This window comes from Mobula birostris, chromosome 10, assembly GCF_030028105.1.
Source record: "Mobula birostris isolate sMobBir1 chromosome 10, sMobBir1.hap1, whole genome shotgun sequence".
Taxonomy (NCBI): Eukaryota; Metazoa; Chordata; class Chondrichthyes; order Myliobatiformes; family Myliobatidae; genus Mobula; species Mobula birostris.
The window spans coordinates 124,171,816-124,460,173 of record NC_092379.1 but is presented as its reverse complement, the minus strand read 5'-3'; the positions used below and the strand labels follow the sequence as shown (position 1 = coordinate 124,460,173).

Sequence of the window (288,358 nt, the reverse complement as noted above, 5' to 3'; positions counted from 1 at the left end):
CTGACCATCCAAATAACTTCTGAAACATCTTTTATTTTAATCTTATGAAACTAGATACCGCTGTTTTAGTATCTCTCACACACACATGAAAACAGAAGTTTTAGGGGATATTATTAGCCATTTCTGTTCAGAAAGCTTTCAAGCAACACAAACCCTGTAGTGGTTTCCTTATTTAAATTATGTCTGGTACTTTATGGCTTTGCCAGCATAATATGATTGAAGTCCTTTCAAAGCCACTTTCAGCACTGATAACAATCTCAGTTTCTGGTTCATTTCTAATTTCCAATTTTAATGTTTTCTATGCCATACATAATGAACATAACTGTGCATATATATGTACATAAGGATCCTTATATGTACATTTTTCTCCAGGGCTTGGAGAACTTTACATCTTTACAAAGTTTATTTACTTCTGCATTTTTGAAACATATTGAATGGTGAAAGTCTGTGATGGAGTGGATGTGGAGAGGACTTTCCTATGGTGGGCAAGTCTAAGACCAGACGACACCGTCTCAGAATAAACGGGCATCCTTAGATGAGGAGAAATTTCTTTTGCCGGAGAGTGGTGAACCCGTGGAATTCTTTGCCACAAGCAGCTGTGTAGGTCAAGTCTTTATGTATATTTAAGGCAGAGATTGAAAGATCCTTGATTCATCAGGGCATAAAGGGATACAGGGAGAAGGCAGGAGATTGGGGCTGAGAGGAAAATTGGATCAGCCATGATGAAATGGCAGAGCAGACTCAATGGGCCAAATGGCCTAATTCTGCTCCTATATCTTATATATTTATATCTATCTATCCAATTACAATTACAATTAATGTAAGTCACTTAACTTCTTCCAGCCTAAAACACCAATTATCCAATTTCTTACAGAACCATTTGATATGAAGATGCCAACACACAGAATCAAGATGAAGCTACAGAGGGTACCCAGCTCCATCATGAGCACTAGCCTTTTGCCATCAAGGACATCTTCAAACAGGTCAGTGTCATACCTTATTAGGTACATGTGTATACTCGCTCATTAATGCAAATATCTAATCAGCCAATCATGTGGCAGCAACTCAATGCATAAAAGCATATAGGCATGGTCAAGAGGTTCAGTTGTTGTTCAGATCAAACATTAAAATGGGGAAGAAATGTGATCTAAGTGTCTTTGACCGTGGGATGATTGTTGGTGCAAGCCATGGTGGTTTGAGTATCTCAGAAACTGCTGATCTGCTGGGATTTTCACACACTGTAGAGTTTACAGTGAATGGTGCAAAAAAAAATCAGTGAGCTTCAATCTGTGGGTGAAAACATCTTACATGCATCACAACAGTGGTGTGCAAAAGGGCATCGCTGAACACACAACATGTCAAACCTTGAAGCGGATGGGCTACAGCAGCAGAAGGTCATGAACTTGCACTCAATGGCCACTTTATGACGTAATAAAGTGGACACTGAGCACATTTGTTGTGGTATTGTATAGTATTTTTTACATGCATTGCACCTTACTGCTGCACAAAGTAAATTTATTATCAAAGTACATATATGTCACCATATACAACCATGAGATTCATTTTCTCACGGGCATACACAATAAAGCCATAAAAGAATAATAACCCTAATAAGATCAATGAAAGACCACACCAACTTGGGCAAACAACCAATGTTCAAAAGACATCAAGCTGTGCAAATGCAAAAAGAAAGAAATTATAATAATAAATAAATGAACAATAAATATCAAGAACATGAGATGAAGAGTCTTTGAAAGTCAGTCCATAGGTTGTGGGAACTTTTCAATGATGGGCAAGTGAAGCTGAGTGAAGTTATCCTTTTTGGTTCAAGAGCCTGACGGTTGAGTGGTTCCTGAACCTGGTGGTGTGAGCCCTGGGGTCCCTGTACCATCTTCATGGTGGCAGCAGCGAGAAGATGGCAAGTCCTGGGCGGTGGGGGCTCTTGATGACGGATGCTGCTTTCCTGCGACAACATTTCATGTAGATGTACTCAATGGTGATGGACTGTGTCGAATTCACTGCTTATTTTTTAAAAATTCCTTCAATGCGGCCCATCAGTATACTCGCCACTACATGTCTATAGAGGTTTGTTAAAGTTTTAAATGTCATGCCGAATCTTGGAAAACTCCTATGGAAGTAGAGGCACTGTCATGCTTTCTTCGTAATTGCACTTACACGCTGGGCCCAGACAGGTCCTCTGAAACAATAACATTGAGGAATTTAAGGTTGCTGACTCTCTCCACCTCTGATCCTCCAGTGAGGACTGATTCATGGACCTCTGACTTCCTCTTCCTGAAGTCATAATCAGCTCCTTGTTGGCCTTGTTGACATTGAGTAAGAGAATGTTGTTATGACACCACTCAGCCAGATTTTCAATCTCCCTCCTAAATGCTGATTTATCACCACCTTTGATTATGCCTACAACAGTGGTGTCATCAGCAGTGTGCTTAGCCACACTGTCATAAATACAAAGCGAGTAGAGTAGGGAGCTAAGCACACAGCCTTGTGATGCACCTCTGCTAACGGAAATTGTGGAGGAAATGTTGTTGTCAATCCCAACAGACTGGGATCCGCAAGTCAGGAAATTGAGGAACCAGTTGCACAAGGGGGTATTGAGGCCATGGTCTTGAAGATTATTGATTAATTTTGGGGTGATGATAGTATTGAATGCTGAGCTGTAGTCAATAAAGAGAATCCTATGAATCTTTGCTGTTCAGATGTTCCAGGGTTAATTAAGGAACCAATAAAATGGCATCTGCTGTGGACCTGGTGTGTTGGTAGGCAAATCGGAGCAGATCCAAGTCTCTTCTCAGGCAAGATTTGATATGTTTCATCACCATCTTCTCAGAACACTTCATCACTGTATAAGTGAAGTCTTCTTGAAGCAAATGTGTACCTCAGAGTGCCTTGATGAGAAGTTAAAGATCTCGGTGAGCACTTCAGCCAGCTGATCAGCACAGAGTTTTAGTATTTGGCCCGGTATCCCATCTGGGCCAGATGCTTTCGTACCTTCACCCTCCTGAAGGCTGTTCGCACATCAGCCTCAGAGACTGAAATCACTGGATCATCGGCGGAAGTGGGGGAGCTGTTGGTTTAAGGGAGTTCATGATGGTTCCTTCAAAGTAAGCATAGAAGGCATTGAGTTCATCTGCAAGCAAAGCCCTGTTGTCACCTATGTCGCTTAATTTAACTTTATAAGAAGTGGTATTATTCAACCCCTACCACAACTGTCTGATATCCTTTGTTAATTCAAGTTAGTTCTGAGTAGCCACTTCACCCGTGGGATAGTTTTCCGGAGATTATACCTGGACCCTTTGTAATTTCCTTGATCACCAGACTTGAATACCTCTGATATGGCTCTCAGCAGATTGCGGATCTCATAGTTCATTGAGGACTTCTGGATGAGGAAAACTCTGATGATTTTGTGGAGACACACTCATATGTGACAACCATGGTGTATTCATTCAGAACCACAGATGAATCTTTGAACACGGGCCCAGTCTACCGACTTGAAGCAATCGTATAGCAACTCTTCTGCCTTAAGCAACCACCTCTTTGCTGTCCTAATCTCTGGAGCTTTGTTCTTTAGCCTCTACCTGTATTCAGGTAGGAGAAGGGCAGCAAAGTGATCCAAAATGCAGTCTGGACATGGACCGGTTGGCACTCCTTATCTTGGTATAACAGTGGTCTAGTGTGTTGAGACCTCTGGTGCTGAAATGTGTATGCTGATGGCAATTGGGCAGGGTTTTCTTCAAGCAAGGCTGGTTGAAGTCCCCAGCTATGATTTGAAATGTATTGGCATGGACTGTTTCTCGTTTGGAGAAGACATCATGCAGTATCTCAAGTGCTTGATGTCATTGGTAATAAACCTGATTCTGATTCTTATTCTGAAAGAAGTTATTTCCCCCTCCCTATAAATCTTCTGCCCACCTCTATTCCCAACTCCTTTTGAAGTTGATTCTATTGCAGGTTCAACAATTTGAAACTTTTAATCACTAATAGAAAAAAAATTTCCACACTGTGGGAAGGATCTACAAACTGAATGTTATCATTTTCTGTGACATAGTCCACAAGTGGAGAATCATTTTTCATTTGCTGTTGTTTCAACGTTCTCATATGTGCATGATCCCAGTTAAGCATTGTCTTTATAAGTGAGAATCAGAATCAAATTTATTGTCACTGCCAGGTCATTAAATTTGTTGTTTTGTAAAGGTAAAGGCATCCGTTAGTCTCGCGAGACCATGGATTTGCGCCTGGAAAGTCTTCACTCTCCAGGACACAGGCTGGGCAAAGTTGTATGGAAGACCAGCAGTTGCCCATGCTGCAAGTCTGCACGACACCAATGTTGGTCCAAGGGGAGGGTATTAGGACCCATACAGCTTGGCACCAGTGTCGTCGTAGAGCAATGTGTGATTAAGTGCCTTGCTCAAGGACACAACACATGTTGCCTCGGCTGGGGCTCGAACTCACGACCTTCAGGTCACTAGTCCAATGCCTTAACCACTTGGCCACATGTTTTGTAGCAGCAATACGTTCTGGGCATTAAAAAATTCCTATAAGTTATGTCATGTACCCCGTGACGGGAGTTAAGAACCAGCAGAGATGGAAAAACACTTTGGAGTCTCATATTGCTATAAACTACTAATATTTATTAGTAACTACGCAATACAGTAATATAAATGTAGATAAATCAAACAGGTTAGCAATGATTATATATATAAGTAAGTGTGGAATATATATGTATGAAAACCAAGCTTCGTTAAGTCTAGGGGTAAAAAGATACAGTCTTACGATATTGAGTAAAGTTCAGTTCAGTTCAGTTCGTGGTATTTAGTTGAGTAGTGATGGGGAGAGAGAGAGAGAGAGAGCGAGAGAGAGTGAGTTGTCTTCAGGTGAGCTGATGCCGTCAATCTTCTCATCGTCCTCCGAATCCTTTACAAGTCACCGACTGTGACTTTAACCAGGGGGACCGGTCTTCCTGTGGTGGAGCTATTACCCTGGGAAGGGTGGACACATAGACAACTCCCCACCAGCCAACCCCTTCTTCACCGCTGGAATAGCAATTTGGATCGATCCGCCTGATCGATCCTCCAAAAACCCACTTTCTCTGCGGGCACAACAATGCTCATTCAGTGTCCAGATCATGTGTCTGAGGTCTGTATCATCTGACCTCCTGACCTCCCATTTATTTCACCAGGCTGGGCATCACCTGTCATTCAAAGAGTCCCTCCTTCCTTTGTCTGTGAAGGAGTGCACAAGCAGGCAACCAGTCCTTGGAAGTAACATCAACAACCTGCTGAAAATCATAACATCGAGTGTCCATTAAATAACACTGCCTTCAGTCACCATAGCAACTTACGAGCTGCTCGGTGCTGTCTCCAACTCCAAACTCAGCAGAAATCCAAAGTTACTTCCAACGCCTTAAAGTGACAGTCCAACTGTTAATCTTCGTCTCTCTCTCTCTCTTTTCCAAAAGCAACATATCGGTGGTAAGTAACTCTGTCTCTCTCCTTTCCAAACAAACCGTCAATGATAAACGTCCCTCTCCAAACAGTTAATAGGGGTACTCCTGGATCCCCTCACAGTTACAATATAAAAAAAATAAATAATAGCAAGGGCTTGTTCATGAGTTAATGGAACTTCAGAAGTCTGATAGCAAAGGGGAAGAAGCTGTTCCTAAAGCGTTAAGTTTGGTTCTTCAAGCTTCTGCTACTTCTCTGTGGTGGTAGTAATGAGAAAACAGCCTGTCCTGTAAGGTGATAACGACGGATGCCGGCTTCTTGATGCATTTCCTTCGGAAAATGTTCTTGATGGTGGGAGGGCATGTGCTGGCTGACTCTGCAACCTGATCCTGTGCATTGGCATCCCCATACCAGACAGTGATGCAACCTGTCAGAATGCTCTCTAGAGCACATCTGTAGAAACTTGCCTTAGAGTTTTAGTGACATACTCAGAGAGTTGGGAATATGGGTAGTGGTAGGGTGAAATAATTAAAAATGGGGCAGTAAAAGCCTATAATTCATCTAAAATTCCATTTGCTGCATTGTTCTGTTCTGTTTGATTCCAAGTACCAGTTGGGATCTTAACTGGAGCTGTGCAAGTACTCTCCCTCTGTGGCAATGTATTGTGAGTGAAGATACCACAAAAAACTGTAGGTGAAAACTGAAAGCAACATCTTAGAGTGATATCTAAATATTAAAATTAATATTGCTATTAAAATCAGATTAAGACATTCACTGTGTATGTTTGTCACTACAATATTCTCTGATACTGATGTTAAAAGTACATGCCACATAGTGTATGGAAATATTGCTACTGAATAACATTCAGTAATTTAAATACTGACACGTGTCATAATGCATGATCTTATAATTGTGCCTAAGTTCACAAATAGAAAAGCTTTATTTGAAGAGAAAAGAATTATCAAAAAGAAATAAAGTAGCAAGAGGATACTATTCACTATTGATCTATTTAAAAGTCAGAAACAGTTGTTATCACAATTACCTGACTATTGAGAAGATATGCCAAAGGTGAAGTATTTAGCATTAAAGTCAAAGAACAATCCATACTCTCCAATTTCCACTTATCTCTCTCATCCATGAGAAAGAACTGCAAGAACAGCTTGTGTGTTTAGGCTAAAGGAAGTTAAATGGATTTTGGATTTTATCTTATTCCATGGTGGTTTATGTATTATTTAAGTCCATTATTTCACTTTGAAAGCATATGGCATGTATTTTCATCAATTAAATGGAAATACATTCAAATATATAACCCACAAAAAGCAATTCCATTAAACTGTTCTATACTGATGTTTACATTCCACAAAACTCTGCTCCATTTCACTTACTTATCTCTACATCTGGGAACCTCTCTGCTCCTATTTCTCTCACTTGCCTATCTGTGGTAAGAAATCATTCCAAAATCATGTAATGAACCTGTCCCCAAGCCTACCCTTGCTAATTTATTTTCCAGTCTTTAAGATAATTAAAAAACAACTATGATGTTGTAGGAATAACAGAGACATGGCTGCAAGAGGACCAGGGCTGGGAAATGAATATTCAAGGTTATACGTCCTATCGAAAGGACAGACAGATGGGCAGACGGGGTGGGGTGGCTCTGATGGTGAGGAATGAAATTCAGTCCCTTGCGAGGGGTGACATAGAATCAGGAGATATAGAGTCAGTATGGATAGAACTGAGAAATTGTAAGAGCAAAAAGACCCTAATGGGAGTTAGGTATAGGCCCCCAAACAGTAGCCTGGATATAGGGTGCAAGTTGAATCAAGAGTTAAAACTGGCATGTCACAAAGGTAATGCTGCAGTTGTTAGGGGGGATTTCCACATGCAGGTAGACTGGGAAAATCAGGTTGGTACTGGACCCCTAGAAAGGGAGTTTGTGGAGTGCCTCCGAGATGGATGCTTAGAGCAGCTTGTATTGGACCCTACAAGGGAGAAGGCAATTCTGGATTTAGTGTTGTGTAATGAACCAGATTTGATAATGGAACTCGAGGTAAAGGAGCCATTAGGAAGTAGTGACCGTAATATGATAAGTTTTAATCTACAATTTGAGAGGGAGAAGGGAAAATCGGAAGTGTCAGTATTACAGTTGAACAAAGGGGACTGTGGAACCATGAGGGAGGAGCTGGCCAAAGTTGACTGGAAAGATACCCTAGCAGGGATGGCAGTGGAACAACAATGGCAGCTATTTCTGGGAATAATACAGAAGGTGCAGGATCAGTTCATCCCAAAGAGGAAGAAGGATTCTAAGGGGAGTAAGGGGCGACCGTGGCTGACAAGGGAAGTCAAGGACAGTATAAAAATAAAAGCGAAGAAGTATAACATAGCAAAGATGAGCAGGAAGCCAGAGGATTGGGAAACTTTTAAAGAGCAACAGAAGATAACTAAAAAGGCAATATGGGGAAAAAGATGAGGTACGAAGGTAAGCTAGCCAAGAATATAAAGGTGGATAGTAAAAGCTTTTTTAGGTACGTGAAGAGGAAAAAATTAGTTAAGACGAAAGTTGGGCCCTTGAAGACAGAAACAGGTGAATTTATTATGGGGAACGAGGAAATGGCAGACGAGTTGAACAGGTACTTTGGATCTGTCTTCACTAGGGAAGACACAAACAATCTCCCAGATGTAACAGTGGCCGGAGGACCTAGAGTAATGGAGAAACTGAAGGAGATTCACATTAGGCAGAAAATGGTGTTGGATAGAGTGACGGGACTGAAGGCTGAATCCCCAGGTCCTGATGGTCTGCATCGCAGGGTACTTAAGGAAGTGGCTCTAGAAATTGTGGACGCATTGGTAATCACTTTCCAATGTTCTATAGATTCAGGATCAGTTCCTGAGGACTGGAGAGTAGCTGATGTTATCCCACTTTTTAAGAAAGGAGGGAGAGAGAAAACAGGGAATTATAGACCAGTTAGCCTGACATCAGTGGTGGGGAAGATGCTGGAGTCAATTATAAAAGATGAAATAGTGGCACATTTGGATAGCAGTAACAGGATCAGTAACAGAGCCAGTGGAAGTAGTGTACCTGGACTTTCAGAAAGCCTTTGATTAGGTTCCACATAGGAGATTAGTGGGCAAAATTGAAGCACATGGTATTGGGGGTAGGGTACTGACATGGATAGAATATTGGCTGGCAGACAGGAAACAAAGAGTAGGGATTAACGGGTCCCTTTCGGAATGGCAGGCGGTGACTAGTGGGGTACCGCAAGGCTCGGTGCTTGGACCGCAGCTATTTACAATATTCATTAACGATTTAGATGAAGGGATTAAAAGTAACATTAGCAAATTTGCAGATGACACAAAGCTGGGTGGCTGTGTGAAATTTGAGGAGGATGTTATGAGAATGCAGGATGATTTGAACAGGTTGGGTGAGTGGGCCGATGCATGGCAGATGCAGTTTAATGTGGATAAATGTGAGGTTATCCACTTTGGTGGCAAGAACAGGAAGGCAGATTACTATCTGAATGGTGTCAAGTTAGGAAAAGGGGAAGTACAATGAGATCTAGGTGTTCTTGTTTATCAGTCACTGAAAGTAAGCATGCAAGTACAGCAGGCACTGAAGAAAGCTAATGGCATGTTGGCCTTCATAACAAGGGGAGTTGAGTATAGGAGCAAAGAGATCCTTCTGCAGTTGTACAAGGCCCTGGTGAGACCACACCTGGAGTATTGTGTACAGTTTTGGTCTCCAAAGTTGAGGAAGGACATTCTTGCTATTGAAGGAGTGCAGTGTAGGTTCACGAGGTTAATTCCTGGGATTGCGGGACTGTCATATGTTGAAAGATTGGAGTGACTGGGCTTGTATACACTGGAATTTAGAAGGATGAGAGGGGATCTGATTGAAACATATAAGATTATTAAGGGATTGGACACGCTACAGGCAGGAAACATGTTCCCGATGTTGGGGGAGTCCAGAACCAGAGGCCACAGTTTGAGAATAAGGGGTAGGCCATTTAGAACAGAGTTGAGGAAAAACTTTTTCACCCAGAGAGTTGTGGATCTGTGGAATTCTCTGCCTCAGAGGGCAGTGGAGGCCAATTCTCTGGATGCTTTCAAGAAGGAGTTAGATAGAGCTCTTAAAGATAGCGGAGTCAAGGGATATGGGGAGAAGGCAGGAACAGGGTACTGATTGTGGATGATCAGCCATGATCACAGTGAATGGCGGTGCTTGCTCGTAGGGCCGAATGGCCTACTCCTGCACCTATTGTCTATTGTCTATAAAAATGCCCATGATTATTCCATAACTGTTCTTACACCCCAACCCCATTATTTCTTGGATTTAAACTCCATCCAATGGTATGACTAAAGTATGCTAAAGTTCAAAGTTCAAAGTGCATTTATTATCAAAGAATGTGTAAATTATACACCTTGAGATTTGTTTGCTTCCAGGCAGCCTACTTCCACTAAGGATTTCTATCCACTCACAGTGATTGTGCTGCCGAGCTTCCGAGCCAATATCACTGCTGCAGCAATCTCTTCCTTTATTAATAGTGCCATCCCACATTTCCCTTTCTGCATAGGGCAATACAGTAGCATAGTGGCTGGCACAATGCTATTACCGGCAATTGGTGATCAGGGTTCACTTCCCACCTTTGTCAGGAAGGAGTTTGTACGCTTTCCCCATGACTGTTTTGATTTCCTCCTGGTGCTACGATTTTCTCCCACATTTCAAAGACATATGAACTCAGGATAATAAGTTGTGGGCGTGTTATGATGACGCCAGAAGCATGACAATACTTGCGAGCTGTCCCCAGCATATCTTCAGGCTGTGTTTGCTCTTGATGCAACAGATACATATCACTGTATGTTTTAAAGTTTTGATGTACATGTGACAAATAAAGCTAACCTTTATCTATACCTTTTCTTTATCTCTGTCTGGGAGGTTTGACACAAAATGTGCCAAATTTGACACACATTTTGATACACAATCCACTTCCCAGCCTTATCCACCTTGAAACTATTTCTCTCTGATGTAACTATTGTATACTTAATATTTTAGTAGTATTTGAGTAATATTGCAAATACATCGTTTGAGTAAACATTCTTGTTTTTAATTACGGGTTATACAGTGGTGCGAGAAAGTTTGTGAACCCTGTAGAATTTTCTCTATTTCTGCATAAATATGGCCTAAAATGTGATTAGATCTTCACGTAAGTCTTAAAACTAGATAAAAAGAACCCAATTAAATAAATAGCACATAAACATTATACTTGTTCATTTACCTATTGAGAAAAATGATCCAATATTACATGTATTTGTTGGAAAAGGTATGTGAACCTTTGCTTTCAGTAACTGATGTGACACCCTTGTACAGCAGTAACTTCAACCAAATGTTTCTGGTTAACTGTTGGTCAGTTCTGCACATCGGCTTGGAGGAATTTACAAAACTGCTTCAACCCTGGGGTGTTGGTTGGCTTCCTTGTGTGAACTGCTTGCTTCAAGTCTTTCCACAACATTTCTATAGGATTAAGGTCAGGACTTTGATTCAGTCATTCCAAAACACAAATTTTCTTCTTTTTAAACCATTCTGATATTGATTTACTCTTGTCTTTTGGATCACTGTTCAACTTCTATTAAGCTTCAGGTGATAGACTGCTATCTTGACATACTCCTGTAAAATGTCTTGATACAATTTTGAATTCATTGTTTCCTCAATGACAGCAAGTTGTCCAGGCCTTGAGGCTGTAAAGCAGCCCCAAACCATGATGGCCCTTCCACCATGCTTCACAGTTGGGATGAGGTTTTGGTGTTGGTGTGCAGTACCCTTTTCTCTCCAAACATAGCAAAGTGTACTCCTGCCATAAAGATCCACAGAACCTTGTCCCAGAAGTGCTGTAGAACTTTGCAAACTTGAGATGTGCAGCGATGTTTTTTTGGAGAGCAGTGGTTTCCTCCGAGGTGTCCTTCCATGAACAACGTTCTTGTTCAGTGTTTTTCTTATAATGGAGTGGACACATGAACAGAGACTTTAGCAAGTTCTAGAGAATTCTGCAGGTTTTTGCTGTTACCCTTCAGTTCTTTTTCACCTCCTTCAGCATTGCACGTTGTGCTCTTGGTGTGAACTTAGCAGGATGCCCACTCCTAGGGAGAGTAGCAACAGTACTGAGTTTCCTCCATTTGGAGACAATTTCTCTTACTGGGGACTGATGAACAGTCAGGTCTTTAGAAATGCTTTTGTAGCCTTTTGCAGCTTGATAGATCTCTACAATTCTTCTATGGTCCTCTGAAAGTTGTTTTGATCAAGGCATAGTGCACAGAAAGAGATCCTTCTTGAGAAGAGCAGACTCTGGTAGTAACCTGACTTTCTGTGTGTTTTTTATAGGGCAGGGAACCTCTACAACCCACACCTCCAATCTCATCTCATTGATTACAACACCTGACTCCAAATAGCTTTGGTGGAAGGCATAACCCCAGAGGTCCATTTTTCTCAATAAATAAAAAAAAGTATAACATTTTTGTGTTATTTATTTAATTGGGGTCTTTTTATCTGGTTTTAAGACTTATGTGAAGATCTGATCACATTTCAGGTCATATTTATGCAGAAATAGAAAAAATTCTACAGGGTTCAGAAACTTTCTAGCACCACTGTATGTGTTGTGACTGAACAAAATCACCAGAGAAACACCAAAGCTGGCGATATAAAAGTCGTTATTCAGCACAACAAGCAGCCCTCATACTGGAAACACTCAGCTCCCTGACCCCAATATCACATCACATTTTATACATTAAGGAACAAAGGTAACAACAGAACAATTTTTTTAGTTACAATGCATTCATAATGTTTCATTTGAGTTGCACATAATTTTCAAACACCCAGATCTTCACACCAACACACCCAAAATCAGTGTTGATCACCACAGTCTCTGGGTTGCATTTATGCATATGCAGACATTTCAGGCAAATGGGGTCTTTCCTGGTTTGCAATCAACCCCAGTCAGCAGCTGCAGGAAGACCATTGTTCTGAGCTGCATTTTAAATTCAATCTACAATCCACATTCAGGTCTGAAGACTGGTCGCTGTTGAAATTAATATTTGCTGTATTCCATAGCTCCAGAATACACCCTAACAGTCCCTCCTCTTGGCCCTCCTGGACAAAATTAAAATTGTTCCAGGAAAGTCCAAACTTTAAGGAGGAGCTAATCAAGTAGTGCAGCAAATAATGCCCTGTATTTCGGACTCCCTTCCCCAATTACCTATCACACCCCTATATGCATCTACATCAACACTATCATCCCTAATGGCTACCTACAAGACTCTAAACAGAGATTGTTCCAGAAATTTGACCAACAAGTCTTTAAAATATAGCGCTATCATTCGTATGACTGTTGCCTCCTTCCCTGCTGGCGAACTGTGGCTTAATCATGTTTGTATCTTCACCCCTCCATTTTCTGTTAATTTCTGGTCAAGGGCACCAGCCAGGTAAATGTAGCAGGCTAACAGTTCACACTACATGAGAAAAGATTGTCAGAATCTTGACAGCTGGTCTCTCAGACTTACAGGCTGGGTTGGAGTGGTTTCTACGTGAATGACGGCAAGCACCTTGCCCCCTTCTGGACTGTCCAGTTGATCACTGGCCCAGGCACTAAAAGGGCCATGCTCATTTGTATTCACTCCCCATTCAGGCTGGGGTGACTGCCTTCAGGTGCCGTAATTTCTGCTCCTCTTAATCATCCACCTTCAGCAACCAGCCTTCATTATAGAGTAGTTACCGTTGTACTTCAACATGCTGTTCACAGCTTGCTTTCACACTCTCTGTATCATCTGCATTTGTGTTTGTTGTGGGTCTGCCTCCATCTGGTGCAGTCAGATCTGACAGCCGGCTGGTTTTCATCACTGAGGTTCTCTGCAATGACACTGTTACAGGGCACACTCGATCTCTTCTTCTGTCTGTGAGGGTGAGAAGAAGGGGAGTCATATGGTTTAACCTGAGTCCACTGGCTGCCTCTCTGAGACTGTACACCAACAGAGGCATCATTCATACAGAACGCTACCTTTGGCCCTATCCATGTGGGAGTGAAACCTGTCTTTTCAAACTGCTCCCTTGCCATAACTTGGTCATCTGGCTGTGGGAGGACTATCCTTCCTCCCCCCGGCTCTCTCTGATCAGCAATAGGTTGCTGCTGTTTTGCTCGATCCCTCAATGTGTTACCCTGGTTACTGTGTTATTATGCGTGCATAATAAAGAACTTCAGTTTCCGGTGGGCAGTGTGGCGGTTCACTAGGAACTGGAGGCTTCGACGGTGAGCTGGTCGCACCCGCTCAGTGTTGAGGTGATGCAGTTCAGAATAAAATATTCCAGTGTTTACCCACACAAAGTCTGTCTTTAGTAAGAACAAACATAACATGGTGTTAGAAGTCGGCGTGAGATCGAAACATGGAGGGTAAGTGAATACCGTGTACGACTGAGAAAAAGGCTGCTTGACTATGAAATGTGCTTGCAGCAAGTGAGGTTGGACGGCCAGCGAGGCAAGAGAGCACGTTGTGTCCAGAAGTTCACTGGATTCACCGGGAAGTTCAGGTAAGAGGCAAATAATTTCCATCATGGATAACCTATGTTCTCCTGCACATTTGCAGTCTACCAGCAATTTAACAGATAACTGGAAATGCTTCAAACAGCAATTTAATATATATGTAGCGGCTAATGAAATGAGAGGGGCTGATGAAAAATTGAAAGTGTTTATTTTACTACATGTAATTAGTGAAGAAGCTTTGGACATCTATAACAACTTTCAAATTGAAGAGACAGATTTTACATTGGACACTCTCATGACAAAATTTGAGGAGTATTTTTTCACAAGTAAAAACATCTCGTTTGAGAGATAAAAGTTTTTTTCCTGTGACCAGAAACATGATGTTAGTTTTGACAGATACTTACGGAGCATCACACACACTGAGTAAGCCCTGTGAGTTTGGAGAATTGAGAGACTCACTAGTTAGATACAAGATAGTTTGCGGAATCCCAAATAAAGGGCTCAGAGAAAAATTGTTGCATGATAAAGATTTGATGCTGGAAAGGGCTATGGATATGTGTAGAGCTGCAGAGACCACACAAGTACAAGCTAAGGAGCTGCACAGGGGAGACACAACAGTGCATTCTGAGAGCATCCTGTCTGGCTATCTCACCGCCTGGTTTGGGAACTGTACTTCCCTCAATTGCATTACTCTGCAGAGAGTGGTGTGGACAGCCCAGCACATCTCTAGATGTGAACTTTCCACTATTCAGGACATTTACAAAGACAAGTGTGTAAAAAGGGCCCAAAGGACATTGGGGACCCGAGTCACACCAACCACAAACTGTTCCAGCTGCTACCATCCGGGAAATGGTACCGCAGCATAAAAGCCAGGACCAACAGGCTCTGGGACAGTTCTTCCACCAGGCCATCAGACTGATTAATTCATGCTGACACAATTGTATTTCTATGTTACATTGACTGTCCTGTTGTACATACTATTTATTATAAATTGCACATTGCACATTTAGACGAAGATATAATGTGAAGATTTTTACTCCTCATGTATATGAAGGATGTAAGTAATAAAGTCAATTCAATTCAAAACAGAGGGACAGAGCACAAGGCATTTCACAAAGCAACAGCAAAGCACAAAGGAAGGCTCGAACAGCAAGTGCTGCAAATGTGGAGGTAGTCACAATCCAAAGATGCGTCCTGCTTCTGGAAAGTCCTGCAATAATTGTGGGAAGAAGAATCATTTTGCTAAGTGCTACAAAGCTGGGGCTAGCAAGAGAAAGGTGCACACGGTTCATGAGGAAATGGAGGAAGCCTTTGTAGATTCTCTACAGCCTACGGGTACTTGTAAAACAGAATGGATTGTTCCAGTGACTGTGAATGAGACAATAATTCTATTCAAGCTTGACACCGGAGCCCAGGTAAATCTATTATTCATGGATGATTACTCAAAGTAAAGAGCAAGATTTACCCAGTGAAGTTAAAAGTGACAGGCTAAACTGGAGAGAACATTCCAGTAAAAGGGGTCTGTATTGTGACCTTCAAATACAAGAGCCAACACCTAAAATCACAGCTACTGATTGTAGAAAAGACAGTACAGCCAATATTATGAAAAGTGCATGTGGAAAACTCAACCTGGTGAAAAGAGTTTTCATAGTGGCTTCACAGTCCAAAGACGACTACACTTCACTCATGGAAGAGTACGCAGATATCTTTAAGGGGCTCTGATGCTTACCTGGTGTGCGCAAAGTTCATGTAGATGAGATAGTGGCTCCTGTTGTCCGTGCATGCAAGAAAGTTCTGTTGCACCTGAGGACAAACTTAAACAGGAACTAGCACATATAGAACAGATAAATGTCATACGGAAAATCAATGAACCAACAAATGCACTGACTTTCATAGGATATGTCACATTGGAAGTGGGAGTGAAGCCTGACCCAAGAAAGACATCAGCAAATGAAACCATAGCGAGGCCCCAGAACAAGGAGGAGGTGAGACATTTCTTGGATATGGTGACTTACCTGGCTAAGTTCATCCCACAACTATCTTCTGTGTCAGCACCACTTAGATCATCCCTTGAACAGAGAAATGTGTGGATTTGGTCTCACAAGCAAAAAGGGTGTTTCCAGATGCTGAAAAGAGTCCAAACTGCAGAGCCTGTGCTGGAGTTTTATGATTCATAAAGTGTACTAGGATCTCAGCTGGTGCGTCCTGGTATGGCCATGGAGCAGTACTACAGCAAAAGTATGATGACACATGCCAACTTGTGGCCTATGCACCAAGTGTGGAAGACATTCGTAAGGCCAGTGATGTTGTGGGGATGGAACTGGACTCTCTGACGGTGGTGTCTGAAAAGAGAATGCTGTCCAAGTTGCATGCCATCTTGGACAATGTCTCCCATCCACTACATAATGAACTGGTTGGGCACAGGAATACATTCAGCCAGAGACTCATTCCACCGAGATGTAACACAGAGTGTCATAGGAAGTCATTCCTGCCTGTGGCCATCAAACTTTACAACTCCTCCCTTGGAGGGTCAGACACCCTGAGCTAATAGGCTGCTCCTGGACTTATTTTCCTGGCATAATTTACATATTACTATTTAACTATTTATGGTTTTATTACTATTTATTATTTATGGGGCAACTGTAACAAAAACCAATTTCCCCGGGGATCAATAAAGTATGACTATGACTATGACTATGACTAACCATGCACAAATAGAGAAAGAGCTTCTCGCCAGCACATATGCATGTGAATGGTTCCATCGGTATATCTATGGTCAAGCTTTTGAAGTGGAGACAGACAATAAACCCCTGATCTCAATTATGTCCAAACCACAGAATGACTGTCCCATGATGAGACAGCACATGTTGATAAGGCTGCAGAAATATGATGTGAAGATGGTCTACACAGCAGAAAAATATATATTTGCTGCTGCAGTCAGCAAGAAAGAAAAGAGTGACCTAAAGATTAGTGCAGATATACGAGCCTGTGTTGAAATGATTGTTACCTCCATTCCAGTATCTCCCAATAGAGCAGAGAAGATTAGGACAGCAACAGGGACAGAGGAAACAAGGAAAGTATTCAAAGAGACAATACAGAAGGGATAGCCAGCAACTAAAAATGGCTGCCCAATGTGTAGTCAGGATTACTGGGCATGCAGAGCTGAACTGTCAGTAGTGGAAGATATGGTCTTCAAAGGAAACAGGTTTGTGATTCCAGTGTTGCCATGCAAGGAAATGCTCCAGTAGGTACACAAAGGACATCTTAGTGAAGAAAATGGTAAACGTAGAGCTCGCGGAGTGATGTACTGGCCAGAAATGAACCAAGACATCAGCCAAACCACTGCTTCATCTGAAATACGTCTTACCTACAGGCCAAAGCAGTAAGCAGAACCATTTACACCACACCCTGTACCAAACAGACTGTACTTCAATATGGGAAGAGTCATATTGTTGTACCAAACTATTTCTCCAATCACCTAGAGGTTGCAACACTACAATCAGCATCCAGCAAAGTGGTCATCACTTTCCTGAAAGCTGTGTCTGCGAGGCATGGAGTTCCCTGTGAGGTTGTATCAGACAATGGTGCACAATTTTGAACTTGAGTCCTTTGCCAATGATTAGGGGTTTTGACATATAAATTCAAGCCCACATCACCCAAAATCTAATGGATAGTAGAGAGTTTGGTCAAGGCGGTGAAAGGTTTCATTAAGAAAGCATAAGATGGATGAAAGGATTTCCACAAAACCCTAATGATTTACTGAAGTGTGTCACTGCAGAATGGACTTTCACCAGCCCAAATGCTGATGGGTTGACACATACGCACTAACCTTCCTGTGCATGAAAACTTGTTGACACCTAGAAGAGTACTCAAGGTCAAACTGGCTAAAGAGAAAGGGAAAGAAAAACAGAAACAGTGTCATGGCAAGACTGCGAAAAGCCTACCAGTCCTGATGCCTGAAAATCAAGTGTGTGTCTGCGATCACTATTCTGGTACATGGTCCAGGCAAGGATATGTGAAAGAGGAAGTAGCTCCATATTCTTACCAGGTCCAAATGGAGTGAGGGACACATCTGAGAAGAAACCATATGGATTGATGACCACAATCTCCAATCCCGAGCTGTGACATGTCACCAGCCAGTACACCAAAGAGGCCAGCAATGTAAAAAATGAACATGTTGCTCAGAGTTCTCAGAAAGACACAAATATTAATGCACCAAATACAAGAAGTACACCTGTGGCAAGAAATAGCAGACCAAGAAGAATCATTAAAACACCGCAGAGACTGATTGAAAGTTGGTGAGTAGAACAGGTCTCGCTACAGAATGTAGATATTTTGTTGGAAAGGATTATTGTTCCTTGCAGGTTTATGAGTGTATTGTGTTTGTTTTTCTTTAAAGGGGGAAGGTGTGTTAATATGTATGTATAATAAAGAAGTTCGGTTCCCAGTGGGCAGTTCACCTGGAACAGGAAGTTTCATGGTGAGCTGGTCACACACGCTTAGTGTTGAGCTGGAGCAGTTCAGAATAAAATGTTCTTGTATTTACCCATGCAAAGTTTGTCTTTATTAAGAACAAACATAAGATACAGTGGTCCTTCACATCTCCTTATAATCTTACTAAATTGCCATCTGTAGCTCCTTCCTGTACACTTGTAATTTCTATTGCTTCTTGTTCTCCTGCTGCCTTCTTCACACTGATGTCTGCCCACTAGTTCCTTCTCTGCTCCTTACTATCCCCTTTCTGGTGAGTCTTTGCTGTAATCACTGCTACCTTCTCAGGCAGATGCAACTTCTAACTGCTCCTGTCTGTGCTTTGCTCCTATCCTTGGGACCTCCTGACATGATTCTCTCAAATGGGTCTACCTCCCCTCCCTGCTTGGGGCTGCTGTTCCTCAATAGGCCATGTTAGCTGCTGTATTGGTCACACATGTTCTCTGTTCCTGTCTTGTCCGTGTTATTACTCCTTTTCCTGAGTCCATGATAGCACCTTCCCTACTCAGTGTGTCTATCCTCAGGACAGTACCTTCATTGTTTGAGCACACTCAGAAATCTACAGGGAGCTGCAATTCCTCAATCTCAAGACCCTGGGGCTGACCTCTCCCTGTACTGGTAATGCAAATCACCTCTCCAGTCATGGGCAGGGGTAGATCAGTTATCGACACTGACAACCTCATGTCTACTAACATTTTACATTGCTGGCCCCCTAATAAACCTCTTGTGTACATCTGTGGATGACTATCACTGGTAATAGAGGCTGCCTTCAGCCATTTGTCTGACATGGACGCTGACCTCACCAGCTCTATAATCTTGTCAGCAGATAAATCGGAAAGAGAGGGTACTGTTGTGTACTCTGTCTGCTTTAGTGAGTGATTCTCAAACCTTCCTCTCTTTTCAGGACACTGCCTCCAACCATGACCTGAGAGGCCACAGCTGTAATAAATCATCTCCTTTACCTTTCTACATCTTTTCCCGCAGTCCCTTGCTCGGTGCCCTGGTTGCTGGCACACAGAGCAAGTCATCTGTGATGTTACAGCAGCTATATCCACTGCAGCTACTTTATGACCTCACTTCCCCCTCATCTGGTCAATCTCACTGGCCCATAATATTATCATGGGGTGGGTCAATCCCACCTCTATCATGGGAGGAGTTAAAGATAGCACCAGGGTCTTTGTGGCTCTGGGTGACGTCTTCCTGTTCATCCATGAAACAGTTTAATTTCTTCTCTTCTCATGTCTCTTTTTCCCTTCTCAAGGTGGTTGGGGTCCTGCCAGAGTCCATGATCTACAGCTGGTGCTCAAACTATGGTTCTTCACGGGTGGTGGGCTCTCGCTTTCAGAACTTGCCATGCAACCTGGCATTTCGGTATCTTGAGGTGCGACCTTGAAGACGTGCACCTTTAGGATATAGTCCTGACCTGATTTCAGATGATGTTGCTGACTGAAGCATCGCGGAAGAGTGAAACATCGAGACAGCGGGCAGAGTGCGCAGCTGTCGGAGTCTCTCTTTCTCTTGATGGAGGCTGAGAGTATGTTGGTCTTCGAGTCGGCGAGTCGGGGGTTTGATACGAGCAATGCAGCAGATTGTAACATTGAAACAATGAGCTATTTGGTTTCCACTGTTGCAGGAGCGATACCTCTATCTCCCTTGCTAGTGAGCAGGTTGCTCCCTGTCTGAGATGTTGAAGCAATTTTTGGAGGACTCTATATCTTGGTCTCTGAGGACTTGCTATTGCTTGTATGGTGGGTGGGGGGGGTTGATGCTTTTGCTGGAGTATGTGGGGAGGGAGGGGGAGGAGTAATGCTTTTGCTGTTGCTTGTACGTGGGAAGGGGGAGGGGCTTCGGGGCAATGTTCCCTCTAATTTGTAATGACCAGTGTGTGCAAAAATCTTGTGCTGTGCAATTTTTTGCCCAGTGACAACAACACATGCGGACTGAATTATTTCTTCAATAAAAACAGTATAAATAAGCCCGTTCTAAAATCTGCAGACAAATCATAGCAAACTCCATATTGTCAATACAGCCTGCATCAGAAACTGGAAAAGGAAATGTGATTGTGTACGATCATGAAATATACTTAGCATGCTGACGAGGTAAAGGGTGATAACTTTTGTGCACAGTTTAAATTCCTTTGTGCGCTAGTTGCAGAAGATGTGTACACACGCACATGCGCAAACCTTCGAGGGAACATTGCTTTGGTGTTCTAACATTTCCTGTCATTCATTCTTTTTGGTTTTCTTCAGTTTTGTGAAGGTCTGTGAAGAGTAAGGATTTCAGGTTGTATGGTGTATACATTCTCCGATAGTAAATTGAACCATTGAAATCTAAAACTTCCTGGTGGGCGGAGCTCAAGCCTTCTTTCAGCATTTTCAAGAAGATTGGGTCATTCCTCCCTGATTATCCAACCCTGAATACAACATTTATGTTCCACATAATCCATGGCTGTCTTATAATCTCTCTGAACCATTCACATTATCGTTTCCCAGTTACTCCCATCTTTCCCCACTCGCTGCCTCACTTCCACCTTAAATAAGCAATATCTCTCTTCATTGCTAGCATTCCCGGTAGTTGCCCACGTACCATCTTGTCCCATATATTCCTTGGGCACTTTGCTTTTACCAGTATGTGTACATCATTAGGGTGCATCTAGTGAACTTCAATCATTTCCTCCAGCTTGTGCCAGGATTCTGCATTCCCACAGGCTACTAGGAGTGAGGGTAGCTCTGACAAGATGCTCTGTTTCTCTCTGGGAGTGAAGGGTCTATGGATGGTTGTAATCAGGGTCAAGGGCTGGCTTGGGTCATCAGGGTTCTGGAACTAACATTGCTATCCTGACAGATATATCTGTGTATAACCTCTACTTCAAGTACCTCCACACTAATTTCCACACTATATAAAATATAAATGATGGATAAAAATTAGACAGTACATACTTAAAACCACAGAGTACATACTCTGCAATCTGCCACTTATGTGCATCTGAATTCATAATTACTGTTGTATTCCCTTGCATTTAAAACTGTTACACCAAAGTTACAGACTTATTCTTAAAACACACAAACACACTCACAAATGAGTCTGTGCTATACAATTCCCCAAACAGGTATACTCACACCCCAGTGGCGTTCTAAAAGGTCAGTAACCACCCCTCACAACTGGTGGCCCTGTCTCACCAAATTACCCAAAAATATCTGGTCTCTTACATAAAGCACACACACACACACACACTGCACTACTTTTATATTTACTAGCTCAGCTCTCTGCTGTGTTCCTGATACTTCGTGATCCCATAGTCATTGAACTGAACAGATCTAAGTGTGAGTGCTATTCTTAAAAAAGACTCATCCACTTGGACTGCTGTGATTACTGGCCACATGATGGGTCCTGAATGTATTATAGGACATAGAACATAGAAATCTACAGCACATTACAGGCCCTTCGACCCACAATGTTGTGCCGACCATGTAACTAATCTAGAAACTGCCTAGAATTTCCCGAGCGCATAGCCGTCTATTTTTCTAAGCTCCGTGTACTGATCTAAGAGGCTCTTAAAGGACCCTCATCAAAGTTGCTGGTGAACGTAGCAGGCCAAGCAGCATCTCGAGGAAGAGGTACAGTCGACGTTTCGGGCCAAGACCCTTCGTCAGGACTAACTGAAAGAAGAGATAGTAAGAGATTTGAGAGTGCGAGGGGGAGGGGGTGATCCAAAATGATAGGAGAAGACAGGAGGGGGAGGGATGGAGCCAAGAGCTGGGCAGGTGATTGGCAAAAGGGATATGAAAGGATCATGGGACAGGAGGCCTAGGGAAAAAGAAAGGGGGAGGGGGGAAGCCCAGAGGATGGGCAAGGGGTATAGTGAGGGGGACAGAGGGAGAAAAAGGAAAAAGAATGTGTGTATATAAATAAATAAATAACAGATGAGGTACGAGGGGGAGGTGGGGCATTAGCGGAAGTTTGAGAAGTCAATGTTCATGCTATCAGGTTGGAGGCTACCCAGACAGAATATAAGGTGTTGTTCCTCCAACCTGAGTGTGGCTTCATCTTGAGAGTAGAGGAGGCCGTGGATAGACATATCAGAATGGGAATGGGACGTGGAATTGAAATGTGTGGCCACTGGGAGATCCTGCTTTCTCTGGCGGACAGAACGTAGGTGTTCAGCGAAACGATCTCCCAGTCTGTGTCAGGTCTCGCCAATGTATAGAAGGTCACATCGGGAGCACCGGACGCAGTATATCACCCCAGCCGACTCACAGGTGAAGTGTCACCTCACCTGGAAGGACTGTCTGGGGCCCTGAATGGTGGTGAGGGAGGAAGTGTAAGGGCATGTGTTGCACTTGCTCCACTTACAAGGATAAGTGCCAGGAGGGAGATCGGTGGGGAGGGATGGGGGGACGAATGGACAAGGGAGTCGCGTAGGGAGCGATCCCTGCGGAAAGCAGAGAGGGAGGGGAGGGAAAGATGTGCTTAGTGGTGGGATCACGTTGGAGGTGGCGGAAGTTACGGAGAATTATATGTTAGACCCGGAGGCTGCTGGGGTGGTAGGTGAGGACAAGGGGAACCCTATTTCTAGTGGGGTGGCAGGAGGATGGAGTGAGAGCAGATGTGCGTGAAATGGGGGAGATGCGTTTGAGAGCAGAGTTGATGGTGAAGGAAGGGAAGCCCCTTTCTTTAAAAAAGGAGGACATCTCCTTCATCCTGGAATGAAAAGCCTCATCCTGAAAGCAGATGCGGCAGAGACAGAGGAATTGCGAGAAGGGAATGGCATTTTTGCAAGAGACAGGATGAGAAGTGGAAGAGTCCAGATAGCTGTGAGAGTCAGTAGGCTTATAATAGACATCAGTAGATAAGCTGTCTCCAGAGATAGAGACAGAAAGATCTAGAAAGGGGAGGGAGGTGTCGGAAATGGACCAGGTAAACTTGAGGGCTGGGTGAAAGTTGGAGGAAAAGTTAATGAAGTCAACGAGCTCAGCATGCGTGCAGGAAGCAGAGCCAATGCAGTCGTCGATGTAGCAAAGGAAAAGTGGGGGACAGATACCAGAATAGGTTTGGAATTTAGATTGTTCCACAAAGCCAACAAAAAGGCAGGCATAACTAGGACCCATACGGGTGCCCATAGCTACACCTTTAGTTTGGAGGAAGTGGGAGGAGCCAAAGGAGAAATTATTAAGAGTAAGGACTAATTCTCTAGACGGAGCAGAGTGGTAGTAGAGGGAACTGGTTAGGTCTGGAATCCAAAAAGAAGCAGAGAGCTTTGAGACCTTCCTGATGAGGGATGGAAGTATATAGGCACTGGACATCGTGGTGAAAATAAAGCGGTGGGGGCCAGGGAACTTAAAATCATCGAAAGGTTTCAGAGCGTGAGAAGTGTCACAAACATAGGTAGGAAGGGATTGAACAAGGGGGGATAAAACAGTGTTGAGGTATGCAGAAATGAGTTCGGTGGGGCAGGAGCAAGCTGAGACAATGGGTCTACCTGGACAGGCAGGTTTGTGGATCCTGATAGGAGGTAGAAATGGTACCAATTTTTATCCCAAAATCCTTTTTTGATAATGTTCATTCAAAAATTTCCTCATATATATGGCAGAACAAAAACCCTAGGTTAGGTAAAAGGCATTTATAGAAATCTAAAAAAGAGTGGGGGGTTAGTGCTCCCGAATTTTAGATTTTACTATTGGGCAATTAACATTCGATACTTAAAATTTTGGTTATGGGACTTGGATGTAATTTCAAGTCCACATTGGGTAAATCTTGTATGTAATTCTTTACAAGGGTTTTCATTGGGTTCTATTTTAGGGACTTCGCTTCCTTTTACTCTTTCTAAATTGTATAAACAAATGGATAACCCAATAGTTAAACTTATGGTTTCAATTTCGAAAATTTTTTGGGTTGAACCAATTCATTTTAGCAAGTCCTAATTTCTTTTTTCAACCTTCCACTATGGATCAAGCTTATTTAGATTGGAAAATCAAAGGTATAGTACGATTTTGTGATTTATTTTTGGATAATTGTTTTATGTCCTTCGAACAACTATTTAATAAATATAATTTGCCTAGATCTCACTTTTTTAGATATCTACAGCTTAGAAACCTTTTAATTACTGTTTCTCCTAATTTTCCACATTTATATCCAATGGATATTTTGGAAAAAAAATTTAGATTTAAATCTTTTTCAGAAAGGCGTTGTAGCAATTATTTATAATATAATTATGAATTTATGTCCTGATGTATCTAATAAAATTAAAACTGATTGGGAAAGAGAACTTAAGATCACTGTACCGATTGAAAAATGGGAAAAAATTCTTCAATTAGTTAACTTATCCTCTAAATGTGGTAAACATGCATTGATACAGTTTAAAGTAGTGCACAGGGCTCATATGTCTAAAGATAAATTATCTCATTATTACTCTAAATCCTATATGTGATAGATGTCATTCCGAGATAGCTTCTTTAACTGACATGTTTTGGTCATGTCCTTTGTTGAAAAAATATTGGGAAGATATTTTTGATATTATTTCAACTGTTTTGAGTATAGACTTACAACCTCACCCAGTTACTGCTATTTTTGGGTTACCAATGACAGAATCAAATCATTTAACCTCTTCAGCTCGTCGGATGATTGCATTTCTTACTTTAATGGCTTGAAGATCTATTTTGCTGAATTGGAAAGAGATTAATCCTCCTACCACATTTCATTGGATTTCTCAAACTATGCTGTGTTTAAATTTGGAAAAAATTAGAAGTGTTGTTTATGATTCCTCTATTAAATTTGAAAAGACTTGGAGGCCATTTATTCAACATTTTCATATGACGTAATTTGACCTTTTCCAAACTTATTTCTTTGTAATATTGGTTGAGAGGAACGGAGTCGTCGAATCTAAGGATTTCTCTTTTCTCTTTTTTTTAAATGATGTTACAAAACAGCCCATGTCTTTTTTTTAGTTCAGTTGATTAATTCTGTTCAGAATTTTTTTGGGGGGTTATATTTTTTTTTCCTTTTCCATGATTTTTTAAGATATTTTTCTTTGTATTATATTATTCATTTGTATCCTATATGATTGGGAGTTTTATCATTTTAGTGTTAACTGGCTTTATAATCACTTATGCTAATTATAACAATGTATTCCTATTAACTTTGTACAATTACCATGTTATATTTATTTTTATGAAACTAATAAAAAGATTGAAAAAGAAAGGAAGAAACGGGAAGTGCAGGGTATGGGAACTATAAGGTTGGTAGCAGTGGGTGGGAGATCCCTTGAGCAGATAAAGTCGGTGATGTTGTGGGAGACAATGGCCTGGTGCTCCTTAGTGGGGTCATGATCGAGGGGTAAATAAGAGGAGGTATCCGCGAGTTGTCGCTGTGCCTCGGCAAGGTAGAGGTCAGTGCGCCAGACTACAACAGCACCCCCCTTATCAGCGGGTTTTATAGTAAGGTTAGGATCAGTGCGGAGGGAGTGGAGAGCAGAACGTTCGGAAGGAGTGAGGTTGGAACGGGAACAAGGTGTGGTGAAGTCGAGACGGTTGATGTCCCGTCGGCAGTTAGCAATAAAGAGATCCAGAGCAGGCAGAAGACCAGAGCGGGGTGTCAATGAAGCAGAGGAGGGTTGAAGATGGGAGAAGGGGTCATCTGTGGGGGTGGGAGAGCCCTTGCCAAAGAAGTAGGCTCAAAGACGGAGTTGGCCGAAGAAGAGATCAGCATCATGGCGAACGCAGAACTCGCTGAGGTGTGGGTGAAGGGGGACAAAGGTAAGGCTGTTACTGAGGACAGAGCGTTCTGCCTCAGACAGTTGAAGGTCGGAGGGGATGGTAAAGACCCGGCACAGATGAGAAGTAGGGAGGCTGGTGGTGTCAGTGGAGAGGGGAGGGTTGGTCTGAGAGGAAGATGGAGCCTCTGAGGACCCAGGAGCTGACAGTGGGATTTGAGGGAGACGGGGTTGCAGAGTGGTGGTAAAGGACCCTGTTGTATCTGCTTCCACCACTGCTGGCGGCAGTAGATTCCACACACCCACCACTCTCTGTATCCTGGACGAGTCCCCAAATGTTGTGACTGTAATTGAAGTCACTGGAGAAGCTGGTGATATAGAAGTCTTCTTCAGCACAACAAGCAGGCTTCATACTGGGAACACTCTTGGAAGAGATTCCCCAACTCCAGTATCACGTTTTTTTAAGAAATGTAACAACTGGGCAATTTCTATAGTTACAGTGCATTCACAATGCTTCTTTTGAGATGCACATAATTTTCAGACAAATAGATCTTCACACCAACACACCCAAAATTAGTGTTAATCACCACTGTCTCTGAGCTGCATTCATGCATATGCACACATCTCAAGTGAATGGGGTGTTTCCTAGTCTGTAAACAACCCCACTCCGCAGCTCCAAGACGACCATTGTTCCGAGTTGCATTTTAATTCAATTTACAGTACACAGTCAGTTTGCAGACTGGTTGCTGTTGAAATTCATATTTGCTATATTCTGTAACTCAAGAATACGCTGTAACAATATGTGTAAATATGTGAATTGCTCAAAGTTAGACCTGCATTTTCAGGCTCTTGTGCCTTCCTTAGAATTAGTTTAATGTTTTAGAGTTACAAAACATAACATTGATGACAAAGTATTTTTAAAACAAATCTGGGACGGTTAAAGTGCAGCTAGACGTTCAAACCAAAAAAAAATGCAGTGAGAGTAACAGCGACTAAAAAACGCGATCCAGCACATGCAGAGACAGTCAAGTTTAAAAAAGGCAGTGTAGCACATGTTCTTCAGAAGGGAAGATTCAATCGAGTTTTTTGAAATGAAATACAACGTTGAAAAATGCATGCAAATGAAAAACAATTTGGAAAATGCATGGTCATGCACTTTGGTAGGAGAAATAAATGTGCAGACTATTTTCTAAACAGGGAGAAAATCCAGGAATCTAAGATGCAGAGGGTATTGGCAGTTCTTGTGCAGAACACCCCAATGGTTAACTTGCAAGTTGAGTCAGTGGTGAGGAAGGCAAATGCCATGTTAGCATTCATTTCAAGAGGTCTAGAATTCAAGAGCAAGGATGTGATGCTGAGGCTTTATAAGGCACTGGTGAGGCCTCACCTTGAATATTCTAAACAGTTTTGGGCCCCTCATCTTAGAAAAGATGGGCTGGCATTGGAGATGGTTCAGAGGAGGTTCACAGGGATGATTCTAGGAAAGGAAGGCTTATTATATGAGGAACGTTTGATGGCTCTGGGTCTGTACTCGCTGGAATTCAGAAAGATGAGGGGGGGGTCTCATTGAAACCTTTCAAATGTTGAAAGGCCTAAACAGAGTAGATGTGGGAAGGATGTATCCCCTGGTGGGAGAGTCTAGGACAAGAGGGCACAGCCTCAGGATAGAGGGGCACAGTTTCAAAACAGAGATGCGAAGAAATTTCTTTAGCCAAAGGGTGGTGAATTTGTGGAATTTGTTACCACAGGCAGCTGTGTAGGCTAGGTCGATGGGTGTATTTAAGGCAGAGATTGATAGGTTCTTGATTGGACATGGCATCAAAGGTTACGGGGAGAAGGCCAGGAACTGGGATTGAGGAGGAGATAGAAAAAGAGGATCGGCCATGATTGAATGGCGGAGCAGATTCAATGGGCCAGGTGGCCTAATTCTGCTCCAATGGCTTATGGTCTTTTCTTAAAAAGTCAGAAAACGGGAGAATTCACAGGCTTATTGAGAGTGAGTACTGGGTAATAATAATCATTAAAATAACAAAAATGGCTGACTACATTGGAAAGATACACACATTTAATTACACAAAACATAACTGGAATATGAACACCGAGCTAATTCAACAGTATTTTGAGCAAATAAAATAGCCAATGAGAAACAAGCACCAGTTTTAATTCAAAGGCGTACAGTTTGCTTCGAAATTGACTGCTCCAACCAAACCAGCAGTTATGAGCTTTGCTGATATTGTAAGGTGATGCAGGAACACTTAGAACCGAAGCCATTGTTGATTGCAAAACACTTTAGGTCTCATAAGCAGAATCGTAAGGAAGTGGAGTCCATTTCAGTGTAGGTGGTTGAATTGAAGAGATTGTCTAAGCATTGTCAGGTCAATAAATGACTTAAAGATTGAGAGATCATTTAGGTTGTGGAATCTTAAAAGAAAGCATTCAGAAATGGTTCTTAACCGAAGAAAGGTATTGGGTGATGCCACAACTGTCTCCATGCCGAACTCCACGTACCATTGCCGAACGGAGGACAAACAGGTGCTGGTGCCAACGTCTGTGCCTCTGGTTAGAAAGCATATTGGACCAACAGAGTACCATACTACTCAGAGGAATCGTGAAAGTGACAAAAGCAGTGATCCGACTACAACAGTTTTTGTCAGCAACATATCTGTGAAAACTTCTGATATGTTAATCAGACAGTTACTTGCAAAATGTGGCTCGGTTTTTAAAGCTGGAAAAGAGCTGAAGGAGCTTCAGGAAAGCTGCTAGCATTCAGCTTTTGTGCGTATAAAGAACCAGAACCTACTCTTGTGTGCATTAAGGTTATTGCATGAATTTCAAGTGGGAGATAAAAAGTTGCTTCTAAAAGCAGATGCCTAGCTGGATGAATGGAAGGCCATAAAGAGGATTCGTTGGATGATGTTGTAGATGAGGAAACCAAAAGGAGAGATCAGATCGTAAAGGTAGCAAAAGAAGGATTAATAAGAGGACACTCCAGTGAACTAAATGCACCTTCCCAAGATCAAGGTGCACAAGCTACAAGAAGAACAAAGGTAGCTACTGCTGTCAGCACCACTTCCTGCGGTTTCAGAGTCAACTCCTCCAGCCATCATGGAGGAGACCCCAGAACCAGAGATAGTTTTTACAGCCACAAGTCTCACTTACCAAGCAGAGTGATCTTCCTTGTCAGGAAAGACGTTATCCCACTAGAGTAAGAAATCTTCCACAGCAATTAAACCTCTCAACTTGAATGGGATAATTTAAAATTTCCTATATTGTGGATGTCTGTATACAGTGTTTGTATTATATAGTATGCTGTGATGCATTCTCTATTGAGTTGGAATTTATAGTTAAGCAGGGGGAGAGTTGTGTATTTAACCTTTCAGTAGTATTTGAGTAATATTGTAAATATATTGTTTGAGTAAGCATTCTTGTTTAAATTATCTTACAGGTTATATTTATAAATACTTGAATTGCATGTCATCATGCTACTATGTGATATGTGTACGCCTTACTTAAAGCAAACACGAAGTAAGTCCACATTTTTGGAGTCCCATGTATTCCTTTGAATTAAGTTAATGTTTTGAATTAAGTTAAGTTAATGTTTTGAAATTACAAAACATAACAGTAACTATAAGAATGTACCTTGTTATTTCTATTTGTGATATCAATTAAACTCGCCCTTTACAAGTGTTGTGTGTATTCAGCTTAAAAACTGCATTTAATTTTGTTTCCTTTTTCTGACTACTTTTGCCCTGTGTCCCTTCCTGAAACATTCTGTCTACTGTTACACTTGTTTTTACCTTGTACTATTATTTCTTCTTTCTCTGTGCATTCAGGAATACCCCTTCACTTGAATCCTTATTTTCTATTTCTAGCGCAACACACAAAAGAGAAATATTAAAATGACTTGGGGTCTTGACTTGAAATGGTGACTGTCCATTTCCCTCCATAGATGCTGTCCAACCCATTGAGTTCCTCCAGCTTTTTGTGTGTTGCTTCCAGCATCTGCATTCCATCTGTGTCTTCTATTTCTAGTTTAGCTATCCTCCCTTCCATTTACAAGGTTTCCATACCTCTGACTCCTCAAGGGTACTATCAACCCCCACATGAAAGTATTGTTCTTGGTGTGTAACCCAACTGGGCTTGCAAAGTTCCCCCTTTCTCCCAGATATGGTGACAGTGCCAGTGGCCAGGGTTCAATTCTGCCACTGTCTGTAAGGAGTTTGTATGTTCTCCCCGTGACCACGTGGCTCTCCCCCAGGTGCTCCAGGTTTCTCCCACAGCCCAAAGAACATGTGGGTTAGTTGGTTAATTGATCGCAGGGATGTAATTAGGTGGCATGGGCTTCTTGGGCCAGAAGGGGCTGTTAATGTGCCTCTAAATTTAAAAAAAACATCTCCATAGATCAACATTCCGATCATCAACATAGACTCAAGGAAAGGGCAATGTTACAATGATCATGTTGGATTTCAATATGCACATAGTTTGGGAAAATCAGGTTTGTAGAATGGGGACATACAACTTTTGGTCTAGCCTACGAGGGGAAAGACATTTCTGAATACGATATTGTATAACGAACTTGTGTGTATGTGTGTGTGTGAGAGAGAGAACAAACAAACACACAGTACTGCAAAAAATTCAAGGCTGTGTGCTTAGCACCCCGCTCTACTCTCTGTCCACACTGGAGGAATTTTTGAGGAATAGGCAAAAGTCCAGTGTCACTGATAATTATATTGCAAAAGTAATTCAAAATTCTGTTTTATTTTATATGCTGCTCTGATAGTGGAACAGAGATAACAGACGAGTGAAACTTTAGAAGTACTTAGTAAACAAACATAAAGAAAAAATTGCACTCTTGTAGTCCCCTTTGCAGTTAAAACATTTTACAGCTTGTAAAGTTTTGTTCAATGTGTTGTCATTGCTATTTAATGAAGGAATTATAGAGGCCAATTATAGAACTCACAGCAAGCTGCCAGTAGGGCACAAAAGATCTCACAGATAAAATAATTAACAGATGAGTCTATCTCACGAATATTATTTTATTTTTATTTAGAGACACAGCACGGTAACGGGCCCTCCTGCCCGTCAAGCCTGTACCACCCAATTACACCCATGTGACCAATTAACCTACTAACCTGTACGTCTTCGGAACGTAGAAGGAAACTGAAGCACCTGGAGAAAACAACGCGGCCACGAGGAGAACGTAAAAGCTCCTTCCGGACAGCGGTGGGAATTGAACCCCAACACTTTCCCAACCACTGAGCTCAGGCTAACTGGCCTATCATTTCCTTCCTTTTGCCTTTCTCCCTTCTTAAAGAGCGGAGTGACATTTGCAATCTTCCAGTCCTCCGGGACCATGACAAAAGCAAGTGATTCTTGAAAGATCATGACCAATGTATCCATGATCTCTTCAGCAACCTCTCTCAGGACTCTGGAATGTAGTCCATCTGGTCCAGGTGACTCATCCACCTTAAGACCCTTCAGTTTTCCTGGCACTTTTTCCTTTGTAACAGCAATGGCACTCACTCCTGCTCCCTGACACTCATAGACTTCTGGCACACTGCTAGTGTCTTCCACAGTGAAGATTGATGCAAAGGGAAGTTCATCTGGAATTTCTTTATCCCCCATTACTACCTCACTAGAATCATTTTCCAGTGGTCCAGTATCAACTCTCACCTCCCTTTTTCTCTTGATATAACTGTAAAACATTTAGTATCTTGCTTTATATTATTAGCTAGTTTGCTCTCATATTTCATTTTTTCCCTCCTTAAAGCTTTTTAGTTGCCTTTTGTTGGATTTTAAAAGCTTCCCAATCATCCAACTTCCCACTCACTTTTGTTACCTTATATGCCCTTTCCTTGGCTTTTATGTAGTCCTTAACTTCCCTTGTCAGCCACAGTTGCCTAACCCTGCCATTTGAGAACTTTCTCTTCTGTGGGACATATCTATCCCGCACCTTCTCCACCTGTTCTGCCGTCATCCCCACCAGTGTCCTCCTCCAATCCACCTGGGCAAGCTCCATTCTGATGCCTCTGTAATTCCCTTTATTCCATTGCAATAGTGATGCATGTGACTTATGCTTCTCCCTCTCAAAGTGCAGTATGAATTCAATCATATTATGATCACTGCCTCCTAAGGATTCCCTTATGTTAAGCTCCCTAATAAGATCTGAGTTATTATACAACACCCAATGTAAGATAGCCTCTCCCCATGTAGGCTCAAGCACAAACTGCTGTAAAAAGCCATCTCATAAGCATTCAACATATTTCCTCTCTTGCGACCTGACATCAACCTGATTTTCCCAATCCCCTTGCATATTGAAGTCCCCCATTACAATTGTATCATTACCCTGATTACATACTTTTTCCAGCTCCCTTTGTAATCTCAACCACATCTTGGCTACTATTTAGAGGCCTATATATGATTCCCACAATGTTTTTTTTAAATCTTGCATTTCTTAACTCCACCCAGAATGATTCAACGTTCTCTGACCCTATGTCACCTCTTTCTAAAGATGTAATTCCATCTCTTACCAACAGAGCCACACCACTGTTTACATCTTCCTGCCTGGCCTTTTGATACAAAGTATATCCTTTGATGTTAAGCTCCCAACTATGGCCTTCTTTCAGCCACGACTCAGTGATGCCCACAACGTCATACCAACCAATCTCTAATCGCACGACTTGTTCGTCCACCTTATTCCAAATGCTACACGTATTTACTGTAAATACAGCACCTTCAGTCCTGCATTCTTTACCCTTTTGAATTTTGCCTCTGTGGTACAATTTAACTCTTCGCTCTGTCTGCATTTTGTACCCAGTCATTGGCTTGTCCTTCCTTACATTCATATTACACCCATCATCTACTTGTAAACCTGCTGGGTCATCCTCAGTTCTATCATACTGGTTCCCTTAAGAGACTTAAGAGACATTTGGGTAATCATGTGGATAGGAGAGTTTAAGAGGGGTATGGGCAAACATGGTCAAGTGGGACTACTTAGGTGAGCCTTTGGTTGGCATGGACAATGGACCTATTTCTGAGCTGTGTTACTAAATGCTTTGAGACATGCTGATTTACTGTACATTCATATAAAGTTACCTGCTACGCAGAACTTATTGATGCATTGAGGCCCTAAGCCCTGCTGCATACTCTACAAACGGAACATTCTGGACTGCCTGTAGTGGAGTTACATTGCTGGAAAGACAACACACTCTGTGACTCTCAGGATCACAATACGAATACGCGTATATAGATACTCTGAGAAAAGTATGCCCCTTCTTGAAGATAAACAAATTTACACATCTGAGATAAAAGTAAGAAGTTGATAATATTGTGAACACTCCCATGTACTGAGCCAAAATATTACCCTGGAATCTATTAATTCACTTGTGAGGAGAGGTAAAGATTCAGTTTAACGTTTAATTCTAAAGGCAGCATCTCCAAAATGCAACACTACTACACTGGCACATCAGCCTCAACTTGCACTCACAAACTCCTGACCATGAGCTAAATGTTATGCCACCCCCTGCATCAGGACTAACATCTGACAGCAGCACATTTAGAGTAGTTTACCGCTCATCCTGAGAAGACGTAGCTCACTCAGGTTCGCTGATTGAGGTGAAAAGGTAGCGACTCGTGACAGTTTGGTGTTTTGAGCAGTCGGGATTGATTGACAAGAACTAATTAAAGGAAGGCAGTGGCAAGTGGAGCAGCCATTGTTGAAGTGGTCAGAGTTTGAGTGGAGGTTTTGAAGCTTTATCTCTTTGAGGCTTCAGCGAGGAGAGGCTTCAGTCAGAGAAGGCAAAAAAGCTGTAGGTTGAATTTTCCCCCCTGCAGTTTATTGATTTCCCTTCTGCATACTTGCTCACTTAGAACAGTACTGAGGCCAGGCAGGGAAGTGGAATGCTCCTCTTGCAGGATGTGGGAAGGCAGGGAGACCTCCAGTGTCCCTGACGACTACAACTCCGAGGAGGACTGTACATCCAGTTGCAGCTTCTAACACTCCGCGTTATGAGCTGGAACTGGATGAGCTCCGGATCATTTGAGAGACTGAGGGGGTGATAGATTGGACGTACAGAGAGGTAGTTAGACCCAAGGTGCAGGATACAGGAAACTGGGTGACAGAAAGGGGAAGTGGTTTAAACAGCCAGTGCGGAGTCCCGATGTGGCCGTCCTCTCAACCGCAGAGATACCACTTTGGATACTGTTGGGGTGGGGTTGACCTAACAAAGGAAAGTCACAGCGGTCAGGTCTCTGACACTGAGTCTGGCTCTGTGACTCAGAAGGGAAGGGTTGAGAAGAGGCGCGCTGTGGTGATAGGGATTCGTCAGTTAGGGGAACGGACAGGAGGTTCTGTGGACGGGAATGAGATTCCCGGATGGTATGTTGCCTCCCGGGTGCCAGGATCTAGATCATCTCAGATCAAGTCCTCAGCATTCTTAAGTGGGAGGGTGAACAGCCAGAGGTTGTGTTCCAGATAGGTATCAATGACATAACCGTAGGTCAAGTGACAGGGTTCTGCAGAGTGAGTTTGGTGCAAGGCAGGAACTCCAGGGTGTGATCTCAGGTTTGCTACATGCTAATTAGGCCAGAAATAGGAAGATTATACAGTTTAACATGTGGCTAAGGAGTTGGTGGAGAAGGGAAGGCATAAGATCTTGGGATCATTGGGCTCTCTTCCAGGGAAGGTGGGAACTGTATGGAAGAAACGGTTTGCGCCTGACCTGGAACAGGACTAATATCCTAGCAGGAAGGTTTGCTAGTGCTGCGGGGGAGGGGGTGCAGAGTGGCATTTAAACTTGAGTTAGAGGCAGATGAGAACCAGACTGCCAGAACAGTTAGTGGAGAGGTTGTGGAGACAGATGTTAAGACCTCAGACAAAGTCAAGAATCAAAAGGTTAAGCATGGTGCAACTAATGTCCTGAATTGCATTTATTTCAATGCAAGAAGTATCATAGGAAAGGCAGATGAGCTCAGGGCATGTACTAACACCTAGAGGTATGATATTGTAGCCATTAGTGAGACAGTTACAGGAGGGGCAGGACTGGCAGCTCAATACTTGAAGTTCCGTTGTTTCAGACGTGACAGAGCAGGAGGAATTAAAGGAGGGGTGACAATACTAGTCAGGGAAAATGTCATGGCAGTGCTCAGTCAGGGCAAACTGGGAACTCATCTAGTGAGGCGTTATGAATGGAATCGAGTAATAAGAAAGTTATGACCACACTAACAGTCCATGGAACTATGAGGGACAAATTTGCAGAGAGATCATGGACTGTTAGAAGAAACAGAAGGTTGTTATAGTTGGTGACTTTAACTTTCCACATATTGACTGGGTGGTGCATACTGTAAAACGTCTAGATGTGACAGAGTTTGTCAAATGTGTTCAGGGAAGTTTCCATTAGCGGTACATAGAAGTCCCAACAAGAGAGAGTGCGGTACTGGATCTGCTATTAGGGAATGAGACAGGGCAGGTAGCAGAAGTGTATATAAGGGAACACTTTGCATCTATTCCACAATGCCATTAAAAGTTCAAAGATTTAAAGTCTCAAAGATTCAAAAGTTCATTTACGAGGGGTGATTGATAAGTTCGTGGCTTAAGGTAGAGGAGTCAATGTTAGAAAACCTGGCACATTTATTTTTCCTACATTTACACACTTAGTCCAGCGGTCGTGGAGCATACAGATCCCTTCTTTGTAGAAGTGGGCATCTTGGACCTCCAGAAAGTGGTCCACAGCAGGGGTGATTGATAAGTTTGTGGCCTAAAGTAGAAGGAGATGAGTTATTAACTTCAAACTTTCGCATTTTCACTCAAAGAGTTGAACTGCACATGCATGTAACTCATCCGGTGCTCCCGATGTGGCCTTCTATATATTGGCGAGACCCGACGCAAACTGGGAGATCGTTTTGCTGAACACCTACACTCTGTCCGCCAGAGAAAGCAGGATCTCCTAGTGGCCACACATTTTAAATCTACATCCCATTCCCATTCTGACATGTCTGTCCACGGCCTCCTCTACTGTAAAGATGAAACCACACTCAGGTTGGAGGAACAACACCTTATATTCCGTCTGGGTAGCCTCCAACCTGATGGCATGAACATTGACTTCTCTAACTTCCGCTAATGCCCCACCTCCCCCTCGTACCCCATCCGTCATTTATATACACACATTCTTTCTCTCACTCTCCTTTTTCTCCCTCTGTCCCTCTGACTATACCCCTTGCCCATCCTCTGGGCTTCCCCCCCCCCCTTTGTCTTTCTCCCTGGGCCTCCTGTCCCATGATCCTCTCATATCCCTTTTGCCTATCACCTGTCCAGCTCTTGGATCCATCCCTCCCCCTCCTGTCTTCTCCTATCATTTTGGATCTCCCCCTCCACCTCCCACTTTCAAATCTCTTACTAGCTCTTCTTTCAGTTAGTCCTGACAAAGGGTCTCGGCCTGAAACGTCGACTGTACCTCTTCCTAGAGATGCTGCCTGGCCTGATGCGTTCACCAGCAACTTTGATGTGTGTTGCTTGAATTTCCAGCATCTGCAAAATTCCTCGTATTTGCACTATCAACCCCCATAACCCCTGTCTGTCCCTGCACAAAACTTAACACAAACGTCAACCCCCAAGCCACCTCCCCCTGCATAAAACAGAACAAGAACATTGGCCTTCAAATCCCCCTTCTCCCCACACAAAAAAATGAGAAAGAATGACGAAATCACAAAATATAAAAAAACATGTCCATAGTCCATTGTCAAAAATCCATTCGCAGAAACCTTGGTACATTCACCAGCATTATTGAAAGGGGGAGATTTCAAGCACAGAGGTAGACCATACAGGCTTCCTCTTCAGCAGCAGACCGATCCCACCAGCGATCAGCAGACCATTGGTGCTCACCCTCCACATTCGCCTCGATGTTTCAATCTGCCTCATCACTTTAATCGGCAAACAATAGAAGCTTTAATCAGCAAAATGGAATTGAACATCGGCTGGTGCCCTGACTCGTAGTTTCTTTGCCTCAAGGTTCACATTTGCTGCTTCCTGGAATCTTCTTGGAGACAGCAGAGCGTTGGGTTGCTCAAGTGATCTCCAAACTAGAAATCACTGGGTTTAGCAGTCCCAGAAACACATTCAAGATGAAAAATAGCCATAAAAGAGGTGAAATAAAGTTTCACGGTTTATCCAGAAGATATTGACTGAAGAAGCGTTGTACACAGGCACCATTTTGACTGTTCGTTTCAAAGTAAATATGCAAAAAGATAGGTCTGGTCTGTGGGCTGGGATTCTAAATTGGAGAAAGGCCAATTTTGATGGTATCAGAAATGATCTGGCAAATGTGGATTGGGAGAGGCTGTTTTCTGGCAAAGGTGTACTTGGTAAGTGGGAAATTTTGAGAGTACAAAGCTTGTGAAAAAAGGATCTAGTGCTTTCCCAGTATATACAACGAATAAGCTCTTCTCAGGATTCCAGCAGGGTACAGGTGTCAATTATAACCAACGTTTCAATGACAAGCACTGTCATCTTAATCAGGGATGATGCCTGGGCATGTCTCGTCTGGTGGTATATGTACCCCCGTCATACGTCTCTCCTGATTGGTTAGTTCCCATCCTATCAGGTTTATGCTTGCCACCTTCTTTACAACCGAATTCCAGTTCTTACTTAGAACGAGACCTTTGTCTTTGTTAATATTCTTTTCCTCTGGTTTTATTTCAATGGTTTCCTTCACCAGGTGGTCTCAAATCCATTGGCGTGGCTCAGTAGTTTTGTGCCGTTGAAGTCAATCCTTTGGCTGTTGCCAATACAAATCTTGTATTTGCCTGTCAGAATAAAAGGTAAAGATAACAGAAAACCTAGCTTTTCAAGAGAGATTGGGGCTCTGGATAAGGAAAAAATGAGATACATAGCAGGTATAGGCAGGTAGGAACAAATGTGGTGCTAATGGAGTGTAAGAATTGCAAGAGAAGACTTAAGAAAGAAATCAGGAGGGCTAAAAGAAGGCATGATGTTCCTTAGCAGACAAGGTGAATGAGAATTCTAAGGGATTCTACAGATATGTTAAGAGCAAAAGGATTGCAAGGGACAAAATTGGTCCTCTGGAAGATCAGAATGGTAATCCATGTGTGGAGCCAAAAGAGATGGGGGAAGACCTTAAATGATTTTTTTGCATCTCCATTTACTCAGGACACAGAGTCTATGGAAGGGAGGCAAAGTGGCACTAACTTCATAGACCCTATACAGACTACAGAGGAGGAGGTGTTTGCTGTCTTGAGTCAAATTAGAGTGGATAAATCCCCAGGGCCTGGCAAGGTGTTCCCTCGGACCCTACAGCAGTCAAGTTCACAAGCTCCCCAAAAGGCTGTATGAATTTTAACCCCGGTCTCATGCAAAGAACAAAGTACTGGCAAGGAAGGCACCTCTCCCTTCAGGGGAGCAGACACTCTGTCTGGCTGAAGGTGAAGTGAGGAAGACCCAGGCCAAAGTCAACCCACGCAAAGCTGTGGGGTCAGATAACAAGCCAGGTCATGTCCTGAAATACTGTGCAGCCCAGCTACCTGAGGAGCTGATGGACATATTCAACATCTCTCTGGAACAGTCCAATGCCCCCTTGGTTTGCAAGGTGGCAACCATCATTCTAGTGCCAAAGAAAGTGACAGTAACCTGCCTAAATGACTATCATCCTGTGGCATTGACATCAACCATTATGAAATGATTTGAGCAGCTGGTCATGGAGAACATTAAAGCCCTTCTCCCGGTTATATTGGACCCTTTCCAGTTAGCTTATCACTTGAACCAATTCACTGATGATGCAATAGCCTCTGCCCTCCACTCTGTCCTGTTCCACCTGGAAAAGGGGTCTCATATGCTAGGTTGCTGTTTATAGACTTCAGTTCAACGCTTAACACCATCATAGTGCAAGAAACTGGCGGGGTAACTGTCCTTGCTGGGTCTCAACACCTCTTCCTGTAAGTGGATCCTAGACTTCTTAACAGAAAGGCCATGGTCAGTCCCTGTGGGCAGTAATGTCTCTAGTCCCATTACGCTGAGCACTGGCACTCCCCAGGGCTGTGCGGTCAGACTGCTGTTGTTCACACTGCTGATGCAAGACTGTGTCACAGGATCCAGCTCAAACCGTGTCATTATGTCTGCAGGTGGCACAGCAATGGCTGGCCTCAACCACAGTGATGATGAGTCGGAGTACAGAGAGGAAGTGGAGCAGCAGGTGGATTGGTGTGAGAACAACAACCTAAGTCTGAACGTGGAGGAGACAAAGGAAATCATTGTGGACTTCAGGAAGGTGCAGACTAACCACCACCCTCTGCAAGTTCATGGCTCTTCCGTAGAGAGTTCAGTGCACCAAGTTCCTGCGAGTTCACATCACAGATGACCACACGAGGTCCCTCAACATTGCCTCCCTGAACAAGAAGACACAGCAGCACCTCCACTCTAAGGAGATTGAGGCAAGTAAGGCCCCCCCCGCCCCACCATCCACCATCTTAACTGAATTTTACAGGAGCACCATTGAGAGTGTTTAGTGTGGGACTTCAAGACCCTAAAAGGGACTGTGAGAATGGCTGAGAGGATCATTAGAGTCTCCCTGGCATCCATCAGGTACGTTTATCAGGAGCGCTGTGTACACAGGACTCTTAGTATTATCAAGGATCCCACCCATCCATCCATCATCCACTTTGACATTTGACCATCGGTCAGGAGGCTCCGATGCACAGCGGCCAGGATGGGAAACAGTTTCTTCCCTCAAGCCATTAGGCTTCTGAACTCCCGGCTGCATTGCTTTCGAAGTGACACTGGTTAATCTGTTCTGTACCTTACAGTATTTAATTTATACACTTTATTTTGTTTGTTTATGTGTAATTCATCTGTAGGTATAATGCTTCCTTTCCTAAGTTATTGTGTGTTATGTATACTACACCCTGATTTGGAGAAACAATGCCTCATTTGACGGTATACATCTATATAGTTAAATGACAATAAACTTGACTTGACTTGAAATTGCCGGGGCCCTAATAGAGATATCTTAGCAACAGGTGAGGTACCAGAGGATTGGAGGATAGCTAATGTTGTTTCGCTGTTTAAGAAAAGCTCTAAAAAATAAACCAGGAAATTATAGGCCAGTGAGCCTGATAAGAGTAGTGAGTAAATTATTGGAAGGTATACTAAAGAACCAAATATTTGAGTATTTGGATAGACATGGACTGATTAAGAGTAGTCAGCATGGCTTTGCGCATGGTAGGTCATGTCTAACCAATCTTATAGAGCTTTTCAAGGAAGTTACTAGGAAAATTGATGAAGGCGAGAGAGTGAATGGTGCCTACGTGGACTTTGGCAAGGCCTTTGACATAGTCCTGTATGAGAAGTTGGTCAAGAAGGTTCAGTTGCTCGGCATTGGATTAGATATTGACTCTGTGGGAGAAGCCAGAGAGTGGTAGTAGATGGCTGCCTCTCTGACTGGAGACCTGAGACTAGTGGAGTGCCACAGGGATCAATGCTGGGTCCATTGATTTGTCATCTACATCAACAACCTGGATGATAATGTGGATAAATGGATCAGCAAATTTGAGGATGACACCAAGATTGGGGCCGTAGTTGACAGTGAGGAAGGCTATAATGGCATGCAGTGTGATCTGGACCAGATGGAATTTAACGCAGACAAGTGTGAGGTCTTCAACTCTACCATCTACCTAAACTTAGTGCATTTTACAGGGGCTAATTAATCGACTGCCCTGCATATCATTGGCTTGTGTGAACATGCAAAGTCCACACCAAGAATGCTGAAAGTCAGGATTGAGCCTGGGTCAGTGGAGCGATAAGGCAGCAGCTCTTCTCGCTGTGTATGCTGCATTCTGGAGCAAAACTCAAACAAGCTGCTGGAGGATCGCAATGGGTTGAACAACATCAAGATCCTCCAGCAGTTAATGTTTTTGCCATAAGGATATTTCCTTCGATGGGTGAAGGTAAAACCAAGGGGCCAAATTCTCATGATAAGGAATTGCCTACCTTACTCATTATTTTTCACACTATTTTTGTTGTAACTTATATTAAAATTTTACATCTTACACTAGTCTATTGTCACAAAACAACAAACTTCATTATGTATGTTAGTGATAATAATGTGATTCAGATTCCCTACCCCTGAGTGTATTCCTTTGCACTTTCAAATCTTGCAATTGTTGCTCACTAGAGAGTAGGTCAGGACCTACATGCTGTCAAGAAAAACCACTTGGGACAAGCTAGCAAGTGTGGTGGAATCCTTTGGATTATAAACTTACACTAAAAACCTCCTGACTCTTGGCCGATCTGGCTCCAGAAACATATAAAATGCTCTATTTTGGATCTCCCAATCTACTGTCAGGGATGAACATTTTCAAGACACTGGTTTCAGTGTCTAGTTCTGCTGCTAAAGTTTATTCAAGGTGTGAAGGATTTGCAGAAGAAATTCATTGAAATTATTCCAGGGATGGGAGACATTAGTAATGTGAATAAACTGTAGAAATTCAGGTTGTGCTCCTTTGAACAGAGATGTATGTGAAGATATCTGATAGCAGCATTTAAAATCATACAGGCTAGAGACATTGCTTACAGTGCGAAACTGCATTAGCGGAGGGTTTAGAACGAAGTGTTCAAGGTTGTGGGCAATTACCAAAGGAACCAGGAGAGACGTGGAGTCATAGAGTAGAATCATTTGGCCATTTGGCCATCTAGTCTGTGATGACCTGGTCTTCTGCATAGTCCCATCAACCTATATTTGGATCATAGCCCTCCATGCTCCTCTTATCCAAGTACCTATTTAAACCACTTAACATTTACAATTGAAATTGTATCTACCACCTCTACTGGCAGCTCTTTCCACACCCGTACCACCTTTTGAGTGAAGATGATCCCCTCAGATTCCCCTTAAATATTACACCTTGCACCCAAAACCTATGACCTCTGGTTCCAGTCTCACTCAACCTAAGGGGAAACAGCTTCAATGCAATCACCCATTCTGCACCCCTCATAATTTTGTATAACTCTTTAAAAATTCCCACTATTCTCCTGCATTCCATGAGGAAAGAAATCTTACATTTTTTGTTAATAAAGGACTGAGTCTGGAAAGTACTAGTACTAGGGGAACTGGTAAAGATATGTTCAATTTTGGAGTTGAAATTATTTGATTGTGTGTCACAACCACAGATTCAGCAGCACAACAGATACAGCAATTGTGCTTGTGAAAATGCACGTGTCAGCTAATTATTATTTTATTGTTGTAGTATTTAACTCCATTCATTCCATCGTAGTATTTGTCGAGACTTGGACATGGACATAGCCATGCTTCGTTATCTCCATTCCGCCTTGCCTGAGAAATTGGACTGTTGAGTCAACTGACTGTGAGGACTAGCAATATTTGCTTTATTCTTAGTTGTTCTTTTCAATCGCAATGTAGGCTTCGTTTTCCAGTTGAATGTTTTAGTTAACAGCCCTGTTTGACCTAGTGTTTATTGTTTTGTTTTCCCTTTAACACTGTTTGCATTAAAGTCTGTGAACTATCGACCCACTTCAGTGTCTCTCACTCCGCACTTGGGCCATGTCCGAACCGGGTGACATTGTGGTCACGTGTGCCAAAAGGCTTTTTCCCAGGGCTGAAATGGCTAACACGAGAGGACACAGTTTTAAGGTGCTTGGAAGTAGGTACAGAGGAGATGTCAGGGGTAAGATTTTTACGCAGGGAGTGGTGAGTGTGTGGAATGGGCTGCCGGCATTGTGGTGGAGGCGGATGCGATAGTGTCTTTTAGGAGACTCCCGGACAGGTACATGGAGCTCAGAAAAATAGAGGGCTATGGGTAACCTGAGGTAATTTCTAAAGTAAGTACATGTTTGGCACAGCTTTGTGGGCCGAAGGGCCTGTATTGTGCTATAGGTTTCCTATGTTTCTATAACATTGTAGGCCAAAGAGACCATGCTGTGCAATAATGTTCTATGTTCTATATATGGTGTAAAGTTTGCCTTGCATACCAGTCATACAGATCAATTCATTACATAGTGCATCCAGGTGGTACAAGACAAACAAACGACAGAATGCAATATCTATAGAAAAAGGGCAGTGCAGACAGACAATAAGGTGCAAGATTATAACAAGGTAGATTGTGAGATCAAGAGTCCAGCTTGTGGTACTAGGAAACTATTCAATAGTCTTATAGCAGCAGGGTAGAAACTTCCCTTGAGGCTGGTGGTACATGCTTGCAGGCTTTTGTAGAAGAAGAAAAGAGAATGAACAGGGTGGATGGGACCATTGATTATGTTGTTTTACTGAGGCAGCGAGAAATATAAACCGAGTCTAAGAAAGCGAGGCTGGATTCTATGCAAAGCTAAGCTGTGTCCACAACTCTCTGCAGTTTCTTACAGTCACAGGTAGACTATGGAGCTGGATTAAGAGTCCATAAGACCATAAGATATAGGAGCAGAAGCAGTTCATTCAGCACATCGAGTCTGCTCCGCCATTTAATCATCAGCTGATCCAATTCTTCCACTCATCCCCACTCCCCTACTTTCACCCCATACCATTTGAGGCTCTGGCAAATCAAGAACCTATCTATCTCTGCCTTAAATACGCTCAATGACTTGGCCTCCACAGCTGCTCGTGGCAACAAATTCCACAGATTTACCATGCTCTGACTAAAGTAATTTCTCCGCATCTCAGTTCTAAAAAGACATCCTTCAATCCTGAAGTTGTGCCCTCTTGTCCTAGAATCCCCTACCATCGGAAATAATTTTGCCATATCTAAGCTGTTCAGTCCTTTTAACATTCGGAATGTTTCTATGAGATCCCCCCTCATTCTCCTGAACTCCAGGGAATACAGCCCAAGAGCTGCCAGACATTCCTCATACTGTAACCTTTTCATTTCTGGAATCATTCTCGTGAATCTTCTCTGAACCCTCTCCAATGTCAGTATATCCTTTCTAAAATAAGGAGCCCAAAACTGAACACAATACTTCAAGTGTGGTCTCATGAGTGCCTTATAGAGCCTCAACATCACACCCCTGCTCTTATATTCTATACCTCTAGAAATGAATGCCAACATTGCATTCGCCTTCTTCATAACTGACTCAACCTGGTGGTTAACCTTTAGGGTATGTTGCACAAGAACTCCCAAGTCCCTTTGCATCTCAGCATTTTGAATTCTTTCCCCATCTAAATAATAGTTTGTCCATTTATTTCTTCCACCAAAGTGCATGACCATACACTTTCCAACATTGCATTTCATTTGCCACTTCTTTGCCCATTCCCCTAAACTATCTAAATCTCTCTGCAGATTCTCTGTTTCCTAAACACTACCCGCTCCTCCACCTATCTTTGTGTCAGTGGCAAATTTAGCCACAAATCCATTAATACTGTAGCCTAAATTATTGACATACATCGTAAAAAGCAGCAGCCCCAACACTGACCCCTGTGGAACTCCACTGGTAACCGGCAGCCAGCCAGAATAGGACCCCTTTATTCCCACTCTCTGTTTTCTGCCCACCAGCCAATGCTCCACCCACACTAGTAACTTCCCTGTAATTCCATGGGCTCTTATTTTGCAAAGCAGCCTCATGTGTGCTGCCTTCTGAAAATCCAAGTACACCACGTCAGCGGTATCTCCTTCTTCATTCTGCTTGTACTTTCCTCAAAGAATTGCAGTAGGTTTGTCAGGCAGGATCTTCCTTTCAGGAAACCATGCTGGCTTTGGCTTAGCTTGTCATGTGCCTCCAGGTACTCCGTAATCTCATCCCTAACAATCAATTCCAACAACTTCCCAACCACTGAAGTCAGGCTAACAGGTCTATAGTTTCCTTTCTGCTGCCTCCCACCCTTCTTAAATAGCAGAATAACATTTGCAGTTTTCCAGTCATCCGGTACAATGCCAGAATCTATTGATTCTTGAAAGATCATCGTTAATGCCTCCGCAATCTCTCCAGCTACTTCCTTCAGAATCCAAGGGTGCATTCTGTTGGGTCCAGGAGATTTTTCCACCCTCAGATCATTAAGCTTCCTGAACACCTTCTCAGTCGTAATATTCACTGCACAAACTTCACTTCCTTGACACTCTTGAATGTCCGGTATACTGCAGGCATTTTACACTGTGAAGACTGATGCAAAATACGAATTCATTCCTCTGCCATCTCAGCATCTCTCATTACAATATCTTCAGAGTCATTTTGTTTTGGTCCTATATCTACCCTAAACTCTCTTTTACCCTTTATATACTTAGAAAAGCTTATAGTATCTTTTTTGATATTAGTCACCAGCTTCCTCTCATAATTCACCTTTTCCTTCCGAATGACCTCCTTAGTTTTCTTCTGCAAGTTTTTAAAAGCTCCCCAATCCTCTATCTTCCCAGTAGCTCTGACTTCCTTGTATGCCCTCTCTTTTGCTTTTACTTTGGCTCTAACTTCACTTGTCAGCCACAGTAGTGTCCTTTGTCCCTTTGAAAATTTCTTATTTGGAATATATCTGTCTTGAACTTCCCTCATTTTTCACAGAAACTCCAGCCATTGCTACACTGCAGTCTTTCCTGCGAGTTTCCCTTTCCAGTCAACTTTGGCCAGTTCCCCTCTCGTGCCATTATAATTTATTTTATTCCACTGAAATACTGACTCATTGAATTTTATTTTCTCTCTTCTCAAAGTCCAATGTGAACTCGATCATATTGTGATCACTGTTCCCTAAGGGTTCCTTAATCTTAAACTCCCTTATCACCTCCAGATCATTGCACAACACCCAATCCAGCACAGCCAATCCCCTAGTGGGTTCAACCACAAGCTGTTCTAAAAAGCCATCCTTTAGACATTCTACAAATCCTCCCTTTTGAGGTCCAATACTGGGGTTTTCCCAATCCACTTTCATGTTAAAATCCCCAACGATCATCATGACATTGCCTCTTCTATCTCCGGCTGTAATTTGCAATCCATATCCCGGCTGCTGTTTGGAGGCCTGTATACAACTGCCATTAGGGTCCTTCTACCCTTGCCATTTCTTAACTCAACCCATAGAGACTCTACACCTTCCAATCCTATATCATCTCTTTCCAATGATTTAATATTATTTCTTATAAACAGAGCCACACCACCCCCTCTGCCTACTAACCTATCTTTCCGATATACTGTATATCCTTGGACGTTAAGCTCCCAACGGCAGCCATCCTTTAGCCAAGTTTCAGAAATGGCCACAACGTCATATTTGCCAATCTGTCGAAGGTAACATAAAGGGAAAACAAGTAGAGAATTTTCGTAAGAGTAGATCTAGATGAGTTATTCTTTCATTAAGTTGGCAGAGACTCAAAGGCTGAATGCATTCCATCAGTGCTGTAATCTTCTGTCAACACTACAATATTCTATCAGTAGTTTAGACCATAAGATGTAAGAGCAGAATTAGGCCATGTGGTCCATCACATGTGCTCTGCTATTTTATCATGGCTGATCCAATTTTCCTCTCAGCCCCAATCTCCTGCCTTCTCCCTGTATCCCTTCATGCATTTGCCAATCAAGAATCTATCAACTTCTACCTTAAATATAGATAAAAACTTGGCCTTCACAGCTGCCTGTGGCAAAGAATTCCACAGATTCACTACCCTATGGCTAAAGGAATCCCTCCTCTTTTATCTAAAGGACGCCCCCTCTATTCTGAGGCTGTGTCCTCTAGTCTTAGACTCTCCCACCATAGGAAACAGCCTCCCCACATCCCTTCGATCAAGGCATTTCACCATTGGATAGGTTTCAATTAGGTCAGCGCGCATTCTGCTGAATTCTGGTGAATACAGTCCCAGAGCTTTGAAATACTCTTCATATGATAAGCTGTTCAAATCTGGAATCATTTTCGTGAAACTCCTCTGAACCGGCTCCAATTTCAGCACATCCTTTCTAAGAAAAGGGGCACAAGCATGCTCACAATAATCCAAGTGAGGCCTCACCACTGCATTATAATGTCTCAACATTACATCCTTGCTTCTATATTGTAATCCTCTTGAAATGAATGCTAGCATTGCATCAGCCTTCCTCACCACAGACTCAACCTGCAAATTAACCTTTTGGGAATCCTGCACAAGGACTCCCAAGTCCCTTTGCACCTCAGTTTTTTGTATTTCCTATCCACTTAGAAAATAGTCAACCCTTCCATTTCTTTCTACCAAAGTGACTGAGCATCCACTGCCCAACTCTCTACTCCATCTGCAATTTCTTTGCCCATTCCCCTAATCTGTCTAAGTCCCTCTGTAGCCTTTCTACTTCTTCAAAACCATCTGCCCCTCCACCTATCTTCATATCGTCTGCAAACTTTGCAACAAAGCCAGCAATTCCATAATCCAATTCATTGACATATAATGTACAAACAATTGGTCACAACACAGACCCCTATGGAACGCCACTAGTCACCAGCAGCCAGCCAGGAAATGCACCCTTCATTCCCACTCTTTGCCTGCTGCCAACCAGCCACTGCTTGATCCATGCTAGAATCTTTCCTAAAGCAGTCTCATGCGTGGCAGCTTGTCAAAGGCCTTCTGAAAATCCAAGTACTTAACAGCAACCAATTCTCTTTTGTCTATCCTGCTTGTCATTTCATCAAAGAATTCCAACAGATTTGTTAGGCAAGATTTTCCCTTGAGGAAACCATGCTGACTATGGCCTACAGTATTTTATTGTGTGCCTCCAAGTATCCTGAGACTTCATCCTTAGAATCGAGTCCAACATCTTCCCACCCACTGAGGTCGGACCAACTGGTCTATGGTTTCCTCTTCAGTAGCTGGATGACTCTCAGGAGATGGAGTGGAAATGTAAATAGGCAGTTTGCACAGAACACTCCTGTGGACATTCCCCTTAATAAAAGTATACCATTTTAGATACCTTTGTGCGGGATGACCTCCCAGGGGAATGCCACAGAGACCAGGTTACTGACACTGAACAGGAGTCCGTGGTGCAGAAGGGAAAGAAGAAGAGGGAGCAGTAGTGATCGGGGACTCAAAAGTCAGAGGAACAGACAGGAGATTCTGTGGACGTGAATGGGACACCTGGATGGTATGTTGCCTCCCAGGTGCCAGGGTCAGGGATGTCTTGGATCATGTCCACATCACCTTGGAGGGGTAGGGAGAGCAGACAGATGTCTCGGTACATATTGGTACCAATGACATAGGAAGGAAAAGCAAAGAGGTCCTGAGGAGAAAATTTAGAGACCTAGGCAGAAAGCTGAGAAGCAGGACATCCAGGGTAGTAATTTCCAGATTGCTACCTATGCCACACACCAGTGAGGGTAGAAACAGGATGATTTAACATGGCTGAGAAGCTGGTGCAGAGGGCAGGGCTTCAGTTCTTAGATCATTAGGATCTCTTCTGGGGGAATGTGACCTATACAAAAGGGACAGGTTGCACCTGAACCCAAGGGGAACGAATATTGTTTGTGGGCAGGTTTGTTAGAGCTATTGGGGAGTGTTTAAAATAATTTGGCATGGGGATGAAACTGGAGTGAAGGGACCCAGGATAAGACAGATGGTAAAAAAGCAAAGATAGCATGCAGTCAGACTGTTAGGAAGGGCAGGCAGATGATAGGACAAAACTGTAGCAAGCAGGGTGAGTATCAGTGCATTAGGGATGCAGAATCGAAAAGGGTAGCAAATACAGTACTCTAAGTGTTATATCTCAATGCATGAGGTATAAAAATTAAAGACTATGATCTTCTTGTACTTTTATGGATTGTCAGGTATGATGTTGTGGCCATCGCTGAATCATGACTGAAGGATCATTGACGTTGGGAGCTGAATGTCCAAGGTTGCACATTGTAATGGAGGGACAGGGAGGTAGGCAGAGGTGGTGGTGTGGCTCTGCTGATAAAGAATGGAATCAAATCATTGGAAAGATGTTATGTAGGATCAGGAGATGTTGAATCCTTATGGGTTTAGTTAAGAAACTGCAACGGTAAAAGGGTCCTGATGGCAGTTATGTGCAGGCTTCCCAACAGTAGCTGGGATGTGTGATATAGATTATAATGGGAAATAGAAAAGGTGTGTCAAAAGGGCAATGTTATGATAGTCGTGGTAGATTTTAAAGTGCAGGTAGATTGGGAGAATCAGGTTAGTAATGGATCTCAAGAGACTGAGTTTGTTGAATGCCTACGAGATGGCTTTTAAGAGCAGTTTGTTGTTGAGCCTACCAGTGGATTAGCTATACTGGATTGGGTGTTATGTAATTAACCAGAGGTCATTAGGAGCTTAAGGTAAAAGAACCCTTAGGAACCAGTGATCACAATATGATTGAGTTCAGCTTGAAATTTGATAGGGAGAAAATAAGTCTGGAGTAGCAGTATTTCTGTGAAGTAAAGAAAATTACAGTAGTATTAGAGAGGAGTTGGTCAAAGTAAATTGGAAGGAGATGCTGGCAGGGATGACAGCAGAGCAGCAATGACTTGAGTTTCTGGGAAAAATGAGGAAGGTGCAGGATAGATGTATTCCAAGAACAAAGAAATACTCAAATGGCAAAGTAGGTACAACTGTGGCTGACAAGGGAAGTAAAAGCTAATGTAAAACTAGAAGAAAGGACATACAACAAAGCAAAAATTAGACGGAAGATAGAGGAGTGGGAAGCTTTTAAAAACCTGCAGAAAGCAACTAAAAGAATCATTAGGAGAGAAAAGATGAAATTTGAAAGCAAGCTAGCAAACAATGTCAAAGTGGATGGAAAAGCTTTTTCAAGTATGTAAAAAATAAAAGAGAGATGAGAGTGGATATTGGGCCACTAGAAAATGAGGCCAGAGAAATAATAACGGGTGACAAGGAGATGTCAGATGAACTAAATGAGTATTTTGCATGAGTCTTCAGTCTTCACTATGGAAGACACTAGCAGTATGCCGGGTGTGAGGGAAGATAAGTGAGTGCAATTTCTTATTGCAAGGGAGAAGATGCTGAAAAAGCTGAGAGACCTAATGGTGCATAAGTCATCCGGAACTATGCAACAGGGTTCTGAAAGAGGTAGAGGTAGAGATTGTGGAGGCATTAGTAATGCTCTTTCAAAAATCATTGGACTCTGGCATGGTTCCAGAGGACTGAAAAATTGCAAATGTCACTCCACTCTTTAAGAAAAGAGGGAGGCAGCAGAAAAGAAATTATAGACTAGTTAGCCTGACCTCAGTGGTTAAGAAGATGTTGGAGTCAATTGTTAAGGATGAAGTTGTAGAGTACTTGGTGATTGAGGGCAAGATAGGATAAAGTCAGCATAGTTTCCTCAAGAGAAAATTTTGTCTGAAGAACCTATTGGAATTCTTTGAGGAGATTGCATGTAGGATAGATAAAGGGGTTGTAGTGGATGTTGTATATTTGGATTTTCAGAAGACCTTTGACAAGGTGCCACACAAGAAGCTGCTTACCAAGTTAAGAGCCAAGGTACTAGCATAGTTAGAGCATTGGTTGATTGGTAGGAGGCAGCGAGTAGGAATAAAAGGATCCTTTTCTGGTTGGCTGCCAGTGACTAGTGGTTTTCCGCAGGGGTCAGTTTTGGGACCGCTTATTTTTATGCTGTATATCAATGATTAAGATGATGGAGTAGATCACAATCAGAATCAGAATCAGGTTTATTATCATTGGTTTGTGACGTGAAATTTGTTAACTTGGCAGCAGCAGTTCAATGCAATACATAATATAGAAGAAAAAAATTAATAATAATAAATAAGTAAATTGTATTCAGTATACTTTTATACAGTATATGTATTTTGAATAGATTAAAACTCGTGCAAAAACCAGTAATACTACATATTTTTAAAAAATAAAATTATGTCCAAGGGCTCAGTGTTCATTTAGGAATCAGATGGCAGAGGGGAAGAAGCTGTTCCTGAATCGCTGATGGCTTTGTTGCCAACTTTGCTGATGATGTAAAGATTAGTGGAGTGGCAGGTAGTGTTGAAGAAACAGGAGGCTGCAGATGGACTTAGAGACAGATTAGGAGAATGGGTGAGAAAGTGGCAAATGAAATACATGTTGGAAAGTGCACGGTTATGCACTTTGATAGTAGAAATAAATGTGCAGACTTTTCTAAATGGGGAGAAAGTCCAAAAATCTGAGATGCAACTTGAGAGTCCTTGTGCATGATTCCCTAAAGGTTAATTTGCAGATTGAGTCTGTGATGTGGAAGGCAAATACAATGTTAGCATTCATTTCAAGAGGACTAGAATCTAAGAGCAGGGATGTGATGTCGAGGCTTTATAAGGCACTGGTGGGGCCTCACCTTGAGTATTGTGTACAATTTTCAGCTCCTTATCTCAAGAAGTCACTGCCATTGAAGAGGGTTCAGAGGAGATTCACAAGGATGATTCCGGGAATGAAAGGGTTATCATATGAGGAACGTTTGATGGCTCTGGGCCTGTACTCGCTGGAATTTAGAAAGATGAGAGGGGAGATTTCATTGAAATCTTTCGAATGTTGAAAGGTCTAGACAGAGTAGATGTGTAAAGGGTGTTTCCCATGGTGGGAGAGTCTAGGACAAGAGATCACAGCCTCAGGGTAGACGGGCATCCATTTGAAACAGAGATGCAGAGAAATTTCTTTAGCCGGGGGTGGTGAATTTGTGGAACTTTTTTACCACAGACGGCTGTGGAGGCCAGGTCACTGGGTGTATTAAGGAGATTGATACGTTCCTGATTGGCCACGCCGTCCAAGGTTATGGGGAGAAGACTGGGGAGTGTGGCTAAGGAGGGCAGAAAAGGGTCAGCCATCATTAAATGGTGGGGCAGACTCAATGATCCAAATGTCCTAATTCTGCTCTTATGTGTTCTGGTCTTCTTCTCTCTCTTTCCCTTCTTGAAGTGTGCAGTGACATTTGCAGATTTCCAGTTTTCCAGAACCATGCCAGAATCTAGTGATTCTTGAAAGATCATTACTAATGCCTCCACAATCTCTTCAGCCACCTCTTTCAGAACATCCGGGTGTACAGCATCTGGTCCAGGTGATTTATCTTCCTTCAGACCTTCCAGTTTCCCATGAACCTCTGTCCAGCTCTGGATATTTCACACACTTCATGCCCTCTGTTACCTGGAACTTCTACCATACTGCTGGTGTCTACCAAAGTGAAGACTGATGCAAAATGCTTATTCAGTTCATCCTCCATTTCCTTGTCCCCCTTTACTACCCCTCCAGCATTGTTTTCCAGTGGTCTGATATCCACTCTCACCTCTCTTTTACACTTTATCTATCTGAAGAAACTTTTGGTATCCTCTTTAATATTATTGGCTAGTTTACTGTGGTATTCCATCTTTACCTTGTTAATGACTTTTCTAGTTACCTTCTGTTGGTTTTTAAAAGCTTCTTAATCTTCTAACATCCCATTAATTTTTGCTCTATTATATGCCCTCTCTGTGGCTTTTATGTTGGCTTTGACTTCCCTTGTTAGCCACGGTTGTGTCATCTTTCCTTTAGAATACTTCTTCCTTTTTGGGCCTTCCGAATATATATTGTGCCTTCCCAACTGCTTCCAGAAATTCCAGCCATTGATGCTCTGCTGTCAATCCTGCCAGTGTCCTTTTCCAATCAATTCTGGCCAATTCCTCTCTCATGCCTCTGTAATTCCCTTTACTCCACTGTAATACTGATACGTCTGACCTTAGCTTCTCCTCAAGTTTCAGGGTGATTTCAATCATATTATGATCACTTTTCCCTGAGGGTTCTTTTACCTTAAGCTCTCTAATCAGTTCTGGTTCATTGCACAACCCCCAATGCAGAATAGCTGATCCTCGAGTGGGCTCAACCACATGCTGCACTAAAAGGCCATCTCGTAGGCACTCTAGAAATTCCTCCTCCTGGATTCCAACACCAACGTGATTTTCCTAATCTACCTGCATATTGAAGTTTCCCGCAATTATCGTAACATTGCCCTTTTGGCATACATTTTCTACCTCCCATTGCAATTTGTAGGCCACATCCTTACTACTGTTTGGTTGTTTGTATACCACTCCCATCAGGGTCTTTTTAACTTTGCAGTTCCTTAGCTCCATCCACAATGATTCAACATCTTCCCACCCTATGCCACCTCTTCCTAACGATTTGATTTCATTTTTTACCAGCAGAGCAATGCCACCCCCCTTGCCTTACTGCCTATGCTTTCAACATAATATGTGTCCTTGGACATTCAGCTCCCAGCTATAAATTTTCAGCCATGATTCAGTGATGCCTACATCATACCTGCCAGTCTGCGACTGTACTGTATTCAGTCTTTTCGATTTTGTTGCACCATGCTGTTGTGATGGAAATGAGACAGATTCTTTGGATCTCAAAGGCAAGGATTCTGGACACACAGTTTTAACAATAAGGAGTTTATTTACAAGGGGAGAAGAGCTTGGGGACAACACAAGCAGCTACAATATTTGCACAAACGTGCTTAGAATAGACGAGCGTGGGAAAAGTCGGGTCGGCAGTACAATACACAGGAAAACGGTGTGGGGACAGAGTACAGGTACATATACAAGCAAGTGAAAAGTAGCTATGATACCTGCCACCTCTTGACTATGGGCAGGCACGGCTCTCTGCTACAGGGACAACAATAAGCGCTCCCAGAACCCAATTCAACGCACAGCCCAGCACGTGTCTCCAGCGCTGTTCTGCAGTCTTCAGCCTGGAGTGAGGCAGGGTGGTCCCTCGAGGATGGCAAAAAAGAGAGCGAGCCAAGCACATGTAGCCCCCTTTATAGGTCAGGGGGCTGGAGGATCCAGCCCAGGTGACTCACCAGGGGGGCCAACGGCTTGGTGCTAGATGGGTTAATCCAATTAAGGTGGCCAATGGTTAAGTGTGCATTGATTAGTTGGGAGGGGTGAAATATTGACTGGCATGTGGTGTGCCTTCCGACCAGGCAGAGGGCAGTGCTGAGCCATGACAGGCACGGCTCTCTGGATACACGTGCTCAACCTTTTGATTTCTAACTTTGTCTGAGGTCTTGCCAACATCTGCATCCACAACCTCTCCACTAACTATTATACATTATAGTTCCCATCCCCCTGCAACTCTAGTTTGAACGTCATTGTGCAGCATTAACAAACCTTCCCACTAGGATATTTGTCCCCCTCCAGTTCAGTTGCAAACTGTCCCTTCTGTACAGCTCCCACCTTCCTTCAAAGAGACCAAAATAATCCAAAAATCCTATGCCCTCCTTCCTACACCAACGCCTTAAGCCACATATTAAACTATATAATCTTCCTAGTTGTAGCCTCACTAGCACATGGCACAGGTAGCAATCCTGAGATCACAACCCTGGAGGTTCAGCCCTTTAAACTAGCACCTAATTCCCTGAAATCCCTATACAGAACCTTGTCACTCGTCCTACCCATGTCATTGGTTCCTACATGGACCACAACCTCTGGCTGTTCACCCTCCAACTTAAGAATGCTGAGGACTCGGTCTGAGATAGATATCCCAGACCCTGCACCCAGGAGGCAATATACCATCTGGGAATCTCATTCTCGCCTACAGAACCTCCTGTGTGTTCCCCTAACGAATGAATCCCCTATCAACACAGCATGCCTCTTGTTACGGACCAGCAACAATAGATGTAGAATGGAGTTGGGGAATTAATGCAAAACAACTAAATTTATTGACGTTTACGCAGAAATATAGAAACTTAAACAAACAACTAACTTAAGCAGAAGTTAACGGTGTTATGCGTCTATAGCTCCCAAACAATCAAACTTAGAAACAGTTCTTAACAAAGTCTTACTCAAGCACAGTCTTACAGTGGCAGTTCAGGAAGTCCAGGTGATTCATGAAATAAGTGAGAGGAGAGACTTGTATATTCACAATGCAATGAAGAGACGATCTTGGAGATTCACAAAACAGCGGAAAGGCAATCTTGAAGAAACAGTTACCGGAGTTTGCAGCCATGGAGTACCTTTTTCGAAGAGTCCAAGAAGAGCGGGATTTCACAGAGTAACTGACAGGGAATGTCCCTTTCGCCGAAATGGTCACCACACAACACCCGAAGCCTGCAATCTTCACTCTCACTCTCTCTTCCCGTCGATTTCTTAACGACTCCCAAATGAGCGACTGACTCACTAAATGACTGCGGCTCTTTTTATACCGTCAGGAATATGTCATCACTTGACTCTCACAGAAACAAAGTCATGGATTCCCAGTAAACCACGTGGCGCCCCCAGGAATCGAAACTGCAAGCTTCCAGCAAAGCAAGAGTATAGATACAACTCACTTAGTAAATGAAACTAATATCGCGTGACATCCACAGGAATTGAAACTGTGGACCCATAACACACTTTTTCCCCCTTCCCTTCTGAGTCACAGAGCCAGATTCAGTGCCAGAGACCTGGCCGCCGTGTCTTTCCTCTGTTAGGTCATTCCCCTGACAGTATCCAAAGTGATATACCTGTTGTTGAGGGGGATGGTCACAGGGGTACTCTGCACTGGCTCCTCAATCCGTTTCCCCTTCCTGACTGTCACCCAGTTTCCTGTGTCCTGCACCTTGGGACCTCTCCATTTGTCCTATCTATCACGCCTTCAGCCTCCCGAATGATCTGGAGTTCATCCAGTTCCAGCTCTAACTCCTTAAAGCGGTTTGTTAGAAGCTGCAGCTGAATGCACTTCTTGCAGTTGTAGTTGTTAGGGAGACTGGAGGTCTCCCTACCTTCCCATGTCGTGCAAGAGGAACTTTGCACTATACAGCCTGACTGCTGTACTGTCCTAGCTGAGCAGATATAAAGAAGAGGAGGGAAAAAACCTGAGCTTTTCCTTCCTCTGCTTTCTCTGATTTTACTGGAATTTCAGTGTAGATCTCTGTGACGAGGTTTCTGGAGTAGGACATGAAACTGAAACCTCTTAACGTAAATGCAACAGCCAACACCTAAAGGAAGAGAAATAGAGATATACAAAAGTGGTTCAAGATTTGAGTGTGTTTGCTACCCTGAGTTGTCACAAGCAACACACACAAAGTTACTGGAGAAACTCAGCAAGTCAGACAGTTCTCTGGAGGGAAATGGACAGTTGATATTTCAGGCCAAAACCCCTTCATCAGCCCTGAGGGAAAGATCTCGTTCAAAACATTGACCGTCATTTCCCTTCAGTGATGTTGCTGTGTTCATCCAGCATTTTGTTACTCAAGATTCCCGGCATTTCTTTTGTTAGCCTGAGTTGCTACTGTGCTGGCTTACCAGCGGTCAACTAGCAGGGGGAGCCAAGAGGTCAAAAGAGGCAGCGGGCGATTGCAGACTCAGCTATCTCAATCATGAGCACAACCTCCCCCTTTGTCAGGGGTATCTACAAGAGGTAATCTTTCAGGAAGGCAACATCCATCATAAGGACCCACACCATCCAGACCATGCCCCCTCCTTGCTGCTATCAGGTTCTTCAACATTTCTGAAAAGCACTAATGCTTCCTCATACTCTGCTTCTTTTCACACCCCCTCAACTTGCTAACATCATTATGTTTGTTCCATCATGCAATTTATGAATAATTTACATTCATGTTAACTTATGTTTGTCGTGTTGTAATGTTGTGTTTATAACCACACCGCTGTTTGTTATTTGTGTTTAGGAAATAAAAATGTGGACTTACCTTTTTTCTGTATTAAATTACATACATTCATAAGCAAAGCAATTTAATACAGAAAAAAGGTAAATCCACATTCTTATTTCCTAAACACAAATAACAAACAGCGGTGTGGTTATAAATCCAAGTATGCAGCATTATTTATTAAAAATAGAGTACTGCAGATGCTGTAAATCTGAGGTCAAATAGAGAAGAGTGAAATACCCAGAGACTTAAGAAGCATCTGTGGGGAGAGAAAATAATATCAAAAATATAAGTACGATTTGGAAAGTTTATAATGAATGTAATTTTTAAAAAAAGCAAATGTCATCAATATTTAAGACGATTAGGTTACATTTGGAACTCACTGTGTATCTTCTGTCCTAGCTATAAGCGACTGGCCCTCGGCAAAGTACACATTTACTGCTATTATACCAATGCTGCAGATTACAATATTCATAGGAAATTTCAAAGAATGATCCACATTTGGGAATGTAAATATATTCTTGCCAAAAGCCATGTAGCAGATTCTGCTTTTAAAATGTTGTTTTTCCTTCAGAACTGATTGCTTCTACAATGTGGAATTTTTGGAACCAATTTCATTTATTTTTAAGTTAATTTTGTAACAGAGTTTTTGATGCATATGTAGTCTATTTTCTTTTCATGTAATATTTTCTGTGAGAAAATTCAGATGTTTGGTCAAATAATTGGGTAGTAATGCTAATAATAATGTTAACTAATTGTATTTCTATACAGAGAAAAGAGAAGATGGAGAATCAGTTTGGAAGATAAATAAATTTCAGGGATTGGAATCAGGTAAATACATAAAATGTCGCACATAAACCTCTTGATATAAAGCGGTTTTGCTTAATAAATCCAAGAAACCAACAGTTCCTTTTCTTTGTCTTGAAAAGTTTAATAGCAGTTGGCAGACCAACATAAAGTGCATTCCCACCACCAACTAAGTTGGAGTGTGGAGCAAAGAGAAAAGTATACCCACTAAATTACACCCCCCCTAAAAAAACTCAAATAATATTAAAAAATTCAGATGCTTTTCAGAAAGTCAAATATGCATTAGTAATCATAGCGATGGCAGTGATATCCTAACAAACTTTCTATGTTAATCTGTATCTGTCCCAAAGATCTCAATTTAGCAATTAAATGTTTCCTTTGCACCTCATAGGAATTGCATTCAAAAAATATATGCTGCACCATTTCTTTACAAGTGCCCTCCCTATAGATGCACATATCATGTATATTAATTCTGAATGGGAAATTATTCAACCTAATATGTCTAATACATCAACGTGTAACTATAATTTCTTCTCTCCTTTTGTACCCATCTCCCAGTTGAGTTCCCACTATCCTCTGAATTTTATATAAATGCCGCCCTTTTGTTTCCTTATCCCAACTTTATTGCCATAGTGATTGAATAGACTTTTAAATTCTGGCTTTCATCTCACGCTTATGGAAATGCACCACTACATTTATACCTCTAATTTTAAGTGATTGCTTGGTTAGGATGTCTGCCACCTCATTACCTCCAACCCCAACATGGGTAGGAACCCATGTGAAATGTATACCTAGACCCTGCAGCCTTAACAGATGTTGTCCAATCTCAAGAAGAATTTTTTGATAGCTAAAATGATTGCAACCATCTCAGACATGAATACTGATACTTTGTCTGATAATCTTTTCTTAATAGTGACCTGAAACTTTGGAATGTAGACAGCAAAACCTGAACGACCTGTCACCGGAGCTTTTGAACCATCTGTGTAGATACGTAAGAAACCATAATACTGCTAAACTTCCTGTGCCACTGATAAACAAATACTCCTCATCTTGATCTTTTCTTTAAGTCCCAAATCAACCACAAGCAAAGGGAAAACCTATGGAGGTGTTACAGAAACAGGTAATCTGGTACCATAATCCACATTAAACAACTCAGGATTCTGCACCTATTCATTTCCCATCCACTGAAAACTGAAGACCTTACAATTACAGTGCTGCCAACACTCTACCAATGTTCCCAAGATTGGATGACCAACTTTATGTCCTCTTACGTTAACCCAATAAACCATTGTTAACTCCAATCTGTGTAGATGTAAAGGTACTTCACCCATTCACACCAGCAATGTCGAATTTGGGATGATTTAATAGTACCACAACATAATCTCACTGCTTCAAGACTGCTGGTGAGGCTGACCCATAATCAAAGACAAATCTGATTAGAGGAATATACATTTGTTTGAGTGACCTTCTACTCACACCCCAATCACACCAGGTGAAGCACCTGAGCACAGTCAGGGCTTATTTACACTTCTCTAGAATTTTATTCACGTTAGCCTTGTGTCCATCTACATACCTAGAAACTTTACCACTATCTCTTATTTAAGAGATTTACCATATAACTTAAGACCAATTGTGGGTATAATGTTCCTTTTAGAAAAACAAATACTTGAATCTTTGCAACAGGAAAATTAAGTCCCCACTGATGTCCCCATTCCTCAACTTCATTAAAGGCTGCCTACATTCTCCTAACAATAAAATTTATATTCCTGCCTCTGTTCCACACTGCACCATCATCAGTGTATAACAACTTGGAAATATCTGAGCCAATATTTAAGAAAACATCATGAATCATAATAAAAAAAGGAGCGGGCTATTCACATTCCCCTGTGGAGTTCCATTTTCTATCTCATACTCCTTAGGGAATCTTGTTCCCACCCTAACTTCTATCTTCCTATCACATGAAAAATATTGACTCCAACAGAACATTCTACCACCTATTCCCACGTTTTCCAGTTTAAGCAACAATTCTTATGTCTATAACCTTTCACAAGCTTTCTCTACACTTTTGGAATGTTGTTGCTTGCTTCAATTGTTTGCATGATTTGAGTACTTTTTTCTTTCTCTTACGCATCGGGTATTGGTCTTTTATTTTTATTTTTTTCTCCAATTGGGTTCCTTTGGGTGTCTTTCTTTGAGGCTACCTGTAAGCAAACAAATCTCAAGGTTGCATAATTTATACATTCTATGTACTTTGAATTTGAATCAAAGAAAATTGCTACCACCGTTTCTTTATTAATTTGAGTCTTATGAATATCAGATTCCAAACTTAGATAGACGAAGGAGAATTGGTTGATGTTCTGTATTTGGATTTTCAGAAGACCTTTGACAAGGTGCCACACACGAGGTTGTTTAACAAGCTGTGAGCCCATGGTATTGCAGGGAAATTTCTAGCATGAATAAAACAGTGGCTGACTGGCAGGAGGCAAAGATGGGAATAAAGGGAGCCTTTTCTGGTTGGCTATCGATAACTAGTAGTGTTGGGACCAATTCTTTTTACGTTATATGTCAATGATTTGAATGATGGAATTGATGGTTTGAAGCAATATTTGATATGAAGTTAGGTGGAGGAGCAGATAGTTTTGAGGAAGTAGAGAGCAGGGGTCCCCAAACTTTTTTGCACTGTGGACCGGTTTAATATTCACAATATTCTTGTGGACCGGCCAACAGGGGAGGGGTGTTCAAGTTCAACAGTGCATGACAGGGAATGAGGAAAGGTGCAGCTGACTCATATCGTTTCTTAATGCATGCATTACTAAATGACAATAAAAGAGGACTATGTGTCTTCATAATCATATGAATCATATCGTTTCCTCGTGGCCCGGTAGCATGTGCTTTGCGGTCCGGTGCTTGGGGACCACTGGGCTACAGGACTTAGACAAATTAGGAAAATGGGCAAAGAAATGGCAGACGGAATACAGTGTTTGGAAGTGTATGGTCATGCCCTTCAGTAGAAGACATGAAAGGGATGACTATTTTCTAAATGGAGAAATAATACAAAAAACTGAGGCACAAGATGCGGGATTCCCTAAAGGTTAATTTGCAGGTCGGGTCTGTGGTGAGGAAGGCTAATGCAATGTTAGCATTCATTTCAAGAGGACTACAATATAAAAGCAAGGATGTAACGTTGAGACCTTATAAAGCACTGGTGAGGCCTCAGTTGGAGTATTGTGAGCAGGTTTGGGCACCTCATCTTAGAAAGGATGTGCTGAAACTGGAGCGAGTTCAAAGGAAGTTCACAAAAATGATTCCAGGTTTGAACAGCTTGTCATATGTAGAGTGTTTGATGTCTCTGGGCCTGTATTCACTAGAATTCAGAAGAATAAGTGGTAACCGCATTGAAACCTATTGAATGGTGAAAGGCCTTGATGGAGTGGATGAAGGAGAGGATGTTTCCTATGGAGGGAGAGTCTAAGACCAAAGGCACAGCCTCAGAACAAAGTCTTAGAATGGAGATGAGGAGGAACTTATTTAGCCAGAGAGTGGTGAATCTGTGCAATTCATTGCCACGGGCAGCTGTGGAGGCAAAATCATTGGGTATATCTAAGGCAGATGTTGATAGATTCTTGATTGGCCAGGGCATGAAGGGATACGGGGAGAAGGCAGGAGATTGGGGCTGAGAGGAAAAAATGGATCAGCCATGCTGAAATGGCTGAGAAGACTCAATGGGCCAAATGGCCTAATTCTGTTCCTATGTCTTTGTGGTAAACCATATAATATGTTGTAACTGGGTTACCTGTCTGGACACGCCCCTCTGCTGACTGACCCTGTGGCTCCTCCCACAGACCCCTGAATAAAGGCGATTTCGCCCTGCTCCTCTCCCTCAGTCCAGGGGCAGACACTCAGCATGCTGGAAGTCACATTTTACTGCGAATAAAAGCCTTTCAGTATTTACCCTACTTCAGTCTTTTGGAGTAATTGAAGGCGCAGTAAATTTTAAAGCATGGAACACACTCTGAGACCTGACAAGTTAGACCTCGATCCGCAAACACCTGAAGCTGGAAACTCTTTCGAACTCTGGCTGGCCTGCTTCGAATCGTACCTAGAGGAGATTAAAGCAACTGACTCCATAGTGAAGCGCAGAGTTCTACTCTCCAGGGTCAGTCCATGGGTCTACTCGCTGATCAGAGACCAGCCGAGCTACGACGGCGTGATGAGCGCACTCAAAGGACAATACCTGTGGCCGGTAAACAGCGTCTATGCGCGACATTGTTTAGCGACTCGGCACCAGCGGCCCGGGGAATCAAATGCTGAGTTTGTCCGGGCCCTACAGACGCTCGTGTGAGCCTGCAATTGCCAAGAACTGATGGCAGGACAGCATGCAGAGCTCCTAGTGAGAGACGCCTTCGTCACGGGGACCAGGTCAGTGTATGTGCGCCAGCAGCTGTTGGAAAAAGCTGATCTTACCTTAAGTTCGGCGATCGAGCTGGCCGACACGCTGGAGGCTGCTCTGCACAACTCTGAGGCTCTCCATGCACGCGATCCCCCGATGGCCTTGTGGACACCGCAGACCCCGCAACCCGCCGGCGAATTGACGTCGGCTGCTGCCAGTCGCGAGTCCGCGAAGTGCTACTTCTGCAAACTTGAGAAGCATCCCCGGAAACGTTGCCCGGCCCGACAAGCTATCTGCTCCAGCTGCGGAAAGAAGGGCCACTTCGCCAAGGTCTGTAAGTCCAATCCACGAGCGGGATCGAGCAGCGCCGCATGCGAGACATGGGGGTTGCCATCTTGCCTGCCGCCATCTTCCATGCACGCCGCCACCACGTGCGAGACATGGGGGCGGCCATCTTGGTCGGAGCCACCTCCCACCGCCTACGACCAACGGGTGCTCACCGGGCACCCCACCGCACCGGAACAAGACAGCGACTCAACCCTGGCTTCTGTGACCCTCGACCAAAGCGCTCCCCACCAGCTCGCAAGGTCAATGATGGACATCCTGGTGGAGGGGCGCAGGACAAGCTGCCTGTTTGACACAGGCAGCACAGAGGATTTTATCCACCTGGACACAGTGCAGCATTGCGGACTCGCGATACGGCTGGTAAGTCAGAGTGTCGCAATGGTTTTCGGGTCGCATACAACAGACATTCGGGGGGGGTTGTGTCGCGACGCTAGTGGTGCAGGGCACAGAATATCAAGACTTTACGTTACTGGTCGTGCCTCAACTGTGTGCCCTTGTGCTACTGGGGCTCGACTTCCAGAGCCACCTGAAAAGCGTGACAATGGAGTATGATGGGCCCCTCCCACCAATCACTGTCGTAAGTCCCCAGTTTTGTAGGACTACGTCACATACCCCACTACTGACCACACACACACACCGACCCGCACATCCCACCCAACACCATGCCAACTGCCGCACTACCGACACCACTTGCGGCCTCTCCACCCTCAAGATCCCTCCCCCACCGCTGTTCGCCAACCTGACCCCCGACTGTAAACCCGTGGCAACTAAAAGCAGGAGGTACAGCGCAGGGGACAGAGCCTTCATTAAGTCAGAGGTGGAGCGGCTGCTCAGGGAGGGGGTCATTGAGGCAAGCACAAGTCCTTGGAGGGCGCAGGTGGTCGTTGTTCGGAACGGGGAGAAAAATAGGATGGTCGTGGACTATAGCCAGACCATCAATAGGTTCACACAGCTCGACGCGTACCCTCTACCCCGCATCGCGGATATGGTCACTCAGATAGCACAGTACAAGGTGTACTCGACCATAGACCTAAAATCTGCTTACCATCAGCTCCCCATCCGCAGGGAGGACTGCCCTCATACCACCTTCGAGGGGGACAGCAGGCTTTATCACTTCCTGTGCGTCCCTTTCGGGTCACGAATGGTGTATCTGTCTTCCAGAGGAAAATGGACCGGAGGTGGACCAGTGCCAACTGAAGGCCACATTCCCATATCTGGATAACATCACCATCTGCGGTCACGACCGACAGGATCACGAGAACAACCTCCAAAAATTTGTCCAAGCGGCCAAAGCTTTCAATCTCACCTATAACAAGGACAAGTGTGTGTTCGGGACCACCCGACTTGCTATCCTTGGGTGTGTCCTGAAGAACAGAGTCATTGGCCCTGATCCCAACCTTATGCGCCCCCGTTGGAACTCCCTCTTCCCAACACCCTCAGAGCCCTCAAAAGGTGCCTGGGCTTCTTTTCATATTACGCCCAATGGGTCTCTAACTACGCAGACAAGGCCTGCCCCCTGGTCAAGTTCACCACATTCCCCCCTCAGCCGAGGCCCGCGCGGCCTTCAGCCGCATAAAAGGGGACATTGCCAAAGCAGCAATGCATGCAGTGGACGAGGCCGTTCCCTTCCAAGTAGAGAGTGACGCCTCCGACTTTGCACTGGCTGCTACCCTCAACCAGGCAGGAAGACCAGTGGCGTTCTTCTCCCGTACCCTTCAAAGCCCTGAACTTCGACACTCGGCGGTGGAGAAAGAGGCCCAGGCCATAGTGGAAGCTATTAGGCACTGGAGCCACTATCTCACCGGCAAAAAGTTCACCCTGCTGACTGACCAGCACTCTGTCGCATTCATGTTTAGTAACCAACAGTGGGGCAAAATCAAAAACGATAAAATTCTGAGGTGGAGAATTGAACTCTCGACCTACAACTATGACATCATGTACAGGCCTCGGAAGCTCAACGAGCCTTCCGATGCCCTATCCCGTGGAACGTGCGCCAGCGCGCAGATTGACCGGCTATACGCCCTACATGTATATCTTTGCCACCCGGGTGTCACCCGACTTCTCCACTTCATGAAAGCCCGGAACCTGCCTTACTCCCTTGAGGAGATCAGGATGATGACCAGGGACTGCCAAGTCTGCGCAGAGTGCAAACTGCACTTCTACTGACCCGAAAAGGCACAACTACTCAAGGCCACCCACCCCTTTGAGCGACTGACTGTCGACTTTAAGGGCCCCCTTCCCTCCACCAACTGCAATGTGTACTTTCTTAACGTTATCGATGAGTACTCGCGGTTCCCCTTCGCCATCCCCTGCCCCGACACCACTACCTCGTCAGTTATAAAAGCCCTGCGCAAGCTCGTCACTCTGTTCGGATACCCATGCTATATCCACAGTGACAGAGGGTCCTCGTTTATGAGTGACGAGCTGCGCCAATACCTACTGGCTAGGGGAATTGCAACTGGTAGGACCACGAGCTATAATCTCTGGGGGAATGGACAGGTGGAGAAGGAGAATGGCACGGTGTAGAAAGCCACACTCTTAGCCCTCAGGTCAAAGGGACTGCCGGTCTCCCGCTGGCAGGAGGTCCTTCCCAAGGCACTCCACTCCATCCACTCCCTGTTATGCACATCCACCAATGCCACCCCTCATGAGCGGCTCTTTTCTTTTCCCAGAAAGTTGACCACTGGGACCACCCTACCAACTTGGCTGACGTCCCCGGGGCTAGTGCTGCTCCGGAAACATGCGAGGAGCAATAAATACTCCCCGATGGTCGAGAGGGTTCACTTACTTCATGCGAACCCCCAGTTCGCCTATGTGTCAGGCAGGAGGACACAGTCTCCATCCGCGACCTGGCGCCCGCAGGAGCACCGGTCTCCTACCCTGAACACTCCATGGTGACTATTAACCCCGTATCCACCGATATGTATACCCACCAGACACTGCGCACTCCAAGCCCTACACAGACACCACCAGCCACTCCCATACCAGGCGCGACGCACATGCACGAGGGATTACCGATGCCCAACGTGCTGGTACCTCAAGTCGGGCCGGAGCCAGCACAACCGCCGTCGCCGGTGCTACGTAGATCACAGCGATGGACTCGACCGCCTGATAGACTTGACCTGTAAATATACTTGTTTTAAATATTGTCAGTCACTTCACCCCACGGGACTCTTTTAAAAAAAAGGAGGGGTGCATATGGTAAACCATATATATGTTGTAACTGGGTTAACTGTCTGGACATGCCCCTCTGCTGACTGCCCCTGTGCTCCTCCCACAGACCCCTGAATAAAGGTGATTTCACCCTGCTCCTCTCTCTCAGTCCAGGGGCAGACACTCAGCATGCTGGAAGTCATGTTTTACTGCGAATACAGGCCTTTCAGTATTTACCCTACTTCAGTCTTTTGGAATAATTGAAGGTGCATCAGTCTTATAGTCTTAACACCAGTCTATAGTCAAAACCAACAGTTCCGTTCAAAGAAAGGTAATACAATGCAATGGGCGTTGCCTTCTGCTGTGGCGTAGGTGGGCAAACTAACACTCGGAGTCTGAATAAAACATCTCCAACATCATTTAGATAGGACACTGTATCACAGGAAGGCTACACCCTGTAACATGGATAATCAATTTTCAGTGCGGTGCAAGCCTTTGAGGGCAAGATGCGCCCTGTAACATGAATATACCATGTTCTCGTGTGGCGGCGAATCGCAGTGCGGGAGAATATTCCGAGCCGGTGCGAAGCGCAGCGAGCTCGCCCTGTACTATGAATGGTCAAGCACCCCTGTGACAGAGAGACGTCGATGTTGATTTATCCCCTCTCATGGGTTCGAGGGAAGGGTCCGCCCGATTTTCAGAACGCTGAATAAGTAATATGTGCGGATGAATGTTGCGTTATTGGTTTATGCCGGCTGCGGGTGGAGTCTGTCAATCTTTTGCATTTTAAAACGCCTCAGACCGAGCGCTGGCGGTAAAGTAAGCAGAGCGGGGTTTAAAATTTAATCTGTCCTCTCTGGAAGATGGCGGAGGCGCTCGGGGTGGCCGACACCCGCAGACTGCACAGCAAACCGCAGGATCTGAACGATGCCTACGGTCCCCCCAGCAATTTCCTAGAGATCGACATCTTCAACCCGCAGACCATCGGCGTCGGGAGGAGCAAGTACACCACTTACGAGGTCCGAATGAGGGTGAGTGTTCCGCCTCTGTCCTGCACAGCCGGGCAGGGCTGGAAATCGAGCCCGAGGCTTCCGCTGTGGCCTTCATTCTTTCTCCAGACCATGGCAGTCTTTTGCCTCTGTGGGAAAGATGTTTTATTTTTGGGAGAATGAACGTAGGGTCATTCCTACTGACAAAACAACATTATCTGTACAAATGTATATTTGGCGTTTCTACATTAATTTAGGCATTAAAACAACCAAATGTAGGCTCCCGAGTGTTATTTTCTGTATTGCAATGTCTGCTTTCCGTTTATGCCTTTATATAACCGCATACGTTTTATTTGTAAGGGCGGGTCAATTAGCGAGTTGATCTTGTAACTTTTTCATGGTTTATTCTCAGCATTAGCTATAGAGATTTCTAGAAGGACCAAACAATCTCCTGTAAAATCTAACGTTAGTTTACGTCGCTGACAGGCGGTATGTATTGTCGTTCCAATCACTTAACTTTCTGGTGAATGGAGACATATCTTAGAAGAATTCCTGCTATTCGAAGAATGGACTGAAGGTGCAAATATGTCTAATAATTCAAGATTCTTTAAATGGCATTCACGACATTTGAAAGTAAATTGCGCAGAGCACCGCTAGATGCTTTATAGAAAGGTCTGTGGTCTGATTATATCGTGTTTATCTCAACTGTCAAAATTTGTTTTTGGTCCTAGTTCTCGTTTTGCGAAATCCCGTTTTTTAAGTAAAACGTGGAATTGTAAAACTGTATCTCATAGTGTATTTTATTTTGGGCTTTACTGAGGAGAGTTTAACAATTGAAATGTAGAAAACAGCTTCACTATTGGATAAACAGCACAGATGCTATCCTGCAGCATGGGAAGGTATTAATAAAGTGGTGTGTCAGAAAATGATGTTGCCTTCATTTGTTCATCTGAATTTTCTGTGCAAAGTATGTATATGAGATATTGCATTGGAAGTGATTTTTTTAAAAAAAATCTGTCAAATGAGTATGGAAATATCTTAGACCTGTTATTTAGGTGGATGTAGTTACTTCCAAACTGATTTTCTTGAGTGTTTTGTTCCTAATGCCTGGGGGGGGGGGGGGGATCTGTGGTGCTGACCTGAGTTTTGCTTAAGTGTTAGTAATTTTTCTATCCAGATTCTGCTGAAACACTAGGAAATAAAGGCTGTATAGCAACTCCTACCTGAGAAGCAACTTGGATCCACTCCAATTTGGTGCAACAAGTCCACAGCAGGTGCCATTTCATTGGCTGTTCACTCAACCCTGGAACAGCTGGACAACAAAGATACATACATCAGGATGTTCTTTATGAACTACAGCTTGGTATTCAATACCACCATCCCTTCAAAACAAAACAATAAACTTCAATACCTCCGTGTGCAATTGGATCCACGATTTCCTCACTTGCAGATTCTAGTCAGTTTGGATTGGTAACAACCTCTCCACAATCATCAGAACTGGTGCACCACAAAGCTGTGTACTTAGCATCCTGCTCTATTTGCTTTATACTTATGACTGTGTGGGTAAGCACAGCTCCAATTCCATGTTTGCTGGTGACACCATTGTTGTAGGCCAAATCAAAGGCGGTGACTAGTCTGCATTTAGGAGGGAGATTGAAATCTGGCTGAGTGGTGCCATAATAACAACCTCTCACTCAATGTCAGCAAGACCAAGGAGCTGATTATTGACATCAAGAGGAGGAAACCAGCAGTGCATGAGCTAGTTCTCTTCTGAGGATCAAGGTGAAGAGGATCAGCACTTCCAGTTCCTTCTTGTTGTTTGAAGTGCTGTCCTGGCCCAGCACGCAAGTGCAATTATGAAGAAAGCATGGCAATACCTCTACTTCCTTTTGTGAAGATTGACATCTAAAACTGTGACAGATGTCTATAGATGTGTAGTGGAGAGTATATTGACTGGCTGCCTCACAGCCTGGTATGGAAACACCCTTTCCTTTGACTGAAAAATCGTACAATTAGTAGTGGATATGGACCAGTCTATGGGTAAAGCCGTCCCCACCGTTGAGCACACCTACACAGAACATGAAAACGGCATCCATCACCAGGGATCCCCACTCCCAGCTCATGCTGTCTTCTCCATACTGTCTTCAAGAAGAAGGTTCTGGACCCTCAGGACTCTCCAGCAGGTTCAGAAACAGTTATACCCCACAATCATCAGGCTCTTGAACCAATGGGGATAACTTCACTCAACACAAACAAGAGAAAATCTGCAGATGCAGGAAATCCAAGCAACACACACAGTGCTGGAGGAACTCAGCAGGCCAGACAGCATCTGTGGAAAAGAGCATAGTCGACATTTTGGGATGAGACCCTTCGGCAGGACTGGAGAAAAAAGATCTGAGTCAAAGGGTGGAGGGAGAGGAGGAAGAAACACAAGGTGATAGATGAAACAGGGGGGTGGTAAAGTAAAGAGTTGGGAAGTTGATTGGCGAAAGAGATACAGGGCTGGAGAAGGTGGAATCTAATAGGAGAGGACAGGAGGCTACGGAAGAAAGAAAAAGGAGGGAGGAGTGATAGAGGGAGGCAATTGGCAGGCAAGGAGCTAAGGAGAGAGGGAAATCACTGTAAGACCCAACATAGATTGGAAGACCGCTTCGCCAAACATCTTCACTCCATCTGCCAGAAGTAGAGGGATCTCCCAGTGATCTCATTTTAATTCCACTTCCCAATCCTATTCCGACATGCCCATCCATGGCCTCTACTGTCACGATGAGGCCACACTCTGGATGGAGGAGCAACAGTTTGTATTCCATCTGGGTAGCCTCCAACCTGATGGCATGAACATTGATTTCTCAAACTTCCGGTAATGTGCACCCCCACCTCTCCACCATTTCCCATTATCATTTCCCTCTCTGTCTCCTTATCTCCTTGCCTGCCCATTGCCTCTGTCTGGTGCTCCTTCCCCCTCCCCCTTTCTCCGTCCCTGTATGTCTTTCACCAATTAACTTTCCAACTCTTTACTTCACCCCTCCTCCTGGTTTTACCTATCATCTTGTGTTTCTCTCTCCCCTCCCGTCCCTTTACCCTGACTCCTCATTTTTTTTCTTCAGTCCTGCTGAAGGGTCTCAGCCTGAGACGTCGACTGTACCCTTTTTTCCATTGATGCTGCCTGACCTGCTAAGTTCCTCCAGTGTTTTGTTTATGTAACTTCACTTGTTCAATGACTGAACTGTTCTCACAACCTGTGGACTCACTTTCAAGGACTCTTCATCTCAAGTTCTCGTTTATTTATTTGTGTTTGCATTTACACCTTGTCACTTGCACACTGTCTGAGTGCTCAAGATGGTGCGGCATTTCATTGATTCTATTACAGTTATTATTCTATTCTGAATTTATTGAGTATGCTCATACGAAAATGAATCTCAGGGTTGTAAATGGTGACATATGTACAAACCCCATTTCCAGAAAAGTTGGGATATTTTCCAAAGTACAATAAAAACAAAAATCTGTGATGTGTTAATTCATGTGAACCTTTATTTAACTGACAGAAGTACAAAGAAAAGATTTTCAATAGTTTTACTGATAAACTTAATTGCATTTTGTAAACATACACAATTTTAGAATTTGATGGCTGCAACACACTCAACAAAAGTTGGGACAGAGGCATGTTTACCATTGTGTTACAACACCTTTCCTTTTAATAACACTTTTTAATCGTTTTGGAACTGAGGATACTAATTGTAGTAGATTTGCAATTGAAAATTTTGTCCATTCTTGCTTGATATAAGACTTGAGCTGCTCAACAGTCCGTGGTCTCCGTTGTCTGATTCTCCTCTTCATGATGCACCATACATTTTCAATAGGAGATAGATCTGGACTGGCAGCAGGCCGGTCAAGCACATGCACTCTGTGTCTACAAAGCCACGCTGTTGTAGCCCGTGCAGAATGTGGTCTGGCATTGTCCTGCTGAAATAAGTATGGACGTCCCAGGAAGAGACGTCGCCTTGATGGCAACATATGTCTCTCTAAAATCCTAATATACGCTTCAGAATCAGTGGTACCTTCACATACATGCAACTCACCCATGCCGTGGGCACTGATGCACCCCCATACCATCACAGATGCTGGCTTTTGCACCTTTCGCTGATAACAATCTGGATGGTTGTTTTCATCTTTGGCACGGGGAACTGGACGCCTGTTTTTTCTGAAAACTAGCTGAAATGTGGACTCACCTGACTACAGCACACGGTTCCACAGTCTTTCTGTCCATCTGAGATGAGCTCGGGCGCAGAGAACTCACCGGCGTTTCTGCATAGAGTTGATGTATGGCTTCCTCCTTGCGTAATACCGTTTCAAGTTGCAATTCTGGATGCAGCGATGGACTGTGGTTTTCCGAAGTACTCCCAAGCCCAGGTGGCTATAATTGTCACAGTAGCATGACTTTTCTGTGCACTTTTCAATCATATTTTAACTCTGTCGCAACTTTTGTTGAGTGTGTTGCAGCCATCAAACTCTAAATTTGTGTATGTTTACAAAATACAATCAAGTTGGTCAGTAAAACTATTGAAAATTTTTTTGTACTTTTGTCAGTTAAATAAAGGTTCACGTGAATTAACATATCACAGATTTTTGTTTTTATTGCATTTTGGAAAATATCCCAACTTTTCTGGAAATGGGGTTTGTACTTTCAACTTTGAAATCTGAAGAACTTACTGAACCCTGGGTAAGGATTCATGGGAGTAACTTGCTGAAACATTTTAGCAGCACCAATCAGACTTGGGGGCTGGGGGTGGGGTGGAATACTAGCTATGCTCAGCAGGTCTGTTATCTGCAAAGAAAGATTTGACCTTTTCACCATGCTAAAGGAGTTCTACAGGGTACATCCTACAGAACTGTTCATGATGTAATCTACAGCTGTTAAATACCTGGCTGCTAGATTATCCTAGCTTTTAAAGGTATGCAAGTAATGACAAAATGACTGGTTAATGTTGATGAAATGGCTAAAACTCAGACTCCTGCTCTTGCCTCAGCAATTGTTCATGGTGACACTCTTAACAAGTTTGTGGCTTTTGTTGGTGTGAAAGTTGAGACTGCTTTAAGTGAAGGACATGAATGAGACCATTGGTATAAATCTTCCACAGGAGAGTGAGTTTACTCATTGAGATACTATCCTAAAGCTCATCAATTAGGACCTATTTAGTCATTGATCTTAATAATGAAAAATACTATTCAAGTATTGTTTGAATGATTTGTATGTTTTTAAATGAATTTCGCTATACCATTCATAGTAATTCAAATGGCCTTGGTCTAGCTGAGTATGGCTTTCAAAGCCACTTATCTGTCTTGGAATAAAACGTTTACGCCATGACTTTGCTTAAAGCTAGAATTTTGACCTACATGCTACTTAACCAAAGAATACATCAAAACCTGTGGTCAGTTACTATCATATGCTTATTTTTTTTATATATGACAAATGGACCCATGAAGGAAGGTCACAATTAAGATGGAGATACTAAAAACAAAAGTAGAGTGACTAATTCAGAGGTGCATCAAGCAAATGGCACCATGATAGAATCTCAGACTATCTTCCCCCCCCCCCCCAACCTTATTCTGGTTTCTGCCCCTTTTCTTTCCAGTTTTGAAGGTCTTGGCCTAAAACATCAAATGTTTATCCCTCTTCTTAGATGCTGCCTGACCCACTGAGTTCTTCAGGGTTTGGTTTACTTGATTGGGTGCACAAAGTTTGGCAGCAACTCGAGTGCAATGGCTGTCAGCTAATGATAATCAATGTAATATCGCCTTAAACAGTTGTGGTCCTGTTGCAGGAGATGTATGCTGGTGATTTTATACAGGAGAAAGGAATTGATGTTAAAGGGCCTTTTATTCCAAACTCCTACAGCTGGCTCTGACTACTGTCTTCATTTAAGGTAGGGGTAGCCAGTCTGGGGTCCACAGACTCCTCTGTTAATGATAAGGCTCCATGGCATAAAGGTTAGGAACCCCTGCTCAAAGGGCCTCTCTACTCCAGTTTCTGTCTCTGCTGTGACAAGATTCTCTACACCATTGCCTTTTGCATGTGTAGGGACAACAATGATTGTAGTCTCATTTCACTGAGTGGTGCTTTGTGTCTGAATTTCTAAACCACTAAATTTTGAATAATCTGTAATCCCCAAACACAATTCAACTAAGTGACTATTGCTTGAATATATTCAGTTTCCCTATTGTTGCTTTTAGTAATTGGCTACTTTGTTATATTTGCGGTGACTTTATTGATAGCTGAAAGGGTGGAAAAATTTCTCGTGTAAGAATTTCAAGATCCAGATATTTCTGGCAAAATATTCAGTAGAAATTTCAAGAAAATCATTTGGACTTGTTGGTATGTTTTGTCTACTTGCCATTGTAAACAGTAATTGTTATCAGGCTGGAAGTGCGTTTTTAAAAATACTGAATTTTGCTTTGCCAGAAGGTACATAAATTAAAGTTGACTTTAAATGGCTTCAGACTTGCTGCTGTTTTATTGTTTCCATCTGCTGGAATAATGTATACTTCTCAATTGCAAAACATCATGATAAGGACATGAGCCCAAAGGTCTGGAAATATACCAGCCATTGGAGAAACTTGTTAATGGCACTAGTGGTGTGTTTGAAGCTAATGGTTGTTGGCAACATGTGGCCATGTAGACATTCTCAAATAGTTTTTTGCTGTGCCTATGTGATTCTTCCCACCCCCCCCACCCCCGAAATCTTATTTTTTTTTAAAAAATTGGTCACTACTTCCATATTCCAGTTTTATAACAAAAATACAATGACAAGTAGCTTTTACTATACCTTGCCTCGGTGTTCTTGCACACTTTTCCCCAACACCTCACTTTGCAAAATGGTGTGCCTCAAGAAAAGGCATCTGTCCTTGCAAGCTGCTATTGCACTTTAGCCTTTTTAAGAATACTTAAACATGTTGCTTGCTTAATCTTGCCCCTCTTCCTTTGCTTTGTATTTAAGCAATTTGCAAAGTATGCATGGTCATGAGATATCTACTAAAAAAATATACAATCCTACTGTGCCTTTACTGTAATCCCTATGAATTGTTACTACTTCAGTGATTGTTTAATCCATCAGATTGGGACTGACTTGATCCAGCGATATTTTCCCTCTGACACTGTTGCACATTTACCTCAAGTTCTGTGGAGCTCTAAATTTAGCTGTATCACCTTTTCTTGCTGCCTTGTGGCTTTTCATCTTTAGATAACTAATTCAAAGTTTATAATTAGCATTTGGCTCTATCGTCGTCATCATCATCATCATCATCAGGTGCCATGCCCAGTTTGAGCTTTGTCTGCCATGGCCCACACACTTCTGTTTCGGGTCAAGTGGATCAATTCATTGGTATTCATTTCCAGTTCTCTGGCTGCTTTCTCCATCATCATTTGTCTTTGTCTTCCTCTTGCTTTCTTCCCTTCAATCTTTCCCATAATGACCATGCATTCTAACTCCTCTTTTTGTGTTTGCTCTGTTCATGATATCCTTGTTAGACTTTCTTTGCATCCTCCTCAAAAACCACATCTCTGCTGCTACAATTCGTTTCCTCATGTTACCAGATATTGTCCAACATTCTGAGCCATGTAACATAATTGGATAAATGTTAACATTTCAGTACTCTGAGGTGGGTTGTCATGTCTAGTTTAGTATTGGTCAGTATACTCTTCATTCTCGTAAAGGTGTCTTTTGCCATCCCTATTCTTCTTTTGATGTCTATGTTGCACCTGCCATGTGACGTCACTCAGCTTCCTAAGTAGCAAAAGTTTTGTAATTGTTTTATGTCTTCCCCGTTTATTCTCAGCCTGCAGATAGGATTCTCCTTTTTCGATATCACCATACATTCTGCCTTTTTGTAATTGATAAACTCATTTCTGCACTTCCTTCAACAATTTTATCAATTAAGTTTTGTAGTTCTTCCTCCGTACTTGCAATTAACACAGTGTCATCTGCATATCTGAAATTATTGATTCCCAAGATGTTTCTTATCTTTTTATAATACTAGACAACCGGGTGACTCATTGGGGCACCTTTTGGGAGAAAGGTAGTGCAGTGTGATGTGATGTGCTTTGGAAATTAAAGAAGAAGTAGTCAGTGTATTAAAGAAGAAAGACGCGTAGCAAGACAAATATTGCTCCTCGTTTAACAAAGGACTCTTTTTATGACCACATCTCTCGCAATAATTAATCTGTGCCACATATTGTCGAGTTGATCTTTCCTTTTCTCCTCTGTCTCTTCCTCTCTCCTCCTTCTCTGCCTGTTTTTGTCATTCTGGAGACACACAGCCCTTTCATCCTTCATCTCTTCTACCATTTGTTCTTTCTCTCTGATCCTGGAGTCGTGCGGCCCTGGCCTGATTGGATTCTTGTTCTGTCCTCCGCCTGTGCCTATTGTTGTCATTTTGGAGACGTGTATGCCTGACCTCCTCTGTCTCGTCTTCTCTCATCTTTTTTGTCCTGAATCTTTGATCCTGGAGTTGTGCGGCCCTGGCCTCATCTGATTGTTGTTCTCTCCCTCTCCTTGCTGCTTCCCAACGATGTTTGGCGTCATCTCTTGACCATAATGTCCCTTTTCTTTTTCTACACAACATAATTAGGCTATCCATATATTTTTACCCTAATGCGTGATAGAAGATAGGAAGCAGTAACACCAAAGCCTCCAAGATGCTGTTGTTTCTTGATGATGTGGTTGGTGCTCTCCTAAATGGACGTGATAGCCCTGCCCTTTTGCTGCGGTTGGTGTGGCTGCTGTGAGCATCGTGAGGTGCTGCTGAGGCTGGTCGTGCGCATGCGTTGGGCTGTGGCGTCGCGGTCTCCATGGAAGGTGGAAGTGGCTCTGTGAGCATCGTGAGGTGCTGCTGAGGCTGGCCGTGCTCATGCGTCGGGCTGTTGCATCCTGATTTCCATGGTGGCCGATCGGGTCTTGGGTGAAAGGCAGCTTGTTGATTTTTGGCGAATGAGCAATTTTATACGAATATATAACCCTGAACTTTGCTTGCATTCTGTAAGTTAGCGCATTTTAATTCAATTTAGCCGAAAAAAGTGCCGCTGTAATGCAGCTAATTGAAGGTGACAAACAGACAGACAGAGCATGAGAGTTTTAGTATATAGATTGTTTCACTGTACACACTAAATAAATCAGGGGAGAAAACACACCATGGTCTAACGCCTCTCTTGATTTTCGTAAACTGACTCACTTCTCCATCTACTCTTACAGTGGCAGTTTGTTCCCAGTACAGATTTCTGATTAGGCAGAGGTCTTTCAAATCTAGATCTAGAGTTTTCTGTAATATTTCAAATGACTTACTGTGCTTCACTTTATCAAATACTTTTATGTAGTCGATAAAACAAACAAATCTTGCACTTGAATAGCTCGTTCTGATAGTATCCTTAACATCAATATAGCTGGCTCTATACATGTTTTAAAATTAAAATTTCCACAATCTGATTTCTGTTTCCAAGTGACCTTTCTTTTTAAAACATTCTTCAAGTGAAAACCTTCCACATCATTTAAACCTCAGTACATTGAGCCAAACTGCTCCACACCTTGGTATTTCTGACTGTTTTTCTGATTTTGCCCTCTAATCAGCTACATTGAAAAATCATTTTGGTCTGAAAGAGAACTGGTTATGTCTATTTAATTTGTACTTTCTGCTTTGGTTAAAGTTAACATAAAGGCCTGGTATGATTTTTAAGGATGCATTGACTGGGCCAGGAATAAGTCTTGCTTATCCATTTTAAAGCAAACAACAGACCATGGATTTTTATTTTCCATTCTCCAGGTTTATGTAGATACTGATATCTTTGCTTGGGAGGTGAGATGGATGTACAATGAGATTTTGTCAGATGTTGTTTGGATACATCTATTTTCTGACCCAGGAATGGTGGACTTTGTGCTTCAATTCATGATTCTTCCTGTTCCATTTTGTATATGACATATACCTTTTGTCACTATGGTTATTTGTGTGTATTCTGTGATGTCTAATGTGGAAATGCTCTACATTATTTAAACTTATTAGAATATTCATTTTCTGAAGTAATTTCCAAACTTTGCAGGAAACAATAGAATCCATTTGAAATATTATTTTATTGTACTTGCGAGAACTTGAATATCCACTTGGTATGGCACCAGTTCTGAGTGAGATTGAAAATGGACTTTGCAGTCTGGCTAGAACAATGTCTCTTTGTCAGACAGGTTTAAACAATTGTGTTCTTGTACAGTAATTTAAGATAGTGTAGGTTCTGAAGTTTTCTTTTAAAAGACTTGCTGGCATGTCTAGAGTGATTTTAAGAATTGAAATTGGACATTATGATTGGGCATATTACACCCTCCAGTGCTTGTGCGAAAAGTGGGGAGATTCAAAGTTCAAATTAAATTTATTATCTAAGTGCACATGTGTCACCATATACAACCCTGAGATTAATTTTCTTGTGTGCATACTCAATAAATCCATAATGGAATCAATGGAAGTCTGCAGCAACTTGAATGTTCAAACAGTGTGCAAAAGACATCAAACTGCAAATACAAAAGTAAAATAATAATATAAATACTGAGAACACGAGAGGAGTCCTTGAAAGTACATTCATAGGTTGTGGGAACATTTCAGTGATGGGACAAATGAAGTTCAGTGAAGTTGTCCTCTTTGGTTCAAGAGCCTGATGGTTGAGGTGTATTAACAGTTTCTGAACCTGGTGGTGTGGGTCTTGAAGGTGCTACAGGAGCTTCTTGATGGCAGCACAGAGAAGAGAGCATGGCCTAGGTGGTGGGGATCACTGATGGATGTTGCTTTCCTGGACAACTCTCTGTGTAGAGGTCATTACGTTTAAAGCATTCTGACTGATTTTTTTAAAATCCCAAAACATGTGTCCTTGGCTCCATAAAGTACAGTTTAAAATTTTATCTACCCAAATTTGAATTGGAGTTTATAGTGTATATTAAAAAGACTTAATTTAAGTGGACATTATAATGATCAATTTAAAGAAATGCCACTTTAAAATCTGTTGGCTTGAACTCTATACTGCTGCAATGTCTAGTGTATTTGCATGGATCTCAAAGGCCAAGTTGAGTTTATTGTCATATGCATAAGTACTTGTGTATATCGCTGCAGTCAGAATCTTGCAGTAGCATCACAGAAGCTGGATTCACAAGAAAACTATTAAGAGATGGCATCACTATTGCTTGACTACCTACAATGAGCAGTTTTCCTTAACTTTTTTATTCAAGGTTTGCCTGTATTTTCAGAAGACCTTTGAGGTGCTGCAAGATAAGATCCCATGGCATTACAGGGAAGTTACTAGCGTGGGTGGAGCATTGGCTGGTTGGCAGAAAGCAGAGTGGGAACAAAGGGATGCTATTCTGGCTGGTTGCCAGTTACCAGTGGAGTTCCGCAGGGGTCGATGTTGGGAATGCTGCTTTTTACGATGTATCTCAATGATTTGGACTACAGTGTTAACGGACTTGCGGCTAAATTTGCTGCTGATACAAAGGTAGGTGGAGGAGCGGGTAATGTTGAGGAAACAGAGCCTGCAAATGAAATACAATGTTGGAAACTGTATGGTCATGCACTTTGGTGGAAGAAATAAACAGGCAGACTATCACAGGTTTCCCCCGCCATCCGAAGGTAGAGCGTTCCTATGAAACGGTTCGTAAAGCCGAAATGTCGTAAAGCGAAGAAGCAATTACCATTTATTTATATGGGAAAATTTTGTGAGCGTTTGCAGACACAAAAATAACCTACCAAATCATGCCAAATAACACATAAAACCTAAAATAACAGTAACATATAGTAAAAGCAGGAATGATATGATAAATGCACAGCCTATATAAGGTAGAAATACTTCTCTACAGCGATTTGCCTGCACAGATCTCCGTAGTGAAAATCTCACGCAAGCGCTGTTGGCATAATCGTGCTCTCCAGTAACCTTTAAACTATGAAGCTGCCAAATCTACCAAATAACACGTAAAAATACACAGCCTATATAAAGTAGAAATAATGTATGTACCGTGTAGTATCACTTACCGGAATTGGGAAAACAGTGCCAAGCACACTGATGATGGTGTGTTAGACTGAGTCGTTGCAGGCTGGGTGGTGCAGTGGCCCCCACCCTCCGGGCTGCCGACCCGATACATTGCCGCGAAGAACGCAGCGGTAGCCAGCAGGCACCCAGCACATCTTTAAGAAAAAAGCCGAAATAAACATGCTAATTAATTAGGTGCTGCTCGGCACATAAATGTCAGCGCAGATCAGAGGCGATTGCCAATTGCATCGCCTCTGATCTGGGCCGACAATTACGTCCTAGGCGGCACCTAATTAATTAGCAGGTTTAGTTGGGCTTTTTTCTTAAAGATGTACTGTGTGCCTCCCGGCTACTGCTGCGTTCTTCGCGAATCGGTACAGTATCTGTCCAGGGCCTGGGTGTTGGGGTGGTGGGACACGGGGGTGTCATCTCATTGTCGATCAGGGCAGGCAGCTCATCTTCTCCTATTACTGCCCACCTCGATGTCAAAGGTTGAGGTTCGTCGTCTGCTGTGGCTGATGTGGAAGGCTTGCTTGACTGCTGAGCCTCGCACATTTTTCTATTATAGAGTTGTTTGTAAGCACTCAAACCGTCCTGCAAATATCCCCTAAACCTACATACCCTTTCAAAATTAAAGTCGTACTTTATCATTGCAGCGAAAATCTCATGCAGTTGCTTCACTTTCTGCATTCGGTTTTGATTGTTATCCTTACCTCTTCCAATTGCATCAGCTCTTCATCTATCAGTTCTTGGTCATGGGATGCCAAAACCTCTTCAACATCATCTTCGTCAACTTCCACAAGTCAAACTCACTTTGTCCTTGCTTCGTTCACCACGATCGAAACGCTTAATTATGTCTAGTTTTACGGTAAGTGTAACACCCTTATGAGCTCTTTCAGGCTTTTCCAACACCTTAGAACTCACCTTGCTAATGGCTGCTCAATGCAATGTATTAAAGCAATGCCGTTCCGAATCCAGGGGAGAGCGGCTGCTCAGGGCACGTGCTGCCTTTTATCGCGCGCTGATTTTTGTAATTGCGCGCTGCCTTCCTTCATAACAGTGAAAACACCTTCTGAAAGCAAAAACGGTACTAACGTAGGTCTTTCGTAACAGTGAGGTTTCGTAAAGCGAACGTTCGAAAGGTTAACCTCCAGGTTGAGTTGGTTGTGAAGAAGGTGAATGCAATGTTCAACATTGCTGTACAACATTCATTTCTAGAGGTATAGAATATAAGAGCAGGGATGTGATGTTGAGGCTCTATAAGGCACTCATGAGACCACACTTGGAGTATTGTGTGCAGTTTTGGGCTCCTTATTTTAGAAAGGATATACTGGCATTGGAGAAGGTTCAGAGAAGATTCACGAGTGATTCCAGGAATGAAAGGGTTACCGAATGAGGAACATCTGGCAGCTTTTGGGCTGTATTCCCTGGAGTTCAGGAGAATGGGGGGGATCTCATAGAAATATTCCGAATGTTAAAAGGCCTGAACAGATTAGATATGGCAGTTATTTCCCGTGGTAGGGGAGTCTAGGGCAAGACGGCACAACATCAGGATTAAAGGATGTCCTTTTAGAACTGGGATGCGGAGAAATTACTTTAGTTAGAGGGTGGTAAATCTGTGGAATTTGTTGCCACGAGCTGCTGTGGAAGCCAAGTGATTGGGTGTATTCAAGGCAGAGGTAGGTTCTTGATTAGCCAGGGTATCAAAGGGTATGGGGTGAAAACGGGAGTGGGAATGACTGGAAGAATTGGATCAGCCCATGATTGAATGGAGGAGCAGACTCGATGGGCCGAATGGCTTACTTCTGCTCCTCTATCTTATGGTCTTATGATTTTGCAGTCAGTAAATGTCATCTTTCATTGATTATGGAAGAAAATGACTTGCAAATCAGGATTTCCTTTTCCTGTATTGTTAATCTGATGAGTAGTAACGGTCAGGTCATCAAGCAGGGCAAACAATCACTTGCATTGAAGTTTTCTCTAAACAGCAAAGCTGATTGTATGTTTTTTGCAGGATCATAATCATTCCTTAAGATTTGATGTACTTAAAACCTGATTTTTTTTGGGTCAAAATGGCATGAAGAAATTGTCATTAAAAATTACAGTCTGAGATTACAAGCCATTGCGGGTAGTTGGAGATGGCAATAATGCAGGCATTGCCAACTGATACTTCTGTTCTACACTTGTCAAACCACTCTGAACATAATGTGCCGATTAGGTAGGGATTGTTTGTCCTTAGCTGCTGCAAAACAGCAGTGTGAAATATTGGCTAATCCTTCCATTGCTAGTTAAAGTCCAAGTAATTTGTATTGATTTTGTGTCTGCTGTGTTGATTTTGTAACTTAACTGAAAGAGGATGCTACCTTGCAGTTCCATATTTAATCCATGGGGCGTTTATCCAGAATTGTTTTGTACATTTACATACTTTACTACCGGTTTTTAACTGCACTTGGAAATCCAAAATTATGCAACCCTGTCCAGGGGTCTGCGCCACTATGAAAGTCTTCATGTCTGAAAATTAACTCCCATTCTTTAAATCTAGGATAAGGATGTTGATCTTTCCTACTCATTCACAAGCTACAATGGCATGCAAAAGTTTGGGCACCCCAGTCAAAATTTCTGTTACTGTGAATAGCTAAGTGAGTAAAAGATGACCTGATTTCCAAAAGGCATAAAGTTAAACATGACACATTTCTTTAATATTTTAAGCAAGATTACTTTTTTTATTTCCATCTGTACGGGGTCTTTCTTTTTTGTTAAATTTAAAATGGCTTCTCTTGTTATGTTATACTGGGGAATGCTGAGAAAGTCTCTAGCTAGACAGTTGCTTGGGTTAATACAGACAGCAGGGTGCTATTAACCAATGGGTGGTCATGTATCGTTTTGTTTTCGGATACCATGCTGTATCATATGACTGGAGATGGGGTTTTTGCAGGGAGTCGGAGGAGAGACGGGGAGGACGGCGGACGGGGGTTTTTGGCAGGGAGTTGGAGGAGAGACAGGGAGGACGGTGGACGTGCGGAAAGGCTCCAGTCGGTCACTCCGGGTGGTCCCGAGCCGTGAGTCGACAGGATCCGGGTAGTTGTCAGGAATCGATTGAGCTCTAACGGTAGCACGCAAAGAACTTGGACTTTGATAAGTCTTGGAGCCTTTTTTTTTCATTACTTTCCTCTCTGTATCAAATTTATATTAATGTCATAGAATTAGTAATATCTATAAAGTGTACTTGTTAAAATTTACTGGGTGTGCTGGCTGATGATTGTGATTGATTCGGACGGCGACCAACCCTGTGGGGAGTGTTGAGGCAGCTGCTGGGCGGGATTTCCCCTAGACATATACAAGCCAATATAACGGAACGTTACACATCTTTTATAGTTTCAAAATAACAAAAAAGGAAAAGGGCCTGAAGCAAAAGTTTGGGCACCCTGCATGGTCAGTATTTAGTAACACCCCCTTTGGCAAATATCACAGCTTGTAAACGCTTTCTGTAGCCAGCTAAGAGTCTTTCAATTCTTGTCTGGGGGATTTTCGCCATTTCTTCCTCGCAAAAGGCTTCTAGTTCTGTGAGCTTCTTGGGCCGTCTTGCATGCACTGCTCTTTTGAGGTCTATCCACAGATTCTCGATGATGTTTAGGTCGGGGACTGTGAGGGCCATGGCAAAACCTTCAGCTTGCGCCTCTTGAGGTAGTCCATTGTGGATTTTGAGGTGTGTTTAGGATCATTATCCTATTGTAGAAGCCATCCTCTTTTCATCTTCAGCTTTTTTACAGATGGTGTGATGTTTGCTTCCAGAATTTGCTAGATTTAATTGAATTAATTCTTCCCTCTACCAGTGAAATGTTCCCCGTGCCACTGGCTACAACACAAGCCCAAAGCATGATCGATCCATCCCCCGTGCTTAACACTTGGAGAGGTGTTCTTTCCATGAAATCCTGCACCCTTTTTTCTCCAAATATACCTTTGCTTGTTGCGGACAAGTTCTACTTTAACTTCATCAGTCCACAGGACTTGTTTCCAAAATACATCAGGCTTGTTTAGATGTTCCTTTGCAAACTTCTGATGCTGAATTTTGTGGTGAGGATGCAGGAAAGGTTTTTTTTCTGATGACTCTTCCATGAAGATCATATTTGTGCAGGTGTCGCTGCACAGTAGAACAGTGTACCACCACTCCAGAGTCTGTTAAATCTTCCTGAAGGTCTTTTGCAGTCAAACAGGGTTTTGATTTGCCTTTCTAGCAATTCTACAAGCAGTTCTCTCTGAAAGTTTTCTTGGTCTTCCAGACCTCAACTTGACCTCCACCATTCCTGTTAACTGCCATTTCTTAATTACATTATGAACTGAGGAAACGGCTCCCTGAAAATGCTTTGCTATCTTCTTATAGCCTTCTCCTGCTTTGTGGGCATCATTTATTTTAATTTTCAGAGTGCTAGGCAGCTGCTTAGAGGAGCCCATGGCTGCTGATTGTTGGGACAAGGTTTGAGGAGTCAGGGTATTTATTAAGCTTTGAAATTTGCATCACCTGGCCTTTCCTAACGATGACTGTGAACAAGCCATAGCCCTAACAAGCTAATTGTGTGAGACCTTGGTAAAAGTTATCTGAGAGCTCAAATCTCTTGGGGTGCCCAAACTTTTGCATGGTGCTCCTTTCCTTTTTATCACTCTAAAATTGTATAGAACAAAAATAATACACTAATGTTGCTTAAAATGTTGAAAAGAATGTTTCATCTTTAACTTTATCACTTTTGGAGATCAGTTCTTCTACTCAACTATTCACAGTAGCAGAAATTTTGACCAGGGGTGCCCAAACTTTTGCATGCCACTGTATTGCTGGAAACTTCTGCGTGGAATGCCCATTCCTAATGATCCCTTGAGTAGTTCATTTGGATACTTGTAGCTCATCTTCAACTTTCATGTTATAGGCTTGAAGTTGCATTGGCTGCTGTAGCAAAAGATGCTGAAATCTAGTGTAACAATCTGCTGGAGAACCTCAACGGGTTGAGCAGCAACTTTTTTTTAATGTGGGAGCAGGCGTGGTGTTGGAGGAAGCAAGTGTTGCTTTTTCAGGACAAAACCCTGTGTCGGGACAATTTATTCCCCCAATACAATTTGCTTTAATTTCTTGCAGATTGTAGTGGTAAAATACTAGTGTATAACCTGGCAAACAACAGGAATTCTGTATGTCTTTGCAATGGAGTTCGATGTGAATTTGAATTGCCAACCATCCGCAGGATTTGAATTTGTTTCCAGATCTCAGTTTGTAAATACTACTCTGCAATGCCCAATAATGCTATATCCAGTCCTTAAGTTTTTCCATTTTGTTCCAGCCTGGTGACTACGGAGAGACTGGGAATTAAGGGGGGAGAAAACATAGTATTTATATTTATCTGCAAGTGTTTGGAATTGTGGAGTACTACAATGCAGAAACAGGCCTATCAGCCCATCTAGTTCATGCCAAGATGTTACTCTGCCTAGTCCTATTGGCCTGACACTGGACCATAGCCCTCCATTTTCTCTTTAAGTGTTGCAATTAAATCCTCTCTGTCTAAATAATTCTATATCCTGTCTCTGATTAATGAATGGCAAAGCAAAAGTGAAAAGCAAAACTATTTTTGTCAAAAAGGCCTGTTTTGCATAGGCATGTAAAATGAATTCCTTATCTCAAAGTATTCTGGTTCTGCTGGCTCTCTTGCATGAGGTAAGTATATTATGGCATCTGTGCCTGTGTCTATTTGCATCAGTTGAAGTTTTAGCAGGAACCTTTCTCTTCTCGAAAGTCAATGGCATGACCCATATTTGTCATCCTACATTAACAAGAGTATGAATTCATGCAGAAATTTTCTTAACACTGAAAATCAGGCCTTGAACACAGTGAGAAACTGGTTTACAATGATGGAAATGTGATTGGAAGAAAGCAGAAATTCTTTGTTCTTTCCTCATGGTATCCATACTGCGAATTGAGCGACAGATTCAAGATGCTTGAGATACTGTAAGGTAGCTGGGCAGGCACCGGGAAAATGACATTGCATGTGTAGTGGAAGAAGGAATTTGAAAGCTGACTTCTCACTTGTTTGACAGTGTAAACTTGTCAAAGCTGAGTGCATGATAATTAATTAGAAATTATTTACAGTAGCTGAGGTCAATCAAGTTTGAGGAAATAGATGAAAATTGCCTGAGTAGAAGTGATGGTAGGTTGAAAGGAGCTGGCTTTTGACAAATTAAAGCTGGAGATCTTGGTGCAGATGTTTTCTCGAGAACAAATCTGGATATTCTTGTGGAATAAGAGTGAAAAAGGAATTTAAAATCTGGTGTAATCCATCTTCCTCTCCCCTGTCCCCACACTAATTTCTGCATTGCATATTTCAACTCTGGAATTTCTGCCTCAAATACTGATGTTGCCTCACTTTGCAATTGTTTTTATGGAGTAATAACCCAGGTGATTAAGCCCTGCAGCAGAAAGATAAAAAGCAAATGTCGTTCAAATTTACTACTACCGTTGTGCTTTGTGGACCTAGTTTTGTATTGTCTGACAGTGTGTTCATTTGTAGACATAATTGTTCAGTACCATAACTTATTAAGTCTGTTGTACAAGTTGCAGAGTCTGATAGTTGAGGTGCTTTCTTTTGCATGTACATAGAGCTACTGTACATCACTAAAGTTCATTATCTGTCCTTTTGCAGACAAATCTTCCAATCTTTAAAATGAAGGATTCATGTGTACGCCGACGATACAGTGACTTTGAATGGTTAAAAAGTGAATTGGAGAGAGACAGTAAGGTAAAGGCTATTGACTTGAAGTGCATTGATTTATGGATCTCTTGCTGGTTTGTTAGATTTTATTCAGACTATTTGATATCAACTTTTTAAAACACTACAATCAAAGTGGTTTCAAAGCTCGTGCATTTGAATATCAATTACAAGCTTTATCTTTTAAATTAAGACTTTTTTTTAGAGACACTTTTAAAATAAACTCATCTTTAAACCATTCTCACAAACAGTGGCTTTTTGTTGAAGTATCAAAATGCTCTTAATGCTTGTTTGTGTATGCCCACTGCCTATGAAATAATTCTACCCTTTGGGTGCATACATGGGCTACAGAAATAATTATTTTGAAGCAATACTTTTGTAAAACAAAATTTGTGCAATCTGAAAAATGTCTGTCATTGCTTTAGCAGTGTAAATATGGTTGAAGTGAGCAAGGCAAGTGTTTTGATCAAAGCTTTCCATACTGATTTAGATACTTGATTTTTTTGTTAGAATAAGAATAATAAGATAGCGTGGTTTACAAGGTCTTTGTTATAAAGCTACTGAGGGATTTGTGGACGATTCAGATTATTGCCTTAAATATTCTGCACGATATTTGTGTATTGTATCCTATAAGTGGGAAAGTATGCATTTTAAAACTTGACTTGCCTGAATAGATTCATTTCTTAAATTTTTAGTTTCCTTTCTTTGTTGCAGATTGTTGTTCCACCATTACCAGGAAAAGCTTTGAAACGGCAACTTCCATTTAGAATGGATGAAGGAATTTTTGATGAGTCTTTTATTGAAGAAAGAAGAGTGGGATTAGAACAATTCATTAACAAGTAAATTCTTTGACTAATTCTACAAATCCTGACTGTTGAGAATTTAAAGTATCATTGACAAGACCAATGTTTATTGCTAATTACCCTCAAAGGTATTTGAGCCTTTTGAATTGGTACAATCCTTCACATTAAGGTACTGGGTAAGATGTTCCAGTATTTGGACCCAGAATCATAAAGCTCTGGTATTCCCAAATTGGGATGTTATGTGATTTGGAGGGAATCCTGCAAGTATTTTCACATGCATTATTCTGGGTGGTGTCATGGATTTGCTGGGTATAACCTAAATAAATAACTCTGCACTTTGTGCACCACACATATCACATGCCACTGACTGTCGGTAAATATTTGGGCTGGTGAGTGGGATGCCAGCCAAAAAGGCTTTAGTCTCAGTGATGAGCTTCTCAGGTTGATCTGAGTGGGAGAGTCCTCTATCATATTTCTGATGGGCTGTGTAAATGATAGACAAGGCAAGTGACCAGACCTCTGACAATGCAGGACTTTTCTGTGACCATTTATACATAGGGAATTATCTTTTCCTTCATTGTCATCCTAGTAATGTGTGGCTTTGTTTTTGTGGAAGTACAGGACACTTGGAAAGCTTCTTAGTGACTTGTTGCTTTTTTTTTATTTTGGTGAGCAATCTGAAAATTTGTCTCTGACCTGATTGCAACATCAGTATTACAAGGCCCATTATACTGCAATCTAAAGTCAAAATATTGTAAACTGGAGCGCATTTTTCAGAATTTGGCATTAAATTCAGTTGTGGCAACTGATTCATCTTCTAAATTTATCAGAAGAAAATTAAGTTTTGAAGTAGAAGGTGAAACATTCTTTGTTTTTTTAACACATTGTCAAAATGCTTACTTAAGAAGGAATTGATTAAAAATCAATTATGGGCAAAATGCAAGGATGGTTCCGACAAGGAGAAGGTGAAGTGGTTGTAGCATGAAATTTTGTAGCTTTTTAAAGTTGTGGAGAACTAGCATTAGCTTAATGATTCCAGTAACATGCATTATGGATCAAGGTTTCCAGAAGCCATTTTAATGGTGCCATAGAAAAGGTACCTAAGAAAATAGACAAAGCGCTAACAAAACAGCATAATGTCAAATTTCGTTTTGACAGGAAAAGACCCATTATCCGACGGGTGACTGCAAAAATCAGATGCAAAGGGATCTGGTGTCCTTGTGTATGGTTCACAAAGATTATGCCCTTGCAACAGAACGAGGGATACTAACAATTATTCTAGGAAAACTGAATACAAAAGTGGAGATCTTGTGCTTGGTTACATAAGGTATGGACATTGTGAGTTTGTACACTACGAGTACAGTACTTTCCTCATATCTGGGACTTGCAGTTATCTAAAATGGGCAGCCATTATTTTGAAACAGAATTTTTTTTGCAGTTCATGAGTCCTTGGAATGTTCTTCCTCCAAGTTGTGAATATGGAGTTCTTGAATATTAAGGCAGAGGTAGATGGTTTTACATTTCGATGGAAATGTATGTGGAGTGAACTTATGGATAAGTAAGCTACTCCTAATTCATGACTTTCATGTATCTAACTTTATTCTCTTTCTAGAATTGCCGGTCATCCGTTGGCTCAGAATGAACGCTGCCTCCACATGTTCTTACAAGAAGAATGCATTGATAGGAATTATGTACCTGGTAAAGTGCGTCAATAGGTCAGCTGGGTTCTTTGGTTTCTTCCTCACACACCCCCTCACCTCACTTCCAGTGAATTGCATTTATTTTTTACACTAAAATTATATGCATTTATAATCGCCTGTCTCTAACTTCAACCATTCTAGAGAACACAGGTTTTTCAGAATCATACATTTGCATTTTAAACACCTTGTGTGCTCTCCCAAGTTCTACATGTGAAATGTAGGTTCTGTAGTTCGGGATTCTTGGTTTGAGTTGGACTGAAAACATCAGATTGTTGAGGCTCCCCATTCCCCTTGTTGTGTTTCTACCCCAAGTCCATGATTTCACTTGAAAGGGAATGGCACCATTAAAGTTTGGTTTACTGACCTCCTGGAAGTCAAGTACAATTTCTAGTTTTTGTATGCTTGATTTGACTTGTTTAAGCTAGTTGTTCATATTGCAAAACTGTTAAGCTTGTGTGCCCTACAAAATATTTTCTGTTTTTGCTGGAGAACAATTTGCTGAAGAATCAAAGTTATTTCTAAAGCTTTAACCTTCAAGGTATCTTGGTAGATTCCACTGATTTGAGTACATGTGCTCTGATTTCTTCAACTTTTTCTGTCATGTGATGCACTGAATGGTTTTGTATGGGCTTGTAAAGGGTGATCCTCTTGGACCAGATTTTGAATTGTAAAAATGCCTAAACCCACAAATGATGAATTTTAAGTGCTTAAAACTGAGCCCTTGCCTACGGATAACTTGTGTTGATATCATACATTATAAAACTACTTTATTAAAGGGTTAATATGACTGAATGTTGACAACATATCTTTGAATTTATTTATTTTAGTCCCTTTTTGGCCAAAGGTTCTGAGGGCCAGTATATAATCTGGGATTTTCCTTAAGGAGATTAAGCATTGAATGTGCTGCAATTGTTCTTTAGTGTAGTTGGTGAGTTTTACACTTTATTGCAAAATGTACATAAGCTATGTAGTCTTAAGATGCATCTTCAACATCTTGGCAAGTAACATTGGGTAACTTCTGTTAAAGTGATTTTTGTTAAGTATTCAGTGACTTTTAATATTCAACATTCCTGTTTAATGAGCAATTGAATCCAAGACTAAAAGGATTGATGTTGGCAAGGAACCTCCTAGGAAAGGATTGAAATGTGATCTTTGGTTCCAACCATAAACTCTAAACTGTATCAGATTAATTTCTGGTTTCTCAATTTTTTTGCTCCTTTCCATTTTTTGCACTCTATAATTTTACACTTTGCTGATTCACTAGCGGTGCTGCTGCTTCAGCTTGAAATCATTGTACAGATCTTAGCACGGATTCTTTGTAATTGTGGTCTTTAGTTGGTTTGAGATGTAAGTGTGTTAAGCACTTGTATTCTGAAGGCCTCCAAAAGAAACATGGACATGCTCTCAACAGCTATTGCGTGTTGACTATTAATTTAAAAGTGAATAATCCTGTAACTATGCCAGGTAAATACAATGGCATTTGGTTAAGCCATCCAGTTAATAACATTTAAGTCCCAAAAGTTATTTGTAAGCAGACTCTGTATTTTAAATTACAATGCCAATTTAAAAATTAAAGTTACCATTGGTGTTAGCTTCAATCAATACCCTACTATTAAACTGCCATTTTTTTTTTTTGATTTCCATCTTTTCCCTCACCCACCCTCCCCAAACTCCAGATTCTCTCTGTGGACTTCTAATAGGGAAGCAAATCTGAGTCACCTGCAGTGCTTTGGATGGAAAGGCTGTTGACCTGAAGACAATTACAGTTGTTAGTCTTAATGCTTCTGCCATCCTACTGTTTTATTGTTTTACCTTTTTTTTTCTGGTTTCATTTGCTTTGCTATCCTGTTTGCTGCTTGTACTGGGTACTCTTGCATCAAACACTTCTTCTACAGTAGTAAATTGTAGCATTTAGAACTGAAGAGTTGTACATTCAGTAGTTAAAAGTGAAAGGCTTGACAAATGATTTCATCAGTTAGAGCAGATGGAGTGGGGATGTCTTCAAATACAGAAGACAAGCCAGTTTGGTGACCTAATTGCTGATTTTTGGGTGTATTCGTTAAACGTCTCCCATTTTAGGTGTTTGTCCCTTTCAATTGGAATGTGTGAAGTTTATTTAACAATTCAGTTGGAAATAAAATTCTCACTTTGTCCCAGCTTGGAATATAACTTTCACTAAGAACCTTGGAGTTGAGAGTTTTTGATGTATACTCCAAACCGAGGAACCGGAGCACTGAATGAAACTGCAGTGTAAGTAGGCAGGTCAAGCTATTGGCAGATTGGCAATGGAGAAACCCTAGGTTATACACAGCTGAAATGCAGTGATCAATTGCTTTATGAGGGTGAAGAACACAATGTACTGAATCTTTCGGTTCTGAGTGGGAGATGTTTATAATATTTCAGGACCAAATGGATTTGGAATATCCAAGTGATAACTGGATGTGGAGTAGTAATTGAAACAAATGTACAATACATTGGAACTGTTCAGTTTATACTTCTGGGAATAGTAAAGTTGATAACTCTGTATCTGATCTGTGAATGGGTATGCACTTGAAGATTGATTCTTTCAATATTGGGGTGATGCTTTAGAAGAATCTTTGCCAAAGATCAATGCGAAGTGCAGTCTGTTGCTGCCTCCAGAAACCAGAAATCAATCTGATTTGTTTTATTTAATGAGTAAACCGGCATGGAGCTGACAATTTAATCTTGATACTCAGCATTGTTGCCAATAATGTGCCCTCCTGACCTATTCAACACTTAAAACAAGAGTTTTCTGTAAATTCACTTTGTACTATTACATTGGTTTTATCTAGGTGCTTTTTGTGTCAGTGGGGAAAGGATTACTTACTATATTAAGCAGCTTTCTCTTAATCTAAACAGATGTGTCCACTTTTGCATTCATAATAAACCACTATAAAATCACAATTTGTGCTGGTCTTTATTTTTGTAACATGACTTGGGTTCACTATCACCGGAAATTCTTTGTGACAGGAGTACAGTTGCAAAAATTCCAATCAATCACAACGTAGTGCGAAAAGGGGAAAAAAAAACCTGATGCCAGAGGGGAAGAAGCTGTTTATGACAGTGTAGATCTTTAGGTTCATCTGGATGCTGATAAGAAGTTGTGTCTGGATGGTGAGGATCCTTAATGATGGATGAAAATGACCTTGATGGTGGGGAGAGCTGTGCCCACAGAGCTAGCTGAGTCTACAACCCTCTGTAGCCTCTTTCAATCCTATGCACTAGCACCTCCATTCCAGATGTTGATGCAACCATTCAGAATGCTCTCCACTGTACATCTACAGAAATTTGCAGTAGTCTTTTAGTGTATGCCAAATAACAAACCACTAATTAAGTAGAGCCTTGTGTTTTGCATCAGTGTTCGGTCTAAGACCGATCCTCTGATCTGTCTAAGAATGTAAAGATACTGGTTTAAACTTTGTGCAGTTAACAAATAGCATTCAACATGTAATATGTGCTTTAACCTGCTGTAATTTGGGATTATCACATGTCCGCCATGAGTTCACCTTTGGAGGGGAAAAAGCTGAAGAGTTGAAGTCTAAACTAGGAGCCAGTGAAATATGATAAACACTTAATGCATATGACTATTGTAATATTTTCTTTCATTAATACACTTAATTGTTTTATCAGCATTATTTCTAATTCAGAGTAAAATGCCCTGACACATAGTAAAATGTGTAATTCTCTTTTGCCACTACCTGCATACACAGCAAAACTTAAAACTGGCATGTTTGAGGCTTGGGTATTAGACTGACATTTTTTTTTTTGGGCATATTTACATACTAGAATAACATCCAATATTTGGATAGTATGGAGTATAATTTTCCAGTACAGCCAATAAGCTTCAAGGGAGCATGAGAGTTGGACCTTTGTAAAATAGTGTTATGGCAACCACCTTTTCTTCAATATCAGTAAAACAAAAAATACAGTTTCCTTCAGGAAGAGGTGCAGTGTACATGCTGCTGTGTGCATTGACAGTGTTGAGGTTAAGAGTTTAAAGTTCCTAGGAGTGAACATCACCAATAGTCTGGACATCATAGTCAAAAAGAGCTCACTAATTTTTTAACTTCCTCAGGATGCTGAAGAGATTTGGCATTTCCCTGTTGATTAACAATTTTTATCAATGGATCATAGCTTGGTATGACAACTGTTCTGCCTGTGATCAAAAGAAACAAATCAGCATGTGGGAGGGAGATTGAAAACCTGGCTGAGTGGTGCCATATCAACCTGTCACTGGATGGCAGCAAGACCAGTGTCATCATGAGCCAGTCCTCATCAGAGGATCAGCAACTTTTAAATTCTTAGGTGTTATCATTTCAGGGGATCTATCTGGAGCCCAGCACATAAGTGGAATTACAAAGAGAGCACAGCAGCACCTCTACTTCTTTGGGTATTTGAGAAGATATCATGCTGAATCAAAAGCTTTGACTAACACCTATAGATGTGTGGTGGAGAGTATATTGACTGGTTGCATCATGGTCTGATATGGATACACCAAAGCCCTTGAATGGAAAATCCTATAAAGTACTGGATACAGTCCAGTCTATCACAGGTGAAGCCCTTCCCACCATTGAGCATGTCTATATGGAGTGCTGTTGCAGAAAAGCAGCATTCATAGCAGAAATAAATCTAAGATAGTGAGCAATAAAGATGTCAGGAAAGACGGGCAGGTGATGGGGCAAATTTGTAGCCATTGGGATGAGTTGCAGTGCAATAAAGTTGCAGTGAAATCAAAGCGAAAAGTACCAAATACTGGTCTTAAGCTGTTATACTTAAATGCACGCAGCATAAGGAAAAAGGTGGATGATCTTGTCGTACAGCTACAGATTGGTAGGTATGATATTGTGGCCATCACTGAGACGTGGCTAAAGGATGCATGTCTCTGGGAGCTGAACGTCCAAGGATACACTGTATAGGAAGGTAGGCAGAGGGGGAGGCATGGCTTTATTGGTAAGAAATGATATTAAATCATTAGAAAAAGGTGATATAGGATCAGAAGGTGCAGAATATGGGTTGAGCTAAGAAATTGCAGGGGTAAACGGACCCTGATGGCAGTTATTTATAGGCCTCCAAACAGCTGCAGGGATGTGGACTACAAATTACAACAGGAAATAGAAAAGGCTTGTCAGAAGGGCAGTGTTATGATAATTGTGGGGGATTTTAACATGCGAGTGGATTGGGAAAATCAGGTCGGCACTGGATCTCAAGAGAGAGAATTTGTAGAATGTCTGCGAGATGGCTTTTTAGAACTGCTTTTTATTGAGCCCACTAGGGGGTCGGCTGTACTGGATTGGGTATTGTGTAAGGTGATTAGAGAGATTGAGGTGAAGGAACCCTTAGGAGGCAGAATTAACATAACATGATTGAGTTCACGGTGAAATTAGAAAAAGAGAAGCCGAAATCTGATGTGTCGGTGTTTCAATGGAGTAAAGGAAACTACAGTGACATGAGAGAGCAACTGGCCAAAGTTGACTGGAAAGAGACACTGGCGGGAAAGACGGCAGAGCAGCAGTGGCTGGAGTTTATGCGAGAAGTGAGGAAGGTGCAAGACAGGTATATCCCAAAAAAGAAGAAATTTTCGAGTGGAAGAAGGATGCAACCATGGTTGACAAGAGAAGTCAAAGCCAAAGTTAAAGCAAAGGAGAGGGCATACAAGGAAGCAAAAATTAGTGGGAAGACAGAGGATTGGGAAGTTTTGAAAACCTTACAAAAGGAAACTAAGAAGGTCATTAAGAGGAAAAAGATTAACTATGAAAAGAAGCTAGCAAATAATATCAAAGAGGATACTAAAAGCTTTTTCAAGTATATAAAGAGTAAAAGACAGGTGAGAGTAGATATTGGACCGATAGAAAATGATGCTGGAGAAATTGTAATGGGAGATAAGGAGATGGCGGAGGAACTGAACGAGTGTTTTGCATCAGGCTTCACTGAGGAAGACATCAGCAGTATACCGGACATTCAAGGGTGGCAAGGAAGAGAAGTGTGCGCAGTCACAATTACGACAGAGAAAGTACTCAGGAAGCTGAATAGTCTAAAGGTAGATAAATCTCCCGGACCAGATGGAATGCACCCGCGTGTTCTGAAGGAAGTAGCTGTGGAGATTGCGGAGGCATTAGCGATGATCTTTCAAAAGTAGATAGATTCTGGCATGGTTCCGGAGGACTGGAAGATTGCAAATGTCACTCCACTATTTAAAAAGGGGGCAAGGAAGCAAAAAGGAAATTATAGACCTGTTAGCTTGACATCGGTGGTTGGGAAGTTGTTGGAGTCGATTGTCAAGGATGAGGTTACAAAGTACCTGGAGGCATATGACAAGATAGGCAGAACTCAGCATGGATTCCTTAAAGGAAAATCCTGCCTGACAAACCTATTACAATTTTTTGAGGAAATTACCAGTAGGGTAGACAAGGGAGATGCAGTGGATGTTGTATATTTGGATTTTCAGAAGGCCTTTGACAAGGTGCCATACATGAGGCTACTTAACAAGATAAGAGCCCATGGATTTACGGGAAAGTTAAATACATGGATAAAGCGTTGGCTGATTGGCAGGAAACAGAGAGTGGGAATAAAGGGATCCTATTCTGGTTGGCTGCCGGTTACCAGTGGTGTTCCACAGGGGTCCGTGTTGGGGCCGCTTCTTTTTACATTGTACATCAACGATTTGGATTATGGAATAGATGGCTTTGTGGCTAAGTTTGCTGACGATACGAAGATAGGTGGAGGGGCCAGTAGTGCTGAGGAAATGGAGAGTCTGCAGAGAGATTTGGATAGATTGGAAAAATGGGCAGAGAAGTGGCAAATGAAGTACAATGTTGGAAAGTGTATGGTTATGCACTTTGGCAGAAATAATAAACAGGCAGACTAATATTTAAATGGGGAAAGAATTCAAAGTTTGGAGATGCAACGGGACTTGGGAGTCCTCGTACAGGATACCCTTAAGGTTAACCTCCAGTTTGAGTCAGTAGTGAAGAAGGCGAATGCAATGTTGGCATTCATTTCTAGAGGAATAGAGTATAGGAGCAGGGATGTGATGTTGAGGCTCTATAAGGCGCTGGTGAGACCTCACTTGGAGTACTGTGGGCAGTTTTGGTCTCCTTATTTAAGAAAGGATGTGCTGACATTGGAGAGGGTACAGAGAAGATTCACTAGAATGATTCCGGGAATGAGAGGGTTAACATATGAGGAATGTTTGTCCGCTCTTGGACTGCATTCCTTGGAGTTTAGAAGAATGGGGGGAGACCTCATAGAAACATTTCAAATGTTGAAAGGCATAGACAGAGTGGATGTGGCAAAGTTGTTTCCCATGATGGGGGAGTCTAGTACGAGAGGGCATGACTTAAGGATTGAAGGGTGCCCATTCAGAACAGAAATGTGAAGAAATTTTTTTAGTCAGAGGGTGGTGAATCTATGGAATTTGTTGCCACAGGCAGCAGTGGAGGCCAAGTCATTGGGTGTATTTAAGGCAGAGATTGATAGGTATCTTAGTAGCCAGGGTATCAAAGGTTATGGTGAGAAGGCGGGGGAGTGGGACTAAATGGGAGAATGGATCAACTCATGATAAAATGGCAGAGCAGACTCATGGGCCGAATGGCCAACTTCTGCTCCTTTGTCTTATGGTCTTTCATTATCAAAGACCCCCATCATCCAGGCCATGCTCTCTTCTCGCTGCTGCAAACATGAGGAAGGTACATTAGCCTCAGGCCCCACACCACCAGGTTCAAGAACAGTTATTACCTCTCAACCATCAGGCTCTTGAACCAGAGGGGATAACTTCACTTAGCTTCGCTTTCCCCATTACTGGAACTGCTTTCACAACATATGGTCTCACTTTCAAAGATTCTTAATCTTATGTCCTCCATAAATTGCTTATTTATTATTTTTTTCTTTTGTATTTGCACAGTGTCTTTTGTTCATTGGTTGTTTGTCCTGTTGCGTGTGGTCTTTTATTGATTCTACTGTGTTTCTTGGATTTATTGTATATGCTCAAAAGGAAAAGAATCTCAGGGTTGTATATGGTGACATTAATGTACTTCAGTGATAAGTATACTTTGAAATTGCAGAGTTGTGGACATACCCTGGTCATTTTCTCTTCTCCCTTCTCTCATCAGACAGAAGATGCAAAAACCTGAAAGCAAGTACCGTCAAGCTCATGGACAGAGTATTAAATGGTTCTCTAGGATGATAAAATGGGCTCTTAAATTTACTTTATGATCTTACACTTATTGTTTAACTGCACTGCACTTTCCCTGTACACTTTATTTTGCAGGTAATTGTCTTGCCTCAATGCACGGTGTAATAATCTGATCTGTATGAAAAAGTGCAAGACAAATTTTTCACTATCTCAGAACATGTGACAATAATAAACCAATTATTGGAGCCAACACCCAATGAGCCTGCATTCTTGGAACAATTTAGATAGGAGATTAGGACTGTGTTGCATCTAGGTACTTTCTTGATGTTTGACTCATGCCAATTACAATACAGGAATCAAAGGTCCCAGTGGCCACACATTTTAATTCCACGTCCCATTCCCATTCTGACATGTCCATCCACATCCTCCTCTACCGTAAAGATGAAGCCACACTCAGGTTGGAGGAACAACATCTTATATTTTGTATGGGTAGCCTCCAACCTGATGGCATGAACATCGACTTCTCTAACTTCCGCTAATGCCCCATCTCCCCCCAGTACCCCATCTGTTTTTATTTTTATACATACATTCTTTCTCTCACTCTCCTTTTTCTCCCTCTGTCCCTCTGACTATACCCCTTGCCCATCCCCTGGGTCCCCCCCCCCTTGTCTTTCTTCCCGGACCTCCTGTCCCATGATCCTCTTGTATCCCTTTTGCCAATCACATGTCCAGCTCTTGGCTCCATCCCTCCCCCTCCTGTCTTCTCCTATCATTTTGGATCTCCCCCTCCCCCTCCAACTTTCAAATCTCTTACTAACTCTTCCTTCAGTTAGTCCTGACGAAGGGTCTCGGCCTGAAACATCGACTGAAACCCTTCCAATAGATGCTGTCTGGCCTGCTGCGTTTACCAGCAACTTTGATGTGTGTTGTTCTTTTGACTCCTGTCCTTCTCCATGGCAGTCATGATTGTTCAGTTTTGAAATGTTATGGTGGGGCTCAGCAAAAATATAGAACCCATGATGGCTTTGAGCCTTTCTAAGACACCCAAAGTTCAGCCACGTGAATGCTGTCAAGTTTTGATATTGAAGCAAATTTGAATGATTACCACCTGGGCAACTTTTCTATAACCGGCATAAAATTACCAGCGATCTGCTGTACATGCCAAATTCAGCCACCAGATGGCAGCAAATCCAAACTTGAAGCCACCTATCTATCAATTGTGCTGCAGGATCTCAACCCAAAAATGTCAATATCCTTCTGCCTCCACAGAAGTTGCTTAACATGCTGAGTTCTACCAGCAGCTTTTGTTTTTTCTCCAGATTACAATATCCTCTGTCTCCAGAAATGAAAGTAGACAGAAATATTTGGACGTCCTTTGGCTTTGATGTGTAAATGTGCAAATCCACCGGTCCCTGGAAGAGAACATTGTGATGCCTTATAATTTCCAACAATTTTTTACATATTTAGCTACTTAATCTCCAGTTCATGGTGCAATGCACTGAAAACAATCAATATTCCATTCTTTGTTAGAATGAAATAAAGTCTTGAGAAACGGGACAAGATTAAATGGTTTAGGGACCGTTTCAGCATGAAGCCAAAACACCAGGAAATACAGCTGCCAATTGTCTAAAAGTGTGATGTAAATATGACCAAAATCAGTGAGAAAAGTGGAAATCTACTGAAGGTAATCCTCTGAGAGAAGAGGTCATTGATGAACTGAATGAGCTGTATTGTGATAGTAGATTTTTGATGAAAAATAAGAGGGTTTCTGTACTGTATAATATGGGACTACTTTATGTTGTAGGGACACGTCATTGCATGCGCTATTAGGCACATATTGAGCATGCGTTATTAGGTGCGTATTGATCTGTACCTGTGTGTTCAGTTCCGTTTCAGTCAGTAAAGAACCTTATTAACTTAGCTCCTGTCCACAGCGTTTTCATTTATAGCTTTGTTGTGTAACCCGGCCACATACACAACAGTTTCCTTTAGCAATAATCACAACTAATGACCCTTCATCAAGGGCTCAGCCCAAAACATCAACTGTTTATTTCTCTTCATGGATGCTGTCTGGCCCGCTGAGTTTCAACAGCATTTTGTGTGTGTGTGTGTTGCTGTAGATTTTCAGGATCTGCAAAATCTCTTGTGTTTAGGATCCTCTCCACCATGTAACTATAGAAGTTTGGCAACGTTTGGGTGATGTGCCGAATCAAAGTAAACTTCAAAGAAAGTAGAGGTGCTGTTGTGTCTTCTTAGTGAATACACTTATGTTCTGGTCCCAGGACAGATCCTCGGATATGTTATGCTAAGGAATTTAAAACTACTGACTCCCTCCACTTCTGTTCCCATAAAGAGGTCTAGATCCTGGAATTCTAACTTCCTCCTGTAGTCAATAAACACACATCAAAGTTGCTGGTGAACGCAGCAGGCCAGGCAGCATCTCTAGGAAGTGGTACAGTCGACGTTTCAGGCCGAGACCCTGCAGTTAGTCCTGACGAAGGGTCTCGGCCCGAAACATCGACTGTACCTCTTCCTAGAGATGCTGCCTGGCCTGCTGCGTTCACCTGCAACTTTGATGTGTGTTGCTTGAATTTCCAGCATCTGCAGAATTCCTTGTGTTCCTGTAGTCAATAATCAGCTCTTTGTTTTGGCTAATGTTGAGTGAGAGGTTTTTTCCCTCCATCTGAGTGGATAAAAGATATTTGTACCTCTGTCATTTCCTTTCTCTGCTATTAGACATATAACTTAATGTTTTAGTTCTAATTATGTTTTCTCCCACAACAGGTTTAACAGGTGTGACAGGTGTGAATAGGCTCTGGGGACGATGATATCATAGTCATAACAGAAACATGGCTGAGGGAAGGGCATGACTAGCAGTTCAGTGTTGTAGGATACAGATGCTACTGAGATGCAGATAAGAGAGGAAGGGAAGTTGCTTTAATGAAAGAAGACATAACAGTCCTTAGATGTTATTCTTCGGGATCATCTCATGAGACCATACAGGTAGAACTTGGAGGCAAGAAAGGGATTGTATTACAGTATAGTGAGAATTGGAGGAACAGATATGTAAAGGGATTGCAAGTTGTTGTAAATATAATAAGGTAGTATTAGTTGAAGATTTTAATTTTCCCTAATATAGACTGGGCTAATCATATTGTGAAAGGTGAGGACAGAATGCAATTTGTGAGATGTATCCAAGAGAGCTTCTTCGATCAATATATAGAGGGACAAAGGAGAGGGACTTGCTGGCCCTCATGGGGAATGAGGTGGGAGATATTTACAGACTTTTTTTTTACCTCTCCAGGCTTCAATCTGAGGCTCCTACCTGATTTAAGAAGACCACTCAGCCTGGTTCCCAAGAGAAACAAGCTAACTTGATCTAATGACTACCACTCAGTTGTTCTGACATCCACCATCTTGCATGCCTTCCAAACACATGATTTCATTACAACAGTGCATTAAGGAAGTACAAGGGAAAACAATAGCAGGAGGTAGGCATAGCTCAAATACCATCTATAAATTTGCTGACGATACAACCGTTGTTGGTAGAATCTCAGGTGGTGACGAGAGGGTGTACAGGAGTGAGATATGCCAACTAGTGGAGTGGTGCCACAGCAACAACCTGGCACTCAACGTTAGTAAGACGAAAGAGCTGATTGTAGACTTCGGGAAGGTTAAGACGAAGGAACACATACCAGTCCCTAGAGGGATCAGAAGTGGAGAGAGTGAGCAGCTTCAAGTTCCTGGGTGTCAAGATCTCTGAGGATCCAACCTGGTCCCAACATATCCATGCAGCTATAAAGAAGGCAAGACAGCGGCTATACTTCATTAGGAGTTTGAAGAGATTTGGTATGTCAACAAATACACTCAAAAACTTCTATAGATGTACTGTGGAGAGCATTCTGACAGGCTGCATCACTGTCTGGTATGGAAGGGCTACTGCACAAGACTGAAAGAAGCTGCAGAAGGTTGTAAATCTAGTCAGCTCCATCTTGGGTACTAGCCTACAAAGCACCCAGGACATCTTAAGGGAGCGGTGTCTCAGAAAGGCAGCATCCATTATAAGGACCTCCAGCACCCAGGGCATGCCCTTTTCTCACTGTTACCATCAGGTAGGAGGTACAGAAGCCTGAAGGCACACACTCAGTGATTCAGGAACAGCTTCTTCCCCTCTGCCATCCGATTCCTAAATGGACATTGAACCCTTGGACACTACCTCACTTTTTTAATATACATTATTTCTGTTTTTTGCACGGTTTTTAATCTATTCAATACAAGTATACTGTAATTGATTTATTTATTATTTTCTCTTCTAGATTATGTATCGCATTGAACTGTCGCTGCTAAGTTAACAAATTTCACGTCACATGCCGGTGATAATAAACCTGATTTGGATTCTGAATAAAGTGTTAGTGTTGCAAATAAGGAGAGCATTTTAATATTTCTCTTCAGTTTTTACTGTAGAGAAAAAAAAGAAATACAGGAAATTAGTGGTGATGTCTTGAACCACATAAGAATTAGTAGGAAGGAGGCATTAGTGTTTTAAGGTGGATAAATCCCCAGAAGCCTGACCTGGTACATTCTTGTATTTTGTGGGAAGCAGGGGAAGAAATTGCAGAGATTTGTACTTCATCTTTCGCCAGAGGACAATAAAGAGGAACGGGGGCATTGGAGTACAATTGCACAACTTATTGAAAGTAGCATCGCAGTGAGATGGGTGGTACCATTGTTTAAAAAGGGTAGCAAAAACAATCCCAGAAAGCCTGACAGAGACAGCGAGTGATGGGGCTCACACCTTTGTGCAATGGGGAGATGTGTCTGACAAATCTCGGAGTTTTTCGAGGGGGTAGAGCATCGTGGCACACTAGTCTGGAAGGTTAGGTGATCACATGAGATCCAGGGGGAGATAGTGGATTGAATTCGTAATTAGCTCAGTGATTGGAAACGGATGGTAATGATCGAGATTGTTTCTTAGACTGGAGGCCTGTGTCTAGTAGTGTGCCACAGGCGTGGTGCTAGGGCCTTTGTATAAACAATGTGGAATGTACAAGGCAAGGTTAGTAAGTTTGCAGATGATACTAACATAGGTGGTGATGTAAACAGTGTAGAAGGTTATGAAAAATTACAGGGGGGTCTTGATCAACTAGGTATATGGACTGAGGATCAGTAAATAGCTTTCAATTCAGATAAATGTGAGGTGTTGCGTTTGGGAGATCAAACAAAGATGGGGCTTGCAGAGTGAATGGCGAGGTACTGGACAGTAATGGGACAGAGGGACCTAGGAACATAAGTTCATAGTTCACTGAAAGCAGTGTGGGGTGATGGGCAATAACATTTCACTAGCATTCAACACAGGTGCACCTCAATGATATGTGCTTAGGCCACTGCTCTGCTCTCACTCCGCTCATGATTATGTGGCTAAGCACAGCTCAAGTGGCACCTGTAAATTCACCAATGACACTTGTTGTTGGTAGAATTCCTGATGGCAAATAGGAACTGTGCAGGAGTGAGATAAATTCAGTGATGTTGCAGCACCAACCTGACATTCGATATCAGCAAGACCAAGAAATTAATTGTGGACTTCAAGAAGGGGAAGTTGGAGAATATAAACCAGTCTTCATTGAGGAGTCAGTGGTGTCCTTCTCCACTGCAGACACCTTCAACATGCAGTTCCTCGAGAAGGCAGCGTTCATCCCCAAGGACCCTCACCTGCAGGGACATGCCCTCTTCCCATTACTAACAGTCGGGAGGAGATTCCGGAGCCTGAGGACCCACACTTAATTATTTAAAAATAGCTTTTTCCTCTTTGCCACCAGTTTGCCGAATTGTCCATAAATAGTACTTTATTTTGTTTGTTTTTACAAAGATAAGTCATGCAAGTTATAGTAATTTTGTATATACACTATACACTATACAGACCAACAAGTGTCACACCATACAAGTTAGTGCTAATCATTCTAATTCTGAAGAAAGCACTTGGCATACATGATAATGAGTAAAGGAGTTGGGGAATTATGTTGGCAAGGCTGCACTTGGAGTATTGTGTGCAGGTTTGGTCACTTTGTCAAAGAAAATACGTTATTAAACTAGAAACAGTGCAGAAAAGATTTACCAGGAAACCATTTGGTCTTGGGGACCTGAGTTACAAGTACTAGCTGTGTAAGCCACCCCCCACCCGCAGGAAGGCTACTAAAAACAAGAGGGCACATGTTTAAGATCAGAGAAAAGAAATTTAAAAGGGATGTTGGGCAGCTTCTTCACACAAAGGATGGTGCGTATTTGGAATGACCTGCCAGAAATTGTGCTGAGACAGGCACATTAGCAATATTTAAAAGCCATCCAGATATGTACATGGATAGGAAAAGTTTAGAGGGCTATGGGCCAAACACAAGCAGAAGGAAATAGTTCGCTGAGCTACATAGCTACCATAGACACATTGGGCTAGCATGGACACATTGGGCCAAAGGGCCTGTTGCTTTGCTGTGTTATTCTATGACTGTATGTCTCTGACTCGATCGGTTTTTAAGTCTCCTTTGGTTCCTAAAACTCCAAGGTCTTGGATTTACTGTCATTCTTCATGACTTTTTCAAGCTTAACGTTCAATTAAAATACCTTCCCTACTTAGTTACGCATGAATTACTCTCCTGTGAAGTTTTTACTTCAGTGCATCTTTGTTGAGACTTACAAAGTGCAAGTAAATTCCTGATATTGCTCATCAACCCACAACTCTTTGCATTCACTTTCCTGATTGACACTGGCTGAATCTGTTTTATGGGAAGAATGTAATAGAGAAATGGAGGTCATTTAAAGGTGAAATTTTGAGAGTACAGAATCTTTATGTTCCTGTTAGGTTGAAAGGAAAGGTTAAAAGTTTGAGAGAGCCATGATTTTCAAGGGATATTGGAAACTTGGTCTGGAAAAAGAGAGATATCTACAATAAATATAGGCAGCATGGAGTAAATGAGGTGCTCGAGGAATATAAAGAATGTAAAAAGAATCTTAAGAAAGGAATTAGAAAAGCTAAAAGATATGAGGTTGCTTTGGCAAATAAGGTGAAAATAAATCTCAAGGGTTTCTACCATTATATTAATAGCAAAAGGATAGTGAGGGATAAAATTGGCCCCTTAGAGAATCAGAGTGTACAGCTATGTGTGGAACCAAAAGAGATGGGGGAGATGCTGAACAATTTCTTTTTTCGGTATTCACTAAGGAGAAGGATATTGAATTGTGTAAGATAAGGGAAACAGGTAGGGAAGTTATGGAAACTATGATGATTAAAGAAGAGGAAGTACTGGAGCTGTTAAGGAATATAAAAGTGGATAAGTCTCTGGGTCCTGACAGGATATTCCCTAGGACCTTGAGGGAAGTTAGTGTGGAAATAGCAGGGGCTCTGACAGAAATATTTCAAATGTCATTAGAAATGGGGATGGTGTCAGAGGATTAGTGTATTGCTCATGTTGTTCCATTGTTTAAAAAGGGTTCTAAGAGTAAACCTAGCAATTATCGGCCTGTGAGTTTGACGTCAGTGGTGGGTAAATTGACGGAAAGTATTCTTAGAGATGGTATATATAATTATCTGGATAGACAGGGTCTGATTAGGAACAGTCAACATGGATTTGTGCATGGAAGGTCATGTTTGACAAATCTCATTGAATTTTTTGAAGAGGTTACTAGGAAAGTTGACAAAGGTAAAGCGGTGGATGTTGTCTATATGGACTTCAGTAAGGCCTTTGACAAGGTCCCACATGGAAGGTTGGTTAGGATGGTTCAATCATTAGGTATTAATATTGAAGTAGTTAAATGGATTCAGCAGTGGCTGGATGGGAGATGCCAGAGAGTGGTGGTGGATAACTGTTTGTCAGATTGGAGGCTGGTGACCAGTGGTGTGCCTCAGGGCACACCACACTGTACTGGGTCCAATGTTATTTGTCATATACATTAATGGTCTGGATGATGGGGTGTAAATTGGATGAGTAAGTATGCAGATGATACTAAGATAGGTAGAGTTGTGGATAATGAAGTAGGTTTTCAAAGCTTGCAGAGAGATTTATGCCAGTTAGAAGAGTGGGCTGAAAGATGGCAGATGCTGATAAATGTAAGGTGCTACATTTTGGTAGGACTAATCAAAATAGGACATATATGGTAAATGGTAGGGCATTGAAGAATGCAGTAGAACAGAGGGATCTAGGGATAATGGTGCAAAGTTCCCTGAAGGTGGAATCTCATGTGGATAGGGTGGTGAAGAAAGCTTTTGGTATGCAGGCCTTTATAAATCAGAGCATTGAGTATAGGAGTTGGGATGTAATGTTGAAATTGTACAAAGCACTGGTGAGGCCAAATTTGGAGTATTGTGTACAGTTTTGGTCACCGAATTATAGGAAAGATGTCAACAAAATAGAGAGAGTACAGAGAAGATTTACTAGAATGTTACCTGGGTTTCATCACCTGAGTTACAGAGAAAGGTTGAACGTTGGGTCTTTATTCTTTGGAACGTAGAAGATTGAGGGGGGACTTGATAGAGGTGTTTAAAATTATGAGGGGGATAGATAGAGTTGATGTGGATAGGCTTTTTCCATTGAGAGTGGGGGAGATTCAAACAAGATGACATGAGTTGAGAGCTAAAGGGCAAAAGTTTAGGGGGAACATGAGGGGGAACTTCTTTACTCAGAGAGTGGTAGCTGTGTGGAACAAGCTTCCTGCAGAAGTGGTTGAGGCAGGTTCGATGTTGTCGTTTAAAGTTAATTTGGACAGCTGTATGCACAGGAAAGGAATGGAGGGTTATGGGCTGAGTGCAGGTCGGTGGGACTAAGTGAGAGTAAGAGTTTGGCACAGACTAGAAGGGCCAAGATGGCCTGTTTCGGTGTTGTAATTGTTATATGGTTATATGGAATCACCATGCATGCTAATACCTTTATGATTAAAACTCTAGTATCAGATTTAAGATGTATTATTGCTCATTATTAAAGGTCCATCATTTTTCGTATTAAGATTACTCTCCCCACAATATCCTTGCTGTGTAATTACTAAATAATCCAGAAAAATAGCTAGATCCCTGGTTGAGTCTACAGCTTAATGTTCTAGGAAACTACTCTGAATAGATTTCCATCATTCTGAATAATACTGTGGTCATTTTCAATTGTTCAGTCTCTGTTAAGATTATAGTCCATAAATTAATTCCATTACCTTTGTTGTGAAACACCATTATTCCATAAGAACATGTGTAGCGGTCAGTGCAACGCCATTACAGCTCGGGGCATTCCCGAGTTCAGCTCCGTCGCCGTCTGTAAGGAGATTGTATGTTCTCGCTGTGGTTTTCTGCAGATGGTCCTGTTTCTGCACACAATCCAAAGACTAAACCTATATGGTTAGTAGGTTAATTAGTCATTATAAATTGTCCTGGGATGGGGCTAGTGATAAATAGGTGAGTTGCTGGGTGGTGTGGCTTAATGAGCCAGATGGGCCTGTTCTGCACTGTATCGATAGATAGCTAGATAGATAAACAAATACAAGTAGAAACTGGCTTACACAATCAGTCCCCTGCCTGCTACACCATTCAGTATGATAATAAATAATATTTCACCATAGCACATGTCTGTACTAGTCCTGTATTCCTAGAATCCTTTAACTTTTGGATATTTATCTCCTGGATATGCAGTAATCAGCAACTGAGCCTGCACAGCTCTCTTGGGTAGTGAATTCTACAGATTCACTGCTCTGAATGGGGGAATCTCATGTGCCCTGAGTTGTCAGCTCTTTATTCTCAGACTGTAGCCTCTTCCAGACACTCCAGACAGGGGAAATGATTGAATGTCTCCATCCATTTCAATTCAAGAGAGCATATGCTCAGCCTGCATTATCTCTTTATTCCCTTACCTTCACCAACCCTGACACTATTTCCAAAACCAAAATCACTCATCATAATCCTAGAGTCATCCTTTCTCATCTTTTTTACTTTCCCACAAACTCCACCTCTTTCTCCCTCCCAAAGACAAGACCAGGTATGCCCTTTTCAAGTCCCAGTTCATTGGAAAAGGCGAACATACACAAGGCTTTTGGTGGTATACCTGTAGAAGTTTGCAAGTGTCTTTGATCGTATACTAATCTCCACAAACTCCTAATTAATTCTCTCCAACGGATTTTACATTCATTTTGCATATTTCCCAAATATGGAATATTTCAGGTTTGTCACCTTGCAACCATATCTCTGTAATGGATTTAGATCAAACCTTTTATATCTACTTTTGACACTAATTTATCAACATTGTTATGAATTCAGATAAAGACTCTTTATCTTCTCTGTACCTTCCTTCCACATTATATTTATTATTTCCCCATCTCTAAATTTCTAATTTTTTTTCTCTCAGACCTGAACCCTATCCGCTCCCGAAGACCCGCAAAGCCTATAACAGTCAAGTAAGTATCTCTGAAGTGTCAATGCTTGAAATGCAGGTACAAGTAGCAAATGTATCAACTTGTCAGGAATAATAGGGAGGAGAACCGGAAAAGAAGTAGGGGCAAATGGTTTGGGATCAAATTGTCTGACAGAAGGTCTACAATTACTTGTTCTTTAAAGAATGTTGCTGTATGAAAATGAAAAACATGGCAAGATGGGGAAATCATCTCATTAGCTCAATGTTAACTGTACAATCAGTTTTTTGGAGTGGGTTTAGTGATGAAAACTAATAAGTTTTTAAGGTCGCAAACAACAGGAATACTGCAGATGCTGGAATTTCAAGCAACACACATCAAAGTTGCTGGTGAACGCAGCAGGCCAGGCAGCATCTGTAGGAAGAGGTGCAGTCGACGTTTCGGGCCGAGACCCTTCGTCAGGACTAACTGAAGGAAGAGCTAGTAAGAGATTTGAAAGTGGGAGGGGGAGGGGAGATCCAAAATGATAGGAGAAGACAGGAGGGGGAGGGATGGAGCCAAGAGCTGGACAGTTAGTCCTGACGAAGGGTCTCGGCCTGAAACGTCGACTGCACCTCTTCCTAGAGATGCTGCCTGGCCTGCTGTGTTCACCAGCAACTTTGATGTGTGTTGCAAGTTTTTAAGGTATAGTGTGGGAATAAAGGAGGCCCTTTCTGCTTGTCTGCCACTGACTAGTGGTGTTCGGCAGGAGTCAGTGTTGGGACCGTTTCTTTTCATGTTATATGTCAATGTTTTGGATGCCAGAATTGATGGCTTTGTGGGCAGGTTTGCAGTTGATACAAAGTTAGCTGAAGGGGCAGATAGTATTGAGGAAGCAGGGAGTGTGCAGAAGGACTTGGACAGATGAGGAGAATGGGCAAAAATGTGGTAGACAGACTACAATGTAGCGAAGTGTATGGTCATGCACTTTGGCAGAAAAGTTAAAGACAAGGACTATTTTCTAAATGGGGAGTAAATTCAGAAATGAAAGGTTCAAAAGGACGTGGGAGTCCTTGTGCTGGATTCTCTAAAGGTTAACTTGCAGTTTGAGTCAGATGTTATTATTCATTTCAAAAGGACTAGAATGTTTGAGGCAAATGTTATTATTCATTTCAAAAGGACTAGAATGTAAAAGCAAGGATGTAATGCTAAGGCTTTATAAGGCATTGAGCAGACTGCACTTGGATACTGTGCACAATTTTGGGCCTTTTATCTACGAAAAGATGTGCTGCTATTGGAGAGAATGCAGAGTAACAATGATTCCAGTAATGAAGGAGTTAACGCATGAAGAGCTTTTGATGGTGTTGTGTGTGTACCCGCTGGAGTTTACAAGAATGATGGGGGGGGGGAGAGAAGAGAAGCGGAGCAGGATTTAATTGAAACCTATGGATTACTGAAAGGCCTGGATAGAGTGGATGTGGGGAGCATGTTTCCTGTAGTGGGTGAGTCTAAGACCAGAGGGCACAGCCTCAGGATACAAAGGCATCTCTTTAGAAGAGAGATGAGGAGTTTCTTTAGCTAGGGGGTGGCAAATCTGTGGAATTCATTGCCATGGCTGGGTATGGAGGCCAAGTCATTGGGTATATTTAAAATATCAATTGATAGGTTCTTGATTAATAAGGGCAACAATGGTTATGGGGAGCAGGCCGGAGTCTGGGGTTCAGAGTGATAGTAGATCAGCCACGATGCAATGGCAGAGCAGACTCGAAGGACCAAATGACCTAATTCTGCTCCTATATTTTACGGTAAAAAAAATTAATAACCGACAAAACGAGAACTAGTAAGAACAGAAAAAGGCTGAAGACTGTCAGGAGTTCCGTATTCATCTTCGCAGAGACACTGCGAGCTAGCGTCTCAGGCTTCCAGCATCTACTGCCTTACACTGTAAGAGAAAAGTGGACCGTAAGCGATTAGAACCCAGCTGCTTGATATATATGAGGAAAAATACTGCGGACAAGTCACAGACGTATTAAATTAATCCAGGAGAGCGTCCGCCGGGAGAGAAACAAATTTGACTGTCTGTGTATTTGCAGAACTCCCTCCGTCGTTCCCCAGTGAGTGAGAGTGGTGGGAGAGGCGGGGCTCTTGGTGATTAACTGGGATCTCGCACGCTTCCTGTTTATAAGTATCCCGAGGGACTGAATGTTGTTGGCAATTAGTTTTGCCATCAGATGTGTTACTAGAGCCCGGCTATCTCGCCAACGTTTTCCCGTGTTTTCGTGTTAAAATGGGGCTAGGGGCGGAGTCTCTGCCTGGCTGGGTATTTGTTTTCTCTGTCGTTGATTGATTCGGTAGTTGCGTTGATTCTGGCGACCGGCCCAATCAGTGAAGGACGAGATCAGGGGGCCGATTTACACCTGATTTTCGAGCATAAAATGATTACGGAACACTAACCTCGATCAGTCGATTGTATGTTTGAGCTCCGCTGTGATTCAAGAGCGCCAGTTATATGTGAATAAAGCAGCCACATTACATAAAAGCGGTGGCTGTAATTCACACCCTTCGCCAAAAGGAACTTCACCCAGAGTCTGTAGCGATCCCTTTCCTGTCTTCTCCAGAGGAATGGACGCTGAGGACAAAGCTGGGCAGATGTCGGAATCTGCCGAGGATGAAGTGGAGGGAACAGTGCAAGAGCTGGAGGTGCCTGGGTGCAAAGAAACCCCACAACCGGTGGCTGTCTCGCCTTCCGCTCCCCAGCCAACCTACCAAGTGCCCGCTGGAGGTTTCGGCTGGGTGGTGGTGTTTGCGGCCACCTGGTGCAGCGGTTCCATCTTCGGCATCCAAAATTCATTCGGAATTCTCTTCTTGATGTTCCTGAAGGAGGTGGAGGACCAGAAGGACCCGAGCCTTCTCTTTAAGACGGGTGAGTGCGGATTGCCTGCTTTCTCCCAGTTCCCAGTTCCGCACGTGTTGTCACCGAGTGTGTAACTAACCTGCACCTCCAGTCCCTTCTGTAATGAGTTCATTTCAAATTGTCATTCAACCATACACATGTATACTACCAAACAAAACCACGTTCCTCCGGACCAAGGTGCACAACAAAGCATATATAACTGCACAATGCATGAAGTGATATTGCTGCAAATAAATTAATAAATAATAAAATGTATTCCAGAAGATTGACATTTAGCATAAAGTGCATTTAGGACACACTTTAAAAAAAGTAAACAGTATAACACTCCACTAAGGTTAACGACAGGGTGACAATAATCCCAGAGTATTTTGTGCCTTATACAAAGCAATGGGTAAAACCTCCCGAATTTTCCTAAAAGGAATGGAAGTTGGAATTTCTGGGAGCACCCAGACCAAGATCAGAGAGAGGGTGTTTCTCTCTGTGGAAGTATTCCTGGTGAGTCTACTTCAGCTTGTGCTTGGATGTATGTGCCACCTTGTACATGACGTTTCAACACGATGGGATCAGCTGTGTAATTTACTGCAAACAAATGGCCACAAAGTTTGCAGGGTGGTGTTGATGGGTGAAATTGGGGCAGATATGAATTCCAGAATTTTACAGGGGATGGAGGTGAAATAAGGCAGGAAAGCTTAAGGCACAGTTTCACGTGATTCTGTGCTGGTGTCCAACGTTCCCTCTAATACTACTTTCACAGCTGTGCGAACCAACCATTGCTCTGAGCAGGAAATTTTTGCATGGCCTGAAATCTGCATGGCCCTTTAATGAAGCACGTTATAAATGAGAATTCCAGCTGTGTGGTAACAGAGGCTATGTGTGCATGAGCATTTCAGTTACTGCACAAGTACAGCTCATGTAGCTTGGAGGGTACAGTGGGCACGTCACAATTTCTCAGCAGGTTTAATTGAAATGTAAACTACAGAGAAATTCTTGGTCAGAGTACTTGTAATTTGGTGGACACTCAGGGCATCTTGAGATGTGCTCCATTTTCTCCATTTTGTCATGTTCCCTGCCAATTTTGATGACCACACTTATCATATTCGGGGAAAGGGTGGCTGCAAGCGGTTGTGGAATTTATGTTTAATGTAAATAATGTTGTTTTTAAATAAAACTTGCTACAAATAAACAGCTCTTGGCTTTTTAATTAATGCCATTTTCTCTTTCAAAGTTTTAATTACATCCACGTATCGCTTGCCAACTCTTGCCTCATCCCACTCCCTCACCAATTTATAGGGGCATGGGCTCGAACCAAATCATCCACTTCTCTTCACAGATGCTGCCTGACCTGCTGAATTCCTCCAGCAACATTTTTTCTTCACTCCAGATTCCAGTCTTGTGCTTCCGTGACAAAAGATTCTATTCATCAAAGACATTTAACATCAACAAAACATTTCCTCGGTTCTTACCTTTTAAAGGGCACTTGAAATGGGAGGCCAACTAAAGGTTTTCTTTTCTGGCTGTTAAGATGATGCATTTTTGAGCTAGTCTATTAAGTTGAGTTTATTGGCATGTGCACAAATACAGTGAGATACAGTTAAAGTACAACAAAAAGCCTGCAGCACCATCACAGGTCTCTAGGTAAGATGACAGACTGAATATATACTACACAGTGCAGATAAATATTCTGCAAACCAAAGACATTGTTGAGAGAACAGTCTAGAAGCACCAGTTTGTTGAGGAGGGATAGAGCAATTCCCCTGGTATCATTGGCATTATTTACCCTACATTCAACGTAAATTAAACTGGTTGTTTGAAACACTCAGTTAAAAGGTGAAAAACCATAGTAATGAAATACATAAAGAAAAGATTCAGTCTAGAGATCAAACTGTAACATTTCTTCAACAGTGAAGTAGTTACTGCAGTTCAAAAATGCCCTTTCTTTTGAATTCCCATTGGTCTTTGGAGGCCTTTTGGGCGTTTTAGAACATAATCACAAACTTTTTTAAATACAGCACAGTTAAGAGCCGTCCAAGCCAATGAGCCTCTGCTGCTTAATTATACCATTGTGTAACATATAGCCTACTGTATAATATGGGACTATTTTATGTCATTGTAACACGTTATTGAGTATGTGCTATTAGGTGTGAATTGATCTATATATATATGCTCAGTTCGGGTTCCGTAAGTAAAAGCCCCTGTTAACTTGGCTCCAGTCTCTAGCGTTTTTATTTATAGTTGTGTAATCTGGCCATATACACAACAAATTGGCGACGAGGTTAGTGAACCTACATCGTATCGAAACACCGTGTTTAAGTGATAACGGCACTCAGAAGAGACAGAGTGAGTCCGTGAGTCTGAAAAGAAGCAGGAGTTCAGCCAGAGTCGGGAACGTTGGGAGACCGAAGGACACAGTCGGAGCCACGGCACGTCCAGGTGAGACCACAACCGGCGCTGAACCCCAGGGCTGACGGTCTGCCTGCCTCAGAAGGGAGATTTTAAAAAAGGAGTGACACACGCATCTAGCCAGAGTACGCTCGCGATGCTAGCAAAAAAAAAAGTCACATGAGTCAAAAACAATACAAGGAATACGAAATGCAGAGCTTTTTCTTCAACTGGAGACAGAAAAACTGTAAAGGAATTATATTAGAGAGAAGAAAGAAGCGGAGAGAGCGCAGGAGCCTCCACCTTAGACCAGCCTGAGCCGCAACCACCTCACGCAGGAGTTGGACTGCGACTTGGTATCCAGACCAGTCACAATAGGGGTACGATCTGAACTACCGATAGACAATGTTGATGTCTTACTCGGTAATGACCTTGCAGCTGGAGATGTTTACCCAGCAGTTCAGTTCACAAGTAAGCCTGCTGCTGCTGAGGACCCGTCCATAGATGCTGATGTGTGTCCCGCATGCGCAGTGACTCGAAGCATGTCCAAAATGGCTGCTGATGCTAATGTTGATTTATCCGAGACTTTCCTACCGTCCCTATACCAACAGGACCTAGACAGTAGTAAGGCTGGGGAGAGTAAGGAGGAAGGGAAAGACTTGTCCTTATCGAGGAAGGAATTTATAGAGGAACAGAATAAAGATCCTGAAATTATGGCTGAAATTCAGAAAGAGACAGTGGGATATTATCTTAAAGATGCAGTGTTGATGAGGAAGTGGAGACCAGTCACTGTGTCTGCAAGTGAGGATTGGGCTATTGTGCATCAGATAGTGGTTCCAAAGGTTTACAGGGCTGAAATTTTAAACCTGGCCTACAAGATGCCTTTAAGGGGACATTTTGGAGTAAAGAAGACAGTGCACAGGATTATGAGGGAATTTTATTGGCCTAACGTGAGGAAAGATATCGTTCAAGTTTGTGGAGTAGAAAGACAAAACTTGAAGTGTTGTTTAGACAAAGAGGCACCATCTGCAGGTGTTATTATTAAAACATTTGGAACTAAAGATTTCGGAGATAAAATTAATGACTTGTTTGGAACAAAGGACTTATTTGGAATTTTAACAAATGTGCTTAGTTTAGAAAACATTGGTGTGCAAGGATCTATTCGAGCTGATAAGCAAGTTGATTAAGTGATGACTAAATGTTCTGTTTTGAAGTGGACAAGGGACAATGGGTGATCAAGCACCATTTTGAGGACAACAGGATCTGGTTTTGCAGGAATTTGACTTTTTTTGTAACAAAGCATGTGAAAGATGAAGACACTATCATGGTAGACTGTCTAAATATTAAGTTTAAAAGTGAAATAGAAATTAGTATTTGTATACGCTTCTGTAATGTGCTACATGATAATCACGTATATATTGCTTTATAAATTCTGTAATCTACTGTTAGGCAAAAATTTTGCCTTCGTCAAAATTTTTCCGAAAGGGAAGGAGGTGTTATGTACCCCCCCGCCTCCCCGAGAGGGGTCATTTTTTTTATGGACTATACCTTTAAAATGAGAGAGAGAGAGAGAGAGAGTTGTTCAACATCAGACACCTTGCTATTAAGAGAGAGAGGCAAAGACTGCTTTGAGATGGTGTTATGAACCCCTAAGGTTCATATTTTCTGTGGACTGTCACTTTAAGGCATGAGAAAGAACTGAGACTAACTTTTGGATTTCTGCTGAGTTCAGAGAGAGAGGGCACTGAGCAGCTCGTGGGTCGCCATGGTGACCGAGGGTGGCATTATTTGATGGACAATTGATGTTATGGTTTCTGTGCAGCATGTTTACTTTTTACAAGGACAGTTACAGACACAGAGAGACACATGCTCGGAGTCAAGATGGATTCGATCAATGAAAGACACCAGTGAGTGAGGTCCTGGTCTAAACTTTCAGTAGCCCGAAAGGGGGTGAGTTGAGATCGATCCTGAGTATTGATAAATGACTCTTACAGGTTTCCTGCAACTGGAACAAGTTTGCAGGGAGAGAGAAGAGAGGAGCTACTTGATGGACAGCTGGTGTTCAGAGGGGTGAGATGAATAGAAGGTCAGTTGATAGATGGACAGACACATGGTCTTGGGACACAGGATGAGCTTTGTTGTGCCTGCAGAAAGGTGGGTTTTTGGAGGATGGGTCAGGAGAATCGATCAATGGCTCTTGCAGCGTGGAGAAGGTGTGACTGGTGGGGAGTTATTTGTGTGAACAACCCTCGCCTAGGTTGATAATTCCACCACAGAAGAACGGTCCCCTTTTGTTGTGGTCACATTCGGTGACTTTAAAGGAAGAGAAGAGAGGAGAGAAGGTTTGAAACAGAAGAAACCTAGTGACAAAGAGGTCACTGTTTGGACTCTCTTTCTAAGTAGCCCATAAGGGTGAGTTTCATTTCGTTCGAATATGAAAGTGTGGTTGTCACATAGTTAATCCACAGGAGTGGGTTCTCTGGTGAATACTACTTGTGTGTTACCCTTGTTTGGGTGTGGTAGTTCACTGAAGAAGGGCACCCCTGTGGCAAATCACTGTTGCAGTTATTTCGTATGTCGTAGAACTGGATACGTGGCTATCACAGTTGTGTGTTCGGGGTAACCTTGTGTGGAAACTACCTGTGTGTGATAATCCTTGCCTGAGTTGGTAGTTTTACCACTTGAAGAAGGTCCCCTTAGCGATAGACTACTGTTGGTGATAATCCCTACATGGATTCTGTTGGATTGTCCTGTGGCCACCACTTTGGGATGACCTGTAGTTGAACTGGGGTGCGGTACCACTTGTGTTGAAAGGATATTCGTTGAAGATCACTGTCTGTGATACTTCGTGTGTGGAGTGGAACAACTTCGGAGATAAAACCTACCACTATTGTTATTCTGTATTGCTGTCATGGAATCTGTGGAATATCGACATAACTGCCTTCTCACAACATTCGCCTTTGGATTACAAACATCTCGCATTAATTAACCTGAAGAATTAAATATCTCTCTCTCTCCATCACTACTCAACTAAATGCCACGAACTGAACTGAACTTTACTCATCATCATAAGACTATTTACCCCTAGACTCGAAGAAGCTTGATTTTCATATATCTCCACACTTATACAAAACAGGTTAGCAATGAATATATCTGATTTTTATATCACTGTATTGCGTAGTTACTAATATATACCATTAGTTAATAGCAATACTGGACAAAGTGTTTTCCATTTCTGCTGGGTCACCGGGTATGTGACACTAGCGTTTTTATTTATAGTTTTGTTGTGTAACCTGGCCACATACAGAACAGTTCGTGACCAACTAACCTACTAACCAGTATGTCTTTGGAATGTGGGAGGAAACCGGAACACCCAGAGGAAATCCTCATGGTCATAGGGGGAACATACAAATTTTTTACAGACAGCAGCAGGAATTGAACCTAGGTTTCTTGCTCTGTAATGGTGTTGGGCTAACCAGTTCATTGCAGTGCCAGGCACTGTTCTATAGCGGTTAGCATAACACTTCTACAACTCGGAGTTGGAGTTCAGAGTTCAATTCCAGCGTCCTTTACAAGATAGTTTGTATGCTCTTCCCATGTGTACATGGGTTTCCTCCAGGTGCTCCAGTTTCCTCCCACAGTCCCAAAGACCTGCCAGTTACCAGTTTAATTGGTAATTGGAAATTGTCCTGTGATTAGGCCTGGGGGTAAATCGGTGGGCAGGAAGGGCCTGTGCCATGCTGTCTCTTTGAAGGGTCTCTTTTGTTTGGGTTTACCATGGATGTTGTGTCCCATCTGTCTACGTGATACACAAACCCAGGCGGTACAATATGCAGAGCAAGCTGTTGCCCATGCAGCAGACTCCCCCTCTCCATGCATCTGATGAATCTAAAGATGCAGCAGAGATTGATGCAGTTCAGCACCAGCAGCGTTGAGGGAGTTGTCAGTCAGTGTTGAACTCAACTTGGGACTACTTAGGGACTCCAGCTCCAGACTTTTCCTCGGGGCTGGTTCCCAACACCTTCTCCGTGAGTAGGTATAGCTTCAAGTTAGCAGCGGTGGCTTGAGATCAGAATTTTCCTTCTAGGTGAGCTGCCAACTACAGCTGAAGAGCCCCATCTGCCCGAAGCTATATCTCTAAAATAAGTAAGTATTGAGAAAGGTTCTGTAACATGTCATTGACCAATAAAATTTCTGTGTCTCTCACAAATGCTGTCTGACCTGCTAGGAGTTCCCAGCAGTTTGTTTTCACTTCTAGTTTACAGAATTTTATTCTTCAGTGCTGTTCCATGAATTTTCAAACCACGTTTGGAAGATCAGTTGATCTTGATATAAAATCCCTTCAGTTTTCTCCCTAACAGTGGACTCGTAAGGGAGAATGATTCTGTAGCTGCTGTGGTGACATTGAAAGCCGAGTTGAACAAGGTATCATGGATGCTGTCTGACCTAACGAGTTCCTCCAGCATTTTATTTGTGTTGCTACCAATTTAAATTGGCTTTATTTGTCATACGTGCACCGAAGCATATAGTGAAGTGTGTCTTTTGCATCAAATCCAATCTGTGAGTATTGCATTGAGCAGCCTGTACGTGTCGCCACACTGCTGGCATAGCAAGCCCACAGCTCTCTAACCCTAACCTGTGCATCTTTTGAATGTGGGTGGAAATGGGAGCACTCGAGGAAACCCACATGGCTATGAGGAGAATGTACAGACTCCTGGCAGGCTGCAGCAGGAATCGAACCCTGATCTTGGAGCTGGCACTGTAAAGCATTGCGCTAACTGCTACTCTGGCACGCCGCCTATTGTTCAAATAGAATACGGAAAATAAAATGACTTGCTGCCAAGCCCTTCAGCACTTGTGTTTTGAACTAAAACATCTTTCTTTAAATCTAGGCAACTGCAGTCAGTGGCCACTTTGTTAGGCACAGGAGTGCAACCTGGCGTGGTCTTTGCTGTAGCCCATCCACGTCAAGGTTCGACATGTTGCACATTCATAGATGTTCTTCTGGACACTGTTGTAATGCATGTTTTTTTTTGAGTTACTGTTGCCATCCTGTCATCTTGAACCAGTCTGGCTATTCTCCTCTGACTTCTTAAAAAGGCATTTTCATCTACAGCGCTCCCATTCGCTGTATTTTCTTTTGTTTGTGTTTTTTTTTGTTTGTTTTTTTTTTTTGCATCGTTCTCTGTTGTGAGTGAAAGTCCTAGGAGATCAGCAGTTTTTGAGATAATTAAACCATCCAACTGGCACCAACAATGATTCCACAGTCAAAGTCCTATAAATTGCACTTCCTCCCCATTCTGATGTTTGGTCTGAGCAACAACTGAATCTCTTGACCACATCTACATGTTTTTTAATGCATTGATTTGCTGCCACATGATTGTCTGATTAGGTATTTTCATTAACAAGCAGGTGTACCTAATAAAGCGACCACTGACTGCATAATCCCAATACAAGTTAATTGTCTCTTTTGCCAGAAATAAAACACAGAAATCTACAGCACATCACAGGCCTTTCAGCCCACAATGTTGTGCCGACCATGTAACCTACTCTAGAAACGGCCTAGAATTTCCCTGCCAGATAGCCCTCTATTTTTCTAAGCTCCGTGTACCTATCTAGAATTTAATTTTGAACCTTGTGGAGTCGAGCACAATGGTGGTAGTAAGCTCAGCCACGTTTAGAGCATGCTCTTTTGTTCTGCTTAATCTAATTTAGTTGAATTCTGTTTTGTGAAAAAGTATCACGAGATTTTGAAACAAATTATGGAAGTACTCTGAAATGCTAATATAATTTGCAGAGGGAATTCCTTATGAGCTAGCTATTACCTCAGGATAAAGTTGTTCCTTGATTTTAATTTATTCCTTTTTCAGGATACAGGCATCAGCAACAAGGCCAGCATTTTTAGCCCATCCCTGAGAAACCGGCAGAGGGAAAACACTGCCCTCTGTCCACCAGGACTGTATGTTGACCATTATGCATTCATTTGCTCTATTCCTACTTTATGCACCCACGTTTGCATCTGTTGCTTTCCACCCCCCTGCCCCAAGATTGTATCTCATCTTGTCTTTGAGCTTCTAATGTACTATAACTTCCTAAAGTGCTTGTCAACCTACTTGGGAGGGAATCACTTTGCCAAGTCAGTGGAGTTGGTATTGGAAACTGCTTTGTCTGGGTCAACACAAAGTTGTGGAGACAGCTTAGCACATCACAGAAACCAACCTCCCCTCCATGAACTCTGTCTACACTTCTCACTGCCTAGAGAAAGACATCACCCACTCCAGATGTTCTTGCTTTTACCCCTTCCCATCAAGCAGGACCCAAAACTGCTCTCAGTATTCTAAGTGAGACCTCACCAGAGCTTTATAATGTCTCAGCATTATAACCTTGCTTTTATATTCTAGTCCTCTTAATATGAATGATAACATTGCATTTGCCTTTCGCACCACAGACTCAATCCACAAATTAACCTTTAGGGTATCCTGCATGAGGACTCCCAAGTCCCTTTGCACCTCAGTTTTTTGCATTTTTACTCTATTTAGAAAATTGTCAACCCTTTCATTTCTTCTACTACTTTGCCCATTCTTCTAATCTGTCTAAAGCGCTTCTGTACCACCTCTACTTCCTCAAAACTACCTGGCCCTCCACCTATCTTCATATTGCCTGCAAACTTTGCAACAAAACCATTAATTCCATCATCCAAATCATTGACATATAATGTAAAAATAATCGGTCCCAACCTGGCCCCCTGTGGAACATCACTGGTAGCCAACCATAAAAGGCTCCCTTTATTCCCACGCTTTGCCTCCTTCCAATCAGCCACTGCTTTAGCCATGCTAGAATCTTCCCTGTAATAACATTGGCATGTAGCTTGTTAAGCAGCCTCATGTGTGGCACCTTGTCAAAGGCCTTCTGAAAATCCAAGTACTCAACATCAACCGATTCTCCTTTGTCTATCCTGCTTGTTAGTTCCTCAAAGAATTCCAACAGATTTGTGAGGCCAGATTTCCCCTTGAGGAAATCGTGCTGACTTTGGGTTATATTGTCATGTGCTTCAAAGTACCCTGAGACCTTGTCGTTAATAATTGACTCCAACATCTGTCCGCAACTGAGGTCAGACTAGATTAACTGACCTATAGTTTCCTTTCTTCTGCCTCTCTCCCATCTTGAAGAGTGGAGTGACATTTGCAATTTTTCATTCTTCCGGAACCATTCCAGAATCTATTGTTTCGTTGAAAGATCATTATTAATACCCCTACAATCTATTTAGCTGCTTCTTTAAGAATTCTGGGGTTTATACCATTTTTTCCAGGTGACATCCTCCTTCAAACCTTTTCAGTGTACCACGAACCTTTGCCCTAGTAATGGTAGCTTCACACACTTATCTACCTTCAGACCTCTGTCTAGCTGTGGACATTTCAGACACTTCATGCCCCCTGACACCTGGAACTTCCACCATACTGCTCGTGTCTTTCACACTGAAGACTGATGCAAAATACTTATTCAGTTCATCTGCTATTTCCTTGCCCCAATTACTACCTCTCCAGCATGGTTTTCCAGCAGTTCAATATCCACTCTCGCCTCTCTTTTACACTTAATGTATCTGAAGAAACTTATGGTATCCTCTTTAATATTACTGGCGAGCTTACCTTTGTAATCCATCGTTACCTTTTTAATTACATTTTTAGTTGCCTTCTGTTGGTTTTTAGAGGATTGAGAAGTTTTTAACTTTTCAGTCATTTTTACTCTATTAGATGCCTGCTCTTTGGCTTTGTTGCTTTTGACTTGCTAGCCACGGTTGTGTCATCAGTACTTTAGGATATGTCTTCCTCTTTGAGATGTATATATCCTGTGCCTTCTGAATTGCTTTCAGAAATTCCAGCCATTGCTGCTCTGCCATCATCCCTGCCAGTGTTCTTTTCCAGTCAATTCAGGCCAACTCCTCTCTCGTGCCTCCATAGAAGACAATTGAACGGCTTCCTTGTACAATAAAATGGACTTTTGACCTCATAATCTACTTTGTTATGGCCTTAAAGGATTTTTAAAGTATTTGTCACATATACATCAAAGCATACAGTGAAATGTGTCATTTGCATCAAATCAGTGAGGATTGTGCTAGAGAGTCGGTAGGTGTAACTGTGCCTTTGGCACTAGCATAACATGCTCACAACTCACTACCACTAACCATGTATCTCTGAAATGTAGGAGAAAACCGATCGCTCGATGGAAACCCACTTGTTCACGAGGAGAATGTACAACTCCTTACAATCATCAGCAGGAATTGAACCCTGACTGGTGATTGTGCTGCTGTAATAGTTTAACACCAATTATTAAGCCACCATACTTTGCACCTTATTGTCTGCATACACTGCATTTCTCTGTAGCTGTTGCACTTCATTCCGCATTATGTTATTGTTTTCCCTTGTACTACCTCAGTGCACATCTGTATGCATGACATGCAAAACTAAGTTTTTCACAATTGCTTGGTTCATGTGACAGTAACACATTTACCATTATATTGGCTTAAACATGTAAAGGTAGCAAGTGCAGCAGGAGGCTTTTTATAATATTCAGCTAAATTATTTTAAACTTCGAGAATAAAGATTGAAATTATGTTCCTAAGCTGTCAATGTGAGGTTTAAACTGATTCACTCCACTCTGATAAACTTACTTTGAATGCCATTGAGATACAAAGTGCATATATGTCACCATATGGAACCCCGAGATTCATTTTCTTGTGTGTATGCTCATTAAATTCATAACAGAATCTATGAAAGACCACACCAATTTGGGCATTCAGCCAGTGTGCAAAAGACAACAAGCTGCAAAAGTAAAAAGGAACAAATAATTATAATGTATAAATAAACAATAAATATCAAGAGCATGTGCTGAAGAGTCCTTGCAAGTGAGCCTGTAGTTGTGGGAACAGTTCCATGTTGGTGTGAGTGAATTTAACCCCTCTGGTTCAAGAGCCTGATGGTTGAGGGGTAACAACTGTTCCTGAATTGTAGGTCCCGGGGCTCCTGTTCCACCTTCCTGATGGCAGCAGTGAAAGACACCATATCCTGCGTGTTGGGGGTCCCTGATGATGGATGCTGTTTTGCTGCAACAACGCTCTGTGTCAATGTATTCAATGGCGGGGAGGGCTTTACTTGTAATGGGCTGTGTCATTTCAGAACTTTTAAATAGTAAAGAAGTGCTTCACCAGGACCATTATTCAACACAGTTCTATATTGAGCCACGCTATCAAAGGCTTGCTAAATGAGTTTAAGGAGTGACTGGGGGAAACTTGTGCAGTTGCAGAGAAACGTCACACAGATGGCACCTGATGTCAGGACTCAACCCAGGTTTCTGATGCTGCAAGGTAAAATTTCTACTGGCTATGCTATTGTTCCATCTTATAGGATCATTGGACCACTCCAATCTTGGGTCATCTGATGTTGAAATCTCTATTTTAGCTCTTGTTGAACCTTGACCTGATTGTTCAATGTATCGATGGGCAAACTCAGTCGTTTCACTCTACGTAATGTATTTTGTCTTTCACTTTCTTTAACCAGCCGAGATCAGTTCTCCATTTCAAGTTGACTGCCGGCATTTCCATTGCCTTTCCTTAGAATTCTAGTGCCAACACAGAGTTAGCTGACCCTGTTGTTTGTTGCTGATTTTAAATACTGGTTTACACATATGAGATTTCAATTGTATCATCCCAAAAGGTCAGCTTGCAGCTGAAACACCAATGCAAAGATACAGTTCTCTGTTGATCAGCCGCCTTCAGAGTTCAAAGTCATCATATTCTCCCCTGAGGTTCATTTTTCCCATGGGGATTCACAGTAGATACATAGAAACGCAAAAGAATCAGTGAAAAGCTACATGCAAAGGTGGACAAACAACCAATGCACAAAAGACACACGAATATATACAAACAACCATAATGCCCAGTTGTGAGGTTTGGTGGTAGTAAAGATGCAGTCTGAGCCCACTGATGGATTAATCACAATGTTCTCTGCCTTATCCTGTTTTTATTTTCCTCTGTATAGTATAATGCAATGTTTTTGGACTGATTGAGTTGAGCATGCTAAGTCTTGAATCTGGCACCACTCTGATGATTCACTACTTGTGTCAAAGTCTCATTTCTCGCATAAAACCAGAAATTACTGGAAATGCTTGGCAGGGAAAGCAGCATCTGTGGAAAGAGAGAATTAACATTTCAAATCCTTTACCTAGTGCCGGAACTGGAGAGAAAACAAGTTGGTTTTCAGTAGTAGAGAAAGTGGGAAACAAATGGGTAAAAGAAACATGGATAAATTCACTTATCTCAACATGGAACTGACTGTACAACTGATGGACTTCACTACCACTAATGTTCCTTTCTTACTGTCTTTCTTCCATTGTTCTTTCTTCCTTAATTTCTTTCATATTTCTTTGTTCTACTGTGAATGCCTGCAAGAAAATGAATCTCAGGGTAGTGTATGGTGAGGTAAACACCCAGTTATTTACATATACCTGCACACTTGCTTGTTAATGCAAATATCCAATCAGTCAATCATGCATCTCAGGGACTGCTGATCTCCTGGGATTTTCATGCACAATACACTCAAGAGCAGCGGTTCCCAACCTTTTTCATGCCATGGACCCCTACCATTAACTGAAGGGTCCACGGACCCTGGGTTGGGAACCCCTCTTCACAGAGAATGGTGCAAAAAAAAAAAACCAGAAAAAAGCATCCCGTGAGTAGCAGTTCTGTGGGAGAAAATACCTTGATAATGAGAAAGGTCAGAGGAGACTGGCCGGACTAGTTCAAGCTGACAAGAAGGTGACAGTAACTCAAATAACCAAGCGTTACAACAGTGGTGTGCAGAAAAACATCTCTGAGTGCGCAACATGTTGAACCTTGAAGTGGATTTGCTACAGCAGCAGAAAACCACAAATGTACACTCGGGTGGTACCTAATGAAATGACAACTGGATGTACGTACTTTGATAATAAGTTTATTTTGAACCTTGAATTTTAGAAAAAATGGAAAGTATCTAATAGGACAAGACGAACTGAATTGAAGCGACGTGGGCACGGGAGCAAATAGGATAGTACCTCGATCAGTTGGTCAGCTTGCCTTTCATGTTTTTTTTTTTTTTTTGCTCTCTGCTAGATTTCACGGTTTTACTGGTGTCCTAGCTAGTTTCTGCTGTTCTACCAACCATCAGTCTGAGCTCAGTCAAATCTCAAGTGCCTGATTACTAATACACATTAACTAATCATGTATCAATTCCCGTGCTTGTTGATGGAGTCTGATCCCCTGTTTAGCAAATTTTTAAAAAATTATAAATCTCTTATTCTTGTTTTCAAATCGTTACATTAGTCCATTAGTGACACATTATACGTACAGATAAGCACTATGCGTGTGTAGAATGAGCTGCCAGCAGAAATGGTGGATGCAGGTTTGATTGCCACATTTAAGAGAAGTTTGGATGAGTACATGGATGGGAGGAGTAGATGAGGCAAAGGGAGTGTTTCTGTGCTGTGGCTTCTCTATAGAGTTATAGAGCACATAATCTGCCTCCAAATGCCCCCATCAAACTAGTTGGTCTCATTCAGTTAGAGATCTTCCTTTTTACCTCTTTCCCCCCCCCCCCCCCTTCATCTTGTCTACTGAATACTTGTTTTCCTCCTTTCCCAGTTCTGCAAAGGATCTTGGTATTAATATATTATTTTCATATAGTGAAAAGTTTATCTTGCATATAGATTAAATTATGCATTGAGGTGCAACAAGGTGATATCGTAACAATGCACAATAAAGTGTAAAAGCTACAGAGAAAGTGCAGTGCAGGTAAATGACGAACTGTAAGATCACAGCACAGTAGATTGTGAAGTCAAGAGTCCATCTTATACAAGAGGCCTGTTCAACAGACTGATAACAGCAGAATAGAAGCTGTCTTTGAGCCTGGCGCTACGTGCTTTCAGGCTTTTGTATCTTCTGCAGGCGGGAGAGGACAGAATGTCAGGGATGGACCTACATGCTAAATTGCTTGTTTGTACAGATATTTCCTGACCTGCTGAGCACTTTTTTGTATTTCTGGTAAAGTTCTAATGGGAAGGAGGTACAAAATTGATTGTTTCATTTTGAAATAAAAGCTGAAAATGTTCTAGGTGCTTTGGAGGTGTGGCAACAATGGAATCTGAACTGGAATTCGGAACCTAATGCTGGCTTTCCTGCTTTTTGCATTCATGTAGCCGAACAATTTCCTGCCAATCCCATTTAAGACATCTATATGACTCATCCTTGAAGGAGACAAAACTGCCATTGACATTCCTGTGGTCCTCACAACTTGGAATTGTGCCCTGAATGAAACTGCTTTACATTATTGTTTCATTATTAATATTTGGACGCTATTGTATGCATTCCCTTAAATAAATAAAACTCAATGGCCACTTCATCGGGTCAACCTGCTCATTAATGCAAATATCTGATCAGCCAATCATGTGGCAGTAAATCAATGGATAAAAGCATGCAGGCATGGTCAAGAGGTTCATTTGTTGTTCAGACAAAACATCAGAACGGGGAAGAAATGTGATCTTAGTGACATTGACTGTGCCAGATTGGTCTGCTGGGATTTTCATGACCAACAGTCTTGTGTTTCAAGGAATTGGTGCAAATAAACACAGAACAGTCAATGAGCTGCAGTTCTGTGGGAAAAGAAGCTTTGTTAATGAGAGAGGTCAGAGGAGAATGGCCAGAGTGGTTAATGCTGAGAGGAAGGTGAAAGTAATTCAAATAATCATGTGTTATAGTGGTGTGCAGAAGAACATCTTAGAACACACAACAGATCTTATCTTGAAGTGTATGGTCCATAGCAGCAGAGGGTCACAATGTGTTCTGCTGCTTTACCTAATAAAGTGGCCACTGAGTGTAAATTTGCATAAATTCTCTCAATCACTAGTCCACAAAATAACATCCCCAATCTATATTTTTAAAACTCTGCCTCCTGGCAAATCTCCAGCGTGACGACTATTCATTTTTTTCTCTCCCCCAACTGTCTTCTCTGACATATTGTTTTCAAGTGACGAATTAGTACCTCTTCAGAACCTCTGACAGGGGCAAGTTAAAATCTTTTTTAAAATTATGTCTGTTTTAAGGATATTAAACAAGCTGTACCTAATTATTCATCTTAAAAACAGCTAAGGATTTGCCAATTGTTAACTTGAAAATTAGATTGGTAGATTTCTGTTGGCTCAAAGGCAAAGGACAAAAAAAAACAGGAGTAGGCAGCCAGATCCCTCAAGCCTGCATCATCACTCAGAATGATATTGGCTGATCTATGTTAGTCTTACCTCTTCTGTGCTAGTTCCCCATAACACTACTTCCTTCAAATAGCTTTCAAATATTTGTCTCCCTCCATCTCAAATGATCCAGCCTCCACCTATATCAGGGGCAGAGACATCCAGAGATTCACTGTCCTGAGAGAGGATACTTCTTAGTTGTAAATGACCACCTCCTTATTGTGTAGCTGTGTTCCCTTGTTTGTGACTCTCCCACAAGTGGAAGCATCTCAACATCTATCTGGTAAAGACCCCTTGGGATCTTGCATGTATGAATAAGGCCACCTCTCATTATTCTAAACTTCAAGGAACACAGACCAAACTGTCTGGATACTCTTGGTAGCATGACCCTTTCACCCAGGAATTGGCTTGGCACCAATGCTATTATAGGCATCAAGGTGCCAAGCTATATTGTATACTGTATATATTAAGTATTTTTAACCTAGGGGGACAAAAACCATGCATGGTATTCCAGATGTGACCTCATGAACAACCAGTACATCTGTAACAAATCCTCCTTATTTTTAAACTCTAGCCCCTTTGCAATAAAGGCCAATATGTCACTTCCATTCTTAACTATTGGTTCTGCATGCACTAGAACTTTTGAACTCTACCCATTTGCACTCTCTCTCCATTTAGATAATTCGTCATTTGATTCCTCTTACTCTCACGCATAAACTCACACTTCCAGAGTTGCCAGGTTCAAGTTTAACTGTAACTGTCATTTAGCCATACCTGAATACAGCCAAATGAAACAGTGTTACTCCAGGGCCAACAAGCTAAACATAGTACAATCAGCACAAGGCACATATAGCTCATGAAAGATAGCAAGCACATGCAAGATATCGGTAAAATACAGTCACACAAAAAAAATAGTTCAAGACCCTGAGTCCATGAATGTTGCAGGAGTCTGCAGTTGAACACAATACAGCTGGTCTAATGCCGAGTGAACACTGGGGTACAGCACTGACTCCGACTTGGATGCCACGCTGCACCGCCTCCGGTGGAGCAGATTGATTCCAATGCCTCTCTCCTGGGCACCTGTAAAGAGGCGACACTGCGACTTGAGGCCTAGTCCTCGCTGCAACCAAGGCCACGCAGTTCCCCCTCCATCTGCCAATCAATCACAATGTTTCTTATTACAGCATGCCCTTCTAATTACTTTTGTGTCCTTGGAAACCTTTCATTTTATTTCCTCCTCCAGGCAAACACTTAGGGATAAGAACCTATCTGTCTTTGGGGTTACTCGTTACTTCCCTCCGCCCTGAAATGGGCCCATTTATTCCTAGTTTCTACATGATTGCATGTTTTCAATCCCCGTTAACACACTTCCTCAAAGATCTTTGAGCTCTTAATTTTCGTACCAGCCTCTTGTGTGCCATTCTGTCAAATGCCTTTAGAAGATCTAAATACACTCCCCTCCATTAACTCTCCCTGTAACATTTTCAAAGAATTCAAGCACGTTAGTCAACATGATGTACTTACCTTGTGTAAAGCCATGGTGACTAGGTTAGATTATATTCAACTTTCCAAAATGATTAGTTAGTTCCTCTTGATTATTGACTACAGCATCTTGCCAGCAATAGGCAATAAACTACACACAGTGGCCACTTTCTTAGGTACCTCCTATACGTAATATAGTGGACAGAGTGTATATTCTTCACCTTCTGCTGCCATATCCCATCCACATCAAGGTTCGATGTGTTGTGCTTCTGCACACCGCTGTTGTAACAATGTTACTTGACCTATGGTTGCCTTCCTGTCAACTTGAACTCGCCCAGCCATTCTTCTCTGACCTCTTTCAATAACCGGACATTTTCGGCTGCAGAATTGCCGCTCACTGTATGTTTTTTTTTGATCTTCGTACCATTCTCTGTAAACTCTGGAGACTGTTGTGTGTGAAAATCCCAGGAGATCAGCAGTTTCTGAGACACTCAAACCACCTGGTCTGGCACAAACGCTTGTTTGACTCCACAGTCAAAATCACTTGTATCACACTTCTTCCCCATTCGGATGTTTGGTCTGAAGAACTGAATCCCATTAACTATGTCTGCATGCGTCCATGCATTGAGTTACTGCCACGTGATTGGCTAATTAGATATTTGCATTAACAAGCAGGCGTATAGGTGTACCTAATAAAGTGGCCGTACTGTGTACAGTAATCGGTTGGTGGTTCTTCACCTTCTGTACAAAGGAGTCATGTTGGCTGTTTTCGATTTTTATGGAAATTTTGTGAGTTCGGAACTTTTTCAACTAATTGGTCCAGCACATCTGTGGCCATCTCCTTTAAAAGCCTTGTGTGCAAATCCTTGGCTTGTGGCAATGCTTCCGCCTTTTGCCGTGTGAGTTTCCCTTGTGTTTTATTCCTTGTGGTTTGCAATTTCTACAAGCTCTTCTGTGTTATTTGAAATTATCCTATCTGTTATCTGAGGCATATTTGCAGTATCCTCCACAGTGAAAATTGATATATGATTTAACTCTGCCACTTATTTGTTTCCTGTATTTTTTTCTATCTCGTTCTCTAGGGGTCCTTAGAACATAGAACGTTACAGCACAGTACAGTCCACAATGTCGTGCCAACCTTTTAACCTACTCTAGATCAATCTAACCCTTCCCTCCTACATAATCCTCCAACTTTCTATCATCTGTGCACCTATCTAAGAGTTCATTAAATGCAGCTAACATACCTGCCTTTACCACCACCCTGGCAGCACATTCCACACACTTACCACAGTCTGTGTAAGAAAGAAAATTACCTCTGACGTCACCCACCTCGTATTAGTCATTTTCGCACACTACTTAATGACCTTCTTCCTATTAGTATAACCTTAGAGACACAGTTTTGATACTACACGTTTTCTCTCAAAATCAATTTCCTGTTCCTTGTGAACTTTGTAATCTTTCACTGCTAGATCCTAAAGACTCCCCGTTGCTGTAGTCTGCCTGCAGCCCTGCTGCTATGTCTATTTTACTTAGATATTTAACACTGTCCTTGCCTCTCGTTAACCGTAGATTGTTCCTCTTTCTCATGGAATCTCTCTTGCCAATTGGGATAGATTCTTGCTGAGTGTTATGAACCAGTTGTTTGAATATCTGCCACTGTTGATCTACTGAATGTCTCTCAGCTTGTTTTCCCCGTCCACCTTCACACTTTCATAACTGCGGTTGTTTAAATTGAATACCATAGCATTGGTCCCACGGTGTTTACTCTCAAACTGCACCTGAACTTCTGTCATATTATGATCACTACCTCCTAAGGGATCTTTAACCACAAGATCTCCTATTAATCCTCCATCATTACTCATGACTATATCCAAAATAGCCTGTACCGCAGTAGGTTCTGGAGCATGCATGTTCTAAGGAGTATATCTGAATACAGCACAAATACTTCTCTGCAATCCACTTTAAAAACGCGAACACGAGGAAATCTGCAGATGCTGGAAATTCAAGCAACACACATCAAATTTGCTGGTGAACGCAGCAGGCCAGGCAGCATCTCTAGGAAGAGGTGCAGTCGACGTTTCGGGCCGAGACCCTTTGTCAGGACTAACTGAAGGAAGAGTTAGTAAGAGATTTGAAAGTGGGAGGGGGAGGGGGAGATCCAAAATGATAGGAGAAGACAGGAAGGGGAGGGATGGAGCCAAGAGCTGGACAGGTGATTGGCAAAAGGGGATACGAGAGGATCATGGGACAGGAGGTCCGGGGAGAAAGAAAGGGGGAGGGGGGAAGCCCAGAGGATGGGCAAGGGGTATAGTCAGAGGGACCTGAGTGTGGCTTCATCTTGACAGTAGAGGAGGTATATATTTATTTATATACACACATTATTTTTCTCTCTCTCTCCTTTTTCTCCCTCTGTCCCTCTCACTTTACCCCTTTATCATCCCCTGGGCTTTTCCCCCCCCTCTCCCTTTTCTTTCTCTCTAGGCCTCCTGTCCCATGATCCTCTCGTATCCCTTGTGCCAATCACCTGTCCAGCTCTTGGCTCCATCCCTCTCCCTCCTTTCTCCTATCATTTTGGATCTCCCCCTCCCCTCCCCCCCCCCCCCCCCCCACTTTCAAATCTCTTACTTACTCTTCCTTCAGTTAGTCCTGAAGAAGGATCTCGGCCTGAAACCTCGACTGTACCTCTTCCTAGAGATGCTGCCTGGCCTGCTGCGTTCACCAGCAACTTTGATGTGTGTTGTCTGCAATACACTTGATAGTTTTGATCATCCAATTAATATATAGATTAACATCCCCCATGATAATAGCATTTCTCTTCAGACAAGCCCTCAGATATTTTCCCATTTATACTCCATCCTATCGAGGGGTCACATTTTGAGGGTGAGTCAACTATTCCCATTCATGTATCCCTTCTTCTGTTATTCCCAGACCAACCAATCCCATATCACTATCCACTGTCTCAATTTCACTACTCAACTCCATTCTGACACGTACAAAATGCAAGAGGAACTCAGCAGGTCAGATAACGTCTATGGAGGGAAATGAACAGTCAACACTTAGGGCTGAGATCCTTTTAAATTCAAAGTAAATTTATAATCAAAATATACATTTGTCACCATATGCTATCCTGGGATTCATTTTCTTACAGGCATTTACAGTAGAACAAAGAAATGCCACAGAATGAATGAAAAACAACACACAAACAACTAATGTGTAAAAGAAAACAAGTTGTGGAACTGCCAAAAAAAACCGAGTAATATTATTTGCATCAGGACTGGAGCAGCTCAACAGAACCAGCAATGAGAGCTGGTTAAGTCCTGAAGGGCAAAGCTGATAGACAATGACTACTGTGGGCAGTAAATGAAACTACATTAGGAATAACCATTCTTACTCATTCTAGCCCTGGCAGATGTGGCAATTTGTAGAAGCATTCCTTGCGAAGACAATGTCCTGGCTTCACCCTGAGGGCAGCCTCCATGTTTTTACGTGTTCTAATTAATTATGTAGAGATACAGCCTGTCCGGCCCAACGAGCCCATGCCACCCATGCAACCGGAGGAAATCCACCTGGTCTCAGACAGGAGCAGGTTTGAATCTGGGTTGTTTGCACTGTAATAGCATGGGGCTAATGTGCCTCCCAAGGGCACAGAAGACAAGAGAAGATGTGTGTAGCTTATATCTGCACACCTAAGTTAGAGTTTAACCCAGGTCTCTGGCACTGTGAGGCATTGGCTCTACAACTGTGTTGTGTGCCACAATAGTACAGTTGTTAGTTGAACGCTTTACAGTGCTGGCTGCATGATTGGGGCTTAATTTCTGCCACTGTCTGTAAGGAGTTGGTACGTTCCACCCCTTTCCCCCCCGCCCCACCATCACTGCAGCTATTTCCCCCGGGTGCTCTGGTTTCCTCTCAAATTCCAAAGAGGGTTAGTAAGGTTGTGGGCATCTGATGTTGGTGCCAGAAGCATGGCCACACTTACAGCAGCCCCCAGCACATACTCGGTCTGTGTTGGTCATGACAGAAGTGGCGCATTTTACTGTATGTTTCAATGTACATGTGACAAATCTAATGGGGCAGACTTGGAACACACCTGGCACTTCAGGAGATGCCGTGGACCATCAGCATCAGTAGAAACGTGTGCTGTCACAATCTGTAACCTCCCCACCCCGGCCCAGCTCAGCACAGTCCTCACTCTAGCATTACTGGAAGCCAGTGAATCAACATTGGTTTGATGAGGCTTGCACAAGGGCTTGCTAGGAGCCGCACCAGGCATTGGTGGAAAAATGAAGTGTCTACCTAACGAAGCTGCAATATCAGCACTAAAGAGCAAAAATAGCAACCAACAGCCGGAGCGCAGCGATCTCGTAATGCAACAGATCACAGCATTCCTACCTATCCAGTTCTGAATGGTAGTAGGCATTTAAACAGCTTAACAGGAAGGCTCTGAAATCTTCAACAATGGCAGGTATCAGCTTGTGAGGCTAAAACGTTTGCAGCCACATTAGTTCACTTTTCAGGAATCCTCCTGAGACCCTCAGCATTCCTCCAGCCTATTTGATGCACCCCAGGGGACGTCGAGCAACAATTGAAAGCACTGTATGCAACAGAAGCAGTGAGACCATACCACCTTAACTACAGTACTGCTCCAGAACCAGCTGGGCCTTTAGCAGTATGAGTGCTACCCTTGAGTTTACATTAACATGTGCAAGAGTGTCCAAATGTGCCTTTTCTCATCATGTATTCTGGGTAATTACCAACCAATCTCTCATATCACTATCATCCTTTAAAGATTAAATTTTAAATATTATACTTTATTGTTACCAAACAATTGATACTAGAATATACAATCATCTTCGTGCTCCCTGGAGTACAAATCAATAGTAAATATTAAAAATTTAAATTATAAATCATTAATAGAAAATAGAAAAGGAAAAGTAAGGTAGTGCAAAAAAAACCGAGAGGCAGCTCCGAATATTTGGAGGGTACGGCCCAGATCCGGGTCAGGATCTGTTCAGCAGTCTTATCACAGTTGGAAAGAAGCTGTTCCCAAGTCTGGCCGTACGAGTCTTCAAGCCCCTGAGCCTTCTCCCGGAGGGAAGAAGGACGAAAAGTGTGTTGGCTGGGTGGGTCGTGTCCTTAATTATCCTGACAGCACTGCTTCGACAGCGTGTGGTGTAAAGTGAGTCCAAGGACAGAAGATTTATTAGCTTAATTTGTCAAATGCACTGTACATCAAAATATGCTGTGAAATGCATTGTTTGCATCAACAGCAAACACTGTCTGAGAATTGTGCCATTGCTTCTGGCGCCAATGTAGCATGCCCACAACTCCTAACCCTAGCCCAACGTCACTTTTGGACTGTGGGAGGAGACCAGAGCACCTGCAGGAGACTTCTTGCTCACAGAGGCTGGAATTGAAAGTAGATTTTTTTATCAAGGAATGTATAAATTACACAACATTGAGATTTGTTTGCTCACACGTAGCCGCAAAGCAAGAACTCCGAAAGAACCCAACTGAAGAGCAAAAAAAATAAAAAGACCAACACCCAACGCGCAAGAGAAAGAAAAAAAAAAGCAAATCATGCAAACAATTGAAGCAAACACCAACAGCTGCTCCCTGGTTGGTGATTGCTGGCATCATAAAGCGTTGCACTAACTACTATGCTACTGTGAGGAAAGCTGATGTTGATGCACCATCAGGCAGGAGTTACTCGCCAGTGCCTAGTTTTAGCTTTGACAGTTCCACGTTGCTCCATACATAGGTGAACTCCAGAGGTAAGCTATGAGAGACTTCAAGGTAGCGTTTGACTGAATGTGGCTCCGGTAAAAGTGAGGTTAATGGGTATCAAGGGGGAAAACCTTCCAGTGGCTGGAGTCATACTTTGTACAAGACATGTTGCTGTCATTGGAGTTAATCATCACAGTCCTAGAGGTTTCTCAGAGCCGTGTATAGACAGAATCACCTTCAGCTGTTTCACCAATGGCTTCCCTTCCACAAAGTGGCGATACTCACCGATGACTTCCCAATGCTCAAGTTCACTTCTGACTTTCAGCAAACAAAGCAGCCCCTGCCTGCTCACAGTAAAGCCTAGTGATCCTCCAGGTATTGGCTAATAAGTAGGAAGTAACATCCATGCCCCAATAATGCAGGGCAAAGAGAGTTTCCAACAAGAGAAATTTTAACCAACAGCTCTCAGTAAATTCAGTACCATTACCAGTTCCAGTATCCGAAACTGAAATGGATGAACTCTATAATTACAGTGGTAGCTAGAGCAGGTCAGAGGGTGAGTGCTTACAGTTCACGAGCCACCTCCCGACACCCCAACACAAGGTGTTTTCGCTGACCAGATACTACAGGTCAGGAATCTTTCCTAAATGCAAGAGATTCTCTAAATAGTCATAGTCATACTTTATTGATCCCGGGGGAAACTGGTGTTCATTACAGTTGCACCATAAATAATTAAATAGTAATATGTAAATTATGCCAGGAAATAAGTCCAGGACCAGCCTATTAGCTCAGGGTGTCTGACCCTCCAAGGGAGGAGTTGTAAAGTTTGGTGGCCACAGGCAAGAATGACTTCCTATGACGCTCTGTGTTGCATCTCGGTGGAATGAGTCTCTGGCTGAATGTACTCCTGTGCCCAGCCGGTACATTATGTAGTGGATGGGAGACATTGACCAAGATGGCATGCAAATTGGACAGTATCCTCTTTTCAGACACCACCGTCAGAGAGTCCAGTTCCATCCCCACAACATAACTGGCCTTACGAATGATGGGAATCTTGAGCAACACACACAAAACACTGGAGGAACTCAGCAGGTCAGGCAGCAGCTATGGAGAGAAATAAGCAGTCACCATTTTGGGTTGAGACCCTTCTTCAGGAGTCTCTCCATGCTGGTTGAGTGCAGTTCCAACAACACTTATTAAGTATGATTCCATCCAGGTGGATAAGGAACCCCCATAACCAGTGGCTTTGGTACCTCATCCCTTACTCCAATCATTCATTGCCAAAGGCTGTAGCGTGTGCTGTCCACAAAATGCTCTGCGGCTACCTGGTCATCTTCTAAACCTCCACTTTCTACCACCAGGAAAGACGAGGTGCGTGGGAGCACCTAAACACACTGGTTCCTCTTCCTGTCACTTCCCATTCTGATATGGAAATATATGGCTCATCACTAGATATAAATCCTGTCGCTCCCTTTTCCTTAGTCACATTTGTGACTCCTTGTCATCTTAAGGGCAAAAATCAGCATGAGCAGATTAAAATGTTGGAGCAACACCTAAAAATGAATAAATTAAATATCTGAGATCTTATAAAGGTGTTAGTATGATATACAGGATAATATGTCTTATCTCTTTAGGTCTTTCTTAAAAACTGAAGCAGTTTAATGTTGCTCAGTCTGTGTGTTGAAGAATGTATACCAAAGAGGAAAATCCAAGTGTTCCCAAACTGGAAACGATGGATGAACCAGGAGATCCTCTCCCTTACAAAGTCTGGGATGGCAGTGTAGAGATACAAAAATAACAGGGTGCAGAATAGAGTGTTACAGTTACAAAGCACAATGCAGGTCGACAACAAGGTTATGAGAGTGAGATTGTGATGCCACGAGTCCATCTGATGGTACTAGGGAACTGTTCAATAGTCTTGTAGAAGTTGGTCCTGACCCTGGTAGTGCGTCTTTTCAGGCTTTTGTGTCTTCTGTCTGATGGGAGAGGGGAGAATGGAGAATGTCCGGGGTGTGTGGGGTCTTTGATTATGCAGGATGCTTTACTGAGGCAGTGAGAAGTATAGACAAAGTCCATGGAGAGGAGAGGCTGGTTGCTGTGATGTGCTGAACTGTGTCTGTATCACTCTCTTAGTTCCTTTTGGTCACAGACAAAGCAGTTGCCATACCAAGCCATGTTGTATCTAGATAGAATGCTTTCTATGTTTTTTTTTTAAATTAACAAAATAAACTTTATTTACAATAAAAAAAATTATTTCCATGGATGATCCCTTTCACGACTTTCCATTCTTTACAGAGGCGGTCAGTGCTTTTCACACTGTTGTAACAGGGCTGCCACTTCTACCACTCTAGGTTTTAATCTGAAATAACTACAGTAATTGAGGGGCTTCCTCCCCCCACCTGGCCCCTCCCTCTCCCCCAGGAGAAGGACCCTAAACCGTGGCCCTTCCCCACCAAACACTTGCGGTGGCTGCACCAAGTTTTAGTGTGTCCCTCAGCTGGTCCTGCAGCCTGGAATGTGCCGGTTGGCAGCATTCTTCCACAGACATCTTGATGTGCTGGAAGACCAACAAGTTTCGGGCCGACCAAAGAACGTCTTTCACCAGGTTGATGATCTTCCAGCAGCACCGGATGTTCGTCTCTGTGTGCGTCCCCAGGAACAGCCCATAGATCAGAGAGTCCTCTGTTATGCAGCTGCTGGGGATGAAGCGTGACACCAGCCCTTCCATCCTCCTCCACACCCTCTCCACAAACCCACAGTGTGCAAAGAGGTGGGTTACTGATCCTGCCCCACTGCAGTCCTCCCGTGGGCAGTGGAATGTGGAGACGATGTTCCGGGCGTACAGGAGGGATCTGACTGGGAGGACCCCTCTCACCGCCAGCCAGGCAAGGTCTTGGTGCCTGTTGGTGACGTCTGGCGATGAGGCATTCTGTCAGATGGACAGTCTGCTCCGGGAACCATCAGAGATCTTGACACCCAGGAACTTGAAACTGCTCACTGTCTCCACTTCTGATCCTTCTCTGAGGATTGGTATGTGTTCCTGAAGTCCACAGTCAGCTCTTTCATTTTACTGACGTTGAGTGCTAGGTTGTTGCTGCGACACCACTCCATTACTTGGCATATCTCACTCCTGTTCGCCCTTCTCATCTCCATTTAAGATTCTGCCATCAATGGTTGTATCATCAGCAAATTTATAGATGGTATTTGAGCAATGCTTAGCCACACGGTCATGGGTATAGAGGGAGTAGAGTAGTGGGCTAAGCACACACCACCAAGTGTAATTATCCTCTTTTGTTCAAGAGCCTGATGGTTGAGGGTATTAACTGTTCTTGAACCTATTGGTGCGGGTCCTGAGGCATTTGTACCGTCTGCCTGATGGCAGCAGTGAGAAAAGAGCAAGGCCTGGGTGGTGAGGATCTTTGCACTACAGATGTCTGTGTAGAGCAGTTGGATCTGATTCCTGATTGCCTCCCCAAATCCTACTTTGGTGAGTATGTCCATCATGTATGTGTGTGATATCCTGTCGAAGGCTTTCACCTGGTTCAAGCAGTTGTGTCAATAAAGATCAGTGAAGGTTAAAGGGGATGTGCCAAATTTCTTTAACCTCCTGAAGAAGTAGAGGTGCTGGTGAGCATTCTTCGTCATGGTGTGTGAAGTGTGGTAAAATGCTAGGGCATTCTGAGATGAAGAAAGGGGTAGTATTGGTTTCTCCAAAGAATATTAAGGTGGATGTCCCCAGAGCCTTGGATTGTTTACTCTGGAGTGGAAGAGGCTGCGGGGAGACCAGACAGAAGGTTACGAGAGGCGTAGATTTTTCCTGCAGAGTTGAAATGGCTGATACTAGAGGGCATACATGTAAGGAGAAAGGGGGAAAGGTCAAAGGGGATGTGCAAGAACAGGTTTTGACAGAGCGGTGGGTGCCTGGAATACACTTCCAGGGGTGATAGTGGAGGCAGATACGATAGAGGCATTTAAGAATATGCAGGGAATGGATAGATATAGTCCATATCCAGATAGAAGGAATTAATTTAATTCTGTATCTTAATTAGCATGCCTTTGAACACTATCTCACTTTTTTATTTCTGTTTTTTAGCATTATTTATTTTAACAACTATTTAATATATATATATACATACATACTTAGTATAACTCAGTTTTTTCTCTATATTTATTTATCATGTATTTCATTGTCCTGTCGTAAAGTTAACAAATTTCACAACAGATAATAATTCTGATTCTGACCCTTTGAGACCAAGTTTGTGGATGATACGAAGATAGGTGGAGGTAGTGTTGAGGAAGCAGGGAGTCTACAAGGTGACTTAGACAGATTGGGAGAATGGGTGAAGAAGTGGCAGATGGAATACAATGTAGGGAATATATGGTCATGCACTTTGGTAGAAGGAATAGAGGCGCAAACTATTGTCTAAATGAGGGAAAAAGTTCAAAAATCAGAGATGCAAAGGGACTTGAGAGTCCTCCTACACGATTCACTAAAGGTTAGCTTGCAGGTTGAGTTGGTAGTAAGGAAGATAAATACAATGGTAGGATCATTTTGAGAGAGCAAGGATGTAATGGTGAGGCTTTATAAGGCATTGGACAGACCGCACTTGGAGTTCTGTGAGCAGTCTTGGGCCCTTTACAGTATCTACGAAAAGATGTGCAGGCGTTAGAGCGGGTCCACAGGAGACTCACGAGAATGACTCCAAGAATGAAAAAGTAATGAATGAGGAGCGTTTGATGGCCCTTGGCCTGTACTTGCTAGAGTTTAGAAGAATGAGGGGAGATCTCATCGAAACCTATTGAAAGACTTACAGAGAGTGGAGGTTTCCTATAGTGGGGGAGTCTATGCCCAGAGGACACAGCCTCAAAATAGAGGGATGTCCATTTAGAATGGAGATGAGGAGGAATTTCTTTAGCCAGATGGCGGAGAATCTGTAGAATTCTTTGCCCTGGACAGCTGTGGAGCTGTGACTGAGTTGACCTAAAGTAGAGGTTGACAGGTTCTTGATTAGACAGGGCATCAAAGGTCAGGGAGAGAAGGCAGCAGACAGGGCTAAGATGGATAATGAATCAGCCATGATGGAATGGTAGAACAGATGCGATGGGCAAAATGGGCTAATTCTGCTCCAGTGACTTAGGGACTTATGGTCTGATTAGTTCAGCGTATTGTGAACCAAAGGGCTTGTTCCTCTGCTGTTCTGTTCTTTGTTCTATGAAGTGTCTTGGCCTGTTTTGGTATTCTCATGCCGGGCATCATTCTGGGCCAAAGTGGAGGTTCAAAACTATGACTGTTTTCCTATCTGAAACAGGGGTTCAAACTATCCCCTAGGTCTGGTCAGGAAGGGACTCCAGCAGAGACCACATTGCCAGCCACAGGTGGTGAGATCTTGTCGTTGCCTCGTGGTTGCAGTTGCAGCGATTAATAAGGAAGGGCTTTCCTGTTGAAGCGTGAACTCCTTACGGATCATTGATCGCTGAGCACTTGGGCAGGTGTGTCTCCCTGCTGGGAACTCGCCAGCTTTTTCTCCCCCATCCATGCTAGCTTATGATTCCAGTCAAGGAGAGCAGCCTCATGTACTGATGCCCTTAACTGGGATCAAATAGTTTGTACAAAATTCAGGTCAATCTTTCCACATGTGCCATACCCCTTCTTGTAGACTGCACGACTTGAGATCACAGTGGAAATTACCAAATAAAACAAAAATTGCTGGGAACATTCAGCAGATAAGACAGCGTTCATGGAAAGAGAAACATCATTAATGCCAGTTCCCACAAAGGTTGCTTCAAATTCAGATGCTGATTGCTTTTCCCTTTTCAAAAATGCCACTTGACTTGCTGGGTGTTTCTGGCACTCTCCGTTTTTGCTTCAGATTTCCAGCATCTGCAGGTTTTGAAAAGTATTTTGTGGTAATTAATCACCATTTAAAGATAAAGCTTAGCAATATTTGTCACCTGTACATTGAAACAGTGAAATGCGCCATTTGCATCAACGACCAGCGCAGTCCGAGGATGTGCAGGGGCAGCCCACAAGTATCACCATGCTTCTTGCACCAACATACCATGCCCTAAACTAAGCTGTATGTTTTTGGAATGTGGTAGGAAACTGGAGCATCTGTGGGGAAAGCCATGCAGCCATGGGGAGAATGTCCACATTCCTTACAGACAGCAGTGGGAATTGAACCCCGATCTGTAAAGCATTACGCTAATTACTGCACTGTTGCACTGCTCACACCATTTATGACAATACCAAGAATATACCTCTAGCTAACCTAACCCATGGTTGTTGATGCTGTCAGAATGGCATCAGGTCAGCAAATATTCAAGATTGTTTAATGTCATTCTTCACTGCACTAGTGTAAAGGAGAATGAAATGATTGTTACCCTGGATCTGATACAGCATTTAGAAATCCCAATAAGCACAAAGAACACAATAAAATAACAATAAATACATAAAATTAGTTAATTTTAGGCTCAGGAGCTTGAAGACTCGTAAGGCCAGATTTGGGAACAGCTTCTTTCCAACTGTGATAAGACTGCTGAACGGATCCTGACCCGGATCTGGGCCGTACCCTCCAAATATCCAGACTTGCCTCTCAGTTTTTTTTTGCACTACCTTACTTTCCATTTTCTATTTTCTATTTATGATTTATAATTTAAATTTTTACTATTTACTATCGATTTGTACTCCAGGGAGCAGGAAGCGCAGAATCAAATATCGCTGTGATGATTGTATGCTCTAGTATCAGTTGTTTGGCGACAATAGAGTAAAGTAATATACAGAAACTGATTGTATGTACATAAAGTGATACTAAGTCCAGGAGTATCAGTACATAAGATGATCCTGACAAGAAATGATAAAATAGTGGTGGTTTAATTAAGTGTCTCAGCCTGACCACACACCCCTCAGCATCAGCGGCTCCACAGTGGAGAGAGTGGAAAACATCAAGTTCCTTGGGGTGCAGATCTCAGACAATCTCACCTGGTCCAGGAACACCACTGGGATTGTGAAACGGGCCCAGCAGAGATTACACTTTCTGAGGAAGCTTAAACAAGCATCACTCCCCACTAACATCTTAACTACATTCTATAGAGGCTTGATTGAGAGTGCGCTGATCTTTAGCATCACAACCTGGTACTCCAGCTGCAGTGCTGTCGACAAAAAAGCCTTGCAGAGGGTGGTTAGGGGAGCAGAGAAGGTTATTGGGGTCTCCGTACCTTTTGTCCAAGACCTCTTTCAGATTCGATGCCCTCAGAAGACACGGTACATCATTAAAGACCCCTCACACCCTTTCCATGAACTGTTTGTTCTTCTGCCATCAGGCAAACGTTACAGGAGCATCAAAACTAAAACCACAAGGCTACTAAACAGCTTCCTCCCACGGACAGTCAGACTGCTAAACAGCTGCTCCACCTGACTCTGCTTTGGACACTTTTAACTTGCACTGGACACTTACAACTTGATTTTAACTGACATGTGGCTGTTGTGTTTTACTATTTATTGTTATGTTTATTATTTAGTGTTGCGTTTGTTATGTTATGATTGCGCTGCTCCTGAGAAACGCTGTCTCATTCTGCCCTGCAGAGCTGATGTACGGTTGGAATGACAATGAAGTTTTTTTGATTTGATTTAGTTCCACTTAACATTGTCAGCTAAAGGACTAGTTCCTGTGCTATTCTATAAAGCAAGATCACAATCTCTCAAGCATCTATTCCAATATTCTTCAGCCAGCAAGTCCGACACATTAATCTATGTTATTTGCATGCCGCAGACACATTCTCGGCTTCACGCCATGCCACGCCACCTTTTGATGCCAACAAGTCCCCCAACTCGTAATTGTTCCTTTCTATTTTGAGATTGGCTGGCACATTGATCCTTACAAAATCTCCTTGCTTAAGTGAAATGTGGAGCTGGCATAACTATATATTCAGAATGGTCTCGAGAATGTCCTGCAGCTAATCACAAATGAGTGAAGTACAAAGGGATCCAGATATTCTTGTGCAAGAATCAGAAAAAAATTAGCAGGTCACTTTATTAGATCGTTAAGAAGGCAAAGGCATATTAGTGTTTATTACAAAGGAGTTGGGGTTTAGAAGATGAGACATTTTGTTAAAATTATATAAGGTGCTAATGAAGACTAAATCTGAAGTACAGTGCACAGTCTTAGTTCCTTTGGATAAGAAAGACAGCGCAAAATATATTTCTCAGGAAAATTCCTGGAATGGGAAGGTTATCTTGTCACTAAAGTAATGGGAAATGAAGGGTCATCTTATTGCAAGGTTCTAAGTAGGCATGACAGGGTAATTGTTGATATGTTTCCAATAGTGGAAGAGGCTTGAATGAAGGGACATGGATACAGATAAGGAAGTGATCATTTAAAACCAAGAAGTGAAGAAATTTCTTTTCAGAGGCTGGTGAATCTTTGGAATTCTCTACCCCAGAAGGTTGCAAAGGCTTTGAGAGGAGGTAGAGAAAATTTTGAAATATTATGGAATTGAGGGCAATGGGAAATTGGTACAAAAGGGGACATGAAGTCCAGGGGAGACCAGTCACAATCATATTGAATGAGCGGCCAAGTGTCCTATTCCTTCTGCTATGTTCTTGCCTTCTTGTGATGCTCTCATTCAGTTTGAATGGAGATGGTCTAAATGTTATGTAGAACTCTTTGAACTTTTCCCAACCTCTGGATCTGCTGCTAAACCCTTTAGCAATACACGTTGACATTTCTTGGCCCCTGAATATGGTGCCATTATTTTATACCAACCCTGAACTCTGATCCTAAACTTTGCAAAGTCAACCATTTTGATTCCAGCAATATTGTTTTGATAGTTTAAGGGAAAGCATATCTGGACTTTGGGGGAAAAAAAAAGACTGAATCAGTTTACCTTTGCATTGACATTTAATTTTTCGCTTAATTGAATCAAAGGCTCAGAAAAGTCAGCACACAGGTACATTCTGTTTTCACAGTTTGTTCTGAGGGATGTATGGAGCAAAGTAATAGTAATAGGTACAGGTAAGTTAAATATAACCCGCCACTAAATCCTATGTAAAAGTTTAACTCTCCTTTGGACCTTGTACTATCTGATATTGCTTAATTTGGGTCAACATATGATAACCTAACCTTCAACTATTTGATGTCTACACAAAGACATTGGGATCATGGCCAGTCATCTTTGCTTCCCCCCCCCCCACCCCACCCCCAACCTCCAGTGATGAGCCTTTCTGATATTGCTGTTGCATATTGTCTCTTCTTAATCAGGTCTGATGAAGGGTCTCAACCCCAAAAGTCAACTGCTTATTCCCCTCCATAGAGGCTGACTGGCGTTGAGTTCCTTCAGCACTTAGTGTATATTGCTCTAGATTTGCAGCATCTTCAGAATCTCTTCTGTTTACGCCAAGGTTGGACTTGGATGGGGCAGGTGGGCCGAATTCATACTGGAATCTTGGCCAAAAGATTTTTGGGTCTGCGGAGCCTGAATTGAAAATGAAAACAGATGCAACATTGTTAGAAAAAATTTTGCTCAACAGTGGACCTGTTCCCCACTCAAAAGAGAAAAACCGTTGTGTTAGGAGAGTAAAAGCTGCCAGAACTCATTATAACTTGGCCCTTGACAATGTCTTCAGAAGCACATAATCAAATTCCTGTTGAGACAGCTTTCCAAAAGTTGAAAGCACTTTGTGCAATTAGTTGATAAAAGCAAATCGAGCCCTCCTACTGGCCTATTGAACTGAACAATTTATGCGAGAGCCTAGGTTGATTGCGACTATTTGGAAAACGTGCAATTCCCATTCAAGTTGCAGGATTTGAATTCCTTTGTGGGGTGGATGTGAGTGTTTTGTTTGTATCCCACAGAACAATATTGCACAAGTGCCAAATTCTAAGCTTGTTTCACAAAGATAGGAGAAGCAACCAAGGTAATTAAAGAGAAACGTAGCTGGTTTCTCCATGATCTCTGTTCCCTAATGCCTATTACTAACAATCTTTTCTTAGCAGCCCAGGTACGGAATCTAATGTCGAAAGTTGGAACAGTTGGAATACCACTAATCTTAATGCAACAAAGCACATTAGCAAGAAGTCTGCTTCAATGAAACAATTTAATCTCACTTTTTAAATATAAAATATAAATATATAATATAAAATTCTAAATATAAATTTGAAGAAATGAGAAAGGATCTAAAGAGCGTGGATTGGGACAGGTTGTTCTCTGGCAAGGATGTGAAGTGTAAGTGGGAGGCCTTCAAAGGAGAAATTTTGAGAGTGCAGAGTCTGTATGTTCCTGTCAGGATTAAAGGCAAAGTGAATAAGAATAAGGAGCCTTGGTTCTCAAGGTATATTGGAACTCTGATAAAAGAAGAAAAGAGAGACATGTATGACATGTATAGGAAATAGGGAGCAAATAAGGTGCTTGAGGAGTATAAAAAGTGCAAAAAAATCCTTAAGAAAGAAATCAGGAGGGCTAAAAGAAGACATGAGGTTGCTTTGGCAGTCAAGGTGAAGGATCATCCAAAAAGCTTCTACAGGTATATTAAGAGCAAAAGGATAGCAAGGGATAAAGTTGGTCCTCTTGAAGATCAGAGTGGTCAGCTATGTATGGAACCAAAAGAAATGGGGGAGATCTTAAATGAGTTTTTTGCGTCTGTATTTACTAAGGAAACTGGTTTGGAATCAATGGAAATAAGGCGAACAGGTAGTGAGGTCATGGAACCTATACAGATTGAGGAGGAGGAGGTGCTTGCTATCTTGAGGCAAATCAGAGTAGATAAATCCCCAGGACCTGACAGGGTATTCCATCGGACCTTGAAGGAGACTACTGTTGAAATTGTAGGGGCCCTGGCAGATATATTTAAGATGTCACTGTCTACAGGTGAGGTGCCGGAGGATTGGAGGATAGCTCATGTTGTTCCGTTATTTAAAAAAGGCTCTAAAAGTAATCCGGGAAATTATAGGCCGGTAAGTTTGACGTTGGTAGTAGGTAAATTATTGGAAGGAGTACTAAGAGATAGGATCTACAAGTATTTGGATAGACAGGGACTTGTTAGGGAGAGTCAAAATGGCTTTGTGCGTGGGAGGTTATGTTTAACCAATCTAATAGAGTTTTTCGAGGAGGTTACAAGGAAAGTGGATGAAGGGAAGGCAGTGGATGTTGTCTACATGGACTTCAGTAAGGCCTTTGACAAGGTCCCGCATGGGCGGTTAGTTAGGAAGATTCAGTCACTAGGTATATGTGGAGAGGTAGTAAATTGGATTGGGCATTGGCTCGATGGAAGAAACCAGGGAGTGGTAGTGGAGGATTGCTTCTCTGAGTGGAGGCCTGTAACTAGTGGTGTACCACAGGGATCAGTGCTGGGTCCATTGTTATTTGTCATCTATATCAATGATCTGGATAATGTGGTAAATTAGATCAGCAAATTTGCTGATGATACAAAGATTGGAGATGTAGTGGACAGTGAGGAAGGTTTTCAAAGCTTGCAGAGGGATTTGGACCAGCTGGAAAAATGGGCTGATAAATGGCAGTTGGAGTTTAATACAGACAAGTGTGAGGTATTGCACTTTGGAAGTACAAACCAAGGTAAAACATCCAAGGTAAATGGTAGGGCACTAAGGAGTGCAGTAGAACAGAGGGATCTGGGAATATAGATACAAAATTCCCTAAAAGTGGCATCACAGGTAGATAGGGTTGTAAAGAGAGCTTTTAGTACATTGGCCTTTATACAAACCCCATTTCCAGAAAAGTTGGAATATTTTCCAAAATGCAATAAAAACAAAAATCTGTGATATGTTAATTCACGTGAACCTTTATTTAACTGACAGAAGTACAAAGAAAAGATTTTCAGTAGTTTTACTGGCCAACTTAATTGTATTTTGTAAACATACACAAATTTAGAATTTGATGGCTACAACACACTCAACAAAAGTTGGGACAGAGGCATGCTTACCATTGTGTTACAACACCTTTCCTTTTAATAACACTTTTTAATCATTTTGGAATTGAGGATACTAATTGTAGTAGATTTGCAATTGGAAATTTTGTCCATTCTTGCTTGATATAAGACTTGAGCTGCTCAACAGTCCGTGGTCTCCGTTGTCTGATTCTCCTCTTCATGATGCGCCATACATTTTCAATAGGAGATAGATCTGGACTGGCAGCAGGCCGGTCAAGCACATGCACTCTGTGTCTACAAAGCCACGCTGTTATAGCCCGTGCAGAATGTGGTCTGGCATTGTTCTGCTGAAATAACCATGGACGTCCTGGGAAGAGACGTCACCTTGATGGCAACGTATGTCTCTCTAAAATCCTAATATACGCCTCAGAGTTAATGGTACCTTCACAAACATGCAACTCACCTATGCTGTGGGCACTGATGCACCCCCATACCATCACAGGTGCTGGCTTTTGCACCTTTCGCTGATAACAATCTGGATGGTCATTTACATCTTTGGCGCGGAGAACTCAACACCCATTTTTTCCGAAAACTAGCTGAAATGTGGACTCATCTGACCACAGCACATGTTTCCACAGTCTTTCATTCCATCTGAGATGAGCTCGGGCCCAGAGAACTTGCCGGCGTTTCTGCATAGATTTGATGTATGGCTTCCTCCTTGCGTAATACAGTTTCAAGTTGCATTTCTGGATGCAGCAATGGACTGTGTTGAGTGACAATGGTTTTCCAAAGTACTCCCAAGCCCAGGTGGCTATAATTGTCACAGTAGCATGACGATTTCTTAGGCAGTGCCGCCTGAGGGCACGAAGATCATGCGCATTCAACAGTGGTTTCCGACCTTGCCCTTTACGCACTGAGATGTCTCTGAATTCTCTGAATCTTTTCACAATATTATGTACTGTAGATGTTGAAAGACCTAAATTCTCTGCAATCTTGCGTTGAGAAATGTTCCTTTTGAACTGACTAACAATTCTCTCACGAATTTTGGCACAAAGGGGTGAGCCACGACCCATCCTTGCTTGCAAAGACTGAGCCTTTGATGGACGCTACTTTTATACCCAGTCATGATACCTCACCTGCTACCAATTAGCCTGCTTAATGTGGAGTCTTCCAAACCGGTGTTACTTGAATATTCTGTGCACTTTTCAATCTTATTTTAACTCTGTCCCAACTTCTGCAGCCATCAAATTCTAAATTTGTGTATATTTACAAAATACCATTAAGTTGGTCAGTAAAACTATCGAAAATCTTTTCTTTGTACTTTTGTCAGTTAAATAAAGGTTCACATGAATTAACATATCACAGATTTTTGTTTTTATTGCATTTTGGAAAATATCCCAACTTTTCTAGAAATGGGATTTGTAAATCAAAGTATTGAGTATAAGAGTTGGAATGTTATGGTGAGGTTGTATAAGGCATTGGTGAGGCCGAATTTGGAGTATTGTATGCAGTTTTGGTCACCAAGTTACAGGAAGGATATTAATAAGGTTGAAAGAGTGCAGAGAAGGTTTACAAGGATGTTGCCGGGACTTGAGAAACTGAGTTACAGAGAAAGGTTGAATAGGTTAAGACTTTATTCCCTGGAGCGTAGAAGAATGAGGGGAGATTTGATAGAGTTATATAAAATTATGATGGGTATAGATAGAGTGAATGCAAGCAGGCTTTTTCCACTGAGGCTAGGGGAGAAAAAAAACAGAGGACATGGGTTAAGGGTGAAGGGGAGAAAAGTTTAAAGGGAACATGGGGGCGGGGAGCTTCTTCACACAGAGAGTGGGAGTGTGGAATGAGCTGCCAGATGAAGTGGTAAATGTGGGCTCACTTTTAACATTTAAGAAAAACTTGAACAGGTACATGGACGAGAGGTGTATAGAGGGATATGGTTCGGCACAGCTAAGAAGGGCCAAAAGGCCTGTTTCTGTGCAGTAGTGTTCTATGGTTCTATTGATGACATGAATAAGTAACACAATAGGAGTGGTAGAGTGATCACTCAGTCGAGTATGATCTTCTCTTAAGGGGTTGTCTATTGGTGGGTCCTCAGGTGGCTGTATAGCTGATCCGGGACAATATATTCTGGTGCAGTGTGGACAAGACTAAGAGGTGGCTGTGGTTAGTGGTTGGATCTTTTGATTGTTCAGTCTCTCTTTCCACAGTTGCCACTTGTTCTCTGAGGCACAGCTCCCTCTCGAACAGATTTCCTCCTGGTTTATCTGTTGAGTGCAATGTCTTCCCAGTTTTTAGATGTAATGTTGAATTTCTTCCGGCTGATTTTGATGCTACCTTTGAAGCCCTCCAGGGGCTTGCTGATCTTTCTTAAACTGGGAGTCAAGGATCTGTTTGGGGAGAACTTGAGTTAGATATCTAGATGACATGACCTATCCATTGGAGTTGGTTATTTCTTTATCGTAGTGGAGGTGCTGTTCATGTTGGCCTTCTTCCGGTCCACTGGTGTTAGTGCATCTGTCCTCCCAGCTGATTGTCAAAACCATTCGTAAGGACGCAGGACTAAATTCCCCTACACTGACTAAAAACAACTATAAAAACAAACTGGACTTTGTAACAATTTAAATTGACTGGAACATCTTGCATTCCCATATCAGTCCGGAGCTGTCCATTCCTAGTCCGAAGGGATATTCTGAAGATGGTTTACTTTAAATGCTATAGCCAAAATCAGCAAGTTTTTTTTTTTCTGGTGTCCTGAGTATCTGTGATCTGGCTCTTGAGATTTAGTAATCCCATCAGTAAAGCAAAAGTAACTTGAAGGCACCTGTTTCTATTATTTTGTAACTTTCATCCGTTTTAAAATCATCAACCAGTGAATTAATGGAGTCTTTCATCTTGAACAGTTCTTACTTCATAACAATCATCCCCATCTCCAGATCGAGCAGCTATTATGCTTTATACTTGAAATCAGATGAGTTCATCCTTTTGTGAATTAGCCTTTGATGGAAATATTTCATATCTCTCTTGCAAATGGTGTGAGTAATAGTTGGTATAAGAAGGGAAATAATGGTTGTCTTCATTAATGTGGTAAATGGTGGGAACGAGTGATTAAACCCTATAAAATCTACTTGTCCTGTTGTATGTTCTACACAGCTTGGATCGGTGCCCTCGCGATGGGGATGATATTCTTCTGTTCTCCAATAGCCAGCATTTTTACTGACTGGCTTGGCTGCAGAAAGACAGCGATGAGCGGAGCAGCAGTGGCATTTATTGGACTTCTTTCCAGTTCCTTCACAAAGTAAGATGGTATTTAAGATGATTGTGTTTGTGCGGACGGACGGACACACACACACACACACACACACACACACACACACATCTACACCTTGCATTATCTCCCAGTAGAAGGTATAGGGGACTTGATCAGCTGGAATGATACCCCATGCCTTGGATGCTGCTGGAAGATTAGAAGCTGGGTTCTTGATACTGTTTACACTATGATCTGTCTCAGCCACTGCATTTTAACTTCATGTCCACCTGAGCTGATAGATAGCACTTTATCTTCCATCCACTGTGTTTTTATCCCAAGTGCCCTTCCCTTCCAAGTCTCTCCATAATCCTAGGTCAATTTAAATTAATGTGTCATTTTTCATGTAATATTCTATTTTGGACAATAGAGTTTCCCAATCCAGGCTGCTGTCCAGGTATGCTACACACAAAACCAACCATCAAGAATGATATATTTTTTTCTCATTTGTATACATGGATACATTGCTAACTTTGTCATAGTGCTCTAATGGCATTTACTACTCGATCAAGTTCAATAATGATATTGAGTCCACTTCTTATATATTTGTCACAGTCTTCGTCAAGGGCATTTTTCAGATGGAGGCACTAATGTTGGAATCAAGTTTAAAGCAACACAAATTGCTGGAGGAATTGCTGGATGCTGCTTGACTTGCTCTGTGGAAAGAAAGGAATGGTCAATGGTTTGCTCAAGTCATCTTCCATAGGAAGATGGACTTGAGCAAAAACAGATATAGTTACTTGAGAAGCACTCACAAAATGCTGGAGAAACTCAGCAGGTCAGGCAGCATCTATGGAGAGAAATAAACAGTCAATATTTTGGGCTGACTTGATTTGTTCAACTCAGTGATCTGAGATTAATGAGAAGGCAGACAGTGTATGTTCGCACTGGCTATCTTCCTGCTAATTTCAGGCATTTGTGTTGAACGAGTCAAATGATTCGATTTTAACATCAGAGGATGTATATAGTATACAACCTGAAATTCTTACTCTTCATGATCAAGTGCTTTTGTTAATACTAACAAAATGCCAGACTAATATTATTGTTAGTCAATATAAGATAATAAAGACAAGAATCTTTTCTTAGAATAAGTATATAAATGTATAGTTTTGATTTCTTTGTTTAGAGAAGGATGTATGGCAGTGTAGATTACCTCTGAGATGACGTGGTTATCCTTTTAGAAAGACCAGTTGTCCATCTAGGCCCGTGGACTATTGGGAAATTTAGAGTTATGGGATCAGGCTACCTGATGGACTTGAGACCAACCATCAGATCAGTCATAATTGTGTGATGCAGAGGGTGGTGTTGCTTCCGACTGCTGTCATGTTCTCCTTTCAACAACAGAAACCAAGATCCTGCAATTCATTCATGTATCCTTTGTTCTGCATGTTGTATAACAACATAAAAAGTACAAGCAGGATGTTTGGAGCCTACCCCATTTAACAAGTTCGTGACTAGTCTACTTCAGCCTAATTTTCCTATCCTACACAAATATCCTTGAATTTACTAATATCTCCTGATGCTTTAATAATTGAGCATCTATGGCTCTCCATTGGGGAAAATTCTGGGGAATCACCACCCTTTAAGTGAGGAAATGCCTCCACGTTTCAGTCCCAAATAGTCTTTCCCCCCCCCCCTCCCCTTCGTTTTGAGACTGTGGCCCACTGGTTCTGGACTTCACAACCAGAGGAAACATCCTACCCACATCTACCTGTAAAAGAACACAACATCGATATTGAAAGGCCTAGATAGAGTGGACGTAGAGAGGGTGTTTGCTATAGTGGCGGAGTCTAGGACCAGAGGGCACAGCATCGGGATACAAAAATGTCCCTTTAGAACAGAGATGAGGAGGAATTTCATTAGCCAGAGGGTGGTGAATCTATGATTTATCGCATTATTTGCCGCAGATGGCTAAAGAGGCCAAGTCATTAGGTATGTTTAAAGCAAGAGTTTCTTAGATTTTTCATTAGTAAAGGCGTCAAAGGTTCTGGGGAGAAGACAGGAGAATGGGTTGGAGATGGATAATAAACCAGCCAGGATGGAATGACAGAAGTGACTTGATGGTCTGAATGACCTAATCTGCTCCTATGTCTTATGGTTTTATGGTCTTAACATTAGTAGGTAGAAAGAGTGCCAAATAGGAAAGAAGAGCTGGAGGGTTTCACTGGGTGAAGAATGCTGATTTGAAAACCTACCCCAATAACTAAAAGTAAAGGAATTGTGAAATTAGGTTTTCAGCAGCAAAGATCTTGAGAAGAAAATGAAAGCTTTAATTCATCTGTACCAACCACTTAGAAGGTATTGACAATCTCCCACTTGGTTCAGTGCCCTTTATCCTAGGGAGATACCCATAGGTCACTGTGGAGAAGCACAGCAGGAATTCTCACCATTCCTATTACCAATTCCAGGTAATTACATCCTTATGCTCCTTGAATCTGCAAGCTCGTACCTCCTATATTCAACTTCTCCCACTTATAAGTTCTCGCGTGAACATTTATATTGGGAGACGTTGCCGTGTAAATAACTAGGCTGAACTTGCACCTCGCTGGCATCCCTGTCACCTCTAAGTGGGGTTTCTATATGCCTGAAATTGATCTTGTGCTGTGGCTACATTCTAGTACTCCAGACAATTATTACTACTTTGAGATTTAAATAGGGTATCATTTATTTAAGACCATAAGACATAGGAACAGAATTAGGCAATTTGGCTCATCAAAGTTTGCTCCACTGTTCCATCATGGCTAATTTATTATCACTATCTGTTCCATTCTCCTGTCTTTGCCCTGTAACCTTTGACACCCTGACGAATCAAGAACCTGTCAACTTGCACTTTAAATATACCCAATGACTTTGGCTTCCACAGTCTTCTGTGGTAATGAATTCCACAGTTTTGTCACTCTCAGGCTAAAGAACTTCTACCTCATTTCTGTTCTGTGGATGTCCCTCTACTCTGAGGCTGTGCCCTCTGGTCCTAGAGTCCCCCACATCGTCACGTCTTCACTACATCCACTCTACCCACCACTGAGCACGTCTGCATGAAACGGTGTCGCAGGAAAGCAGCCTTCGTCATCAGGGACCCCCACCATTCAGGACTTGCTCTCTTCTCGCTGTGGCCATCGGGAAGAAAGCCCAGGAACCTCAGAACTCACACCACCAGGTTCAGGAACGGTTATTAACCCTCATCCATCAGGCTCTTGAACCAGAGGAGATAACTCACCCAATCATTGAGATGTTCCCACAACCTATGGCCTCACCTTCAAGGACTCCTTATCTTACGCTCTCAATATTTGTTGCTTATTTACTTATTATTATCATTTCTTTCTTTTTGTATTTGCACAGTTTGTTGTCTTTCGCACAGTGGCTGAATATCCAAGCTGGTACGGTCTTTTATTGATTCTGTTCTGTTTATTATTCTATAGATTTATTGAGTATTCCCTAAGACGATGAATTTCAGAGTTGTATCTGGTGATGTATGTGTACTTTGATAATGAATTTACTTTGAACAGTGTTGAGAGTGAAGTTATCTATGTTAGTTCAAGAGCCTGATGGTTGAAGGGTAATAACTGTTCCTGAACCTGATGGTGTGGAACCCAACACTGCTGTACCTCCTGTAGGGAGAAGAGAGCATGTTCCGGATGATGGAGGTCCCTGATGTTCATGTTACCAAGGCAGAGTTCGACAGCCCAGGCACTTGTTACTGAATGTGTGGTGCAGTTAGCACAGAAAGAAACTAGTTAATGGTTTGCCTTGTACATAAGTTGCCTGTGTTTCCCTACCATATGCTAAATACACAAGCTGTGTATATTAACTGGCCAGCTAGTTATTCTATGCTTTTTTTTTTAGTTTGCTTTGCAAACATGTATTTTATCTTGGGACTTGGTAAATCGTAGATTTGTGTACCAAAAAAAACCAAATGCACCTGTTTTTTTTTAGTACAGACTTCTGTACTAATAACATGGAAATGATAATCCTGCATATTTACGTCAGCAGTGAAAACAAGCTGTTGATTGAGTTACTTTTCTGATGCGAACACTAAGTTCTTTATCACTTGTGAATACTGCAGAAGCTGGGTGGTCAAACATTAAACTACTGATTTGTATTGTAAGTGACTAATGGATTTTGTGAAACTCCCTACCCTAAACAACAGTTTTCTTTATGCTGATGGTGAGAGCAAGAGTCAAACAAGCTCTTGAAAAACGATCTCTAATTTCCTGGAATAGATTTAATTGGGGTAAGGAGTGCGGGGGGGGTGGTGGTGGGGGTGGAAGGAGTATAAACTGGCAGGTGATAGGTGAAATCAGCTGAAAAGGAAGATGGGTGGGTGGGAGAGGGGGATGAATGGAGAAGCTGGGAAGTGATATGGGGAAAAGGTAAATGGCTGAAGAAGGAATGCGATGGGAGAGAAGAATGGACATTTATTCCCATCCGTTGATGCTGCCTGACCTGCTGAGTTCTGGATTTCTAGCATCTGCAGAATCTCTTGTGATCGGGAATTGAGCACATTCCAGATTAATCTTTGCCTTGAGTCATTAAAGGTTAAGAGTTTCCCATCTTGTATGTAGTTACTGTCTTCCCTGAATGTCTATAAATGCACAGACCAGGAATATTGAGAAGTGCTTGAAGATGAGACTGGTGGGGTTCTTCAGATGATCTGACCTCATGGTGTTGGGGATAGATTATGTAAATCAGTCTGCTAGTTTAGCTGGAACTGCTCTGTTGACAGCATTGAGTACTTTGCAAATATTGCCAAAAGCAATGTAGAATTATCTGGAGCTAAAGCACAACATGCTGGAGGAACTCAGCAGGTGAGGCAGCATCGATGGAGGAGAATAAACTGTCAACCTTTCAGTACAAGATCCTTCATCAGGACTGGAAAGGAAAGGGGAAGAAACCAAAATAAGGTGGCGGGGTGAGGGGAAGGAGTACAAACTGGCAGGTGCCAGGGGAGAGGGAAGGTGGGCGGGAGAGGGGATGAAGTAAGAAGCTGGGAGGTGATAGGTGGAAAAGGTAAAGGTCTGAAGAAGGAGAAATCTGATAGGCGAGGAGAGGAGACCTTTATTCTGATAGCAGAGGAGACTGGTCCTTCAAGCTTACAGATGATTTGAAGATAGGTGGAGGGGCAGGTAGTTTTGAGGAAGTAGAGAGGCTACAGAGGACTTAGAAGAATGGGCAAAGAAATGGCAGATGCAATACAGTATTGGGAAGTGTATGGTCATGCACTTTGGGTGAAAAAGTGAAAGGGTTGATTATTTTCAAAATGGCGAGAAAATACAAAAAATCTGAGGTACAAAGGGTTTTGGGAGTCCTTGTGCAGAATTCCCTAAAGGTTAATTTGCAGGTTGAGTCTGTGGTGTGGAAGGCAAATGTAATGTTGGCATTCATTTCAAGAGGACTAGAATATAAAAGTAAGGATGTAATTTTGAGACTTTATAAAGCACTGGAGAAGGTTTACTTGGAGGTTCACGAAAATGATTCCAAGGGTTAAACTGCTTGTCATAAGAAGAGTGTTTGATGGCTCTGGGCCTGTATTCACTAGAATTTAGAAGAATGAGGGGTGACCTCATTGAAACCTATGGAACGGTGAAAGGCCTTGATAGAATCGATGTGGAGAAGATTTTTCCTATGGTGTGAGAGTCTAAGACTAGAAAACACAGCTTCAAAATAGAGGGGCATCTTTTTAGATGAGATGAGGAGGAATTTCTTTAATCAGAGATGGTGAATCTGTGGAAACTGTTGCCACAGGTGGCTGTGGAGGCCAAGTCTTTATGTATATTTAAGGGATTATTGATAGATTCTTGATTGGTCAGGGCATGAAGACCTATGGGGGGGAAGGCAGGAGATTGGGTCTGAGAGGAAAAAAAATGGATCAGTGGTGAAGCAGACTCAATGGGCCTAATTCTGTTCCTATATCTTATGGTCTTAAGGTCTTATTCGCCTCCATGGAAGCTGCCTGACCTTCTGAGTTCCTCCAGCATTTTGTATGTTGCTCAGGATTTCCATTATTTGTGTTTATAAAATTACCTAGTATACTTTGGTTGTAAACACAAAATAATCTGCAGATGCTGGGATCATAGGGCGTCTGCCCCTTCCCTCTTTGGTCCTGACGAAGAGTTCTGGCCCGAAACGTCGACTCATCGTTTCCACAGATGCTGCCCGACCTGCTGAGTTCCTCCAGCATGTTGTGAATGATATTTCAGTTGTAGTTCATGCAGAGAAAGCATCATGTCCAAATTGTTCTCCCATCCGTAAATTTACACTGTGATTCAATACAGATGGGATCCAACCACACTGAATCTCAGTGTAGATGCATCATGCATCAAAATGACCCTTATGAAATATTTTCTCACTGTGCTTCACAATGAGATACCTCTGAGGATGCAACAAGCTCCCTTATCTCCTGTATTTTTAGATAATGACAATGGCCACATCATGCATGTGGTAAATTGTACCCCTTCCAGCATTTAAAGATTACATTTATTTGTTGCAAGTATGTCGAAACATACAATGAAATATGTTGCTTTAGTCAATGACCGATACAGTTCAAGGATTGTGGTTGCAATCCTTGTCACAACTCTTCAGGCACCAACAAAGTATGCCCATCACTCAATAACCCTAACCTGCACGTCTTTGGAAGGTGGGAGGAAACTGGAGCATCTCGAGGAAACACACATGGTCACAGGGAGACCTGACAGAGATGGGTCAATTTTCATTCCTACGTTTAAGGATTTCTGCTGGAATACCATTCTTCCAGAGGCATGCCACATAGCAGAGGTCGAAGTTGACGGGGAGAAGGCAGGAGAATGAAACTGAGAGGGAAAATAAATCAGCCAAGATCAAGTGGCAGGGTTGACTTTGGGCTGAATGACTATATTCTGCTCCTGTGTCTTATGGTCAACTACCGAGATCTGGGTGGCTTTGGTTCTGAAGTGCAATTGCTGTAGATAGAATACTTCTCCACTAGATCTGAAGGTGCAATTTCTTATTTAAAAAGAGAACTATGTACAAAAGGAAGCAGCTGAATACAGTATCCCTTTCAGAAGCTGATTGTCCAGTCTGTTTACTCTAATCTAGAACAAATTATTCAAATGCCAAGTTCTTTGTACGTTCCTCTAAAGAGCTTTCTTTCCTTTGGTTATACCTCCAGCAGCTTTTTTTATTTTTCATTTTAGATTTTCCCTTGGTGGTGTCAGACCATTGCAGTCCATATGCTTTTTGAAACCCTGTTGCATCTAAGCAATGGTCAGAATTTATCATTCATCATTTATTGATGAGGAAGTGCTAGAGACTGGGGTGGTGACTCTAAGTTTGTTGGTTGGTTTTATGTAGAGTGCTGTTGGGAATTTCAGATCTTGACCAACAGTCGTAGAGCAAAAGCAGTCTGTTTCGTGTCCTAGTTGTGCACAACCTCAAAGTTAATTTATTATCTAAGTACGCTCCTGTATATGTCATTATATACTGCTTTGAGATTTCTTTCCTTGCAGGGATTTACAATGGTATTTGCGAGCAGAGAGCACGGCCTGGATGGTGGGGGTCCTTTATGATGGGTGCTGCTTTCCTGGGGCAGTGCTTCTTGTAGATGTGCTCAGTGGTGGTAAACAATTCTGAACGAGAGGCCAGTGATAAAGGAGCTGAAATTGGGAATATTTATGAGCCTCTTAGATAGACACATGGATGAAAGAGAAATGGAGGGCTATGTGGGAGGGAAGGGTTAGATTGATCTTCGAGTAGGTTGAAAGGCCAGCACCACATCATGGGCTGAGGGGCTTGCACGGTGCTGTGTTGTTCCATGTTCTATGTATATCACTGGGCCAGACACACTGCCTTGCATAGATCCAACTCTGATGTCCTGGGGCCGAGATAATCGACCTCCAGGCATAATCACCATCTCCATTTTTACAAGGCACAGCTCGAGCAGCCTGAGAACGGACGTCTGTGCAGGCAGGAAGGGCGGTGGAAAGAGAGCAGCGGGGAGGGGGGTCAGGTTTGGTGAGGCTGCAGACTCAGCCCTGATGATGGTCAGTAGACTTCGCAGTAACGACCAGCACTGATTCCTCCATGAGATTAAGACCTGCAGGGGTACCCTGTCCACTTCCAGCTGGTTCTTGCTGTGGCAGACTGGTGGCACTTGTTCTGGAGTGAATGTCAGGCTGTGTTTCAGAGTGACATGCCTATCATAACTGAATTGTACAAGCTGTGAGAGGTGGGTATTGTCATCTCTTTTCTCCCCTCTCAAAACCCCCAAGCCCAACCTCAGTGTCCCTCACCAGAGAAACCTCCCCTGAATCCGTTCATCGCAATTGGGTGACACATATTTCTCCTATCTCTTATCTTCAGCAGTAACCAAAAACAGCTTACACAGAGAACAGAAGAGCACAACAGGGAAAAAAATATGAGGCATGTGAACCAGGGCATTACAGGAAGATAAAATGAAAAGATAAAATAGATAAAAAGATAAAATAGATCGAGTCATTACACAGTACATCGAGCTAGAGTAAGGCAAAATGATAACAATGCAGAATAAAGCGTAGAGGCTGCCAAAATCGTGCAGTGCAGGTAAATGATAAAGTGCAAGATCGTAACAAGGTAGGCTGTGAGGCCACAAGTCCATCTATTGTACTAGAGGTCTGTTCGAGTCTGTCGTTGAGCCTGGTGATAAGGACTTTCAGGCTTTAGTATTTTCTGCCTGATGGGAGAGAGACTGTATGGGATGGGTGGGATCTTTGATTATGTTGGCTGCTTTGCTGAGGCAGTGAGCATGGAGAGTGTCCATGGAGGAATGGTGGTTCCCCGTGATGAGTCATAGTCATACTTTATTAATCCTGGGGGAAATTGGTTTTTGTTACAGTTGCTCTATAAATAATAAATAGTAATAGAACCATAAATAGTAATATGTAAATTATGCCAGAAAATTATGAAATAAGTCCAGGACCAGCCTATTGGCTCAGGGTGTCTGACCCTCCAAGGGAGGAGTTGTAAAGTTTGATGGCCACAGGCAGGAATGACTTCCTATGACGCTCTGTGCTGCATCTCGGCGGAATGAGTCTCTGGCTGAATGTACTGCTGTGACCACCCAGTACATTATGTAGTGGATGGGAGACATTGACCAAGATGGCATGCAACTTAGACAGCATCCTCTTTTCAGACACCACCGTCAGAGAGTCCAGTTCCATCCCCACAACATCACTGGCCTTACGAATGAGTTTGTTAATTCTGTTGGAGTTGAGCTGTGTCCACCAACTCTGCAGTTTCTTGTGGTCATGTGCAGAGCAGTAGCCGAACCAAGCAGTTACACCTCCAGACAGAATGCTTTCTATTGTGCATCGATTAAAAATTGATAAGAGTTGACGGGGGCGTGCCGAACTCCTTTAGCTGTCTGAGGAAGTAGAGGCAATGGTGAACTTTCTTGGCTGTGGCATCAACATGATTAGGCCAGGACAGCTACTGGTGATCTTCACACCCAGGATCTCAAAGCTCTCAACCCTCTCAACTTCGACATCACCGATGTGGACAGGAGCATGTGCATTGCTCCTTTCTGGAGTCAATGACCAGCTCTTATGCTTTGTTGACATAGAGGGAAATGTTGTGATGCAGCTGGTCCATTTGAGTTTCTGGTCAGTGGTGGCACGGTGGTAATTTGGGCAGTCTGTGGCGAGTGGTGCAGTCCTTTCAAATGCCATTTCCAGATCTTGATGATTGATTCTTGTAACCCTGTACCGAAGTTCTCAGGGCCTGGCTGCTGCCTTTGGAGATTAGTTTCCACTGCCTCTGAGAACATGTGTGGAGAACTTCTTAGCTCAGCCTTTCAGGGGCGGTCAAGTTCAGCATTGTGCTGGTTCAGTGCCATGTCCAAAATTATGTGACAAATATCAGCACCCTACAGACATCATATTCAAATCCCACCAGTGAGGCACAGGGTCATCACTTGGCTTCCAAATGAACAGCAGCCTGCGCCGAGATCTAGTAGCATGGCAGGGCCTTCTCCTTTGACTGCTGTACAAAGCTTTATTTTGCTTTTGCCTCAATCATGAGCATAGCTACCGTGGCAACAGGTCCATTAGCTTTGTAAACAAAATATTCTAGTTTAGCAGCCAGCAGGAGATTTAAGCTTTACTTTCTCCCCCCTCCCCCAAGGAGGCCCCTTGCACATACAGTACCTCAGATTGTAAACCACATCGCTGACCTATTTTGTTTTTCTAAAGTTCTTTGTAGAGTTTTAACTCCCAGTTACCAGGAAGGTTTGGAATTCACTTTGTCTCTTTAAATAAATCTTTGGATTTTTATTTATTCCTTCCTTAAAATTTACGCACGTAACTGTTTGAACTGCACGGATCTTTGGGTGAGGTGGGGACATTTCCGACTTGTGTTTGTCCCTTTCACTGATACGTTAAGACGGCACTTTGGCATTGCAGTTAGAGGGAATGCTAATACAGCGCCAGCAACCTGGGTTCAACTCTGCGGCTGTCTGTGGGGAGTTTGCACGTTCTCCCCATGACCGCGTGAGTTTCCTCTTGGTTCTCTGGTTTCCTGCCTCTCCACAGAGATGCACAAGTTAGTAGGTTAATCAGTCACGTGGGCGTAATTGGGTGATGCAGGCTTGTTGGGCCAGAAGAGCCTTTTATTGTACTGTATCGCTAAATAAATCTAAAATAGTAGGCAGCAGTTAATAGAAGCGCAATTAATTATTTAATGTAATAATTACCAGTCCAATTCCTTTAGATTTATTTTTATTGTGCATGTGTTTTTTCTCTCTTGGGCTGCTCATCACAGAAATCTGGAGATTACTCATTACTTCCTGTGGTTTCCATGACGATCCAGGAAGGTTGATCATAGAGCTTTGAATAATATTTTTATTGGAATAGATCAAGCAGAAGAATGATACTTGGTTTTGGCCAGCAGTTCTGTAACTCGACGAGTGGGCTTTGCAAAACATTCAAGTGTCAAGCCTGAGAAAGTCTGCAGTTGCTGGAAATCCAAAGCAACACACACAAAATGCTGGAGGAGCTCAGCAGGCCAGGCGGCTTCTGTGGAAAAGAGTAAACTAACAGTCAACGTTTCGGGCTGAGACCCCTCTTCAGGACTGAGAAGGAAGGGCGAAGATGCCTGAATAAAAAGCTGGGGGGAGGGGAAAGTGGCTAGCTGGAAAGTGTAGGTGAAGCCAGGTGGGTGGGAAAGGTAAAGGGCTGGGGAAGAAAGAATCTGATAGGAGAGGGGAGTGGACAATTGGAGAAAGGGAAGGAGGAGGAGATCCAAGGGAAGTAATTGGCAGGGGAATAGAGGAAGGGGTGGGGGTGGAGAAATCCTTCACCAGAAGGAGAAATTGATGTCTATGCTATCAGGTTGGAGAGTACCCAGACGGAATATAAGGTGTTGCTCCTGCACCCTGAGGGTGACCTCATCCTGGCACAAGAGGAGGCCATGGATTGATGTGTTGGAATGGGAATTAAAATGTTTGGCCACTTTGGAGTCCTGCTTGTGGCGGATGGTGCAGAGGTGCTCAATAGAGTATCCCCCAGTTTACAAGTGTCAAATCCATGTGCTGAAAATTTCTATTTAGGCACAGAATTACCAGAGGCCCATACCAGAAACTGGGTACTGGGTTTCATCAGCATATTACCTGTAAACCCTAGATTGCAACTGAGGAGCTTGCAGGAGGAAATAGGACCAATTCAGGCTTGTGCATGGTGGGGTTGTAATATGTAGCTCAGGATGTGGGACAATAACCCCTACACTTCCTGATTCCACATGAGGGTGAAGCGATAACATAAGGGTTAATTTTTTATGATTTGGCCACAACAGTCTCTGAACAAACAGAATCCAGACTGACCAGTACAGATCAGTTTTGCAGACGGACGCATGCATTCATTAATAAACGGCCAAATGTTTGCTAAAGATAACCGTACAGAGGTTGAGGTTTTGTTCAAGGCTGATTGGATGACAGATATGTCCCAAGTGCTTTAGAGTGCAAGACATATGTGGACTAGCAAGATCATTAAGTTTTGATCCCACTAATTGCCTGAGAATCAGACTCACGTCTGTTTCCTCAGCCAATGAACAGTTGTCTCTCTTCTCAACTCAGCACTTTTTTTTGCCATCAGTAACTTGTCAAGAAACTGCACCCAACAGTGCCCTTTTATTACTAAGAATAATGTAGCACTATTGTATCTCACAGAAATATGGCCAACAGTTATAGTTCATTAGGAGCTGGAGGAGATTTGGTACGTCACCATGAACTCGAGCAAATTTCTACAGTTGTACGATGGAGAGTATTCTGACTGGCTGCACCGTCATCTGGTTTGGAGGCTCCAAAGTGCAGCATCGAAAAAGACCGAAAACAATTGTAAACTCAGCCATCTCCATCACAGGCACCACCCTTGCCACCACTGAGGACATCTTCAAAAGTTAATGCCTCAGGAAGGCAGCATTCGTCATTAAAGACCACCACCTCTCGTTACTGTCATCAGGGAGGAGGTACATGAGTCTGAAGACCCACGTGCAATACCTCAGGAACAGCTTCTTCCCCTCCGCCATCAGATTTCTTAACGGTCCATGAACACAGCCTCACTATTCCCCTTTTGGACTATCCAATCTATGGTAACATATTTAGGGGTGGCATGGTAGCACAGTGGTTAGCATAACGCTATTACGGTGCCTGCAACTGGGTTCAGTTCTGCTGCTGTCTCTAAGGAGTTTGTACTTTCTTGCCATGACTGCATAGTTTTCCTCCACCTGCTCTGGTTTCCTCCCACATTTCAAAGACGCGCTGGATACTAGGTTACTTGGTGATATGGGTGTAAGTAGGCAGTGCAGGCTCGCTGTATCTCTAAATAAAAAAATATTATTGTAATTATTTTCTATGCCTTGCACTATATTGTTGCGGCAAAGCAACAAATTGCCTGACATACAATACTGGGCAAAAGCTCGGGTGCCTGAGATGTTTGCACAGTACTGTATTTGTCAATGTGGAGAGGAGAGTGAGTTTGTAAATCTGGCAGGAGCAAGGGATTTTGGGAATGGCGACAGCGGAGCGCCGCGGGAGGGGTGTGGGACAGGTGGCAGAGACAGAATGCCTGTGGGGAGGTGGGGATGGCGTGTGTGCGGACACCCCCAGCCCTGAGATACAAGGCAAGCTCATTTGATTCCAAACAATTGGTTCATTGATCGTTACAGAATGTCTCTCTGGTGTTTCCCACTCCCTCCCCTCTCCCTTCTCCTTTTCCCAACCACGATTCCCCCCTTCCCACTCAGTCCACAGTAGAGACCTATATCAGAATCAGGTTTATCACCACTTACAAATGTCATGAAATTTGTTTTTTGTTCACGACGGCAGTACAGTGCAATACATAAAACTATGCAAAGGCCTTGGGCACCCAAGCTCTATATATATATTGGCTCAAGGGTCCAGTTTACTGTTGATGACAAAACAACAGCATAACTAAGATAACCAAGCCTGTGCCTTGTGAATCAACACTATTCGGATCAGCAAATCAATCTGCCAGTTTCGAACAAAGGGTCAGTTGCGTTCTTTAGGATATCCAGTTTAAATATTTTAAGTTTAATGTTCAAAGTATCCCCTTCTCACTTTGGTGCATGCAATTCATTGCCAGATCAGTCTCCCAGACAGACACACATAAAGGAGCAACGCTGGTCATGAAGACAGCACGTGCAGTACAGCCTGGTGAATTAAATGTCAGTGAGCTTGAGTTGTAAATAACTCAGCAGGCAGAGATGTAAATAATGTTCAGTGACATGTTACATCCCTGACCCTTCATGTCCCTCCATCATTCTGGACAGTTTTTTAAAAAAGAAGAGAAACTAGAAGTTTCCCTCTAGGGTGATTTTTTTTTAGGTGAGGCTCACAGAATGTCACAGCTCGGGAGGAGGGCATTTTGCCAGCACGCTTTCGAGAAGCTCAATTAGTCCAACTCCCTGCTCTTTCCCCAGAGCCCTGTAAATGTTTTCTCTTTGGATATGGATCGATTTTTCCTGTTTAAAAAAGAGGGGACTTTGCAACTATGTCATGTCCAGCCTTGACGCAGTGCCAGCAAGACACATTCTTTCACATAATCCACTTTCTCTGATATCCATGCTTGTGCAGAGCTGTTGGATATTTGTCTGGGTTAAGTGTACTCACCGAGTTCTTTCTGTGCATGCTCAGAGGTGATCCACGTGGTTACATCTGCTTGTTCCAGCTCTTTGAAAGAGTTCGCTAATAAAAGATTGGCTTTGCTTGTCACACATACGCCGAAGCATACAGAGAAATGCGTTGTTTAGGTTGAAACAAATCAGCGAGGGCTATGCTGGGCAGCCTGCAGCTATCGCCACACTGCTCGTGCCAACATAGCTTGCCCACAACACATTAACCCTAACCGTACATCTTTGGATTGTGGGAGGAAACTGGAGCATTCAGAGGAAGCCCACAATGTCAGGGCGGGAATGTACAAATCCTTTACACACAGTGGCAGGAATTGAACCCCCATTGGTGATTGGTGGTACTGTTTTTTTTTGAGGCAGCCATTGGTTGGGGTTGACGATGGATGTCGTGTCCCAGCTGTCTACATGATACAAAAGCGAGTATGCAAGCCAGGGCAGTACAATATGGAGAGCAAGTTGTTGCCTATGTAGCAGGCTTCCCCTCTCCACACAGCTGATGAATCCAAAGGAACGGCAGAGACCGATACAGTTTGGCACCAGTGGTGTCACAGAAGTTGCCAGTCCAAGTTGAACTCAATGCAGAACTGCCTTATGGACTCCAGCTCCGGATTTTTCCTCTGGGTTTATTCCCAAAATGAGTGGGTGTAGCTAGAAGGCAGCGGAGGTCTGAGATCAGAGTTTTCCTCCCGTATGAGCTGCTGACCACAGCTGGTGAGCCCCATCTGCCCAAAGCGACTGGTTTTATTTAAGGCACTAGTAACCTGCCTTTGCCCCTTCTCCTGTCAATAGAAATGGTTCCACTGGGCTTAGAAGCTAAGCCCTACATGAAGGCAAAACAAAAATGTGTATAAACTGTAGTTGTCAACATTATTGCCATCTCTGAATTCTGCACCATTGACCAGAAACTTTACTGGCCCAATCATGTAAACATTAATATTTTATGGATTAGATAAGCAAAAGAATACACTTCTGAATTTCAGTTACAAATGCAGAGAAAAGACTGGGAACTCAATAGCCAATGAACAGTTCTCAAAGTCTTTCCACACTTTCCAGGTATGTCAGGAATCTGATGGATTTTTTTCCCACTTGCCTGGATGGATGCAGCTCCAACAATAGTAAGAAAACTAATACCATCAACATCAAAGTTTGCTGAAGGATTTTGGCCTGAAACGTCGACTGTACTTTTTTCCATAGATGCTGCCTGGCATGCCTTTGCCTGGATAGGCTTTTTCCATTGAGAGTAGGGGAGATTCAAACAAGAGGACATGAGTGAGAGTTAAAGGGCAAAAGTTTAGGGGTAACATGAGGGGGAACTTCTTTACTCAGAGAGTGGTAGCTGTGTGGAACAAGCTTCCTGCAGAAGTGGTTGAGGCAGGTTCGATGTTGTCATTTAAAGTTAAACTGGACAGCTATATGCACAGGAAAGGAATGGAGGGTTATGATCTGAGTGCAGGTCGGTGGGACTAGGTGAGAGTAAGAGTTCGGCACGGACTAGAAGGGCCGAGGTGGCCTGCTTCCGTGCTGTAATTGTTATATGGTTATAAGGCCAGGAGCTGGACTTCACTATCAGAGGCTATTTGAGATGTACATTATTGGGAGCATTTAATAGGTAGTGGGAGATTATCCCCAGCTGTAAACACCTTAAGGAACCAGTACCGTAATAATGTTACGCTAACTACTAAGCTACTGTGCCAGCAACATCCCTCCCGTTCCCCTGCTCTTCATACAATTTTCCAGTGTTTTGTTTTTCAAGAATGTATCCTGTTAAGTTTTGAAAGGTAACAGTATATTTTCCTCCAACATCCTTTCCAATCAAAACAGCTAGATCATGTGAGCTGATTGTGTTCATGTGTTTAAAAAAAACATTTTGCAATTTGCTTTGCCAGCCACCTTAAGTTGGGACATTTTTGTCTTAGTGTAACAGAATCCTTTAACAAATGCAGAGTGGGAGGAAGGCTGCCATATATAGCTGAGGTTTTCCAGCTCTGCTCACTTCTCACTGGAGACCCAGAGCAGGGTCTAAGTTCAAGTTTATTGTCATGGACATTTATACCATGAAAATTAGCTTTACAAACATGAGAAACATTTATTACTTAAATTAACATAAATTATACAGAACTTGCTCCACACTATAAACAAAGCTATCATAATGCTGTTAGTGCCAGCTGAAGGAAGTATAGTCCAAGATAGAATTAATATTTTTCAGGTCGGTTCAAGAACCTGATAGCAGTGGGGAAGAAGCTGCTGTTGAACCCTGAGATGTGGATCTTCAAGCTGCTGTGTATCTCCTGCTTGCTCTTCAGGGTACATCTGTTGAAGTTTGTTGAAATCTTTGATTACATGCTAAATCCCTTTAAGCTTCTAAGAAAGTGGAGATGTGGGTGCGTCCTCTTCATGGTTGTATCTCTGAGCGAGGCTCACGACAGATGCTCCGAGATGTTGAAGCCGCTCTTCGTGGGCCACTGTGTAACAGGCGTTTCTCATCTTCCATTCCTCCCAATCAGCCTTTCTTTAGGTGACCCTTCACTACGGCTTCTGGTTATCTAATTGTGAAGGGACCATCACATTCAAATCCAGTAATGTACCCACTGGACATCCATTCATCCCTGTAGGAAAAACTGAGGTGTGGTGGATGTTACACAAACATCTGCACTACTACCTCAAATGAACGGACTTTCTTTTCATAGAGTCATAGAGCACTACAGCACAGAAACAGGCCCTTCAGCCCATCTGGTCCATGCTGAACTATTATTCTGCCTAGTCCCATCGACCTGCACCTGGACCATAGCCCTCCATACCCCTCTCATCCCTGTACCTATCCAAAATTCTCTGAAATGTTGCAATTGAACCCATACCCATCCTTTCCACTGGCAGCTCATTCTACACTCACATCACCTTCAGAGTGAAGAAGTTTACCCTTAGAGTCCCCTTCAATATTTCGCATTTCATCCCTAACCTATGACCTCTAATTTTAGCGCAAACAACAGGAATTCTGCAGATGCTGGAAATTCAAGCAACACACATCAAAGTTGCTGGTGAATGCAGCAGGCCAGGCAGCATCTGTAGGAAGAGGTGCAGTCGACGTTTCAGGCCGAGACCCTTCGTCAGGACTCTTTGTCAGGTCCTGACGAAGGTTCTCGGCCTGAAACGTCGACTGCACCTCTTCCTACAGATGCTGCCTGGCCTGCTGCGTTCACCAGCAACTTTGATGTGTGTTACCTCTAATTTTAGTCTCACCCAACCTCCGTAGAAAACGCCTGCTTGCATTTACCCTTTCTATAGCCCTCATAATTGTACATACAGTTCCTTCTATCAAATCTCTCCCCTACGCTCCTGGGAACTTGCATTCTAACCTATTCTTTCTCTCCTTGTAACTCAGTCATATCATTGCTTGAGAGAAATCTTTTATTTCTGTCTCCTGCTGCCAACATCTCAGGCACATCCTGTGATCAGTGGAGCAAATGTCTCTTTATTGGATCCCAAGGTATGCAGCCTCTAACCATCCCACGCAAACACCCACACAGTTCAAAATTTGACCATTGAGCATTAATTGGACTCCACATTGTGCACTGGACCACAGAGATAGATAGACTGTTGCGTCATTTGAAATTGATCTGGAAAAGGCAGTGAATTTTAAAAGGCAGAAACGATGTTTACTTTTTGCAGCTGTACCCAAGGTGAGTCCATCAGGAATGGCTTCATTCATTTTAGGGGGAAACATGTAGGCCAGAGCTTTCTAGAAAATGGTGGGAGACCTGGGGCCCTGTCTGTTGTTCTGTGCCAGGTTAGGCCCGGTGCAGGAACAGTGAACACACGTTTGTGAAGGGAGCAGAGATGCTGGGTTGAGAGATAATAATTTCATTAATGTTTTACTTTTGAAAAAGTCAGTTAATTCAAACTGTTTAATTTGTTTAAAAGAATCTGTGATATTTTTTTAAAAAGCTTAATATATTTAATTTTTTCTAACTGATGGTTCTAGTAGTGTTTGAATGGGGCGCTACAGTGGCGTTCCCACGGAGTCTCCGTGAGAACATCTGGGAGCAGAGAGGACTCAGCCTTACCACCAAGCTGAAGGTCTACTGTGCAGTGGTCCTTACCACCCTCCTTTACGCCAGCGAGACCTGGACTGTCTCAGCAGACACGCCAAACAGCTCAACCATTTTCACCTGAGCTGTCTCCGCAGACTCCTCCACATCAGGTGGCAGGACAAAGTCCCCGACACGGAAATCCTGGAACGAGCTGGGCTCTGCAGCGTCTACACCCTCCTGCTGAAAGCCCAAGCCAGGTGGGCTGGACGTGTGGTCAGAATGCCAGACAGCCGATTGCCTAAGCAGCTGCTGTACGGAGAACTGTGTCAGGGCAAGCGCTCAGTCGGGGGGCAGAAGAAACGTTACAAAGACTGCCTCAAAGCGTCCCTCAAAGGCCTGGGTGTCGACATCAACACGTGGGAGACGCTTGCCCTCGACCGTCCAGCTTGGCGCAGCAAGATCACCACAGGAGCCCATGTAGCTGAAGCCAGGCGCATCATCGAGGCGCAACGAAAGCGTGCTGTGCGCAAGGCCCGAGCAGCATCCACTGCCACGACAGCACCCACCCACTTGTGTCCCACATGTGGGCGAGCCTTCAGGGCCCGGATTGGCCTCATCAATCACCTCCGGACCCACAGCCACCAATCTCCAATTTGACTTTGAAGCCAAGGTCATCTTCAACTACGAAGGACGAACAACAAACACAGTGGCGTAGTGGTTAGAACGATGCTATTACAACTCAGGGCATCAGAGCTTGGAGTTCAATTCTGGCGTCCTCTGTAAGAAATTTTGTACGTTCTTCCGTGTGCATGTGTGTTTCCTCCGGGTGCTCTAGTTTTATTGTTCAGTCCAAAGACGTACCATTTAGTAGGTAAATTGGACATTGTAATTTGTCCCGTGATTAGGCTAGTGCTGAATCAGTGGGCTGCTGGCTGGTGTGGCTGATTGGGGCGGAAGGGATGGTTCCATGTTTCATCTCTAAATAAATAAATTTTCATCTTCAAGCTACGTGATGAGCTCTGGAGCTGGCAATGGCTGAGGCTGTGGTTTGGGTGGTTAAATTTGTTTTTCAACTGTTCCCCTGCGTATGGTGTGTTCTGCAATCTCCCCCCCCCGCCCCCAACTCCTGCCTCCCACCAACGGTTAACCCATGATGACATCACTTAATGCCCACCACAGCCCAGAGTGATGCTGTGCTTATTTGGGATAAATTCAGGAAAAACACCTTGTTAGATCTGGAAGAGCTAAATTAATTTCCTCCTTCCTTGATTAATTTCTGTACCTGAAGCTGAAGTTCGGGCTCCAGGTCATCAACTCTAAGCACAGGTTCCACAATCACAGTAGTTCCTATTTGCTTACACACCGTAATCCAGCTGTGTTGTTGCTTTAGATGTAATTTATTCATTAGTTAATTTATAAGTCAAACTCTGTATAACTTGTAGTTAGAATTTTGTTGAATTAACCTGCTTTAAGGTACTGATTTTACTGATTTTTTTGGGGGTCCGGATTATAATAATGAACTCTTTTAGGATGGATAACGATTTTTTAAAAAATACAATACTCTCTAGCTACTAACCTTGCTGAAATGCCATATGTTGTTCTTATTCCCGCTCTTTAATACCCATAACTGGGTTTCTACCCATGGTGCATTTTATTAACCCTGATTTTTCTTTTAAGCATACTTTGCCGACCATGGCCAATACATGAGGGCACAATGTTAAGATGATTGGAGGGAAGTGTGGAGGTGGAGGATGTCAGAGGTAGATTCTTTTTTACACACAGTGGAACCTACTGTCAAGGATGGGGATAGCAGTAAGTACATTAGGGACACGCAAGAGATTTTTACATAGGTACATGGATGAATGAAAAATAGAGAGCTATATGGGAAGGATGTTTTTTGCACCATTCTCTGTAAACTCTAGAGACTGTTTTGTGTGAAAATCCCTGGAGATCAGCAGTTTCTGAGATATTCAAACCACCCCATCTGGCACCAACAGTCAAAGTCACTGAGATCACATTGTCCCCCATTTTGATGTTTGGTCTAAACAAAACAGAACCTCTTGACCATGTCTGGATGTATTAAGATACTGCCACATGATTGGCTGATTAGATCTTTGCATTAACGAGCAGGTGTACAGGTGTACCTAATAAAGAGGCCACTGAGTGTAGGTATCAAAACAATTGAAGACCCATTATATTCGATTTCAGGGACTTGTTTTCTGTGATTGATTCAGTATGGGGATTTTGCTCTCAGGTGTAACTTGCTCCTGTGAAGCACGAACGATACCAGTCTCTCTCCTTTCCCTAAAATTGAACTGCTTGTGCCATATGATTGTGTAAAATGAACTCCTTTGGAGTTTTGGGAAGGTTTTTGTGGGACAAGTTACTAGAATGGAAGCAAGCCCCTTCCTTTAAAGAGAGTAGCCATCTGATGCAATGTACCTCTCTGTTGTCTTCAACAGGTCCCTGGAGCTGAGGTATTTTACCTATGGAATTCTCTTTGGATGCGGGTCATCTTTTGCTTTCCAGCCATCATTAGTCATTCTTGGCCATTACTTCCGACGCCATTTAGGCCTGGTGAACGGAGTGATGACGGCTGGAAGCAGTCTGTTTTCCAGCGTCATGCCTGTTTTCCTGAAGAAGATTGGTGATGCCGTGGGTCTGGCCCACACCCTGCAGATTCTCAGCGTGTTCTTGTTCATACAGATACTGCTGTCCTTGACATATAAGCCTCTGTTACCAAGCAATCCTAAAGAAGAGAGGACTAACACAACAAAATTCGACAAGTGTTTCCATCAGGTCAGGAGATACCTAAATCTGCGAGTCTTCAGGAAAGTAACATACAGGGTTTGGGCCTTTGGAGTTGCTACTGCTGTCCTAGGTTACTTTGTGCCATATGTTCACTTGGTAAGTGCACCAAACCGGTAAGAGATTTTCTGTAATGAAATGTAAAAACTATTCTGAATGGTTTTGTGCATGGAAAACCCTCTATTCCTCTACTAAATTGGATTGACATGTTTATATACGAAGGTCAAATTAATTTTAAAGAATTCTGTGCACAGCAGAACAATGTTAATGTGGGTTTGTTTGATCGGCAGTGATTATTGATTCATGGAATCAGAACATTTGGGCCATCGAGTTCATTACCAACCATATATCCATCCATATTAATCCTATCTCCTAGCACTTGACCCATAGTCCTCTGTACCTAGACAGGTCAAGTGCTCACCTCATTAATGCTGTTAGTGACTCTGCGTCCAACACCCCTTCAGGCAGTGTTTCCAGGTGCTTGCCACGTTCTAGGTGGATAAGGCCTCCCTCAGATCCTTTCCAAATCTCTTAGCCCTTACCCTAAGTCTATGTTTTATTCACCTCCTAAAAGAGGAAAGGTTTCCTACAGACAGCTCCTGAGTGATTTTTTAAACTCTGCTTCAAAATGACTACAGTAGATTCAAAGCAAACATATTAGTATAAAGGTGACTGTTTCTCAGGCTCAATGTCTCTGCTGGAAATTTAACCTATTGGACCCGTAAGTTCAAAAATTAAAACCCACAAACTTAAATTCATGCATAGATGCTGTGTGGCCTCCTGAGTTCCTCCAGCATTTTGTGTGTGTTGCTTGGATTTCCAGATTTGCAGATTTTGAACTTGAATTAATGTGTGGCTAAAAGTATAACTCTGTGCTGACGACTGTCAAACTTTAGGGAATTCTGAAGCACTTCCACTGCCGTCTGAATAGTCACATAAGGAAAGTCACTGTTAAATTGAAAGTCAATATTCTGTTCCACAATCTGCAGGGGTTATTCATTAGACCAATTATTCGTAGTACTAGATGAGAGACAAATGTTGATCAAGGGACTGTAGGGAACTCCCCTGCTCTTCAAGTAAAACCAGGAGGTTTACCAGGAAGATTATGGATGAGACCATATAACAAAGGAACAGAACTAGGTCACTAGGCCCATTGAGTGTGCTCCTGTTAACTTCTCACCCACAGCATAGCACCTCTGGTGCGGCACCAAGATGTCAACATACAATGTGTGTTCACATATCAGATATGCAGGATTTAAGCTATGCCACACAGACCAGTGTGACCACTGAGCAGTTTGTGCAACATGGAATTTTAAGTGATATTATTCTTATCCTAAATACGCAAGTCCTGTATGTTGTTCCATCGGTCATTAGAATCACTTTAAAATCTTTAAATAAAATATGGGGAGAGAGATGGAAAACCTTTCTAGACTTTGGCTGTCTACCTGGTAAATGATAAGCAATTCTGGATGCATATGCATTTGAAGTGTTAAATTTTGACATGAACTTTAAAATGTGAGTCCATCAAAACCTTTCACACGAGCTTTTCCCTAACAACCAGGAATTCTCCAACTTGGGTTAACTTAGGCCCCCTCTAGTTTCAGTTTTTCCACAGCACATTGCAAGTTCAAACAAGTTAAGTGCAAACAAAACTTTGAGCTCAGCAATTCCAGCCCCTCTCTTCATTCCAGCACTTACTGTCGATTTTGTTCATTGCTTTTCTGATAAATTCCGATGGCTTTGTTATTTATCAATGAAATACCACTCACTTGCATCCTGGTCCTTCACCCCTTTTGTCGTTGACTCCCTCCTTGACCTTCAACCCCCAACACCCAGAACATGCTCTCTTCTCACTGCTGCCATCAGGAAGGTGGTACAGGAGCCTCAAAACTCTCACCACCAGTTTCAGGAATAGTTTTTACCCCTCAACCATCAGGCTCTTGAATCAGAGGAGATAACTTCACTCAACTTCACTTGCCCCCTCATTAAAATGTTCCCACAACCCATGGACTCACTTTCAAGGACTCTTCACCTCATGTTCTCGATATTTATTGCTTATTTATTTATTATTATTTATTTCTTTTTGTATTTACACGCTGGTTGAACACCTGAGTTGGTGCAGTCTTTCATTGATTCTGTTATGGTTACTATTCTATGGATGTACTGAGTATTCCCACAAGGAAATGAATCTCAGGATTGTATACGGTGACATGTATGTACTTTGATAGTAAATTTACTTTGAACTTTGAACCTTTGTGTTCTCTCTGTACCTCCTCTTCATTTGACAATTTTTCCTGTTCTGATTGAGGATCTGAAATGTTCACTTTGCTGCTCTCTCTACAGATGCTGCCTTACCTGCAGGGTATTTCCATCTCCATTGTATAGTAGAGCAGAGAACAGTATGTTGCGCCGACCTTCTGACTGCCAAGATAAATCTAACGCTCCACTCCCACATAGCCCTCCATTTTTCTTTCATCCATATGTCTATCTAAAACTCCTAAATCACCCTAATGCATCTGCCTCTAGCACCACCCATGACAGTGTGTTCTGTTCACTTACCACTCTCCATAAAACTACCTCTGATATGACCCCTATACTCTCCTCCCATCACCTCAAAATTACGCACTCTCATTTCTGGCCCAGGAAAACGACGCTGACTGTCCACTCTTATCATCTCGCGCAGCTCCAGTAAATCTCCTCTCATTCCCCTCCAGTCCAAAGAGAAAAGCCCTAGATCACTCATCATTTCCTCATAAGGAATGTTCCCCAATTCAGACAGCATCCTGGTAAATCTCCTTTGCACCGTCTCTGAAGCTCCCACATCCTTCCTATAATGAGGGGACCAGAAATGAGCACGATCTAACTGGAGTTTTATAGAGCTGCATCACTACCTCATGGCTCTTGAACTCAACCACTTGATTAGTGAAGGCCAATACACCGCATATCAACTTCGAGGGATCTGTGGATGTGGACCCCAATATTCTTCTGTGCCTCCACACTGCTGAGCACCCTGCCATTCACCCTGTGCTCTGCCTTCAAGTTCGATCTCCCAATTTTTTACTAATTATGCAGTACGTTAGCCGACTGGCGGTGTAGTGGCATCAGCGAGTGGTCCCGGGTTGAAATCCGGCCGACTCTTTGCACGCTTTCGACCTGTGCTGGGTTGAGCGTCGAGCTAACAACTCAGCCTCATTTAAAAAAAAAACAGACAAATGCTAAAGAAACGGCAAGGTTTCTGCCTGATGCGCCACCAGGCGTGGAAAGGAACGGCATCAATAATACGGTGCATTGAGACTGAATGTAGGTGGAAGCGATTGATTCCTGAAACACAATGTAAAGATGGAAATGAGTAACTCAGACACTTTCATCTTCTCTACAGCTATTTTTTGGACAATTTGTAGAAAGAGAATTACTATGACTATTAAGAGTACAGTAGTAAAGATTTTTGTGATACAGAGATAAGGAATTCTATATTAGAAATGGAAAACCACCACATAGATCTGACATTGATTCCACGGATAAAATGGCCAGTCAGTTTATTAAGGATTTGTAGGCAGCTTGAAATGTTATTTCTAATATCTAGCAAATGATTTGCCTACAGATGAACCATGTAGAAAAAGAATTTGGAGAAACTGAGAGAAACTGGATACTGCTTGTCTGCATTGGAGCTTCGTCAGGAGTCGGACGCTTAGCGTTTGGAAAGATAGGTGATTGCATCCCTGGACCTAAGAAGATCTACCTACAAGTAGGTCAATGCAGTCTAAATACTCAGTTTCTGAGAAGCAGGCTCTTGCCTACAGTTCATTATTTTGCATTGTTTTGATTACCCTGTGAAGGCCCTTTGCTCCTCCTGAAAAATTCCCGTTTAATCTCACAGTTCTATTGAAACCACACGTACAAAATGGCAGCAACAACTTTTCTTAAGACCAAAGATTACGATCAAGAGTCCTGTATCAGCCGTTCAGAGTTCTGGTGACATTTATAAATGCTCTTTTCAAGATTAATTAGTTAGCAGGAACTGAGATAGTGCCGTTAGGTTAGAGCAGTGGAAAATGTAGCTAGGCTCTCTTGCTTTGACAAGATATTCAGTGAGTCATGCAAGAAGGTATACATAAGGTTAGTACAGGATTAGCCCTGAGCCTCCCAATAGCTTGCCAATGTTATTTTTATCTAGTTATTATTGAATTAAAGACTGAATAAAAGCTGCAATGAGAAGAAAAAACAGCCTGGTCACTGCAGGGCAACATGGAAAAGTTCAGAAGAAGTTATTCAGATGGCAGTTCAGCGGATGATTGGCACACCAACTGCTCCCCTCCCTGCTTCTAGGCAGTACTTGCTTAAAACAAAATTATTTGCTGAGTGGCACACACAAAATGGTGGAGGAACTCAGTAGGTCAGCCAGGATGTATGGACGGAAATAAACAGTTGATTTTTCGAGCAGAGATGCTTCATCAGATTTTAGCCCAAAACCACATCAGCTGTTTATTTTCCTCCATAGTGTGTTGCTCAAGGTTTCCAGCATCTGTAGTTTCCCTTCTGTCTATCATTTTTTAGTGGATAGATTTTTAGTGTCTCATGATTTTTTAACCCTCTGTGGTTTTTATTAGTACTGTAGTTCTAGTTTAAGATGGGTCTGGTGAAGCACAGCGACCACTTGCCAGTAGCAAACAAAACTCTAAATTACACTTTTTCTCAGATACAATCACGGCAATCAGTAGCCTGTAACTTCCCTTTAGAAGCTGAGCTTTTGAAATGCCTGTGTGGTCTGGCATTTCTGCGCGGTGAACTGAGGTCTCAGAAGTACAGGACGGTTGCAGCGTGGCATATACAGGCCGAATCGAGGCGCTTGGGCCCAGGCCCTGGAGTGGGGAACAAGCCAGTGTTTGATCATTGCTGGAACGGAGTAGGAGGTGATTCAATTCAACAGAACAGAGGCGAGGCAGCAGGGCCCAGGCCTGAGATCAAGGAATGGCCAGCTGTTTAAGCACGGGCAGATTGAAGAGGTTGGTTATGGGCTGCATTGAGGTGGTGGCGCCCGGAGCCAAGAGTGTATCGAAGCAGCAAGGCCCAGGTCCAGGAGCGAGGAACGATCCAAGGTTTGGCCGATTTAAGCGATAGGCCAGATTGGAAAGGTCAGAGTGTCAGGGCTGCTGGAGAGGGATAGACCAGTGTTCAGCTCGCTGCTCTGTGAGGTTTACTCGTCCCTGTGCTGAACTGAGGCTGTGGCCTGCAACTAACGGGTTCCTGGATCAGCTGCAGTGATGACCGGCTTCATGCTGTGAACTCACTGTCGTGAACCTCAGTCCTGCATGTTATTTGCTTACATGATTTGTTCCCCTCCCCCGCTTCACTTTGGGAGTTTGACAAAAGACTTTTTAAAAATGGACTCTATCGGAAATCTTTGTTTTGTGGCTGCCTATAAGGAGGTGAATCTCAAGGTTGTATATGGCATAAGTACTTTGATAATAAATAGAACTTTAATAGTCTCCTGTTTCCCATTTGTAGGTGGCATCATTTTGGGTGTTGGGTATTATGTCCATCATGATACCACTCTGTAAAGTGTTTGAGGGCCTCATTGCTGTTTGTATTTTACTGGGGTTTTGTGATGGATGTTTCATCACAATTATGGCACCCATTGCCTTCGAACTGGTTGGACCTCAAGAGGCTTCACAGGCTATTGGCTTCATTCTGGGGCTAATGGCCATTCCTATGACTGCAGGACCACCTATTGCAGGTCAGTAAGAAATGAAAATGCAGACTTTATTTTTAACAAGGTAGTCAATAGAGCTAAGCTCTTCCTTGCTAATCAATATGCACATCTAAGCTGGTCTCATTTGACTGTGTTTCACCCATACTTTTTTAAACCTTTCTGTCCCGATGTATTTTAAGTGTTAACCATATAACAATTACAGCACGGAAACAGGCCATCTTGGCCCTTCTAGTCATGTCGAACTCTTACTCTCACCTAGTTCCACCAACCTGCACTCAGCCCATAACTCTCCATTCCCTTTCCTGTCCATATATCTATCCAATTTAACTTTAAACGACAACATCGAACCTGCCTCAACCACTTCTGCTGGAAGCTCATTCCACACAGCTACCACTCTCTGAGTAAAGAAGTTCCCCCTCATGTTACCCCTAAACTTTTGCCCTTTAACTCTCATGTCCTCTTGTTTGAATCTTCCCCACTGTCAATGGAAAAAGCCTATCCACGTCAACTCTATCAATCCCCCTCATAATTTTAAACACCTCTATCAACACCTTGTATCTGCCTCAACCACTTTCTCCAGCACATATTACATATACAGACCACTCTGTGTGGAGATGTTGTTCCTTGGGTTTCTATTGAGTCTTTCCCTGCCCCTCTAGTTCTCCTCGTTTTTCTATACTGGCATACTAATCTAAACAATGCACAATTGCACCTTCCAACCTTTCTAAAGAGCAGGAGGTCTGACAAATCCGCTTGCTTTGACTGAGCATGATTAAGAGCTTTTGGTGTGAGACTCCATTTTATTGAAAATCAGCTTAGATCCATTCTTGTGATCAAGACGGAGCTCATGTGGAAACAGTTGTTGATATTAATATACATAAACCTCCAATGCTCAAAGATTCAGATTATTACTTGGTTAAGCACTGTTGCCATGGCTGTAAATTTCCACAAGGATTAGTGGCTTTTAAGTTTAAACTTTGCCGGGGTTTAGTCAAGTGCACTCTTAACTTTTGATCTGTTTACTTCATACAGGGTTTTTAAAAGATTCCTTTGGCAACTATCACTTGGCTTTTTACTTGGCTGGAATTCCACCTATTGTTGGCGGAGTTGTTCTGTTCTTTGTCCCTATAATTCATCGTCGAATGATGAAAAAGCAAAAGAAAGAAGACCCTGGCACTGACAAGATGTTGTTAGCTTCAGGAAATACATTAACTGGAGAGATGCTTCCAGGAAACCCCAACCTGGAAACCTGTATGTAATCTGTAAAGTCAAGGCATGCTACATTCCACAGTGGGATCAATGCCAGCACAGACTGTGATGTTTCCTTTTGGTATGTGTGCCTGTTTTGAAATAATAGTTCTTCCACCCATGTAACACTGAGTTTCCTTTCTAAAAATTCCACAAAGGTATTAGAATTTTTAAAAAAATTTTAAAAACTTGGTGGGAAGTTCTCAGATGAGGCTTAAAATGTCTGTGGCTGCTTCTTAAGCGCAGTGTTGGACTTAATCTCAGCCCGGTAGCAATGACAGCATTTTATTGCGGTATTTTGTTAGGAACAATCTGATCAGGGAGCACTGTGTAGAACTGAAATTATAGAAACATTACAGAATAGTGGGAGTCTGTTAAATGGGCACAGTCTGTGCAAAAGTAATCCAGCTGGTTTCAATGGAGTTCTTCCAAAACTCAGGGTATGTGGCCACCAACTTCTCATTGTCCTTCCTTGTTCCTTTTTGTGATTGGGTCAAGAACAGATTGATTTCTGGTCATGATTTGCTTTCCCTTCTCAGCCCCCATGTTAGGGAAAGAGCAAAGAAACATTACAAACAGACAAATCATTTCCAATTTGAGGGTGACCTTTCCCTGATCAAACTCTGAGCAAGGTTTACACCAGGCAACCAATGTCAGGTGGTCATCCTGCACGACCCAACTGCTACTGCCCTGACTTGCCCCCCACCGGCTTCCTAAATCTCTGTTACTGTCATGCAGCATCGGGCAAATGCAGAAAAATAAGGGGACTATCCAACATCTTCCTTATTCTGTGGCAGTGTATTTTCAGTAGTCCACAGCCCCATCATACAATGGTAATTTGCAATTAATGGTGCGTGGGAAGATTACCTCACATCTCTCTATTGCGTCCACTAATGCTCAAATGCCCGATGTGAGCAAACAATAACAGAATGAGCACGTGGTCAAGCAATCGGTTGCCACTTGTGCTCCCGTGTCCCAGTTTCACAGAATACAGTAAAGAGTGAATTAAATGTCTTCTCTTGGGAGACCATATGAGTACAGCATAGGAGGCCATTCTGCCCAATTAAGACCAAGCCAGCACTCATTTATCCCATTTCTCCGCTTCTTTTCCTGTCTCATTTGTTTCTCAACTGGGACATCGCAAGAGAAAGCCGATGAGGATGAGAAAAGGCAGCAGCAACACTGGCTGCAATCACCTGAGAGATTGCAAGAGGGAATAAGATGGAGCAAGGTAAGGTTTATAAAGGTCATTAAAAAGGGAGGTAGATGTAGCAGATATTGGTGCTTATCACTACTCCACATCCTTAGACTAACAAACACCCGTCTCAGGATACCGAGTGATGACGCGCAGATGGAGTTAAAGTGCAAAGCAGCCATGATCTAACAAAGTGGTGGCCAATTTGGAGGGTTTGAATGGACGACACCTGTTCCTAGGTTCACTGTGTGTATAAGCATTGATTCGGAAGGAGGAGCATTCATGTCAACCTACAAGTAATTTCTGAGATCTTGATAAGTTAAATACAGTAAAACAATCTAATACCTGTTGGAAAAGGACAGTGGAATGTTGAGCAAAATTGTTGTTGTGCGCAGTTAGCATGGGATGTGCAGGAATTACATGACTGAAGCATAATCTCCTGACTATTCAATTCAATTCTCCCATCAAGAAAAAACCTGATTCTGTTAGACTTCCTAATTAGTTGCCACATCTACATGCAAACCTTTTGCAAATTCTGCACTAGGGCTCAGAGCTTTGCAGACTTGCCCCATTTAAGTACTTTTGTTTTGCCAAAATGAACCACTTCCTCTTTCTTACCTATCCATGTGTCAGCAAGCAAATTTGGCATCTGAATTTTTGGTGCTTTCATCCACATCATGTATATAAATGCAAAAAATTATGCTCCAGCATTGATGGCACATTAGTTACATCTTGCTAACGAGAAAAGGTTTGATTTTAGCCTACCCTCTGTTGTTAGCCAACTTATCCCCTGTCCATGCCATCGCAACTCGCCCATCAGCTTTCATTTTTCAGAATAATATTTAATTTAGTACATTTGATGCCTCTGGGCGTCAAATTTTTCCTTATCCTTGACACCTACTTCATCAAAGAACTTTAATGAAATGGTCCAACTTTCGCAAACCATGTTGCCTTAGCCTGATTTACCCCATCGTGCCCTCTTCCGAAGTTTTTAGTAGTAGCTTCTAACATTTTTCCCCACAATGTATGTTAAGCTAACTGGCCTGCGGATTCCTGCTTTTCAGATATGGGAATTAGTATTGCTATTTTCCAACTTAATGGAAAGGTCTCTAAATGTAAAAGGAATTTGGAAAGTTAAAAACGAAAATTAAACATTAAAAACTGTCTCACTAACCACTTTCTAGCAGCTTGGAATGAAGTCTGCGAAGATGCTGAGACTTAAGAGATTGCAGCTCTAACAATGTAGTACAATTGCTCTGTTGACTGGATTTTTCCTGGGCTGCTGCTTCCTTCCGTCCAGTTCCCAGTTGACTGCTATTACTGGGATGTTACTTGAATCTTACTATATTGAAACTGATGATAAATTCATTTGTCATCTCCTTATTTTTCATTATTAATTCACCTGACTTGCTCCTAGACAACCGATACTAAATTTATTAACTCTTGACAAGAATGGCTGACTGGCAGGAGGCAAAGAGTGGGAATAAAGGGGGTCTTTTTCTGATTGGCTGCCGATGACTAGTGGTGTTCCACAGAGGTCAGAGTTGTGACTACTTTTCACATTATACGTCAATGATTTAAATGACAGCATTGATGGCTTTGTGACCAAGGTTGTGGATGATCTGAAGGTGTGTGGAGGAAGCAAGGAGTCTGCAGAAGGATTTGGACGGATTGAGAGAATTGTCGAAGAAGTGGCAGATGGATTACAGTGAGGGGAAGTGTATGGTAATGCAATTTGGTAGAAGGAATAAAGGAGTAGACTATTTTCTAAATGGGAAGAAAATTCAGAAATCAGGGGTTCAAAGTTAAATAATCAAGGTAAATTTATTACTAAAGTACATAAAGATCATGATATACAACCCTGAGCTTTGTTTTCTTGCGAACATACACAATCAATTCAAGAAACACCACAGTCAACAGGGCAAATAACCAATGTACAAGAATCAACAAACCGTGCAAATACAATAAATAAATAAATAAATAAACAAACAAACAATAAATATCGAGAACATGAGATGAAAAACCCTTGAAAATTAGTCCATAGGTTGTGGGGAGAGTTCAGTGATGGGGTGACTGAAGTTATCCCCTTTGGTTTAAGAGCCTGATGGCCAAGGAGTAATAACTGTTTCTGAACCTGGTGGAATAGGTTCTGAGGCTCCTGTACCACCTCCTTGATGGCAGCAATGAGAAGAGAGCATGGTCTGGATGGTGGTGGTCCTTGATGATGGCTGCTGATTTCCAGCGGCAGTATTTCGTGTGGATGTGCTCAATGGGGGGGGGAGGGGGGAGAAGAGGAGGGCTTTACCCAGGATGGACTGGGCCGTATCCACTATTTTTTGTAGGATTTTCAGTTCAAGGGCATTGGTGTTTCCATACCAGGCCATGATGCAACCAGTCAATATACTCTCCACCACACATTTATAGAAGTTTATCAAAGTTTTGGATATCATGCTGAATCTTCACAAACTTCTCAGACGTAGAGGCTCGGTTGTAATTGCACTTACGTGCTGGGACAAGGACAGATCTTCTGAAATAATGACAGTGAAGGATTTAAGGTTGCTGTTCCTTTCCACCTCTGCTGCTCCGATGAGGACTGGGTCACAGACCTCTGGTCAATAAGCAGCTCCTGGGTCTTGCTGACATTGAGTGAGAGGTTGTTGTTGTGGCGCCACTCAGCCAGATTTTCAAACCTCCCTCATATGGGCTGATTCGTCACCACCTTTGATTCAGCCAGCGACGGTGGTATCATCGGCAACGTTGAATATGGCATTGGATCTCATAGTCATAAGTGTAAAGCAAATAGATCAGGGGGCTATGCACACAACCTTGTGGTTCAGCTTTGCTGATGGAGATTGTGGAAGAGATGTTGCAAACTGACTCCGGTCCACAAGTGAGGAAATCGAGGATCCAGTTACACAAGGAGGTATTGAGGCAAAGCTCTTGAAGATTATTGATTAGTTTTGAGGGCATGATAGTGATGAATGCCAGTAAAGAGCATCTTGATGTGTGGAATCTTTGCTGTCCAGATGTGCCAGGGTTGCGTGAGAGCCAATGAGATGGCACCTGCTGTGGACCTGATGTGCTGGTAGGCAAATTGGAGCGGATCCAAGTTAATCCTCAGGCAGGATTTGATATGTTTGATCACAGTGGTTGTAAGTCCTACTGGACGATAGTCATTGAGGCAGGTTACCACTTTTTTTTAAAAGTACTGGTATAATTGAAGCCTGCTTGAAGCAGGTGGGTATCTCAGACTGTCGAAGTGAGAGGTTAAAGATATCAGTGAAACACTCCAACCAGCTGATCAGCATAAGTCTTTAGTACTAGACCAGGTACCCCATCTGGGCCGGCTGCTTTCTGTGGGTTCACCCTCCTGAAGGATGCTCTCACATTGCTCTCAGAGACTGAAATCACAGGATTATCAGGGCTTTGGGAGTTCATGAAGGTCAAAGTGAGCATGGAAGGGATTGGGCTGATCTGGGAGCAAAGCCTTGTTGTCGCCGATGTTGCTCGGCTTCACTTCGTAAGAGATGATAATATCCAAGCCCTGTCACAGCTGTCGAATATCCATCAGTTATTCAAGTTTGGTCCAGAATTGCCACTTTACCTGTGAGATGACTTTCCAGAAATCGTACCTGGGCCTCTTGTATCGCCAGTCCTGAATAGCACTGACCTGGCCCTCAGCAGATTGTGGATCACATGGTTCATCTAGGGTTTCTGGTTGTGGAAGACTTTGAATGATTTTGTGGTATATACTTGTCTACAACATAGAAAGCCTGTGACAACTGTGGTATATTCATTCAGATCCTCTGAGTCCTTGAACACAACCCAGTCCACCAACTCAAAGCAATCCTATAGCTGATCCTCTGCCTCCCATGACCACCTCCTTATCTCTGTAGCCTTGCTCTTCAGCCTCTGCCTGTATGCAGGTAGAAGGATGACAGCTAAGTGATCAGATTTCCCAAAGTGAGGTCTATGGATGGAACTAAGGGCATTCCTATCATCGTGGTCAAGTGTGTTGTGGCCCGGGCTGCTGCAGATTATATGCCAATGATAATTGGGCAGAGATTTCTTCAAACAAGCCTAATTGAAGTCTCCGACTATGATTCTTGTTTGGTGATGGCAGCATTCAATATCTCAATTAGCATCAGCTTTGGGCAGTATGTAAACTGTGGTCAGGGTCACAGAGGAACAAGAGTGCAACAAAACCACCATGTCTGAGCACCAGACCAGACCCCACCCTTTGCCTTCTCAACTTGGCAGTCAGTCCATCCAGCGTATCAAGAAGCCTTTGGGTCTTACCAATTTATCTGGCATGTTTGGTGTGAGCCACGTTTCCTTGAAAAACAAAACACAGCAATTCCTTATTTCTCTCTGACAGCAATCTTGCCCTTAGGTGCTCAACCTTGTTCTCCAGTGACTGTACATTTGCTAACAAGATGCTGGAACAAGGTGCAAAAGGACTTGGGAGTCTTCCTGCAGGGTTCTCTAAAGGCTAACTTGTAGATTGAGTCCGGTGGTAAGGAAGGCAAATACAATATTAGCATTCATTTCGAGAGGACTAGAATACAAAAGCAAGGGTACAATGCTAAGGCTTTATAGGGCATTGGTCAGACTGCACTTGCAGCATTGTGAACAGTTTTGGGCTATTTATCCAAGAAAGGATGTGTTGGCATTGGAGAGTGTCCAGAGGTTAATGAGAATAATTCCAGAATGAAAGGGTTAATGTTTGAGGAGGGTTTCCTGGGTCTGGGCTTGTACTCACTGGAGTTTAAAAGAATAAGGGGGAATCTCATTGAAACCTATCAAATATTGAAATGCCTGGATAGAACGGATATGGAGAGGATGTTCCCTTTTGTGGGAGAATAGAACTAGAGACATAACCTCAAAATAGAGGGATGTCCCATGAGAATAGAGGATATCTTTAGCCAGAAGGTGGTGAATGTGTGGAATTCATTGCCACAGACAGCTGTGGAGGCCAAGTCATTGAGTGTATTTAAAGCAGAGGTTGATAGGTTCTTGATCATTCAGGGCATCAAAGTTTCTGGGGAGAAGGTAGGAGATTCGATAATAAATCAGCCATGATGGAATAGCAGAGCAGACTTGATGGTCTATCTGTTCCTATGTCTTATGGTCTATGACCTTTTAATTATCAATATGATCATTATTTTTATATATTTCTGGCTTTTTTTCTTATTAATCTTTTAGTCATTCTTTACTTTTTTTATATTCTGTCCAGTTTCTTTAAATTGCCATCCATCATTGAGTAATTATATTCTTTTCAAGTGTGATACAGGCAGAAAGGGAATGGGTGGCCACTAAACAGCGTAGCAGCAGGCGGGTAGTGCAGGAGTCCCCTGAGGTCATCCCCCTCTTAAACAGATATACTGTTTTGGATAATGTTGGGGGAGATGTCTCATCAGGGGAAGGCAGCAGCAGCCGAGTTCATGGCACCATGGGTGGCTCTGCAGCACAGGAGGGAAGGATAAGGAGTGGGAGAGCTATAGTGATAGGGGATTTGATTGTAAGGGGAATAGATAGGCGTTTCTTCGGCTGCAAACGAGACTCCAGGAGGGTATGTTGCCTCCCTGGTGCAAGGGTCAAGGATGTCTCTGATCGGCTGCAGGACATTCTGGAGTGGGAGGGTGAACAGCCAGTGGTCATGCTGCACATAGGTACCAACGATATAGGTAAAAAAACAGGATGAGGTCCTACAAGGTGAATTTAGGGAGTTAGGAGATAGACTAAAAAGTAGGACCATAAAGGTAATAATCTCTGGATTACTACCAGTGCCACGTGCTAGTCAGAGCAGAAATAGGAGGATATATTAGATGAATAAGTGGCTTGAAAAATGGTGCAAGGGGGAGGGATTCAAATTTCTGGGGCATTGGGACCAGTTCTGGAGGAGGTGGGACCGGTACAAACAGGACGGTCTGCACCTGGGCTGGACTGGAACCACTGTCCTAGGGGGAGCGTTTGCTACTGTTGTTTAGGAGGATTTAAACTAATATGGCAGGGGGATGGGAACAAGTGCAGAGGGACAGAGGAGTGCAAAATGAGGGTAGAAGCAAAAAGTAGTAAGGTAAAAAGTAAAAGTGGCAGGCAGGCAAATCCAGGGCAAAAATCAAAAGGCCACTTTTCAACATAATTGTATAAGGGCTAAGAGAGTTGTAAAAGCGAGCCTGAAGGCTTTGTGTGTCAATGCAAGGAGCATTCGTAACAAGGTGGATGAATTGAAAGTGCAGACAGTTATTAATGAATATGATATAGTTGGGATCACAGAGACATGGCTCCAGGGTGACCAAGGATGGGAGCTCAACATTCAGGGATATTCAATATTCAGGAGGAATAGACATGAAAGAAAAGGAGGTGGGGTGGCATTGCTGGTTAGAGAGGAGATTAACGCAATAGAAAGGAAGGACATTAGCCAGGAGGATGGGGAATTGATATGGGTAGAGCTGCATAACACTAAGGGGCAGAAAATGCTGGTGCGAGTTGTGTACAGGCCACCTAACAGTAGTAGTGAGGTTGGGGATGGCATTAAACAGGAAATTAGAAATGTGTTCAATAAAGGAACAGCAGTTATAATGGGTGACTTCAATCTACATGTAGATTGGGTGAACCAAATTGGTAAGGGTGCTGAGGAAGAGGATTTCTTGGAATGTATGCGGGATGGTTTTTTGAACCAACATGTCGAGGAACCGACTAGAGAGCAGGCTATTCTAGACTGGGTATTGAGCAATGAGGAAGGGTTAATTAGCAATCTTGTCGTGAGAGGCCCCTTGGGTAAGAGTGACCATAATATGGTGGAATTCTTCATTAAGATGGAGAGTGACATAGTTAATTCAGAAACAAAGGTTCTGAACTTAAGGGTTACTTTGAAGGTATGAGGCGTGAATTAGCTAAGATAGACTGGCAAATGATACTTAAAGGGTTGACGGTGAATATGCAATGGCAAGCATTTAAAGATCGCATGGATGAACTACAACAATTGTTCATCCCCAGTTTGGCAAAAGAATAAACCAGGGAAGGTAGTGCACCTGTGGCTGACAAGGGAAATTAGGGACAGTATTAATTGCAAAGAAGAAACATATAAATTAGCCAGAAAAAGTGGCACACCTGAGGACTGGGAGAAATTCAGAGTCCAGCAGAGGAGGACAAAGGGCTTAATTAGGAAAGGGGAAAAAAGATTGAGAGAAAGCTGGCAGGGAACATAAAAACTGACTGTAAAATCTTTCATAGGTATGTGAAAAGAAAAAGATTGGTTAAGGCAAATTTAGGTCCCTTAGTCAGAAACAGGTGAATTGATCATGGGGAACAAGGACATGGCAGACTAATTGAATAACTACTTTGGTTCTGTCTTCACTCAGGAGGACATAAATAATCTTCCGGAAATAGTAGGGGACTGAGGGTCTAGTGAGATGGAGGAACTGAGGGAAATGCATGTTAGTAGGGAAGTGGTGTTAGGTAAATTGAAGGGATTAAAGGCTGATAAATCCCCAGGGCCAGATGGTCTGCATCCCAGAGTGCTTAAGGAAGTAGCCCAAGAAATAGTAGATGCGTTAGTGATAATTTTTCAAAACTCTTTAGACTCTGGACAAGTTCCTGAGGATTGGAGGGTGGCTAATGTAACCCTACTTTTTAAAAAAGGAGGGAGAGGGAAACCAAGGAATTATAGACCAGTTAGCCTGACTTTGGTGGTGGGGAAAATGCTAGAGTCAGTTATCAAAGATGTGATAACAGCACATTTGGAAAGTGGTGAAATCATCGGACAAAGCATGGATTTGTGAAAGGAAAATCATGTCTGATGAATCTCATAGAATTTTTTGAGGATGTAACTAGCAGAGTGGATATGGGAGAACCAGTGGATGTGGTATATTTGGATTTTCAAAAGGCTTTTGACAAAGTCCCACACAGGAGATTAGTGTGCAAACTTAAAGCACACGGTATTGGGGGTATGGTATTGATGTGGATAGAGAATTGGTTGGCAGACGGGAAGCAAAGAGTGGGAATAAATGGGACCTTTTCAGAATGGCAGGCAGTGACTAGGGGGTATCGCAAGGCTCAGTGCTGGGACCCCAGTTGTTTACAATATATATTAATGACTTAGACGAGGGAATTAAATGCAGCATCTCCAAGTTTGCGGATGACACGAAGCTGGGCGGCAGTGTTAGCTGTGAGGAGGATGCTAAGAGGATGCGGGGTGACTTGGATAGGTTAGGTAAGTGGGCAAATTCATGGCAGATGCAATTTAATGTGGACAAATGTGAGGTTATCCACTTTGGTGGCAAAAACGGGAGAACAGATTATTATCTGAATGGTAGCCGATTAGGAAAAGGGGAGGTGCAACAAGACCTAGGTGTCATTATACACCGGTCATTGAAAGTGGGCATTCAGGTATAGCAGGCAGTGAAAAAGGCGAATGGTATGCTGGCATTCATAGTAAGGGGATTCGAGTACGGGAGCAGGGAGGTACTACTGCAGTTGTACAAGGCCTTGGTGAGACCAGACCTGGAGTATTGTGTGCAGTTTTGGTCCCCTAATCTGAGCAAAGGCATTCTTGCCATAGAGGGAGTACAAAGAAGGTTCAGCAGATTGATTCCTGGGATGACAGGGCTTTCATATGATGAAAGACTGGATCGACTAGACTTATACTCACTGGAGTCTAGAAGATTGAGGGGGGATATTATTGAAACGTATAAAATTCTAAAGGGATTGGACGGGCTAGATGCAGGAAGATTGTTTCCGATGTTGGGAAAGTCCAGAACGAGGGGTCACAGTTTAAGGATAAAGGGGAAGCCTTTTAGGACCGAGATGAGGAAAAACTTCTTCACAGAGAGAGTGGTGAATGTCTGGAATTCTCTGCCACAGGAAACAGTTGAGGCCTGTTCATTGGCTATATTTAAGAGGGAGTTAGATATGGCCCTTGTGGCTAAAGGGATCGGGGGTATGGAGAGAAGGTAGGTACAGGATTCTGAGTTGGATGATCAGCCATGATCGTACTGAATGGCGGTGCAGGCTTGCAGGGCCTAATGGCCTACTCCTGCACCTATTTTCTATGTTTCTATGATACTATTTTCAACCTTGTTGGTTAATCACAAAAATTTCCCTTGAAAGTTTACATTCTTATTGGACTGTACAGTACCTGTACTGTGTATTCTGACTGATTCCTGTATCTAACTTGCTGGTTCACTTAGCTCTACTTTCAGGCCCTTATAATGTCCCTTACTAAAGTTTAAAATCTCTCTCCCTCTTTCTCTCGTCCTCCCTTTCTCTCTCTCCTCCCTCACCCACCCTCCCTCTCTCTCTCTGCTTGTTTCTCTGCCTCTCCCCTCTTTCTCCCTTTCTGTCTCCCCCTCACACCCACCCTCTCCCTCTCTCTGTCTCTCACTCACACACACACAAAATAGTTACAAAATACACATGGACTAAGATGTTAACTGTCCTGTGCTATCACCAGTGGGATCATCAGTTGATCTGCCACCTGTCTTCAGGAGTTTCGGCCCGCTTATGATCAAGACTCCCTCGAGGTGGTGGGCTAGCAGTGCTAAAGCACCACCTCCCACTGGTGAGCTTAAAAACTTGGCACCTGCCTCTATCAGAGTTGTTGGTCACTTCCATCCAACAGATAGTCTACTCTTCAGGTGTCTATGCAACTACTGAAGGGTTTGCAAGATATGTATACACTGTCTGACTATCTGCCCCTCTGGACGTACTTGGTCCACACCCATGCTGATCCTTTCTCTGCTGCCTCAGCTACAGCCCTGCTGGTTGACTTGATCTCTCTTCTAGTGAAGCCAAGGTCACGCAGCCACTTCTGGAAAGTGAATGCAATAAACACACGGCAGCCTACTTCGAATGGATAGCATGAGACTTTCCACCCTCTGTATCTGCACTCTGATCTTAATTCTGCAGACTTGGTTAACTTGCGCTCATGGGCTTCATCGATGTTGTCTTTCCAGGGGACTGTGAGTTCACCAATAACCACTTCTCTACTGGTGTCAGACCATACGATTATACCTGGACGCAATGTTGTGAAAGCTATTTGCTCCGGGAAACTGCCTTTCCCGTCCAGGTCAGCCTCAACACACCAATCATTGGCTGAAGAAAGTATGCTTGATCGTGAGCCTGTGCTGTACACCCTTGACTTGAAGCCTTCTTTCACAAATGATATGCGATGTTCTGTGCAGCATGGGGCATGAGATAAGTTGTGCTGCAGTACTCTCTGCTCAACCGCTTCTGTCACAACTTTGAGAATGTTGTTATGTCTCCAAGTGTACATGCCGCTGGAAAGATTGACTCTGCATGCACTCAGAATATGTTGAAGTGTTCCCTTCTCGCCACAAGCAGCACACCTGTCTGTCTTATCTTCATACCAGGTGCTGAGGCTGGCAGGTGTTGGGAGCAGATCGTACGCTGCTCTGCATAGGAAAGAAATGCGGAGCGGTTCCATCTGCCACAGAACATTCCAAGATAGATGTCGTTGTTCAACACTTTCCCACCGGGTCCAAGCCCCTTGTTTGGCCAGGCCAGCTGTTTTAGCTAACCTCTTCTCCTCTTCTACCTCTCGTATTTCTTGTATTACAAGCTCATGGCGCTCCTTACCTGTAGAAGATGGCCACCACTTGTGGGTTGTCCATCCAAGTCCTTGGTGGCCTAGCTGGATAGCCCCAACCATCTCCTTGTGCTTCAATCTGGACTCTGCCTCATCAACTGCTACATGAGCTGACCACTTCCTGCCTGATCTCACATCCGGCTGGCTGTTCATGATGACAGGGTCTTTTGAGTCTCGAAGCATCAAGAATGATCTTACCTTGGCTACCTTGACCTCTTCAACAAGGGATTGCACTGGGATGGTAAGCTTTGTCTGGCTACTGTAGATTGCAACATTGGTGAGGCTTCTCGGTACTCCAGACCACTTCTTCACATACTTGTTGATCTTCCGTTCCATTGCCTCAACGTGGGACATTGCCACTTCATAGACAGTTAGTGGCCACATCATCCGTGTCATCAGTCCGTACTGCAAGCACCACAACTTCAACTTGCCAGGCAAGCCACACTTGTGAACAGACTTCAGACCTCTGCCTCTTGAACCCTCTTGGTGTCTCTCAGCTCCTCTGTGTACCATTGCCCGAGGCTCTTAACTGGTTGGTCCTGAATGGATGGAATCTCCTCTCCACAAAGGGTGAAATGAAAGTCAGCCAGCTTTCCTCTCCTAAGAACAAGGCTCCTTGATTTCTTAGTCTTGAACTTCATCCTTTCCCAATCCACTAGCTCCTCGATTCCAGACAGTACATTTTCCACTGCCTCCGTGCTGGGACCCAAAAGGGTAAGATTGTCCATGAACGCTCGTATTGGTGGTAACTCCCCTCCGCCATCAAGTGCAACACCTGGTCCCACTGATTCTGCAGCCCTCACAATGACCTCCATGGCTAACACAAAAAGGATGGGTGAAATTGCACATCCCATTGAGATTCCAACATCCAAGCTCTGCCACCTAGTTGTAAACTGCTGAGTGGAACACCTCATCCAGAAATCGTTCAAATATAACATTCAAATTTATTATGGCTATCTTCACAGTGAGGTTACTAAGTAATGCTATCCACTGCACAGTTCCACATCTACACTGCCCTCGAACTAGCCCTGGAATACACTTTTCTAAGGACCTATCTCAGAATGCTGAGTTTCTGTCCAGACTACTTTTGCCTGATTTCCCCCCCTACTATGTAGATTAAAATGTCTCATGAGAATTACAGTATCTTTGTGACAAGTTTTCATTTTTCCCCTTTACACTTTCATGGATTATTTGTTTACATGTGGGAGGGAAGGATTAGATTGATCTTAGAAAAAAAGTTAAGAAGTTGGCTCAACATTGTGGGCCAAAGTAGGAAGATGCAGCTGAAATAATGAAGTTACATTGTGAAATAATGGATGTTTAAGCTGACTTACATTTAGTTATTTAATATTGCATTTGCTCAAAATGTTAACATAATATTAACCCAGTTACTGGCAATAGTTAGATCCTGGCTTCCTCTCAAATGCAAGGTTATTTACAACCTGCTGGTCTTAACTAATCTCTTTGATCTCACTGATACCCTAACTTGATTCCTATTTGGGTTGTGGAATATGTTTTTCTCAATTTTGTGGAGCACGGTTAAAGACAGTTCACTTTAGGGAGGCTTTGAAAAGCAAAAATAAGGTGATTCATGAATACGTAGAGATTTGAGATGGTAAAAGCTTTATACAAGCTCTGGGTCTAGAGCACCTGAAGTGCCAATTACAATTGTGAGTGAAATATTGAAAGCTCCAATTCATGCCAAAAAGTTAAGTAGCTTTATTTAAGCATCCTCTATGGAAATGATAGATTTAGATGTCAGGTTTTGGTGCCAGCATGCATCCCATAAAAACCAAAGCCTGGGTGCCTAATGCCAGAGGATGTTATTCGTAATCATTTTCAGTATATATTGTATTGCTGTTCTTCACTGTACACGGTTTCATCATCATAGGTTTTGATCAACGAGTACCTCAATTCTAATATTTATAGGAGCAGTCCAACTCAATTTGAACTGTTTAAGTGTTACAGAACACCAAGAAGGGTTGTTAATTCTGTCAGCAACTCAAAAGGCTCATATTTTAAGCTTACTATTTAATTAAATTTAACACTGTTACAAGCCACATTCTATCTCAGAGAGGGAAAGGAATAAAGAATCATTATTCCTTTCCCTCTCTTTCAGATGAGGAGCAGACAGCTGACATAATTCCAGTCTAAACAAGTGCAGTCAGTTGCTGGGAAACTGCATTAAGTGGCGCTCACTTAGTTCTAACAGAAGGTCAAAGTCATGTCAATTTATTATCAAAGGACTTAAATGTCACCATTACTACCTAGAGATTCATTTGCTTGCAGGCATTTACAGAAAAATAAAGAAATACAATAGAATTTCTGAAAAACTATACATGACAAACAACCAATGTGTAAAAGACATTGTACAAATCAAAAAGAAAAATACTGAGAACATGAGTTGTAGAGTTCGGAACATAGATTTATATTTACAAAATTCATTCTGGAATCTTAGTGTAAAGTTCCATTTTACATTCTTTTACTCTTTAACCAGCTTGCCTTAAATGGCAAAGTGTCTTACACTTTGCAAAACATGCTGCCCTGGAATTTGTAGTTCAGGGTCGTAGCAGCTGAATTAGAGCTAACCCTGGAGAAAGCTCCTGACAAAGATCTAGAAGTCTCTGATGTACATTTCCCATCTTAGACATTGCTAGGCTTCACACTGGCAGTGGGATCTCTGATGGCCAGCAATTGTGATGTCATCAAACTCACACAGCAGCCAATCACATTGAAGAATTCTCACCAGGGAGCTGACAGAGCAGTATTTGCGGCTTTGTACGCCTTTAAACTCTCACATCATGCAACAAAGCACAATATCTTCAAGAAAATATACAATACAAATAGACTGTAAATACCTTAAGTTCAAAACAGATCAGATTTTTGCAGTTTGGACTGGAGGAACTCAATCTGTGGAAGAGCAAGGGTTTGGTGAAATAAACTGATGGGTTTCTCTGTTCTACTGTGCTTTTGTGTATATCTGACATTCTTACCATAACATCCACAAAAATATTTTAACACTACCACTGTGCAGGCTAATTGTTACACTGAAATACTTAGGACAGTTAATTAAAAAGTATACCAGCATTTCAACACAATAATCTTTTATTTAAAAAAACTTGATTTAACTGTCAAAGTACTTCCTGTTCTGGGCATCAACAATTGCCAAGATAGTGATGGACATTTTTAACCTCAGTAGTTACACATTAAAAGTAGTAATGCATATTTTGGGCCTTGTTTGCACCTGGATTCTAAAGCAGCATACCAGTGTGAGGGTAAACTGAGAATTGTGAAATGCAGAATGGCCAAACATTGATCTTTTAACATTCACTTGACAAAATGAACAAGTCTAATACTTATCAAAGCAGTTTACTGTTGTAAATGTCACTTTCATCATTCATGTTGAAAATTCACTAGTATTTGTACTAAGCACACGTCACGTTGGCAAGCGATGTGTTGAATTAATGTGAGAACATCTTTGTAAAAAAAAATAAAGTATGAATTAAACTAAGGATGTTGATTTTTTAGATGTGTGCAACAAATTTTCATGCACTTATATCAACTATAAGTGGCTGCAGAAAATTAAAAGGCTTATTATGAAGTGTGGAGATCCAAATTAACGGGAAGGAGAGACAAGGAAGGGTTAGTGTGATGTGCTGCTTAACAGCAGGATGGTCAATGATGGGGAAACAATCCAGTTTCACCAGATTATTACATGGGGGAGTACGCCCAGGATCTTGGCCTACGGCCTGGGAGTTCTCCATTTTAGCATTTAATAGCTCTTCCCCTTATGATTTACCCAGAATTAACACAATTCCTTGGTAAGAAGTATCTAATAGGCTCCACAGAACCCTTCCTTTTGGCTGCGGGCATAGGTTCAATCCTGGGCCTTTCGTTATCTCTACAAGTGAAGAGTTATGGATCACATCCACACAGATGCAGACCCTTTCACCCAGAGTCTATGCCAACCATGGTGCCCTCCCAGCCAGTCCCATTTTCCAGCGTTTAGCCCATATATCTCTAAGCCCCACCTCTCCATGTATCTGTCCAAGTGCTTCCCAAATGATACTACTGTACTTGACTCAACCACTTCCTCTGGAAGCTCATTCCATCTAATCACCTCCCTCTGAGTGAAAAGGCTGCCCCCGCCCCCAGGCCACTTTATAAGTCTTTTCTTCTTTCACCCTAAACATGTCACCTAATTTCGGGCTCCAATACCTTGGCAAAAACACCAGTATCATCCTTCTAATTTTAAACATCTCTACACAGCCACCCATTCATTCTCCAATATTCCATTGAATAAAGACCTCATGAGGCTAACCTCTCCCTATAACTCAGACACTCTGGTCCTGGTAAAATCCTAAGTCTTTTTCACGCTCTTTTTGGTTTAACCACATCTTTTCCCCTATAATGCGCTTGAGGACTTTTCCCTCGTACATTTGTTCACAGGAAGTGGACAATGCTGCCATTTATAGCTCATCTCCAATTGTCACTAACATGACAGTCAGCCATGAATCAACATGTTGGAGGTCCTGGAATCACTTGTAGAGGATAAAATTTGGTTTTCTAAAGTACATTAGTGAACTGGGTGGGGGGGGGGGGGGGGGTTGCAGTAATCCACTAGTTTCATCAGGATTACCATAACTGCAAATATCTTTTTAACATAGTTTTATTTGACATCTGGAATTCTTTCATGTTCTAGCTGCTGTAATGGGATTCAAATGTGTCTTTTGGGTTAAGTCATAGAACACTTAAGGCCATATAGTCTGTGGTGAACTCAGTCTGCCTCGTCCCATCGACCTGCACCTAAACCATTGGCCTCCATACCCCTCCCATCCATGTATGTGTTCAAATTTCTTTTAAACACTGAAATGAAGCCTGCATCCACCACTTGCACTGGCAGTTCACTCTACACTCTCACCGCCCTCCGAATGAAGTTATTCCTCATGTTCCCCTTAAACATTTCACCTTTCACCCTTAGTCCATGACCTCCACTTCCAGTCTCACCCGACCTTAATGGAAAAGGCCTGCCTGTATTTACCCTGTCTATACTTCTCAATCTTGCATACTTCTATCAAATTTTTCCCACAGTCTCCTGTGCTCTAGGGAATTAAGTCCTAAACTATTCAACATCTCCTATACGTCAAGCCCTCAAGAACTAGCAATATCCTTGTAAATTTTCTGTGCACTCTTCCAATCTTATTGACATCTCTCCTTTTAAGTAGGTGACCCAAAACTGCACACAGTACCCCAAACTAGGCCTCACCAATATCTTAGACAACTTCAACACAACATTCTAACTCCTTTACTCAATAAATTGATTTATGAAGCCAAATGTTCCAAAAGCTCTCTTTATGACTCTAGCTACCTGTGATGCCACCTTCAAGGAATCATGGACCTGTATTCCAGATCCCTCTGTTCTACCACACTTCTCAGAGCCCTACCCTGGTTTGTCCTCCCAAAGTTTACTACCTCACACTTGCCTGCATTAAATTCCATCTGCCATTTTTCAGTCCGTTTTTCCAGATGGTCCAGATCCCACTCCAGATAGCCTTCCTCCCTGTCCACTCTTGGTGTCATTCACAAATTTACTGATCCAGTTTGCTACATTGATATAGATGACAAACAAGAATGCACCCAACACCAATCCCTGTGGCACACCACTAGTTACAGGCTTCCTGTCATAGACACTACCATCTACAACCACTGTCAGGCATCTCCTGCAAAGCCAATGTCAAATCCAATTTACTCCCACATATTGAATGCCAAGTGACTGAACCTACTGATCTACAAGAGATGCTAGAAGTACACACACAAAATACTCCAAGTCAGGCAGCATCTGTGGAAGGGAATGGATCTACTGTTTCAGGTCTCTGGATGTTCATCCAGTAACTTAACCATTGGGGCCCACCGTTGTTCAAGGTCACCCAAGGATATTGCATCCTAGCTATCTACTTGAGATGCAAGCCAGTACTCAAAGCATCGAAGTACAATATGGAGAGTAAGCTGTTGCATATGCAGAAGGCTCCCCCTCTCATTGCGGCTGATGAATCCAAAAGAACGGCAGAGATCGATACAGTTTGGCACCAGCGGCATCTGCAGGAGTTGCCAGTCAGTGTTAAACTCAATATAGGAATGTCTTAGGGCTCCAGCTCTGGGTTTTTCCTTGGGATTTACTCCTGAAGCCTTCCCCATGAGTGGGTATGGCCGCAAGGCAGCAGAGGTTTGAGATCAGTGTTCCTACCCCTGGATGAGATGCCAACCATAGCTGATGAGCTCCATCTGCCCAAAGTGAATGGTTTTAAGATGCCAGTAGCTCACCTCTGCCCCTTCTCCTGTCAGTAGAGACAGCCCCACTGGGCTTAGTAACTACACATGTGAAGCCCAGGAAATGGACTTTGTTGTCAGAGGCTATTTGAAGAACACTTCTATCTGTAGCATCTGTACTCTGGAGTACTGAGCTGCCAGTCCAGCCCATTCCACGACCATGCGTCTAGCTGTAATACCACTATTTCATGTGCCTGTTTAAGCCCTGAGCTCACCTGCCTTCCCTGTGAGGCTTCTTGCATCAAAATGAAATATTAGACCTTTCTAGCTCCCTGCATTGCCAACTGAACTTGTTCACTTGAATTTCTAATTACATTTTATTTCTTAATTTTATAATTTGCCTGAACTGTTTCATCTGCCACACTATCATTTAGGATTCCACACTTATGCTAGTTTAGTTTAAATTCTGCTCACTATATTAGACCTCCTAGCTAGGATATTAGTCTTTCTCCAGTTCAGAGGCAACCCATCCCTCCAGTACAGGCCACCTCTGCCCCAGAAGAGGTCCCAGTGGTACAAGCACCTGAATCCTCCTTGCATCAGCTCCTCAGCTATGTGCCCCGTCCTCCTATTCTTACCCTCACTAGCACATGGCACTGGATGCAATCCAGCAATTACAACTCCAAAAAGGTCTGTCTTTTTAACCTTCTCCTTAACTCCCTAAATTCACATGGTGGAACCTCATCTCTTTAACTAACCTATGCAGACGATATCAATATGGACACACCCACTCACTTATCCTATTTGCATACCTTTGCAGCTACAACATACTTTCCTTCTTCCCTTCAGGCATTTAGGAAACCCACAAATTTAGCACAATTCAGAAAATTGGGACAAAGTTGGGTAGGCACTGTGGTCCTGATGAGGGGTCTTGGCCCAAAATGTCTACTATTTATTTCTATCCATTTATACTGCCTGATCTGCTGAGTTCCTCCAACATTTTGTGTGCGCTGTTCTTGATTTCCAGCAGTGGCAGAATCTCTTGTGTACAATTTTGCCACTGTATTATTAGTACCGTCTTATAAAGTGTTGGGCTTGCAGTACATTCACTGTCACACACCACTAGTTACACATTCTTACTATTCTTTGCCTCTTGTTGGCCCAGCCATCTTCTATTGGCACCAATACATTACCTCCTACACCATGAGCTTTTATCTTCCACAATAACCTTTCAGCAACATTTATTAAATGTCTTCTGTATTTTTATTGTTTTTTTTTTAAATCCAAGTACACCCACCAGTCTCACTTTATCCAGAGGCAATGTTACATGCTCAAAAAACCTTAATAAATTGATTCAAACACAACTTTTCTTTTCCCAAAACCATATCGACTGACCTGATTTCCTTTAATTTTCCTAGGTGCCCTGCTGTAATGTCCATAATTAACATTTTAATATTAACAGACCTGTAGCTTCCTGTTATCTATTCTCCTCCCTTTTTGAATAAAGTAGCTGCTTTAATTATTTTTCAATCTAATGGAAACTTCCCAAGTCCAGGGAGTTTTGGAAAATTAAAACAAACTCAACAATCAATGGGAGAAAAAGGTGGACTGGAGGAAGACAGGAGCCTTGTGAACAGCACAGTGACACTACTAGTAGAGCTGTTACCTCACAGCACAGGAACCCAAGTTTAATTCTGACCTCCAGTACTGTGCAGAGTTTTGCACATACATTTCCTTCAGATGCTCCGGTTTCTTTCCACAGCGAGGTTGGTAGGTTCAATGGCCACTGTAAAACTGACCTTAGCGCATGGGTGAGTGGTACAATCTGGTTGGAGTTAACAAGAAGTGGGATTTGTGTTGATGGGTGTTTGATCAACATGGACCTGATAGAACAAAGTGCCCACTTTCATCCTGTTTCGTTTCCTCTATCACTCAAGCAGGGAATTTAAATTTGACCATTATTCTGTTCAGGGCTGGAAACCGCCACCACTGCCTGTAAGGAATGAGCTTGTACGTTTTCCCTGTGACCGCGTGGCGTTCTTCCAGGTGCTCCAGTTTCCTCCCACATTCCATAGCCATACTGGTTGATAGGCTAATTGTAAATTGTGCCGCGATTAGGATAGTAATTGGGGGATTGCTGGGTGGCGTGGTTTGAAGGGCCTATTCCATGGTGTAGCCGAATAAATAAGTGTAGTGATCTCAAGGGTCTCCTAGTTCTGTAGTTCATAAGCCTTCCTTCTGCCAAGTATTTTGTTCAGACTTGCCTGTTCTTTTAGAACATAGAAGCTAACCCGTTCTATCACTACAGCCAATGCTTGTTGCTGCCTTGGGAAGTTTGGATTTGAGTTCTCATCACCTTTTTTAAGTGCTGTGTGGTAAAGTGAGGTATGTGCAAAATAATGTGAACACGAGGAAATCTGCAGATGCTGGAAATTAAAGCAACACACATAAAAAATTGCTGGTGAATACAGCAGGCCAGGCAGCCTCTATAGGAAGAGGTACAGTCGACGTCTCGGCCCAAAACGTCGACTGTACCTCTTCCTATAGATGCTGCCTGACCTGCTGCATTCACCAGCATTTTTTATGTCTGTTGCTTTATGTGCAAAATAACGTGTGTTATAATCACCCAAATTCTGCAATAAGTATCTGCTTTGGGCACAAAGTACTACAACCTTTTGCCCAGGTTTACAATTTTCTGCAAGAGACCTAATTTGGCATTGGCTAAGACCATCAAAAGGTTCAAACTAATTGCCATGCTTATGGAAGGCTGCAGATGTTGAAATCTGGAGCAACACATAGAAAGCTGCAGGAACTCAGCCAGTCAGTCAGCATCAATAGAGGGAAACAGACCATTCACATTTTTGGTCAAGACCCTGCATCAGAACCAGGCGTACTCTAGAAATTTAAAGTGCTGATCAAATCTGTGACCACCTCAGGAAGACTGGCATCAAACTAGCTAACGTCCTTGGGTATGCACCTTGAAACATTTTCTAACTGCTACAGATGCTACATAAATAATGAAGCTATCCTTGTACAGAACTCCCTGCCCCATTAACTTTATTTGTATTTTTTTAAATTTGCATTTAAGCATTCGACTTACTGCCATCATCAATTAGGCACATTTTCCTCTTCTTGATGCTTTACACTGTGTAACTAGGTAATAATGATGCAATATGGTTTCTCCTTCATGTAGAGAACTGTTGCCCTATAATGCATTCCAAAAGCATCAAGAGAAAGTTAAACTTTAAATGTCATAAATATTGAATCCTACACTTCAATGAGATCCATCGGATTTACAAAGTTGAAGTAATAAACCTGATGAACAATATTTTAAAAATGCAGATCCTGGAAAATCTGAAATTTAAACAAAATGTTGGAAGCATTCAACAGATCAGCAACAGACGTCGAAAGAGAAATAGAGTTAATATTATGAGTCAGATTCATCAGCAGAACTCAAGTGCTCCCAGCATTTTCTGTAAGATTGATGGAACGTTGGGAAATGTCTATTCTTTGCCCAGGGGTTGTATCAATTAGTCAAACTCTTGAAGTTTCAACTGTAGGATGGATTTAAAGATGCAATTTGTTTGCTGTCTATGGCAGCAGTCTTCAAGATGTTACGATCCTTTTTAAAAAAAGATTTGTTTTATTTGTCACATGTATATTATAACAGTGAAATTCATCACTTGCTCCAAATCAAATCAGCTAGGATTGTGCTGGGGGCAGCCTCTAAGCGTTGTCATGCTTCCAGCACCAACACAGCATATCCACAACTAACTAACCCTTGAAGGGTTCGCGTCATTTTTACCAATTGTATAAATGCTATATGTAATGGAAAATCTAGTATTATTGCGTGTTCAAGCAGAATGGACTACACATACTACAGGTTTAGAATGACATTTGTGTTAACAATTGCCCCTGGTCTGACCCTCAACTCAACAGTTTCTCTTCCAGATTGAACCATCACCATAAATTGTTCTGTTTTGCTTCAGTTAAACTATAAAATGCCCACTGAACCCATTGACCCTATGGACATAACCAACATGAGACTGCAGGGCTTTGTCCTTTTAAAACCCACTCATCTTTTAACAAGATTATGGTTCATCTACCTTGATTCTACCTTCCCGTCAGTATCCAGAAATTAACAGCATCCTGATGGAGTTCTGGGATAGCAAATTATAGATTCCAAAACATGGATGGAGACATTTCTCACCACTTCCTCCTGTGTGGTAGCGTCAAACCTTTGCTGAAAAGTAAAAAAATCCACCTAATTCTTGCAAAAGTCCAATTTTTAAATAAATGTTAATCTGCTCCCAGGAAAAGTTCTACAATCAGACCTTAAACTTTTTGGGGTCCAACAAGAGACAACTGCCAGTGAGATTTGAGTTCTAACTGCATGACCTTAAAAACATGCTCATACAAATAAATTAAGCACTCTTTAAATTATTTCTGCAAACATTCAGAAAACTTTATGAACAAAGCTCCTTGAGGTCTCCACCTTGTGGTGAAACATTGTTTAATAGGAGCCAGAGTGCCAATTGTTCAGATTGCTGCCACTTCCTTTAAGATGCTCATACACAAAAATTTCAAGTTTTCTCTGTGGAACCACTCAGGCTAATTGATGCCTAAACCTTAAAACCTGGTAACAATAAGGGACTAGTGGTAACACCATGCACACTTTGCAAATAGATTTACAAGATAAAGGAGGCACTTCATGCAATAGACGTACTGTCATCAAATTCTTATTCCACCTCTTTAGTTTCAAATTTAGGGACAGCATATTGATTCAAGTATGACATTTGCACACACTGTGCCAAAACTCATGTAATTTTATTTCTCATCTTCTAACCCTCACTGGACCAGGGTCTAGAGTTGTGCTGCCACTGAACATTGTGGTTTGGGCACTTTGCAACAGACTGTCGAACATTTTGTGGATACATTGTTAGAAATAAAAGCAGTGTGACACATTGTCAGAGTATATATTAAATTGATGGTAAAATGAACCTTTAAGAACATAGCTTCTATGTTCTAAAAGAACAGATAAGTCTGCCTGTCCATTGAGTAGCTCAGAAGCACAGCATTTCACCCTAAAGTTCAGTGTGTGGTACAGAAAGTAAATTGAGTCTATATATTAAACAGAACAAGTTTCTTACCTCTCCAGAAATCAGTGTACAAGAACTTCCATCATACTTTCCCAACTATAACACAGCTCAAAGTCTCAGATGCCAGGTAGACCCTGCCAAGTTTGACAGTTAATTAAGCCACAAACTCAGGGATATCAGCTGTCAAAATGGAATTACTGCAAATGTGGCTGTTTGTAAGATTCCAATAGAGAAAAAAAACTGGAGGCAGCCATGGCATAGTCATAGAGTAATTCAACACAACAGGTCCTTCAGCCCAAGTGGTCCATGCCAACGACAGCATCTTCCACATTCAGCCCATAACCCTTCCCCTCTATGTAAAGAAAAATATCTTTTTACATGTACCTATCCGCATGCCTCTGAACTGTTGCAATGGTAACCACCTTGAGCACATACTCAGCACAGAAATTAACATTCAAATCAACTCATCTGTTGAGATTTTTATTGTCCATTGCCATTCACCTCACCCAGAGTGAGTCACAGAAAGGATAAAATAAATAAGCCATGTTGAATTTTCCCTCATTATAGCACAAGTTGAACCAGCAAACTGCTTTTGAAATGCAGCCATTATTTTGTATGGGGAAATTTTATGTTTCACTGAATGATTTGAGGGAGATGTAGGCCAAGATATGAAAACTGTAAGTCCTTTAAACAGCTCAACAGATCTTTTGCATGCTTATCAGCTGATAGGCTACTCAGCTTCCAACTTAAGAACACAGCACACCATTGTGTTAGATTAGAGAATTTTCTGACAGGAGGCAAAGTTCTACCAATACAGGACAAACGCAAAGGTACAGATGAAGGTCAAATCAAAATGCAAAGCTGAAGGCATCAAATCAAGATTGTGGACAAAGGTGTAAGATATGGGCATGAAAATAGAGGAAGTCAACAGTGTGTGCTGTGTACCATTCATTAGCAGTGGGCAGGGCCTACAGACTAGTTTATTGACACCAGAGGAAAAAGAGCATTATGAACTAATATGTTTTACAGATAACAATGTTTAGCAGCTGGGACAAATATTAAAGCATTTTAGTATGAAATTAATCTATAGTGTTGGTTGTTAGAAAATTATATTACAATTTTTGAGGTTTGGCTGCTTAAAACTACTCAATTTCCTCCCTCCCCCAACTAAATTTCCAAATCCACATTATAAAAGAAATTGCCTTCATAAATTTGACATAGTGCAATGGCCAAGTGAACACCATCCGTTGCTCCTTGTCCGATAACACCTTCTGGCCGTAATTTTCATTCTCCACCTCCTCAGTGCTAACAGAGGCTTTACTAAGCAGAGTTTCCTTCCTATCAATAAATCTGCCCCCACCCCCCTCACAATTTTGCTTAATCTTTTCAACCAACATTTCTGGAGTCTAACAGAACCACAGATAATTTTCTAGGCAACAAAATTGGTTTTTATTTAGTAAATTCCTATCTATTTGATACTCCAATTGACTTATTCAACCAGCACATGAAAGTGATGGCTAGCAGGTATATGGCAGTGCATCCAATATTTCATATGATTTTCTCCGTATGTAAAATTATGAGGAGCATAGATAGAGTTACTAGCCAGAGCCTTTTCCCCCCATTGTGGAAGGGCATAGATTTAAGGTGGGGGGGGGCGGTTTGGGGAAGGCTTAAAGTAGATTTGTGAGGCAAGTTCTTTCGTATCACAGACAGTAGAAGGTGCTGGAAGCAGACATGGTATCAACAGTGAAGAAGCATTTAGAGACACGTGAAATGGAAGGGGACAGAATAATATAAACAAAATTCGTATTGTGGTCAGTATAATCTCTGTAATTTTGAACGCTTGACCTAATTACTGCAATTAGGATTAAGATTTGCTTCTGAGGTCCCTTCCGTTCAAGGCAACAAGTGGTTCAGGCAAGTCATAAGAAAAAAATTATATGGGTTGCATCTAGCCTAAAACTAGTCATCTCATCACTAACTTCTCCAGTGTATTTAATAAATTACTGAATTTGCATGTTAAATCTCCATTAAAGCCTGCCATAGAAAAGTCTGCTAATTGAGAATGCACTTACATACTGTTAGTGCATCACTAATCCATCTCACTCATCCATTGGGCATAATATTAAGCATTTAATCACATTCCAGCAAATGCACAATTGCTTTTCCAAATACACTTACAGTTGCAAGTCAAAAGTTTGTGAACCTTTTTGCAATCTCATTTTCTGCAAAAATTACTCACAAAATGTTGTCTAATCTTCATTTAGGTCACAATAATAGACAAACACAATCTGCCTAAACTAATAATACACAAGCAATTGTACTTCTTGTCAATACTAAGTACACTATTTAAACAATCATAGTTTAGGTTCCAAAAATTATGTGAACCTCTGGGGTAATGCCTTCTGCAAAAGCTGTTTGGAGTCAGGTGTTCCAATCTATGAATGCTGAAGGAAGTGAAAAAGAACCGAACAGTAACAGCAAAAGACCTGCAGAAATCTCTAGAACTTTCTAAAGTCTTTGTTCATGTGTCCACTGTGAAAAATATACTGAACAAGAATGGTGTTCATGCAAGGACACCACAGAGGAAACCACTGCTCTCCAAAAGAAAACATTGTGGCATGTCTCAAGATTGCAAAAGACCACCTGGATGTTCTATTGTGCTTCTGGGACAATGTTCTATGGTCGGATGAGACAAAAGTTGAATTTTTTGGCAGAAATGCACATCTCTATGTTTGGAGGGAAAAGGGCACTGCACACAGACACCAAACCGCATCTCAACAGTGAAGCATGGTGGAAGGAGCATCGTGGTTTGGGGCTGCTTTGCTGCCTCAGGGCCTCGGCAGCTTGCAATCATTGAAGGAACAATGAATTCAAAATTGTATCAGACATTTTACAGGAGAATGTCAGGGTAGTGGTCTGTCACTGAAGCTTAACAAAAGTTGGATGGTGCAACAAGACAATGATCTGAAACACAAGAATAAATCAACAGAATGGTTTAAAAATAAGAAAGTTTGTGTTTTAGAATAGCCAAGTCAGAGTCCTGACCTTATCTCGATTGAGATGCTCAATTGACTTGGAGAGCTGTTCATGCAAGGCATCCCAGAAAAGTGATGAACTGAAAACTATATTGTACGGAGGAATGGTCTAAAATTCCTCCTCACCATTCTGCTAAACTGATCAGCAGTTACAGGAAATGTTTGGTGGAGGTTATTGCTGCTAAAGGACGTTCTACCAGCTATTACATACAAGGGTTCACATACTTTTTCCAGCCTGGACTGTGAATGATTAAACAATGTGTTCAAAGAAAGACATGAAAATTACAATTGTTTGTGTGTGATTAGTTTAGGCAGATTGTGTTTGTCTATTATTGTGACTTAGATGAAGATCAAACCACATTTTATGAGTAGTTAACGCAGAAAACCAGGTAATTGCAAAAGGTTCATAAAACTTTTCTTGCAACTGTATGTGATTTACCTTTATTAAAAATCCTATTTTTTTGTTTTAATCCATTTTTTCTTTTCTAATTTATTGGCATTCTCATAATTAACACTAACATTACAATGTTACACCCGTCACTTCCTAAGGCACTAGATGCATTGGCTTCAACAGCTTGCATTAGCAGCAAGTTACAAAGTGAAACATTCAAGAAGATGCATCCAGATGCAGTGAGATGTGCCATTTCTGAACCATTATCTTTTCAATGCTGAAATTTTTAAAAAAGCTCGATTCTGATCTAATTCAAGTGCAAAATCTCAGGTGAAAACAACAAAATTCCCTGCATTTGAAAAAAAACATACAGTAGCTTTGCGCAGAGTTAATAATAGATTTACAGAAATGCAGATTTACTAGCTTAGAATAAATATAAAACTCTAAAACTCTCAAACCTGTGAACCGGCATTGCCAAATACCCAATCTTATGATCTAAAATATGGCAATATTTGACTGCTGCAGCTATCAATAGCAGATCTTCATTTTGTTTTATCCTCTGTACCTTAAAACATAACATCTTGAACCAAGCCCAGTTCTATTGAAGGGTCATTGACCTAAAACAGTAAATGTTTCTCTCTCCAAGGATACTATTAGATGTTCTGAGTACTTTCAGTACTGTACTTTGTTCCATTGCAAAAGAAATTTAAAGTTTGATTTTGAGTAGAGTACATTCAGACATTGAGTGCTTCTCACTAGTAAATTATCAGCAACAACAGGGCTTTCCTCCAACATTATGAATTGCAAACAAAATCAAAAATGCTGGAAGAATTCAGCCCATCAAGCATCATCAAAGGAAGGGAAAGCTAGTTAACATTTCAGGTCAAAGACATTTGAACTGCTAACCAATTGTGAATAGCTAGTTTGATAGTGCACACTTATGAATTGCTGATTTGGGCTATACAACATACAAAGCAGTTTTAACATTACATTGACTCAAAAACCAGTGTTACCTAAATCAAAACAAGTTGCTTGAAAGCACTGGTATGCCTACCAACACATGTAAATGTGCAAAACTAATCAGCTAAAATGGAAATAAAAGCAATTAACTACTGTTCAGGTTTGCACACTGTATCTTCAGCTGCTCGATCTTTGTGTCTTCAATTTTTGCACCAACTTTTTTTCCTGGGATTTCACTGGTAGAGAGCAATAAAGCAAGCCCACATATTTAGAATCAAGATTTCTTTCACAAAATTATGACAATAATAGATATGCAGAAATGCTCACATCAGGAAATAAGATTGTAATTCCCGAGTTATTCTTAAATAATGGTAAACTGTTTTATTCACTCATGGCTGGCTTTCTCCCTCCACCCATGGCTGTGCCTTAACAGCCAACCACACCATTAATAGAATCATAGAAAACCTACAGCACAATACAGACCCTCCGGTCCACAAAGCTGTGCTGAACATGTCCTTACCTTAGAAATTACCTAGGGTTACCCAAAGCCCTTTATTTTTCCCAAGCTTCATGTACCGATCCAGGAGTCTCTTAAAAGACCCTATCATATTCGCCTCCACCACCGTCGCCGGCAGCCCATTCCACGCACCTACCAGTCTCTGCATAAAAAAAACTTATCCCTGATATCTCCTCTGTACCTACTTCCAAGCACCTTAAAAACTGTGCCCTTGTACTAGCCATTTCAGCCCTGGGTAAAAGCCTCTGACTACCCACACAATCAATGCCTCTCATCATCTTATACACCTCTATCAGGTCACCTCTCATCCTCCGTCGCTCCAAAGAGAAAAGACCGAGTTCACTCAGCCTATTCTCATAAGGCATGCTCTCTAATCCAGACAACATCCTTGTAAATCTCCTCTGCACCCTTTTTATGGTTTCCACATCCTTCCTGTAGTAAGGCGACCAGAACTGAGCACAGTACTCCAAGTGGGGTCTGACGAGGGTCCTATATAGCTGCAACATTACCTCTCGGCTCCTAAACTCAATCCTACGGTTGATGAAGGCCAATGCACTGCATGCCTTCTTAACCACAGAGTCAACCTGTGCAGCAGCTTTGAGTGTCCTATGGACTCAGACCCCAAGATGCCTCTGATCCTCCACACTGCCAAGAGTCTTACCGTTAATACTATATTCTGTCATCATATTTGACCTACCAAAAGGAACCACCTCATACTTATTGATGTAGGACAACAAACAGTGAATCAACAGACTAGATATCAGAAGTTTCTAATATTGTATTTATCAACAATGTAAACACAGAAACCAAAACAAATAAACACATCATTGACAGAAGTGACCACGTTGGACATTCCCAATCTTAGCTTTCACATCAACAGTCTTGATTCCGAATAATGCTTTAAGGTGATTTAAATAAAATGATATTTATGTGCTTTAAATATTGCATGAATGCAGAGGTAGATGGTCAAAAAATTCTGAAATAGTGTCAGGAGATGGTATTAAAAAATGACAACATTAACATGTAAAAAGTAGCTGAGTTTATAGATAACTAACCATTAAGGATAAATGCACTTAACATTAAAGGAGAGTCAACTAAAGAGGAAAGGAGGGGAATAAACCTCACAGACAATGGCACTGGTAGTTTATCATTTTATTAACATTTATAGATACCCCAGTTTTTTTTAAATGGTCAATGTCAAAAGATAAATGTTTTTCTGCAACTGAAGGTTCCTTTTCTCCAGAAATTAAAATGACAACTGGATAATCAAATATTTTTTCATCAAAACTCAGTTACTAGTTTACAAAAATTAGTACAACAGATTACATAAATAAACTAAATCACTTTAAATAGGCCTTGTACAGTTGACCAAAGCAAATGACTTTGGCAAGTTTTCTGCAGCTGCAGAAAAACTCTCCCTGGACTTCTTAAAACACTCATCTAATTTGCTTTGAACCTTTACTACACAGTTTGCCTTTTGCAGGGCTAATGGCAATCTGTGAGATTCCTATTATCATTTTTTTTCTAACATTGGCTCTGTGAAATTTAAGTAATGAAATTACACATTACAATATTGGCATTTAAAATTTATACAAGATTCATAGCTCATTACCTTTATACAAAACTGATTCTTTCCATATACATTAGGGTTAGCACGATACCAAATCGTGTCATTACTTCCCACAATCTGCTCATATATATATTCAAAAACAAAAACTGGCATTCTGCCTCAGAAACAAACTTGTCCATTCTTACATTAATTATAATACAAATGTATTTCAATTTCATATTTAAAAGAACAAAACTGGAATTTTCTTATTAAAGAAACCCAGCATTTTTATACTTTACAACTTATAAATGCAACATGTCAATTGGCAGAATACCAGAGCTTATTTTTCACGTAGATCAGGACTGCACTTGACTTGCAGTACTTGATTAGGATTTCAGAAACTAGTCTATTACACAACACCTTGACGGTCCTGATGGTCTTGATGGTTGCAGTGAATCCAAATGACATCTTAATTGAGAGCTGGGAAATTATGTTATTAGGCACAAATTACATGGCGCAGGGCTGAGGGTTGCAGAAATGTGTCGAGAGGCTAACACGTGCATCCACGGTCTCACTAATCCATTCAATTATAAAGAAAAAATAAACATCCAGCTTCCCAAAGGCAAACAACTTCTTACTCTAGAGTTTGTGTGACTGGATTATTTTCCTAAAACTGAAAATGCAAAGTGGAAAGGCAAGAGCTTCAAAGGGATGTACAGAGTAACTCCAAAGAAATAAAATCAGATTTTTTTTTAATATTGACTGAAAATTAGAAGATAGTAAACAAATTCATAGTACAGTATCTGTTGAATAACTGCAATTTGTCCCATAGACACGTTCAATATAAGGCAATCTTTTCATTAAAGATGTACAGTGAATTAGTATTTTTATATAGCAGTAAATTTGCATTGCTAATTTAATTGGCCAATTTCTCTACCCTATACATAAATTCTCCAACAATGAAAAAGTCTGAATCACTAAAACACCATCACTAAGTGTGCACCCAAACCAAAACTATACATCAAAAAAGGAAATGTTTTGATTTAAAAAATCCAAACAATGAAAAAAAAATTGTAATTCAATACAAGTACTAACAATATGACAAAATTATAGGCCAAGGATTCACCCTGGACAAAATGAAAGCAAAAGCATTATAGTTTAAATAAGTTATTTACCATGCTAAGAAGAAATCTTAATTAAGGGTTCAATCAACCGACTTAAGAAACCAAATGCCAGAATTGTTCCCCAAATACATATTTAAGCATGGTAAAATTGTTTCACTTCATATACAATGCAACAGTGCACACTTGTAATAGAATCAATACAAAATGTCCAAACCCATACTAAAGATCTTTTTTAACATATGTCAGGAAGCAGTCACACAGAAATATTAGGTATGGCTATTTTGAAATTTCCTCTGCATTCTGGAGTAAAATTTTATATGGTTCACTGTTTAATACAGCTAGCTAATTCTACTTTACACCAATACTGGGAGCACAAAATTGTGGAGGCCACATACTAGCCAATGTTATCACCAACAGCGCGACCTAAAACGGCCTGACGACATATGGGACACGTGGAGTTTTCAGACAGCCAGCGATCGATGCAGTGAACATGATACTCATGTGAGCAGGGAAGCTTGCGAAGCTTGTTGCCAGCAGTGTACTCACTAATGCATACGCTGCAGGTTTTAATTGCATCGCTCTCCCCAAAATTTCTTGTGGACAGGTTGTCAATTTGCTCTTTAGTCAGTCCCCTTGGCTGATCATCCTCGTCTTCATCATTTAGCAAGAAGAAATGGGCAAGCCTAAGTATAGGCAAAGTGCCACTTTCTTCAAGTCCAAACAAGCCTCGAGTCTGCTGAGCTTCTCTTCTCCTTGCACCAGTTGTACTATCTGTTTCACTGTCATTCCGCTGCACTCCTGCCTGCTGCTCTCCTGTTCTACCTATTGAAGCAACGTTTGGAGACTCACTTGTGCTGTTCTGTGACTCAGAGACTTCCTGCACTGGATTTCGGCCCCTGTTGCTTGTTTCAGAGTCACTGTCACTGTCCACAAAGGAACTCAATTCCCCACCCATCATTATTCGGCGCAGTATGGTTTGGAGAGCAACCGAGGCAGCCTCCCCAAGACCCGAATCAGAAATCCTGCGAAAAGGAATCCGAATGGTGCTTACATAAGTTCGCACCCCTGCTCTCTCAGAGCGGGAGAAAGTGCGCCTCAGTCCACCCCGCTCACTTTCATACACAACTGTGTTGTCTGTTGTTTGGGATCTCGAGCGGGTCCTGTTAGCTATACTATCTCTATCTGTATTTTCACCAGGTCTTACCCTTCTCACTTGCAGATCTAACATAATGGTAGGTGGTCGTCGTCCAGCTGTAGATGAATCATTGGAGGAAGCTTCTGTAGGATCAACCGCTTCTTGGGAAGACTCTCTAGGTTCACTTGACTCAGACGCTGAGAAAGGATTAGTTACTCCTGTCAACCCTTCATCTCCAACCCGACTCTGCCTGGACACTACATGCTGCCTAGTTCTGGAACTTCCTTCTGTCCCACTCTCTGAACTGGACCTCACGGACCGGAGGGAAGTCTGGCGTCGTGATCTACTTGTTCCTTCAACTGGATGCAAGGGTGAACGGCTTCGATTGCTTCTTGTTCTAGAGGACCTTCGACGTTCTGGACTTCTGCTTCTGCCAGTTTGTACACGACCTTGAGGTGGCTGGGTTTCAAGGTCTTGTCTAAAAGGTTCAGATCTGTTTTCATAAGAAAATTCCCCATTTGGTCTTCTACTCTGTCTAGTAACACCAGTCTCAGACCTTTCTGGTTCACTTTGGACACTTTCCTCTGTTACGGTTACTGGTGGAGCTGTTACTGCTTGTGCAGGTTGTGCTGTTGTTGGTGGGGATGGGTTTATGTTTCTAGATGGTACGGGTGTCACAGCTTCTTCTGTTGGTGGCAATGTTGTTCCTGCATTCGAAGTGTCCATGAGCTGCTCACTTTCCATCTCGGCACTTTGATCGATTCTACCTCGACTGACATTGATTTCCAAGCTGAATCTAAAATCACCACTTGTTGGATTTGTACGACTGACTGCTCTCCATGAGCGATTCCCACTCTGCCCACTTCTCGTCGTGTTACCCGTCTGTCTAAAAGCATTCAACCACTCCAGAAGTGAATCGCCACTTGACCCTTCGTCCAAACCTTCAGCACCTACAGGGACAAAACAAATAAACATCAATAACTGAAAAACATAGTTCAGCAAATGTGTAGGGTCCTTTTGATTCTCTGAATGTTATGAATCCTCCAAACTGTTGGAATAAAACCTAGTCTGATTGTTTAGAACAGTACAGCACTACATTCAGGTGGCAAACATCTACTTTCAGGGTGCCAAGAGTGCCCTTGGATCTCCAAAAGAGTGTCTGCAAAAGCACACACAATTATGTGGCCTTATATGCCATGAGACATCTTGGCATTAGTCTTGAGGTCTGAAAACCTGCCTCACTAATGCAAGATGGATCACCAAAACTGGAGTTCAAGCTTTGGGTGATGTTACTTCTTAACCTCGCACGGCAAAACATATGTTTTGGCAGAAGAAAGGAAAACCTATCAACAGTACTTAAAAAGACCACCTACTTCAAGTTTAATTTCTAGACTTTGCTATTTGCTAAGCACCATGTGAATGGTGCTTCCTGTAGTTGCTTCAAGTTTACCGACTTTGAGGTGCCCAGACATATTTTCCTTTAGAATACAGCGAAAGAGAACACAAGTGCTTCTGGATGCTGGAGTGCCTCGAAAGGAAGGGCAGAACATCATACTTGTCCAGAGAAATCAGGGAGCAATTTTCCAACGTAAACCACAGCAGTTTGCTGAGATGCATACACTTCAATAAGATCATCTAAACTCAGTACCACAGATAGTTAAGGGCTACATTTTGTCACCAACTTTCTTGCACCATTGGAGCTGCAGATATCTGTAACTTTTAGAGATTTTCTAAACCCTGCTATATAAGGTGCTAGACTAAGGTTCTCCATTCAAAGAGGATTTACAACATATCATTCCCTCTTACTGAATTGTTAGCTTTAAAGGGAGGATACTGATACAGCTTTGCACATATTATAATGCCAAACTGGAACCATGATGTCTAACTGTTGTCATGGCCAAAGTTCTGACGCTTCTATTGTGCGTCACCTCCACCATGCCAAATATGTTTGAGCCACTAAAGCAAACCAAAGGGTGGGAAGTTGGGCACAAAGGTACCCATCAAGGACACCATTACCCTGGTCCACGTGGGGCACGCGCAGTGCTACAACATAAAAACAAAATAAAACAGACCATTGGCACATTGATACCATGTTTCTGCTGACTGGATCACTGTGAAATCCTGCTGTACAAAGCCAGAGGAGCTCTACAGACAGACATTTCCCCAGTATATCCAGCACTCTCCTTTTGGTTTCAGCAAAGTGGCCATTATCAAATTAAACACAGAAAAGATAACTTTGATTTGTTAATACAAAATCCCTGAAGGAACTAAGCATCCACTTTGTTTTACTGGGCATGTCCACATCTTCCAAACTCCTCCTATCCCAAGAAAACATCTTTTACCACAGCTATCCAATATACTTGCTCATTTATTATAAGCCATGTCAACCAATATAAAAGATCACCCTAATTTTCTCCTCCTTTTTATGGCAAATTCATTTCAGCTTTCAAACTATCATCTCTGCACCAGAGTGAAGATTACCCCAGGCCTAGGCATTGATTCAACATGCAGCAATGACATTTACATTTGGAGGCCAAGATTCAAGTAATCAAAAATTCTTCTATTGAAGCATATGAGGGGATGGGCTTCATATAAAACATAAAGATAAAGAACCTCTACCAAATTACCCTGTTGCACAAAATCACCAGCCCTAGCTCTGCAACAAGATGCTGAAAAACCAAAACTTCACATATTGGGAGCCTCCTCATACTGAAGACAGACTTCAATATGAAAAGCAGCAAAAACTCCAGTGTGAGAGCTTTCAGTGAACTGTAAAATTAGAAACCAAACTCTACGCACTGAGCATCCTTTTGAATGTCTTAGAGAAATGGATGAAGATTAATGGAGAAACATCAGCAAACCAATCTTTACAAAATCCTCTAAATCTATTAGCAAAATCTGAGAACCAATATCAGCATCCTTACCCAGGCTAAGGTCCTTAAGTTTGAAGCTATGATCATGCTCAACCAGTGGGGGTGGGCAGGTCACATTGGTGTCAGAAATATGAATAGGCTACTGAAACAAACACTCTCTTCCGTGCTCCATCATAGTGAAAGACTTTCAACACAACATAAAAAAAACTACAAAGATGTTTACAAGCCTCCTGAGAAAAATATAGCATGAACCAACTCACAGAAATCCCTGTTTCATGACTGCTCAAAATGGAGAAGGTCCTCAGCACTTTGAGTAGCTATGATGGAAGTAAGTGGAGCTATGCACAAACAGAAAGAACGCAAAACATCCTAAATCCCTACCGGCCCACTTGTGACACTCTGGTTTTCAACATCACCCAGCTGAGGGATTTTCAACTTTGAGAGATTTCCTAAATAGTAACTACTTATATTTGTGCCTTCCATATTTATGAGTTATCACTTAACCCAAGAATTTTCCTCCAATTGCCCATTTATGGGCAACTTCTTACTGTAGATCAATGTTAACTTCAAACTGTAGAAATGTAGAAGGCTAAAGCTAATTCAAAACGAATTAAATAGCTCCACAATCCAAAACATAAATATCCACAGATCCTAAGAAAACAATGAGTAGAGGGTAGCTAAGGAAAAAAACTTGAAAAATAAACAAAGATATAAAATACCTAAAAGAAGTATTCATCCCCCTTGAAAGTTTTCATGTTTTATTATTTAACAACACTGAATCACAGCGGATTTTATTTAGCTTTTTCTGACACTGATCAACAGAAAAAAACTCTTTTGCGTCAAAGTGAAAACAGATCTCTACAAAGTGATCTAAATTAATTACAAATATAAAACAAAAAGAATTCATTGCTTAAGTATTCACCTCCTTCAAGTCAGTATTCAGTAGATGCACCTTTGGCAGCAATTACAGCCTTGAATCTGTGTAGATAGGTCTCTATCAGCTTTGCATATCTGGATACCGCAATTTTTCTTCATTCTTCTTTACCAAACTGCTCACACTTTGTCAGATTGCATGGAGATCATGAGTGAACAGTCTTTTTCAAGGCCAGCCACGAATTCTCAATTGGACTGAGGTCTGGACTCTGTCCTGGCCATTCCAGGACACTAACTTTGTTGTTTTAAGCCATTTCTGTGTAGCTTTGGCTTTATGCTTGGGGTCATTGTCTTGCTGGAAAACAAATCTTCTCCCAAGTCGCAGTTCCCTTGTCGACTGCATCAGGTTTTCCTCCAGGATTTCCCTGTATTTTGCTTCATTCATTTTATCCTCTGCCTTCACAAGCTTTCCAGGGCCTGCTGCAGTGAAGCATCCCACAGCATGATGCAGCCACCATCCTGCTTCACGGTAGGGCTGGTGTTTTTGATGACGTGCAGTGTTCGGTTTATGCCAAACATAGCATTTATTTTGATGGCTAAAAAGCTCAACTTTGGTTTCATCAGACCATAGAACCGTCTTCCAGCTGACCTCAAGACTCCCACATGCCTTCTTGCAAAGATTTCATGTGAGTTTTTTTCCCCAACAGTGGTTTTCTCTTTGCCACTCTCCTATAAAGCTGCGACTGGTGAAGCACCATGGCAACATATGCAGTCTCTTCCATCTCAGCCACTGAAGTTTGTAACTCGTCCAAAGTCATCAAAGGTCTCTTGGTGGTCTCCCTCACTAGTCCCCTTCTTGCATCATCATTGTTTTTGCAGATGGCCTGCTCTAGGCAGATTTACAGCTGTGCCATATTATTTCCATTTCTTGATGATTGACTTAACTGTACTCCGAGGGATATTCAGTGACGTGGAAATTTTCTTGTATCCATCTCCTGACTTGTGCTTTTCAATAACCCTTTTGCAGAGTTACTTGGAGTGTTCTTTTGTTTTCATGGTGTAGTTTTTGCCAAGATACTGAAGCACCAGCAGTTGAACCTTCCAGATACAGGTGTACTTTTATTACAATCAATAGAAACACCTTGACTGCACAGAAATCTCCAAAAACAGATCTCCATTTAACTAATTATGTGACTTCTAAAACCAAACAGCTGCAGCAGTGGTGATTTGGTGTGTCACATTAAAGGGGGTGAATACTTATGCAATCAATTATTTGTTTTATATTTGTAATTAATTTAGATCACTTTGACACAAGTCTTTTTCTGTTGATCTGCGTCAAAAAAGCTGAATTATATCCACTGTGAATCGATGTTATAAAACAATAAAATAGGTGTGGGGGGGGAGGTGTGAATACTTTTTATGGGCACTGTAATTGTCTAGATTAACACAATTAGTATATTAATGTCAAACATTAATCAAAGCCCAATGAGAAACAGCTACAGAAGGGCATTTACACAGAGTCAAGATTCTTCCTCTACAAGCTAAATATTATAGCTGTTATTAAAATATCCATTTACCTCAGGTATCTGCACTACAGACTACTTCAAATTAATTTTCAATACATTACTGAAAGTAATAATTTGGACTTTGAGCATAAGCAGGGTAACAATGACTGTAGAGCAACTTCTATATTTTTTTTAAACAAATGGTTAGCAATTATTGGCTATATACCCAAACATGTGAAATACTAAATAGAGTACTAACCTCTTTGCAGTGCATCGAGAGTGCAAAAACAAGTGGATATACTGAAGATGTTGGAAAGTGAAACACAATCTGAACCAAGAAAAAAAAGTGGAAACAAGAATCAGGCAGCATATGCAGAGAGAAAGTGTTAATGCTTTGGAACTGTGATCTTGTATCTAAACTGGGTGAGGATAACAGTAAGGCTATGTCCACACCAGACTGGATAATTTTGAAAACGCCGGTTTTGCGTAAAAACGACAGGCGTCCACACTAGGCGTTTTTGAAAATACCTCTGCCCACATTAAAATGGGTATTTGGGTGAATCTCCTCCTACTGGGCATGCGAAGGACACATAGAAAACAAGTGAAGAGGAAACAGAAACAACAACAACAGGAATGCTGCAGATGCTGGAAATTCAAGCAACACACGTCAAAGTTGCTGGTGAATGCAGCAGGCCAGGCAGCATCTCTAGGAAAAGGTACAGTCGACGTTTCAGGCCAAGACCCTAGTCCTGATGAAGGGTCTCGGCCTGAAACATCAACTGTACCTCTTCCCAGAGATGCTGAAGAGGAAACTGTATACTTGATGCGCGTTTGTCCAATAACAGACTAGAAAAACTTAAAAGGAAATTGCCAAACGAAAGACTTGGTGCGCACTTGTCCAGAAACATTTCCTACAGCCATAGTCTCTTCACCGATGAAAGGGACGACAGCTACAACTAAATGCAGTAAGGCTTGTTACTGGGCAAAAGTGAAATTTGCTGTTACCTCATTTGTTTGCCTTTACTTTTGCCATGTCTTTGTGTATTATTTTGCTGTATTTAACATGGGCAATAAAACGAGTTACCGGGCAAAAGTGACAATTGCATCTACTGAATGTTTACACAAGCAATACATTAATAAAAGCACCGTGTTAAATGTATAAAACATGTCTGCATCAGTGTTATCTTGTATTTCCATACAATGCTACACAATGTTACACATCGATTGTCAGATATTGTTGTGGTGTTGGACGTTGCATTCAAGGAAACAATGAAATGCCGCTCTGCCGCCACCACTTGTTCCAGCACGTCATAACAGCAGTTTTAAAAATTGCTGGTTACCTCGTACACACTATGCTGGATATTAGGCATTTTCAGATTTATTCACTCTGAAGAGCGTTTCTGAAAAGCTCCGTTTTAGGGGGAGGAAAACGCCGTTTCAATGTGGACGGAGGGTCAAAACGAAGAGAAAAGGCAGTTACAGATTATCCAGTCTAGTGTGGACGTAGCCTAAGTTAGTGCTCAAAGGCAGGGAAAGGAGGGGAGATATACAGGAAACAAAGATCTCCAAGTGTTAGATGGTTGGAAGGCACAAAAGACACCTGCAAAAGGGGTGACAATATGCAGCGAAATTATTGCTTATTAGACAGGTCCAAAGGAGCCACAAAGATTTAAAAAAAGGATCATTATCTTTTCTGGCAGTTTCAAAAAAAAAATGGAGCAGTAAACTCAAAGTCTAAAATGTTGCCAACCTTTAAATAGAACAATGAGATGCTATTCTTACAGCTTCTAGCAGCCATCATTGGTAAATAATAGTAAACCATGAGGCATCAGAACAATGGGTAAAGAATTAATATGACAGGCAAACAGAAACAGTGTGCGTGAGACGGGGAGGGGGAGGAGGGAGAATGGTACTTGCATCTAACAAGTATATTCATTGAAAGAACATAATCTACATTTTGTTTCCCAATGAGGAGCTGGAGACCACATTGTGAGAGGTGAGCTAAATTAAACAAAGAAAGTGCCCCAAAGGACATCCTTAATGGCAAGGGGAGGGAGAAAAAGGTAAAAGTTGCATTGCCTACATTTGTATGGAGGAAAAATAGCCTTGCCTTCTTCCCTGCTTCAAACCTGCGAGATCTGTAACACTTAACTCTCACACCTGAAAAAGTAACTTGTTCTTCATTGATGCTGCCTTTATCTGAACAGTTATAGAATTTTCTATATGTTTTAACTTGTTAACTGCAATATAGCAAGAAAATTTTATTGACAGGTCCAACTCCATTTGCTGATTCTGACATTACTCCATTTGCATGCATTAAATTCCAAATGTACAAAGCAGAACTTCACATGAGCTACCAGCATTCCTCCAATAATTAGGCAGGTTTTTCAGACTAGAAAATATCTACCAACATCATGATCACCGTGCAAGATCAAGAACAATGGCTTGGTCAATCCTTACCTTTTGAGAAAGGGATGCACAGTTATTGAGCTCAAAACTCAAAACAAAGCTCAAGAACCACAAAAATGGCGGCCAAATATTTGTAGGCAGCGTTTTTAATCAAAGCCCATTAGGTTAAAAAAAAGGAAAATCTTGAGTAACACAAACCAGTCAGCTAGTTCAAAATAATGCTCTGAAGAACATTAATTGACTATGAACCCAACTCCTGGATTGCATTGATTACCTGCTGCATGGCCATGCCAGTGGGACTCCAAGGGCCTCTGATGAATCTGTCATCCAGTGCAGATAACCGTGGGCATCCTTGATGTGTTGTGAATACAGACAGGCACTTTGTAAAACCTTGGGTGCCAATGAGGTACCAAATGGTATGTCCTTATACCGACAGCTTTGTCTTTTGAAACTGAACCAGAATCTCCAATGCCATTCCTAAATAGCGATATAAAATTAGTCATCTTTCACATCCAGAGCTGCTAGCCAGTCTCCTATTGCCTGAATAGTCTCAAGAACTGAAACCGCTTGATTTTTTCTCTGAGAAAAATAGCTTAGAATCCTGAAGACAAGTAACCAGAGCTGCTTACCATCATCCCAAGTCTTCAGGACAGTACAACAATTCTGAAGCTGCAGCTGTTTTCTTTAAATCTCCAAGCTTCCGTCTTCAAAGTCCTTGAACACTTTACCTCCCAAATCCACATTCTTTTCGCCTGGAGTTCCACATTCAAAATCTTTACAATCAAGTTTCTATCCCTGTCAATGCAATGAAATGGCCCTAATTCAAGCCAGAAAAGCAATCCTCTACGGCCATGGGAAATACTCCCAGCTCATAGTTTTTGCGGAGTTTAACATGATTGCAAATTTGCAAATTAATTTGGAAGCTACAGACATATTCAAGGACTTTGAAACACAAAAGCAAGTTTGATATAAGTTCGTCATTAGCTGGACTAAAAGAGTTTGTGGGTACAGCTTTTTTTTTGTAAGTGGCTGAAAACCAGGCCTGAAACAAAAATAAATAGCACCTCAGGAATAAGAACTAGTTACAAGATTAGTTTGAGTTTGGTGACGGAGGGGGTGGCTTATGGGTAGGCAATGATAAAAATAATAGTGTTTGGTCAGTTTTAATAGAAGTCAGGTTAAAGGAGCTAGATGTGGATCTAAAAGGGCAAGGATGGGAAAGAAGCCATCTCAGTTTGTCTTTCCTCTTCAATATCGTCAATGTGAGTGACAACAGTTATAAAGTAGTTAAGAGTGGTCTTTTTTGTATTGTTGGTGCAGGTCATTTGTTCATCCTCTGGACGATGTCCAGTGGACTTAAAGGATTCACTAACACAAACAAAAGTTGATCCACATACAGTATGCAAGAGTTATATAGTAATTCCTAGTGTTAGCAGAAGGCGATATGAAATCTGCAGATGAAGCTGTAACCATTATGAATCATACAGTTACTGGAACCAGAGGAAACTACCTTCTTGCCTTCAGTGAAGATGTGAGAAGAGGTCTAAGGAAGTGATTAAAGAACTGCACAAATGGGGTAGAGGTAATTATATAAGCTTGAGCAGCTTGTCTTGAGAAGCAGTAACAAAAGGAAATAGCTACATTAATTTGCTGCAGTCACATTTAAACTTTACAGCTGGATAAGTGTTTAATATTGGGAATCTCTTTCAAGATATGACAGACATTTTGATGCAGGATATATTCAGTAAGAGTGCCAAGTTAACCCTGTCCAAGTCTCTTGACCATAAAATACAAAAACAAGCAACATATAACTGACTGGTAGAGTTCAAGGCCCAATTTATCAGGACACACACTTTTCATGACTTGAACTGGACATCTCAGGAATGGAAATACTTACTTTAAAGTCTCATTTGAGACTCCTTTCGTTCCTGAACTGCACCTTTGCTTTACACTGCTTTTGGACAATCCAGTCAAACATGCAACTTGCAGACTGGTGAGGTATTACATGTTTCAAAGCAAAATTTAGTTCTTTAATATAATTTTAGTTTCCAGTCACAATTGCTGATGCACCACTAACAGATTCTTTCTGAAAGTTCAAAATTTGATGAAACTTCAGTGCAGTCCCAACTAGGCCAGACTAGAGGATCTGCTATATTTTTACTGCATCTCTCTACTACCAATCTAAGGTTAATTCATACCAGATACAATACAGTTCTTTATTTTAGATAGTCTGAAACATGGGGAGAACAGCAATTTTACGTTTACAAACAAGTTTTTCATGCAAGCAAACACAACATTGATTAGTAAGTCAATGCATTCTATTGCTGAAACATCTAATATTTCAGTTTCTGGCAAATGCTGGAGTCAAAATACTGTTCAGTACCTACAGTATTTCTTTGTGATACAATGTCGGCCAGAGCCAATATACCTACAAATGATGTCAGACCAAACCAACATTTTCTCTATTAATGTAAATTTTGCAAATCATCAGTTTTATTTGCTCTTAAAATGATTTTACTACTTAGGGAAGATGAACGATAGAACCCGATAAAACTGAGCTTGCAAATGGGTTTGGTAACCTGCCTAACATCTTGAATTAACTTTTAATTCAAGTGGGGTTTATTCACTAGTGTTCCAACTAACTTTACCTCTTGGAGTTGAAGTGCTACCAAAAGCACTTCGGAGAAATACTGGACAACAAAAAGTGGACTGGATTATTTTGCAATTCCAAAACCACTCCCAAACTGCATTTACCAAGAATGAATTAAGGAGAAACAGTTCTATTTAACTTGTAAGCATAAAAATAACCTGATTAACTGGGTGAACCAAGTAGGCTCATTGGCCGAAATGTTATTATAATGTATTGAGCAGTGTTAAACTGAATCATGAAATTTCCTAACATACACTGTGGCAGACATTGATTCTAAAACATATTTTAAAAGTGCTTAAAACAAAGCACCTAATTCTGTGAGCTTTGATGTGAATCTGGATGGTCACTTCAATGTACAAGTTCACCGGAAACAGCACAAATGAGGATAATGAACGAGAAAGAGAATGATTCTCAGTTCTTGCACTCTCCATAGCCAACAATATACACAGAGGAAGAATGGTTGCTTCAGAAGAAAAGCATCAGGTAAAAATGGTTATTTGTAAAGACTGCATTTCAAAATAACGATGGAGATTCAATGAGAGGAATGGAGAACACTTTTCAGACCCACACAAATATAGCAAAGCACTGTTAATTAGAAGCTCAGGAAAGTTACCCATTATTTTGTATTCCCTGCCCAAGCAATTATTTTTCAACTTTATGATGCAGAGTGGAAATTTGAAAGTTTCTAATAATAAAATTTAAACTGAATCCTGGAAACCTAAACATCTATTTAGGTTTTCTTCCTCTTATTTATATGCTTACCTCTGTCACCAGAACTTTCACTCCTTCGAGCAACAGGGTTGTTCGGAATAATGCCATTTTTTACTTGATGCAGACGCCTGGTAAGTTCTTCTTCTGTAATTTCTCCTTCAAAATACAATTAGGATGGACACCATAAACAATATTATAACAGTTATCAAATTCACACTTCAACCATTGCTTCACACTGACGCACCACTAATAGATTCTTTCTGAAAAGCTACAAATTTGGCAAAATTTGGGTCCAGGATAGCTCAGATAAAGTCTTAAGCATTCTTAAATAGGAGGTGAACAGCCAGAAGTCATGATCCATGTAGGTACCAATGACACAGTAGGACAAGTGATGAGGTACTACATTGGGAGTTCAGAGAGTTGGGTGCTAAGTTAAAAGGCAGGACCTCCAGGGTTGTGATCTCAAAAACGCTAGCCTTGCCACGTGCTAGTGAGGCCAGAACTAATAAGATTATACAGTTTAATACGTGGCTAAGGAGTTGGTGTAGGAGGGAGGGGATGAGATTTTTGGATCATTGGGCTGTCTTCCAGGGAAGGTGGCACATGTACAGAAGGAACGATTTGCACCTGAACTGGAGGAGGACTAATACCCTAGCAGGAAGGCTATTAGTGCTGCACTGTGGGGCTTAACGAGTTGCAGGGGGATGGGAACCAGAGTGCCAGATCAGACAGTGGAGAGTTTGTGGAGGCAAATGTTGGTAACACCTCAGATGAAGTTAGAAATCCAAAGATGAGCGTGGTGTGACTAGTGTTCTGAGCTGCACATATTTCAATGCTAGAGGTATCTTAGAAAAGGTGAATGATAATGCTGAAGATGAGGTGGCTGGTTTACAAACAGAGGCAATGTGTAGAGAGGAGAAGCTGTTGATATGCAAAATTGCAGTCAATAGCATGAGTCGCAAACGTAAAAGCCCGATGAAATCAAAAAGGGTGAATACGGGACTGAAGGTGTTGTATTTGAGTATGCACTAAACGGAATAAGGCTGGTGAACTTGCAGCACAGTTACAGATTGGCAGGTATGACGTTGTAGGCATCAATGAATCATGGCTGAAAAATTATAGCTAGAAGCTTAATGTCCAAGGATATACATTGTATTGAAAGGATAGGCAGGAAGGCAGAGGGGGCAGCGTTGTTCTGTTGGTAAAATAATTAAATCAAATCATTAGAAAGAAGTGACATAGGATCGCAAGGTGCTGAATCATTATGGATTGAGCTAAGGAACAGTAAGGGTAAAAATAACGATGTGAGTTGTATACAGACCCCCAAACAGTAGTAAGGATGTGGTCTGCATATTACAATGGGAGATAGAAAATACATGCCAAAACAGCAATATTACAGTAGCCACTGGTTGGGGGGTGGGGGGGTGGGGGGTTCATATGCAGGTAGACTGAGAAAATCAGGTTGGTGTTAAGATTCCAGGGGGAATTTTCTAGAGTGCCTATGAGATGGCTTCCTAAGAGCAACTCATGGTTAAGCCCACTGGGGGATCAACTATTCTGGATTAGGCGTTCTGCAATGAACGGATTAGAAGGTTTAAAGTAAAAGAACTCTGAGGGGCAAGTGATCAATCATAATATGATCGAATTCACCCTGAAATTTGAGGAGGGGCTAAAGTAAGATGTATCATTATTACAGGAGTAAAGAAAATTACAGAAGCACGGGAGAGGAATTGACCAGAATTGATTGGAAAAAAAAACAATGGCAGGAATGACGGTAGAGCAGCAATGGTTGGGATTTCTGGAAGCAACCTAGAAAGCACAGGATACATACATCCCAAAAAGGAAGAAGCATTCTAAAGGAAAGAAAACACAACCATGGCTAACAAGAGAGATCACACCCAACATGAAAGCCAAAGAAAGGGCCTATAATAGAGCAAAAATTAGTGGGAAGTTAAAGGATTGGGAAGCTTTTAAAAACCAACAGAAGGCAACTAAAAAGTCATTAAGACGGTAAAGATGGAATACAAAAGTAAGCTAGCCAACAATATTAAAGAAGATACGAAAAATTTCTTCAGATACATAAACTGGAAGAGAGGCGAGAGTAGATATCAGACCACTGGAAAACAAGGCTGGAGAGGTAGTAATGGGGGAAGAACAAAATGACGGACAAACTGAATAAGTATTTTGCATCAGCCTTCACTGTAGAAGTATGGTGGAAGTTCCAGGTGTCAGAGGTCATGAAGTGTGTGAAGTTACCATAACTGGAGAGAAGGCTCTTGGGAAACTGAAAGGACTGAAGATAGATAAATCACCTGGACCAGATGGTGTACACCCCGGAGTTCGGAATGAGGTGGCTGAAGAAATAGTGGAGGAATTAGTAATGATCTTTCATGAATCACCAGATTCTGGAGGACTAGAAAATTGTGAAAGTCACTGCACTCTTCAAGAAGGGAGAAAGGCAGAAGAAAGGAAACTATAGTAGTTTGCCTGACGTCTGGTTGGGAAGATGCTGGAGTCGATTACTAAAAGGATGAGATCTCAGGGTACTTGGAGGCACATGCAAAGTCTGCCGTATCAGCATGGTTTCCTCAAGGGAAACTCTTACCTGACAAATCTGTTGTGATTGTTTGAAGAAATAAAAAGCAGGATAGACAAAGGAAAATCAGTAGATGTGTGTACTTGGATTTTCAGAAGGCCTTTGACAACATACATACACAGTTTAACAAATAAAAAATATCAATAAAAACCAGCAAGGGAATCCTCAAGATATCTTTCTTGTCAAGGGAATAGAAATTAATTATAACATTCAAATTTCTTCTGCCAAGATTAAATTGTCTCTCAACCTAGCAGTATTTTAATCCTACTAATTTTAACCACTAGGTCATTCACAACTAAGGAGTTTGGTGAGACTCTGGAAAACATGGGCCCTCAAACAATTCTCAGGAAGTACATATCAACAAAAGACAAATAGTGATCAGGAAATACACCCATGCACCAGCACAGTTTTTGTTTAATTGAGGAAAAAGGTATTTGGAGATCAAGATCTCAGAGATAGTACAAAACTTGTGGTCTGCCAGGCACCTGTGATTCCCTGCTGTTAATATGCTTGACCTCCTCACAGCTGGAATGAAAAATATCACAAGACCATAAGACACAGGAGCAGGATTAGGCCATTCGGCTAATTCAAGTTTGCTCAGCCATTCTATCATGGCAGATTTATTATCCCTCTCAACCCCATTCCCCTGCATTCTCCCTGTAACCTTTGATGCCCTGACTAACCAAGAACGTATCAACCTCCACTTTAAATATACTCAATGATTTGGCCTTCAGTCACCTGTGGCAATGAATTCCACAGATTTACTACCTTCTGGCTAAAGAAATTCTTCATCAGCTCTGTTCCAAATGGATGTCCATATAGTCTGACGCTGTGCCCTCTGGTCATAGATTCACTGCTGTAGGAAACATCCTCTCTATCCAAACTTTTCTATATTCAATGAGATTCACCCTCATTTTTCTAAACTCCAATGAGTACAGACCCAGAGCTATCAAACGCTTCTCATCTATTAAACCTTTTATTTGAAGAATCATTCCCGTGAATCTCCTCTGGACCTTCTCCAATGCCAGCACATCTTTTCATAGATAAAGAGTCCAAAACTGCTCTAAGTGTCTGACCAATGCCTTATAAAGCCTCCGATACCTACTCTCACCTTCCTTTTACTATTTATGTATCTGAAAAAAAAAACTTGTGGTTTCCTTTTTTATATTATTGGCTAACTTCCCCTCATATTTCATCCTTTCTCCCCTTATGGCTTTTTTAGTTGCCTTCTGTTGTTTTTTTTGGCTGATGGCGTAGTGGCATCAGCGCAGGACTGCAGGGCAGGAAGTCCTGAGTTTGAAGCCAGCCGGCTCCCCTGCATGCCTTTCATCCATGCTGGGTTAAGAGCTGGTGATCTCTTTGAAAAACTCACCCGGCAGAAAGCAATGGCAAATCACTGCTGTAACTTGCCTCGTACGCGATACCCAACTACGTCAGAATGGCGTGGGAGGAAGTAGTCCGCTAACTGGAAAAATTCCGGATGCGACCTACCTGTTGGTTTTTAAAAGCTTCCCAATCCTCAAACTTCCCATATTTTTTGCTTTATTGTATTCCCTCTCTTTTGCTTTTATGCTACTTTTGACTTTTTTGTAAGCCACAATTGCCTCGTCCTTTGGATGTATCTATCTCTATCTTACACCTTCCAAACTGCCCCAGAAACTCCAGCCATTGTTGTTCTGCTGTCATCCCTGCTAGTATCCCCCTCCAATCAACTTTGGCCAGCTTCTCTCTCATGCCTCTGCAATTCCTTTTACTCTACTATAACCTTGATATGTCGGACTTTATCTTCACCTTTCAAACTGCAGGGTGAATCCTGCAGTGACCATATTATGATCACTGCCTCTTAAGGGTTTCTTTACCTTAAGCTCCCTAATAATATCTGGTTCATTCCACAACACCCAATCCAGAATGGTCTTTCCCTTGGTAGGCTCAGCCACAAGCTGCTCTGAAGGGCTATCTTGAAGGCTTTCTGCAAATTCCCTCCAGCACTAACCTGATCTTGTCAATCAATATGCATATCGAAATCCCCAATACCATTGTAACAAAGAGAGCCTTAAGATCTTGGCAATTGTAGGGAGGACTTGCAGTAGATTGAAAAGCTTGAGAATGCAGATATTAAGGAAGAGGATGTGCTGGAGCTTTTGGAAAGCGTCAAGTTGGATAAGTCACCGGGACCAGACGGGATGTACTCCAGGCTACTGTGGGAAGCAAGGGAGGAGATTGCTGAGCCTCTGGCAATGATCTTTGCATCATCAATGAGGACAGGAGAGGTTCCGGAGGATTGGAGGGTTGCGGATGTTGTTCCCTTATTCAAGAAAGGGAGTAGGGATATCCCAGGAAATTACAGACCAGTGAGTCTTACTTCAGTGGTTGGTAAGTTGAAGACCCTGAGAGGCAGGATTTATGAACATTTGGAGAGGCATAATATGATTAGGAATAGTCAGCATGGCTTTGTCAAAGGCAGGTCGTGCCTTACGAGCCTGATTGAATTTTTTGAGGATGTGACTAAACACAATGATGAAAGTAGAGCCGTAGGTGTAATGTATATGTATTTTAGCAAGGCATTTGATAAGGTACCCCATGCAAGGCTTACTGAGAAAGTAAGGAGGCATTGGATCCAGGGGACATTGCTTTGAGGATCCGGAACTGACTTTCCCACAGAAGGCAAAGAGTGGTTGTAGACGGGTCATATTCTGCATGAAGGCCGGTGACCAGTGGTGTGCCTCAGAGATCTGTTCTGGGACCCCTACTCTTGTGATTTTTATAAGTGACCTGGATGAGGAAGTGGAGGGATGGGTTAGTAAATTTGCTGATGACACAAAGTTTGGGGGTGTTGTGGATTGTGTGGCGGGCTGTCAGAGGTTACAACGGGACATTGATAGGATGCAAAACTGGGCTGAGAAGTGGCAGATGGCGTTCAACCCAAATAAGAGTGAGATGGTTCATTTTGGTAGGTCAAGTAGGATGGCAGAATATAATATTAATGGTAAGACTCTTGGCAGTGTGGAGGATCAGAGGGTTCTTGGGGTCTGAGTCCATAGGACACTCTAAGCTGCTATGCAGGTTGACTCTGTGGTTAAGAAGGCGTACGGTGCATTGGTCTTCATCAACCGTGGGATTGAGTTTAAGAGCCGAGAGGTAATGTTGCAGCTATACAGGACCCTGGTCAGACCCCACTCGGAGTACTGTGCTCAATTCTAGTCGCCTCACTACAGGAAGGACGTGGAAACCAGAGAAATGGTGCAGAGGAGATTTACAAGGATGTTGCCTGGATTGGGGAGCATGCCTTATGAGGATAGGTTGAGTGAATTCGGCCTTTTCTCTTTGGAGCGACGGAGGATGAGAGGTGACCTGACAGAGGTGTAAAAGATGGTGAGAGGCATTGATCATGTGGATAATCAGAGGCTTTTTCCCAGGGCTGAAATGGCATGCACAAGAGGGCAGAGTTTTAGGGTGCGTGGAAGTAGGTACAGAGGAGCTGTCAGGGGTAAGTTGTTTTTTTTTATAACACAGAAAGTGGTGAGTGCATGGAACGGGCTGCCGGCGATGGTGGTAGAGACAGAAACAATAGAGGTTTTTTTTTTGGGAGTCTCCTGGATGGCTACATGGAGCTTAGAAAAATAGAGGGCTACAGGTAAAGCCTAGGTAGTTCTAAGGTAGGGATATGTTTGGCACAGCTTTGTGGGCCGAAGGGCTTGTATTGTGCTGTATGTTTTCTATGTTTCTAAGAGACAGGCAGGAATTGAAACGGACAGAGGGAGCTTATTAGGAATACAGGAGAGAGCTGGAGAACAAGCTTGGACAGAGTAGCGCATGGGAGGTGTGGAGGGACGGGAAGAACATCACTGGCTTCAATCAGCCTAGCTGTAGAGCACTGGAATGCAGCCATGAACGGGCTAATGAGTTAAACCAATTCTTCAACAGGTTTGGGTACTGCCCTCCTGTTCACACCTACCTCAGCACAACAGTCCAGGCACCCAATGTTCCCTCAGCACCAATGCCTCCTCTCTCCACTTCAAGATGTGGATGGACAACACTGTCTACATCCCTTCCTTGCCCTGCACCTACTATCCACACCTCCACATACCAACTGCTATTGTCCCAATCTTCACCACCCCCAGCCCCTAACTTCCATCAACTCCCCAGTCATCATGGACTCACCTTCAATACTGAGAAGGTGATAAGGGCTCTAGGGCAACTCAGATACGGCAAAGCACTGGGACTGGATGGTGTGAACACCAAGGTCCTGAAGCAGCGTGCTGAGCAGTTGTGTTGAGTCCTCCAGCGCATTTTCAGTCTGAGTCTCAGCTTAGAAAGGGTCCTGACTGTGTGGAAGACATCATGTGCGGTTCCAGTACCCAAGAAGGGCCAGCTGAAAGTCTTGAACAACTATCGTCCAGTGGCCCTGACCTAACATCATGAAGACCCTAGCGTGGCTGGTCCTGGTTCACCTCCGACCCCTGGTCAGGTCAGCCCTTAATCCCCTGCAGACAGTGGAGTCAACGATGCTATCACCTACCTGCTGAACAGAGCCTACTCTCATTTATATAAGCAGGGCAGCACTGTGAGGATCATGTTTTTCGATTTCTCAAGTGCCTTCAATACCATACAGCCCTCATTGCTGGGGGAAAAGCTCCATTCAATGCAGATTGACACTTCCATTGTATCCTGGATAATGGACTATTTGACCGGTAGACCACAGTATGTGCAGCTTCAGAGCTGTGTGTCAGACAAGGCTATACGTAGCACTGGGGCTCCAAAGAGGTCCATACTGGCTCCCTTCCTGTTTACCCTGTGTACCTCGGACTTTAGATACAACGCTGAGTCATATCATCTGCAGAAGTTCTGATGACTGAGCCACAGTTGGGTGTGTAAAGGGAGGATAAATAAAGGGCCCTGGTGGAGGACTTCGTCAATTTGTGCAAGCTGAATCTTCTGCAGCTCAACATTAGTAAGACAACGGAGAAAGTGATGGACTTTAGGAAGACTATGCCTGCATTGCTGCCCGTTACTATTTATGGTGAGGACCTACAAGTACTTGGGGGTGCACCTGACGACAGACTTGAATGGAGCACCAATACAGAGGCTATGTACGAGAAAGGTCAGAACCACCTCTAATTCCTGAGGAGACTGAAGTCCTTTGGCGTATGCATGCTTGTCCTTCACATGTTCAATACAAGAGATGCCAACAGGCTCAATAAACTGATTAAAAAGGCTGGCTCTGTTATAGGAGTCAAACTGGACACATCGGAGGGTGTGATAGAACAAAGGACTGTACGGCAAATCCTGGCAATTCTGGACAATATTTCTCACCCTCTGCATGCCACCTTAGCTGAACAGAGGAGCACTTTTAGTAATAGACTAAGACAACTGCGCTGCACCAAACAGCGTTATATGAGGTCATTTTTACCCTCAGCCATTAGGCTCTATAATGAGTCAATCTATAGCCAAGGAAGTGATGATCCTCTCCTGTTAAGACCGTTTGTGGTAAATTATTTTTTTTTATCCTTTCTACTTCTCTTCTAATATTTATATCTGTGCACTTGTAATGCTACTGTGACAATGTAATTTCTATTGGGATCAATAAAGTACCTATCTATCATCGCCCTTTTTCATCTCCCGATGCAATTCGTCTCTCATATTCTGGCAACTATTTGGAGACTTGAATATTAATGCAATCAGGGTCTTTCTACCCTTGCAGTTTAACTCTACCCACAAGAACTCAACACCTTCCAAGCTTATGTCACTTCTAAGGATTTGATTTCAATTTTTACTGACAGAACCACAACATCCCCCTCTGCCTACCCGCCTGTCCTTTTGATACAAGTTGCATTTTTGAATGTTCGGCTCCCAACTGTGATCTTTCAGCCACAATTCAGTGCTGCCCACATTATACCCGCCAATCTCTAATTGCGTTACAACACCATCTACTTTTATTATTATAGTAATTTATGAATGTAGTAATTATATTAATATATATTTTTATTTTTACTTTTATTATACTTTTATTTAGTATTATTATTATTACTATTTATGGTTTTATTACTATTATTTATGGTGCAACTGTAACGAAAACCAATTTCCCCCGGATCAATAAAGTATGACTATGACTTTATTCTGTATACTGCATACATTCAAATATAACACCTTTATTCCTGTATTCATTACCCTTTTCAATTTTGCCCCCATGTTGGACAACATCCCCACCACTGAACATTTATATCCTGATGTGTACATTATGCAGGCCAAGTTCTTGATATGCATGTTAAACCTTCAAAATGGTCATTCTTAGCACTGACAAAGGAAGATATTACAGGATGGACAGAGGAAAAGTTGTAAAAACGTGTCTAGAATGTCACTGAAGAAATGCAATATCCCCACTGATTTCTGGAAGCTTCTGTCCCAGAACTGCTCAAAGTGTAGAGAGCACATTTGCAATCATATCAAACACCTCAAGGCCTTTCATTGAGAGATTACAAATGCCCTGCATTTGCAGAAGGAAAAGATCACTCTTACTACCCATAAACCATTACCTGCCCCTTGTATTGGGGAGTCTACAGTTTCCACAATGGCCCTATTAGTCACCTCAGAACTCTCAAAACCAGATTGGAAGTCACAGTTTATCTTACAGATTACTTAAAAGGAAAGATTAACAAACTAGTTCAAATGTTTGCACTCAGCTTCCAGCCACATAGCCACTCAACACGGTACATGTCATTTCTACCTCCATCACAGGATTCATAAGAAAGTCTGCTAAGATGGCTGTCTGATCCATAGAAATTAATTCATCTTATATTGAATCAGTTCTTTCTTCTGTTGTCTAGTCTCTTCCAACTTTCATCTATGACAACTCTGATACCCTATCATTTTGATAACTTCCTGTGTTCTTGACCCAATCCTAATCAGTTCCACCATTGATATTCTGTCTATATCTCCATCCGACATCAGGTGGCTTGATGGCCTTTGAACAGAAGCCAAATCAGCCTCCAAATAAAACCAACTTCACCAGGCTAAATATATTCTTACAGCAGACTACTTCCCTGTAACTCCTATCTGTCACTTCCTCAATCTCCTGTGTGAGCCGAAGGTCATCGAGTTGCAGCTCCAGTTTATCACAGTCTCTAAGGAGCTGCAGCTCAGTGCACTTCGTGCAGGTGTAGTTATCAGGGAGACTGGAGGTTTTCCAAAGTTCTCACATCAAACACAAGGAACATAACACTAGCTCTAGACTCATTCTCAGTGCACTATGTACTAACAGAAAAACTTACTAGAAACTTACTTAGAGCCTATATCTGTGCTTGCCCATTCTCGCCCAAGCCTGTTGAGCCAAAGCCGGACCACTGTAACAATACCCCATTTCAACAATGTGTATTTTCTTTTTATTGGTTCAAATAAGGCTCACTCCTGACGAGACCTGTAGTTCTCAAATGTTCCTGCCCTGCAAGATGTCAGTCTCTCACTCACTACTTCAAAATACCACAAATGCTAAACATCCTCATCAGATGGCTTGGTAGTCCTTGAACAGTAGCTGAATCAGCCCCCAAATAAAACCAACTTCACTGGGCTGAATACATTCTTACATCACACAATTTCTTTAAATCCACTCACTCTCCTGACACAAAGGTCCTGGGCCCAAGTTATGCTCACTTCTTCATGGGATACTCGGAACAAGAGACAATAGGTGCAGGAGTAGGCCATTCAGCCCTTCAAGCCAGCACCGCCATTCACTGTGATCATGGCTGATCATTCACAATCAGTACTCCGTTCCTGCCTTCTCCCCATATCCCTTGACTCCGCTATCTTTAAGAGCTCTATCTAACTCTTTCTTGAAAGCATCCAGAGAATCGGCCTCCATTACCTTCTGAGGCAGAGCATTCCACAGATCCACAACCTTCTGGGTGAAAAAGTTTTCCCTCAACTCCATTCTAAATGGCCTACCCCTTGTTCTCAAATTGTAACCTCTGGTTCTGGACTCCCCCAACACTGGGAACAGTCTTTGATTATTTCTGTTCAGATCTTTTCCAAGTGATAACTGTATTCCACTACCCACAGTCATACTTTGTTACCAATTTCCATCACTTCCCAATAACCAACAACTAGATCCTACCTTGCTTTTCTTTTTTCCAATCTCCATTTCTAGAAGTATGTTAGAAACCAATACCAATTAGAAGCCCATAGGTTCTCATTCTTGACTACCCCACCTCCCACCTTCACCTGTAAGGACTCTGTTCATTTCACACAGTTTTTCTAGTTCCATCATATTGATTCTGAGGATCCTTTCTTTTTGCATAATCATGGCTTTCTTTCCACCATAGCTGAGAGTTCTCACTCACAACTGCTATATTTCCAATACCCTTGGCTGTACCAATGTAATTTGTACCTGGCCAATCTTGGTGTTCACCACACAGTATTATCCATACTCTCTCCACCATTACCACCCTCTGCAGCTTGAAAACAGACATATTTGTATTTTTCACTTTTCCAGTTTTTGCCACACTGAACCACCGTTTTTCTCTCTATATAGATGGTGCCTGCCCTAAATAACTCAAGCTTTGTTTTTACTTCAGAAAGAAAAAAAAAACAAAGAAACCAGAGGTTCGTGAGCCAGTCTTCATTAAGTGTTTGGAGGTGGAGAGGAATTAGGCCATTTGGCCCATCTGAGTCTGCTCTGCCATTTAATCATGGTCTTTCAGCGTTTTGAGCACCTTCTCCCTTGTACAGTAACTGCACTCACTTCTCTTCCCTCGCACCTTTCAACATCTGGCACACTGCTAGTGTCTTCCACAGTGAAGGTTGATGCAAAATACTCATTTAGTTCATCTGCCATCTCCTTGTCCCCCTTTATTATTTCTCCAGTCTCATTTTCTAGCAGTCCTATATCCACTCTCATCTCTTATTTTTTTACATATTTGAAAAAGCTTTTATTACCCACTTTGATATTGTTTGCTAGCTTGCTTTCATATTTCATCTTTTCCCTCCTAATCATTCTTTTAGTTGCTCTCTGTAGGGTTTCAAAAGCTTCCTAATCCTCTATCTTCCCACTAATTTTTGCTTTGTTGTATCCCCTCTCTTTTGCTTTTACATTAGCTTTGACACCTTTTGTCAGCCACGGTTGAACCATTTTGCCATTTCAGTATTACACCATTTGAAATTCCTTGGCATGATCATATCTGTCCTGGCACCAGCATGCAAGTGCCATCATAAAGAAGGCACAACAGTGCCTCCACTTTCTTACTAGTTTGTGCAGATTTGGCATGTCATCTAAAACTTTGACAAACTTCTATTGATGCACAGTGTGAAGTATCCTGAACGGTTACATCACGGCCAAACACCAAATGCCCATGAATGAAAAAGCCTTAAAAAAAAAGCGGCGGACATAGTCCAGTCCCTCAAAGGCAAGGACCGCCCCACCAATGAGCACAGGTACAAGAAGCACTGCTACGAGAGAGCAGCATGCATCAAGAACCACCCACCATTCCACCAATACTCTCTTTTCGCTGCTCCCAATGGGAACGTGGTACAGGAATATCAAACATACAGTTGCAAGATAAAACATTGTGAACCCTTTGCAATTACCTGGTTTTCTGCACTAATAACTCATAAAATAGGCTCTGACCTTCATCTAAGTCACAATACAATCTGCCTAAGCTAATAACACACAAACAATTGTACTTTTCATGTCTTTATTGAACACATTGTTTAATCATTCACAGTTCAGGCTACAAAAGGTATGTAAAACCTTGTATTTAACAACTGGTAGAACCTCCTTTAGCAGCAATATCCTCCACCAAATGTTTCCTGGAGCTGCTGATCAGATGTGCACAACAGCGAGGAGGAATTTTAGATCACTCCTCTATACAAAACTGTTTCAGTTCATCAATATTTCTGGGACAGCTTTCATGAACAGCCCTCTTCAGGTCTTGCAACAGCATCTCAATTGAGTTAAGACTCTGACTTGGTCACTCCAAAACACAAATTTTCTTCTTTTTAAACCATTCTGTTGTTGATTTACTCTTATGCTATGGATCATTGTCTTGTTGCACCATCCAGCTATTAAGCTTCAGGTAACAAATCGTTACCCTGACATTCTCCTGTAAAATGTCTTGATACAATTTTGACTTCATTGTTCCCTCAATGATTGTAAGCTGTCCAGGCCGTGGGGCAACAAAACAGCCCCAAATTATGATGCTTCTTGCTCCTTCATTGTTGGGATGAAGTTTTGGTGTCGGTGTGCAGTGCCCTTTTTCCTCCAAACAGAGGTGTGCACTTCTGCCAAAAAGTTCAACTTTTGTCTTATATATCCGCAGAACATTGTCCCAGAAGCACAGCAGAACATCCAGGTGGTCTTTTGCAGATTTAAGACATACAACAATGTTTGCTTTGGAGAACGGTGGTTTCCTCCATGGTGTCCTTTCATGAACACCATTCTTGTTCAGTGTTCTTCTTATAGTGGACACATGGACAGAGACTTTAGCAAGTTCTAGAGACTTCTGCAGTGCTTTTGCTGTTATCCTTCAGTTCTTTTTCACCTCCTTCAGCATTGCATGTTGCACTCTTGTGAGTTTTACAGGATGCCCACTCCTAGGGAGAGTCACAACAGTACTGAGTTCCTCCACTTGGAGACAGTTTCTCTTACTATGGATTCATGAACACTCAGGTCTTTAGAAAAGCTTCTGTAGCCTTTTCCTTCTTCTAAGGTCCTCCGACAGTTGTTTTGATCAAGGCACAGTGCACATACAGATCTTGAGAAGAGCAGGCTCTACCAGTAACCTGGCTTTGTGTATTTTTTATATATATAGGGCAAGGCACCTCTACAGCCCAATCTCATCTCATTGATTGGAACACCTGACTCCAAGTGTCTTTTGTAGTAGGCATTATCCCAGAGATTCACATACTTATTTTGAACCTAGACTGCGATTGTTTAAACAGTATTGACAAGAAGTAGTACAATTGTTTGTGCGTTATTAGCTTAGGCAGATTGCGTTTGTCTATTATTGCAACTTAGATGAAGGTCAGACCACATTTTATGAATAATTAATGCAGAAAACCAGGTAATTGCAAAGGGTTCACTAACTTTTTGTTGCAACTATAGAACAGTACAGCACAGGAACAGGCCCTTCAGCCCACAATGTTGTGCCGAACCAGCTAAAAAGCAAATCAAGAACACCCAAACATGAAATCACTCCTACCTATACAATGCCCATATCCCTCCATCTTTCTCACATAAGTATATAAAGGGTAAAAAAAGAGTCATGGGTAGATCAATACAAAATGACTCTGGAGATATTGTAATGAGAGATGCAGAAATGGCAGAGGAACTGAATGCATATTTTGCATCAGTCTTCACAATGGAAGACGTTTGCAGTATACCAGACATTCAAGAGTGTCAGGGAAGTGAAGTTTGTGCAGTGAAAATTACAACTGAGAAGGTGCACAGGAAACTTAATGGTCTGAGGGTTGATAAATCTCCTGAAATTTTTGGAATGGCACCCTCGGGTTCTGAAGGAAGCAGCTGGAGAGATTGCAGAGACATTAACAATGATCTATCTAGCATCAATAGATTCTGGCATGGTACCAGATGACTGGAAAATTGCAAATGTGGGAGGCAGCAGAAAGGAAGCTATAGACCTGTTAGCCTGACATCAGTGGTTGGGAAGTTGTTGGAATTGATTGTTAGGGATGAGATTAAGGAATACCTGGAGACACATGACAAGATAGGCCAAAGCCAGCATGGTTTTCTGAAAGGAAAATCCTGCCTGACAAACCTACTGCAATTCTTTGAGGAAATTAAAAGTAGGGTAGACAAAGGCGATGCAGCAGATGTGGTGTACCTGGATTTTCAGAACGCCTTTGACAAGGTGCTGCACATAAGGCTGATAAAGAGACCATGGAAGTACAGGGACGTTACTAGCATGGATGGAACACTCGCTGGTCGGCAGAAAACAGAGAGTGAGAATAAAGGGATCCTATTCTGGCTGGCTGCCAGTTACCAGTGGAACTCCACAGGGGTCGGTGTTGGGACCGCTGCTTTTTACGACGTCTGTCAATGATTTGGACTATGGTATTAATGGATTTGTGGCTAAATTTGCCAATGATACAAAGATAGGTGGAAAAGCAGGTAGTGTTTTTAGGAAACAGAGAGCCTGCAAAGAGATTTAGATAGTTCAGGGAAATGGGCAAAGAAGTGGCAAATTAAATACAATGTTGGAAAATGTATGGTCATGCACTTTGGTGGAAGAAATATACGGGCAGACTATTATTTAGATGGGGGGAGAATTCAAAATGCAGAGACGCAAAGGGACTTGGGAGTCCTTGTGCAAGATACCCTAATGGTTAACCTCCAGGTTGAGTCAGTTGTGAAGAAGGTGAATGCAATGTTGGCATTCATTTCTAGAGGTAAAGATTATTAGAGCACGAATGTGATATTGAGGCTCTATAAGGCACTCCTGAGACCACACTTGGAGTATTGTGTGCAGTTTTGGCTCCTTATTTTAGAAAGGATATAATGACATTGGAGAGGGTTCAGAGAAGATTCACAAGAATGATTCCAGGAATGAAAGGGTTACTGTATGAGGAACGTCTGACAGCCCTTGGGCTGTATTCCTGGAGTTCAGGAAAATGAGGGGGGAATCTCATAGAAACATTCCGAATGTTAAAAGGACTGAACAGATTAAATATGGCAAAGTTATTGCCCATGGTAGGGGAGTCCAGGACAAGAGAACACAACTTCATGATTGAAGGACGTCCATTTAGAACAGAGGTGTGGAGAAAGTACTTTACTCAGAGGGTGGCAAATCTGTGGAATTTGCTGCTACGAGCAGCTGGGCAGGCCAAGTCACTGGGTGCATTTAAGGCAGAGATAGACAGGTTCTTGATTAGCTAGGGCATAAAAGGGTGTGGGGTGAAAGCAGGAGAGTGGGGATGACTAGAAGAATTGGATCAGCCCATGACTGAATGGAGGAGCAGACTCGATGGGCTGAATGGACTGCTTCTGCTCCTACACCTTATGGTCTTATTGTCATTCATGTGCCTATCTAAATATCTCTTAGAAGCTTTTAATGTATTTGCCTTTACCACCACACCAAACAGGGCATTCCAGGCTTCCACCACTGAGTAAAAAATCTTGCCCCTCACATCAACCTTGAACCTGCCCCTCTCCTCTTCAATGCATGCCCTCTGGTATTAGGCAATTACAACCCGAGGAAACAGATACTCCCCGTCTACTCTATGCCTCTCATAATCTTATAAAACTCTAAGATCTCCCCTCAGTCTCTGCTGCTCCAAAGAAAACAACCTAAGTTTATCCAGTCTCTCATGATACCACACGCCCTCTAAACCAGGCAGCATCCTGGTAGACCTCTCCTGCACCCTCTCCAAAGCCTGAACATCCCTTCCTGCAGTGGGCAACCAGAACTGTATGCAATACTCCAGATGTGATCTAACCGGAGTTTTATAAAATTAAAACATAACCTCTTAACTTACTCAATGCCTCAACAAATGAAAGCAAATATTCCATAAACTTTCTTAATCAGCCTATCGAATTGCGTAGCCACTTTCAAGGAGCTATGAACTTAGACCCCAAGATTTCTCTGCTCAGCAACACTGTTAAGGATCTTGCCCTTAACAGTGTACTGTCTCCTTGTATTTGCCCTACCAAGGTGCAATACCTCACGTTTATCTGGGTTAAACTCCACTGCCCATATCTGCAACTGATCTATAACGCACTGTACTCCTTGCCAGTCTTCTACACATCCCACAACTCCACCAATCTTAGTATCATCCACAAACTACTAACTCAAGAACCTATATTTTCATCCAGGTCATTTACGTATATACATCACAAATAGCAGAGGTTCCAACACAGATCCCTGCAGAACACTACTAATTACAGACCTCCAGTTGGAAGGTCAGCTGGTGGCACAATGACATCAGCAAAGGCTCCTGAGTTCGAATCCAAGTCGGCCACCCCCCCGAGCACGCTTTCCATCCATGCGGGTTGAGCGTCGAGCTAGCCACTCGGCCTCATATAAAAAAAAGGGGTCGAGTCAGGAACATTCATATTGTGACCCGGTTAATCCGAAAGGAGACCAATCCTGACACTATGCGCCAGACAAGAATGGCTGACTGTCTGGTGCCACAAGCTAAAAAAAAAGTTGGAATGGGTCCTTTCAACTATTACCTTCTGTTTTCTATGCGCAAGCCAGCTCTAAATCCAAACAGCCAATTCGTTGCAGACTCTATGCATCTTAATCTTCTGGATTAGTCTCCTATGAGGGATTCTGTCAAATGCCTTCATAAAATCCATCATCCACTGCCATACCCTCATCAATCTCTCATCACCCTGTCAAAAAACTCAATTAAGTTGGTAAGACAATAACATGCCCAGCACAAAGCCATGCTGGCTCTCCCTAATTAGAGCACGGGTTTCCAATTGCTCATATATCCTATCCCTAAAATAACTTCACTTACCTGAACATTGAACTGATTCCTACAACCTATGGACTCACTTTCAAGGATTCTACAACTCATGTTATCGGTATTTATTTATTGTAGTGTTTCTTCTTTTGCACATTGATTGCATGTCAGTTTATGCTTGTGTGTAGTTGTGGATTGATTCTATTGTATTTCTCTGTTCTGTGAATCCCAGAAAGAAAATGAGTATCAAGGTAGTATACAGAGATAATAAACTTACTTTAAACTATTAGATTTCTACTATCCGCAAGTTTTTTGCTTTTCAATCACAACTCTCGACTACTTCTCTGATTAAAATCCTTCTGATTACCATTAAACATCAATCTGAAGACAGTCTCAGCTTCAAAGTTCAAAGTAATTTTTTTTTCCATATCAAAGTACATATATATCACCACATATAACCCTGAGGTTTATTTTCTGGCAGGTATGATCAATAAATCTATAATAGAATAATAACCATAATAGAATCAATAAAAGATTGCATCAACTTGGGCTTTCAGCTAGTGTGCAAAAGACAACAAACTGTGGAAATACAAAAAAAGGAAACAATAATAACAAATAAGCAATAAATTTCGAGAACGAGATGAAGAGTCGTTGAAAGTGCATCCATAGGTTCTGGGATCATTTCAGTGACGGGGCAAGTGAAGTTGAGTGAAGTTATTTCCTTCGGTTCAAGAGCCTGATGGTTGAGTGGTAACAACTGTTCCTGAACCTAGTGGTATGTGTTCTAAGGAAGGCTCCTGCACCTTCTTCCTGATTGCAACAGTGAGAAGAGAGCATGACCTGGCGGGGGGAAGGTCCCCTGACGACGAATGCTGCTTTTCTGCTCTACACTTCATGTAGAAGTACTTAAAGGTGGGAGGGCTTTACACGTGATGGAATGAGCCATTTCCACTACTTTTTGTAGGATTTTCCATTCAGGCATTGGTGTTTCCATACCAGGCTGTGATGCATCCAGTCAATATAGAAGTTAGACAAAGTTTAAGATGTCATGCCGAATCATCTCAAACTCCACAGGAAGTAGAGGTGCTGCCATGCTTTCCTCATAATCTCACTTATGTGCTGGGCCCCAGGACAAGCCTTCGAAAAGATAACACTGAGGAATTTGAAGTTGCTGGCCCTCTCCATCTCTGATCCTCAACAGGAATTGTTTGTAGTGCAAAACAATATGCACATCCTGAATGGGTATGGAAACTGGTTCACATTCTCCACATTGCAACCAAGGTAAAGGAGCTAGCCTACAAGAAAACACTATAGAGAAAGTCATTTTAGCAGTCTGAAGTTAGAACACCGTTATCATGTTTGCATTTGGATTTTCTAATAGAAAGTCTAAATGTAAACAGTAGAGGAAGACTGTGACAAAATATAGTTACAAATATATTAAATAGGAAGTTTTACATTATAATTGCAATTAAAAGTCTGGCATTGTATACTGAAGGATATCAAATACTCCATGAAAAATCAGTCACAAGTTCACAAACGGAAGTTTGAAACTGCACAAAATAATAGATCCCCTCCCCGTAAACTATATTTTGACAAACTAGCAACATGAAGAAAATGCACAAGGATATCAAATGACACTGAAAACTTTGTGATCAGTGTTGGGACAGCTTCTTTTCATGTTGGACAATACTGTGCAAGGTCTTAGGCACATATCTACAGCTAGGGTGCCCAAGACTTTTGCATAGTAATATAGAAATCTTATGCATTCCACTATAATGCTGCCACAAAAAAATTCATGACATGTGAGTAATGATCAACCCTCTTCCGATATGGGTCTCTATTACACACTGAGGGGGGAAACAGGGCAGAGAAACATGGTTGGGAAAAAAGGAAGAAAGAGGGGAATCAGCGTAAAGCACCAAAGAGACATTCTGTAATGCTTAATCACCGAGTTGTTTGGAATCAAATGTCCTTGCATGGTATCACAAGGTGGGTGTTTCTGCACCTGTGCCACTCCTCCCCGCCCCGGCTCCTCTGCCACATGTCGCACATCCTTCACGCAGTGCTTCACCCCTGCCATTTCCAACATCCTCTGCTCCTGTCAGATTTACAAACTCGCTCTCCACTCCTCATTGACAAGTACAGTGCTGTGCAAAAGACTAAGGCATTCTAGCTATATATATGATTTAGTCAATGATTTGGATGAAGGAATTGATGGCTTTATGGCCAAGTTTGCAGATGATACGAAGATAGGTGGAAGGGCAGGTAGTGTTCAGAAGATCTGCAGAAGGGCTTAGACAGATGGGGGGGGAAATGGGCAAAGAAATGGCAGATGGAATATAATGCAGAGAAGTGCAAGGTCATGTACGCTGACAGAAGGAATAAAGGCATGCACTATTTTGGTAATGGGGAGAAAATTCAAAAATCAGGGCTGCAGAGACTTGGGAGTCCTTGTGCAAGATTCCCTAAAGGTTAACTTGCAGGTTGAGTCAGTGATGAGCAAGGCAAATGCAATGTTAGCATTCATTTAGAGGACTAGAATACAAAAGCAAGGATATAATGCTGAGGCATTAGAGAGACAGTACTTGGAGTATCGTGAGCCGTTTTGGGCACCTTATCTAAGAAAGGTTGTATTGGCATCAGAGATAGTCCAGAAGACCTCTACAAGATTGATTCGAGGAATGAAAGGGCTTACAGATGACTGTCTGATGGCTCTGGGCCTGTACTCGCTGGAGTTTGGAAAGAATGAGCGGGTGATCTCACTAAAATATATCAAATATTGAAAGGTCTGGATAGAGTGGATCTGGAGGGATGTTTCCTATAGTGGGGGAGTCTAGGACCAGAGGGTACAGCCTCAAAATTGAGGGATAGCTATTCAGAGCAGAGATGAGGAAAAATGTCTTTGTTCTTTGCCCTCTGGATCTCTGGAATTCATTGCTGTGCAGACCAAGTCATTGGGTTTACTTAAGGGGGATGCTGACAGGTTCTTAAGATTGATATGGGCATCAAAGGTTACAGAGAAAAGGGAGGAGAATGAGGTTGAGAGGGATATTAAGTCAGCCATCATGAAATGCAGAAGCAGATATGAAGGCCGAATGGCCTAATTCTTCTCCGAGGTCTTATGACAACCTTCCAAAGGATATAACCTGAGATTATTGTTGTTACTCTTACCTTCAACTCCAAGAATAAGAAATATCACACATACAAAAGAGAATATACAAGAGCAGTATTGGAGAAATTTTGCACAACATGATACTTGTAATTCCAGCAAATGTTACTTCATCGTTTTCCATCTGGCACATTACAATGGGAGTTTACCTGCCCACTTACCATATACATTCACCTTTCAATTCTCACACCCAGGGAAAACATACTATGCTCCACATTATGCCTACTTGACTTTATTTTTTTTTTATTATGGCCTTATTCTGATCAGCTGTGGCTCTTCAGTGATGGCCTTTGACCCTGGTGAGATCCCATTGGACCTGAAAGTAGAATTGTGCTGGGGTGGATCACTCTTAACGCAGGACCCAAAAGCTCCCCTGTGGAGGAAAACAGATCAAGACACAGAGAAGAAAGCAAAAAAAGAACAGAAACACAAACAGAAGGAAAGAGGTAACCAGGATGCCACTTTTATGGAAATGTAAAAGGGAATGGAGAAGAATAAAATTCATCACAAGTAAGTAAAGGAAATATCCTCATGCGCTTTGCTGAAGATGGGAGAAGAAAAGATAAAGAATTAAAAATATTAGCACAATGCAATGTGGCTCTTCAACGTCTGGCATGCAGAAAAATGGAAGGGCACAATATGGTAATGTAATTCCATAAACCCTTCTCCTCCCCAACTGACCTTCCAGCTGAAATCTTCCTGGCCGACAGCTTTCAAACCTGACCATCAACCACATGTGAAAACTTCTGAAACATGCTGCTACATTTAAATCCAGTTCCTTTATATTGAAACCACGAAAATTTTTAAAAGTAATCAATAGAGTTAAGTCAATTTTGAATCCAAGTTCCTACTTCTTTTAGGAAGTCTGCCATTTGAACTTTCTCAAAAACCTTATTAAAAATCTATGTGAACTACATCAAATGCACTTCAAACAATTAATTAGTCTGAAAAAAACTTTTGAAACCCAGTCTGGAAAAAAAAAATTTACAACAGTGCTCAGAGACACAAATGTACAATAAGCATATTCTCAATAATCATTAAGATGTATACAAATAATATATCACGGGACAAAGCAAATCTGTCTGCACAAGGCGACTGAATGTCAGATTAATTGGGCAAATCAATCCCAACTTTTCATGGATAACCTTTCTGTCTGGTCTCCAACGTAAAGTATAATAACTGTTTTAACCTCTACTCAAAACAAGAAAGAGTACTTATTTTGTTAGGTTGCCTACCTGGAGTACCAAACAGGTTATTATCCCTCATCAGCCTGTATTCTTCTTCACTCAGATTATTGACAAAATGATAGAAGGCTTCCTCCCGGTCTAGGCGGTCCGACTGATGCCTGCGCTGATCTTCATTAGTAGAATAAGTGTCAGCCTGCTCATTACCTCCACCATCTTCATTAGCAGCATTTTCCATACTGAGATAAAACAGATTTCACCTAAGGAAAACAGTGAGAAAACATGGTGATAATGTATATTTTTTTTTAAATATAAATTAAGCCCAGTGCTATCAATTTAATGCTCCAAATTACTTTAAGAACACAAAAGTATTGAAAAAGGAGCTAATGCTTTCCCGGTGTATATGACAAATAAACCCTTCTCAGGCTTCCATCCGGGTACAGGGATTGATTTTTGTTAAAGTGGATTCTTTTGGGGTAGATGATTTGTTAACACTTAAATGACTTTGGCCGCCAGACTTCTATTTTAACTGTTTGACAAAGGACAGTGGATTGAGTCCACCACAATGGGCTTCCTAAAAGGTGTAAATACAGGATGCTTCTGGTGCCTGATGCTGTAGTTTTGAAGGTAGTATCACCTATACATTATAAATATTAATTGTATGAATTGTCTTCTATGTTAGAACAGGAAATGCCAAATAAATGTATTGTAGACTTAACTTACATTCCTAAAGGCTGTAGATACCAATCCAGACATGTTGGCGTCAGGAGGAAAGGATGGCGTGAGATTTTGTATGTAGCTTCAATAGGAAGCATTGTCTATGCATTGTCTGTAACTTTTTAAGTAGCGATTGCCTTTGTGTTTAGCATATAAATATCGAGCCCACATTTAGCTAGCAGACCTTTCTGCGGAAAGCGTCTCCGCCCGTAAGATGCCTACTGTACCTTGTTGTGTCGAATAAAGAAGCTGCTTTGTATCTACCAGTGACTCTGTCTCTCTGGTAATTTCATTCACGATACAACATTTGGTGTCAGAAGTGGGATACCTTCGTGACCCGTCGTGTGGCCAGTGTTCCTAGCAGTCTAAGTTGGTGAGTATTTTTCTAAGGTAACACTCACACTTGGATCTGTTCAGTCGGTGGTGCACCGGATCACAAGGTAATCACGAACGTGGAGAGCTGAACTGGTAGATATTAAAGTAGTGTGTGCGTGTGCATGTGTGTTTATGTAAGTCAGGAATGTTTGCATGTTGACTTGGTTAACTTGGGTCCACCAGTTGCGAAAGGTGGTAACCAACGGTACGGTTCGAGACGCCAGCGTAGGGGCGTGTATACTCGTTCGGGGAGCTGCATTTTAGTGTATGCGTGTGCAAGTGTGATGCAAAGGAATACGGCAGGCATCATGAGTTCGGGTACTCAAAACTGGCAGATTGTGGAATACGTACTCTGCGGTTTTATTTTGCGTAGTGTGGGAATTAACATGGAGATATCTCAGGAAGAGGTTTTACCCAGATAGATCTACCAGAATGGCACCTACTGAGGTCAGGCAACATCAGGTTGAGAACCCTGATGACCTGAGCCAGCCCTTGACCTTGATTACGACTATTCATAAGCCCTTTACCCCCGGGGAGAAACAGAGCATTTTGTCCGAGTTGCCCTCACTTAAAGTCGCATGTGGGAATTCAGAATTCTGGCGCAAACTCGAGGAAATGGTTGAAATTCACCAGGTGCACCCTAAAGATATACATGTGTTAGTGAAAGCCAAGTGCCCGAGGAATACGTGGGACAGGATGGCCCAGGGGGTGTGGGATGGTACATGGGCAACTATCGGGAGCGCCAGCAATGAAGAAAGATATCGCTCTTTTAAAGGGGAAGTAAGGCAGCGCCTGGGGGGAGGCGAGAGTAGCTGGGGAATGATAATGGCAGTGATTCAAAAGGCTGACGAGACAGCCATGGATTATGCAGAACGTAAATACCAAGTGTACGAGGAGTATTCCGGGTTGGATAACCTAGGGAGGGACAACCGAGTCTTCCTAAAAATGCTGAAGGAAGGCCTGAGTTCAGGCCACCAAGAAGTTTTAGATTTAGGCATAACGGTAGGGTCCATCTACTCTGAGATAGTTTCATGGGCCAGTGAGATAGACCAAAGAAAAGGCAAGAGAAATCGTAAAGTGGATGCAGCTGCTGTGATGTCCCGGAGGGCTTGCTTTGCTTGCCAGCAGCCAGGGCACTTTGCAAAGGACTGCCGGACCAGGTATAAGGCAATGAAGGAGCTGATATGCTACAGCTGTGGCCTATCGGGACATGGCTGGAGACAGTGACCAAAAGGGAGGGGGAAAACCCAGGTGAAGGAGACGGCAGAAACCCACTCACTCACCCCATTAGCAACTAGTCTGACTGTCGATCAGATCAAAGAGTTAGCGACAGCGCCTCTTAAGGCCACCTAACAGTAGTAGTGAGGTCGGAGATGGTATTAAACAAGAAATTAGAAATGTGTGCAATAAAGGAACAGCAGTTATAATGGGTGACTTCAATCTACATGTAGATTGGGTGAACCAAATTGGTAAAGGTGCTGAGGAAGAGGATTTCTTGGAATGTATGCGGGATGGTTTTTTGAACCAACATGTCGAGGAACCAACTACAGAGCAGGCTATTCTAGACTGGGTTTTGAGCAATGAGGAAGGGTTAATTAGCAATCTTGTCGTGAGAGGCCCCTTGGGTAAGAGTGACCATAATATGGTGGAATTCTTCATTAAGGTGGAGAGTGACATAGTTAATTCAGAAACAAAGGTTCTGAACTTAAAGAGGGGTAACTTTGAAGATATGAGACATGAATTGGCTAAGATAGACTGGCAAATGACACTTAAAGGATTGACGGTGGATATGCAATGGCAAGCATTTAAAGATTGCATGGATGAACTACAACAATTGTTCATCCCAGTTTTGCAAAAGAATAAATCAAGGAAGGTAGTGCACCTGCGGCTGACAAGAGAAATTAGGGATAGTATCAAATCCAAAGAAGAAGCATACAAATTAGCCAGAAGAAGTGGCTCACCTGAGGACTGGGAGAAATTCAGAGTTCAGCAGAGGAGGACAAAGGGCTTAATTAGGAAGGGGAAAAAAGATTATGAGAGAAAACTGGCAGGGAACATAAAAACTGACTGTAAAAGCTTTTATAGATATGTAAAAAGGAAAAGACTGGTAAAGACAAATGTAGATCCCCTATAGACAGAAACAGGTGAATTGATTATGGGGAGCAAGGACATGGCAGACCAATTGAATAATTACTTTGGTTCTGTCTTCACTAAGGAGGACATAAATAATCTTCCAGAAATAGTAGGGGACAGAGAGTCCAGTGAGATGGAGGAACTGAGCAAAATACATGTTAGTAGGGAAGTGGTGTTAGGTAAATTGAAGGGATTAAAGGCAGATAAATCCCCAGGGCCAGATGGTCTGCATCCCAGAGTGCTTAAGGAAGTAGCCCAAGAAATAGTGGATGCATTAGTGATAATTTTTCAAAACTCGTTAGACTCTGAACTAGTTCCTGAGGATTGGAGGGTGGCTAATGTAACCCCACTTTTTAAAAAAGGAGGGAGAGAGAAACCGGGGAATTATAGACCGGTTAGCCTAACGTCGGTGGTGGGGAAACTGCTGGAGTCAGTTATCAAAGATGTGATAACAGCACATTTGGAAAGCGGTGAAATCATCGGACAAAGTCAGCATGGATTTGTGAAAGGAAAATCATGTCTGACGAATCTCATAGAATTTTTTGAGGATGTAACTAGTAGAGTGGATAGGGGAGAACCAGTGGATGTGGTATATTTGGATCTTCAAAAGGCTTTTGACAAGGTCCCACACAGGAGATTAGTGTGCAAACTTAAAGCACACGGTATTCGGGGTAAGGTATTGATGTGGATAGAGAATTGGTTAGCAGACAGGAAGCAAAGAGTGGGAATAAACGGGACCTTTTCAGAATGGCAGGCAGTGACTAGTGGGGTACCGCAAGGCTCAGTGCTGAGACCCCAGTTGTTTACAATACATATTAATGACTTGGATGAGGGAATTAAATGCAGCATCTCCAAGTTTGCGGATGACACGAAGCTGGGCGGCAGTGTTAGCTGTGAGGAGGATGCTAAGAGGATGCAGGGTGACTTGGATAGGTTGGGTGAGTGGGCAAATTCATGGTAGATGCAATTTAATGTGGATAAATGTGAAGTTATCCACTTTGGCGGCAAAAATAGGAAAACAGATTATTATCTGAATGGTGGCCGATTAGGAAAAGGGGAGGTGCAACGAGACCTGGGTGTCATTATACACCAGTCATTGAAAGTGGGCATGCAGGTACAGCAGATGGTGAAAAAGGCGAATGGTATGCTGGCATTTATAGCAAGAGGATTCGAGTACAGGAGCAGGGAGGTACTACTGCAGTTGTACAAGGCCTTGGTGAGACCACACCTGGAGTATTGTGCGCAGTTTTGGTCCCCTAATCTGAGGAAAGACATCCTTGCCATAGAGGGAGTACAAAGAAGGTTCACCAGATTGATTCCTGGGATGGCAGGACTTTCATATGAAGAAAGACTGGATGAACTAGGCTTGTACTCGTTGGAATTTAGAAGATTGAGGGGGGGGGGGATCTGATTGAAACGTATAAAATCCTAAAGGGATTGGACAGGCTAGATGCAGGAAGATTGTTCCCGATGTTGGGGAAGTCCAGAACGAGGGGTCACGGTTTGAGGATAAAGGCGAAGCCTTTTAGGACTGAGATTAGGAAAAACTTCTTCACAAAGAGAGTGGTGAATCTGTGGAATTCTCTGCCACAGGAAACAGTTGAGGCCAGTTCATTGGCTATATTTAAGAGGGAGTTAGATATAGCCCTTGTGGCTAGGGGGATCAGAGGGTATGGAGGGAAGGCTGGTGCAGGGTTCTGAGTTGGATGATCAGCCATGATCATAATAAATGGCGGTGCAGGCTCGAAGGGCCGAATGGCCTACTCCTGCACCTATTTTCTATGATTCTATGTTAAAAGGATGTGGCAGCAGGCTCCAAGGCCAGCTGTGAAGACTCACGGATGTACATTACGGCATTGTTAGGGGGACGGCAATGCAATATGTTAATGGACACAGGGGCATCTGTATCGATAACAGACTTGCCCTTACCAACAACCGGGCAGGCCAGTTATATCAGGGGTGTAGGAGGAAAAACAGTAAAAGCAGAAAGAAGCGAGAAGCAAATACTAGAAATCGGGAGAGTACAGTTTCCAGTGTATTTCTGGGTATGTCCAAATAATGAAGGCACGATCCTTGGAATAGATATCCTAAGGGAAGCAGGAGCTGTTATAGATTCAGGAAAAGAAGAAATAGTATGGACGAACCAGGGGCAGCGAACGCGTACAACCAACGGAATACACGGCCTGGCTAGCATAGGCGCAGCTGCCCCGATCATTAGAGACTGGAGCCAGGATGGTGTCTATGGGTTACCTTGTCAGCAGTTCCCAGCTGTGTGGGCTAGAGACAAGCAAGATTATGGGCAGGTAGAGATAGACCCAGTTAAAATAGAGGAGGGTCTGTATAAACCCCCTAAGCAGGACCCTATACAAACTGACACACTGACCGCTGTTCAGATTATAGTGAAGGAACAAAAACACCAGGGGATACTCAGAGAGACTGCGGCCACTCCAGAACATAAAGTTTTCCTCAGTTCCTCCGAGGGCAGACATTACTGCAAATAAGGAAGCAGGGGAACAAGAGGCAATTGAAATTGCAAGTGTGCAGCAGGAAACGACAGAAGCCAGTTTAGTAAAATTGTATGAAGAGGTAGAGGCTGAAGAGAAGGAAAAATGGAGGAGGAAAGGAGCAAACGAGGGATCAGATGGGTGCTGGACACATGGGGAGGAAAGAGTTGCGGTGGCCCCACCCTGTATTAGACTGATACTACTAAAGTTTTATCATGGGGCGATGCATGAGGGAAGGCAGAGCATGATCACAACCCTCCGGCAGGACTGGTGGGGGCCAGGGATGGGCGGGGATGTTGAGAAATTCTGCCGCCGTTGTATCATTTGTGCCCAGCATAACCCGGGTACGGGCAGAAAGCTACAGCTGGCAAATCAGCCTCGGCCGAGGGGACCCTGAGAAAACATCCAGATAGACTTCACAGGGCCCCTGCCAAAAAGCAGGGGGAAAAGTTACTGTCTAGTAATCATGGACCACTTCACCCGGTGGGTGGAGGCTTTCCCAACAAGAGACTGCACCGCCCGCACCGCTGCATGGATCCTAGTTCAGGAAATCCTCCCAAGGTGGGGAACCCCAGTTCAGGTGGATTCAGATCAGGGAGCACATTTCACGGGGAAAGTGATGAAGGAAATGTGCCAACTACTAGGGACTCGACAATGGTTCCACATACCCTACCACCCCCAGAGTTCAGGGATGGTAGAAAGGATGAACCGAACAATCAAGAATGCGTTAGCCAAAGCTATAGACATGGGTTGATGTATTACCAGGAATCTTGATGAGATTGCGTGCAACCTCGAACCGCACTTTGGGTCTCAGCTCCTACGAATTATTGATGGGGCGAGCAATGCGACTCCCCTATAGGGCAATTACGGGTTGCGGTGAGCCTGGGGCTTACAGGGATAGAATGACCCAATATGTGAAAGACCTTAGTAACCAACTTAAAGTACTAAAGGATCAAGCAAAACAACAGCAGCAAATTGCTGATCAGAAACAGCCAGAGGGAAAGGGGGTAATTCTTCCACAGCCCGGTGACCAAGTTATGGTGAGGGTGCTGCCAAGAAGGTCAGGGTTTGCCCCCAGGTGGACAGGACCACAGACGGTACTCTTAACCAATGATACGTGTGTCTGTGTACAGACTCGGCGAGGCAGCCAGTGGAAACACTGGACTCAGGTTAAAGCATACAACTCACCCTCTTGTTGCTCCCACAGACGGAGTGGGGAACCAAGTGTACCCAGTAACCATGTAATTACAGAGAACCTAAGAGAGGAACACCAGCCGGCCACAGCAGACCTGACCACAGCTGATGAAAACATACCCGGAGAAAACGCAAAGGCAAAAGACACTGAGAACGTGTTGGAAAACTGTGAATAGCCTGCTAAAGTGTGATGACGATGGTACTCTGTAAAGAAGGCTGGTTGCTGAAGGTAGATGATTAATTTTATAGCATAGTTATTTGGGAAATAGCTGGGGAGGGATTTTTGAGTTAAAGCAGAGATGGCAAGTTCCACCACTTCGATGGCATTTCAGACTGCACACGGCATCTAGAAGCAGTCACCCCGAGTCTGAGGAGCTGAGCCCTTTTCAGCAGTTGAGCCAGTTATCAACGGAACAGTTCGGAAGCGGGTGCCACCGGGGAGAGGTCCTTGCAGACATTTACGTAGAGGACACCCCAACCCCTTCCTGTACATGGATGAGAGAGCTCGTGGGTGCTCCTGGAAGGAGAGTTTCAGCGACCAGAGGATAAAGGGCCAAAGACAAAGGAATGTGATTAAGATGCAGTCAGCCTGCAGGCACATGAAAGGAGCTGCATTCCTAAAGATTTGGAACAGCCTCTCTGCTTAACATTTAGTAGGTAATGCTAGGATAGATATCGAGGTACATAAAATTTGGGGGGGAATTCCAAGACAGGGCATTTTTGCTGCCCTATTTGAGCAGATCCTCCTAGGTTGGCCTTTCCTGATACAAACTTAATTTGTCCAGGAGGGCCAAGAGGAGGGACTGTTAGAGTGCATTCTTTTGGGGTAGATGATTTGTTAACACTTAAATGACTTTGGCCACCAGACTTCTATCTTAACTGTTTGACAAAGGACTGTGGATTGAGTCCACCACAATGGGCTTCCTAAAAGGTGTAAATACCGGATGCTTCTGGTGCCTGATGCTGTAGTTTTGAAGGCAGTATCACCTATACATTATAAATATTAATTGTATGAATTGCCTTCTATGTTAGAACAGGAAATGCCAAATAAATGTATTGTAGACTTAACTTACATTCCTAAAGGCTGTAGATACCAACCCAGACACGTTGGCGTCAGGAGGAAAGGATGGTGTGAGATTTTGTATGTAGCTTCAATAGGAAGCATTGTCTATGCATTGTCTGTAACTTTTTAAGTAGCGATTGCCTTTGTGTTTAGCATATAAATATCGAGCCCACATTTAGCTAGCAGACCTTTCTGCGGAAAGCGTCTCCGCCCGTAAGATGCCTGCTGTACCTTGTTGTGTAGAATAAAGAAGCTGCTTTGTATCTACCAGTGACTCTGTCTCTCCGGTAATTTCATCCACGCTACAACAATTTTAACTGATGTTTCGATGACAAACCCTGCCATCTTCATCAGTGATGATGCCTGGGCATGTCTAGTCCGGTGGTATCTCCCGTCCCTCCTGATTGGTTAGTCCTCATCCAATCAGGTTTCCGCTGTCCCACCTTGTTCACAAACCCGTAAGGAAGCTCAAATCACAGCTTATGCAGATCAAAGACAACCTAGGGCTCAGGATGGCTAGCATTTACAGGATTCCCTGTGAATGCACAGTAGCATACATTGGCCAGATGGGACACATGGTGGAAACCTGCATCAAGAAACACAGGTGTATCCATTTGGGTTACCTGGAGAAATCGGCGGTAGCAGAATATTACATTGCCAATGGCCATAGGATTAACTTCGAAGATACAAAACTACTGTGCTCGTCCAATGGTTTTTGAAATAGCCTATTGAAGGAAGCCATTGAAATAGTGCTCAAGGAAAAGAATTTTAACAAAGATGAAGGTCTTGATCCAAGTAAGAACTGGAGTTTGATTGTAAACTAGGTGGGACAGCCATGTGGACTAACCAAATAGGAGGGCCGGACAACAGAGGTATAAATACCACTGGACTAGACATGTTCAGGCATGATCCCTGATGAAGATGGCAGAGTTAGTCGTCAAAACATCGGTTAAAATTGATACCTGTATCTGGCTGGAAGCCCGGGAAGGGCTTATTCGACACAAAAGTATTGTTAATGTAGCATTCTCAAACATGGTTCTCACTTTGTAGATTGGGTATAAATAGATTGCTATATTGGTTTGAATTACCACTTTTGGATATTGTTTTTCAAACGAAGTGTTATTTAAAGAGACCTTATGCACTCAAACTTTTTTTCAAAAAAGATCTCATTGCATCAGGAGAGTTCTCACTGTTGCCCAAGCCACATTCAACCTTTAACCAAACTACCTAACCATATACCATTGTTCCTGGTAGAATCCTTCTGCAAGGATATACTTGCCTTACAGGGAGTACAAGTTCACTAGATCAATTTTTAAATGATCAAGAAGTCTTATGAAGAATGATTGAATAGATAGTGCCTATACTGTCAGAAATTATTTCAGAGATGATTTCACATTTCTGAGAGGACTTGATAAAGTCAAGATCCGGAGATACCATTTTAAGTTGCAGAATGAACATCTCTCAGAAGTAAACTTTTCAATTTTGTTGTGGGTGGTAAGTTATTAAATATGTTTAACACTAAGCCCAAAAGATCTTGTTTGTAGATCCAATGTTCTACACTTTGGCACCCTCAACCAAATGTACCAAGTTTTATGCAATATGAAATAGCCTCAATTACTCTGGGAGAAGCAGATCAAATGGTATCTGCACCAAAGGTGGAGCCATAGAAAGGTGTAGAAAACAAAGTGAGGATGATCTCAAAAGAATGAAAAAGGGTGAAAATTCAGTCAGTGGGCTGGAGGTGTAGTGTGGTATAGCGAAGGAGCTTGCTACAGGAGATGCTGTTTGACAGAGGGCAGAGTGTCAAAGAGGTTGAACAACATGAATATATAGCAAGCTTGTGATATCAATACTGCTTGATTAGATAAAAAAAAGTATTTTACGAGGGGTGATCGATAAGTTTGTGGCCTAAGGTAGAAGGAGTCAATTTTAGAAAACCTAGCACATTTATTTTTCAACATAGTCCCCTCCTACATGTACACACTTAGTCCAATGGTCGTGGAGCATACGGATCCCCTCTTTGTAGAAGTGGTCCACAGCAGGGGTGATTGATAAGTTCGTGGCCTAAGGTAGAAGGAGGTGAGTTATATAGCTCTCGTTACATACATGTGCAGTTAACTCTGTGAAAATGCAGAAAGTTTGAAGTTAATAACTCATCTCTTTCTACCTTAGGCCACAAACTTATCAATCACCTGTGCTGTGGACCACTTCTGGAGGTCCAAGATGCCAACCTCTATAAAGAAGGGATCCATATGCTCCATGACTGCTGAAGTAAGTGTGTAAATGTAGGAAAAATAAATGTGCTAGGTTTTCTAAAATTGACTCCTTCTACCTTAAGCCACGAACTTATCAATCACCCCTCGTACTGCTATTTAAATCTGAACAATTCTCAAAACAATGAATAGTTTCCGTGAATTTTCAATTGAGCAAAATCTTGGCAAAGTTAGTTTAAAAAAATAAGGATCCAAATGAAAGGCTTCAAGTTCAAAAATGTTCCAATATTAATAGTACATCAAGCAATTATGTTTTATTCAAAAGGATTTAGTGCTATACCAAACAATGGCATCACACCCAAATGTGAAATCAGAGATGCCAGACTCCATAGCAAAGTAAACCAACATAGCAGGTCCAAGTCTTGACTCATTTACTAATTAAACACCAGACAGATAAAACGTTAATCAGAGTTTAGACTTTTGATACATTCATTCTGAAGATACTAAGATGTTTCAAAAGCATTATTTCTGAGCTTTATCCTATGATCAGCTACATTTGAGCTAACTTTTAAGGCAACGATTTTTACAACACCTTGCAGTGGATTGCTATTATATATTTGGATGCGTTTAAGGTCCGCTATGTCTAAGAACGGAGAAGACGACAGACCTCCGGTTAGACCGAAAGTTACCGACCCCCCCCCCCACCTCCGATTGAACCAGCGGTAACTATGCAAGCTATATCGGAGCTGATTCGTGTGGAAATCTCAACTAAACTGCAGAAAATTATCGATGAAATTGATAAAATGAAAACATCTATCACGGAACATCAGACTGCTATATCTAATCTCCAAAAATCCACGCAACAAAATGAACTCAAGAGGGGGAAAATTGAAGAAACAATTACTGTAATGAAGAAAAAAATTGACTTTCTGACCTTTAAAAATTCTGACTTAGAATGCAGAATGCGACGACAGAACATTCGAATTACTAGTATTTGTGAAGCTGCTGAATCTGGTGACCCTATAAAGTTTTTCTCTCAACTTTTAAAAGACTCATTTCCCACTGTATTTCCTGATCAACCACCACTATTGGATCGGGCTCACGGAGTCCCATTATTTTTGCCTAAGTCAGATAAACCTCGGCATGTTATTTTACGATTTCATTATTTTCAAGACAAGAAGTTGCTTCGCTTTGCTCGCCCTAAAGGTTACATTTATTTCTCTGATCTTTGCTTTCGTTTGGTGGAAGATTTTAGTTAACAAGTTCGTGATCAACGTGTTCGTTACAGATCTGTGATGTCGGAATTCTACAATATGGATTTAAAACCAGTGTTGCTTTATCCCGCACGTTTGAGGATTCGATTGTCTGATGGGTCTTCCCGTTTTTTCGACTCTCCATCGGAAGCCCAGAGTTACCTGGATCAACTCTTGCCTTCAACATTTTAATTGCACTATTAAATCATCTCTGTTTGATCGGAGGCAGTTAATCTGTTGGGTTTATTTTTTTTTTGCTTTATATGAGGGCAGAAAAGTTTTTTTTTCGGTTTAATTAATATGGTTGCCAAACTTTTTTTTTAACTGTGTCATTCCTTTCTTCTTCCCTGGGGATTCTGGGTGGCTATTCTCTCAGCGTCATTTTACGTATATCCCTGGAGGCCTTAAACTTTGTAGTTTTCAAACGTACTTTTTGTAGTTTTCGTGGCTAGTCTATGCTAATATTTCATTTTCTTGTTTAAATATACAGTCTGTTGTAGGTTAACAGTTTTCTTTATATGTACCTGTTCTTTCTTTGTATTATATCATTTTAATCGGTGTACTTTTTTTTTTATTCCTTTACTGTTTTATAACTTCAGCTGATCTTTTCATATATACACTTTTTTTTAAGTGAGCGTCTATCGGAGATCATGGGGGTAGTTCTAGTGCTTGCTTCTTTCTGGCCGGTCTATCTTAGATTTAGCTTTGGGGGTACAGGGTGGGGGGGGCTTCACTTTTTAGTTTTTCTTTCTTCTTGGGCTACTTATATTACCGAAGTATGGTCGCGTTCTCTTTCCCGTTATCTCTTGTTTATTCTGTTCGTTTTCCGGGTTCATGGGTCGAACCTATTGTCAATCCTCCTTTATTTGAGGGTTGACTTTAGGGATTATGGAGTCTACTATTAATTTTGTCTCTTGGAATACTAACGGTCCTAATCATCCAATAAAAAGGAAAAAAGTCTTTAAAGTATTCCGGAGACTTAAAGCACATATTCTATTTTTACAAGAGACCCATGTGCAGAGGGGGGACAGACTACATTTTTTTAAGTTCTGGAAGGATCAACACTTCCATTCGAATTCCAATGCTAAAATTCGAGGAGTTTCTATTTTTATAGATCCCTCAATCACTTTTGTAAAACACGATATTATTTCTGATCCGAATGGTAGATTTCTATTGGTTAGTGGTTTACTATTTAATAAAAAGGTAGTTTTGGTTAACGTCTATGCTCCCAACATGGATTGTCCGGAATTTTACAAATCATTATTTAATTTGTTCCCGAATTTGAATGAGTTTTCACTAATCTGGGGCGGGGACCTTAATACTTGTTTATCCCCATTATTGGACCGTTCGGCTCCTTTACGGACTCTACCCAATAAATCTGCAACCTTGATTAATTCATTTCTCTCAGATTCCGGATCGACAGACGTTTGGCGTTTTTTGCATCCTCGGGAAAAAGATTTTTCTTTTTTTTTTCACATGTTCATCATTCCTATTCAAGAATTGATTATTGTTTTTATTGACTCTCATCTTATTTCTTCAGTGGTTAAGTGTGAATATGACTCTATAACCATTTTGGATCATGCTCCACTTAAGCTTTCTATTAAAATATCGGCCAATACACAAAATAATAGACAACGGTGTTTTAATTCGCTGTTGCTTCAGAACTCGGATTTTGTTAACTTTATGAATGAACAGATTGATCTCTTTTTTACAATCAACTATACAGAAGATATATCCATGAACACCCTTTGGGATACTTTTAAAGCTTATATTCGTGGTCAGATCATCTCGTATTCTGCTGCTTTGAGGAAGAGGTTGAAGGAGGAGAAGCTGGTTATTGTGGACAAGATTAAGGAAATTGATAAGAAATATGCTACAGCTCCCTCTGAGAAGTTGTATAAACAAAGAACTGAACTTCAAATGGAACACAGTTTATTACTTTTGTCCTCTATTGTAAATCAATTAATGAAAACAAGAAGCGAATTTTATATACATAGTGACAAAGTTGGTAAACTGTTGGCTAATCAGTTGAAGACTAACTATACTAAATTTCAAATTAATCAGATTTAATCAAAAATTTCTATACCAATCTCCTTTCTTATCCATTTAGCTTATCATTTACCTCAAGTCCATCTCGTTTTAAAATAAATTCAGCCACTGAAAATTCCCTGCCACGTAGAATACAAAATCACTATAAAAATGATTAGGAGCTACCAAATGTCAAAATTCAATGTTATAGTATGAGGAAAATCAAATTTCACAACTCCATTTACTTGATATACACAAAGAGGAAGAACCTCTTGCATTCAAAATATATCTGGAAATTGATCTTGAAATAGACTTCTATGAAAACACAACACTGAATAATTCCTATTGCGTCAACCAGTACATCATGGCAGTGAGAAATTTGGCTGAATCATTCCACACATATTCATAGTATCTTGCAAATGAAAGAATGATTTTCTCTTCAAATAATAGAGAATGGAATTACACTGTGGATTTTAATACCAAGCTATAAAATCCTGATACAATTAGAAAAAAATTTCAATTTTAATAAAACTACTAAATTAACCAACCAGACCATGCCTGCCCAGAAGAAAGATGCTTTGAATCCAGTAGAAAAATACTAAAAAATCTAATTTAGGCACACATTAAAATCACCATCACAATTTTTATACATATTATTTATATTACACACTCACACAATACCAATACTGAAGAAACGCTCATCCCACAAAAGGATTTGAGCTACTAAAGAAACAGGCAACTCCAACCACGCAAGTTCTATGAGAGTTTAATAACCCATGAATAGTCTTTCTCTTGGACAGGCTGTAAATAGTTGAACCATGTTCTCCAATGTTTCATACCATAACTGCACTCGTTCTTCTGAGTTCTTCAATTTGCATATCCTAATTTATACACTTACTTTTCCAAACATCTTGCTTCAAATTGTAATACAACCCTGCATCGAAATTCAGATCTATTTCAGTCAACAGCTTAAGCACCACCTTCTTGATAGAAAGATAAACGACAGTAAGAGAAAATCTGCAGATGTTGGAAATCCAAGCAACACACACAAAATGCTGGAGGAACTCAGCAGGCCAGGCAGCATCTATGGAAAAGAGTACAGTCAACGTTTCAGGCTGAGACCCTTCAGCAGGACTGGAGAGAAAAAAAAGATGAGGAGTAGATTTGAAAGGCGGGGGAAGGGAAGGAGAAGCACAAGGTGATAGGTGAAATCGGGAGGGGGAGGGTGAAGAACTGGGAAGTTGTTTGGTGAAAGGGATACAAGGCTGGAGAAAAAGGAATCTAACAGGAAAGGACAGAAGGCCATAGAAGAAAGAAAGGGGGGGGGTGGGGAAGAGAGGAATACCAGGGTGAGGTGATGATCAGACAAGGAGATGAGGTGAGAGGGGGAAAGGAGATAAGGAATGGTGCAAGGAGAGTGGGGGCATTACTGGAAGTTCGAGAAATCGATGCTCATGCTATCAGGTTGGAGGCCACCCAGATGGAATATTAAGGTGTTGTTCCTCCAACCTGAGTGTGGCCTTATCATGACAGTAGAGGGGGCCATGGATTGACATAACGGACTGAGGACGGGAAGTAGAATTAAAATGTGTGGCCACTGGGAGATCCCCTTTCTTTTGGCGGATGGAGTGTAGGTGCTCAGCAAAGCGGTCTCCCAATCCACATCGGGTCTCACTGAGATACAAGAGGCTACACCGGAGCACTGGACACAGTGTATGATGCCAACAGATTCATAGGTAAAGTGTCATCTCACCCAGAAGGACTGTTTGGAACCCTAGGTGGTAGTGAGTGAGGAGGAGGTAAAAACACAAGTTTCCACTTTCAGGCACTGGTGGGTTCTAGCCACATATAACAATGCAAAATACAATACAGAAATGGACAAAATTACTGATTCAGAGGACTTAATTTTAAATCTGAGGTACATTTTTAATAGCCGAAGATAAATGAGGGATTCTGCCCAAAGATCACATTGAATGGCTGAACAGTCAAAGGCTAAGCAGCCTACTCTTGATCCTATGTCCTAGCAGACTGCATCTAACACAACCCACTCGGATAAGCTTTCCACTGTTTTTACTTACAGCTGAACTTGGGGTGACTTGTCGATCAGCAGGAACTTTTTGCTGATTCATTGTAAATAATGTGGCTTTGCATTCAGTAAAATTGCAATATAGACCATTTTATCGGGGGGGGGGGAGATAACAAGAGGCAAAATTAACATTGATTTACTGAAAGGTCTTCACTAGATTTGTCCATTTAGATCTCTCCCCCCACTGCAGTGTAGGTGCTTGACTGCCTGAAACTTCACTGAACAAAGAAAGCTAACAATGATCAATCAGGCAAGGACTCCTAACAGGGAAAATTTATCAAATTAAAATTGATATCAGTTTTTTTTGAAAAGCAACAAGGCACAATGCTGGAATATAGTAAAATCAGTGCTCTAACAGACAAAATGCAAAAACATCTGTAATGTGAATACTTTAGCCCTAAAATAGCTATTATTTGAAGTTTGTATACTTGTCTCATTGGTAGGTCAGAGGTGAACATTCAAGATTGTTTAATGTCATTTCCAGAACACAAGAGTAAAGGAGAATGAAATAATTGTTATTCCATATCCAATGCTCTATGTGTAAAACATATAAAACAATCCTAAAAAAGCACAATAAATATAAATACAAAAAATAGTTTATATAGATTGATTATATATACATAAAGTGATGCTAGGTATAGGAGTTCTGTGCATGATTCTGACAAGAAATGATAAAGTAGTAGTGGTGGGGGTGTGGAGGGGTGGGTTAGTGGGTGGAGATGTTGATCAGCCTTACTGCTTGGGGAAAATAACTGAGTCTGAATGATCCTGCCATGGATGCTACATAACCTCCTCCCCTGTGGGGAGAGGGATAAACAATCCATGAGCAGAGTGGGTGGTTTTCTTCATGATATTGCTGGTCTTTTGCTCGTATCTTTCTGTGTGTGTGCATATTTGACAGTAGGCTGGTGCTGGTGATACGTTGGGCAGTTGTGACTACCCACTATAGAGCCCTCCTAACCGCCACAGTGCATTTTATGTACCATGCAGTGATGCAGCTTGTTAGGATGCTCTCTACTGTGCATTTGTGGACAGTTGTGTGCACTGATGTGCATGAGAGAGTAAGCAACAGTTTCCTAGGCATTTAAAGCTTGGGTGATTTCTCCTGGGCCTAATGCATTGATGCAATCATGAAGGCAGTACAACAATGTCTCTACTTTCATAGAAGCTTAAGATCTGTCATCAAATAATCTTAACTTCTACATAAGCACTGTGAAAGAATCCTGATTAATTCTATCACTGCCAAATACAGCAATTTCAAATACAGGAACACAAGAGGCAGCAGAGAGTTATAGACATTCTGTCTCAGCAGTGACAGCATTACAGGAAATGCTGCCTCAAGAAGGCAATTTCTGTCAAGGATCCCCACCTTGACCATGCCCTCTCACTGCTATTACCATTAGACAGGAGTAACAGAAGCCTGAAGACCCACACTATCAGTTCAGGAACAGCTGCTTCCTTACAAATATCAGGTCCTTGATCTGACTTGCACAACCCTCCCCCTACCTCAATCGAACACTATGGACCAGCTTTTTGCACCACCATGAACTTGTCTTTAGTTGATAAGTTTAGTTTTTTTAAAACTAGGATCATGTTTTTACGTACTCTTTTGTTTTCTATTGTACATAACTCTATGTAAAACTTGTTTATATTTATTTTATATATTAACTATACCTACATGCCTGTAATGCTGCTGTGAGCAAGTTTCTCACTGTGCTTGTGAGCACGACTATAAACTCGACAATTCTTAAATACTTCAAAATAAGGGTTTTAAGAGAAACTGAAAAAATTGTATTTAATTTATGACTATTCAGATTTTTTTGCCACATTGATCGCATTACAGTAATGCCAGGAATCTGAGAAACATCACTTAACCACAAATGATGTCAAAGTAAAAGGAAGTTCTTACCACAGCAACCACGAGGAAGCATTAAAGGACACCAGTAAGCGTCCTGACTATAGTTGCTAGGCACACATCAATAAATGGCTCATGTATGACTACTGAAATTCTGTGCTTCTCTGATAGTTATCAAGTATCTGATAGATATTTAGATGCATAATCAGCAGAAAAGACAATATTAGCCAGAATACTGCTAAACACTAGAGCAGGTAATACCATTTAGGCAGTTAAAGACATTAAGTTACTGCCTTAATGTCAACATCAGAGTTTTTTCAGTTTCTATGCAATCTCAGGTAATTAATTGAACATAGCTGCCCAACTTGATTAAGAGATCCAGTTTGGCACAATTATTGACTACAAAGTGTGCAGAATTAATTCACCCAACTCAAAATTCAAAGTAAATTTTATTATCAAAGTACACATTTGTCACTATGTGACAGCACAGATTCATTTTTTTGTGGGCCTACTAATTTATATTATAGTAACTATAGAATCTACAAAATACTAACTATAACAGAATCAATGAACGACTGCCAAACTAAGGCTTTCAACCAAAGTACAGAAGACAAAAAACTGCACAAATGCAAAGAGAAGAAACAATAATATGAATAAATAAGCAATAAGTATGGAGAACATGAGACAAAGAGTTCTTGAAACTGAGTCCACTGGTTGTGAGAACATTTCAATGAGGGGGTGAGTGAAGTTATCCCTTTTGCTCAACAGCTTGATGGTCAAGGGGTAGTAACTACTCCTAAAATTGGGGCAAGTCCTAAGGCTCTTGTACCTTCTTCCTGATAGCAGCAACAAGAAAGCATCTCCCGGTGAGGGTACCTGATGATGGATACTGCTTCCTATGACAGTGTTTCAATGGTTGGGAGGACTTTACTTGTGATGCGCTGGGCCGCATCCATTACTTTTTGTGGAATTTTCCATTTAAACTCATTGGTGTTTCCATACCAGGCTGTGATGTAACCAGTCAACACACCCTGCACTACTCATCTACAGAAGTTTGTCAAAGTTTTAGATGTCATGCCAAATCTCTGCAAACTGGTAAGTAGAGGCACTGCCATGTTTTCTTCGTAATTGCACACGTGCTGAAATAAGGAATTTAAAGTTGCTGCCCCTCTCCACCTCTGATCCTCCAATGAGGACTGGCTCATGGACCTCTGGTTTCCTTCTGAAGTCTATAATCAGTTCCTTGGTCTTACCGACATTGAGTGAGAGGTTGTTGTTTTGACACCACTCAGTCAGATTTTCAATCACCCTCCTGTATGCTGATTCATTACCACCTTTGATTCGACCTACAGCAGTGGTGTCATCAGCAAACTCCAATATGGCACTGCAGTTGTGCTTAGCCACACAGACATAAGTGTAAAGTGAGTAGAGCAGGGGGATAAGCATACAGTCTTATGGTGTACCAGTGCTGATGGAGATCATGGAGATTTTGCTGCCAATCCAATCTGACTAGAGTCTACAAGTGAGGAAATCCAGGATTCAATTGCACAAGGAGGTACTGAGGCCAAGATCTTGGAGCTTGATTAATTTTGAGGAGATGATGGCATTGAATGCTGAGAAAGTTGAGCAATTGAGAAAGAGCATCCTGACATACGCACCTTTATTGCCCAGATGTTCCAGGGTTCAGTGAAGAGCCCTGTTGTGGACCTGTTGCTCCTGTAGGCGGCAAATTAGAGCGGATCCCAGGCAGGGGTTGACATGTTTCATCACCAATCTCTCAGGACACTTCACAATGGATGTAAGTGCTACTGGACCACAGTCATTGAGGCAGGTCTTGGCCATCAGTATATCTGAAACCTCCTTGAAGCAGGTGGGGACCACACACTGCCGAAGCGAAAGGTTTTCAGTACTCTGAGGTGGATGCTTTCCATGGATTCACTCTCCTGAAGGCAGTTCACACATCCACTTCAGAGACTGAACTCATAGGATCAGGGGATGAGGGACTTCGTGGTTGATCCTCCATATTTTGATGGTCCAAGCGAGCATAGAAGGCATTGAGCTCACCTGGAAGCATATCCCTGCCATTTCCCATGTCGCTTGATTTAACTTTTTAAGGGGTGATGGAATTCAAGCCCTGCCTTCATTGATTCAAGTTTGGTCTGGAATTGCCACTTCGCCCATGAGATGACCTTCTGGAGATTATACCTGGAACTCTTGTAATCTTCTGGGTCACCAGACTTGAATGCTTCTGATCTGGCTATCAGAAGATTTCGGATTTCATGGTTCATCCAGGGCTTCTGGTTAGGGAAGACTCAATAATTTTGTGGGGACACACTCATCTATGGCTGTTTTAATACAACAATGGTATATTCATTGAGATCCCTAGATCAGGGGTCCCCAACCTTTTTTGCACCACCAACCGGTTAAATATTGACAATATTCTTGCGGACCGACTGATGGGGGATGGGGGTGTTCAAGTAGGGTTGCCAACTTTCTCACTCCCAAATAAGGGACAAAAGTAGCAGTCAAATACGGGACACTTGTGTTTACCCCGAGAAAGACTACCATGACCATGAAGCCTTGCGCGGGCACTTGTGTGCGCATGCGTGAAGGGCGCATGCGTGTAAGCGCCAATTTTTTTTCTACAGATCGGTTTTGGCATAATCTTCCCAATTCTGTTAAGTGAAACTACACAGTACATACATTATTTCTACTTTATATAGGCTGTGTATTTATCATATAATTCCTGATTTTACTATATGTTAGTGTTATTTTAGGTTTTATGTGTTACTTGGTAGGTTTTTTTTGGGTCTGGGAATGCTCAAAAACTTTTCCTATATAAATTAATGATAATTGCTTCTTCGCTTTACGCCATGTCGGCTTATGAACAGTTTCATAGAAACGCTCTACCTTAGCGGGGGAAATACGGGAAAAGGGTGGTCCCATATGGGACAAACCAATTTAGCCCAATATACGGGATGTCCCGGCTAATACGGGACAGTTGGCAACCCTATGTTCAAGTTCAACAGTGCGTGACAGGGAATGAGGAAAGGTGCAGCTGACTCATATCGTTTCATATCGCCAAATCATATCGCTTCCTCGTGGCCCGGTAGCACATGCTTTACGGCCCGGTGGTTGGGGACCACTGCCCTATATGAATGCTCAAACACAACACTGACGTGAAGCAATCAACTCTTCAGTCTTCCGCAACCACCTCTCTGTTGTCCTAATCTCTCAAGCTTTACTGTTCAGCCTCTGCCTGTACGCAGATAGGAGGATAGCCAAGTGACGAAATGCGGTATGGGCAAGGAGCAGTGGGCATTCCTCACCTTAGTATACCAGTGGTCTAGTATGTTAGGACCTCTGGCACTACAGGTTACATGCTGGTGGTAATTGGACAGGGTTGTCTTCAAACAAGCCTGGTTGAAGTCTCCAACTATGATTTGAAATGCATTGGGAAGGACTGTATTTTGTTTGGAGAAAGCATCACGCAGTATCACGTGCATTTAATTACAGTCGGTGCTAGTGATATGTAAACTGCAGTTAGGATTATGAAGAACTCCGTAGGTAAATAGAACAGATCGCATTTGACCATTAGGTGTGAACGGTCAGGGAAACGTAAGAGTTTGGCAAAACTGTCGTATCAGAGCACCAATGAGTTTATCATAAAACACACATCCTCCTTTTGCCTTTCCCAATGCAGCAGTTCGGTGCATTCTGTAAAACGAGAAACCTTCAAGTTTGATTGCTGTACCTGCCATGTCCAGAGAAAGCCACTTTTCAATGAAGCATACAATGGAGCAGACCCTCAGTTGTCTTCAACATAGCAATCTTACCCTCAGGTCCTCAATCTTGATCTCCAGCGACTGCATTTCAACAAACAAGAAGCTGAATAGTGGTGGCCTGGCTTGGAGTCTCCCCCCCCCCCCCCACCTCCTGCCTCACTTTTGGTCATGTCAATGAGCCCTCAAGCACTTGAAGGTGCAGTGCCTGTCTGATCCACCGAGTCCCTCAGTCTATAGTGGAATCTTAAGATTATTCAGTTGATTTAAAAGTCTATTGCTTAAAGGAAAGTCATGCTGCAGATAGCAGTCAGAGTAGTTCAGAAGAGGTATATTTAAAATAATTTTTAGAACAATTTTCTGCAGTGCACAGAACATCACTATCACAGGCGTCATCTTGAATATCATTCAACTCAACACCTTATGGTTATTGTTCAAATCAAACTGCTTTCTTAAAAATGTGCATAAAAGACCTTATGAAAGTATTGATAGCTATAACTATGCACCATGATCATAGTGCTCTGAAATACAACCTTGTTCTATCATTTTTCCCATCAAACGTATCAAACTAACATCCACAGGTTTTTCCATTGTAGACTTCCATTTTGCAATCAGCAAGACCAGCCATTTTGGTTATATTTTGGCAAAAAACATGTACAGCAAGAACATAATACTAACACTTAAAATCCAGGAAGCAAAAAACATTTTGGATCAAAACCAGAAAATGTTAGATACACTTGGGTAGTCAGGGAGTCTGTGTGAAAAGAGAATAATAAGTTAACATTTCAGGCCATTGACCCTTCATCAGAACACAGAAAGAGAAAGGAAAAAGAGAAATCTTAAGTTGCAGAGATAAGGGAAGGAATGTGTGATGGGTTTAGACCATGGCTACCATAGGATGAAATGTTAATGAAGGAAGAGGATGAGAAAGCGTGAGGTATTGCAAATAGTGGGTAGCAATAAGAGGGCATGTCCTGGGTTATGGGAATGCAGACTTTTGGGGGCACACCTTTTGAAGATGTCCTCAACGATGGGGAGGCTAGTGCCCAGATAGCACTGGCTGATGTTGCAACTTTCTACAGCTTTTTCCATTGTTGTGCAGTTGTCCTTCCATACCAGATAGTGACTAATTAGAATGTTCTCCATAGTCTTCTTCTTCGGTTGTCCATTGAAATCCGATGACAATGTCCACTCCTTTAACAGTGAGATCTTTGATGACTATACAGTCCTATCCTGGATCCATAAGCTCTATTGCAGGTGGAACATGTATATTTGGTAGTGGTGGCAACCATGGCTGGATTTCTCCTGGCTCTTTTCTAGTTGTTCCTTCCATCTCCAAGATACAAACCCCGTCCCTACACGGCTGTCGCCAAGTGGTACGGTCAGCGGTCTGATCTTGCACTTCCTTAAAGCATTCTTCATCTGATCCTTATAGCACTTTTTTGGCCTTCTAGCTGAGCGTCGACCATGATGTAACTGGCCGTATAACACTCTGCGGGGTAGCCGACATGGGGGCATCCTTATCACGTGCCCCAGCCACTGCAGCTGACGCTGGGTGATCATGGCCTCAATACTTCTGCAGTTGGTCTTTACAAGTATTTCAGTGTGAGGCACCCGCTCACGCCAGGTAATTCCCAGGATGCGCTGGAGGCAGCTTATGTGGAAGCGCTCCAAGAACTTGATGTGATGGCTGTAGGTTACCCAAGCTTCACAGCTATAAAAGAGGGTGGTGACACAGCCGGCTTGGTATACGGCAACCGTTGTGGAGGGACGAAGGCTCCTGTTCTGAAAGACTCTGCGCCGAAGTCTCCCAAAGGCAGCTGATAATGCGGCTCTGGATGTTGTTATCAATGCTGCTATCCTCAGAGAGAATGCTCCCCAGATATTTGAAAGATGGCACTACTGACAGCTTTTCATCACCAACTGTGAAGGCAGGTAGAGTGGATGGGACACAGGCACTCCATTGGCAAACCACCTGTGTCTTGGCGGTATTGACAGTCAGCCCCACCCTGCTGTACGCTCTCACCGCCACAGCAAGGACAGTCTGAAGATCCTCTGGAGTATGGGCCACAACAGCACAGTCGTCTGCATACTGCAGCTCCAGGACCTGCTCTCTACGGAGTTTGGTGGTTGCGTGGATCCTTCTGATGTCAAAGAGGTTGCCATCTAAACTGACGTCCACTGCCACACCACTGCTGTCTTCAACCTTGTTGTGGAGAAGCTTGGTAACACACGAGTACATCTGTAGAAATTTGCTGTAGTCTTTGGTGACATACCAAGTCTTCTCAAACTTCTAATGAAATGCAGTGGATCCCAGTTAATTGGGCCATCAGTCGATCAGGGCAGCAGCTTATTTGGGCAAACAAAAATTAACCAAGAAAATAGCTGGGACTCCCTTTATTTCTTTGTGACACTATGACATTTTATTGGGACAAGAGACTGTTGCCAAAGTTTCCAACTAGCGTCAGTTGCATGCGGTTGTGTGGCTGCTAGATATTACACCATAATTGAAGCAAACAATTTTTAAATAGTGTCAGTTGTATGTGTTTGTGTTCAAAAAGCAGCAATTTCTGTCAGATGGTTGGTGAGAAATAAGCAGCCAGACAATTAGAACGGTTTTACTCTCTGCATTTCAAGCATTCAGGCTTGCAGATGCAGTAGAGATATTAACATAAAAGCTAAATCAGGAATTTAAAACAGTAAAGTCAATTAATATAATTAAGACAAAGATTAATTCTTGATGAAAAGATTAACTTTTGGAAAGGAGTAACTCTGAAAAGCGTACCAGTTTCCTGCCCCTTTTCAATGAAACATTTAAGCAGATTTTCAATTATCCATGTTTTTATACTTTGTGGAAGAGTGAACAAAAAACAACTGTGGGCTCAATGACAGTTGTTTGATAATCTGGCTCTACAGTCAGAGAGAACTAATTCAAGACTGAAATAACCTGGTCATAGACACTTCAATTCTTAAGTTAAAAACTTCCAATGCTGAGCTAAACTTATTTTCTTCCAATGCATCTTAAGTCTTGTGCTGTGAAACTAAAAGATGTGTGTTCTGAGTCATATGTATCCTTGCATATACAGGTTTCTCGCGCCATCCGAAGGTAGAGCGTTCCTATGAAACGGTTCGTAAGCTGGAATGTCGTAAAGCGAGGAAGCAATTACCATTTATTTATATGGGAAAAATTTGTGAGCGTTCGCAGACCCAAAAATAACCTTCCAAATCATGCCAAATAACACATAAAACCTAAAATAACAGTAATATATAGTTAAAGCAGGAAGGATATGATAAATGCACATCATATATAAAGTAGAAGTACTTCTCTACAATCATTGCCGCACTGTTCTCCATAGTGAAAATCTCACGCAAGCACTCTCGGCAGAAACACTCTCTCCAGTAACCTTTAAGCTATGAAGCTGCCAAGTCATACCAAATAACGCATAAAAATACACAGCCTATATAAAGTAGAAATAATGTATGTACAGTGTAGTATCACTTACCGGAATCGGGAAGACAGTGCTGAGCACACTGATGATGGTGTGTTAGACTGAGTTGTCGGAGATTGGGGTGGTGCAGTGGACCCCAACCTCCAGGCCGCCGACCGATACCGATCCGTGAAGCATGCAGAGGTTCAGCGGTAGCCACGACGCACCCAGCACATCTTAAGAAAAAAGCCGAAATAAACAAGCTAATTAATTAGGTACCGCCCGGCACGTAAATGTCGGCCCAGATCAGAGGCGACGCAATTGGCAATCGCCTCTGATTTGGGCCAACATTTACGTGCCGGGTGGCACCTAATTAATTAGCTTGTTTATTTCGGCTTTTTTCTTAAAGATGTCCTGGGTGCATCCCAGCTACCACTGCATTCTCCGCGGCAATATATCAGTCCGTGGCCTGGGGGCTGGGGTGGTGGGACACTGGGGTGTCATCTCATCGTCGTCTGTTTCCATCAGGGCAGGCAGGTCATCTTCTTCTATGTCTGCCTGTCTCGATGTCGAAGGTCGAGGTTCGTCGTCTGCTAGGGCTGATGTGGAAGGCTTGTAAAACGACAGCATGCTTGACTGCTTAGCCTCGCGCATTTTTCTATCATACAGATCTTTATAAGCACTCAAACCATCCTGCAAATTTGCTCTAAACCTACATACCCTTTCAAAATTAAAGTCGTACTTTTCTGCAATTATTGTTGTCAATTGCAGCGAAAATCTCACGCAGTTGCTTCACGTTCAGTTCCTGGACGACTTCACTTTCGGTCCATTCGCTACTGCATTTGGTTTCAATCGTTATTCTTTCCTCTTCCAATTGCATCAGCTCTTCATCTATCAGTTCTTGTTCATGGAATGCCAAAACCTCTTCAACATCACCTTCGTCAACTTCCACAAGCCAAACTCACTTTGTTCTTACTTCATTCACCACGATCGAAATGCTTAATTATGTCTAGTCTTACGCTAAGTGTAACACCCTTACGAGCCCTTTTAGGCTTTTCCAATACCTCAGAACTCATCTTGCTAACGGCTGCTCACAGGCACGTGTTTAAGCAATGCCAGCTAGAATGCAGTTCCGGGGGAGGAGCTTGGCTGCTTGGGGCGCGCACTGCCTTTTATCACGTGCTGCCTTTTTTCCTAACAGTGAAAACACCTTCTGTTAGCGAAAACAGGTAACTAATGTAGGTCTTTCGTAACAGCGAGGTTTCGTCAAGCGAACGTTCGAAAAGCAGGGGACACCTGTAATCACAAAGTTAGCATACAGTGATCAGGAGGCAAATGGTATCATGGCCTTAAATGCCAGAGGATAAGTGTACAAGAGAAGAGGCAACTTGCTCCAATTGCACAAGGCCCAGGTAGGACAGTATCTGGACATTGTACGCTTGTCTGGTCTCCCTATCCGAGGATACACACAACAGAGAGACTGATCCCTGGCATGGTGGATACATGAGAGAACAAGCCTATGCTCATGTTTAGAACTATGCAAGACCACATATTCTGAAATTTGTTGGGTTTTGACAGATGTGGAGATGCTTCCATTGACAGGGATGTCTAGAATTAGTAATCAGTACGTCAAAGCAGGGGTTAGCCATTCAGGACAAAGATATTAAGAAATGCCTTTACTCAGGAGGCAATTAATCTTTGAAATTCTTTACCTATTAGGCCTGCAAAGGCCACGTTACTGAGTTCAAGCCAAGAGTTTGATGGATATTTAAATTTTCAGGTGAACTAGGCATACAAGGTTATCCCTGGATAGTGATGATAAGGTAAAAGATCAGCTATGATCTTAATGAATGACAGCCAGCTGAATAGTCCATGCCAGCCTCTATTTCTTGTATTCTTATGTCCCCAATTACCAACAAAGTTAAATTATCTATTGCAATATTTCAAATACTTTGAAGTAGTTATCAGGGAAATACAGCAAAATATTAACAAAGCTATGCATAAGAAGTCCAAAAAGTAATATTGAACTGAAACAAACCATTTAAGTTCTATTTACAGTATAGAGTCTAGGCACCATGAGGGTAAAAAGGCTTTAAACACAGAACAGAAGAAATGCCCCTGAATGGCTTCAGAGAAAATAAAATGCAGTTACATGGGCATATTTGCATAGTGGTTAGCACAATGGTATTACAGCACTAGCAGCCCAGGTCTAATTCTGTCTGTAAGGGGTTTGAACATTTTCCCCCAGACCACGTGGCTTCTCTCTGGGTGTTCCAGTTTCGTCCAATGTTCCAAATATGTAAGAGCTAGTAGGTTAACTGGTCACTGGGGTGTAACTGGGTAAGCAGGTTCATTAGGCCGGTAGGGCCTATTACCATGCTGATCGCTGATCGCTAAATAAATAAATCTGCAGAGATTGCTTTCTTTAGGGCAGAAAATCACAATATGATAAGTTGATAAAGCCATGAACTATTGGGTAAAATTCAAGAAAAATTACATGAAATAGCTGAAGGGCACTCACTTAAAATGACTGTGAAAAACCATAAGCAATAAGAAAATCTTAAATGGAACAATGGTTAAAATTTGGAATGTACTGCTTTATTTGATGCTGTTTGGAGACCTAGCATAGAATTAGATATATCCTTGGAGAATTAAAATGTGTAAGAATGGTAGAAAAGTAGGTAGTGGGACTCAGAAGAATATTTCTTAAATAAACTAGCTTTATGCTGTTATAATTCAAAGCAATCTTTGCCTGCATCAGCTAAAAAATCAAGTAATTCTCTAAATGATATTCCTAAAGTTTTTATTAGCTTCTTCCCATTGATTCAACTTCAAAGGGCACTTGTTGAATACGTGGTCCATTAAACAGGCTTGAAGAATCTCTGCTATTACTTCTGATAGAGAATTCATTTAAATAAACTACAGAAAGTTTGGCATTTGTCTTCAAAGGTAAGGATGTCATCAGAAAAACAATGTGCTAACAGTTAAAAGGCTATTTGGTCCATGCAGAGGGAGCTGTCTTTGTACCTAACCCTTACGTGAGAGTATTAAAAGTGGTCAAATATTGCAGGAAGTGATAAACGTTTCTCTCCTCAGCATGGATGAATACTGTTCACTGCTTAACAATACAAGGAGCCCCTAGCTAACGGTGAAATAGCAAAGACCAAAAGAGCAATCAAATATTTAGTCACTTCTGGACTTAGATGTTGACTTGCCAATGTACATTATTAGGAAAGGAACACAGCCCAATTATAAGACTGTTGACCAGGGATAAACAACCTCAAGCCAGAGGACTTACAGAAAATGTCAGAAATCAGATTCACAGAAACTACATTAATATTTCAAATAGTTGTGGGTGGCAGCCAGGTAGTGACTACCTCATTATCCTTATTCGGCTAATTTTATCTTCTTCTTACAAACTTTTTAATCTGCTTAAAACACATAAAATGTGAATAAGATCATATTTTTAAAACTCAGGATTAATTATCTCTTTTACACTTCACTCTGATTATTAAAGAAGAGATTAAAATTCTCTTCAGATTCACATTTTTAACATGTACATCAGAACGTACAGGGAAATATGTTGAACCACAAACAAGAAAAAATTTGCAGATGCTGGAAATCCAAAGCAACACATACAAAACGCAAGCCAGGTAGTATCTATGGAAATGAGTGAACAGTTGAAGTTTCGGGCCAAGACCCTTCATCAGGACTGGAGAAAAAAGATTTGAAGTCACAATAAGAAGGTGGGGAAAGGGGAAGAAGATATACAAGGTAGTAGGTGATAGGTGAAAATGGGAGAGGGGGAGCGGGTTCCCAATAGCCAACCATCTTAATTCCACTTCACATTCCGACATGCCAGTCCATGGCCTCCTCTACTGCAGCGATGTGGCCACATTCAGGCTGGAGGAAAACAACTTGTATTCTGCCTGGGTAGCCTCCAACCTGATGGCATGAACATCGATTTCTCAATCTTCCGGTAATTGCAACCCCCTCTCCTTCACCATTCCCACTTCCCTCTCTCTCCTTACATGCCCATCACATCTCTCTGGTGCTCCTCCATCTTCCCTTTCTTCCATGGCCTGCTGTTCCCTCCTGTCAGATTCTCCCTCCCCCAGCCCTTTTTCTCTTTCACCAATTGACTTCCCAGGTCTTTACTTTACCCCTTCCCATTTCACCTCTCAACTACTACCTTATATTTCTTCCTCCCCTCTCCTCACCTTCTTACTCTGACTTCTGACTTCTCATCCTCTTTTCCTCTAATCCCGAAGGGTCTCAGCGCAAAACTTGGACTATTTACTCTTTTTCCATAGCTGGTGCCAGGCCTGCAGGGAAATGTGTCATTTGTGCTAACAACCAAAACACTTAAAGATGTGCTGGGTGCAGCCCACAAGTGTCGGCACACATTCCAGCACCAACCCACAATGCTCATTCCACGGCACATACCCACAATGCTCAGCAGAACACAAACAGTAGCAGCAACAAAAAAACAAAAACAACAACAGAAAAACAAGGCCCTTTCCCACCTTCCACTCACACACAATGTGAGGCCTCCAGACCGCCAGTCCATAAGGCCATAAGTCGTAAGAGCAGAATTAGGCCTGTCTGGTCTGCTCCACCACTTTATCATGGCTGATTATTATTCCTCTCAACTCCATTCTCCTGCTTTCATCCTGTAACCTTTGACACTTACTGATCAAAAACCTATCAGTCTCTGCTTTAAATATACCCAACGATTTGACTTCAGTCACAATGAATTCCAGATTCCCACCTTCTGGTTAAAGAAATACCTCATCTCTGTTCTAATGGGATATCCTTACATTCTGAGGCTGTGCCTTATGGTCCTAGACTCACCCACTATAGAGAACATCTTCTCCACATCCACTCTCTAGAGCAGGAGTTCCCAAACTGGGGTCCACAGACCCCTTGCTTAGTCGTATTGGTCCGTAGAAACCCTGCTCCGGAGGGTCCCAGGGGCTCCACTAACCAAAGTCAACTAATTGCTTTCAGCACTCACAAAGTGATCTCCTCTGAACTGGAGAAAACAAACAGACTGGTTGACCACTCTGAAGAGCATCTCTATTGAGCGGTCCAGTATGACTCCTAGCTAACTGTCATACTTTAATTCTCCATCCACTCCCACTCTAATCTCCCCCATCTTCTCCCTCCCGCATTACCTTAGTGGTGATCAGTGTAAGCTCGGGGAACTGTGAGCCACATTCTGACTGGGCACATTGCCAGTTGTACTGAAATTATCAATCTTTAAACTTTGTTTTTTAAAGCTCCCAATGGTCTTGGACCAGAGTACACGGCACCTCAGTAGCGTAGTGGTTAGAGTGATGTTATTACAGCTTGGAGGATCGGGAGTTCAGAGTTCCAATTCCAGCATTCTATGTAAGAAAGCTTGTACGTTCTTCCCATATACGCATGGGATTCCTCCAGATTCCTCTCAAAGATGTACCAGTTAGTAGGTCAATTGGTCATTAGAAATTGTCCTGTGATTATGCTACAGTTAAAAAGATGGGTTGCTGGACGGCACGACTTGCTGGGTCAGAAGGGCCCATTCCGCACTGTATCTCTATATAAACAAAGTAAAAAAAATCATAGAGTTGCAAGCAACACACACAAAAGTTGCTGGTGAATGCAGCAGGCCAGGCAGCATCTCTAGGAAGAGGTACAGTCGACGTTTCGGGCCAAGACACTTTGTCAGGACTAACTGAAAGAAGAGATAGTAAGAGATTTGAAAGTGGGGGGCGGGGGGGGAGGGGGAGATCCGAAATGAAGGAAGACAGGAGGGGAGGGATGGCGCCAAGAGCTGGAAAGTTGATTGGCAAAAGGGATACGAGGCTGGAGAAGGGAGAGGATCAAGGGATGAAAAGCCAGGGAGAAAGAAAGGGGGAGGGGAGCACCAGAGAATGGAGAGCATGCAAGGAGTTATAGTGAGAGGGACAGAGGGAGAAAAAAGAGAGAGGAAAAAAAAATGGAATAAATAAATAAATAAGGGATTTGGTACGAAGGGGAGGAGGGGCATTAATGGAAGTTAGAGAAGTCAATGTTCATGCCATCAGGTTGGAGGCTACCCAGGCAGAATATAAGGTCTTGTTCCTCCAACCTCAGTGTGGCTTCATCTTGATAGTAGAGGAAGCCATGGATAGACATGTCAGAATGGGAATGGGATGTGGAATTACAATGTGTGGTCACTGGGAGATCCTGGTTTCTCTGGCGGACAGAGCGTAGGTGTTTTATAATCCTGCTTGAGCTCTCAGATCTTCTTCTGCCAGTCTTTTAAATTTAAACAATTTCCCTCAAAAGATAATTGTCAGGTCAGCTTTATTTGAATTCAATACCTAAAATTACAAGGGATGCAGACTCAGTTGACATTTTTAAATGCCAAACCCTATTTAACCTTGCTCTTAACTAACATCTTTTGTCTTTTATTTTCATGTTTATTTTTATTTTATTTTCATGTTTGCACTTTATCCAATAAAGCATTTTGAACATCATCTGTATGAAAAATGGTCTATAAATGAGCTATTACTACTACTTAAAGTAACCTATTTTTCTCTCCACAGACTTGCTATTATTTCAATTTTCCCTTTGTCTCCAACTGCCAGGTCTTTTTATTAAGCAATCATTCCCTTTACAAAACTTTATCACAGATGTTCCTTCTGTTCTCTCCATCTTCTTCTCTCTCCAACTTAAAACACACCCGAACATTTCTGATCAACACACACATGCAAAATGCTGGAAAAACTCAGGTCAGAAGGGAAGTTATTACCCCAAAGATCAGGCTTCTGAACTCTCGTGGATAACTTCACTCACAACAATGAATTAAGTACTTAAAAGGACTTGACAACTCATGTTCTCAGTTTCATTTATTTATTACTTGTTTGTATTTTGACAGTTTGCCTTCCTCTTGGTCCCAGACTCTTAGACTTGCAGAGATCAGGCCTCCAACCACCAGTGATGTCTCACAGACATCAGGTCACCTCCAGACTTGCTGACCTCTGGACTTACACCATTGGCCTTGCGCTCAAACCTGCTGAGCTTTGGGCATTCACCCCAGGACTTACTGATCACAATGAGACTTCAACCTTCAGGCCTTGACTTTCAGGGTTGCACAGACCTTTGACCCCTGTGGTCTGGGGAATGACTGGTCCTCGTGACTCCCGCCCACACGACCTCCGATCCAGCACTTACTGACCTGGGGATCGCTGGTCTCCCCAACCTTCCAGGTACTGTTTAACCTATCATTTGTCCCCCTCATCCACATGGACACTATTTAACTTGCACTAAGGAGAATCAGAAATTACCCTCTCTAAATTTATTTCACTTTTCTGATACATTTCCTTATTTTGTGTCCTTATTTGTGCATTAAAGTTTAAAGCATCATAAAACATCAACTGTAAAAGTTATGAAGAATGAATAATACAAGAAATCATGGCTCTTTGATTCCATTTTGGCCCACTAAAGATTCAGTAAAAAAGCCCAGATTATTGCACTGTTTGTCAGTCAGTATCGTGACATCTAATTCTTATTCGAGAAAATCCACATGGTATCATATCAAATCAATCTATAGTACATGAAAGATCATCAGCCTAAAATAGTGACCATTTTACTTTCACCAGATGCCTGACCTGAGCACTTCCAATATTTTGTTCATACATATTTTGCAATTCAGGTTTCCAAATCTGCAAAGTTTTGGTTTCCTATCACAGATACAATTTTGCCCCATAATTGCAGGTTTTTAATAAAGGTATTTATAATACTATGTTATAATGGAACTATCGGAAGGAACCATTATTTGGTCAAATGGATAAGTGCAAGAGTGTTAGTATACTCCTGCAAAGAAGAAAAATTAAATGTTGTTAACTATAAGCACAAGCTCAGCAAATATCCCACATCTCTTCATCCCAGAGATCTTCAGAATCTCTCCCCTCCCCGCCTCCAAACCCATCAGGTATAAATGGAAGGGGTCTATTGATATGGGAAAAGGAAAATGGCAATAAAATATTGACATATCAAAAAAGGACACACACACACACACAGCCAGATTCAAAATTCAAAAGATGTTAGGTGACAAATAATAAAATCTGAATTCCTCCAAAACACATGCACAAACTGTTTTATCATTCCTTCACTTACCAGTCTTTCTCCTGATTAGTAGGACCACCATTTAGAAAGAAAAAAAACATAAATAAAATTGATGGACAATTCTAGACTGTATAGTCCAGCATGAAAGTATTAATTCTTTGTAATATCTGGTACTGCAACGCAGGTAATAATGGACACTACAACCCTGCTGTAGTATTTACAGAAAATTCCATTTCTAAAATGCCGAAAGTATACGTTAATATGGAAAATAATAAATAATTTTAACATCAACCATTTGTCTCCAAGCAGGGAACACGCATTCCAGCTACAATATCAAAATACTGACCTACATAAATCCAGTTATGCAATCAGTTAAAACTGTAAATTTCTGCCAATAATTCTACAATATTTCAAACAGAGTTGTTGTGACTGAATACACAAAAAGGTTCAAAATAAAGCAGAGGCAAACCAACCCCTCCAACCTTTCAATTCAAGCAACATTTATGCAACACACCCCAGCAGGAAATGCCTATTCATAACGATCACAGAACAGGGGAAGCTGTCGGTGAAACGGGGCAGAAATAGAGTAGCTAATACTACTAGGTCCTACTTAATTAATCAAAACTGACAGCAAAAAAAAAGTATTTTTAAAAGGAAGAGAAATAAAGATTGATACGATAAAATGATCTTAGGGTGACACTTGATATTTGATATTAAACATACGCCCCCACCGGGAAGGGATTGGTTGCAGAAAGTCTTTGATATTTTAAGAAATCAAACCAACATCCCACAAAACCAAGGCCCTCCATGGAGAGGTTTTATTCTACCAGAGCCCAGGAAAAAGCCTCGGCCTTCTGGAGCCCGATGCCTGGGACTTGCGTAAGACGCTAGGCCTCAGAGCCTACGCCATTCCTCCGGCGGTACCAACACCAACCGGGCCGAATTCTGCCTTTAGCCGTGGGCAGTAACCTCACGATCGGCCCGGGCCCCCGCGACGCCCGACTCTCTCACCGGCTCTCTCCTGGTAAAAACGTTGCGCTGAATCAAGGGCGCACTGTTCACACAGCCACCACCATTGTTAGGCGGCGATAACGGAAACAGGAAGTCGTCCAGCGAATCACTTTCCCCATTCCTTCTCTCAAACTGTGCCCCCCAACCTTCAAAGGGATTGTCCTTGAAGGAGGATTCCGGCTACTTCTCAGCAACAGTGCAGAACAAAGGAACACTATATGCTTTGTTAAAGATAAATCTTCTCCTAGATCATATTAAACGACAGACGTCATACCAGGTGGCTGAAATTAAACTTTACAAGTGGTAGTTACAATCAGAATCAGAATCAGGTTTATTATCACCAGCAATACATAATCTAGCAGAGAAAATTAATAATAATAAATAAAATAAAATAATAAGTAAACAAGTAAATCAATTACGTATATTCAATAGATTACAAAAAAGTGCAAAAACAGAAATACTGTATATTTTTTAAAAACTGAGGTAGTGTCCAAAGATTCAATATCCATTTAGGAATCGGATGGCAGAGGGGAAGAAGCTGTTCCTGAATTGTTGAGTGTGTGTCTTCAGGCTTCTGTACCTCCTACCTGATGGTTAACAGTGAGAAAAGGGCATGCCCTGGGTGATGGAGTCCTTAATAATGGAGCTGACCTTCTGAGACACCGCTCTCTAAAGATGTCCTGGGTACTTTGTAGGCTAGTACCCAAGATGGAGCTAACTGGATTTACAACCTTCTGCAGCTTCTTTCGGTCCTGTGCAGTAGCCCCTCCATACCAGACAGTGATGCAGCCTGTCAGAATGCTCTCCATTGTACAACTATAGAAGTTTTTGAGCGTATTTATTGACATGCCAAATCGCTTCAAACTCCTAATAAAGTATAGCCACTGTCTTGCCTTCTTTATAACTACATTGATATGTTGGGACCAGGTTAGATTCTCAGATATCTTGACACCCAGGAACTTGAAGCTGCTCACTCTCTCCACTTCTGATCCCTCTATGAGGATTGGTATGTGTTCTTTCATCCTACCCCTCCTGAAGTCCACAGTCAGCTCTTTCATCTTACTGACGTTGAGTGCCAGGTTGTTGCTGCGGCACCACTCCACTAGTTGGCATATCTCACTCCTGTACACCTTCTCATCACCACCTGAGATTTTACCCACAACGGTTGTATCGTCAGCAAATTTATAGATGTTATTTGAGCTATGCCTAACCACACAGTCATGTGTATATAGAGAGTAGAGCAGTGGGCTAAGCACACACCACTGAGGTGCACCAGCGTTGATATGTTATCACCAATCCGCACAGATTGTGGTGTTCCGGTTAGGAAGTCGAACATCCAATTGCAGAGGGAGGTACAGAGGCCCAGGTTCTGCAATGTCTGAATCAGGATTGTGGGAATGATGGTGTTAAATGCTGAGCTATATTTGATGAACAGCATCCTGACGTAGGTGTTTGTGTTGTCCAGGTGGTCTAAAGCCCTGTGGAGAGCCATTGAGATTGCGTCTGCCATTAACCTATTGTGGCAATAGGCAAATTGCAAGGTCCTTGCTGAGGCAGGAGTTCAGTATAGTCATGACCAACCTCTCAAAGCATTTTGTCACTGTCGATATGAGTGCTATCAGGCAATAATCATTAAGGCAGCCCACATTATTCTTCTTAGGCACTGGTATAATCATTGCCTTTTTGAAGCAAGTGGGAACTTCTTGATCAGAGAAACAGATTTGGTAGAGTAGAAATCCTTTGACCCAACTCATTCATGCCAAATATGATGCCAATCTAAACTATTCCAATTTGCTTCTGTTAAACTATATTCCTCTATGCCTTTCCTCTGTTCCTGTCTAAATGCCTTTTAAACATTGAAAGTATACCTGCCTCTAACACCTCCTCCGACAACTCAATCCTGATAACTGCCACTTTCCGTGTGAACAATTTACCTTTTAAAATTTTCCATCCTTACCTTAATCTTGTGTCCTCTGGCTCTAGATTCCCCTACCCCAGTAAAAGATTCTCATTATTTACCCTTTTCTCAGCATAACCTTAAAAACTTCCATTCAACACTCCTAAAGTTTGTTCATTTTCTTATTCGTTCATTCTCATTCTCTTTCTCTCTCTCTATACACACACACACACACACACACACACACACACAGAGAAAAAAAACTTAGATCAAAAAGGTGCAAGTAGAAAAATTCTAAAATCTTTTCTAAGTACAGTATATTAGAAGCAAGAGAGTAGCTGGCGAAAGAGAGGGTCACAAATGGGTAATTATATGTGAAATCAGATATGAATTCTTTTGCATAAGATATAGAAACAGAATTAAGCCTTTTGATCCATCATCTGTTCCACTATTAGATCATGGCTGATTTACTATCTCTCTCAAACCTCTTCTCCTGCTTCACCCTTTTAACACCTTTACTAATCAAGAACCTATCAAGCTTCGCGATAAATATAACCAGTGACTTGTCCTCCACAGCTGTCTGTCCAATGAATTTCACAGATTCACCACCCTCTATTCCATTTGCTTGCATTAACTGGGTCTCCTAAATAACTGGGTTACCAGATAAAGTCAAAGCCAGCTGACACTTTAGCTGGTGTACTCTGCAAGTCATATTTCCCTGTATTTTTTTAGTATGTGTTCAAATCCTCATCTATCCATTTTAAATAGTCTTTCTGTGTCTGTATGAAGGGTGACTGGGAACCCTTATGATATTGCTGACTTTTTTTCCAGCATCATTTTGTATATATGTCCTAATGGAAGGCAGGCTGGTGCTGATGATGCATTGGGCCGTTTTAACTGCCTACTATCAAGCCCTCCTGTCTGTCACTGTAGTCTCCGTATCGCATAGTGATGGAGCAGGTTAGGATGCTCTCCCCTATGCATCTATAGAAGGCCGTGAGTACTGGTGTGCATAGGCTAGGTTAATTAAATTGATGAAATAGATAATTTGATGAAGTGCATTTTTAAGATAGGCATAGCAGGTTGGTTGGTACATTGAAGTTGAGAACCAGAAGTGTGGAAGTGCCTAGAGCTTAAGAAGCTCCAACTCAGAGAATGAGCTGGAGTCTGGGCTTCAAATGCTGTGGTGCAGTTAAGGCGGGGGGAAAGTCATTGAAACATTTTGTGCTAGGACATTATCATACTCCTTAAATTAAGCACTGCCGTGTTAGTCAGCCAAGAGGAAAAGGACAATGTGACTGAGTGAGGTAGTGCGGGATCTCAGAAGTAGCAATGCGAGAGTCTCAGACCCTTGCATGTGCCTGTAAGTCTGAGGCTGCAGCCTAGACGGTCAAGGGCAGAGATGACTGGGCCGGTGAGCAAGCTGAGCATAGCGGCAAGGTGTGGGGACCACTTATGGGGGAGTGAAATGGAATGTAGAGAAGTTCACAGCAGACATGAACATGAACATGAGTCTCAAAGTCTCCTAACAGAGATAACATTCGAGATTGTTTATTGTCATTCTTCAGTACTGGAGTTCAAAGGAGAATAAAATGATTGTTACTCCGGACCTAATCAGCTTAAAAAAACACAACAAGCATAAAGAACAAAAACAAAAAAAAAACACAATAAATATAAAATAAAAAAAAATCCCATCAAACACAATGTGGAGTTTACTGCTATATTCTTATCTTATTTTAAATATAGAACATCAAGAGGTGATGTGTATGTGGGGGGTGGTAGGATAATGGGTGGGGGTGTTGACCAGCCTGATAGCTTGGGGGAAGAAGCTGTTTTTAAGTTTAGTGGGCCTGGTGTGAATGCTGTGTAGCCTCTTCCCTGATGGGAGTGGGACAAATGTCCATGAGCAGATCCTTCATAACATGGCTGGCCTTCTCTGGCACTTTTCTGTACATATGGCAGCTAGACTGCTGTCAGTGATGCATCGGGCTGTTTTAACTACCTGTTGTACAGCTCAGCTATTAGAATGGATTTTGATTGAGAGGTGTAGACAATTTTGGAGATTCAGTTGCTGTTGTGCATATAAGACCAATGAGATGACAGAACCAAAGGTTCTGCTTAAGGAGCACTGGGTGCCTCAAGTCCAAATTATAAAGCAGAACAATTAAATTAACAATCGCTCATAATCACCACTTGTTCAATATTCTTATCTTATTTTATGTCACTTGGCATATGGTTCAGAGAGTAATAATATTGGCTTCGTTTCTCTCTGGGCCATGTGCACTATGCAATAATGTTAGTGAGACCTGAACATTGAAACAACACAAACCAGGAGCAGGAATATGCCACCAGGTCCCTCAAGCCTGCCCCGCCATTCAATATGATGTAACCAGGTGACCATCGAATCTTATTCATTATCGTTAAAAGTGTACTTAGGCATCCATCCGGGTAATGCTAGAATAGTTGTCTGTGCCTTTAAGTGGAGACGGTGATGTCATTACGCACGCGCGGGATAGTGGGGAGACCATTTTTGTTTTCGACAGAAGAAGCTGGTGGGACTTTGAGGTTAAGTTCCTCCCAGAGATACTGGGCATGATGAGGAACGGTGAGTGTTAACTGACGATATCCATGTGAATTTGTTTATGCTTGTTGGCGAATCGAGAATATAGGTAATTTGACAGGTTTTACATGTGGATGCTTTAGATTTTCACGAGTGAAGGCATCGGCGCTGGACAGCGTGGCTTGTGCAAAGTTCCTTACCGGCCAAGTAGGTCAGTCTTCCTGTAATTTAACTACCAGGCAATAGCTTGTAAAAGTTGTGCCAAAGTGTACCTTTTGTCTCACTTTATTGTATCATGACTGATTGTGCATGTAACAGCATAACGTGAATGTTTAGTCTCTGTTTGGAAGTTCAGCACGTGTGTACTAAAAAGTAGTAGACGTCTTAGATGAGATGTATTCGCTTACATTTTCGCCGCTATGTATAAGGTACAGGGTTGGTGGGATTCTAATGTTGTTTGTATTGTGTTCCTTCAGAATTGCCACTACTGTATTAGTTCTGCATTAATTTTGTATTAGTTTTGTGGGGTTTGCTTTATGTATTTTTATACCGCAAACGCAATTCGTTGATACACAAGGGTGTGGATCGAAAATTAAACTGAGATTGTAATGGCAGGAACTGGTTGTAAATTCGTTTGTTCTGTTTTGAGACCCTCTTCTGGCACTAAAACATCTAAAACAGATAAAGGAATTAAAACCCAAAAAAGTATTTGTTGTCCTGAGTGTGTACTTTTCCCCAGGCTACAAAAATGATGCACCCAAGGGCTTCAATACCTCTTCTGTACCTCACCATTTAAGTCTATCATCTTTCAGATTTTTATTTCCCTGTCTCCATTCTAAATACTTTTAGAGATGTAACTCTCATGAATAGATCATTTCTGGATTTCACTCCACACTGCGATTGTTTTCTACTCATCTTATATTTAACTACATCTCCTTTTTTGTGACCCAGCCACTGCTGAAAACATCTCTGCATTTACCCTATCATGCCTCCTTACGATTAGACATACTTCAAAAGGATTACCCCTCGGTAATCCATGGAACATAGGTACAAACTGTTTTGCCTCTTCTGATAGGACAATTCTCTCATTCAATTAATTGGCCTGGAGAATCTCGTTTGGGCTGATTCCAATGTTAATATATCCCTGTAGAGGACCAAACAGTGTGGCACTCCAGGTGCGGTCTCACCAACACACTACAGAGTGGTAACAATTCTTACCTTTTTTTCATTTCCAACCCTTTTACAATTAAGGCCAACATACCATTTGTTTTCTTACCTACCTGCCGCAGTTGTCTATCATAACTTCACGATTCTTGCAGAGGAGTGAAATAGACTGGCAGGTTGAGTGGTGACACAACAACAACATCGTACCCAACATCAAGACCAAGGAATTGATAGCGGACTTTGGAAAGGGAAAGTCAGAACACCCACCTGTCCTCATTGAGGGGTCGGTGGTGGAAAGGGTGTGCTGCTTCAAGTTTCTGGCCAAGAGTGTATCCCAGGCACAACACATTAATTGTCCTCAAGATGGAGGTTTTCTGACTGTATGGAGTTTGCACGTTCTCCCATCATAGCATGGGTCTCCCCTGAGAGCTCCAGTTTCCTCCCATGTCCCGAAGATGTGATTGCTGGCAGGTTAGTTGGCTGCTGTAAGTCACACCTGCGTATAAATGAGCAGTTCTTGAAGAACAGGGGTGGGGAAGAGTGCAGGGTGATGGGAAACATGAGGAGATTATTGTAATAGGGTAAATATAGAATTAGTCTGAGTGTTGGTGTAAACTTGGCCAGCTTCAGAATGGACACTAGCTTCAAGGACATCCTCAACAGGCGATGTGCCAAGAAGTTTTTCCATCCATAACGAAGGACCCTCACCAGCCAGGGCATGCCCTCTTCTCATTGCTGCCATCAGGGAGGAGGTATAGGAGCCTGAAGACAGACACTCGATGTTTCGGAACAGCCTCTTCCCCTCCACCATCAGATTTCTGAAGGGACAATGAACCAATCCATGAACACTACCTTTCTATTTTTGCACTACCTATTTAATTTACTTTTCACATATATTTCTTGTTGTAACTTACAGTGTTTTTCTGCATTGCATTGTACTACTACTGTAAAACACAGATAGTATGACATATGTTAGTAATGATGAACCTGATTCTGAATGGGTGTTTGGAAAGGTCTGTTTGTTATCTGCACCACCCTTTGATTCAATCTCTGCAGGGAACAGGTTGTGCTCCTTTTCTGTTTAACAAAAGATTGTGGCCCCATTTATGACATCAGAAAAGACTAGTCTGGACAAACAAATGTTACTGATTAACGGAGGATGTCTAGATAAACTTTGTTACAGAAAATGTAGCCAGTATCTCTGGTCAAGGAAATTGTTCATTTCTGCCAAGGAAATGGTCTGAAGTGAGATCAGACAACAACGCCTGTATGAATTTACTCACATGGGCCCCTGGTCTCTTTGGAGAGTGGAGGTCAGTGTGAGAGGTGGTGTTTTCTGGGTCAGTGTACTTGTTTTTCAACTACTAAATGTCTAAGTTCCTCTGCTCTGGGGAAGGACTTTGACTGATTTTAATCAGTTCACTTCTCTCTCCTGATACTGTCTGCCTGTATCTTTGGGAATTTTTATTTGCAATATTTGAAGTTTTTTTTTGCTACAGTGATGATTTCATTTGCCCTTTGTAGTTCAGATGCCAATATGGACTGAAGCCAATTGGATTGAAATCGTTTGATATCTTGAAATATTAACCCACATCTACTGGAGGGCAGAGGGAGCCCACCTATTGTTGAGGTTTCAGTCAAACCAGGGCTGTTTCAATAGTATCTGAGAGCCATTGAGTGTCAATGTGACAGTGGGACAGAGAAAGCTGCTCCAGGGTGCGGGTGAAACAGTGCACAGGAGGATCCCACCGCAGCAGGACCCCCTGGGACTGCAGGAGCTCTTCAGATGAATTTGTCTCATTGACATGTGGCTCCCTCCTCCACATCTCATTTCACCAGATTCTCAATATACATTAACTGATCCAATGAAGTGTTTGGTTCATTCCAGTCTGATTATTTTAACCAAGCCATTCTGACAACATCTGACTTCAGGTCATCCATCAAAGTTGATTTCGTTCGACCAGTATGGCATCCCTTTATGTGATCTTTATTTTCTGTTGGAGCTCCCGAGTGTTTCAACCAGACTGTTCCGAAGTGTTCCTCATATCAGGGATTTCCTCAGAATTCTCCTGCCTGCCTTTCCCCAGTCTGATAACATTGGGTCTGTTCATTCAGCCAAATGGCTTTCCAACCAGATTGTAGATTTTGTTTATCCCCTCCAATGTCGGCAGCCATATGACACATCAAATGCATGACTTGTCCGGGAGTCAACAGAGTGGCCAGAATTTGAATGTCACATTGTGGGTGCAGATTGTTTATATTATTGATATGTCGAGATTCAGTCCAGATCTTCAAACCACTATGGAGCACCTATCAACCGTCCCAAGTTCTGAGATTTGTGAGAAAACACTGGTCTTCTTCCATAGACCCTGTCGCCATTCCTAAACAGCTTCGCTTGCTTGGTCATTAATGGATTCAGTCGTGGCATGGCTGCCAGTCCTGTTTTATCATCACCTACATGACTGGAGGGGACTGTAATGTCCATCCCGCATTCCTGCAAAATCGGATCGTGGCGCTGCTTTGGATTATTATCCACTATAGAAGGTGTTTGCCGAGGAAGAGGGTCAGTGACAGGATCCTCACTCTGACAACCTCGCCGTGCTTCTCCACACTATCTCACTTTGTCTCACTATCTCGCTTTGCATACTTCACTGTGACTCAGTTACTCTTCAAACCTTTGTTTCTCTCTCTCTCTCTCTCTCTCTCTATCCATCCATCCCATAGGTTGAAGCTGGTTCCTTTCAGTCAGTTAGTGGGGTTGACCCCACTCCTCAGAAAGGAACAGCGTGTGCGTGAGTGGATTTTAGGTGAGTAGGGGGTTGCACAGGTCCAGACCCACCCTCTCGAAATCCCCTCCTGGATCCAGTGGCATGGTGGGGTCCACGACGGCTGAGGGAGGTTCTGTTGCAGTGAATGGCCAGACCAAGCTTCGATGCAAGGGATGTCCTTTCCGCGCTTCACGGCATATGTTTGCCAGATGGCCATTGACCCTACAAGAGGGTTCATCCACCCTTTGTCAGGTCTTGTTTTTCGTCCTGCAGGGTGTCTAGCCACCCTCCTCACCAGGCAAGCCTGGTGGGGGAGCCGGTTTAGTTGCCGATCACCCGATCGTGTGACAGGTAGTACTGGGTTACATGATACCAGTAGCACTCAGACAACTGACCTGACCAAGTTTCTTACTTGTTTGGCGAATACATGGATTTGTTCCTTAGATTTCTCAGACTTTATCCTGCAGATATTGAAAGTGAACATGCTGTCTCTTTCTCAGTTGTTAAGACAGCTAATGTCCATCCAGTATACATTTTTCCCTTAGACACTCTCTGGCATCTTGTCCCATGCCCTTTTAATATTATCTACGTGTTCAAATTTCAAAGTAAATTTATCATGAAGGTATGTATATGTCACCATATATTTCCCTGAAATACATTTTCTTGCAGATGTTTACTATAGAACAAAGAAATACAATAGAACTAATCAAAAACTAAACAAAAGACTGACACCCAGTGTGCAAAAAGAGAATCTGTGCAAATACAAAAAAAATCATTATTTATGTATTATTATTAAACAATAATAATGAATAATCCTAAGAACATGAGTTGTAGAGTGTTTGAAGGTGGTCCCTAGGTTCTAGAATTAGTTCAGAGTTGAGCTGAGTGAAGTTATCCACTCTGGTTCAGGACCCCGATGGTAATGTGTGCTAGCGAACCTAGTGCTGTGGGATCCAAATCTCCTATATCTCCTGTTAGGGCGTTTTGGGGTTAATATAGCAAATAACTTCAGCAACTAACTTCAGCCATCAATTTTCAGGTCTAAATATGGACTGTAGATTAAATTTAAAATGCAGCTTTGGACAATGAGATCATAGAGCTGTGAAAACAGGAAGGAGAAGAAGATGGCGGCGCGACGCAGCGTGCGCAGCCATTCCGAATGGTATCGATATGTGTTAACTAGGGGGCCATGCACAATCCTGATTTGATGGAGACAGGTGACACCAGGAGCACAATCGTGGACAGTGCAATGATTCAGGAACTTTACGACTTCTTCCCAAGTCCTGGGGTTGAATGGACGAGCAAGGAATTAGTTTCAAGCCTGCTCTGAGACCGGGGTCATACTGAATCCGGAGTATGGCCTTGTTGATTAAACCAGACAGCTGTATATGCCCAAATAAAACAATGTTCCTCTAGACCAAGGTGCACAACAGTAACTCACACACAAAGCACATAAAGTAATACAATTTTACCACTAGATAATTAATTATCTATGTATTAGTGAATTTATGGAGCAGTTACAATGCAAGTAAACACTACTGATGGTTCATTTACGATGAGACTGGGTTGTGGCAGGGAGTTCAGTAGTCTTATGGCCTGAGATAAGAAGCTGTCTCCCATCTGACCATTATTCTCTTAATACTATAATAGCTCTTGCCTGACAGTAGAGGGGTCATAGAGTTTGTTGGCTGGATCGGAGGGATTCAGAATACTAAGATCCCTGCGTATGCAACACTGATAAATTTCTCTGATGGATGGAAGAGAGACCCAGATGACACCCACAGCCATCCTCGCCAGGGTCCCGCACTTATCCTGCAATTCTCAAGAGAACCCATGTTGAGTTTTTATTGGATGAAGTTAGGAACAGGAAGTGAGGAGGGAGAGGGAACATTAATGGGAGGGTGGAGAGGGGGTGTTAGTGGGGAGGGAGAGGGGAGATCTTCTGTAATAACCAATAAAGTGATTGTTTGGAACAGAAAACTTTGTTTGGTGTCTCAGGGTTTAGTGGGCTTGTAACTTTCTGGTCCCTCCACTGACGCACCTTTCCATTCATCCCTCGGTACACCCTTGGCCTCACCAGACTTCCTTCAGGTGCAACCAACGCATGTCCCTCCTTCCCTCCTCAAAAACGGTGAGGGAGGAGGGTGTGATGGGTGAGTGGGGGGGGGGGAGAAAATAATTCTCCCACTACTATGCCTAAGAGGACTGGAGAGATGTGGTGGGCTGAAATCGAGGGGGCAGCGATGTTCCACAATAAGCAGCACTGCGGTCAAACAATCCCTCACATAATTTATATTCCTGCCTCTCTTCCACGCTACCGTTTACAGATTATAATGCCAAAATGTTCCCAAGGCCCCATTCACTTTTAAAGTCTTGTGCTCACTCCTCGTGCTATCTCAATCTGAAAGGCCCTGCTCACGCCACCTCAAGCAATCTTGTGTTTCCATCTGCGACTATTGGCCAAAAGACATCTTCTCCAACCACTGGGAAAATACTCCGCCACCCACATTTCTGTGCAGCACACTGGCTCTCTCTCTCTCTCTCTCTCTCTCTCTCTCTCTCTCTCTCTCTCTCTCTCTCGTTCTCTCTCCCTCTGGTATATACCACTAAAAAATAAGCATTTCGTTGCTCACAAACACTTCGCAAAGCATCACTTAGTAAAGACTAAGATGGGAAAAAAGATCCAGTGGATGAGACTAAAGTGGAACTTTTTGACCTCAATACTAGTCGGTACATAGGGCATAAATCGAATACTGTGCATCAGCTGGGAAACACCACCCCTACTGTAAAATATTGCAGAGGTAGCATCACACTGTGGGGATGCTTTTCAACAGTAGGGACTGGAAATCTGGTCAGGATTGAGGTGAAAATGAATGCTGCTATCTACAGAGGGGTCTGGGATCAAAACCTGCTAGCCTCTGGCAGAAAGCTTAAAATGGGTAGGGAGTTCGTCTTTCAGTAGGACAACAACACAAAGCACTCTGCCGGAGTAACCATGGAGTGGCTTCTGTGACAAGAATACACATAGATTAAGATGTTAGCTGTCCTGGGCTGGCACCAGTGGGATCAGCAGTTGGTCTGCCACCTGTCTTCAGGAGAAAGAGAGATAAGGAAAACAATGGAGCAGCATTTGGAGATGTTAATGAAGGGACAGAAGGAGAGCTGTCAAGATCGGCCCCCCTTTGAACCCTGAACTGTTTGAAGTGATGGACAGGCGATACCCCAGCAGGGGGATAAAAAGGGACAGGTTCGCTAAGGCAGGACACACACGACACCACGAGGTAACGAGACCCTGGAAGCGGTGCACCTCCCATAAGTCAGTGGGAGTTTTGGAGGTCTGGTCGCAGGACCAAGCCATAGACGCACAGGGTGGAAAGGCACGATCGGCGGGAACCTGGTGTGTGTCCGCCCTTGCCTGGGTGCCAGGTTCACCGCAGAGAAATGATCGTATCTGGAAACGGAGGGGTCACGGTCGGTGACCTCAGAAGACATCACAAAGGGCTCGCCCGAAAGCTGACTGCGAAGAATATCGAAGGTCTGTGTGGAAGCCGTTTGAATATTCATTCGTTTTTGCTCTCTCTCTCCTTCCCCCCACTGTCCATCTCCCACGGCAGTGATTACGGTGAACTGAACTGAACTCAATTGAACTGAACTTTGCGTCACTTTGACACTGGTCATTTACCCCTAGATGACGATAGAGCTTGATTGATCCTGTTATCCTAATTCTGTGTACATGTGTGTTTATCATTGCTGAAAGGTTGCATTTATTATCCTTTTGATTAGAGTACTGTGTTTCTTGTTTCTTTAATAAAACTTCCTTAGTTCTAGTAATCCAGACTCCAACTGAGTGATCCATTTCTGCTGGTTTGGCAACCCAGTTATGGGGTACGTAACACTTCAAATACAGAAGATTTATGTCCTTGAGTGGCCCAGTCAGTCCTAACTTTAATCCAATCGAACATCTCTGGCAAGACCTCAAGATCGTTGTCCATCGCTGCTGCCCAGCTATCCTGGCATAGCTTGAGCAATTATGCAAGGGGAAATGGGAAAATCATGTTCCATCATGTTGTGCAAAGCTAACACAGACTTATCCAAAAAGACTACTGGCTCTAATAGCACAAGAGGTGGTTCAAATAAGTACTAAGCAAAGGGGGAAGAATACTTTTGAGTTCCTGATTTTTCAGTTTTGAATATTTAGTCTTTCATGGCTTACATTTTTCCTGGTATATTCAGGCTCTGCTGTGAAAAAACGATTATGTCAGTCACAAAGAAAAATTTTCATTAATCAAAATTCCTGATTGCAATTCTTCTATATGAACAAATGGTTGGGGGCTGAATATTTTTTCAAGGCTGTGTAGATACATTTACAATTAAATCTGAGCCATTGTTTGAAAGCTACAATTCCTGATTTGCCTGCATTGTGCGGTGTGAGGTGTACACGTGTTCAGTGCTGTCTGACTTGCTGAGAAGAGTGGCATTTGAGCCTGCCAGGGTCACGTAAAGTAGGCAGACCGTTAACTATTAAGTATTGCTGATTTGATGCTTGTGCTAGCAAGCAGATCTCATAATTACAACAAACACCGCTGACAGAAATTCTGCTGCAGTTGCTTCTGCAAAATATGCAATGTGAGTGACTGAAATTGCTATGGCAATGATGAGACAAGAATGTTTTTGAGTTGAGAGGGAACCAATCACTGCCTCCGTTTGTAATCCTGAGAATAATCTGAAGAACAACCTGGTTTCATCTGATGCAAGCCATTTCTAAAATTAAACCCCAATTCCCACCAATGATCCACAAGAATGAACAAAACATAGAATCTAGAATTTAAAATACTACAGCATAAGAACAGGCTCTTGGGCCCATGATGTCTGTGTCAGGGCTCCTGATATTTCGCTCATGTTTTGACAGTCAAAGCCAGCACAGAATGCATTGAGCTCATCTGGAGGTGAAGCCCTGCTGCCACCTTTGTCACTTGATTTATTTTTCTAAGATATGATGGTATTCAAGCCCTGCCACACCTCTCAAGCATCCTTTGTTCATTCAAGTTTGGTCTGGATTTGACACTTCGCCAGTGAGATGACTTTCTAGAGATTGTTCTTGAACCCCTCATTACGTTCATGGTCACCAGATTTGAAAGCCTCTGATCTGGAGTCTCATCACAAGATCACAAGACAAAGGAGCAGAAGTAGGCCATTCGGCCCATCGAGTCTGCTCCACCACTCCACCATGAGCTAAACTATTCTCCCATCTAGTTCCAGTTTCTGGCTTTTTCCCCATATCCCTTGATACCCTGACTAATTAGATACCTACCAATCTCCTCCTTAAATACCCTCAATGATCCGGTCTCCACAGCTGTATGTGGCAATGAATTCCATAAATCCATGACCCTCTGGCTAAAAATATTTCTCCTCATTTCTGTTTTAAATGGGTACCCTCTAAGTCTAAGACTGTGGCCTCTTGTCCTGGACTCATCAGACTGTGAATCTTATAGTTCATTCAGGTCTTCTGATTGGGGAAGACAGCTGATTTAATAAAGTCCCTTACAACCATGGTGTATTCATTCTGATCCACAGATGAGTCCTTGAACAGGGCCCAGTCCACTGACTCAGAGTAATCCCATAGCTGCTCCTCTGCTCCTCTTTGTCGTCCTTATCTGTGGAGCTTTGCTCTTTATCCTCTGCCTGTATGCAAGGTAGAAGGGCAGCCAAGTGGTCTAAATTATTGAAATGTGGTCCGGGCATTAGCTTAGCAAGCCTGCGATCTCGCGTGGTGGACCCTCTGGCGCTACAGGTTATGTGCTGTTGGTAATTGGACAGGGTTTTCTTCAAACTGCTAACCCTTTCCACTGCAGGTCAACAGAAAGGTTGCCAGCAAAGTCTTGAAGCCTCATATCTGTTAGATGAGTCCAAAACAAATAAATTTCTGAAACTATTCTAGTCAGGACGTGGGAAGAACTGTGAAGTTTATGCCTTGCCTGACTCAGCAAAATATCATTGAAAATGATGTTATATAATAATATTAGTCTGAAATATTGAGCAGCAGATTTCCCATTTAAGTGCAGGTGTCCTATTCAATTTCAGGTTATTGACAATCAGAGGTACTCAGTGGGTCTCTTATTCACCCTCCGAGATACGGTAAGTAATTACCGTAGTTTAAGCCAGTGATTCCCGATGGGGCAGTTACCTGTCCTGAGGGCATTAATGGAAATAGAACTTGTCAGGGGGGCATTCAAGATTCTTGGCGGGGGGGTGTTAGGCTGCACCCTATGTGTCTTATAAGTAATACTGTACTGTCTAACATGCTTTGAAACCATCAAGATTGCAGAAATACTTCCATAAAAGACACCCTGAAAAGGCTAATTATGTTATTACTCAGTTCCAGAAGATGAAAGAAGTATTTGAAAAGCATTCCATTTGCCAAGAAAGCTAAAAACGACCTTGATGGCCTCATTGCTTCTTATAACATTTCCAAAATGATAGCAGTGTGGAAAATCTCATAGAATTGGTGAAAGATTGGTGCCAGGATAATCAAGGACACGACCCACCTAGCCAACACACTTTTCGTCCCTCTTCCCTCCAGAAGAAGGCTCAGGAGCTTGAAGACTCGTACGGCCAGATTTGGGAACAGCTTCTTTCCAACTGTGATAAGACTGCTGAATGGATCCTGACCTGGATCTGGGCCGTACCCTCCAAATATCCGGACCTGCCTCTCGGTTTTTTTTTGCACTACCTTACTTTCCATTTTTCTATTTTCTACTTATGATTTATAATCTAAATTTTTAATATTTACTATCGATTTGTAATCCAGGGAGCGGGATGCGCAGATTCAAATATCGCTATGACGATTGTACGTTCTAGTATCAATTGTTTGGCGACAATAAAGTATAAAGTCTTCTCAGTAATCAC

The 288,358-nt window shown here is 42.2% G+C and overlaps 3 protein-coding genes across 5 annotated transcripts; 2 read left to right on the top strand and 1 right to left on the bottom strand.

Annotated features, from left to right (window-relative positions):
• The first annotated feature begins 65,995 nt into the window (after positions 1-65,995).
• Positions 65,996-90,574, top strand: LOC140204308 (sorting nexin-12). 2 transcript variants are annotated; one of them, XM_072270921.1, is made up of 5 exons: positions 65,996-66,399; positions 85,081-85,176; positions 85,861-85,985; positions 87,562-87,664; positions 89,326-90,574. In XM_072270921.1, the coding sequence occupies exons 1-4, from the start codon at positions 66,232-66,234 to the stop codon at positions 87,662-87,664; spliced, it is 492 nt and encodes a 163-aa protein (XP_072127022.1). In that variant the 5' UTR covers positions 65,996-66,231; the 3' UTR covers positions 89,326-90,574. The 2 variants fall into 2 exon arrangements, with proteins under 2 accessions (XP_072127022.1, XP_072127021.1); XM_072270920.1 differs by having other exon boundaries at positions 65,997-66,399; positions 87,562-90,574.
• An 18,012-nt stretch (positions 90,575-108,586) lies between these two features.
• On the top strand, positions 108,587-212,499 carry LOC140204307 (monocarboxylate transporter 8-like). Of its 2 annotated transcripts, XR_011887583.1 has the most exons (7): positions 108,587-109,071; positions 146,957-147,101; positions 167,752-168,196; positions 171,699-171,842; positions 173,603-173,831; positions 174,840-176,286; positions 212,463-212,499. XR_011887583.1 is itself a non-coding variant. In XM_072270919.1 (6 exons), the coding sequence occupies exons 1-6, from the start codon at positions 108,771-108,773 to the stop codon at positions 175,064-175,066; spliced, it is 1,491 nt and encodes a 496-aa protein (XP_072127020.1). In that variant the 5' UTR covers positions 108,587-108,770; the 3' UTR covers positions 175,067-178,519. The 2 variants fall into 2 exon arrangements, 1 of the variants encoding a protein (XP_072127020.1); XM_072270919.1 differs by lacking the exon at positions 212,463-212,499 and having other exon boundaries at positions 174,840-178,519.
• On the bottom strand, positions 204,245-273,157 carry rlim (ring finger protein, LIM domain interacting). Its single transcript, XM_072270918.1, has 4 exons — positions 273,064-273,157; positions 239,379-239,587; positions 218,015-218,119; positions 204,245-207,892 (listed from the first exon to the last, which is right to left on the bottom strand). The coding sequence occupies exons 2-4, from the start codon at positions 239,563-239,565 to the stop codon at positions 206,202-206,204; spliced, it is 1,983 nt and encodes a 660-aa protein (XP_072127019.1). The 5' UTR covers positions 239,566-239,587; positions 273,064-273,157; the 3' UTR covers positions 204,245-206,201.
• Between the last annotated feature and the right edge of the window lie 15,201 nt (positions 273,158-288,358).

Bases quoted from the DNA above. Each gene is read 5' to 3' on its own strand.
- LOC140204307 (XM_072270919.1), top strand. From the start codon at position 108,771: ATGGACGCTGAGGACAAAGCTGGGCAGATGTCGGAATCTGCCGAGGAT. The intron at 109,072-146,956 runs GTGAGTGCGGAT...TGTTCTACACAG, and splicing joins GAGCCTTCTCTTTAAGACGG to CTTGGATCGGTGCCCTCGCG. The intron at 171,843-173,602 runs GTAGGTCAATGC...TCCCATTTGTAG, and splicing joins CTAAGAAGATCTACCTACAA to GTGGCATCATTTTGGGTGTT.
- rlim (XM_072270918.1), bottom strand. From the start codon at position 239,565: ATGGAAAATGCTGCTAATGAAGATGGTGGAGGTAATGAGCAGGCTGAC. The intron at 218,120-239,378 runs GTAGGCAACCTA...TGTATTTTGAAG, and splicing joins TAACCTGTTTGGTACTCCAG to GAGAAATTACAGAAGAAGAA. The intron at 207,893-218,014 runs GTAAGCATATAA...TTGTCCCTGTAG, and splicing joins TGAAAGTTCTGGTGACAGAG to GTGCTGAAGGTTTGGACGAA.
- LOC140204308 (XM_072270921.1), top strand. From the start codon at position 66,232: ATGGCGGAGGCGCTCGGGGTGGCCGACACCCGCAGACTGCACAGCAAA. The intron at 85,177-85,860 runs GTAAAGGCTATT...TCTTTGTTGCAG, and splicing joins AATTGGAGAGAGACAGTAAG to ATTGTTGTTCCACCATTACC. The intron at 85,986-87,561 runs GTAAATTCTTTG...TTCTCTTTCTAG, and splicing joins TTAGAACAATTCATTAACAA to AATTGCCGGTCATCCGTTGG.